The 288,358-nt window shown below is 45.9% G+C and overlaps 4 protein-coding genes across 9 annotated transcripts; 2 read left to right on the forward strand and 2 right to left on the reverse strand.

Moving 5' to 3' along the window:
- The first annotated feature begins 3,002 nt into the window (after positions 1 to 3,002).
- On the forward strand, positions 3,003 to 39,650 carry OVCH2 (ovochymase 2). The gene is made up of 17 exons (XM_039222434.1): positions 3,003 to 3,090; positions 5,422 to 5,531; positions 7,347 to 7,438; positions 10,394 to 10,566; positions 10,935 to 11,030; positions 11,264 to 11,415; positions 12,052 to 12,241; positions 13,331 to 13,354; positions 15,139 to 15,229; positions 15,342 to 15,466; positions 16,200 to 16,340; positions 16,715 to 16,845; positions 19,045 to 19,138; positions 19,607 to 19,738; positions 21,220 to 21,300; positions 39,260 to 39,385; positions 39,574 to 39,650. The coding sequence occupies exons 1-17, from the start codon at positions 3,003 to 3,005 to the stop codon at positions 39,648 to 39,650; spliced, it is 1,923 nt and encodes a 640-aa protein (XP_039078365.1).
- On the forward strand, positions 38,928 to 47,525 carry LOC120224210 (NADH-cytochrome b5 reductase 2). Of its 3 annotated transcripts, none has more exons than XM_039222430.1 (9): positions 38,928 to 38,948; positions 40,184 to 40,351; positions 40,649 to 40,721; positions 43,125 to 43,231; positions 43,505 to 43,634; positions 44,227 to 44,310; positions 45,046 to 45,131; positions 46,262 to 46,361; positions 47,257 to 47,525. In XM_039222430.1, the coding sequence occupies exons 2-9, from the start codon at positions 40,277 to 40,279 to the stop codon at positions 47,427 to 47,429; spliced, it is 828 nt and encodes a 275-aa protein (XP_039078361.1). In that variant the 5' UTR covers positions 38,928 to 38,948; positions 40,184 to 40,276; the 3' UTR covers positions 47,430 to 47,525. The 3 variants fall into 3 exon arrangements, with proteins under 3 accessions (XP_039078361.1, XP_039078360.1, XP_039078359.1); XM_039222429.1 differs by lacking the exon at positions 38,928 to 38,948 and adding an exon at positions 39,219 to 39,354; XM_039222428.1 differs by lacking the exon at positions 38,928 to 38,948 and adding an exon at positions 39,513 to 39,698.
- A 3,005-nt stretch (positions 47,526 to 50,530) lies between these two features.
- PPFIBP2 (PPFIA binding protein 2) lies at positions 50,531 to 198,333 on the reverse strand. 4 transcript variants are annotated; one of them, XM_039222436.1, is made up of 27 exons: positions 198,199 to 198,333; positions 166,202 to 166,301; positions 145,038 to 145,240; positions 115,776 to 115,868; positions 110,210 to 110,323; positions 98,712 to 98,843; positions 84,805 to 84,897; positions 80,121 to 80,232; positions 77,741 to 77,802; positions 76,515 to 76,590; positions 75,389 to 75,492; positions 73,353 to 73,420; positions 71,646 to 71,703; positions 70,710 to 70,751; positions 68,407 to 68,545; positions 67,185 to 67,217; positions 66,620 to 66,761; positions 65,795 to 65,923; positions 59,612 to 59,762; positions 59,208 to 59,319; positions 58,878 to 58,966; positions 58,451 to 58,573; positions 57,169 to 57,294; positions 56,315 to 56,503; positions 54,792 to 54,968; positions 52,264 to 52,329; positions 50,531 to 50,995 (listed from the first exon to the last, which is right to left on the reverse strand). In XM_039222436.1, exons 2-27 carry the CDS (start codon positions 166,263 to 166,265, stop codon positions 50,924 to 50,926), a joined length of 2,769 nt encoding a protein of 922 aa, XP_039078367.1. In that variant the 5' UTR covers positions 166,266 to 166,301; positions 198,199 to 198,333; the 3' UTR covers positions 50,531 to 50,923. The 4 variants fall into 4 exon arrangements, with proteins under 4 accessions (XP_039078367.1, XP_039078368.1, XP_039078369.1 ...); XM_039222437.1 differs by lacking the exon at positions 198,199 to 198,333 and adding an exon at positions 166,694 to 166,748; XM_039222438.1 differs by lacking the exon at positions 67,185 to 67,217 and having other exon boundaries at positions 198,199 to 198,332.
- Positions 198,334 to 201,606: 3,273 nt separating this feature from the next.
- Positions 201,607 to 227,094, reverse strand: OLFML1 (olfactomedin like 1). The gene is made up of 3 exons (XM_039222431.1): positions 226,679 to 227,094; positions 223,553 to 223,841; positions 201,607 to 202,857 (listed from the first exon to the last, which is right to left on the reverse strand). Exons 1-3 carry the CDS (start codon positions 226,799 to 226,801, stop codon positions 202,067 to 202,069), a joined length of 1,203 nt encoding a protein of 400 aa, XP_039078362.1. The 5' UTR covers positions 226,802 to 227,094; the 3' UTR covers positions 201,607 to 202,066.
- Positions 227,095 to 288,358: the final 61,264 nt, after the last annotated feature.

Here is a 288,358-nt window from a genome sequence, read left to right on the forward strand (position 1 = left end):
TTTCTAAAACAAAAGCCCATCTGAGGTTTTTTATTCTTTTGCTTCTTCAAAAATATTAACCAATATGTTACAATGTCTACATATGTTGAATGACACATCTGTTACCTGACGGTCTAAATCTGTTCTTTGATGTGACTTCAGACATACTCTTGTTTTTTACAGTTTGCATTTGGGTTTGTTCTTTTATAATATCAAATTTGAACACATCTTTTCTTAATGGGGCTCTGTGTTACTCTTGTCTAGCCTATGTTGAAAGTATATCCTCCCAAATAAGTTTTGTTCTTTATTTCTGCCACTTGCCTCTGTATCACTGGCTCAGGATAAATTGTGATGCTATTTTCTCAATTTGAAGGTTTACAGATGAGAAAGATAGTATAAGACAGTATACTGACAGTGTAACGATAGTATTTTGAAATTCAAACCCATATTTGGTATAGATGTTGCGCCAAAATTCCCAAGAGAGACCATTTTTTACCTCCAAAAGATTTAACAGTTTCATGGATGAAAAATTGACTTTGTCTACCGTGCCAAGCAACACCACTTCAATATATCCCTTTCTGCAAGCAGCTACAATGTACAGTTATTCTAATCCCTGGAACTCTGGGAGGCTTGGGGACCTGGTCTTATTGAAAACTTAGAGTTCCAGAACCTGATACAATCTCCCTAAAGAATATATAGTTTCTTAACGTTTAAAAAATTTTTTTTAAATGTTTTATTTATTTCTAGGAGAGAGAGAGAGACAGTGTGAGCAGGGGAGGGTCAGAGAGAGAGAGAGGGAGTCACAGACCGAAACAGGCTCCAGGCTCTGAGCTGGCAGTCAGCACAGAGCCCGATGCGGGGCTTGAACCCACGAACCGCGAGATCATGACCCAAGAGAAAGTCAGACGCTAAACAAACTAAGCCACCCAGGCGCCCCTAAAAAATTTTATGAGAGAGAGAGGCAGCATGAGCAGAGGAGGGTCAGAGAGAGAGGGACACAGAATCCGAAGCAGGCTCCAGGCTCTGAGCTAGGTGTCAGCACAGAGCCCAACACGGGGCTCGAACCAACAAACCGTGAGGTCATGCCCTGAGCTGAAGTCAGCTGCCCAACGGACTGAGCCACCCAGGTGCCCCTCTCCCTAAAGATTTTAACAGCAAGGGTTACAGTTTACACTTTCAAGAGATTAGATTACCAAACTTTTAATGACCAGCTTCATGTTGGGAAAGACTGTGTTGATAATACTGATAATTATGATATATGTTGCTACAAGAGCTTAAAGGAAATGTCTTCTGAACCGAAGGAATATGAAGATCCCATCACATGTCTGTGTGGAGGTCAACAAAAATGCCCCACTCTCACATGGCAAGGGAAATCTCATCATTTTTCATTTTAGAGTCAATTTGTTTATTCTGTGATACTAGAAGCTGGTAGTAGGTTGAAAGTTCAAAGGCTCTGTGGTTTAAAGGAGACTCCATGCCTACTTGAGGCCAGTCAGCCCTGGCACACCCCAGGCATATGCTAAGTCTTCCTGTAATTTTTTTACATTAGTAGCACACAATAAATAGACAAAATACAGTGATTTAAAGTCAGGAGGGCCATATTGCTAGTCAAACTGGTATGGAAAGTGATTGACAAAATATAACAGGATCTGCAAGATCACTTCTTGTCAAAAAAAAAAAGATTGAGATTTTTGATTATAGTTTATTTATTTTAATGTTTTATTTATTTCTGAGAGAGAGAGAGAGAGAGAGAGAGAGAGAGAGAGAGAGAGGCAGCATGAGTAGGGGAGGGTCAGAGAGAGAGGGAGACACAGAATCTGAAACAGGCTCCAGGCTCCAAGCCAGCTGTCAGCACAGAGCCCAACACAGTGCTCAAACCCATGAACTGTGAGATCATGACCTGAGCCAAAGTCAGACACTTAACCAACTGAGCCACCCAGGCACCCCAAGATTTTGATTATAGTTTAGACTTGGATTGACTACCTCTTATTTTTGATGCCAATCCCTACACCAACAGCCAAAATTTTCCAGCTTCAGGATTAAAATATTTGTGGAAATATCTCAATTGTGGGTTTGAATGTCCTTCCTTTTTGTTTTGCCTTTATATTATTTGCGTGTGATGTATTTTTATAGAATTGTGTTGTACAAGGGAAAAAGTTGTCACAAGGACGTTGAAGGCTTCTGGTTTGACATTTGCTCTTTGAGGAAGTTGATTTGTAAAAGCAGACAGACAAATTTCATAGATGGGATTGGCAAGTGTTTCTCCCAGACTGACCATGTGCCAAGAATTCAGCCAAGGAAGAGGAAGACTTGTGTATAATTCAGAGCCACTTCCCTGTGCCATATCGTCTACCAGGTGGAGAAGTGAAGGAGATTTATTGTTTTCCTTCTACGAATATAAAGCATGGTGAGAACATGTAGATTCACAAATGCCCCAATGCACAGTGTACTAAATGACTGTCTGGTAGCTTAACTTCCTTACTGAGTGTGCTATCAAATTATCTTTCCTCTCCTCCCCTCTTCTTCTCTAACACATGGCTATAACCGCCCATTTACAAATGGAAAATAAGAGAAAGAAAAATGTTTTAGAATATTATGATGGGTCGTTTGCAAGCATGTAGTATAACCTTGCAAATAAGGACAAATTTGATATTCAATCTTCTTGTAGAAAATGGTAACCTATTTACTAAGGAGTAAGTAATGTTTACATATGAAACCTTACACACCAACCATTTGGCTAGCCAATGTACTCTGGGGGAAGCAACATACTGATGTGGGTGTAATGGGACATGTAATATTGCTGGATCAAGACTATGCTTCTGTGGTCGACTCCCCACATCTTGCTTGCAAAGATCTTTGCAAGAAAGCACATTCAGAAACATTGTATGGGCATGGTTGAATGACTCAAGTCTTGGTTAATAAATAACTTTCTTTTAAGCTGGCTTCTTGCTGGTCTGATGGGCTTCCTATTTGGTTCTTTTTAGTCTCTCTAAATTTTCAAGGAAAAACTCTTGAGTCTCATAATGCCTCTGAGCAAGAATAGGCTCATTTTACTACTTGGAATGCTCTGTTTGGAACAAGGTAAATCTGCAACATTTCCTCTCCCCAAAGGTAAGTTCCAAACAAACTCTAAACTGCCTTTGTCTGAAGGAATAACTTTTGCTGGCAATGGACATCACAACTCCAAATCAATATTCCTTTGGGGAAATAGAAGCATATAAATTTTGAGATCTAATTGTTTTTCATGTAATTATTTTGGGCTTCTGTCCTGTAATCAGCATATGAAACTGCATAAAACCTTCATAGGATACAACTTGAATAAGATGTATTGATCTGGAGAGAAACCTGGGATCTTCCACTTATTTGGACACATTGCACAATCCCATCTTTTTTCATGGAGCAAATTCTGGAAATCAGCATCTATTGGGAAGCACTTGTAATCTTTTGGAAAATTATCTTGCTGGGAAAAATGAAGTCTATTTACTGCGGTGCCTTATGAATAGTCTTTTTTCCTTCAAGTAACATAAGGTGAGAGTAGTTCTTGGCAGACTTCTTAATAGTCAGAGTCGTGCCAGCCCCAAGAATCATCCTTTCTGTGTTTGCTTCAGTGAATTTAGGAAATAGTAACCCTTGTGTCTAATTTAATTATGATACATTCAACCAAAACAGTTAGAAAATAAGTTTTTGATTCAATGTCCTGCCTGCATTAGGTTCAAAATAAAAAAGGCTCAGTGTTACATCCATCCTTTGCTGTTAATTAGCTGTGACTTTTTTTGATTCTTCACTTTTTCATCTGCAATTCAGAGGCATTAGTGCTTGATTCACAGGCATTGAATGGGGATTAAATGAGAAGTTATTTGAAAGAGCTTTGTATATTTTACCATATTAATATTATATTTTACCATATTAATAGCAATGCTCTCAAGGATTTGCTCTCAAGAAAAAAACATTTGTTCATCCATCCAATTTTCTAAATGTCTACCGTATGCTAGGAATCGTGCAAAACCTTGGAAATCCAAATATGGATAGAACATAGGGTTTTTTCCCTCAAGTAGTTTATAGTCTAATGAGAGAGACAAACAACTCAGTATCACAATACTGAATGGCAAAATCTATAAAAGTGGGGAGGAAACTGTATGACACAATACAAGAGAGACATTTACCACAACTTGAGGAAATCAAGGAAGACTTCTCAGTTGAGGTGATGACTAAACTGAGGAATAAGGATTAGAGAGTTCAGCTAGGTGAAGAAGTGGGTGATTGTCAGGCAGGGTTTTCTAGGCTCTCCTTGAAAACATGCGGAAAAGAATGACTTGCAGAAGAGACAGAAGATGTGCCATCCTTGAATTACCAGGCAGCTCTAAACATCTTTAATCTAGCTCATCTGCTAGTTGAGAAGTCAAAAAAAGTTTGAGGTTAAATAAGTAAGTGCAACTTTTTCAGGGATAAAGTCTTTCTCCACAAAAAGGAAAGAGTTCTTTTTGCCATTACCTGGCATCCCTTCTAGCCTAACCCCACTCTGGTGGGTGAATCAGGACATGTCTTCTCTCTACTCCACTCTTCTTGAACAACCTGCCACTTTCCACTTTCATAAAAATTTAGATCCAATATCTGACAGTGTGCCAGGTAGCATAGACCATGATCTCCACTCAGGCTCCTGGGTGGAGCAGAGAAGATGTACATACAATTACAATCTAAGGCAGGACACAGTATCAACCACTTCACTACTTTACTGAGCAACTTCTATTCATCATGAACTATTATAGATATTTTGAATTTAGATATTTCTATGGTTAAGTTCCTATCTTTGAGAAGACCACAGCCTAGCTGGGTTGAAGGACATAAAATTAACCATGTTCATATGTGATAAATGTTATAGAAGTACAGAATTCTGTAAGAAGCCTTTAAAAGACCAGACTGCTCAAAATCAAGGGGGCTATAGTCGTGCTAACCCAGTGGAGATCTACCTCTGGGTCCTTCACCTTCATTAAAAAAAAAATGTGTCTTCATGGTATGCCCATTCTTTTTTATTTTTTTTAAATGTTTTTTATTTATTTCTGAGAGAGACAGCATAAGCAGGGGAGGGTCAGAGAGAGAGGGAGACACAGAATCTGATGCAGGCTCCAGGCTCTGAGCTAGCTGTCAGCACAGAGCCCAACGTGGGGCTCGAACCCACAAACCATGAGATCATGAGGTGAGCTGAAGTTGGATGCTTAACCAACTGAGCCACCCAGGTGCCTCCATGGTATGCCTGTTCTATGTGACAAAAGCTGAACAATCCCATGTATGTAAATCACAGCAAATTGCACAATTAACATAAAGTCATTTTGTAATCTTTCCACATGCTCAACATCCTACAGTTTCTTGCTCAGAAAAACTTCCTGTATCCCTCAGTTCCAGGAGCAATCTGATCACTGAATTTTTGTCTTCTCTCTTTCTTAGCTCCCACTTGTGGGCAGAGTTTGGTGAAGGCACAGCCTTGGAATTACCTTAACATTTTCAGTCGCATTGTTGGGGGAAGCCAAGTGGAAAGGGGTTCCTACCCCTGGCAGGTGAGTCTCAGGGAACATTCTCTGGCAGGTAGACTATGAGCTGTCTCAGTACTGGATCTCCCAGAAACACATGCTAGTCATCAGTGCACTCCATTCTGCCTACTTAATCACCAGGTATCTCATGAGTGTGGGCCAGGATTCAAGTCCCTCAAGATGTCCATCCATCGAGTTCCAGAAAATATGTGGTCAGAATAATCATATGCACTATTGGCTTGCTCCGAAAATTGGAAATGCCGTCCCAAATTTCCAGCCCCTAAGACAAAAATTTCACTTCAATAAGCTAAAAACAAAACAAAACAAAAAACTCTTGAATTTACAATTAAAAAAAATTCTCTTAGTCGGCAAACCATGAGAGACTCTTGAATGCTGACAAAAACTGAGGACTGATGGATGTGAGGGGGAGGGGGGGATGGGCATGGAGGAGGACACTTGTGGGGATGAGCACTGAGTGTTATGTGGAAACTAGTTTGACAATAAACTATTTGTAAAAAAAAAAAAATTCTCTTAGTCAATAATTATGTTGTATTGTTATCGCTAAAGATGGCCAGGAAAGCTGAAGGTGTCATATCCATAGGTCGACTTTCTGTTTGGAGATTTGTACCTATACCATACAAGTGAATAGTCAAGAATATTGCCGGATTAGACGCTGATATCCTAAGAATTCTCTCTCAATCTAATTTCCTGGTCTTCCCATGCCAGAGAAAAGCCTTTGTGCTTCTGTCTCTAGCCTATGGTGTTCACATTTATTGTCTTTGACATTCTCCCAATTTTCTTTACCTTGAGAGTCATATTGAATTCTTGCCTCTTAATTTTGTGAGCAATAGCTCCTTGCTTTTACTTGAAGTCAGTCACATCAATTTTTGGTAATTGGATATTTATTAATGATTGGTTGATTGAATTTGTATTCTGTAGGTTGACTGAATGGCTGAGTCATTGTCATTTGGTTAACTAATGAATTAATTACTTGGTTGAAGAGTGGATTTGATCAGTTGCTTATTTGGTCAGTTGGTTGACTAATCAATTCAGAAGTTCATATTCAAGTCATAATCAGTGGTTTTACTTCCTTTTACTTCCTATTCTTCTCTGTATTAAAACTTTTTCAACAGTTTATTGATTAATTTTTGGTCAAAAAGAGACAGTTCTAATAAATTGCTTTCTTTCGAATTCTAATAATGGAATTAACAGCATATACTTGTACTCTATAAGCCATTTTAGAGTCAAATCAAATGTCATGAACAGGATAAACCAAAGATAGAAAGTAATCTGTAGATGCAGGTTAAAAAATAGGCCTGAAGCAGTGGTAGAGGTCAAATAGTTAAAAGCATGACAGAATTGTAGGTACAGACTGTTCTCTATGAGGCTTGAAGGAATTGAAGCATGTGCTGAAAGACTGCCTTCGCTCTCACCTTGTTTTGCTTCCAAATCTCTTCATTTGGACTCTGGTATATCTTATACTTTTCTTTCTTTCTCTTCATTCACAGACATTGTTCATATTGTTAGAGTAACAGTCTGGGCTAACACTATTATGAAAATCAATCAATCAATCACAACAATTTTTACTATTAATTCTACTAAACCCTTATAGCCAACCATCTCAAATTAACTACCTCTTCTGCAAACCAGGGTTGGAAATGTTCTGGTTCCAACACTGCCCTTCTGAGCTGTAATGGGATGGGTTTTACCTCTTCATACTCCACAACTTCTAATATTTGTACATAAAAGCCTGGGTCTATGTTTCAGCGTATGCTCAGTCTCTAGGTTTTGTGGGGGTCACAGGGCATTGACATGCTCCCACTTCAGCTCTTTGTAATCCAGGTGTCTCTGAAACGAAGGCAGAAGCACATCTGTGGGGGAACCATCATCTCTGCACAATGGGTGATTACGGCTGCTCACTGCGTTGCAAACAGGTAGGGAAGGCCTAGTTCATGGTTGAATGCCAGATTATCCACCTTCTCCCCTGGAATCAGCAGCAGTAACCCTATTAAAACATGGAAATGGGTGATTTATGCTAAGCATGGGAACATCCTAAATGCATAAGACAAAAATGGCTCAGTGACATCGTCAGAGGGTATTTAACTTGGTATTTAACTTTCTTTGCAGGAGTGGAAAGCTTTATTTACTTAAATATGACTGCAAGTAATTAAAGAATATCATCAGGGAAATGCAAATCAAAACCACACTGAGATACCACCTCACGCCAGTCAGAGTGGCTAAAATGAGCAAATCAGAGAACTCTAGATGCTGGTGACGATGTGGAGAAACGGGCACCCTCCTACACTGTTGGTGGGAATGTAAACTGGTGCAGCCCCTCTGGAAAACAGTGTGGAGTTTCCTCAGGAAAATAACAATAGAACTCCCCTATGACCCAGCAATAGCACTGCTAGGAATTTACCCAAGGGATACAGAAATGCTGATGCATAGGAGCACATGTACCCCAATGTTCATAGCAGCACTCTCCACGATAGCTAAAACATGGAAAGAGCCTAAGTGTCCAACAACGGATGAATGGATCAAGAAGATGTGGTTTATCTATACCATGGAATACTACATGGCAATGAGAAACAATGAAATCTGGCCATGTGTAGCAACATGGATGGACCTTGAGGGTGTTATGCTGAGCGAAATAAGTCAGGCAGAGAAGGACAAATATCATATGTTTGCACGTATAGGAGGATTAGGAGGAACTTGAGATAAGGAGGAACTTGAGAAGAAAGGGGGAAATGGTGGGGGAAAGGGAGAGAGGCAAACCATGAGAGACTCTTGAATACTGAGAAACAAAATGAGGACTGATGGATGTGGTGGGGAGGGGGGAGATGGGCATGGAGGAGGGCACTTCTGGGAATGAGCGCTGGGTGTTATATTGAAACCAACTTGACAATAAACTATTTGTAAAAAAAAAAAAAAGAATAACATCCAAGTGAAAACAAAGTATCACAAAGATATATTTGTGAAAAATTCTCTCCTAAATTTCAGTGAAAAAAAATAATCTGGTTCATTATGCATCTTTAAAAAATTGATAAAAGAACCCAGGGCTTCTAATTTTGACTTTGTTTCACACAATAAAATCTAGATACGAAATGTGTACTCTGGAAAATATTGTTCATACCAGTATTTTGCTTTTATAAGAAATGTCTGCTCCTACTGATCCCATGTTTGGGGGATTTATTTGTGATTTCTGTCTGTGTGATGGAGCTGACATTAAACATTATTAATAGAAAGCCATGCCCCGGTAGCCCCTGACAGCATCACCCATCTTTAGTCATGGCTCACTGCAGCTGTTGGAATGCAACTTTATGTTCTAGTAACTCACTTCTTGATCCAATGTCTTCTGCCACTTCCAAAAGTGTAAAAACAGTTCTCCTCCCCAAACTCAAAGGTCGTTTTTGTTCTATTTTTTTCCTTTGAAATAAACTTACAGCATTAAAAGGTAAAAAAAAAAAAAAAATGATAGAAGAAAACAAAGGGAGGCCAGTAAAAATGTAGAGAAGTCTCCCATGTCTCCTTTCCTACTACTGGTCAAGCCTCTTTGAGCTTCAGTCTAACAACTTCCATCTTTTATCCACATTCCTGTGCTCTAAATGTTCTATTGTTTTCAGTGCTCTTGGTAGTCACTAGACTGAAATCAAGATCATGTCCCATATTTTCCCTCTTTCATTTTAAATCAGCAAACATCCCCTGGACATTTACTTGGTACTAAACACTTTGGGGGCTACCAGGATACAAAGGTAAGAAAGATGGAATTCCTGCTCCCAGAGAGTTGATAGTCTAAAGAAGAGTTAACTGATAATTTCACTGCAGTGTGGCAGACGATTAGGCTAAAGAGATGCTGTGTATTAGGTCAGGTACCCGATATAGACAAGAGCTGGGAAGAGTATACCAAGGGAAAATTATGCCCTTTTCAGTTCTATAAAAAATCATCACTTCTCAGGGTACCTGGGTGGCTCAGTTGGTTGAGCATCTGACTTTGGCTCAGGTCATGATCTCATGGTTCATGGGTTCAAACCCAGCATTGGGCTCTGTATTGATAGCTAGCTTGGAGCCTGGAGCTTGCTTCAGATTCTGTGTCTCCCTCTCTCTCTGACCCTCCCCTGCTCATGCTGTCTCTCTCTCTCTCTCTCTCTCAGAAATAAATAAAACATTTAAAAAAATTAAAAAGTTAAAAAAAATAATCACTTCTGGGAATGAAAGTTGCCCAAATATTGTAAGCCCAAAGTTCTTAATGCAACTGGATGCACCCTACCGAGTTCCTTTTAGATAACTTTGCTACAGGAAGAATGGAAATAAAATGGTCTTTCCCATCTCACACCATGTCTCTAAATTACATATATATGGAGAAGATCCTCACTTCTCATTGTTTTAATCAGTCCTAAAGCCTTTACTGTGCATACTCTCTGAGATATCAGAGTTTTGGTGCTATTATGTCTTTCACAATATATACTGAGCATTAGATCTCTGATATTAAAACAGCATATTTAGGGGGAATCACAAATCATTCTCAAAGACTCTCACTGATATTGAGGCCATGCCAGCTAGTTAGAGTAGAAGCATAAAGTCCACTGTGGCTTCAGACCCTCCGAGTTACAATATAAATGTGTTTTTAGACATTTTATGAATAACATTGCAAAGTATTCAATTTATCGTGTTATTGGCTCCATTTGAGGTCACTCTTTACTAGTTCCCCACTTAAATGGGGACTTTTGCATTTTTACTAGTAGTGATGGAGTCATTCTCACTTTCTCTGTTCATCATCCTCACACTCATATCATCCACCCATGTCATTTCAAAGATGCCAGATTGTCAACCAGTACAAGTATATCAGAGGCTAAATGAAATTCACCCATTTTATTGCTTATTCTTCACAGAAATATTGCATCAACTTTGAATGTTACTGCTGGAGAGTATGACTTGAGCCATATAGACCCAGGGGAGCAAACCCTCACCATTGAAACCATCATCATACACCCCTATTTCTCCATCAAGAAGCCAATGGACTATGATATTGCTCTTTTGAAGATGGATGGCGCCTTTCATTTTGGTAAACATTAGAGGTTCACTCTGAATTGTCTATCCCATGTGCTCTATAACTTCTGTTCCATAGCACATTTCCTACATTGTTTGTTATGTAGCATATGCCCAACAGTTCTGGGTCATGCGCTTCAAGACAGGGATTTGGGGTGGAGGGTATCCTATGTGAAAGTCTTTTTGCTTGTGGCTTCATACATAGGGTTAGGTGGATTCAGGAAAGAGTCTTTCTTTGTCTGATAAGTGGCTCCTGGAGGTGCGAGGCATGGATATCACAACTCTCACAAGGTCTTTGGGAACCATCTACATACCAAATGTGAGTGGCTTAGGGTGTCCTCTCCTCCATGGATGAGACAAACATTGTCCTGCTCTTTTCTTCAGGCCAGTTTGTGGGCCCAATGTGTCTTCCAGAGCCAAAGGAACAATTTGAGGCTGGATTTATTTGTACAACCGCAGGCTGGGGCCGCTCGGCTGAAGGTAAGAACTTCTACGCCACTTCTCTTAATCAGACCTCAGAACTTCCTAGTGGGTAATTAGAAAATAGAGTTTTTAATTTCTTTGTAAAAGAACAATTGTGTAAGCATTTCAAAAGAGAATATCCATTGTGTATAGAAATTCAGATCTTTCCAAAGAACAAAACCTGAACGCGACATCTTTAATTCAGGAAGTGCGAGAGTCCCTCGCTGGGCTCTCATCTTTGTGTTTCCTAGATGGTGTCCTCTCACAAGTATTGCAGGATGTGAACCTGCCCATTTTGACCCAGGAAGAGTGTGAGGCAGCTTTGTTAACCCTAAAGAAACCTGTCAGTGGACAGACGTTTCTCTGCACAGGCTTCCCAGATGGAGGCAAGGATGCATGTCAGGTAGGTGGGAGTGGCCAGGCTGAAAGGTCCCCAGAAGGGTTTCCCTCAGCTTTGTCATCAGGTGAGAGCCTGAAGGAAGGCTGTAGACAAAACTGGATTCTTGTCAGGAGTGACAAGGGAGGTCAAGTCAAAATAAAAGGACATTTTTACAATCTGTTTTTACTGGGGAGTGTGAAGTCAGAGGAGGTCTTCTCCTTTTTCCAAAAGACCAACTAACAGAGATAGTGCCATCAGTGAGGTTAGGGTTCTCTACATCTGAAGGATGGCTGGCATTTTCCTATTTAGAAGTTTCCAACTTGTGGATAATGGGAACTTCACCTTCCTTCCATTCCTCCTGCTGACCAAGATCTGGGATCAGTTTTACTACTGGGAAAGACTTCTCTGAGTCTGCAGGATGAAATAGCAGACAGATGAAAGGGTGGAAGGGGAAGGATGGGGAATAAAGAGGTGGAATTGATAGGTCCTACTGATATTTGAAGATTAAATGTGAATTGTGCTTGGCTGTTCTCCTGGACCTCAGAGTCCAACTTATTAGAAGTAAAGAAATGTCATTGATCCTCAGTTAACATCTTTGTGGGGGGAAAAGTGAGCACAGACACAGACAATGATGGTAATGGAGGCTTTTCCCCCTGACAGGGAGACTCAGGAGGCTCCCTCATGTGCCGGAATCAGAAGGGGGCTTGGACTCTGGCTGGTGTGACGTCTTGGGGTTTGGGCTGTGGCCGAGGCTGGAGAAACAACATGCAGAAGGATAACCAAGGGTCCCCTGGGATCTTCACAGATCTTAGAAAAGTGCTTCCCTGGATCCACAAACACCTCCAAATTGGTAATAAAGCCACATGTAAGGTCAAGAAGCGAGGGCCAGAGAGAGCATCAGCAAGTCCAGGCAAGACAGGACCACTGAGCAGATGGGCTTGCTTCTGTTTTAAGTGGAGCACATAAAAATTATAAATTTATGAAATTTAAAACAAGAGTAAAACACGGTGTGCAGTACAGCATACAAATATACAAAGGAACATGAATCCATTCATCCTAGACTTTGTCAAATTGTCTTTAGCTGAAACAATCAGCTAGAGATATATTTTCATCACTTACATCTCAAGTTTGCCAGCAAGATGTAGCAACTGGGGAAATTTTGCTCCCCAGAGGATGTCTGCAGACATTTTTGGTTGTCACAATGTGGGGGTGCTGCTGGCACCCAGTGAGAAGGAGGTATGGATGTTGCTAAGTGTCCTACAATGCACAGTACAGCACTCATGACACAGAATGATCCCACCCAAAATGTGAGTGATGCTGTGGTTGAGAAGGCCAGGCACAGATCTGGGTACCATAAGTATGAAAAGACCAGGGTCCATATGCAACTTCTGCTAGACTGACCAGTGAGTTAATTGAAACTTCGATTCTGCCTCCACGTCCAACTTAATTGTTTTCTAACAAGTAGCTTCCAGCTTCAATAGGGCTTCTGTTCTGTCCCAAAGGGGTTAATTAAAATTCATTTGCTAAGAACTTGGGTTTGTTATCAAGTGTACAGTGGCAGGCATCCAAGCCCTCAGCTCAAGTGGTAGCTACCCCGGCAACTCTTTTGTGGTTGTGGGCCACTTATTTCCATCTCCAGCCCCACTTCTCATGAACAGTGAGAGAAGTAGACCAGACAACCTCTTCCTCTATGTCACTTCCAAGCTATTCATGGCCTGATTAATGCACTTAATAGGGAGAGTGAAATTTCATTAAAACACCAAGACCACATTCCTGCTTTGTTAAATTATCCTTTCTGTTCTTTCCAGAGATTAGCTTTTCATTAGCTGCATATTGACTTAAAAATTCCTGCACTTTTGAGCCAGGGAAATGCTAACTTGTTGAAATACTGTTCAGGATATCGCAAACCTTGAAGAGCATGTTTCTTTTTCTTTCCCAGGGAAGCAGAGGAAGAGCTCCAGAGGTGGGTATTTCTTACAGCCTGCTCCACCAGGAGCAGGAATTAATATCTAGTATTTCTGAATATAAGTTCCTTTTGTAATTAAAAGTCTTTGCAAGAGGTCTCTCTGCTCACTAGGTAGAAAGCTACCCACATTTGGGGCACCCACAGCCGTTCCCTGCCAGTCAGGGCAGCCCATCACCCAGAAGGAGCTCTGGATTCCCTCCCATTTCACTTCTTGAGCGCTCCATCTCAACTCAGCAAACATTGTCGAATCCTAGCTTTGGATCAGACACTCAGGGGAGGGGGATGAGGTGGTGCAGGTGTGGTCAATAAGCTACACGCCTTACCCTGAAAGTGTCCTCACATACACAGGGGACTCTCCCTCAGTGTTATACTGCCAAGTCTGTAATGAATCCACTGTGACTTTGGGAAAGTTCCTTCCTACCTCTGGACCTCAGTTTCCTTGTCCATAAAGAAGAGTCAGAGGATGCTTGGGTGGCTCTCAGCTGGTTAAGCGTCCAGCTTAGGGTCAGGTCATGTCTCATGGTTTGTGAGTTTGTGCTGACAGCTCAGAGCCTGGAGCCTGCTTTGGATTCTGTGTCTCCCTCTCTCTCTGTCCCTCCCCCACTGGTTCTCTCTCTCTCTCAAGAATAAATAAGCATTAAAACATTTTTTAAAAAGAAAAGTCTGGATCAGATAGTCTCTAAGGCAGCTTTGGCTCCTATCTTCAGTGGTTCTGTGTCTGTGGAACCAGACAAAGATAGTTTTGGGGAAAAGAGTACCCTGCTAACTACGGGATTAAGTGGCTGGGGGTGGGGGGGGAAGCCAGAGGTGGCTTTGGAACATAGATGCCTCTTAAACTGAATCACAAGAAACAAATAAACCAACAATGAAACCACAAAGAACCAGTAGAATGTTGTCAGGTGGAAATGGGATACAGATAAAGAAAAGTATCGCAGCTCAAGGAATCATCTTTATTGAAAGATGGATGCTAAAAGATGGACATAGGAAAATGGGGTAAAAGAGACCAGTATGTCAGTCAGAGCAGCTAAAGTGAGGGAGATAAGAAAATACATGGAGACCAATTTGTGGAAATTTTGGATGCCTGTCAAAAAAAAGTTTGGATTTATTGAGTAATAGGAAGCTGATTAATTAGATAGATTAGAGGCATATTCTGGTGGTATAAGAACAGCACATAAGAGATAGGATGCAGAGGAAATAATTCAAGGTGGATTTATGAGATTACACATTAGTTCCAGAGACTTAGGGCAATGGCCGGAGAATGAAAGAATGGGAATGGAAACAAGAAGAATTGGCGCTTGGCAGTCACTTAGATGAAGGGTGGTGAGGGATAGGGAAGAACCAAGGATGGTACCAAAGTTCTGAGCATGAGAGACGAAGCAAAGCCTACCTAAAAGTAACCGAATCAGAAGTGGAAGCAGGTTTTTGCAGACCATCTGTAGCATGTTAAGGGGATATCTAGGAGATGGTTGAAAAACCAGGTCTGAAGTTCAGGACTGTAGAATAATAGTTGAAACTCAAGAGTATAGAGGAGACTAGTCAGAAGGCTCATATAGAGAGAGAGGAAAGCTAAGGATGGAACCAGGAAATACATGTATTTATAGAATCGAGTTATGGTGTCAGCGCAAGAACAGTGAGTTACCACAGAAGCCATGGCAGGGAAAGTTGTCACAAGAGAGGAAGCATGCATAATGAAGAATCAGGCGCTTCTGTACAGGTTCTAGCAGGAACGGGCTATGGTGGCCAGCCACCATGGTTTCCATTCTCATGGCTCTCCTTCCCAGTCTCCTGCAGCGAGCAGGATCGCGTGCTGCATGAGCCTCAGGGAGAGATGCATTTCCCAGAAAGCCCCCACCTGCGTGACGAGAGCAAGCAGTGAGTAGCCGACCTGCCACTCCTCCCCGGCCCCCACCTCCAGTCCGGCTGTGCCCATTAACTGGATACTTTCTGTCTCAAAATAACACCCTCTTAATGGATCTGCCTGCAGGCTATGTGTCTGGACCCTGCTGGCACCGGCCAACATGCATGTGCTGCTCAATGTTTCCCACTTGGATGCAGAGTCTTGTCTCCACACTTACCTCTCGATACATTCCTTAGAAGACAGACTTCTTGGTGAGTGGATGTTCACACGGTCAAATGGACACTTGTGCTGCGAGGGCTGAGTGGGGTGTCGGGGTGCAATCTGTCTGGCACTGAGGCATCTGTAAATGCCACACTTCCCGTCTGCAAGTTTGGGACTCAGGACTGACAGTGGAAAGGACCTGACCTGAGCCTGTGTGGTGGTTGCAAGGCCACAGAACAGGTCATTGGCTCCAGCTGCGTCCCATGGAACCAGGCTTCCTAGATTCATTTGCCGGGTCGGGGGCCCATCAGGGGTAAAATGTAGACCTACTGCAGGGCTCTCGGGCAGAATGCTGCCTTCCTAGGCGTGAAAATGACCTTGACTGCATCATCTAGCTAAGAAGGAAAATACCAATGGATAACCATGAGTGGGAGACAAACAGAAACAGAGGAGCATTTCTGTGGTTCTTAATAGGAGATTTTGTTCCCAGTGAGTTCCTTGGCAATGTCTCCAGCATCTTTCGTTGTCATGACTAGAGATAGTAATACTGGCATCTGAGGAGTACGGTCAGAGACGCCACAAAACATCTCATAAATGCACAGGACAGCCTGAACACGAAGAATGTTCCAGTTAAAAAATATCAGCAGTACTGAGGTTGAGAAACCCTGGTTTAGATAATCCTCCAGTATCCCGACAAATCCAGTTCAAGTCCAGTTCCTGAAGTCTCTAAATGGATGCTGTTTCCTAGACTCTGAACAAAGACTCCTGATTCTTACGTTGCAGGGAAGTTCTGCGGAGAAAGCCTCCCTTCATCAGTTCTTATTGTCTCCAACTCCATTCGGCTGAATTTCATCTCTGATGCCACAGATCACGCAGCGGGGTTCAATCTCACCTATAAAGCTCTAAAACCAAACTACCTTCCTGGTAAAACCACTGCTTTTATCACGCACTACTCAGGCCTTTTAGAGAGGTGGAGGCCCCAGGAATGAGGTGAGGGGCAGGGAGCTCCGGACGGGGCCTGGTTCCTTCCATCGCGGAGGGGCCACTAGGCCGGTGAGATGCCAGCGCAGGCGCTCCTTCTCCAGCCCTGCTGACTCTGCTTCTCACGCACCCAAGGGAGCTGAGAGGGCTGAATGGGTTCTGGAGAATCAGTGCACAGACGTCTTCTTTCTTATTGGCTCTGCCTGAGGAGTCAGCTGCTGAGCCGTTTGTGGGAGATGATAGATGGGAGCACACAGAGGATTGATTCCCCTCGGCTTGAGTGATGCCAAGGTTAGGACGTTTTCCTTGTGTTTCAGATTCAGGTTGCAGTTCCTTTACTGTCCTTTTTGAAGAAGGCCTCATACAGAGTCTTCACTATCCCGAATACTATAGCAACATGGCCAACTGTAACTGGGTTTTTCAAGCCCCCAAACACTACCTAATAAAGGTACTGACCCTGGTTACGCTCAACTTTGCTCTGGTATATCCACAGAATCGCTAACATAAACACCTTAAGGGCAGAGGTTTTTTTTGTTTTGTTTTCACTGTAACTACCACATATACCACTAGATGGCAGCTGTGCGCTTTACTGTCTGTTGAAGGGCTGCCTCCACCTGGACCTGTTAACTGGTTTAATCAGTTACCTTCTAGAAACAAGCATTTCTTCCTTATTAATTAAACTGATAACAAAATACTTTGTAAGTAACGGCTAACAAAAGTCAATTCCAATAAGACCCAAACAACAAGACTTCCATGAAGAAGAACAGAGCAAGCACAGAGAAGCCAGCGTAGAACAGGCTGAGGGACTGGCTGGAGTCAAGAATCAGAGCTGTATTGGGAAGGGCGGTAGAAGGGAAGGCTGAGCTCAAAGTTCAGAGGTTTTCAATGTCAGGATACGGAGTTTGGTCAGCATTTGTTTGGCAGCTTTTGGAGTTCATTAAACACTAGTAGGTCATCTGCAGAGATGCCACCAGAGAGTTGAAGGTAACACTGCAGCCAGAATGAGGTTGGAAAGAGGCATTTATTTAGAAGTCCTTCTCTTAAAATCTAATTAAAAGCAAGGAAGGATATGAAGGAAAGAAAGTAGAGTAGAAACTAAAGAGGGAGTAGTAAAGATAGACAAGACCTCTGGGTTCATATATATATATATATATTTTTTTTTTTTTTGAGAGAGAGAGGAGAGAGAGAGAGAGTGAGCGAGCAGGGGAAGAGCAGAGAAAGAGGCAGGTACAGAATCCGAAGCAGGCTTCAGGCTCCAAGAGGTCAGCACAGAGCCTGACTCAGGGCTCAAACTCCCAAACTGCAAGCTCATGGCTGGAGGCAAAGTTAGACGCTTAACCGACCAAGCCACCCAAGTTTCCCAGGTTCTCATATATTTAAGAGGCAAAAAGAAGTCGAGACTCAGGAGGAAGTGTGAAGTTGTGACAGTCCAGAGAATAGAGACTTTAATTTAAAACACAAAACAAGCAGCAAACAAAAAGGTGTGGCCAATAGTTTGGATTTACCACAGAAAGTTAGGGTTTAAAAAGGAGGACTGAGCATTTCAGCCTTTCAGCCACTATCCTTCTCATCTCCCAGCAAAAAGGTAATAATCAGATTGACAATTGAACAATAGAGAGCAGGTGGGAGTGCGTGTGGGGGCCAGAAATAGCAAGTCTGATGTTCAGAGCAGAAACAAGATCACCCAGGTTTTACACATGAGTAGAAGAAGACACAGAGGAAATAAGTATAGAGTTTCTCTTTCTAAAAGTTTCTGGAACCCAAATACTTAAAACAGAAATTTCAGGAGGAAGCAGCATTAAGGGAGGATTGTTTATGGAGGATAAAAGTTTAAGTATGAGCAGATTTCTGGAAGGAGGAAGACAAAATATAGTTGAAAATCTGAACGTACCAGAGCTAGAAATGATTCAAAAACACACCCATTCAATAAATGCGTCCTTAGTGCCATGCATCAGTGAAATGATGCTTTCACACCCTGCAGTCAGTGACAGCATCAGTGTGCAGGACCATCCAAGATAGGACTTTGGAGGTTAGGATTACAAGTCATAACTATGTACATACCATTTGACTCATAGAGAAAAAGGTCTGCTACCAGAAAGTATCGTAGTCAGGTTTAGAAATGTTTGAATGGATCCTGTTTCTGACACTCTCCTTCTTCCCATGCCTACATTCACCATCAGTGATCACTTACCTCCACTCTGTTCTGTCCATGCAGTCCTGTGTCTTTTGGTGAGTGTTCAGGCTCCACTGAATCTCCATTATCTGTGTGTTTAAAATCTAAATTCCCACCTCATCAGCCCTGTTTCCCATTGCTCCGTTCTTCAAAGTCAATTGAAGGCAGGTGCTATCAAATTGCTTAGATTGTTCTTTGCTATTTCTTTGGTCTTCCCAGGAGAGCACCGGGGAGTTCAAATATTTGCACCCTTATATTTGGTCCCTATTTGGTAGTTTAGAGGTGTCTAGGGTTTAGGAGTCTGTGGGATAGTGTCTTTTCCTAAGTAATTTAACCTATTCATGAATGCCCCACTCACTTTCTTCTTACGGGCACACCCCAGAGCAAGCTGAACACTCCACATTTCTCTGCTTACTCAAAATCAGGTCAATTGTTCATTTGATTTGCTGTGGATGTAACATGGAGTTTTGTCAGCTTTCCTTTCAGAGTCTGGAAATAGAAGAGAACGGAGATTGTTCTTCTGACTACGTGGTGGTGCACAGGGACGTGGAAAGGCAGGAGGAAATAGGTCTGTGTCCCTGGAGCCTCAGCTCCCCTGGTTTGTCTTGGACCCAGTCCTTTTGGGGAAATCGTTCTTGGGAATAAAAAGGATCTGGCTCGAGCTTCCTTCATTCCCCTGCACCCCCTCCTTCCCTCCCTCCCTAGGTGGTCACTACCACCACCCCTTCTCCCAGGTCAGGGGCAAGAAGAGCTAGAGGGAGGATCAAAGAGCCATTTGGACAGAAGGTGTGGAAGATCCTTCTGATTTAAGGGTCAGAAGGGGAAAGTGCCATTGAAATAAACCCATTGGCTCAAACCAGTTCCCTCAGGGGCATTCGCAGTGGGAGTTTTTCTATTCTGAAAATGAATTGTGACACCAACCAAAAAAGTTTATTTCTCAACAATTGCCTAAAGGATAATTTTTTTCCCCCTATCCAATGCCATGTCTATTTGCTGGGCCCTTGACCTCGTCTGGCCTTGGCTGGGCTTTAACCAGCAAGGTTTTGTGGTTTTGTTGCTCCTGCCCCCGTGCTGAGCTCCTCTGGTGTAATGCTCATCAGCTTCCAGTCGGATAAAAACGTGACCTTCAGAGGCTTTCAAGCTACAGTCTCTTTCATCCCTGAAACAGGTAAGAAGACAGAGGCATCAACATGTTGGGTCCCGATTCCCATCCTCATAATGCAGTAAGAAAGGGCAGCTTTTATGGCCCAACATGGATACAGTTGGTTCTCAGTCTTTGCAGCATCTCTGTCCTATAAAGTCACCATGAACACCAAATTAGTGACTACTGAACCTCTGCTCCAAGGAGTTCAGTTCCTGGGAGCCTCTGGTTTAATGGGTATTTCTGCTTAAAGTCACCTTATTCAATATATGTTGCTGACTCACTAAGACTGAACTCACAGCCAGCACCACTATAGCCTGTGCCTCAGCAAAACTCATCTAATTTCTCTGTAAGGCACATCACAGCCTCCTTGCCTTACAACACTAGATGGCACTTCAGCACAACGTTTAGGGACATTTCAAACAGCAAAACCACCAACAAAAAGCACAAAAATGCAAAAAAAAAAAAAAAAAAAGCCAAAAAACAAAAAACCAAAACCAAACACCAAACAAAACCTGTGGCACTCAAGGGACCCTGGAAAGGACACTTGTTTATAGTATAAGAGCTAAAACAAGAAGGTGGAGTGTCACCTCATTAGACCTCAGTTAGGAACATGTGCATCAGGTGACTCAAATATTTCCCTGCTCTGCACCTGTCCTTGAATGATCATGAAAGCACCATTAGTTCTGAGTTACAAATAAATGTTAGGAAGTAGGTGAATTTGCAAATGTGGAATCCATGAAGAATGAGAACAACTCTATGTCTGAATCATGGGCTATCCTTACTAGAGGTATGATCTTTTCTTTTTAAATTTTTAAAAATTTATTTCTGAGAGAGAGAGAGAGAGAGACAGAGACAGAGACAGAGTGAGAGCGTGAGCAGGGAAGGGTCAGAGAGAGGGGGAGACACAGATTCCAAAACAGGCTCCCGGCTCTGAGCTATCTGTCAGCACAGAGCCCAACATGGGGCTCGAACCCATGAACCATGAGATCATGACCTGAGCCGAAGTCAGATGCTTAACCGACTGAGCCACCCAGGCACCCCACTAGATGTATGATCTAAGAGTCATCTAAGACTCATTTTCTTCAGCCTTACCATGAGAGAATAATATGTGCCTAATAAGAAGGTGGTGAGATTAAATCAGATCAGGTATGCTTGGCCACAAGTAAGTGTGTTACACATTAACAGGCTCGGAAATGTGAAATGTCTTCTCCAGCTCTCAGCCGCTAGATACAGCTCCCCTCCATGTCCTCACACCCATGAGCATTCTGCCCACATCCTACAAAGCCAACTATTGAGTTCTCAAGTTGTTCATTTTTGTTAGACAAGCAGCTTTTTATGGCAAACACAGGTTATAGTTAAAACACTCCCCTTATCAGTTAAAACACCCATAGTCCAGCTGCCTGAGATGCTCCAGAATTCTAACAGTAATAATTTTCTGATAAGTCCCAAACACTGGCCCTGTGTGTGTGTGTGTGATCTGAGCAGTTGTATGTGCTTACATTCAGATTTAAACATCTCCAGATCAGAGGTTGAGTCAATGTTTTTGGAGACATGGAATGTACTACCTGAAGGTCACAGTGCTTCTGGTAAGCTACTTTAGGGAATGCAACCAAGAGATACCCACAGAGTATATCAGCCATGGTTCAACAGAGAATCTCAAAAAGATATGTTGGAATCCTAACCTCCAGCACCCCAGAATGTGACCTTATTTGGAGCTAAAATCTTTAGTGAGGTGATCATGTTAAAATGAGATCATTAGCGTAGGCCTTAACCCACTAATATGGGGTTTAACATGCACTAATATGACTGCTGTCCTTATAAAAGGAGAGATTTGGACGCAGAGAGAGACACCCACACAGGGAGAACATCATATGAACATGAAGATGGACAGTGGGGTGATGCATCATCTACAAGCCAAGGAACACCAATGATCACCAGCAAACCGCCGCAGGATTGCGGAGAGGCACCGTCACCACTTGCATCCAACCACACTAACACCTTGATCTCGGGCTTGTAGCCTCCAGAACTATGACACAATAAATTTCTGTTCTTCTAAGTCAACCTGTTTATGATATTTTGTTACAGGAGGCTAAGCAAGCTAACACACCAGGAATTGGCTAACATGGTTGCAGGGGAGTGGCCAAGCAATTAAATCTATCAGGCAGGCAGTGAGAAAGAGAAGATCACAGAGGGCACTTGGGTGGCTCAATTGGTTAAGTGTCTGACTCCTGACTTAGGCTCAGGTCATGATCTTACCTTTTCATGGGATGGAGCCCTTCCTTGGGCTGTACACTGGGTGGAGCCTGCTTGGGATTCTTTCTCTCCCTTTCTCTCTGCCCTTCCCTCTCCCCCCGCACCTCAAAATAAATAAACATTAAAAAAAGAGAGAAGATCACACGACACTGGAACTCCACAGGTATGGGCTGATAGTATTCTCCACAGGCAGAATTTTTTCTCTTGTTTGGGGAAGCCTCAGCTCTGTTCTTAAGACAGACATCTGTTCCAAATAATTAAGTCAGGCCAGCCCAGATTATTCAGGATGGTCTTCTTTACCTTAAGTTCACTCATCAGGGGCTTTTATTACATCTGCAAAATGCCTTTACAGCAACACCTAGACTATTGTTTCATTGAATAACTGGAGGCTGTGGGTTGGCCAAGTCGACACATAAAAAAAGCCATCACACAGAGCTATATGGGATGTGGTCATTGTCCACTTTGCTCAAAGCAACACTGAAATCTTTCTAGTCACAAGAAGCATCTAAGTAGATGCTTCCCATCTAAGTAGATTCATTTCATGGAAATGGCTAAAGAGCGTGTCAAATTGGGGTCTGACTCACAAGATCTGCGCACTAAAAAAAAGTGAGTCCAGGGGCGCCTGGGTGGCTCAGTCGGTTAAGCCTCAGACTTCGGCTCAGGTCATGATCTCACATTCATGGCTTCGAGCCCCACATCGGGCTCTGTGCTGACAGCTCAGAGCCTAGAGCCTGCTTCAGATTCTATATCTCCCTCTCTTTCTACCCGTCCCCTCTCATGCTCTGTCTCTCTCTGTCTCAAAAATAAAAAAAACTTTTTTTTAAAAAAAAAGTGAGTCCACCACTACGTTTTAGTGCCAATGGGCACTGAGGAGTGCTGGACTTTCTCTTGTTCTGTGACACCCAATGACACACATGTGCAACATCCTGGTCCGTGTGGAAAACCAGGTGAGCAGTGCAGGCAGAGGAGGGAGTAGGGAACTTTTTATGGTTTGCCATTTTGACAATTTGTCAAGAGAAAATTCAAGCACCTTTTTTTTTTTTTTTTTAGTTTTATAATTGTCTGATACAGAACATAAAATAGAGTGTGGAAAGAACATGTTCCTTTTAATGAGAAGGAATAGAAGCAATCTGAGTCTTTTCTGGCTTCTTGGACCTCAGGATGCATAGATACCTTAGGTAGAAAATCCTTGGGGTGCCTGGGTGGCTCAGTTGGTTAAGCGTCTGACTTCGGCCCAGGTCATGATCTCATGGTTCATGGGTTCAAGCCCCACATCGAGCTCTGTGCTGAAAGCTCAGAGCCTGAAGCCTGCTCCAGATTCTGGGTCTCTCCCTCTCTCTCTCTGTCTCTGCTCATGCTCTTTCTCTCTCAAAAATAAAACAAACATTAGAATACTACTTTAAAAAAAAGAAGAGAAAATCCTTGTAAAGTGTGGCCACAGTGACTCCTTCTCTTGACCACCATGCGGGTGTACTCAACAAAGCCATTTCTCCCAAATATTCCCAATGTGTGGTAAAGATTTATTCATCATTTTATCCACAGCACCTACTGCAGTGCTCAGAACACGGTAGATGACAAATAAATATTTGGTGAATAAAACTATATAATTCACAAATAGCCCCTGATATAAAACCTCAGTGAAAAAGGCTTTCCTGCTTTTCTGTCATTGAACTCATACTTGACAGCCCTTTTCTTTTATATCTCGAGGTTTGTTTGAAATTTTGCAAATCTACAGAACAGGTGTTTTACAAGAACAAAACAATGAACATCTGTTTATCCTTCACTTAAATTCATTAGTTGTTGACATCCTGTCACACTGGCTTAATTCTCATTTGATGCCTTCTCTGTACAAATCTCCATGCCAGAGCCCAGGGCGTGGGGAAGGAGGTACAAAAAGGAACAAGATACAGTACCTTTCTTCAAGTGATTTACATCTTACTAATGAAAACTATGTGTACAAACTAGGCATGCAAAAAGATACTATATTACTTTTATTTACATAAAACGAGAATCATGCAAAACTAATAGACGGTATTAGATATCAGGATAGCAGTTACCCTTCCAGGGAGTAGTGTCTGCAGTGGCTGCTGCTGGGATTCTGCCAGTCTGTTTCCTGATCTGAGTTCTGGTTATATTTTTTGAAAATTCAAAGTACTTTATCACTTGAGTATTTCTCTGTGTGTGTTATATGTCAATAAAATTCTCAACAAAAAAAAGTGTACAGAAAAACTTAATGCGAAATATACTGAGCTTCTGGATGAGACAATTAGAAAACTGGCATTTGGGAAAAAAACAAACAAACAAACCTGGCATTTGATTTGGGCCTACAAGAATAATGTCACTATTACTCTACACCCTGTGGGGAACCCTTGGATGACTTTGATCAGAGAAGTCACATGGTCAAAGAGCACCCTCTGGTGGTTGATTTGGAATGTGTGGAGGCTAGAGAAAGAGTATTGTAGGGGGAGTAGTCCTGGTCAGCACTATGGAGGACTCAAGCTCAAAGGTAGGAGATGGATATGAGATATGCTGTGGATTTGGGGTCTCAAGAGTTTGGAGACCAGATTGTTGGAGCAAAATAAAAGGTGAGGGGGATGGCAGGAGAAGTCAAGATGAGCTTGATATTTTACTCTTGGGTGAAACACCCACTTCCAGTAATGTAATCTCTCTGGAATACAATAAGCATTTGTCAGGTGTCTACTAAAGTGCCTGGCACAAGAGAGATGTTCAGAACTCCTCCATGACCCAGCAATCACACTGCTAGGAATTTACCCGAGGGACACAGGAGTGCTGATGCATAGGGGCACATGTACCCCCCAATGTTCATAGCAGCACTCTCAACAATAGCTAAATCATGGAAAGAGCCTAAATGTCCATCAACTGATGAATGGATCAAGATGTGGTTTATCTATACAATGGAATACTACATGGCAATGAGAAAGAATGAAATCTGGCCATGTGTAGCAATGTGGATGGACCTTGAGGGTGTTATGCTGAGCGAAATAAGTCAGGCAGAGAAAGACAGGTACCAGATGTTCTCACTCATGTGCAACATGAGAAACTTAACAGAGGACCATAGGGGAAGGGAAGGGGAAAAAATATATAAGGAGAGGGAGGGAGGCAAACCACAAGAGACTCTTAAAAACTGAGAACAAACTGAGGGTGGATGGGGAGTGGGGGAGAGGGGAAAATGGGTGATGGGCATGGAGGAGGGCACTTGTGATGAGCACTGAAACCAACTTGGCAATAAACTATAATAAAATAAAGAGAGAGAGAGAGATGTTCAAAGAATATAATCTGGGCTTGAAGGTGAGGAGGATCGTGGGTAATAAAGCTGAGTTTTCTTAGTCCCTTCCCACGTGGCCTTTGCAGAGCAAAGGAGGCAGGCAAGGTTGGCCTGAAGACTGCCCCAGGAACCATCTTTGGGAAGACCTGGGAAATCACTGCTGCCCACTGCTTCACTAGGATGTAAGTACACCTAAAGAGTGGAACATGGGAGCTGATGGTTTAAGTTGGTTGATCATTCTTCAGCCACCACCTCTGATATCCATCAGAGGCTGACATCCCTTCCCCATTTGCCACCACTGTGGACAATCCACCTCCCCAGGCAGAACCTGAGCTCCTGAGTGCTCAGGAAAGATCTGCCCCTTCACACAGTGCTCCTACTTTATTTTAGTTAAACATGAGGCTGGCAATTAGAGATGCATTTATTTTATCATGTTCCTCCCTAGTACTTTTTTAGTCAGAAAAGTATTACCTTTGGTGAAATACTTTTTAGCATCTTTTGAAGGGATAATGTGGTTCCTCCTTTGATTTTTCAATATATCATATCCTTAATTAATAGATTTCCTAGGATTCCTGCATTCCTGAAATGAATCCCACTTGGGCATGGTACATTCATCTCCAATATACTGCTGGGTTCCACTTGGTTCCACTTAATTGTTTGCATCAACATCCAGAATTGAAATTGACTGATAGCAGAGGCTCTTAAAATGTGGCCTTTTAGATGGCTAGCGATCTCCAAGATCCTTTTAGGGGCCTGTGAGGTCAGAACTGAGACACTATTCTCCCTGCCTACTCTCATTCTCTCACAGCATGCAGTGTTTCCCAGGGGCTACATACCATGTTCTTGCTCAACAGATTGAATATATAAAGCAGGTAGGACAGGGGTTCCTGGCGGTTAAGGAACTCAGGCGGTTAAGCATCTGACTCTTGATTTCAGCTCAGGTCACGATCTCATTGTTCGTGGATTTGAGCCCCATAACGGGTGCTGTACTGCCAGTGTGGAGCCTGCTTGGGATTCTCTGTCTCTCTCTCTGTCTCTCTCTCTCTGCCTCTCCCCTGCTCTGTCTCTATCTCTCTCTCTCTCTCAAAATAAATAAACGAAGTTAAAAAAGAAGAAGAAGAAGAAGAAAAAGAGCAAGTAGGACATCCCACGTGTCTTCGATTTAGTCAGACATTAAACAGTTTTAAAAATATGTGAAACTGGGGCACCTGGGTGGCTCAATTGAGAAAAAGAGCAGGTAGGACATCCCACGTGTCTTCGATTTAGTCAGACATTAAACAGTTTTAAAAATATGTGAAACTGGGGCACCTGGGTGGCTCAATTGAGAAAAAGAGCAGGTAGGACATCCCACGTGTCTTCGATTTAGTCAGACATTAAACAGTTTTAAAAATATGTGAAACTGGGGCACCTGGGTGGCTCAATTGGTGGAGGGTCTGACTTTGGCCCAGGCCATGATCTCCCAGTTGACGAGTTTGAGCCCCCTGTTGGGCTCTGTGCTGACAGCTTGGAGCCTGGAGCCTGCTTCAGATTCTGTGTCCCCTTTTCTCTCTCTACCCCTCCCCAACCCCTCCCCAGCTTGTGTTCTCTCTCTCAAAAATAAATAAAAAAACATTAAAAAATAAAATAAAAATATGTTAAACACTGTTAGTCTTATTTAATGTTCTGTTTTTTATTTCAATAAAATAATAGGTACAAAAGGAACAAGATATAGTGCTTTCTTCAAGTTATGTACATCTTTTTTTTTTTTACCATCAAAGTGTGAGATATCAACACGCAACTATTTATTGACCAAGCAACCAAAGCAATTAGTAAAGATATAAAAGATTTGAGAACTCAATTAACAAGCCTGATTTTTTATACTTCTAGTTTAACTTAAATTCTAGTTAACATATGTTGTAATATTCGTTTCAGAAGTAGAATTTAGTGATTCATCATTTATATACAACATCCAGTGCTCATCACAACAAATGCCCTCCTTAATACACATCACTCATTTAACCCTTCCCCACATCCACCTCCCCTCGACCAACCCTCAGTTTTTTCTCTATACCTAAGAGTCTCTTTTATGGTTTGCCTCCCTCTTTTTTTCTTTCCCCTAATGTTCATCTATTTTGTTTCTTAAATTCCACATGAGTGAAATCATATGGTATTTGTCTTTCTCTGACTAACTTATTTTGCTTAGCATAATACACTTCAGCTCCATCTACTTCACTGCAAATGACAAGATTTCATTCTTTTTCAGGGCTGAGTAATATTAGATTATACATATATATATTCCATTATATATATATATGTATGTATGTATTATCACAACTTCTTGATCCATTCATCAGTAAATGGACATTTTTGCTCTTTCCATATTTTTGGCTATTGTTGATAATGCTGCTGTAATCAAAATGCATGTGCCCCTTCAAATTAGCATTTTTGTATCCTTTAGATATATACCTAGTAGTGCAATTGTTCAGTCATCGGGTAGTTTTATTTTTAAATTTTTGAGGAACCTCCATACTCTTTTCTAGTGTGGCTAAACCCAATTTGCATTCCCACCAACAGTGAAAAAGGGTTCTCCTTTTTCCACATCCTTGCCAACATTTGTATTTTCCTGAGTTGTTAATTCTAGCCATTCTGACACGTGTAAGGTGGTATCTCTTTGTGGTTTTGATTTGTATTTCCCTGACGATGAGTGATGTTGAGCATCTTTTCATATGTCTGTTACCCATCTGGATATCTTCTCTTTTTTTTTTTACTTAAATAGTTCATTGTCAGGTTGGTTTCTATATAACCCCAGTGCTCATCCCCACAAGTGCCCCCCCCATGCCTGTCATCCCCCCTTCCACTCTCCCCCACCCCATCAGCCCTCAGTTTGTTTTCAGCGTTCTAGAGTCTCTCATGGTTTGCCTCCCTCCCTCTCCCCAACTATTTTCCCCTTCTTCTCCCGCTTTGTCCTCCATTAACTTCCTCCTAACCCACCTATATGTGCAAACATATGATATTTGTCCTTCTCTGCCTGACTTATGTCACTCAGCATATCACCTTCTAGTTCCATCCATGTTGCTACAAATGGCCAGATCTCATTGCCATGTAGTATTCCATTGTATAAATATACCAAATATTCTTGATCCATTCATCAGTTGATGGACACTTAGGCTCTTTCCATGTTTTGGCTATTGTTGAAAGTGCTGCTATCAATATTGGGGTACATGTGCCCCTATGCATCAGCACTTCTGTATCCCTTGGGTAAATTCCTAGCAGTGCTACTGCTAGGTCATATGGGAGTTCCTTTGTTAATTTTTTGAGGAACCTCCATACTGTTTTCCAGAGGGGTTGCACCAGCTTACATTCCCACCAGCAGTGTAGGAAGGTGCCCATTTCTCCATATCCTCACCAGCATCTAAAGTCTGATTTGTTCATTTTAGCCACTCTGACTGGCATGAGGTGGTATCTCAGTGTGGTTTTGATTTGTATTTCCCTGATGATGAGGGACACTGACCATCATTTCATGTGTCTATTGGCCATCTGGATGTCCTCTTTGGAGAAGTGTCTGTTCATGTCTTCTTCCCATTTCTTCATTGGATTATTTGTTTTTCGGGTGTGGAGTTTGATGAGTTCCTTATAGATTTTGGATACTATCCCTGTATCTGGTATGTCATTTCCAACTATCTTTTCCCATTCCATCAGTTGCCTATTAGTTTTATGGATTGTTTCCTTTGTCATGCAGAAGCTTTTTATCTTGATGAGGTCCCAGTAGTTCATTTTTGCTCTTGATTCCCTTGCCTTTGGGGATGTGTCGAGTAAGAAACTGCTGCGGTGGAGGTCAAGAAGTTTTTTTCCTGCTTTCTCTTCTAGGGTTTTGATGGTTTCCTGTCTCACATTCAGGTCGTTTATCCATTTTGAGTTTATTTTTGTGTATGATATGAGAAAACGATCTAGTTATATTCTTCTGTATGTTGCTGTCGAGTTCTCCCAGCACCACCTGTTAAAGAGGCTGTCTTTTTTCCACTGGATGCTCTACATCTGGATATCTTCGTTTGGAAATATCTGTTCATGTCTTCTGCCCATTTCTTCACTGGATTATTTGTTTTTTTGGGTGTTGAGTTTGACAAGTTCTTTATAGGTTTTGGATGTTAACCCTTTATCAGATACATCATATGCAAATATCTTCTCCCATTCAATAGGCTGCCTTTTGGGGTGGCTGGGTGGATCAGTCAGTTAAGCATCCAACTTTGGTTCATGTCATGACCTCACAGTTGGTGGGTTTGAGCCCCGCATTGGGCTCTGTGCCTGACAGCTCAGAGACTGAAGCCTGTCTTCAGATTCTGTGTCTCTTTCTTTCTCTGACACTCCCCTGCTCATGCTGTCTCTCTCGCTCAGAATAATAATGTCTATTCATTTCAATAGAAGACAAGAAGTCATTTTCATTCATACTGAATAGATGGCATCCTTCAGTCAACACCCTTCATTCCACATAAGAAGATGATGAGACTGAGGTAGATTAAGGTATTTACTCAGGGTCTGCAGCGGCACCTGGGTGGCTCAGTCAGTTAAGTGTCAGACTCTTGATCTCAGCTCAGGTCTTGATCTCAGGGTCATCAGTTCAGGCCCTGCATTGGGCTTGTGCTGGACATGAAACCTACTTGAAAAAGTTGCATGCCCCACAACACATCCATCACAATGGCTAAAAATAAAAAGACTGCACGCCAGGTCCCCTCGCGCCAACTGGTCCCGGGGGTGCTGAGCGCACAGACTGCTTCTTTGTGCTGGCTCCTGGCGGGCTGGACTTCTAGAGTAGCGGAGCGCCTGCTGCCATTGTCCTCCTGGGAGGCTTGAGCCCCAGAAAGAGCCGCGCGTGCGGACACTGGGCGTCCGTGCTCCTGGCTGGCTGGAACTCTAGAAGGGAGGCAAAGAGCTAAAAACTGGGAAATTTGCCTGTGAGCACGTGTTTTGGGTGACGAGCCATAGAGGGACCTAGTTTTCCTCACTCCAGCGGGCTCAGGCTCCGCGCACCCAGCCAAGTAATGTACATCCTAATAATGAAAATTATGTGGACAAAATAGGCATGCAAATAGACACTATATTACTTCCATTTACATAAAATGAAAATCACTCAACATTAATATATGATATTAGATGTCAGGATAGCAGTTACCCTTTGGGGGAGTAGTGCCTGAATAAACATGTAGTTATTTGAATAAACATGTTATTTATGCTAATACCTAATGGTTTGATTGTGGTCATCTTAACTGACTGAGCTACCCAAGGTACCCAGTGGTTATCTTAAATAAATGAGCAAATACATATTTTTTTAAAGTTTCTGCTTTAATTTCTAACACTTAACTATTGATAAACATAACCTGCATAAACAAATCTCTTTAGGATTCCCAGTGATTTTTTTTTTAAACTCTGTAAGTGTCCTGTGACCAACAAATTTAAGAACTGCTGACCTATAGCTTTCTTTTTATTGTCTGCCTTTGTCAGACTTTGATATCAGTGCTTCATGAAAAGAGCTGGAGAACTTTCCTTCTTGCTCTATGCTTTGCATATAATGTATAAGAATGATAAATAATAGTATCACATAATTACATATATTAAACATCTATTTCTTGAAGCCTTAAAGGTAACTTTCCCAATTTCCTTCATTCTTATTGGCTTTTAGATTTAAAGCTTTCTCCTTCAGGCAATTTTGATAACTTATAAACTCCTACTAATAGCTATAACATTCAGATTTTCCTACTACTTGCTTTGAGTTGTGCAAAACATTTCCTTATAATTAATACCTTTTGTGTTTACATGATTTTCTACTTTCCTAATTTTGTATATTATATAAATCTTTTTTAAAATATTAGACTATTTAGGGGCACCTGGGTGGCTCAGTTAAATGCTTGACTCTTGAGTTTAGCCTAGGTTATGATCTCACAGTTTGTGAGATTGAGTCGTGAGATTGAGCCCCATGCTGGGCTCTGTGCTGACAGCGGGGACCCTGTTTGGGATTCTTTCTCTCCCTCTCTCTTTCTCTCTCTCCCAAATAAATAATCATTAAAAAATTAGACTATCTGCTGTTTGGTCATTTTATAGAGGTTTTCTTTTTATTTTAGAAAGAATAAAATTGTTTTATTTTTTATTTTTTTAATTAATTAATTTTTTTACTGAACCCATGTCTTCTGTACCCTACTGAGTCATTTTAGCTGATCTAGATAGGTAAGCTGAACAGGGGCTGGGGACTGTGCCTCTGAGGTAGTTCCTGCACATGACTGATGGCCACAGCTACAATCCATGCTGACAGTACAATGAAGCTGCAAGACTTGATTATGTTCTCATTAAAGCTCTTAACTCATTGAGTGATGTCAGAGAGACTGCTTCATGTTTCTGAGCCCTAGAATCTTTTACACATATGAAAGAGAGAACATTCTCTAGAGCCTTGCCCTGCCACTGGAAGGGTTGGCTGGTGTGTTCATTGCGATGGCTAAAATGGTGGCCTTCCTATGTTTCTGATCCCAGGGCTCCTTAGAGACCCACCTCCTAACCCCACATATTTTATTTTTTAATATTTATTTACTTATTTAGAGACAGAGAAAGAGCATGAGTGAGGGAGGGGCAGAGAGAGGGAAAAAGAGAATCCCAAGCAGACTCTGTGCAGTCAATGCAGAGGCCAATGCAGGGCTCTAACCCAGGAGCTGTGGGATCATGACTTGAGCCACAATCAAGAGTCAGGTGTTAACAGACTGAGCCACCCAGGCACCCCATAACCCAACATATTTTAATGAAGTCATATCTGAGATTCTTTTTCCTCTCATTTTCCAGGGAACAGCATGCAGCTGTCTGGGTAGTGAATGGAAGAATCCATGATCTGGCCAAAGACTCCCCTCAGGTAAGAGCCCTTGGAACCTCCTTTCTGTCTTATGGTTCACAATGCTAGCCAGTGGTTCCCTGTAGACATTTTGGGAGTGGGGTATAGGATTTGGACTGAATTTTCTTTACCTTTATAAGTTAGAGAAATAGGGGAGGATTCAAGAGCCAATGCCAGGTGTGTTGATTGGGTCTAGCTTCACAATGGAGGCCCTCTTCTTTTCCTGGAAACCTACTGCTGAAGATTTGTCTGTAGGCCAACCTTTCTTTGTTTCCAGCCCCAACAAGACTGCAGGATGAACAACAGCCACTTAGGAAGTTCTCCCTGAGGCCCATGTCCACCTGGTGCCATGCTGGGTACTTGCAACACAAGGGTGAGTCAGACACCATCCCATGGGGTGACCAGCTACCTGGACTTTAGGTTGTTTCCTCCTTTAGGGGAGTCCAAGCACCCAAGCTCCATGTGCCACCCTTCTTCACTGGGTCTATGTAAGGCTCCTTTTCTCTTATCTGAAAAATTTCATCAAGCATGTGGTACTCCACCCTGCCTCCTACAGCACCACTGTGGAATAGGATTTGGCACCATCACAGCTGACCAATCCACTTCGGTTCAATGAATATGTTCATCCCACCTGCCTTCTTGATAGAGACTAAGGGCTGCTTGCTTCCAGGCTGTGCACAGTCACAGTATGGGGGCCATCATCCAGGTCTGGGATGAGCCCTCACACCAGGGTCCTTGGAACTTTACATCTCTGCAGTACTTCACAGACTCCTTCCTCATGTACCTTCTGTCAGTTGCTTCTCACACAGCCAATGTGATGTGAAAGGTGAGGACACTTACCCCATGCCCAGAAAAATAAAAAGAAACTGAGGTGTATAAAACTGAAGTGACAGAATTGCACATGCGCTAAGTGAGACAGAGCCCGCACCTAGTTCAGAGAAGCCGAGTGATTTTTCCCCTGCCCCTACACTGCCTGTCTTAGAGAGGCAGTGGCTAATTCTATACCACTCTGGTGCTAAGCCGCCCTTCCCTAGTGAATGATCATTTGTTCTCTTATATAGTCAACATGCAAGTCTCCATGGAGCACCATCTTCTTTCTAGACTTGCAATGGGGCTCTGGGGAGGTGAAAGCAAATAGAAGTCAATTCCTGATTTCTTAAATAGGATTTGAGAGCCAGGTTCAACTGCCCCAGTACAAGGGGATAAATGCTGTAACATGTGGGCACTAGTGCAGAGGGAGCACGGAGTAGAGAGTGATTTCCTAGGAGTATCAGGGAAGGCTTAGCCAAGGATTAGACATTTATGCTGGGTCTTAAAAGAATCAGAAGATTTTCAGGTAAACAGAGAAGGGAACACATTCCATTCAGGGGAACTGGTATGAATGAAGGATCAGAAAGGCTAAGCAGAGGGATATTCAGGGCAAAAGATGCCAATCTATGTGGCCAGGGCTTTGACAAAGGGGTACTGGGGAGATTATTTAAAATTACAGCCTACGCTCAGTTGTGAAGGGCTTTCTTTTGGTAGAAAGGAGGTTGGGCTCTACCTTGTAGTTGGATGATGGGAATGATTGCTATTTCAGTGTAGAGGAGAACAAAATCAGACCTGGACTAAAGGAGAAGTCAACAGGATGGATGGAGACAGAAAGAGTGAAGACAGGAAACAGTTGAGGAGATGCATGGATTAAGAGTCCAAATAAAATATGATGGGGACTACAAGAGTGACAGGAGGGAAAAATGGGTTCAAGAAACACTGTGTTCACAGAATCAACAAGATCAGATGACCAATTATGTTTAAAATGCAGGCCAAAAAATCACACATACAAAAATGACTCCCACCAGGGTGCCTGGGTGGCTCAGTCGGTTAAGCATCTGACTCTTGGTATCTGCTCAGGTCATGATCTCACAGTTTATGAGTTCGAGCCCCACATCAGGCTCTGAGATGACAGTGTGGAGCCTGCTTGGGATTCTCTCTCTCCCTCTCTCTCTCTTCCCCTCTTCCACTCACCTGCTTTCTCAAAATAAATAAAACTCTAGTGCTGGCATAGATAAAAGCTAATTCTTACTCTAGGCCAAATCCTTTCTATGCATTATCTCCTACAATCCTCTCAGTAAACCTGAGAAATAGGCACTATTGTTAACCCTAACTTTGCAGATGAAGAAACTGAAGCTCAGTGACCAAATCCTTTGGCCAAAATAAGCAGTGAAGTCCTGCTCTCTGATTTCCCTTCTTTCAGGCTCCATTCATACATATATCATATTAGCTCTGTCTGCCTTTAGGATAGACTATAATACAATGGCTCAGGCCATAGATTTCCTAACCACAGCCACAGGGTACAGCCATCCACAGAATGCTGCTCCCTAAACAATATGATCAGACTCAGGTGTTCCCTGCTATCCGCAATCATGCATTTATAAGCAATGCCCTGGGTAGCAATGCAGCTCACCCAGTATCTGCACATAGCAGACCCTGTGTGTCTCTGGAAGTTAGTGAGCCACCTAAGTCCTGGTTGTGTTCAAGCAGAAGAAGGGTATGCTTCCCCTCATTTCTTTCTTTTGGACACTTTCTCTTCCCCCCTTCCTAAAGGCTAGCCTTTCTCCAATTATAAGTCTGAGGCTCCCAGACCCACCCATCTGTGCTGGCGGACCTGTGCCTTGAAAACTGCATTTGCTGCCCCATTTACTCCCTGTTATCCCCACAGTCCAAGCTGTGAACTCACAAATTGCTACCGTCGGGAGGCTCTAGTCCAGCCCCCACCAGAACAGATGCTGTTGGGGAAGAGTTGAAGCAATTGCTATAAACACTGGAAAGGGACTTGACTAGCATTGCTGGGGTAGCTCTGCAGATGTAGCTGCTCAGGAGGGCCACCTCCTCACCCCCGCGTGTGGGCAGGACAAAGGGCACTGCACTCCGCAGGCTATTCTTTTGCCTCTTCCCAAACACACTGTGTCTGGCAAATTCTGTTCATTGCCAGTGTCTCCACACTCTTACTTTTATACCGTCTTACTCCATCAGGCCCATATCAGCCCCAGGTCGCCAGGTGCATGCAAGGTTTTCCATGCCACATTTCTTCTGTTCTACAAGTCAAGGCTGAAGATGGTCCAAAAAGCAAAATGTTCATGATCCAGAAAGCAAAACATTGCTATCGTTCTCTGCCCATCTGCTAGGTGCAGAATCCTAATTCTGCACCGTGGGGAATTCTGATCAAGTGGTACGGATACACTTTAGTTTAAAATCCTTGAACAGGAAAACCAAGGAAACTCCAATTCAAACAATGTTTTACATTAGTCATGGTGTTGGGTGCCTGGGATGGGTGAGGTGCTCCATCAGTGTTCTCTCATAAAGCTCACCCCAGTCAACTAGATTTGTCTTTGTTCAGGATGGCATTTTTGTACAATGCACAAAGGCCAGGCCAGAGCCAGGGTGAGGAGGAAGGGATGGAGTGGGTGGGCCGCTCATACGGTCTGGCAGAGAAAACCAGCTGAAGATGTGGGTAGCAGCAGGAGGCTTGCTGAGGGAGGTGGTCCACGGGAGAAAAGAGTCGCACAGTTAGAGCAATAAGAGCATCAGCGCCAGAGGGGAGGAGCACTTCCTGGCTTTTCTGATCCAAATCACAGGAAATATATTTCTGGAATAAAGCCAAGTATAAACAAACAAGCCCTATGAGACAAAACAATGGTTCATTTAGGGTATAGTTTCCCATTGCTGCTACAATGAATTGTCACAACTTTGCTGTCTTTGAACAGCACAAATGTATTCTCTTACAGTTCTAGAAGCCAGAAGTATAAAATCTGTTTCACTGGGCTAAAGTCAAGGTATCAGCAGGGCTGGTCACTTCCAAAGGCTCTCATAGGAAATCCCTTCCCTTGCCTTTTTCTGATTCCAGTGCCTGCTTGCGTTCCTTGGTCTGTGGACCCTCCCTCCATCTTCAACACTGGTCACTTCAACTGCTGCTTCTGGGGTCACACTGCCTTCTTCTCTCTCTCCTCCTGCTTCTGTCTTATAAGGAACAGTGTGATCACTTGGGGACCATCCAGGATAGTCTCCCTTGAGAGATCTTAAGATCTTAAGATCTTTAAGTTAACCACAGTTACCAAGCTGCTTTCGCCACATAAGGCAGCGTTCACAGGTTCCAGGATTTAGGATGTGGGTCTATTTGGAGAAGTTCATTGTTCAACATACCACAATTTAGGCTTAACCGGTAAGACCTCAGAAGTGGTCATCCGTTCAGGAGTAAAATGGAAATAAATCATTTTCAAGGTTAAAAAGCCCGTGGCAGCCTGGAAATTGTGTAGAGAGCAGAGGCTCCTCAAGCTTTAACTTGGCCACAGCATCAGTCCCCCCAGGGAATCTCAGCAGTGGAGGTGGCTGGTCCCCTCACCGGAGAAGCTGTCTTGTAGAGGCAGAGCCTCATACAGGCTAAAATAGTGACAGATGTTCATTCTTTCTTTTATCGGCACTTTGTGAGCCCCTATTCATTGTCAGGCCCTATGATCACGCTGTGGATTTAGAGAGTGAGACATGTGCTCACAGTCTGTTTCGGGAGAGTAGTAAAAGAGGAGTCAAACCAGGCAGAGTGTGAGCAGGCAATGGGTGCATCTACAGCGCACAGGACTGCTGAGAGAGGGGAAGCATTGCCTTCTCAGAGTTACCGGGAGTCCAGACAAATGCCTGCCTTTATCCTGCTCCAAGATTAACAAAGGGGGATGTGATGCTGCCTCTCTAGTAACATGGAGGGAAAATGAGAAGGGAGAATGGAGGGTAGAGGCAACTACTAAGAGAGGCACAGAAAAAATGATTCCAAAGCCAAAATAATAATAATAAAGGTTTGATTGAATCAGAGGGAGAACATTACGTTCATCCATCCATCTATCCATCCATCCATCCATCCATCCATCCATCCATCCATCCATCCAATACAAATTTATTGAACACCTACCAATTGCCAGGCACTGTTCTGAGGCCTGGGAAACAGCAGGAATTACAACAGAGCAAGTCCTGTCCTCATGGAGTTTACTTTGTAGTAGAGGGAGAGAAAGAGTAATCAAGTAGGTATGTGGTATGTCATCTGATGACACGTCTTATGAAGACAAAGTAAGCAAAAAAGGGGCACTGATGGGAAGGAATGTTCTCTTAAGCATTATGGAGCTCACTACCATGTGCCAGGCAGCGTGCTACATGTTGCAGGGCAGAGAGGAATCCATCCATTCATTTGCTATATATATTCATCCACGTGACGGTCACTGTGCTCAGTCCTGGAGAAACAAGGTCTCTGTCATAATGGAACTTCTCCACGAATGTGAGAGTCAGTCATTTACAATTAACTATTCAGCATGTTTATTATGAACTGAAGTAAAAGCCATGAATAGAATGTAATCTGTACATGTACTTAAATTGGGGGATTGGATCAGGCATCTCAAAGATGTGATATTTGAACTGAGACCCAATGAAAGTCTAAGTGAAAGATATAAAAAGTTGTTATAAACTATTGTAATTAGAGCAGTATGGGATTGGCAGAGGGGTTGGGCAATGAGATCAAAGGGAAAACTGATTGTGGGTTAGTGACCAGGTATGAGCAATTCAATAAATAGTACTAAGCCAACATATTATCCATATGGAAAAAATTAAATTGGATCCCTGTTTCACATCATATCCAGAAACCATTTCCAGGTGGTTGTGAGACTTAAATGTGAAAGGAAACACTTTAAGTCTGTCAGAGAAAAGAGAGACTATCTTTACGATCTTGGGTAGGAACAGACAAGTCATACAAAGCATTAGCCATAAAGGCAAAAGATTGATACATTGGACTGCGTTGCAATTACAAACTTCTATTCATCAAAAGATGGAGAGAGAAGAAAAAGAGGAGGGAGACAGGAGAAAAAAAAAGAATACAAAAGAAAAGAGAAAGAAGAGAAAGTTGTACACCAGGAGAAAATATTTGTAACTGATATAACTGGCAAAGAAGTGGTCTCTAAAATACATATAAAAGATTCCTAAAAATTAGTAAGAAAAAACTCACGCAAAAAATGGGCATAAGTCAGGAGTAGGCTTTTTTTTTCAGTAAAAGAACTGCCATGGGAAATAAACACATGAAGAATGTTCAACTCTCTCAGCTATGGTATTTGGTTCACAAGTCATCATTTTACATTTAGTAGATTGTCAGTAATTAAGATATCTTGCAGTAACATCCTAGTACCTGCAGATGTTAGAAGTGTCCACCATGTATGTGCCTGTGCTGGTGTGTGTTTGGGGGCTGGGGTTGGGGTGGGAATCTATTTTCTCAGCTTCTCTGTCTCCCTTCAGGTCCAGGAGGAGAGGGGTTACTGAGGTTCTGAAATGTGCTGCAGAGAACCCCCATAACCTATGCCTGCCATTCTGCCTCCTATTGGTCTGGTGTTGGGTACCTGTCATCTGTCTCTCTCCCAAGAGATAATGAATGAATGAGCGTTTTGAACGAATGCCTTAACTCCATTACATCTCCACCCCGGCAAACACCCAGCACTGGACCAGGCTCAGAGTAGGAGCTCTTTATGCGCGTCAAACGGATATACTCGTGTGCTCTCTGAATTGGCCTGAATTCCCATTTCTTTTATCAGCATCCCCTTCCTACCTACCACTCAGTCGCCCCTGCTTTCCTCCAGTCTTGGCAGTTTCCGCAAGGCGCAGAAGTTCTCCGTCCGCGCTGCTCAGAGGGTGCAGGGAGAAGGGCAGGATGGAGAGGGGGCCACGAATAAACACGGGATGGTCTCTGGGAACAGGGACCCCGCAGCAGTGGCAGCCTCTGGTCACACGCGGCCCCACGGGCAGGGCGGGGCAGAGCGCGACACGGAACTCTGCTGGCCCCGGGGGCCGGGGTGTGTGAGCGGTGGGGGGATCAGAGGGGAGTTTGGTACGCGGGGGACCCACGGGGAGGCGAGCGGTGGGGGTACGCGGGGGGAGCTCCACTGAGAGGGCGCGCGGGGAGGTGAGTGGTGGCGGGTGCGGGGGGCTACGCGGGGGGGGGTCTACGGGGAGCGCGTGGGGTGCCGGGGGGTACACTGGGGGCCCCACGGGGTGGGCTTGCGGGGACGGGTGCGGGGGTTGGGCGAGGGGGCGGTGAGCGTGATCTGCCGGCGCGTGCTGTCGGCCTAGTCCCTCTCCCCGCTTCGGCCGCGGGGGCTTTGAGGCTTCCGGGTCCGCCAGGCGGAGCTGCGGGCGCCCGACTTGCCTCGGCCTCGCAGCCAGCCTCGCTTCGACGACACGTTCGGCGTCTGGTTCCGGGTGGGCGCCCAGGGCGCGGCGGCGCGGCGGGGCGAGGCCGCGGGAGTCGGACGGGGCCCCAGGCGGGCGTGGCGGGCGAGGGCGTGGGCTGGGCGGCGCCGCGCGGGGCGGGGGGCGGGGAGCGGGGCGGGCCGGAGCGGCGCCGGGGCAGGCGTGGTGCGGCCGGGAGCGAGGCGTAGGGTGTGAGAGGGAGCCCCGCGGCCCTTCCCGGGTCCCTAGGCGGCTGGCTGCGGTCGGGCGACAGTGAGGGCGGCGGGATCGAGAGCCGGCCCAAGTGGCTGCTGGTGAGAGTCTAGGCCTCCTTCGCCTGCCTTGGAGGGTGCTGGTGTGTCTCAGGCGCTAAGGTAATAGAGCACCCCTAAATCGAAGGTACTCACCCCCCCCAACCTCTCCTGGATGGGGCAGTAGCGGGCGAAGTGAGCCCCAACCCAGCCTAGACGCAGCCACTGCTGGAGGACTCAGGCCTATCCACCTCTAGTTCTTTGGGGGCTGGGACCAAGTTCTAGATTGTGGGTTAGAAGAAGGGTCATCACCTCCAGGAGGGGACTCCCAGGACTTGCACCCTTGGATGTAGCCAGGCTGGAGGCAGATGGGCAGAAAGGGCCAGCCTGGTGACATTAGCACTCCCTGGCCATCGGCCATCTGCCTGGCGTGGTCTGATCCGCAGCTGACCCCTCCCTACCCTCCGGGTCCACCATAGGCTCAGCCCCCATTGTTTTATTACCTTTGCCTCTGTCTGTTCTTTTGGGAACAGCCCAGCCTCTTCTGTGCCTTTGGTGTGGGGAGGGTGCTGCTGTGCCTGAGCACTGTCCTTCCCTGGTTCCTGCAGGACCTGAGGTGCCCAGCTCACACTGTGTCTGGCTAGGACCCGTCCCTGCTCTTCATCATCACTGTCCTTGGAGTCACAGTGGCCCTGAGAAACATGAACTCAGGGAAGAGACCTATCACCTTACAGGACTCTGAAACCAAGTACCCGCTACCTTTGATTGAGAAAGAGGTAATGGAGTCAGCCCACCCCTTCTGCTGTCAGCCTGTGAAAGAGAAGAGGACCAGAGTGGTAGGGGATGTGCTGGCTGAGGAGGCAGGGCAGGGGGACAGGCGTTTGTTTCAGGGCCTCCAGTTTGCTCCCCACTGCCTGTGTGTGTGTGTGTGTGTGTGTGTGCGCGCGTGCACGCGCGCGCCCACGTCTATGTGTGCTGGGATGGTCCCAAATAGAACTCTTTTCTTAGGCACCTGACTTGCCCAGAAAGGCTTCTAGAAAGCTGACAGTCTGCCTCTGTTTTCTGTTTTATAGCAAATCAGCCACAACACCCGGAGGTTCCGCTTTGGACTGCCCTCACCAGACCATGTCTTGGGGCTTCCTGTAGGTGAGTGGGGTTTGGTATCATCACCAGGACTGGGCCTTGCAGGCTCTGCTCCTCTCAGAAACTCAGCTGGGGGGTAGCGGCCGCCCTGTTATCTTTTCTAAGACAGATGAGCTCAAGAGAGGTAGAGAGGTAGGCCTGGGGACAGTCCATTTCTCTTCTCAGTGTCTGATTTGGGCTGACACAGAAGTGATGTCTCAGTGAGCACTGAAAAGAAGTGAATCTAGAATCAGGAGGTCTGGGATATCATCACAGGCTCCTTGCTGGGCAACCTTGGGCAAGTCCTTCAACCTCTCTGAGCCTCAGTCTCTGAAATGGGGTTTCCCGGGCCTGCCCACCACTTGGGTTGGTAAGGTAAAGTGACTGATAGATGAGAAAATTCAGAATGTGCCAAGTGCCATGTACATGTGAGGGGTGGAAGGAAGTGATGTTTCCCTGCAGTCAGGAGAAAGGCCCAGAATGTGTGGAGAGGACAGAGTTAGAGGTGGAGTTAGGTGTGTCTTCCCCACACAGTGTGGCTTTTCAGCAGGGGCCTCAGGTCCACACAAGGAGGGACCCATTGTGAATACCAGCCCTAGCGGTCCTAGAGTTCCGAGGTGTCCCCTTTCTTGTCTGTAACACCACCAGGCACCCAATTCCGTGTTGGTGAGGTAGAAATCCTTGGCTACGACCACAGCTTGGGGATTCAGAGCTTTGTACAAATCGCTAAGTGCTCCTTGCCAGCCTGGTGGAGATCCTAATCCATGACCTCCTTGTCCTGTGCATGTGGGACTAAACCCTGCCCTCTCCTCTGTCAGCTGATGAAATGACTCGCCAGGCAGTCAGCCTGGCCTGAGCCTCCTCGCTGATTCCTCTCTGTCTCCATCCACAAGAGCTCAGTGTCCGCCTGCCTTCCAGCCCTCTGCCTGGTCTGTGGAGTCAATCCTATTGGCAAGAAGGCTAAAAGAATGAAAAACTTAGAGAAATAGAAATTTCTTAGAACCTGCCATGACCCACCCTCTCCTGTGCCCTGGTGCAGGTGGTGCAAAGTTAGTGTGACAGGTAGTTTAGAGGCTTCTGGGAGAGTCTGCTATGAGGACTCAGTGATCACGGATGCTTTCCATGTCAGAGGAAATACAGCAGGTTAGACATGGGGCGAGCCAGGCAGCACAGACACGGCAGGCCAGGCCCAGAATGGCTACATTGGAGAGAGACTTTCTGAGGACTCCAGGTTCACATGTGTTCTTGAAAGGAAACTGCCTCAGGCATTTATTTCTGCGCATCCCTGATGCCTAGCCAGGCCTCAGCCAGAGTCACTGAACCTGTCTTTTCTTCCTTCCCTTTCTTTCTCTTCCCTTCCTCTTCCCTTCACTTGAATTCTGGTATAGCGCCTGTCCTTTCTTAACCCCGATTGTTTGCACCTCAGGCTTCCGGGCCTCCTCACAGACCCTGAGGACTTTTAGGGCTTCCTCTTCTGCTGCTGCAGCTCCTCCTCCTCTTCCTCCTCCTCCTTTCTGTGTCTCCCCAGGTCTCTGGTTTTGTCTGCACATCCGCTCCATCTTTTCCGTGAATAGTTTCTACTCCCTCAGATGGCACAAAGCTTTGTCTGGCCTCTGTCACTTAGCATCTGTTGATGGTAGCTCCTGCCCTCGTCACTGCTTGTCTTAGTCACCAAAGCTCCCACTTTAGATCCCTCAGCAATCTGAGTGGCCACACCTACTATGTGACACCGGGCTGTAGCCACCATCTGTAGGTCTCTGGCCATACCTGGTCCATTCGGTTCGACCCAGGAGGGGCAGAATTCCATGGCTCGAAACTTTACTGCTCTTGCTCTTGCTGCCCCTCGAGCAGAGCCATTGGCCAGAAAGACAGAACACCCTTTCTAGAACTCCTGGTCTGCAGTATCCAAATCCTGGGGCCCAGCTTGCCTGTGAGCCTAGTGCAGCTCGAGCAGCAGGAGACAGATGAGGGGCTCGTGATTCATTCACAGACCCCACTGATCCACTCAGGCTGAGAAGGAATGACTTTGTGAAGGCAACATATTTTGCTTTAAAGGGGAAGCACTCCTTTCTGTTATTTTTAATACTCAGCCTCCAACTTTAATGAGCTCTTCCTGTTCCAGAGAGTACTTTGATGACAGTGAGCGTGCACTCATGTGAAGCTCACACCCCTGGGATGGTGGCAGGGCAGGTGAATCACCCCCCACTCACCCAGAGAGGTGACATGACTTGCCCAGGGCAGCATGTAGAGTGACGAGGTCAGGCCTGGGACCCAGGCATCCTGGATCTGGGCTCCTTGTCTGCGTGGCCCTGCCCCATGCACCTTGACACATGCACCCACTTCCCTGAAGCTAAGTCCTGTGCGGGACTCCTGGGTCCTGTTTAGGCCAGCTGTGCTCAGATTTAACACCGGATGCTTTTTCTGCAGGTAACTATGTCCATCTCTTGGCCAGAATTGATGGTGTTCTGGTGGTCAGGGCTTACACGCCTGTGTCCAGTGATGATGACCAAGGCTTTGTGGATCTGATTATTAAGGTAAATGGTGCCTGCTGTGTCCGGCTGCCTCACCCTTACAGGCCTATTGAAGGTGGTTGGGTGGAGGGGGCCTCGTGTCCTGGGAAAGACCTTCCGGCACCGTCATTGAACAGTGTAGCTGTTGGTTTGGCAAAGTCGTAAGGGGTGCTGAGAGCAACTGTGAGCACAGAGGATTTTCTCTGCAAGGTTTCCTGGGGCAAATGGAATTTTGAGTTGTCTGCAGCCATGGCCTCAGGTCTGAGAGTGTGAGAACCAGGCTGCTTTACTTTTTAGATCTACTTCAAAAATGTACATCCCAATTATCCAGAAGGGGGGAAGATGACCCAGTACTTGGAGAACATGAAAATTGGGGACACCATCCTTTTTCGAGGGCCCACAGGTCACCTGTTCTACCATGAGCCAGGTACCGGGGTGGGGGTGAGGGGGTGAGGGGAGGGGTTACACTAGGCTTCCCGCCAGGAGGAAATCAATTCCTGTGGTTGTGTTAGAAAACGTCTCAGGTTTGGGTCACGTGGACTTGTCCTTGAAGTCTTCATACATTCATTCGACACTCACACTTGATGAGATGTAAGCTTCATTACGGTAGGGAGTGCTGGCGTGTTTCCTCACCACTGTCTGTCCAGCACAATGCCTGATACACGAGGTGCCTGCTGTGCAGAACGGATGGATGGATGGATGGCATCCACACTCATTCACTTACTCATATGTTCACCACCGACTCACTCTTTCCCTGCTGTGGCTGAGCGTGCCCCCCTCCCTCCTCAGAAGAAAAGGTCCAGCGAGTCCTGAAGGAGGCCCAGCCTCTGTTTCCACCTTGTGCACTAGGGCACCGGGACTGGTGGAATGGGCCACCCTGACTGGCTTCTCCGGTTCAGAATGGTGTAGCCACTTCCTCAGGTGGACTTTCCTCCGGGGAGTCCCAGAGAGAGTCTGGGATCTTTGGCAAGCTCTCAGGCAAGAGCCGCAGAATTCAAAAGTATCCTCTGTGTTTCCAGGGCAGCTTTCAATCAAACCATCCAAAACCAGTGAGCCTGAGGAAACAGTAGTTGGTCACCTGGGAATGATTGCTGGGGGCACAGGTAGGGGGCTTCTGGGGCTTCATCCACAGCGTGGGTCCCGAGAGCTTTTTAACTTTGGACTCATTTGATGCTGGAAGGGGTGGCATGGGAGACCCTCCCCTAGTTGTTTTATATGCGAGTGTAGGGTTGATGATAGGCCTGGAAACCAACCTTGCATTCGCTGCTCCCCTTCCCCAATGTGGTGGCTGCCCCAGGAAGTCAGGCAGGGGACCATAGAAGGGTCTGGGGACCGAGTTTGAGTAGGCCCACACATGGTCCCCCAGGGGCTCCTGGGTCCAGGTCAAGCCTGATGCTCCCCCATCCCTTGAAAATGAGTGCCTGAAAGAATAGAACAAATGTGTAGGAACACCTACAATATGCCAGGCACCATAATGGGCACTCGTAAAATGAACACATTTACTTGTCATTAATTCTGTTTTACAAATGGGGACACGCAGCCGGGCACTTGACTCACCGTGGTCAGACAGCAAGTGAGGGAGCTGGGCGTGCAGCCCACCTTCAGTTCCGAGCCAGTCTCCTTCCATCTTGCCACAGGAAAGCAAGAAAGGGCCTTTCGACTTATTGCTGCATTGGAGGGGGAAACCAAAAGGGGGGGCGGTTTTCCACTTTGAATTTTGGGGGCAGACATGAGAAAAGTAGGCCTGCAGCTAAGGAAGACCATTAACAGACCAGGGACTGTAGGCACCAGAGAGGGAGAGCGAGCAGCTAGCCGTGTCCCGCCTGTTGCCATTCCAGGGATTACGCCCATGCTGCAGCTCATTCGCCACATCATCAAGAACCCCAACGACAGGACCAGGATGTCCCTCATCTTTGCCAACCAGGTCAGTTCTGCCGAGTCAGCCCTGAGCTCGCAGGGGTGGGATGGGATGTTTGCTGAGCAGGGCCTCTGCCTTCATGCCTCCCCCGACTGAGCTGTCTCCCTGCTCTGGTGCCTGCAGCCTTGGGGGAGGGCCTGGATTTCCATTTTATTGTTTTTGTTTTTGTTTTGTTTCTTTAACTGTGTGTCCCCACAGCCACCATAAGTATGAAGCTTTCCTTCCTTTCTTAATATGTAATTCTGGTTTTCTGAGTATAAAGTCATAGATAGCCTCAGTTGAAATTTCAGAAAATACAAAAATGTATAAATATTTGACTTTTCTCCTTTCTGTACAAGCCATATATTTGCAATTACATACACACACACACATATATATGTTGCTTTGTGTTTTCACTCAACATTACCACATAGGCACTTCCTTCTCATCAAAACTCTTTAGATATATTTTCATCAGTCTGTATCAAGTTGCACCGTAATTTACTACATCTTCGGCATCCAGACTGTTTTCAATTTTCCCAGTTGTAAAGGATGCAATATTGCCTACGCTTGATGCCTTTTAGATTATATTCTTAAACAGAATCCCCGAAGTAGGATTGCTGGTGCAAGAATCGCAAAGAGTTTTAAGATCCAGGTCCTCTGTGTGGTACCTCTGAGCCTGGGCCAGGTTTCTTGTGGCTTTGGCTCCCTTTCCCCAGATGAAGCTCCAGCCTTTGCCTTCCTCTCCCGTAGCTCCCCAGTGCTGTTGTGTTAGGTGCGGTCTTCTACAGTACGGCCTTTGCCCCTTGCACTCCCTGCAAGAGGTCCTGGGCCCACCCCAAGCTCTGTCCAGCCCAGCAGGTTAGCCTGGTGCTCCGTGTGGATGGGGGCGGAGGGCTGGACCATCAGAGTGAGGCCCCTGTCCGTGCTCAGCCGTGTCCTTCCAGCTGAGGGCAGTGCCCGCCTCTGGGGCACAGCCTACCTCCTCCACCCATGAGAGGGCTGGTAGTACAGGAAGTGCAGCAGAACCTTCCTTTGCTCCAGGAGTCACGGTGACAGCACTCAACTAGAGCAGGGGCAGCTTGGGTACATGTGTGCTGACCCAGGGACAAGCAGGATGTCCCTGGAGGGGCTTTGCTCATGTTGCTTCTTTTCTAGGCAGAGGAGGATATCTTGGTGAGAAAGGAGCTTGAAGAAGTTGCCAGAACTCACCCGGAACAGTTCAGCCTGTGGTACACCCTGGACAGGCCTCCTGTTGGTACGATCCCCCTTGTCCCCACTGTGGGGTAGCTCCAACCCTTGACCCGCCTCAGGAACTAGGCCCTGGGTTTGTTTGGTTTTTGGGACTGTGCTTGGGGGCTGAGACTGTCAGCTCTGTCTCCACATGGGAAATGGAGGAATGTGAGGGAGAGAGGACTTGGGATGACCTGCTTGTGAGAGCAGTCAAGGGCACGTGTCTGATATCTCAGCAGCACTCCATACATGTGCTGAACCTCAGGAGGGACACAGAGGGACACTGAGTCACTGGGTCAGTCTGAACGCCCAGTCCATGTTACACTCGGCACAGCATCCCACAGAGATATCATACACACTGCATCTAATATGGCCATTGATCCCTCCTCCCTTACCACCCAGACTCTCCTGGATAGCAGTCATCACATGCTGAGCCCCAGCCAGCTGCTGCAACCCTAGCCAGCACATGGCCACCACCACGTGCAGCGCACCGTCCATGGCTGTCACTCTCTTGTGGCACTGAGCTGCACCTGCCTTGTCATATAGCTCACTGCCCAGCAGAGGGTGTCCCCCAACTGAGCCACAAACCCCAGCCTGCAAGGTCCCAGATCATGGACCTTGATTCAGACCACACCTTGCTATTGTGTTCTCCATCCCTGACAGTGCAGGCAGCATCAGACACCTGCTGGGGGCCTCAGGGTCCCCACAGTGAGCCTGGGATCTGGGGTGGATAAATCTGAGGGCTGCCTGAGCCTACCACGTCCTTAACTTTGTGGCTTCTCTACAGAGAACAGCAGTGCAGGCTTCTGAGCCTTGGAGAGCAGCCTTGCTTCCCTCTTTAGGGAGGGGGGCAGGTAGCTTGGGGTCAGGGACTCCACCTGGAACCCCCACAGCTTTTTTCTACTTCTGCTTCATCTCAGGCTGGAAGTACAGTTCAGGCTACATCACCGCTAACATGATCAAGGAGCACCTCCCTCCTCCCGGGCAGTCCACCTTCATCCTGGTGTGTGGACCCCCGCCCCTGATCCAGACGGCTGCTCACCCGAACCTGGAGAAACTGGGTTATACCAAGGACATGATTTTCACTTACTAATAGCGCCCTTGCTCTTAGCACCTCTGCCTGGTCCCTTTCCTGTGTTTCAGAGTGAGCTCCACATCAGCACATTAAAGTGGTGCATGTTCACAAGTGCCTGCAGTGCACCCTTGTGCACATCGCTCCTCTTCTGGGTGTGGGCCTACGAAGCGTTCAGAGGAGGGAGACAAACTGGTTTCTGAGCCCGCCTTGCTTGGGAGGCTCAGTTCGTAGCTTTTCCCATAGGTGAGTGAAATAAGCTTCAGTACAAAGCAGACAGCTCATGAAATAGGGCTTTTGGGGCACCTGCTAGGCAGTTAGATGGCCTTGGCCAGCCCTACATGTCTGTCCCTAGGAGGTCAGGACTGGCAAAAGTGCAGGGGCAGAATTCCAGAAGAAGCCAATGGAGTCACATCAGCTCCCAATCTCTTGAACACCCCTCTTCAGGGTGTTCTGTACGAGAGGGCCCAGGTACCCTCCACGTGGATTATTCTTTCCTTTGTGGCAGATTCCCAAAGTGGGAATGATGTTCAAATGTATTAGGGCAGTCATAAATCCACAGGGGAGGCAGACTCCAGGAAGGCTGGACTCCCTGAGCTTTGTACAACAAAGGAAGGTCAGGGCCGTGGTCTTCCTACCATCCTGTTCTGATGTGGCCCCCAGGGTGGTTAGTACAGAAGCTTCTGAGTTTGCAAATGGGACTAGGCTCCAGGGGCTACTCCTTAAATCCTACACTTTGCTAAACCCAAATGATCACAGTGACCACGACAGCCTCTGCTGTTCCTGGCCAGGCTGATGTGCTGCTGTTACCTGAGTGGGTAGAACCTTTCTGCACTTTATTTCTCATCGTTCTCATAAGAAGCCAGAGATTCTTGGTGGGGGGGAAGTTATTCTCCAAGTTACAGATGAGAAAACTGAGGCTCCAAGATGAAGTTCTTGCCCCCAGGTCATTCCAACAGGCGGTGGCAGAGCTGGGCTTCAGACCTGGCTGTGCTTAATTCCAAGACAGTCCCTTTCTGCAAAAACCGGATTGTGGTGTTGCAACTTGGTGTCACTGTGTGTGTGCGCGTGCGTGTGTGTGTGTGAGAGAGAGAGAGAGAGAGAGAGTGTATGTGTGTGTGTAAGGGGTAGAGGACAGGGGAAGACGGCTCTAGAGATCTCACTGAAGTGCAGCTGAACCCTGCCTACAGGGAAGGTCTTGCAGAGGGCTGATAGGGGTGCGGCAGTGGTGGGCGGTGAGCCTTCACTCATCCATGTGTTCAGTGCACCCTCAGCGAATCCCCTACTTGGAGAAAGATACTCTGCCAGGCACTATAGGATGAGGAAGAACCTACCCGCAGATACTTTTCTCTAACACACACCTTCCCATGCTTGTCCCCTGCTTTCCCCAGTTCCCACCTGGCCACCTGTGTCTCTAAGATAAATCACTGGGACCTGGCTCACAGGGCTTTTCCTGGTCTGACTCCGGCTGACCTCACCAGATTCTTCCTTCCCTGGGCCTCCCACTTTTACCCCATTCCGTAGCCCAGTGGTTCTCAGCTAGGGGCAGTTCTGCCCCCCACAGAACATTTGGCAAAGTCTGAAGACCTTTTTGGTGGTCACACCAGAGGAGGGGTGCTGTGGGCAGACATGGGTAGAGGATGGTGTGAAACTCCTACAACACACAAACCAGCCCCCAGCACACGTTATTCAGCCCTAAGTGACGGCAGGGCAGAGGCTGAGAAACTGCTCTGGTCTTAGCAGCTTGGGGCACTTCCTGGGATGTGCTGGCATGGTCCAAGTCCATCTTCCTGGAGTGCCTCTCCCCTCTGGCACACTTGGGGAACCTGGTTCATCTCTGAAATCCAAGTCCCTTTCAGGCCTCTCCTCCCAGCTTTCCATTAAAATGACAACTTGTTCTTCCAGGCTGTAGAGACTTCCACTGGAGCATCTGTAACTTTCAGCACACGCCTGTTTGAAACAGATGTGTACCCCCTACTAGATCATCAGCACCCTTAGACCTTGACATCCATGCCTGTATCTGTAGCCCTTCTTAGCCTGGCATGGAACATGCTTAACCTGCACATATGAAGGGGTGGGTGGATGGGGAACGTGGCAGCGTGGAGCCCCTGAGCAGTCTGAGGACCAGGACTGGCTCTTACTCTAGTTGTACAAGAGCCCACGCATAGCAGGTTGCTTGGGGAGTTTGTGCTGAGAGGCTATAGAAAGGGAGAAGGACACACTACTTCAGGGTGAGCCAGGAAGGGCTCAGGCTCAAGGGCAGACTGCACAGTGGGACACAGGGACCTCTAACCAATGTATCAGTGGAGGCTTCCTAAGCAGCAGTGTCGTGCTGGGCCTTGTGAAGGGGATCGGGAGAAAAGTAGGTCCCACGTTGAGGGAAAGGCACAGGCCACAGAATGGCTTCTGAACGGCCTTGGGTGCTGGCAAAGGCTCTTGACCTCTACTCTGGCTTCTGGAACTGAAGTGTTTCTTAGCAGAAAGGTAACAGGATCAAAACAGTGCTTTGGGAAGGCCATTCTGGGGTAGTGTAGAGGGACCAACTGGGAAGGTGATGGACCAAGGAGGAGACCAGCTTTGGAAATCAGGAGAGAGAAGACCTGAGCCATCACAGGGAGGAAAAGGGTGGGACTGTCCCAAGTGGGGAGACTGGTTGGGGGGGACAGTATGGCTGGGGCACGTGGGGCCTCTCCCAGAGAACAGGCTGTTCTGGGACGATGGCGGGCCGTGGTGGAAGCGGTGCTTTGGGGTATGCAAGTGCTGTCCACTGGGGGGAGCCATTTGATCAGACAACTGCACTTTGGAGCCTGTGCGGCTGGTCAGGTCAGCTGGGGTGAGGGTGCCAGTGCCTGCCTGCGCGTGTGGGAGCTGTCTTTGCTCAGACCTGAGGCGGCCTGGTGGTGACAACCAGAAACTGTTGCAGAGGAGGGTAGGATGAGGGCAGTCAGGGCAGCAGGAAGAGAGCCCCATCCCTGCTTCCCTGCGCTCACCCTGAACACCCACGCCCCGGCCACGTTCCTGGGGATGAAGTACTCCCTGTGTGTGGAAGCGGCCCAGGAAGGACCCTGTCATTCGAGCCAGCTCAGCCGCTCCTGGACAGCCAGAACACTGTTTTCAGAATGTTCTTCCAGCAGGGCTTTTATGAACTCATTGCCCTTTCCCTTTGGCGTAAGAACCTCCCAGCTGTCACCAGGAAGAGCATGAGCCACCGAGTCTGTACTGATGTGCTGATGTGTCACTGCCCTCCCACCTCAATACGTGGGGTACAGTCCATGTATGAAAGTATAAAAGGTAGGAAAGCTGTGGTGAAGAGCACAGTACGGTTGGAAACAACAAGGCCCCTGGGGCCACCTCCGGGACGTCTGTTCACCGCTCTGCTCGCTCCTGTCAGCACCCATGTCCGAGATGTCCTGCCAGCCCGTCTGGGCTCTGCGGGCGGCTGTGCCAGCACCCCCTTGAAGCAGAGACTCGGGGTCCCCACACATGCCTCTCTGGCCTCTCGGCCATGAAGAACGTCATCTCCAGTCCTCAGAGTTGGGAGCGGCTGGGCGAGAGTCGTTCAGCAGCTGGTCCTGGCTCAGCATGGTCTGAAAGGACACGGCCCAAGGGGTAGTTGACCAGGGTTTTGGCCAAGGCTGCCCTGCGGCAGCTACCTGGGAAGCAGTGGGACACTGGAGTGGTCCTGTCTGACACTAGCAACCTCTAAGTTCATGGGATTCCAGGGACCCCACACATTGAATCAGAAGAGACAGCACTATCAAGACCATATGTTGCTCATACCTTAGAGGTAAAATTGCTATTTCAAGACCACTAAAGGCCTATTGGTGGTGATGAGGGCAAGGTTGGGTGCATTCATTTCAGTATGTAAGCCAAAAAAAAAAAAAAGTTAAATAAAAATGGTCCCATTTGGATTCAGGGAGACCACCCTGCCTCCCCTCCACTTTCATCTTGCCCTTGGATACAGTCTTCTTAATGTGCCTCAATAGATCAGTAAGTGAGGGAGTGACAGGAGCCTTAATGTGAACAGATACTACAGCCAATGGGTTCAGTGAGGGGACCATCCAGGGACTAATGGGCAGTTGAAGGCACAGGCCCTCAAAAATGTGAATCTTTGCTGTGGCTGGTCTTTTACTGCCAGCCCTAGCCTCCCTAGGAGCCTTGCAAGGAGGACATTGTGAGCCCCGCTCTACAGATAACTAAGCCGGGGCACAGAGAGAGACTGCCTTGCCTGAGGTCCCAGAGTTAGTTAGAGACAGAGCAGGGCCTTAAACCAGATTGGCCTCACTCCAAAGTGGCTCCTCCCCCAACACACGCTGCCTCCCTGTGATGCAGCTTGTCCTTGTGAGGCATATCATGTGTACACATGCCCATGATGTCCACGAGGTCACAGGCATGACAGGAAATACATGTGCCATGGGTAAGAGGGCAGAACAGTGTCCTACAGGTCTGGGATGAGGCCCGGGCACCGGGCTGACTGGGCAGGTGGCCCAGAACTGCCAAGCACTGTGGTTTGTTTCCTCCTGAGCCTGGGAAGATGACCGAGACCTGGCACACTTTGGCTGGTTTCAGCTCAGGGCCCAGAACCCGTCTCAGTGCCCCAAGCAGCTCAAGGCCCTGCTCAAGGGCCGGTTCAAGGCCCGGCAGCAGGCCAGTGGAGGAGGCTTCTGGACTGCTTTCCACCATAGCTGGCCCCAGCTCAGGCCACCATGCCCAGCCCCATCCTTCAGATCCCTAGCAGGCACTGATGACACAGGTTCAGGGTGGGGTAGGGTCTCAGGCCGTGTGCACTGCTGCACCAAACTCGCGGTGCCACCCCGGCACCCGTCCTGCTGCGGGGAGAGGGTGGGAATCCTACCGTGAGACGGTGAATGTCTTGGGAGAGGAGCCCTATCTGCGTCACAGTGCCTTCCGAAGGCGCCATCTGTAAAACGGGCGGCAGCCTGGTCAGCACACGTGGACTCAGCTTGTGGTTCGCAGACATGGCATGCAAGTCCTTTCCTGGGGGGTGGGGGGGCAGGTCTGGGGAGTGACAGGAGGGCAGAGCACATGCGATTTCTGTCCTTGGGAAGGGTGGAGCCTCCAGTCTCCCACACTGCCATGCGCACACGCGGGCACCAGCACTGTGGGCACACGGGCAGAGCACAGAGGGTCTGTGAGAAGCAGCCCTTCCACACATGCTCGGTGCTCCAGCTGGCTCCAGGAGCAGGGAGTGGCGGGGATGAAGGCCTCCGGGTGCTGAATACAGCCACAATTTCTGGTGCTGAGAGGACCCTGGGCAGGTACATACAGGCGGGCACTTTCAGGGAGCTGCTCACTACCAGGAGCCTCCCTTGACCCCTGGCTCCTCAGGTGCTGCTGGGCTGCTCCTTCCCTAAGCCCATTTAGATATTGTAGATTTAGAGGCATCCTGTGAGGAAGTACAGCCCCTCATTTTCTAGTTGGGAAAATTGAGGCTGACAAAGGGATACAGGACTTGCTTGAGGCCTCACAGAGATTTAGTGACCCAATCCATATGGGGTTTGATAGCAGGCACAAGGAGAGAGTCTCTCACCAGGAGACTACAGGAGAGAAGGGCCCAAGCCTGGGGCGCCTGGGTGGCTCAGTCGGTTAAACGTCCAACTTTGGCTCAGGTCATGATCTCACAGTTTGTGGTTCGAGCCTCGTGTTGGGCTCTGTGCTGACAGCCAGCTCAGAGCCTGGAGCCTGCTTTGGATTTTTTGTCTCCCTCTCTCTCTAACCCTCCCCTGCTCACGCTGCCTCTGTCTCTGTCTCTGTTTCTCTCTCAGAAATAAAACATTAAAATTAAAAAAAAAAAAAAAAAAAAAAAGAAGCGCCCAAGCCTGCCCTGGGGCTATGACAGCAAGGCCCAGGTACCGGCCCTTAAGGAGCGCCTGTCATTTAGTGTCCTGGGTACTGGGATCAAGCACGAGCTGTGCCAGCTGGAGAGTTTGTCCAGTTCTCACTGGCTGACTTCAGCAGGCAGGGGGCTGTGGGGGGGGGGCAGTGTGGGGCAGGAGGTCATGGCCTGTGGTTATCGGCCTTCTCTGGGGCTGCTGGTAGTTTAAGAAGCGAACCTTAGCAATGTCTCCATCTGGGACAGAAGCAGAGTGCCCTCTGCAGGGCCATCAAGCCCTGCCCCTGCCACCAGACAGTCACGATGCCACTGTTATTCTGCAGACGAGGTTCAGGGGACCCAGCAGGGCCAAACCCTGCCCCAGGGCAAACTGGAATCTCATGAGCAGGAATCCAGACTGGCAAGACGTGTCTCTCCCTCAGTCCCCATCCAGACAAGGCCCATCTGGAAGAGCCATTATCAGTTAGCCAGACTAAATCAGGAGGACAGGGCTGTTCCGTTTCTGCCAACAGACAGACCAACCCCCACGATGGTGATGGGCCCAGCCAGGCCAGTAATGGAGACGCTGACAAACCACACGAAAGAAAAGAGGCTAGTACCAGCAAGGCCACTTTCTAGTCTCCCCCGTTACCCCCTAGGTGGCTCATGTCTCTGAAACAGAAACCAATTTTGGGGTCTGCACGACAGATGCGACCTATGGTCAGGGAACACAAGGTTCCCCTTGGCTTCATAGAGGCAGGTGGGTGGAGCCTGAAGTGAGGAGGCCGCAGACGGACCCCCTCTGAAGGATACAGGGTCCCTCCTTGCTCCAGCCCCCTCATCCATGACACTTGGCATAGTGTCAGGTGACACCTGGCCAAAGACCCACACGGTGCCACCAGCTCCCAGGCCGTGCTGTACACAGGACTCCCTCTCCAGCTGTGCCCAGCTCTCTTCCCCCAGTGAGGTTAGAGCTACATGGCACTGTTTGCTTTCTACATAAATATTGTTTTTATTACCAGAAAGAAGCAACCACCTCTGTAGTAAGGCACAACACAGTTACCATCACTGTGGCAGAAATCCCTGCTGCTGTCCCTTGGATCTCGGCCAAGACTCTGCAGCCACAGGCCTAAGGCACTTGAGATTGCCCCTCAGCTGAAGCTCAGTGGAGGGGCCTGAGAGCAAGCCTCTGGGGATCGTCCATGACCTCTGGACCTGTGTCCAAGTTCGTGTGTTTCCACCGGTGCTGAACATGGCCATGAAGAATTACAAAAATATACAAGCATCTTTGTGTCCTTCCTTCCAAGTCCACCTCTGGCAACAGTCCCCAAAGCCTGGCCCCTTAGCAAAAGTGCCACTCCATACCCTGGCCACCCTCCGAGTTCAAAGAGACACTGGTCTGGGGTGCACAATAGCCGGAATGTTCTCTGCAAGGCATGCACAGGTGCAGGGGGTGCGGTGCAGTTATATGGTGACACACACAGTGTTACTGTGAAGCTCTGGGTGCACAGAGAAGACAGGTAACAAGGCCATCAGCTACTCTGTCCCACCTGGTCCAGCCCACCCAGTTCAGGGGCATCGAGAGGGCTGAGGCTCCGGTAGCCACTGTAGACCCTGTGACTGTCACCAGCGCTGTCGCTGGGCTCCATTGGGCAAATGTAGTCCGTCGATTCATCGAATTTCTTTTTTCTTATGTTTCCAAAATGTGAAAATCCCAGCTTCCTTGGCTAAAACACAACAAATGCAAGATTATCAGGTCAGGGTGCAGACAGGACTCACAATATAGTTAAGAGCAGGCCCATGAGGAGAGGAATGAGGCAAACTACTTCTAGGAAAAATCCTTAACAAAATAGAGCTCCTGGCTAGGGAAAGGCGACAGATTAGTAATCTTGAACAAGGAAGGAGAATCTTGCTCCTTCAAGACTGTGTATGAGGAACTCACGCCCCTCTGTCCCACAAGTGATGTTCTACTTCCCCTCTGCCCCCGGGGTGGGAGGGGGTGCCTAGGAGCTTCTAGAGGGTGCTGGGGTGGAGGACCTGCCTCACACAGCTGCCATATCAGATACTCGCGGCGCCTTCTGCCCTGGGGAGGCCACACTGGAGAGCCCCAGGTGGCCCCTCCTGCTTGCTCTCGTCTCACCCAGCACTATTTCTGCTGGTGTCCCCCAGACACACTTCTGGTCCTGCTCCCTTGGGGAAGGAGGTCGATGCATGACTTGTAGCTAAACCTAGGCATCGCTGTGCTGCTGGGGACGGGACCAGCCTGGCCTCTGGAAGTTCTGTCTGGGGGCCTGCGGTCTCAGAAGGACACAGTCTGAGGACAGTGTGGCTCAGGCAGTTCTAACAGGGTTTGTGGGATTCAGAGGCCCCAGTGAGTGGTGCTGGTGCTTGTATCATCTCGGGCCCCTGGGACCACTCTGTGTTGGCCACCTCCACAGCACAGGCAATCATGGCCGGTTGTGAACAGCAGCACTCTCTGTGTTGGCATCACAGCTGTTGTTCTTCTTTGTTAATGTTTTGATTTATTTTGGGGGGGGTGAGGGGCAGAGAGAGAAGGCGACAGAGGATCTGAGGCACGGTCTGTGCTGACGGCAGAGAGCCCAATACGGTGCTCAAACCCATGAACTATGAGATCATGACCAGAGCTGGAGTTGGATGCTTAACTGACAGAGCCACCCAGGCACCCCAGGACAGTTCTAAGACCCCCAGGGCATCACAGCACACAGATGTACCTGACTGAGGGGAACTCAGAATCATGGATTCATCTACTTGCAAGAGGAGTCAAGGCTGCATCGGGATAGTGGACAAGCACTAGCTGCCTGAGAATAGATGCTTCCTGGACATGGTGTCTGTGCAAAGAAAATTGTCCTCTCTTCCTTGGACCCAAGTGTGGCAGGGAACTGGCCTAACAAACACAGACAAGGAGACGGAGCTCTTGGGGCCGGACTGAGAGAGCCTCCTCATCCAGACAGCACACACCGGCCTGGCTCCAGGCACCGGGTCAAACTCAGTATAACATGAGCGCTAGAAGGCGGGCCCCTGAGACCGTCTCAGAGAGGGTCTGGCAACTCACCCGGACTTTGGCTGTGGTGGTCAGTGGTGTGTAGGCTGGGGAGGCCATTTTCTCTCGCTTTTCCTGTTCGGCCTCAGGACCAATCAGGGCATTGAATTTGGTGGTTAGGTGGCGTCTGAGGAGCGTCTTCTGTGGTGGAATATTGAGAAGCATAGCCAGGGTGTCCCCGGTGAAGCGGGGCTCCAGGATCTACGAAGAAACCACAGACAGAGCCACCCAGTGAGGACTACCGATGGCTCTAGGTGGTAACACTGAGAAACAGGCCTCCGTGGGCCCAGGGGCGCCTCCAGAGCAGGGCCTGAAGCTCATCCACTTGTCCCGTGTCCCACTCCCCTCTGTTAACCTGGCACAGGGCCTGGCTCTGAGTACTCACTACCCATTTGTTGACTGACAGCCTCATTTTCACAGGTCAGCCGACAGCTGTGACTTTTGGGATAAGACGGTCTCCCACTCTGACATCCAAACCATCCCTTCATTTCCCCACTGGCTTTACCACAGGACAGATGTGAGGGACAATCATGATCATATTGTGGCAAACAGGAAGTTACATTTTGGTGGCCAGCCTCTCACTTCCCCAGCCACTGTGTTCCTCTAGGTGCAGTGTGACATGCAACCCATTCGTCCTGGAATCCTCTGGGTCTGTTGCTATGGAAGTTCTTCCAGAAACCATCTTGTTTCCATGAGGCATGTTAATTCCCAATTGCAAATTATCAAATATTTTGAGATTTCAGTTGATGCAAGCAAGGGCTTCAGATGAACTATATTTTTTACTAGGATTTATATCTGGCCATTAAGAAAGAAGTTTCTGAATAGCTCAGTTTATGCCAAAGCAGATGGGCTGAAGAGCCACTCACAATGAGGCCTCCATGGACTCCACTCCCACGAAGGTTGGGCGCGTACTCCGCTAGGTCCACAGATCGCAACCACTCCATCACCCTGTGGTTAGACCACTGCACAACTTCTGAAGGAGAAAGGTTACTCTGTGAGAGGGAGAAGGAGAGTGAAACAATTAGGTCTAATAGGTCCTAGCTGTGGTCTTTTCTGGGGCCAGCCCATGTAAATCAGCCTGCCCCAGAGGCCTGACCAGAAGGCAGCCCTCATGCCCAAAGATCCAGGTGGCCATCCCAGACATCTGAGAGCCCTTCCAGTTTCCAAGAAGTGAGCTCTCATGGAAGCCTGCAAGATCTTCTACACAGAGATAGCTGATGACACAGAATCCCATGACAACCTCATCATCTGGTTAACACTGGGACTAGTAAATGAAGGCATGGAGTCATCCCTTCGATGCTTCCACAGAACTTTAAAGAGGGCTATGAGCCAAGTGTTTTACCGACAAAAGATCTCCATGGTGTGGACAAATGTTTCAGGGGAACACACATTAAGACACTTACACCTAAGTGGCATCTTGGTCTTCAGAATGCCCAGCACTGTGCCTCACACACAGAAGGCATTCAAAACATATTTGTTGAATAGGGAAAAAATGAAATGGAAGTTAGAAGTAGAGGAGTTTTTAATCCCTCAGAAAGTAGAGTTAATCTCACAGCAGCATTACACTAGATCCTAGGAATACAGGAGACGGGGCCCGACAAAAGCTCTGAGGTGTGTAGAACATTACCAGGCACTTCTCCAGAATGAGGGTTGCTGTGTTTACCTATGTGATTTCTTCTCTAGCAAAACCTGCTCAGGGATCCCTTGTGCACCTAGGACTGGAGGTCAGTTAATTTCGTATCTACAAGTAGGGGGACGTGTTCTGAAATGTCTGGCTCCTTCTCTCCTCTGCCTACTTTGACCCCATCCGTCTACTTTGTTTTTCCCTCCTTCTCCTTTGCTCCACCTGCACATCATCTTTGATCACTGCAATGGCTTTGAAAGACTTGCTGTTATTGCCTCTGGCCCTGAGCATGTGTCTCCCTCAAGAGCGGTGGGAGCTTAGAGGCCTGATGTCTGTTGTGGGACAAAATACAGGCAACAGGGGTGTTTGGGGCACCATGAAGCACTAGCAAAGGAAAGAATCCCAAGCACCCTGGTCCGAAGGGCAGCCATGATGTTGTGCTGAGGTCATTCTTGTTTTCTCACACCTAATCTTGCACGTGTCCTGACTCAGGGCTACCAGGATAGGTACTGTTCTGCCCTTACCTCATCAGCTGGCCGCCGGTGTAGGCAGTGGGGGTTGAACTTGTTGACATGTAGCACATGAATGGCACATTTGATGCTGAGATGATGTAGCTGGCTCGTAACTTTTAAGAAGAGGAGATCGTTCTGGAAGAGGAATGTTTTGGTTAATAAATCCAAGTTTCCAAAGTGACTAAGATCCTTAAGGTTCCTTCCCAGACCACACACAGACAAGTCTACCACATCTCAGGAAGGTGTATGTGGACGCACCAGCTTTTCTTAGCACAGTGTTCATACTCTGCTACGTCGGACTTCTTATGTGATGAATACTACTTAAAGACCCCAAGAATGTGAGGGAAGGGGTGGAACCAGTTTTAAAGTAACTGCTGTGGGAATACCTGAGCTGAGTGCTCACAGGGAGAACTGAAACACTGAAAGGGAAAATCCTCACCACAGTCAGGTATTGTAGCATCCGCCCATCAACTCTGGATTCATGAAACTGATCTTTGTATTGGGGTAAGCCGATATCATCAAGCCAGCCTACAGAAACCAGAAGAAATGGGTGTGTTAGGGCTCATAAGAATGAGAGACTGTACATGCAAATAAATAAACAGAAAACAACCAATCATCATCCTGAAGTTCAGCTGTATTCCCCACAAGGTCTAGTAATCTATGTGCCTTTCCTAAGCAGACTACAGTCTGTGAGGCACATACTCCCAGGGAAATGCTTCTTTCCCCTTAGGAGCTGCCAGAAATTACTATATATAGTGCCTGTCCTTACGTGTCACCCAGATGTGGTCGAGCAGTGCGGACTTCTCCTCCTGCTTGGTGTTGATGGCTTTCACTGCTAAAACCAGCTTCTTCCGGTGCAGAGGCTGCTTAATTCCTAACTCCTGAAATGGAAAGATGAAGACAGATGTGGAACTCCAGCTGGCCTTTTGCCCCTCAGAGGGTGTCACGTCTGGGTGGTGTGGCAGGGGTCCCCTGCACAGTGCAGGGGACCAACCTGCAGTGACAGAGGAAACCTCAGCCTCTTTGATTCACCCTTGTGTGTGTGTTGTGTGTGTGTGTGTGTGTGTGTGTGTGTGTGTGTGTAAGGGCAGGGGATAGAGAATGGGGGCCTCACCTCCCCAGACACTGGTTTGAGGAGAAATGGGAACATCCTTCCCAGGGCTCAGCTCTTACCTTTTCCATGTCCTGAGGGGTTGCTGACAGTAAAGTGTGGCCAGAAGTCACCCACTGCCTGGCAAAGATCACGTACTGACCCAGGCCGAAGTCCTCCAGCCATGTGCACACACGCTCTGTGCTCCACTGGGCAAAGGGGGCCCCGGCGTCACTGGGAAGCAGGAAGACAGCATGTCTCGGTTAGCGGGAGAGCCTGAGGCTGCATCTGAACACAACAGAGCCTCATAAAAAAGGGAACGATGTTTTAAATCATCCCGAAATCATGGGATCTAGTTGTACAAAATTCCACTCTAACAATCATTTGCGGTAGACTCTGGAGTTTCCCGTGACAACACCTGGTCTGAATTTAGAATCTGCAGCAACTGAGAGCAGGAGGCGGTTCTGTGATCCCCAGGAGGCTCTGTTCATGCGCAGTCTGTCCACTTACTAGGCACCATGTGCCACAAGCCCAGAGTCACGCTCCATGTGGAAGACATTCTACAACTAATCATGTCATTGACAAGATTTGATGATCAACAGTGTTTTTAGGTAAATGTACAGAAAGCTAGGAGAAGGGAGTCAGTTCTCTAACATTAAAAAAAAAATTAAAAACAACTTCTAAACAGCTAATCCTTTATTAATGAAGCATTAGGGACATTCACATTAAAGTCAATAAAAATAATATTTTTAATCAGGACTAATCCCACTGGTCTGAGAGTGTAGCTGGTTTAGGAAGAGAGAGGAGGAGGACAGAAAGCAGAAGGGAAAGCAAGCCACCACTCTTCTCAGATGACGTAACTGCCTACCTGGAAAAGCCAAGAGAACTCAGTAGTAAGGTGGCTACTTATAAGACACATATGTGATATTTACAGGACTTACAGAATCCATAGCACAGATACTAACATTTCTCTTAAAATAATTTAAAACTCCCACTCATAGCAACCAGAGTGATAAAATGTCCAGGAGTTGCTTTTACAAGCAATGTGTAGCTATTGTGTTTCAGAAGGGGGCGGTAGGGGTCAGTGCAGGGAGAGGTGGCAACTGTAACACTCCGCTGAGCAGCATCGAGTCATGAATAAATGAAGAACTAGATCGTGTTCCTAGACAGGATGGCTGGGTATTACAAAGCCATCAGTTCTTAAAGACATTAATTTTTCATTTAACGTGTGACTATAATGGTACACTCGAAACCTCAATGGAGTCTGGGGCGAGGGAGGTTGACAAAGCAACTCTATGTTCATTGGAAAAAAATAAAGCAGGATTTATGGCATGTAGAAAACCAGATAGTCTGTTTCTTCCCTTCCAGGGAAGAACCCCCAACATGCTGGTTAAAAAAAATTATTGTTGAACGCCTGGCTGAGTTATTCTTAAAGTGAAAGAGTTAGAAGACCAGAATGACAAGAAAATGTGATTCTAGGTGCCCTGGGGTAAGTGCCAGCCACTTGGAAGTCTGGAGCCTGGATCGTAATGAAACATGAGTGGGTATAGATCCAGGTTTTGTGAGACCTAGAACTTACAAAATTTGGAGGGGGGGGTGGCATCTGATTAAGAAAAGTACAAAATTTGAATATGAAATTGGGGAACAATTCCCATTTAAAATGAGAAATCACAAAAAAATTACAAATTTAATGAAACGGAAAAACCTTATGGAAATCTACATGTTTTTATTAACTCATATTATGAGTTTGTTACCTTTGTTGATGTATTCCGTCATGTAAAAATCAAGAGATTTTCAGTTTTCCAGTGTGCTCATATGACTCATTACTTAATAGGAACAATAATCTAGGAATCTATTTGTGGATTTTGTTTAGAATTTATCTTTTACTTTTAATGAATTACCGCTTTTGGTATGATCTGCAATTTTATTGGTGTTGTTTATTGTTAATGTCAGAATACTTTCAATTTCTTTCTTTTTTAATTTTTTAAAATGTTTTATTTCTGAGAGAGAGAGAGAGAGAGATAGACAGACAGACAGACAGACAGCATGAGCAGAGGAGGGTCAGAGAGAGAGGGAGATACAGATTCTGAAACAGGCTCCAGGCTCTGAGCTGGCTGTCAGCACAGAGCCCGACGCAGGGCTCGAACCCACAAACTGTGAGATCATGACCTGAGCCGAAGTCGGATGCCTAACCGACTGAGCCACCCAGGCGCCTCAGAATACTTTCAATTTCAAATGTGCATGTTATCACTTTTATTTCACATTATATTAGTTTTTAATTTCATTCCTTTTCTTGTTTCTGGAAATTGATAAAAATGGGTATTCAATATATCAGAAGAGTATTTCAGCTCTGAAGGAAAAATTAAGTGTTTTTGAGATAATTTGAAAACCTTGGTCTTGTATAGCTTTTCAGAACCGTCTAGAGCTCTGGTGCTTGTGTTCGGCAGAATTCCCATGTCCTTCTTTGTAAATGCTCTTCACCCTCGCACCCCTGGGTTGTTCCCACAGTAGCAGACCCTGCTTCTTCACCCTCTTCCTCCTGCCATGCTACTCCGCCCCTCCCCCACCAGCAGGTTCTCTGAGTTCCGAGGTCGCCCAGGGCCTTAGCTGAACGTGTTATTAAGCAATTTAGAGAGGACAGAGAAGATACCTTTCAGACACAGCCAAACCCCTTGCTTTACTGACATGTTCCAAAACATCTTTCCAAATCGCAGTTAAAACGATGTAACAGGTTATCAGATACGCCATCCCCATGAAAGAGGGAGTACATATGGCACATTTATAATTGTATACACTTCGTTAGTGCATTTCTGCCGAGACAGAACTTCTGTTTCAACTAAGCATCCAAGAGAATTGAATCACTTGGCCTGGGATTTTGCAGATCTAACGACTGGAAAAAGGTTTCACAGAATAGCTTCTGGTTTTACACATTTGAAATGTTTCTTCTCCACCACCCCATACTTCTGTTACTGAGTGCCAAAGGACACATTTATACTGGGACACGATCTCCAACTCTGCCTCTTTATATCAGAGTGCACATTCATACTGGGACATGATCTCCAGCTGTGCATCTTTGTATCAGAGTGCTGGGCAAACTGGTACACTGGGAGGCAGCAGTAACCCTGGAAGCCATTTTTATATTGGACAGCTAGTCAACTAAACATGAAGTGACTGCAAACCACATATGCATATCCCAACAAACTCAAACTAAATGTATACCCAAAACTTAAATTTCCCCTTAGCCAGATTCCCTAAAATGCCCATGCTACTCCAAAGTCATCTGATAGAAGGTAATGTATAGACAAAGGGAAGGCTGGAGTAGAGAGTCGGCAGTCAAAAATTGGTTGTGTTAAATAAAATACCTTAGGAAAATTTTGCAAAACCCATGGCCAATGCCAGCACATTGACTGGACACTGTCTAGATCCTAGAAGACACTCAGGTGCAAGTAAAGGACCTTCAAGCTTAGGCTTTCTCACATTCAGGATAAACCTGACACTGACCATGAATACGGAAGAAAGGCAACAAAATAGTCTGATTAGAGACTCTCATAAAGCTACAGTTCCAAACAGCAGTTGACTCCAGAGACAAACTCAGAAAATCCCTGTACAAAGATGAGATCCAACCATGTGATAGAGTCTCCCTGATTTATACCTTATACACTACTGCTTTTTCTTGGTAAAATAAAATTACCCCTCACCACATGCCAAAATAAATCCCCAAGTATAAGATTTGAACACAAGTTTTTTGCTCAGTTAAGCATCCAACTTCAGCTCAGGTCATGATCTTGGTTCATAGGTTGACAGCATGGAGCCTGCTTGGGATTCTGTCTCTCTCCCCCTCTTTCTCTCTCTGCCCCTCCCTCACTTACACTTTCTCTCTCTCTCTCCTTCTCAAAATAAATGAACTTGAAAGAAAATTGTCAGAAAAAATTAACATGGAAGAAACTGCAAAGGAAAAGTTCACGAACTTCATTATACAGAAACAAAAATTCCATATATCAAACTGTCAGAGAATAAAGTAAAATTCTGTGAGGAGCCTAAAAAATAATTTATCACAATTAGAAATAGTTTAATACCTTAATATAGAGAGAGAAGATAAAAATTTGTCAGACAGACATTAACAAAAATGGGCAAAAAAATGCAGACAACTCACTAAAAATGACAAACATATGCAAATAAAATTAACAATAAAAATGTAGTATTTTGTGGGTGGGACAGGCACCCTGTACAGGAGTGCCGCCTGGAATGCAAATGAGTAAAAAAGGAAAAAAAAGACAATAAAATTCCCTCTTCTATAACCTCAGAGAGGAGTTCTATGAAGTGTCATTATCAAATATGACATTTAAAAATAAATATTTCATTAGAAAAGAAAAAGATTGGGCCCGGAGACTCGCTGTAACAAAGTGCTTTACCTACAGGGATATTGGCGGCGATATTTTGTAAGCCTATACTGAAACATCTGTAAATACCAGAGCCTTAGGTTATATCAAATTTCTGCTTAAGAGTAATAAAGCCCTTTCTTTTCTACCGGCAAACACACGCTGTTAGGACCAGCACTGTTAGGATAAATGCAGCGGTCTCCTTAGGATGTCATTTTCTTTCCCTTCGTCATCACTGTTCTGGTTAACAAAGCACAAAGACATTCAAACAAAGCAGCTCTGTGGCTGGAAATGCTGTTTTTCTTTCAGCAGAGCAAGTTCCTGACTTTGGTTACCCCATCCCAAAATGGCTGCCCAGAATGGCAAAATGGGCCCCCTAACCATGCAGTCCTACACTGGGCAAAAACGGCCGAAGGGTCTTAGAAAAGGTCTTCTGCCCCTGCCAGTGATTCCCCTTCAAGAATCAACGCTAAAGAAATTGCCAGAATTGGAGCCAAGGTCAATCATTCAAGCTTACTGTAGATTTTTTTTCATCTCTGAAAAATCAGAAATGTCTACATTTAAAAATTGCCTGCTAGGCACCTGGAGAGGATGTCTGGGGACAACATCAAGGCGCAAGTGGATCTGGAAAGGCCTCGTGCTCACTTGCAAAGCCTAGAAGCCTGAGGGGGGCAGAGGGGGGTAGTGTGCATCCATGGGTTCCCTTCTTCAGGGGTGCAGGTCTGCGAACAACACGATGCTTTAGGGCAACGTTCTTCGCTCGCCATTGGGCTCCAGGCTGCACTGTTTCTGAGACCTGATTTCAGCACTTCTTACTAACCAGCACTGGTGTGTGGCAATCTCAGGGGGATTAAATAGGAGAGTTAATGTTACTTTCTGCTCTTGGGTCAGATTTAAAATGGCACGATCTGGTCTTGAAGAAGGCCCCCAGAAGCCTGATCTTGGCCGAATAACTCAGACTTTAGGAGAACGTTGCTGGAGACAATGTACTATAGAAATTGTCTGATGGGAAAAGAGGATGTGGAAAGGGATTTTCCGAAAACACAGGAGCAAAGATTTGCCTGCGCAGGTCTGAAGGGAGGCATGCTTTCTCAGAATAGGGTGACCTAAGGAAAGGGGGCAAAGCCAGTAACTGGAGGGTATCTACTAGGGCAGTCCAGGAAACGTTTAACTTCTTTTAATGCTTTTTCATTTGGGCACAATGGAAGAGTCATGTCAAAGTTCCCATTTTGATTCCAGGGCCACACACCCTCTGCAATCCCCTTTAGCTCACACCCTTCAGCAAACTGTGGTGCTTTGTCTTAGGAGGGACCATGGCAATAGGCCAACACCCTTCTGTGGAGGTCTGTGCGGGAGGGGGACTGATCCAGGGTGATGGGAGACAACACCCTTTCTCACATTTCCTGGAGGAAGTGGACCCATGAATGGCAGACCGCTGATTCCTGGGCTAGATGGGCAGTAGTGCATGTAATCCTCATAAGAACTTTAATAAAATACTTTTTTTTACTCCTCAGTTCACAAATGAAGAAACTGAGGCAGAGAGAAGTTATACAACTTGGTTTAAGGCCCACGTCTAGGAAGTAGTTGAGCAGACATTCTGACTCAGGTCTACAGTTCCAGAATCTGTGCTCTCAATGGCTGCCCCCGAGCTTCTCAAGCCAGCAAGCACAGGCACAGAGCTGCTGGGGTCCTCAGGACGGCCATAGGGACCACTGCCCACCTTGGCTTGCAGGGAGCCTCGTGCCTTTACCTCAGTGTGTCTGTAAAACATGAGCAATGTCTACTCATGCCAAGTGGGAAAGCTTGAGAAGCTTAGCACTAGAAGCTCCTGCCTTCCATCTCTGGAAGCATTCACCACTTCCCACCCCTCCCCAGAGGGAGCTTTACCTTTTCTGACCCTTGGAGTCTCTGGTCCTGGAGAGCCTTGGCCCTGCAGTTGCCCTGAGCCCACCGCGTCGAAACTCTGCCATCCCCGGAGCATCAGTGTTGAAATTTCCTGACTGAGTTCTTCGGATTCTGTGTGGAGAGGAATCCATGGAGGCTGTCAGGGGAAGTTCAAAGAGCATGGAGTCACTGTATCAGCCCCCTGCACAGGGCCACAGCAGCTGGACACATGACTCTCCACAGCACTGATTCCCAGTGCCTCCCTAGAGGTCAAGGATCATGACCTGTGACAGCTCCCCAGACCCAGCCTCCATTCTCTTTCTGCCTCTGGGGTTTGGGGCACTGCGTGGACACACAGGCACACAGATCCACTGTGTGGAGTCACTGTGTGACTGTGTGGAGTCAAAGTGAGGAATGCTGCCTGGTAGGAGGCCCCAGTTTCTGCCTCATTTCCCAGAATGGGTCGACTGGGCCAGCAAGTCTTTCTTAGGACACAGACTGAGCCCTCAGAAGGAAGAAATTGGTCTCATCCAAGTGTCTCTCCCAAAGTACATTGTGGTGCTACAGAGTACTACAGAGAATGCACTCAGGGTTCGTGGGATGGACAGATGCCTGGAATGAAGGACATGTAAGGCAACTGTTACATTTAATGAGTGTTTTCATAGTTCTCCTCTAGGGCCTACAAGATAATTCAAATCCTTCTAATGACCATTCTGTTTTTACTGCTGTTTCAACATCTGATTAAACAGGGGGTTATACAGTTCTTTGTCCATTCAAGAAGAATGCCGATTCTAAGCAACATAATTATGATCACCACCACCAACTTACTTTCCCCAGAATTTCCTGATGCCTTTGGGGCTCCGTTTACCATCTGGTGTCAGGGGAGACTGGGGGCTTGAATCGGTGCCCGATGATGTGGATGAGAGGTCATTGGCCACAGCAGTGTCGTCCCAACCACTTTCTGTGTCTCCTAAGATGGGAAGAACAGAATGGCGTATGAATGAGAGGAAGGAACGGGACCTCTGGAGACCTCCTCCCCAGGCCCGGGGCATCCTTCAGTGGGAGAGGGGAAGTCTGCCCTGCTCTGCCTTCAGGGCAGAACTTTACATCTAGATCTCAGAGACCAGCAGGGGGGTCAGGCACACTCCAGGTTCTCTGAGGACTAGAGAAGTTAAGGTTTCAAATTTGGGTAAGCTAATGTCTTCAAGTGCTAAAGGTTTTTGAGGTCTAAGTACTTGTGGATAACTCCAACAAGGAGCTTCCTCTTTTTCCAGAGGGAGATGCAGGAATGCAAGCAGGAGGGGGACTTGGCTGAATGTTCCAGAAGGGGAGGGTGTCAGAGTAGGGAAACAAGGGCATCTCACTCTCCACCTCACCTGGAAGGGTACAGTACCTAATACGGGGGCACTGACACTCCGGCCACGATCTCCAGCCAATCAAGAAGCAGAGAAGCCACATGAAGAAGCAAGAGAGGCCAAAGTCCAGCCCAACAGAGTTATAGGGAAGCAAAGAAATAAACAAAAGAGTCATCGAGCAAGAGAGAAAAAATCAAACAGAAAGAAAAACAATCCCATGAGAAAAGAAGTGGGGAACGGTGGCTGAACTTGGCCCACAGGTTCAGGGCAGTGAACAGAGGCCTCACATGAGGGGCCAAATACTCCTGGGGCCACTTCCTGGCAGGCTGAAGTATCCACACACACGCAGGGAGAGGGAGGGACAGCGGCAGGGGTTGATATACAGGGCCACGTGCACCTCTTATGAGGGAGCCAGGGCTCACTTAGATCAGACTGTAATGGCCCGAAGCCTTCCCAAGTTGAGAGTCTCCATATTACTAGGACAGACTTATTCATGAGCTTATTTGGAGTTCCTGTAGTCAGAGGCCGAACTGGCCAAGGGCAGAAGCCGACACATGGGCTAGCTCAGGTAACAACCAGAGGTGAGAGGTCGGCTAGGGAGAGCTCTGTAGGGACCAGAACGTTCCTCCTGGGCTCCACTGATCTGTTGTTGTTGAGGAAAGATGGCCTACTCTGCATGAAAAGCAGCAAAGACCCCTCTGGTTCCAGGCCCTAAGCACCAAAAGGGTACCTGTGGATGGACATCCTTGCCCATTGGCCACTGACTCCATTTCCCTAAGGAAACAATCTCCCTTGGAAGAGCACATAATATCATCCTAATGGTAATAGGGAGGCTGCAAGAGGAAGGCAGAGACAGGAGAGAGAAGATCAGGATGACAGAGGAGGAGGGGTTGGAGTGAGGGACAGGAAGGGTGCAGAAGGGGTCTAAGAGGGAGGGAACAGAGGAATGATGGGAAGGATAAGAAAGGCCAAGAGAGGAGGACTGGAAGAGGGAAAATAGGGGTGGGGTGTGGCTGGAAAGAAAGGGTGGGCTCGCAGCCTAGGTTTCTGGCACTGCAGAGTGTTAGCCAAAGGAAACAGTGTACCCAGACAGGGAGCCATTGTCTCTGCAAGGGAGGCCACCCAGAGGGACAACTTATCTCGTCCACCCAACCCCCGCCCCCACATTCTCCAACCGTGGGCGCAGGGACCTTGGGCCATAATGGAATGTGACAAGGCCCCAGCTCCCGGGGCCGCCAGCCTCAAGGCCTGGACACTCACTCAGCCTCAGAAGGCTGCTCCCTGTGGGGTCAGGCTGGGAGGCCATGGGAGTCGACTTGGCAGCTTCTCCATTGGGCGTAGCTCCTGAAAGCTTCCCGGGTAAGGTGGGATATTTGTGCTCCACCAGGAAAGGGCCGTCCTATTGGAAGGAGACAAAGAGACGTGTTGAATCAGCTTACCAGGCTCAAAATCAAATCCAGTTAGGAAATCCCTGGATACAGGCACTGCTTGGCTTTCTAAGGGCCATTTTTCACTCAGGTCAACTCAGAGACCTTTCAAAGATCTAGAAAGGGGGGACCAGAGTTCTGCAAAAGGGCCATGTGATGAGACAGGAACAGAGTCAAGGCCAAATCCAGGGCTGACTGCAGAGGATTCTAAACAGGAAGTGGAAGCATCTTACAAAGGGGGGCTTCGGCATTTGGCCTAATGCTTGGAGGCTCAACGAATTATAGCCGTGAATTATCCTTTGGGCACTTGAATAGGCAAACCCAAATTCTAATAAAAGGTATACCTATTTATTATATGTATTTAAGATATAGAGCATATATATTAATACATTACAATAAGTTATTTTGAAAAATAGCCCGTTAAGGCAAAGCAAGAAGGTACGCTTTTTTCACACTCAGGAGAGAAAACAGACCAGGGGCTACATGCCAACAATTCCCTCAGGATCTTAGGATCATAGTTTGCATGAGGTTCAGCTCCAGTGCAACAGGCTTGCACACACACTCTGGCCATAGAAAGGGTCCCAAAGAAACAAGATAACGTAAAGGGACAGAAGTGCACTTATTTGGTCAGGAAGGATATAACACAGTCAGAGAACAATCTGGAACCACAGACTGTGGGGAAGGCAATGTTCGATAGGTTTAGAGAACTGTGACTCCAGGTCCCCATCACACTGGAAATATGGAGCGGGGAAGGGCTCTCAAAGCCAAATTTCTGGTTGCATCATCACACATGCCCCCAGAGACAGGGCAGAGATGACCAAAGCCACGGATGTGGGCTGCTCTGGGTGCTTGCTGGGGAGCTAAGAGGAAAAGGACAGAACCTAACTCGAGGAAGGGCCGTCCAGACCCATAAGAATGACAACAAAAGGAACCGAGGGTGACGGAAAGGGCTCTCAGCTCCGTTCACCCAAGAATGAAAGCTGGGAAGGAAGTACTCGTTGCCAGAGAAGGTCAAAGTCAGGATAGGACACAGAAGGAACAGAAGAATAAGCCTGGTTTTGGGGGAATGGAAATCCCAGACAGGGAGCAGTATATAACTGATTGCTCAGTTGCCTTAAGTTAGAACAGAGAGGTAGCACACCAGAGTGACAGGAACACGGGCTTCGCAGCAGACGGGACTCAGGCAACTCTTTCTCTTGAGCCTCCCAGAACCTGTTTTATTGTTTCTAAATAGGCAACAATTCCTGCCTCAGGCTGAGCACACCAGGACAGTATATAAACAGAGCTACACAAACTATCACATGCCTGGGGCCTGCACTGACAACAGTAACAGTAACCGTAAAGAGCAGTCCCCAGCTCAAGGAAGCCACCAATCAGACCCCATCTAGAATATGGCGCTCAAGTGTGGACCAGACCACGAGCTAGAGTAACTAGTGCTGACCCTAAGGAGATGGAATAGGAACTTTAAATGCTTGTGATCTGTACACATGAGGAGAGGGTGTTGAAGTCAGAGAGGGCCTGAGGGACTTTGATTCTGGAGCAGCAGGGGACACTGGTTCATTCCATGAGCTCCAGGGGGAGAGGTGGGATCAGCGGGTGCACATTCTAGGGAAGTCCAGAAGATGTATCTAAGAGAGCTGGGAAAGAATATGGATGTATGTGTCTTATGATAAAATGAGCTCTCAGTCACAGAAAGCAAGTGCCAGATACCAGTGTTAGGGGATGCCATAGAAGGATGCTTGCACCTGTGGCTGAGTGTGTCCCTGTGTCTAACCATGACACATCAGTACAGAAAGGATGAGAGCTGTCACACTCATCTGATTGTATGTGGCAGTCTGACCATTCCCCCTTCCTAGCAATCCTATCTACGACGCCTTGTTAAAGATGGGTTTTTCTGAGCCTGTAAAATGGAGGAGATAATAATAAATCCTACCCACAGTCAATGAGGTGAAATCACATTACACAGCGGGGTGCACATAAACAGAAAATGGAGGAGGAAGCTTTGCCTTTCCTCCTGCACTCTTACCCATTATGATTAACAGATTTTACAGTTACAAAAGCCGTAACCTGCTAAATGAAAACACTCTAGCAGACAGGCGATCACAGATGCATGACAGGGGCATGCAGTTAATATACCTTGGGCTCTATCACTGGGGAGAGCTGGTTCCCATCGACACACTGCAGCAGAAAGAAGGATTTCAAGCATGTGGAGAAAGAGAGACCTGTGTTAGTCGCAAACAGCAACTCAGGACCACCTGCATGCTTACATCTGCAGGGCTCATTGCTTCCCTCCCCGTCTATATGTCAGGTGATCACCACCCATGGAGGAAACACTGATCACTGTCCAAGTCATGGACAGATGTTCTGGGCAGCTGCCAGCAATCTGACTAGGAGGAGCAAGAGGCACAGGACCACAGGAACAGAGCCACTGAATGGGCCCTGTGGCTCCTGCTGGCTCCAGCCTTCATGGGTTTCCACTCTAATTACCAGCTCTGGTCCACTGCTCAGAGCAAGGGACTGTATGCAGCAGGGCTCCATTAAGGTGCTGTGTCAGAGGAGGACCCCCTAGTCTCCAGTGACCTTGCTCAAGAACCTGCAACCTATCCCTCCAGCATAAGGGTCACCCATACGGTCAAGGGCTACCCTCAGATATGGGGCCACAAAACTCTCCTCATATCTTTCTAGACTCAAAAAAGCTTCTTCTACAGTGTTCTAAATTATTCCATAACTCACTCCTGGGCTTATCAACTTTATTTACATTACTTCCTCATTTAAAATCTATGTAATGCTCCCAAGTGGCTCTGGGGATGTAGGGTCAGGATTCAAGACCTTCTATGGTTTGATCAGACTCAATGGATCTAAACTTACATCTTCCTGCTCCCTACACCTCAACATCTCCATCAATTCCTATCCTGCCTCTATGATGCCTTGGGCCACTCCTGACAGGTTTTCTCAAAATGCTCATCCCCATCAGCTTTAGAAAGGCCTCTATCAAGTGGGACCAGATGTCCCAGCACTGCTGGGTAAGAAGTAGTAAGCCAGGAGTCTTTATGGAGACACTGATGGGCTGACCTTGTCCACAGGTTCACTTCTCAGGTCTTCTAGACTACACGAGAGCTTTTTCTGAGCCCTGGAAAAAACACAAAAGACAGCGAACAAAGAAAGAGTTACTGGAGAAGGAAGTGCCTGGTGTCAGTTATGCGGAGGATATTTAAAGTGTTTTACTAGTGTCCTGTTAAGAGGGTTTCGGGTCAAGTTCAGGAAGAAGAACCAACCTCTCATCATAACCATTACATAGGAGACTGGCCCATTTCAGGGGATAGACTGGTCAGATAATGTGTTGCTGAGGGCACAAGGGCATCATTTAAATCCAAATCAAAAGACTGTGGCATTCTTCGAAAATCTAGAATACACTCAATTCTTTTACATCAATGGGAGCTAACTGTTATGTGGTTATAAAAGACAACCTGCAGAATCAAAAGAGAGGAAAGGTGCCAATCCTGCTTTGTCTGTGAGTCTAAGATGGAATCCAGGGAGGAAGGCGCTGTGCCACATTAAAGACGAGCACGTTACCCAGCCACAGCTCCATATGCTAGCACCTTCTCACCCTTTGCTCTGGCTCTGTCTGCCCTGACTAGTCTGCTCAGAGGAATTTGTTTTCTCAGAGGTTATTTTGCAGAGAAGGGGACTAATTATATAGAGAAGAGGTAAATGCCACTGGTGGTCACAAGGGTTACCTTGTGGTAAGTCTCCTCAGCAGCGATATTTCTCAGTTTACGTGAATAAAGCAGAACCTCTTGGTACACTGGTATCTTGTGAGTCTGGGTTAGTGTGAGTTAACTGGTGTTGACTTTCTCCTAAGTGAACTCATAAACTAAATTTCTTTCTGTGAGAAACTGACTGGCCAACTGCCATCTTTGACACTGACATTTTTCTTTAGGGCTAAAGGCTGAGGCAAACAATCACTCTCTAGAAAGTGGGGTCCTGAACACGTATGTTCAGGAGACTCAGTAGCATTCTAGAGAAGCTTCCATCATACTTAAGGCCAATTTCCCCAGACACCTTGGCTGAAAGACGGTCTGCTCTTGGCAGTACAGACTCTAGCTCTCCATTACATAGGGCCCAACTTGGAAATGTGTTATAAATTGTTAAACACAACAACTGTTGAACACAACAATTTCTAGGGAACTAGAAATAGGTTCATTTTGGAGGGAGCCAGGCAGGTGGCAGACAGATAATCCAACAGGCCAGCCCATTATAAGCTCATTGCCATGTGCAGCTTCCCCAAAGCAATTGGACCAACCTCCCTGCAGCAGAAATGGCTCTCCCTGGGGAGCCTGGACTATTGCAGGGCTCCAGGACTCCTGAGAGTGGGATGGACTTTCAAGAGAGCCTGATGAAAATGAGACACACATGACGGGATGCTCCCAGCCCCAAAGAGCTGCTGGAGGGCACAGATGACCCACGGCCACCTCTCCTTTGAGAACCCAACCCCTGGCCAGGTCTTTTCTTAGTGACAATGGCCCAGACCCTTAGCCCACAGGAAGGGAAGCCCCTCCATGGCCAGAGGAGGTAGGCACAATTCACGACTGCTCCATGGCTTGGGCCACATTGTGGCTACTTCCAGGGCCTGGCTTGCCGCTCTGACAGTGGAAGGGCAGGTGTGCCCAGGACATGGTGGCTGTGCTCATGACCACACATGGCCAGTTCCTACAATGCAGGAGCCCCCAAAGGGGTGTGAGGGCACAGCAGCTCTGGAGAAATGATCAGGCCTCCTACCTGGTTTCCAGTGATTTCTGCGGGAGTGGAGGTGGCCCCACGGTGGGAGAGCTGCATCTTGGAGGCATCTGCACCAGAAACATAAGTCACTGTAGAGGATGGTTACTATCTGGAGACCTTTCCCTTCTTTGGGGAATTCCCCCTTTGGGAGTTGCACTTCCTCCCTTGGGTATAGCTACGGTGGCTGTGTCAATACGGGTGCCTTGCCCTTTCAAGATGCCAAGGAGAAAGGAGTATTGAAAACCTAGGCCAAACCTGTTCTTCCTTCCCGGACCTACACCCACATGCCTGCAGTAGCGTCCTGATGCCTGCACCCCTGGGATCCTGCGGCTCCTGCCCTTTCTGAGCTCAGTTCTTCAGCTTTTCCTTTCATTCAGGGAGCCCACACACACCCTTTAAAAAACATGCCTCCTTGGCGTAGGCTAGCCAGAGTCGATATCTGTGACTTGCCTGGAGAAGCACTACACTGGCTATGAGCAACATCTACCACTGGCCCGGCCCTGCAGGGGTGTGGGGGACGTGCTCCCCACATCAGACGGGCAGGCCATTAGGATAAAAGATCAGCGTGCACATCCTTATGGTACTAATACCTATAATGCAATATCGGGGTACAGGTGAGGGAGGGGATACTCCAGAAGAGGGCTTCAGAGGGGAGAACACCTGAGAAACAGGAATGGGCTTAGTGAGAAGGCAAAAAGGGAAGAGCATTATGGGTGGACCAAACATGAGCTAATGGTGGTGTCTAAGGACAACACAGTCTGATGTCTTGGGTATTGTACCAAGTGCAAAGACAGCCTTTTCTCTAGAGCCCAGGAAGTACCTTTTTGGTCTGCTAGCAGGAGAACCCTGGCATTATAATACAGCTATTAAAAGCCTGGGATTTTTGGTCAGATAGATGTGGATTCAATTCCAGGTTCTGCCATTTACCTGCTGTGTGACCTGAAGTGGAATATTTACCCTCTCTGAGCCTCAGTTTCATCATAATACAGTAAGAATCCCAGGGGGTGTCATGAGGAGAAATGAGGTGAGCGTCAGGTACAGTGCTCATTACAGGGAGCACACAGAGGTTCTGAGTGTTAATCACTGCTATTTTATTATTCTCAGCAATCTAGAATAGGCTCATTATGAGCTCATTTTAGAATGTTCATCTGACTTGATAACACGGTCACTGGATGACACTTTTGCTCCTCCCTCAATTAAAAGAGTTGAGCTAGACCACTGAGACCCTTTTCAATTTGGCCATTCTAGAGTTGCATGATCCTTTTACGTCCTGGGCCGAAGCCCCTTCTCCACTTGAGATCTGGATTTAGGAGTTGATTTGCTTATTTGTGTCCAGTCTAAATGCAGAGAGGTTCATATAAGAGGACCAGACTTTAAACAAGCAAGAGAGAATGGAAATCTGCATGCTGGTTACAGGGGCTGAAGGGGAGGTCTGTGAAATAGGAACGTATCACGGCAATGGGTGAACCAAGACATAGTCATTCACTCAACAAATATTTGCATTCTCCTGGGCATCAGGCATTATTACAGACACTGGAGAAACAGGGAGAAAGAAAATGAAACCACCTTTGGTCTCAGCTTACATCACGGAGAGGAAAGACAGAAAGAAACAAGGAACTGGATTGAAAAGAAAATTTCTACCCTTGAAAAGTCCAGTTTCTACTAGCGTCCCTCTAGTGCTCATACAAATACTAATGCTGACTTGCATGTGGCATTCAGCCTGCGCAGCAAATAAGGAACACAAAGTGCCCTCTCTGCCCTGTGGCTTCCTACGGGCGCCCAGGTACCCAGAGACTCAAAGGTGGCTCCCAACATGCCCTGGAAATCTGCTGGGGGAGCGTTTAGAACACAGGCCCGGGTCTGGGCCCCTCTCCACTCTCGATGAACTCCCTCAGGCCTCGGGGGCAACTGCATCCAATGAACTTCTCACCTGTCAAGGTTTCTACCTGACAGGTGCCTGATTCGATCCTCCCCCAAGCCCAGCGCAAGCTCCTAGGGCCCACTGAAACCCCACATCACAGATGGAAACACAGCACCTCTGGTTTAAATAATTCTTCCGGGCCTTTGTTGGCACTGTTCCACTTTCTGAAACTTCCCTCAAGTTCTTCTTCATTGATTGAGAGAGTTCTGTCTGCAGGCCCTGGAAGCAGTAATGCAGAAGAAGGGATCATTCCTGAGGGATTCGTCTGAAAACTGATTATACCACACATTTCTAACAGTGTTTCTCCTTCATCTGGAAAGACTAAGAAATATATAAAGGGACATTATGGGTCTAATTTATAAGATTCTTCGGGGAACCTGAAGAAGGGCTGTCCTGAGGGTCATCTCAAGGTCAAAGCTCATAGGAGGAAGAGAGAGAAGGCAACCCTTAATATTCCTCCCTAAGCTTCTCATTCCTTGGCCAAGGGCAATGATGTTCTGACTCTGCCCCCAAATAACAGAGGAGGAGGCAAAACAGGGCTGTGATACATGCACAGGACCAGCAGGAGCTCGCCAGCATGAAGTCCCTGAACACCCTCGAAGCAGCCCTCTCCAGTGAAGCAGCTGCTTTCCAGAGGTCAGTGACAGGAGCCCAGGTCAATGGCCCACTGTGCTTACTCGGACACTAATGCTGTCTGCATGTGGCATTCAGCCCGCACAGCAAGTAGGAAACATAAAGCACCCTCCCTGCCCCATGTATTCTTACAGGAGCCCAGGTACCCAGAGACTCAAAGAAGGCTCCCACCGTGCCCTGGAAATCTGCTGGGGGAGCTTTTAGGTTCTCAGGAGGTGGACACACTCAAATCCTAAATGAGGGTATCAAACTGGTTTTTGGTCCAGGTTTGACTGCACTCACTGCCTCTAAGAGGTATCCTGGAAAGGACACACAGGAGATCCCCAAGGATGCATATTCCCAAGGGCCCACATTGAAGGCTCTATTTTCTTGATAATCTGCTTAGTCCATGGGAGCTCTGGCCTATCATTAGACATTTTTTTCTAGACATTTTCTAGAAATCAATAGCTGCCAATTCCCGCCATCCAGGACAGTCTAATCAGTTCCATTATCCAGCGGAGGATCTTCTCCAAATGAAGATTAAGAACTTTGTAGCAAAATGCCACTGGATTTAACACAGTAGATGGAATACTTCTGGGAGAAAAGAGCAGAATCCTCCTTGCCCTCACCTTGAGTTGCCATCACGATCTCTTTCACCCTCCGATACTGGTTTAACAGCCCCGTGAGCTCCTCTATCCGACGGTCCTGTCATAGTGTGAGAGCAGACAATATGTAAACACCACCGCTGGCCTCTTGGAAGATTTCATTTGGGGGCTCAGACTACATTCTGGGCACACTGGGAAGGGATGCTATGTGGAAACCAAGGAGCACTTGGACGGGAAGCCCAGTGTCCAGCCTTCTTCCCACAGAGCCTAGGTTTCCATTGTCTGCCTCTAAGGCAGCTGCAAACATTCTTGCCTCTACCCAAAGGTTAGGAGTCCAATCTCTAGCCATAAAACAGTTCTTTCTTGACACAGCTATCTAGGGGCTCAAACACTTCCAGAAATAGGAAAACTATCTCCCTACCTTCCTGAGATAGCCTTTGGTTCACACGTTGTCCTCTGAAGCTGCATGCAAAGAAAGATTAAAATAAAACTGTTCTATTTATCCCCAATACCCTCAACCTGTTCCTTAGGAGACTGAGATTCCTTGTACAACAGGTAAAATTCTCAGAGGAGAACAATTCATTCGGCAAAGGCCTGGAAGCTTGGGAGGCCACACAGATTTGGGCATTAGACAGGCTTGGGTGTGAACCCTGGCTCCACTCCCTACTGTTAACAGACCTTGGACAAAACTATTCAAGTACTTTGAATGTCAGTTTCCTTATCTGTAAAATGCAGGGTTGTGATCCTCAGAGGTGATGGCCATCCCGGGTAAGTGCTCATGCTCTATAATTACAGAGGTGGCTACCCTAGGATTATGCAGGTGATCAGATGTGAAGAATGGAAGGCGGGTGGGGTAAACACATTGAGTGCTGCCTAGTGTCTCCGTGATGGGTCTATCACCAGATCATGCAAGTAGATTGGTGGACTGCTTTCAAGCTTTGCCAGGAGTCTAAGCAGCAGTTATGGAATTTGGCAGCAACCACAGTGGTATTTTTTGTCCTTATGCCAGCACGAACAGATATGACTTTAGTCTGCCTTTGGGAGACTTCACTTAGGCAAAGTACCCAGGCATCAAAGCCAAAAACAAATGGCTGTGGCTCAGTCTCCAAAAGGCAGAAGCCATTCTCCTGACATCTCCCTGGGTCACTGGCCTGATGGGCATGGCCCTGCCCAGAATATCAGAGACTAGTAGGGATGAAACAGCCTGTCAGCAGAGGAAGAACAGGGCTGCCTTGATGGAACCATCTTACCTTGTCTTCATTGGCAACAAGCAAAGTTTCCATCCCCATTTTCAGACGTTGAATTTCTTGGTCTAAAAGAATTTAGATGTAGGAAGAATTATTTACACATAGACAGCTACCCACACATGCTAAGATGCTAAGACTTTCCTTGTGAATAAATTGCAGAGCCCATGATGGTGTCTGGTATAGTCATTCTCATTAAGTATTTGTTGGACTACTAAATGAATGAGTGAAACTAGTATTTCATTTTCTCTTTGTAGAGAATAGTGGAGAAAATAAAAATTCCATTTTGAGTAAATGGAACCAAAAACCTTTAAAAACCATCTCAGGAGAATACAGACATTATTACTTGAGTGGGCATGTACCTGGGTTATAACTAGTTTTGGAGAAAATCATACAGTCCCATGGATTATAGCAAAGGAGAATTTAAAATAAGAAAGATAAAAAAAAGTCTACAGCTGAATGAAGACAAGAAAAAAATGATTATGTAAAAGAACTGGGTACTCGGCTTAATTTAAAATGCTATAGTCAGAATTGACTAAAGAATATTTAGACACATCTATAAATATATAAAAACAAATTCCACAGTTAGGGGAAACTATCTTATTTCAGAAACCTATAGAATCTCTCTATGGGCCAAGGCACTTGTGTCAGTCTGTGGTGAACAACCTAAGGCCTGCTATCACTCTGGACTTAATAGGGACTCCTGATTTCTTCCCAAACTTGTCTGGAGGGCGAGGTCAATGGCCAATGCCTAACGGAGCTGGAGGTCAGTCTGCTAGATATTTAGGTCTAGGGAGTGGCACATAGTTGCATTTTCAAAACAAGGAAATATCCTCATTCCTAAAGTGATTCCTGCGAAAGGAAGAGGGGGTGTGTATATGAGAAAAGCCCAGGAGACAAGGGAACCAAAGTCATCCCATTTGCAACAAGGAAGAGTAGACTTGGGTATTCATTTTCAGAGGACAATACAGAGTGCTTGCTCACTATCTTAGGCTCTTGGCAGCTGAAGATCAACTCCGCAGCCCTGTCTGTGGGAGGAGGGTGGTAAGCTTCATATGAAGACTGGCAAACCTCAGTGCTTTTGTGGCAGAACACAATTTGAGCAACATATGACCAAAGGTAACTCCAAGAGTTACCAGATGATGGATTGGAAGCCCCGGACTCTAGAAGCATAGCGTGGAGGGGGAAAGGCTACCTGGCCTAGGATCAAGGCACAGGAAGCACTCTGTCCAGATTCAATATCACAGAGAGTGATGGCCCCAGCCTCCGCCTTGAGCCTTGGCAGGGTGGTGACACAATCAAAGGCTTAGGAAGACACCAAGAAAGACTAGGGGAGGCATGAACATATTGGTCACTAATTTACTTCTCCAGCCTAAGCCATTGTTTCATGGCCGCTCAGCTTCCCACCCCAGTCAGGGACCCAAGCTAAGCAGTGCTGAGGCTGAGAGGGCCCTGGTAGTGGGGCCAATCCACAGGGCTACAGGACCTCCTCCAGGATCATTCTGCTGCCTGGTGGCTAAGAGGAGAAACTGGAAGGTATGTGATCATTTTGAATACAAGGTGAATCACTGTCAATATTAAATATGTGTTAATAAGAGTATTTGAGGATTCATCCTCTTTTTAATCAGCAGACTTGAACTGATAAGGGATCATTCACCTTCATTTCATTTAGCCAGTATTTCTTAGGAGACTACCATGGCTGCATGCTGTGCAAAGCTCTGGGGATATGGTCTTAAATAGGACAGACACAGTCCTTGCCCCATGGTGAGGAGAATAATTACACAGAGACCTCCCCAAATGCAACCCTGATGAGTTTTAAGTGCTATGAGGGAAACAAAAAGAATGCTGAGCTAGGGAAAAATAAGACCGGGGGCATCTGGTTGAGGGAGAGTGGCCAGAAAAGGCCTTTCTGAGAGGTAGCATCTGAAATCTGAGGAGGAGAAATAACGGATTTGTTTCTGTATCCTCAGGGCCTTGTAGGAGTATCAGGCAGGTATCCATTCAAGGAGTAAATAGATTGCTAAAGCTTCCCCTGTGGGAATGACAAAAAGACAAGTCCTTCCAGTCACGTGCAAGGAAAAGCTCCTGAGGTGGCTGCACAGAGCTGAATGATCAGACTACAAGTGAGAAAAGCCTTCGGGGTGGAGTCTTCTGGACAGGGGAGGGGTTCACAGCAATGGTTCCACAGTAGAGCTGTGCGTTCTAGGCCCGTTCATGCACTCACACATGCACCTGTTCACTTGGACATGTTAGTGTACACAGGACATATGTGCACATCAGCAAGCCTACTCACACAGGCATACACACGCTCATGCACAGACACACATGCCCACTTACAAGAGCGGGCCCGGGGGCAACTGCACTCTCTCCCAGTCAAGCCAGTTACCTTTCTCTGTGTGGTCACTGTGCAGGGCTGCAGTCCGGGAGAGCTGGCTGTGCAGGCGCTCAATTTCTGCATCCTTCAGGGCCACCTGTTCTTGCAGTTGGGCTACCTCAGCCTGAAAGAGCAACAGAGGATCCCCCGCCAGCTCAGGGGGACTACCAGACTGTGACGATGTGCCTCAAGTCATTCACAGCCTGGGACCAATGGGTTCCAGAACATGCTGGGAAGTCAGGAGCAAAGGTGCCAGAGGTGAGCCATTAGAGGTGCTTACTGCCGTCCCCACAACATGGAGCTCTGCTAATTCAACTCTTTCTCCCTGGCCAATCTGGCCCTGCCCTCAGCTCCCTCTGTTCACCTGCATCCTCCTACCCGACCAGGCTCTTTCTTCCCCTGCCCTCTGAGGCCCAATCACCCAATGCTGAGGCCTGAGGCGCTGGGACTGTGCTCAATGGGAGAGCTGCTGATGCACATTCTCTTTCTGGATGTGGTTTCCTTCTCCCAAGGTATTCACACAACAGCACGTATGTACATCATTGTAACAAGTACATTCATCTTTCATTTATCTGCACCCATACAGGAATATCAGTGGAAATCAAATCACTACTGGTAGACAGAGGGTGAGCCAAGAATACCTCCCTCATGTACTCTCTCAGCCTTCATGCACGGCCATGGCCTCTGCCCAGCCTCCAGGCACCTGTGCATGCTCACACACATGTACCTATATACAAGTGTTCAGATGTGCTGAGCAGATACACTTTTGCAGATAAAGTATATAAGTACAGCCACAAATGTTATACATATATTCATACGTAGACATGCATGGGCAGTTGTGCTGGGTGGTTCATACATCTCTACTAAGCACAGCAGTTTAAATCTCACACATAAAGGTAAGTGTGACTGTCCATGCCTTCCCGTGCTCATGAGAAGATCAGAACCGTGTAGTTTCCATCCCAAGGGGCACATTGGCTTTGGAGCCAAATAAACTTGGATTCCCTCATTTCCTAGTTGGATGACTTTAGGCAAGTTAACCTTTCCAAGTTAACTTCTGAGTCTTGCTTCATCTCTAAAACAGGGAAAATAGCATTTACCTCAAAGGGCTGTGGGGAAGATTAAATAAGATAAATAAGATAATGGTCATGGACAACTTAGCCTAATGCTTGTTACATAGTAAGGGCTCAATAAATGCTGCTATTCTTGCTCCTCTCATCTTGTTCCTTTCCTAATGGATAACCAGGTAGTCCTCTGAGCACCAAACCAGACAAAGAAAGGGGGTGAGAACTAACTCAGGAGGCAGCTGGCATACAGCAAAAGCGTGAACTCTGGCCATCCCTCCCCATGTGGTAACCCAATCACATCCCCTCTTCTTTCCTCAAGGTCATAGAATGGAATGTCCTTTCCCACAGATGCCAGAGTTAACCTTCGAACAATTTCAAGTAACCAAATGAGTACTGAGCCCATTGGCAGCTCCTCTGCCAACAGGCCTTACAGTCAGTCAGGCACACTGACTGAGCACCCACTCTGCCTCAGCCCCAGTGCTCTCTGATTTCTTATGTCAAACCTCACTTGATCCTCATAGGAACCCATGGGAGGAAGCAACATCGCTGCGTGTTGCTACTGGGGAGACACCAGGAAGAGTGCAGGATTCGATGTCCAAGTCACAGGGCCACTCGGTGACCAGGATGCAAACCCCATCTGCTCAGGAGCCAGCTTCTGAGTCAACAGCACAGACGAAGGCCACTATCATGAGCCGAGATCTCTCTGAGCCCACCTCAGGGTTTCTGAATGAAGCTTCCCTAACATCCCCCAATGGGAAAAGAGAGGGCCATGTAAAGAAAAAAGAAGTGGCAAGGGTAGGCTCTCCTTCCTCTGAAGGGCCCTATGGAGCCCTGTGCCTCTGTGCTGTGGCATCCACCCACAGAGGCTGGAGAGCAAGCCCAGCGGTGTCAAGCTGCTCGCTGAGACCTGTGGCCACACAGCGCTGTCTCCTAGCTCACTCGGGGCCTCTGTGCCTGTGGGCCTACAAACAACAGCCTCAGTTGCTTGTGAAAACCTTAGCTTTGAGCCTTTCAGTCCAAATGCCTCTCATTTCTACAAAAGGACCATGCTACTCTTAGAAGATCTTCTCCTAACCTTTCTTGGACCTTCAACGACCATTTTTCCCTTTCTTTGCAGCCTGAGTGAGAGCTGGTCTCTGTTAGGAATCTGCATGCCCAATTCTTGGCTCTGGGACCCACAGTGGATCTCAGTGATTTGGGCAAGGCAGAACCCAGCTCGATGAGGTCTCTTCTCTCTGAGGCCTGCCTCTGGGAGACATGATCTATTTAAAACCCTATAGACTAGGGGCCCCTGGGTGGCTCAGTCTGTTAAGCGCTAACTTCAGCTCAGTCATACTCTCACAGGTTCATGAGTTTGAGCCCCGTATGGAATTCTGTGCCAACAGCTCAGAGCTTGGAGCCTGCTTCAGATTCTGCCTCTTTCCCTGCCCCTCTTCCACTCACACTCTGTCTCTTTCTCTCTCTCAAAAATAAAACATAAAAATAATTAAAAAAATAAACTAAATGTCTGGGCCCCATGTCCCATGTGTCAATTTCCAGAGAATAGGCCAAAAATGACAGGTGCTCTGTTGTGCTTAGCATAATGCCTGTCCCCATAGCTGGGAAGTCTACAACAGGCTACAAGCCCTCTACCTGACCATGAGGGCAAAGTGTGCCACTGCCATGGCCACAGAGGCTGGAGCTGCGTGGCAAAAGGTCTGAGGCAAAGGTGTGCAGACTGGCGCCAAGGAGAAGGGTGCTCCCAGCTCCCTGCAAGTACTTGGCCTCGTTAACCCCAGGGAGCACCCCTGACTGCTGCTGCCATGGAAGATGAATCACCTTCAGGGGCTGACAAGCTTTACACAGAAAACTAAAGAACTTTTGAGAACAGTACAGGCTTTTACTTGCAGGGAATCAGGATTTTATAAGAAAAAGGCCATGGTTTTTGGAATGACACAGATCCAGGTCTGGATCTCACCTTGGCCACCCTGGGCCTCAGTTTTCTAGCCACTGAAATGGGGATAATAAATCAATGGACCTCACTGGTTATTTTATGGAACAGAGGAGAAAATGTAGGCAAAGGGCTTGAGGCTCTCGGACACATAGGAGGCGCCCCACACCCAATAGTTACTAAGTAACCTGTAGTATCTCAAAGCTTTCTGTGCCAAGGCAAAGAGATCAGGTGACGTAAAGAGTTGTTTGGTTTTATGATACGTGGTGTGTACAACTACAAAGGCTTTCCCAAGACAGGATTCGCTCCAGTGGAGCGCTGTGACAGAAGGTTCTGAGCTATTCGAGAAAATCACTGCTGCTGGACGGATACAGCACAGTACACACAAGGGTCCACTTAGATAAAAACAGAGCGGGAGATAAAGGGCTGGGATTGCCTAGGGTTGGTGCTGACTTGGTGAGCTCTCGGGAAAGTTACTGAACCGCCCTGTGTCTCAGCTTCCCTGTCAGTAAAACGGTTAAGAAAATCACTTTATACAAGGGATTATACAGACATCAATATCATGTTCGGGGTTTTAATAGCATGACATAAATTGCATAGAAATTATCAATGCTAGAAATTGGGAGAAAGAGTAAGCGAGACTCCCCCCAAAAGAGAAATTCCTAGAAGGAAATATTAATAGTGGTAGCTCCAGGGTGGTATAGGAGTGACTGTTATCCATTTTTCATGGTTTAAAGATTATAATGAGTATTGTTTTTATAATCATTAAAAGTTAACTTACAGAAAAAAAAGTATAAACTAGAAGTTAAGAAAACTCTTAAGCACTTTTTAAAACTCGAGTAAGGAATAAAAGTGAAAATCCAGTAACATCTGTCGGTGGCACTGCAGAGACCTTAGTGAAATAGCAGGTGTGCATTCAGGAGGCTACCTGGCCCAGGCTCCCTCAACCAGGAAAGCTCCTCCAGGGCTATTCCTTCCCCAGCCCAGACTGCCTACCTCCCCAGTTCAATAGAAACATGATTTAGTTAAAACAACAGTCAAAGTATACATATATGGAATGCATTCAATGTTAAAAATAAAGCATGCTTATTTAAACCAACTGATTATTAAAAGGGGCAGATAGGGGCACCTGAGTGGCTCAGTCAGTTAAGCACTGGACTTCAGCTCAGGTCACGATCTCACGGTTCATGGGTTCGAGCCCTGCATCAGGCTCTGTGCTGACAGCTCAGAGCCTGGAGCCTGCTTCAGATTCTGTTTCTCCCTCTCTCTCTGCCACTCATGCTCTGTCTCTGTCTCTGTCTCTCTCTCAAAAATAAACATTAAAAAATTAAAAACAAAATAAATAAAAGGGACCATTAAATTTAAAGTGATGCAGCCAGTATAACATTGGCATTCATCTGACTTAAGACTTTTCACTTGCTTACAGCCCCTGCCTTTCTGGTCCCGTGTCGGCTAAGGGACGCTCGGGGACACGGTAAGATGAAGGAGACTCAGTTATTCCAGCAGCACATGATCCCACGGGGCTATTCCTAGGAGAAGAGCCTTCCTGGATCAAAGCTGTTTACTTGCACAATCTGTGCACTGTTGTGTGTGTACACAGTAGGGTCTATCCGTACTTTTCCAACTCAAACCCCGAGCCTGAACACAGACCCTCCCCACCGGGCCTCAGCACCTCTCTGTAAGTGTAAGAACTGCCTTTTACCTTTGTGGCCTTCAGCTTCCATTCATACTGATTCCGTTCATTCTCCAACTCTTCCACCTTGATTTTGAGGTGCCTGAGCTCTTGCAGTAATTCCTAGAGGGATAAGGGAGAACAACAAAGTTCTGATGGTTACAGAGCATGATGTTCTCTGGATCTACAACCCTGGTTAGGCACATGCAGGGGAGGCTGGGGGCAGGGGGCTTCTGCGTCACGTTCAACACTACAGCTTGAATCTTTAAACATGGTCCCGTTTCAGCAAAAGTTGCCGGGGCCATTAGAAAACAGAAGCCAGGTGGTTCCAGGCATAGGAAGAGAAAACCTTTTTTTACTTTTTTCTTTTTTCTTAGAACCTGTTCTGCCTGCCCCTTCCTTCCTTCCTTCCTTCCTTCCTTCCTTCCTTCCTTCCTTCCTTCCTTCCTTCCTTCCTTCCTCCCTCCCTCCCTCCCTCCCTCCCTTCCTTCCTCTGGGGCCATTAGAAAACAGAAGCCAGGCGGTTCCAGGCATAGGAAGAGAAAACCTTTTTTTTCTTTTTTCTTTTTTCTTAGAACCTGTTCTGCCTGCCCCTCCCTCCCTCCCTCCCTTCCTTCCTTCCTTTCTTTTTTATAAATAGTTTATTGTGAAATTGGTTTCCGTATAACACCCAGTGCTCATCCCCACAAGTGCCCTCCTCCATGCCCATCTCCTCCCTCCCCCCCCACATCCATCAGTCCTCAGTTTGTTTCTCAGCATTCAAGAGTCTCTCATGGTTTGCCTCTCTCCCTTTCCCCCACCATTTTCCCCCTTCTTCTCCCCCATGGTCCTCAGTTAAGTTCCTCAATGGCTGCCCCTTTCTGACATCCACGTCCTCTGTGGGGTGTGCCCAAATCATGGACAAATGTGGGGTGGGGGGAGGGCAGGACAAAGAGGACTTGGGAGCAAGAGGAACAGAGATGCAAAAATGAAGCAGCTTCTTACAGACAAAGTAGCAGAAAGCAAGCTAGGTGGGAGCACCTCTCTGTGCTGGGGGGCAGGCAAGGAACCCCAAGAGGAGCATGTGATCCTGGAAGGCTCCGGAGAGGAAGGGACAGCCAGCAGGACACAAAACACTAAGATAACAAATGCCAAATGCCAACTGCAGATCCAGTCTGAGTGTTCTGGCCCAGGGGCGGGGGTCGGCTTGAAGAAAGGAGGGAAGGAGAAGGCATCCCGGCAGAGGGCAGATACAGGAGGCAGAAAGGGAGACCATCTGTTGGGCTAGGGCAGAGGACAGGTGGCACGATTGGGGGTGGGGCCAGAAAGGAAGAAGGGCTTTGGATGAAAATACGAGGAGCTCCGAGGCCATTCTTTGGCAGTAGGGAGCCACTGAAGGTTGCTGAATGAGGAAGGGATGGTTGAACAACTGGCGCATGGTGAGGTGGAAGTCAGGTTTGTTTCTTCTGACTACAGAACCCTTGCTCCCTAAACTACTCCTTCAGCAAAGATGATACCCTGAGCACCCCTGTCCCAAACCAAGTTTCCTTTAATGGACAATTGGTCCAGCCAGCTGGCTCCTATCAGAAAAATTAGTGTGAAAGTGATCACTTCCAGAGTTTTTGAACTCCAGATTCCCACAGACTCCCAACCTAACCTCTCCAGGCAGGGATCTCACGGCTGTCATGGCCCAAGTAGAATGCTTAACTCCCCCTTTTAGACATTCCAACCTCACCCAATGGCAGCTCCCTCCACCTACCTCCCTGTGCCAGAAACCTGGGGTCCATCCTTAGCATCTTCCTCTTCCCACAGATGCAATCCATCCCCAAGCCTTGTTAATTCTACCTCCAAGGAAATGGATCTCTCCTTTCTCTCCAACTCAACCACCACTACTCTGATCTAGTGGTTCATGACAACAGCCTGGGCAGTCTCTCCAGGGGTTGCTCCTCTGTTGTCTTGCCCTTCTTGAAGCCACTGTCCCCCACGGCATCTAGGGGAACAATACAATTAAAGGACAAATCTGATCCTGGTGCTCCCCCTGCTCCTCAAAACTCATATGCCCCACCAGCACTGCCTGGCCTGACCCAGTGTCCTGCCTGCCACTTGGATCACTCTCTCTCCCCAGTGATGTTCCAACCAAACTGGATACCTTTTAGTTCCCCTTTCTACTATGGCCCTTACACACACTTCTCCCTCTTGTCTGGAGTGGTCTGCCAGGTGAATTCCCACCAGTCCTTCCTCAGGCCTCCACAGATAAGCTGTCCTGACCTCTACACCATATTCAGGTCCCCTTTCCGTCCTCTGGTGTGGTACCCTGTATCTCTCCTACGTCATTTGCCATACTTATTGGTCTGATTGCTAATGGCTAGTTTCCTCCTGTGTGAACTCCATGAGGGGTTTGGCTAACTCCAAGTCTGTTTTGCTCACCTCTGGAACATGGTAGGTGTGCATAGTTCCCAATGAATTAACATAGGAAATTCAATTCATCATTTAACTGGCCTAGAACTCTTTGTGTTCTGAGATAGTATGCCAGAAAGTTACACTGCTTACTGCTTACACCCGAACTTTGTAGGATAATTCACTAAGGTTTCCTTACAGCCAAGGTAAACATTTGTTGATGCCCCTTTTTAAAAATGGTCTTCCAAGCTAAGGTCATTGCACCCTTGACCTGCAGCATTAGATTTTAAGGCCTGGTGGGAGTTGCAGCCGACCCAGGATGGTTTTCTGAGAATGTCTGTGGCCCTGCCTGAGAGGCCGCCACCACGGGGACACAGAGCATAATGATGGCCAGGCTCTGATGACCTTTGGCACATCCTCCTCTTTCTAGGTTGTCTGTGTTGCCCATCATCACCTATAAACACTGGTGCAAATGTTAGCCTCTTTTAGACGTCTTTCTGGGTTGACTCACTCAACATGGGGCGCACCCAGCACTTCCCTATTCAAATCCACAGTTACCTCTGGACTCTCATTTTTCCCCCTTGTCATTTAATGTAGGAGAAAATGTCCCCACCTCATTCTCTTTGATAGTGGGTCTTAGAGGCAGAGACTCATCTCTATGCAACTGCCATCACCAGGTCCAGTCAGGTCACACAGGCCCTGGTCCCACCAGGATGAAGGGCCAAGTCAAGAACACCAGTCAGATATACCCCACAGGGTCCAGAGGTCATGATATCCCTCTAAGGCGATTAGGTGGGGAATTTTTCCTAGAAATTCAGATGATGACCTAATTGTCATAGCAAAAGGAAACTGATGTTCTATTTTCTCACTAGGGATTAACTTCTTTAAAAATAAACTTGAAAGGATTCTTTCATGGTGCTATTTTTTCTTAAAAAAAAAAAAAATAACATGAGATAAAATGTCATTTAATCTCCTAGCCCAGGAGGAAAATCAGTGTCTGAATGGTACCTGGGAAGGGGAATCTTGAGGCTGTCTTTTGCGTGAATGACCTATCCCTCAGGGCACCTGACACACCTCATTCCCAGCCCTGAGGAAGGCCAGTGCCACCGCCTGGCCAAGGGTTGGCCTCACCCCCTCAGACCCTGCTCCGGAAGGGTGAGTGTCGCAGAGCTCAGCTCACACCCCGAGGGGAATGTGTGTCCCAAGCTCTGCCCGGAAGTTAACAATAGAGCCATGTTCAAGCCACTGCACTCATTTGTGGTTAGGAGAAACCCCGGCCCCTCCACCAGTGAAATGTCCCCACACGCATGCTCTGATATACTTAAGTGTGGTTCCTACAGGTGACCCCTCCCAACAGGCACAGTCCTGGCCGCAGGGCGAGGGCTTGGCTGCCCTGTCACTGGCCGCCACCTCCTCAGGGCAGCCCCTACTGAGTGAGAGGCGCTCTTGAATCTGCCTGTGGATGTCCAGCTGCAGCCTACACATCTGCTCCTGCAGCTCACTGATCACATTCAGAACCGACTGCAGGAAGGAAGAGAGAGGAGAAAAGAGCACTCAGGATCAGTCAGCTCTCAGACACAGAGCTTCCCAGGAGAGCAGCCCAGAGAGACAGAAGCATGCAGGGGGCGAGCTGCAGGCTGCAAGCTAGAGGTGACCACCCACTCTCTTCAAGGGAATGAAAAGACATGGCATTTTTCCGGAGACTCGCCCCCTCTACGGGTGGTCCTGCAGTGTGAACAAACCCCCAGCAGCTCCTCTGTGCCACGCGGTGGGGGTGGCGTGGGGGACATCCTTGCACATCAACGAGGCACAGGGCCCTGTGGCAGCAGCAGAGACACGCACGCAGACAGACACGTCCCCTCTTACACACACCTGTGTGCAGATGCCCCCCAAACACGCCAACACCCACCTGCACGTGATGTGCAGCATACACCACACTTGGGCACGCTAGTACGTCCCCAACTCTAAACCCTCCCTCACACCCTACACCAGACCTTACTCCTTCACCTCCCACTCCAAACCAGACCTCCTCTGTAGCCTAGAGAACATTTTGGCCCTTTCACGGCCACTTTGAAAGATAGCTGCAGCCCCTGGAACGGATGCCTATTCAGTTCTGAGTCCCTCTCGCCCACAGGTCTGCTGGGCTCTCCTTTTCTACTCCACAGACATTCAGTCACCATGCAGAGACACAAACGTAATCACGACAGGCTGTAAATGCCACCGTCCAGAAAACCATGGCGCTTCCAGGAAGCAGCAAGTGTCTAGTTCTGTGAGAATCTAGAGGAAGGGACGGCATGAGTCTAGGTGATGTCAAGCAGGCACATGCCGGACCCCTTGCCTGAGGGTGGGGGTAAAGGAGAGAAAGTGCCATGTGCCGGGGAACATGGTACGTGATGGTGCCACTTGGCAGCAAGAAACCCGAGAGGCTGGGGGAAGCTATGAGCAGCCCATGGGGCAGGGATGTGGACTTAAGAAAACACCACAACAGAGCAGAACAGAGACCTAGGGGGACAGTGAACCTGTTAGGCCTCCTTGTCCACTTTCACTGATATTCTAAGCACTGGCATCTGGTACCGGGGTCAGTCACGGGCACTGTGGGAACTGTCCAGGAGTGCTAGAAAGAAATTGCCCATCTCCAGTAGCCACAGTGGGGTCTAAGAAGAAAAACTCCTATCCCGTATCTGGTCTTAGAAACCCCTTCTCCAGTGCAGAAGGGAAACGGGATCTGAGTGGCAGTTTGGGGCTGAAAGGGAGCTGGGCAAAGGTGCCCGCCCTCCTGTCCGGTGATACCATTTGGACTCAGAGCTGCAGGGCAGTCCTCGCTGTCATCAGCAGGCCTGGGTCCTCCCAGCCACTCGCCCTTTGAGCTATCTCACCTGAACTGGCCCACAGACAGCACAGGCTGTCTTCTTCCAGGGTCATCTGTTTTACAAGGCATTTTCCTACCAAGATGAGAGGACTGGGCTGAGAAGTCAGGGTGGCCTTTATGGGCCTGAGTGCCCTGGACCTCAGATCTCTACCCAGCTTGTTACCGGTCCCTGCACCCTGATAGGCCACTTACCAATGGGCTGGGGCCATACCTGCCATCTGTGTTCTTATCTGCAGCCCTAGTGCAGACACTGGGCTCTGACGTGGGTGGCTTTTGTTCTCTGTGCAATGGGTTCCAAGGCCCTTGCTGGCTTAGCGCACATGCCTGACAAGGGTAGAAGATTCCCGCCTGACTGGCCTGAGCTACCAGGCATCACAGTTCAGCTCTCTCTCTACTGCCATGAACTTGCCACACAGGGAGGTGTTAAATGGAGGAATGACGATCTACATTCAGTTTGTTCATGCTTTTTCATCTGGAAAGTCTCGGGGTCTTTTGGCACTTTAACTACTTAGCATACCTGCTGGGTGGGACGAAATAAGGGAGGAAAGGAGTTGGAATTGGAAGCCCAAGGGGGAAGGTTGGGGGGGTTAGCTAAGCACAAAGGGCATGTTGGGGGTTCAGGTAGTTTCTAGATGAGCAACAGCAAGTTAAGGGAGATCTTTCCAATGGCCTTGATCTTTGTCAAGTAGATAAGTAAGGTTGTCCTCTCAAAGGGCACAGCAGTGAAACAAAAGGAGGTACAGGTTTAGAATGTGTAGGCATGAGAAGAGGAAAGGTAGGTGTGGATTAAAGCAAGACTAAGGAAAGGGGAAGATGCAGCTGGGAATTCATTAGCATGGCGGCAATTAAAAAAAAATTATCTAACCCTCTAACCAAGAGCCCTGGGGCAGAGGGAAGGATGGCAAGTTAATCAAGGATGAAGCTAAAAGCAATCCCTCAAGGTAAAAGATTGGCATTTCCCTCCCCAAAGAGGGAGGTCAGCCTGCTAGGGGTGGTGAAACCATGATGGGCAAAGGCACAATGCGCTTGAAGCATGCGGGCAACTGCAGACTCGTTTTCACTTTTGTAGAATGAGGGTCTATCTCCACAGGTTACCGCGAGGGGTTAGCCGGGGAGCCTTAGGCCAAGCACCCAGCACGGAGCCTGTCACACAGGAGGCATCCGACAAATGGGAGTTTGCTTCCCCCACTGCTGTTCTTTGCAGGTGTTTGATCCATAAGAAATGAACCAAACTGGGAGAACAGAAAACACCCAATGGTGACACAGTTAAGGCTCACGTGACATCGGTGGCTGACAACAAAAGCCCAGCAGCTCCACACTCTCTGGGCACACTCACCTTATTGGCCACTCTTTTCCAGAACCTTTAGTCCCTAGTCCACTGGCCTTGCTGGTTTTCAGACCTGCTTGTCTCTCTCTATAGAAGCTTTCCTCAAATGGTAACCCTCTCAAATGAGGAGTCTAAACTTGCTGCCTGGTTTCATCATCCCATCCATTCCTTCCCTCCCCCTGCACCAGCAGCCTCTGTCTCCAGGACTGACTGATGAGGGGCAGGGCTCTTCCCCACGACTCCAGGACCCTCTTCTTGGTTAAATTACAGGCATGCTCCTGTCCTCAAGCTGCTTGCCTCCCTCTTGAAGTGTTTCCTTCCCTACGTTTAGTGATCTTCTACCACTCAGATTCTTCTGACCTCTTTTACCCCTTTTCTGACAACCGAGCTATCACTCCAGTCTGTCTAAGTTTTTATGGATCCCAATGCCGGCTGGTCCAGTTGATTTTTCATTGACTTCATGTGATCACTGTTTTAAGACCTTCTAGATTGGTGTCCCCATTATACATTAAAAATGTTCAATTAGGGGTGCCTGGGTGGCTCAGTTGGTTAAGCGTCTGACTTCAGCCTAGGTCTTGATCTTGTGGTTCATGGGTTCCAGCCCCATGTCAGGCTCTGTGCTGACAGCTCGGAGCCTGGAGCCTGCTTCAGAGTCTGTCTCCATCTCTCTGACCCCTCCCTACTCACACTATGTCTCTGTCTCTGTCTCTCTCAAAAATAAATAAACATTAAAAAAATAAAAATAAAATGCTCAATTGGCAGGAGGGGTAAAGGCAGAGGACTCTCACCCCCTACATTAAACCTTCCTAGAGATGGTCTGTAGATGCTATTATCATGGGGGTATCAATATGCCCATCTTAGTATCCATCCTATAATCTTCTAGCTTATCCACAAGATTCCCCAAGCAGGGTTCGCGTGATGCCTCACAGAAGTGTGCATTTACCAGGTCTATCCCACCAACATGTTCCTGGCCAGATACAGGAGGTCAAGCTGATGTAACTCACTTTCTTTTTTAAATTTTTGAGAGAGAGATTAAGAGCCCATGAGCAAGAGAGAGGCAGACAGACAGGGAAACAGAAGATCCAAAGTAGGCTCTGCCCTGAGAGCACAGAGTCCAATATGGGGCTTGAACACAGAAACTGCGAGATCATGACCTAGGCCAAAATCAGAGTTGGACGCTTGACTGACGAAGCCACTCAGACACCACAATGTAACTCACTCTTAATGAACACAATTCCTCCTTCATCTTCTGGCCTCCCGCAAACCATCATGGGCTTGACCCCAGCCTCGATAGACTAAACTTTATGGAGCGCATCTAACTTTCTTTGCCATCTGGGGTGGGGGGGGGAAGAAACAGTTCACTTCCAGTTTGCTAGCAACTCACCCTATTTCTCTGATACCTTAAAATTCACTTATAACAAACAGTTTGGGGGCCACTGTCCTACGTTCTTTGTGCCTGAGGCATCAGTGGAATAGAGCCCATTCTTTCTTTGATCTTCTTATGGAGAACATAACTGTAACAAGTCTCTCTCCTGTCCTCAGCATTGTCCTTTTGTTCGGGGTTTGCCCCTGATGCTGCTGCTCCTGTGGGTGCACTTTGTTTCATCCTTTCTATATTTTATTATTTTTTAATGTTTATTTTTAAGAGAGAGAGAGAGAGTGAGAGAGAGAGAGAGAGAGAGAGAGAGAGAGAGAGAGAGAGTGTGTGTGTGTGTGTGAGTGGCAAGGGGAAGAAAGAGAGGGAGACACAGAATCTGAAGCAGGCTCCAGGTTCTGGGCTATTAGCACAGAGCCCAACACAGGGCTCAAACTCCCAAACCATGAGAGCATGACCTGAGCCAAAGTTGAACGCTTTACCAACTGAGCCACACAGGCGCCCCTGTCCTTTCTTTTCTATGAGCCCTTTTGAAAACAAGTTTCTCTCAGGGCACCTCTAAGCTACTCTTTTTTATCAGTATTATTTGTGAGATTGCACAAAGTTACGTTATTTTTTAGTTCAATATTCTTGAGTCGCCTTCTGTGTCATTTCTGAACTTTCCAAGGTGTGATTCATGAAAGTCCACAGTGCCTGTCTGTCTGTGCCTGGCTTCCGGGCCCCCACTCTCATGGGCTCACAGAACAATAGCTGCTCTCTCTCAAGCTACCTGTCACTTTTCCCTCCTAAACTAGTCTTTCCTTTGTTTCAATGTTACAGCCAGAGAAGCAGTTTCCCAGTTTCTTTCTCTGCCCCCTGGGTAGAAACAAATAGGGAGTGGGCACCAAGAGCCAACCTCTCAAATATGGAAGTGTTAAGCTGGAGGAGACTTTTAGGAGCCGTCCAAACCGCTGCCCCCTTCTGTTACAGCCCCTTGTCTGCTTCCATCTGTCTGCGGACCTGAACGGGAGTGCATCTATTTTCCTCCTCTGCTCGGGGTGACTATGTGGTACATCCCAATATTTCAGGGACACTCCCCTCTTGTTCTCCCAAACTATGTGTTATTTTCCAGGATGTCCATCCTCAGGCTCGGCATGTCAACTTTCTTTTATACTTTGTTCCTTCCAGGGCTGGTCCACCTCGCCTCTTAACAGGTCTGTCTCTCCTCCATAAAGGCAGACCCTTATGTAGCTGTGTCCCATTCCTGGGTCCCCTATCATGAAGTCCAGATGACATTTATGAGGCTTGAAATGCCACTCTGTGTTGTAATCTCAGCTGGCTTTATGACTCCTGCTTCACTAACTATCAACGTTCATCTTTATGGTTCTTTTCTATGTGAAACCACAGGGCACCTCCCATAACCATGGTCTTTCCCACTCCCTCCTACCTGTTAAAGTTGTTTACAACATTACTTAGTTCTTTCTCTCCCTCTCCCTTCATGCTCTGTTTAATACTTGCCCGGCACCCTTACACGTCACTGATGCGAACATAACCTCTTGCAAAGGACAAAGTGGAAATACCTGTCAAAATCTCAAGTGCATGTACCATTTGCCCATTGATCCCACTTTAGTATCCCCACACCTGTGCAAGATCATTCACAGCAGCATTATTCGTAATAGCAAACACTTGGAAACCACTTACATGGCCATCAAGAGAGGACAGGTTAAACAAATTAAGGTATGGTCAGATAATGAAATAACAGATATTTCTATAATATAAGTTTTTTTTTAATGCACTTGGTATGAAATAAACTCCCAGCATGTTAAATTAGAAGGTCTCAAATAGTGTACATTTGTACAAAAATGAGGGAAAGAATGGGTGTGCACATGTGCATATGTATCTTTCTACATAAATTTGCTTGTCCAGGCATAACTCTGGGAGGATGCAAATGAACAGATCATGGTTGTTCCTGACAGTGAGCCTGAGGGGGGTACAAGGAAGGAGACTTTTTGCTGCATATACCTTTATGAAATTTTAGTTTTTGAGCTGCTGGAGACTTCCTAGGCTAATAAAAATCAGTAAATAAAACAAAATAAAATAAAAACAGTAAGAATCTCCCAGTCAACTTCTCTGAACAAACACAATCTTCCCAGTCCCTGCTCTGTGCTCTATGTCCATCATTCTGGTTGCCCCAGTTCAGAAATCCGAATCCTTTCCTTCCAAGGTGCTAACCACAGGAAGGAAGAGGGAAGTCAGCACCACCCGTGCTGTGAGACAGTCCATTTCCTGCCAGAAATCCTGAAGACTCTTTCTGGTTCTCTTCTTCATATTTGAGTATACCCCTGATTAACTGGGCTGACTCCACTTTCCGGGACATGCTGGATTCCTGCTCCTTCTTTACAGGATGCTCTGGTTATTACAAGCAGAGCTCTTTAATCCCATAAAGGGATCCAGCTGTGGGGCCCCCTGCATCCCCAGGGCTCGGGGAAACCAGACTCCTCTCCAAGGAAAACCCTCTGAGGGACATGCCTGTGCTATGGTATGCCACCCAGAAGTTTTCCTTTGCCTCCTAATTCTCATATTTATTTTCCATGTCAGCCACTCCTCTGCAGTCCTGCTTCTCAGGAGTAAACCTAACTGACCTAACCTTGGGTCTCCTGGAATGACCCAGAGCCACTGCAAGAGACTCAGGAGAAAAGGTAAACAGGAAACCCTGTATTCACCCACACCTCAATACCAGACTCCTGCGCGAGGCTGGCTGTCAGGATGGTCTCCATTTGACAAGAAACCTGCACCTTGACATCCTTAGGTTTATAGACAACCATGTATAATCATGTCCATAACCTTCTACAGGCAGCAGGATTCAAGCTTCGGGGGGATCAGAGTCTGACAGAAAGAAAAGCCTGCAATGCTCTTGTTAACAGTAGAGCAGTAACAGTTCTTTTTCTTTTCTTTTCTTTTCTTTTCTTTTCTTTTCTTTTCTTTTCTTTTCTTTTCTTTTCTTTTTTCTTTTTTTTTTCACTGAAACATAAAATGGAATTTGAGGATAAAGCCTGAGCTACGGAGAAGAAAGTTCAGATCCAGCTACCCCAGAAAACAAACAAAACAGAGAAAGATCCTGCCTTTCCAAACCACAAGCAATAGGCCTCAGGCTAAGTATATTCACTGGAAAAAACCCAGCAGCAATGCAGGCTGGGAAGCCGCATTCGTCCTGTTCATGGAAGTACAACCTCTGGTGACCTGAGCTCAGTGCTGCACTCGCACACGTCCATGCACAGGACAATGGAGCCCCCACCACAGTACTCTCCATGGCTTTAAGCCTCTGGTGCTCCACATAATTGCAAATAGCGGCAGAGCCTGTAAGCATACCAGCAAAAATAATGTTCAATTACAAGAAGGAGAAATGCATTTCAGAAATGCACAGAGTATCACAGGTTGGAATAGCCTAAAAGACTTCCTCCATGTAAAAACCTAATGTTTGTACTAGCAACTGGGAAGGGCCGTTATCTGGTAGGAACGAGGCCAGCAGCTCAGGGTCTATGTTGCCTCATGCATGAATAGCCTAATGGCAAACAAAAACAAAAAAATTCAGATTGAAACACAATCCCTCAGAAAAGGAAAAATAAAGCAAACAGCAAAATGACTGCTTTCGTTATACTTGGCCCAAGAGTGGGAGCTCTCCTTCCATTCCATCTTCCCAAGAAAGGAACGGAGCTGGCTCAGCTTGATACTAACTCTGCGTTCTTTCCCAGATGGACTCACTCCCACACCCCCATATGCTCCCTAGTGGCTGGCTGGTTCAGAACCAGACATGTGACCCAAACTGGCCCAGGGAGATGCAATCCCAGGGCTTTTGCTGGAAACTTTGAGAAAAAGATGCTCTCTCTGCAGGGGTTTCCAGACTGATAGGAGGTAGTGCAGAAACCCTTCCTGACAATAAGGCTAAATCAGAACCAAGACAATACTCTAAGGGTGATTTTTAATGACAGTGTGAGGTCACCTGGATGTTGTGATACTGGACTTTAAACTCTGGACTCTTCAAGCTATGTGACCTAATAATCTCCCACCTATCACTTTTTAAAAATTTAAGTGGTTTTGAGTTGTCTCTATCACTTTAAGGCTTCTTCGAGTTTACTGAATTCTGCCACCAGAGCCCTAACCTACGTTCACATGTCATCACACATCTTGAAACATTGGTTAAAAAAACCCAAAAAACACAAACAAACAAACAAACCACACAACTCCAAACCTGGAGAAAATTCAGTTGCTTCTTTCTGAACATTTAAAAAGCAAAGTCCAGTCGGTTAAGCATCCGACTTCAGCTCAGGTCATGATCCTGAGGTTCATGGGTTCAAGCCCCATGTCGGGCTCTGTGCTGACAGCTTGGAGCCTGGAGCCTGCTTCAGGTTCTGCGTTTCCCTTTCTCTCTGCCCCTCCCCTGCTCATGCTCTCAAAAATAAACAGTAAAAGAAATTTATTAAAAAAAAAAAAGCAAAGTCTATTTAACTAACTCTTCACAGGGATAAGCTTTCACTTGACATGACCTTTGCAGTTTGTAAATGTACCTTACTCTACATGTCCATTTGCAGCAGCTTCATGACACCATCAGTAAGAATGGTTAAGGCTAGCTGTTACTATGTGTCCAGCACTATGCTAAGGACTATATATGCATTGTCTCATTCCCTCCTCAGAACCACCCAGAAAACAGGAAGGGTTACTGTCTCCATTTTATAGAGGAAGAAACAGAGGTTGCATTATGCCTAAGATCACAAAGCTAATGAGCAGCTCAGCTTGCATCACAGTGGGATGCAAGGGCCTGCCCTCTTCATCACTACAAGACGTGGCATCTCTAGCTCATGGAGAGATCTTCTTTTGGCAACTCTACTCACCATAAAGCAGCTTCTCAAAATGCGTGGAATTGACCACGTATTTTAAGTGTCTCAGTCACCAGTGTTTACCACCCAGTAAACATAGCAATAGGGCAGGTTTCCATGCACAATAATGGTGGTGCTTAATAGAAAGGAACGATATCCATTTTCACATTTTGGAGATAGCTAAATGTAGCAAGGAAGTGTATATAAACCCAGTACCTTCAGGGTCCCAGATACTATGATAGGGACTTTTGTGATTTTATTCGGACTTCACACAGTTACCCATTTTACAGATAAAGACAGTTCAAAGAAATTAAGCAGTCAACTTGTTCAATGAAGTTCAAAGACCTGTTAAGCAGTTAGGTCAGTGATTGAACCAATGTGCTTCTAAACCTAAAGCCTATCTTCTTTTTACATCTTACATGCCAGCTGCAAATATGGGGACTTGTAGGTAGAGACACATGGAAAGCGGTTATCTAAGGTTAAAACAGGATATTCTCTCTCATCAAAAGCAACTCCAAGCCTGAAATTTACACAAAACATTTGTCCCAAAAGGGAGTCTGGCATGTTCTGGCCAATGGCATTATGAAGCGTAAAACAAAAACACAAACAATGCAGGAAAACATTAACAGAAAGCCTGTACATAGGCTCCCTCCTATGACCTATCAGGAGAAAAGAAACACATAATCTAAGGGTTCCATTTAGGTCAGTGAAAGGCACATCAAAGAATGTCTCCAGATTCCTTGAATATAGTGATGGTGGCCTACTGGGCAGCTGACTTCATCCCAGTACATCATCATTGGCTCTCACAGAGGACATCTTGGGTCCTTTCACATCTTGCCTGATCCTTCCCCCTCTACTGCTTCCCTTTCTATCCCTGTCAGCAGCTTGAGGGAGGATAAAGCCTTAGAGCCAAAACTGGGTGGTTTGGGCATTGCTGAAATCTGCAGCCACAGCAAAACCTGATAACTTGGTATTAACAGATCATTGCATCTCTAGTGCATAGATAGATGCTCTTGGCGCCCAGGGGCTGCCAGGCTTGGGGTTGACCAGATGGCCAGGACCCACATTAGGCTAGTTTCCCCTGCTCTGAGTTTAGGACTTTTTGGATTACCCCAGAATTTGGTGTATCACACTCACCTCTGCTTTTCTCTGCTTCTCCTCCTGCTCTCTTTGCTCCTTCTCCATGCCAACCAGCTTGAGCTTCAGCTCAGAAACTTCAGTCATCAGATCGAGCTTCTGGGTCTCAAGAGATGTGCGACTTAGCAGCTCCTGCAAGCAAAACCAGATCTCAAAATCGTAGGCTCCATGGCAACAAGGACAACTGTAGCTCCATCCAGAGCACATAAGGCAATCTCTAAGGTGTGTGTCAGACAACAGAGCTGAGACTGCTGCATATGAGTGATAGGTTTATTAGTGAGAGGCCTTGGCCAACACTGGGTTACTCAGGGAGAGCACAGCCCCTGCCACTACCCATTGTACTCTGAGAAACAATGTGAACTATAGCTCTGAAAAAACATGTTTGTCAATAGAACTCCTCTGTGACCCAGCAATAGCACTACTAGGAATTTACCCAAGGGATACAGGAGTGCTGATGCATAGGGGCACATGTACCCCAGTGTTCACAGCAGCACTTTCAGCAATAGCCAAATCATGGAAAGAGTCTAAATGTCCATCAACTGAAAAATGGATCAAGAAGATGTGGTTCATCTATACAATGGACTACTACATGGCAAGGAGAAAGAATGAAATCTGGCCATTTGTAGCAATGTGGATGGAACTCGAGGGTGTTATGCTAAGTGAGATAAATCAGGCAGAGAAAGACAGATACCAGATGTTTTCACTCATATGGGGAACAGGAGAAACTTAACAAAAGACCATAAGGGAGGGGAAGGGGAAAAATAGTTAAGGAGAGCGAGAGAGGCAAACCATAAGAGACTCTTAAATACGGAGAACAAACTGAGGGTGGATGGCAGGTGGGAAAGAGGGGAAAATGGGTGATGGGCATGGAGGAGGGCACTTATTGGGATGTCCATTGGGTGTTATATGGAAACCAACTTGACAATAAACTATAATAAAACAATTTTTTAAAAGAACATGTGGGAAAAAAACCACATTTGCCTATAGAAACCATTATTTCCAAGTACAGAAAAATGGACAGTTTTGTTCAAAGAACTAAATTTCTCCATCTCTATTTTTAATGAAAAGCAGCAGGTCCTATCAACCAAAACAAACAAACAAACAAACAAACAAAAACCACAAACAAACCCAAGCTTAACAATATATTTTTTAAAACCAAGATTCCAAATCACCTCCTTGGCTCAATGTTCAGCCCACATCTTCAAAAAAATTTCATTGTAAGGTCTCACTGCATCAAGCCTAGGAGAGAACTAGAGCATAAAGCAGATATTCAATGAGTAATTATTGAATGATAGGATCCTATTTATGTGATACAGGTTTTTCCTAGTCTATGTGATAATGGATCATTTCTAGCCACTATGGGATCTAAGTAAGAAAGTTGTTCTTTCCTTACTGTAAGGCTGGACTCAGGGAGCTTATCAGTCCTGCTATAACAAGACAGTAGAAAATAGACTGCTATTAATATATATACTTAATAAGCATAAATAAGACAAAAACCAAAGGTGATTGACAAGATACCTGCTAGGAACTACTAGGGATTATGAAGGACCTCAAACACCAGGAGCCCTTCCTGGTCCAGGGGCAACACTTCTCCATTGGCCAAAGGCCATGGTACATGACCTCCAGAGTCCTGGCACATGGGGGACGTGGTTCCCAACAAGGAGACTCTAGTATGGCCATTAGGGGAGTGAGCAGCCAACTGAGCAGACAGAAAAGATACACTATCCCATCTCAGCATGAACTTTCTATATTATGTTGGACAACCTAATCCTCATACAAGAAGGGTGACCAACATTCTGACCAACAGCTATGATTTCACATTTTCTGAACGGTCCTCAGACTATAAACCAAATCACACAGGACACAGATTTTAATGGGGGAAAACAGAATTCCCTAGGCCAAGGCCCTCAGTGTCTCAGAAAGCCAGGCTACAAACTGTCCATCTGCTAATCTGAAGGGATGAGTACCTAGAAGTTCAGCAGAATGAGCTCACGGAGCACTGGGCAAAAGAGGCCAGCTCTGCCTGTTTCAGCTAGACTTGAAGCTAACTTATAGTGCAGAGACAATAACACTGCCATGTGAGGACCACAGGCTACTTGGTCATGAGGAGTCGGCCAGATTAATGTGTGTAATGGTGGAGGTGGGAGAGGAGAGAAGACACACAGATTCAATGAGTGCCTCCTCTGTGCCAGGCCCCACGGGGCACTTTACATATATGTTTTCAATAAACCTTCCTGGTGATTTGACAGTAAATATTATCCTGACTTAACACATGAGCAACCCGGACCAGAGACTGGCCTTGTTCTGACCAAAGACACGTGCCAATCAACAATAGCAGAGTGAGTTAGTATGCAAACCAAAGTCCGTTTGATTCCAAAACTTATTTCTGTCTAATGTATCACACTGTTTCCCAAAGGAAGAAGTCCAATAATTTTAAGGCAAATAAAAGAAAAAAAATACATGCTGAAAAAAAGCCGATGAACAAATATTGATGGAGACCAGTAAATAGCCACTCAAATTGTCAAGATTTTGTCGAGCACACACTCTCTACCAGGGCCTGGCGCTGAGGTTCTCTGAAGATATTATCCTCCCTGACACCACCTACTCACTTCCACCTCCTTCCTCTTCCTTACCTTCCCCTCTGTTCCACCATCTCATTCTACGTGTCTGTCTCCATCCTTTCATCTACCTGTTTTGTTCCACAAATGATTTGAGGCAGTTTGAAAAATGGACATTTTAAGTTAAAATGTAAAATCATAAAAGTCAGAGCAGGTAGGCAGAGTATTTGAGGCCAGAGCCATAGTTGGTATAAAACTCCTACCCTAAAGTTCTGTGGGCTGCCAGAGATGGACTGTACTGTGTATGTGAGTTTTCCAAGCCACCAACGCAAAGGGAAAGAGGAGCTATTCTATAAATCAGATAGTAACAATTGCTTTGGAGTATGGACAATTGAGAAAATGTCCCATTCCATTCCAGACTTTAATCATTTACTCAACAAATATGTTTTTAAGTACCTACTAGATGTCAAGGCCTAGGGATACGATTGTTAAAACGCAGCCCATTGAGTGCTTGACTATCTTGGATGCAGTTTTTCCACTAACCAGCATTCACAATACTGCCTTGGTGGGATTAAAAAAAGCCTCAGAATGCATCTCTCTTGAAAACTAGGACTCTAGTCTACTTCTGTTATTACCAAAATCCCTCTAGCTGTCATAGGCTGCCAGGTTGTCATTGGTCACACCAATGTTCCAGCTGACAAATATAATATTTTAATTGGTTGTACTAATGTTCCAATAGCCATTCCAATTGGTCACACCAGGGTGCCAATTGGTCACACTAATATCCCAAGTGGGCATTCCAGTTATTAGTGATTATATTCCAGCTATTATACCTATTAGCAAATACCTCTGCCTTTCATTGTCATTACCCTTCATCCTTGTCATCAGTAAGTACTGTCCTACTCCCTGAATTCAAAATCAGCCTTCAACAAGCTCATCCAGTCCAGCTCCACTTCTCATCTCCAGGTGCACATGGCCCCCAGCCACTATTACTTGCTATATTCTTTATCATGCGTGTCTTAAGAGGGTTTACCCTACATTTTCAATTGTTTCTTCTCCTTTCAGCATAAACTGAATCCTGACTTTTGCAGCCTATCACCTATCCTTCCCAGTCATCTCAAGTGGAGTCCATCCTGCTCTGACAATCCAACTTTTACTGGACACGCTTCCAGACCCTTACTGTCCTACTGATCATCTCCATCTGCCCTCCTAAGATGGTGCCATTCAGTTATAGCACATTCCAGAACCCAAGACAGTCTCTCATTTTCCTCAGGGCTTTTGTCTTTTGAGCAATGGTTTCTCTACCTAGTTTGGGCACATTCCATCTCCTCAGTAACTTCAACATCCTGGTTTCTTCCCTGTTAGTCTTCCAATATCCACTCTTGTTTCACCTTTCTTGAGCACACGCCAACAGGTTTTGCTTCCACGTTGTGTCAGTTTCTCAGCAGGATGGCCACAACTCAGCCATCATATTTATCCAGAATGCATTTGCTCTGATTCTAAAGTCTTTAGCTGTGATACAGTCTCCTCTAGCCACAGTCCTCTGACCTTTCAACTTTCCCATTTACTGACTCAAATTTACTAACTTTCATTTCTTCTTCTGTGGCCGTTACTTACCTGTTTTCCTAGTTTATAACCTTCCCTTAAGTAATATTTGCCTCCTTATCCATTCCATATCTTGAGGTCATTTCAACTGTATCATATCTGGACCAGAAAATTCCTCATTCCAGTTCATCCCTGCCCTTAGAGCTAAAGTGCATTTGCTTTACCAGAGCTCAGTCCATGCCAAACCTCAAGGTCTTTTGTCTATGTTTCTACTCCCCGTGGCCTAAAAATTGCTGGTAAAAGACACTTGATGATGCCAATTGGTTTCCATATAAATTTATGCTATCTAATTAGAGCTGATCTTCCAATACTACCTGGCACCCTTGTGTTCATCTCTGGTTGGTTCCTTTCAGAGACTATTCCAAAACTTTCCCATTCTCCTCCAGCCATAAACCCCAACCTTTCTTCCTCTTCTCAAATAACCTCTCCTGTTTACTGAAAAGATATTTTAAACATTTATCTTTGAGAGAGAGAGAGAGAGAATGTATACAAAAGCAAGGGAAGAGCAGAGAGAGAGAGAAAGAGAGAGAGCGAGAGATCCAAAGCAGGCTCTATTCTGACAGTGGAGAGCCCAATGTAGGGCTCAAACCTACAAAAAATGAGATCACGACCTAAGCCGAAGTTGGATGCTTAACTGACTGAGCTACCCAGGCACCCTTGGAAAGGTATTTTAAAATAATCTGATCATTCATTGAACTTACATCCTTTCTGTTTCAAAATCTCCTGGAATCATCTCTCATTCACATCTTTTAAATCCATGTCTTAAGGCAAGCAAGCCCATGTATCTTTCACCTTTAAGAACCACTCTCAAGCCTAGTAATTTTCCAGGTTGCACATGGAAAGCATCTGTTCAAGGACACAAGGATCCCATAGTGTGCTCTGGAATTACCCCACCTGACCCGCCTTCCTGTTGCTGACTATCTTTCAGTCTCTAGATTTCATGCCATCCCCACACAGCTTGATGTTCAGATTTTCAAGTTACCTCCCTGGTCAATCGTTAGTGTTTGGCTGTGATCTCTGAGTTCTGGTCTGGTTTCTCCCTCCAGCCGGTAAGTCCGAAGGACGGAGGATGACTACTCACATGGTCCTCAGCTCGCCCTCACCTCTGTCCTGCCTGTGAGGAAGTTCCCACCCAGTCTGTGCTACAGGAGGGTAGGACCATTAATCATCTACTCTGACAGGCATTTAATCTCTTTCACCATCAGCTCCCATTCCTCAGGCTATAAACATGATCAAATTTCTGACATTCGAAAGAACTTTCCCTCTTGACCTTGCTTTCCTCTTAAGCAACCACCATCAACTCTCTTGTGCTTTCACTAGGCAAATGCATGTTCTGTGTGCATTGTTTGTGTGAATGTGCTCTCTCCTCATCCTCTCCCTCACCCCTTCCCAGCAAAGCTCTAGAGAGAATAGTCTACCCTTGCTGCCTCTTCTTCCTCACTTCCCTGTCACTTCTCAACAAGATATCTACATGCCTGCAAACCAGCTTCTGCCTTCACCTGGTAGGGCACAGAAACAGTTCTAGTTCTGGGGACAATGTCCAAACTTTCAGACACAACCTGTACTCAGCTTTCAATCACTTAAATCTTCATCCACTCATAAGTGTAATAAAACACTTGCCGTCCCATCCTTTCTTTCAATTTCCTGATCTATCTTTTTTTCCTTTCCATCTCCTTTGCTAGCTTCCTTTACTAGGTCCACCCCTTAAGAGAAATGTTGTTGGATCCCTAGCTCTCAGCCTAAAAACTGGATCCAGCCCATTTGGTCCCTGGTCTGACCTACAGGGTAGATCTAGCTAGGAGTCTCTCAGAATCATGCACCTACCATAATGTAGGGAGGCAGGGGGCTGGAGAGAAGAGAGACAGGTTTCATAAGCTGCATTAGCTTCTGCTCTCCCAATTGTTTCCAGGTTGCCTCTGGACAGAGCACAACGGAACAGGAGTGGGTGGTACATGCAGCAGGTGATTTTTATTACTACAAACCATCATGAAACTAAGTAATGAAACTTTAGAGGGAAAAAAACAAAAACCAATGAACAAAATCATCACTCACCCCTCTTGCTTCACCACTACCAACCCTCTTCCAGAAGGCCAAAGACATCTCCTTTCCTGGAGATGGAAAAAAAGCTTACATCTCAGAGAAAATCATCATTTCCTTTTTCCAAAGCTCAGTCTGAGACTGGAGCTGATAAAAAGTAGTGGCCTTTCAATTTATTCTCTCCGAAAAGGGCCACATCTTGAAGCAATTACTTCCATATTTAAGTGTGGAACATGACCCAGGGAGTTACTGACCAATGACAGAGGATTGGAGCCAGACTGGCAATCTGAAACCAGAGTGAAGGAAGGGGCCATGGAAATACATGAAAGGAAAAATGCATCCCTTTGCTCTTTGAAGTGAGAGGCCTAGGCTGTGCCAGACAGTGCTTTCATGAGTAACACTACAGCGAGGGGCTTGTTGTCAATCTGGGTTCGAGTCCAGACTCAGTCCCCACTAATGGAACCATCTCTCTGAACCTCAGTCCCCTGATCCATGAACAGAGGGTAAGGCACCTACTTTGCACAGTGGTATGGAGATTCAACATCAAATAAGATCAACTTGAGGAAAGCAGTTATTTCTGGCTCATGCATCTCCCAGGGGGACAGGTTTAGGGAAGAACTGGCAAATTCCAGTTTTCTTCAGTCACAACTCAGGTGTCCCACCTTCTGAGACAGACTCATGCTTCCCAAGGATCACACGTACATAGGTCTGTTTACTACTCTTTTTGAAACAGGTATTTCTGTTTCAAGAGGTTTCTGTTAAAAAAAAATATCTCTTTCTGTTAAAGAGGTATTTCTTTAAAGGTGCTCTTAGGAAATTTATCTGCCAGGTGCTGATGACACTTTTGAGTTCATACACCTGGACACATTGTCCTTCACTCAACTCAAAGGCAGGAACTGGGTATCTTAGGGCCCTAATCCACATGCTCAAGGTCTTAACACTGGTGACTTGTGAGAGAGTTCAGTTTTAACAAAACTCAAATAATCACACTGCAGCACTAAGAAGTGGGCAGTATAGAGCCCATATGATCATCCCTGTTCTCGCCATATAAGAGCACAGGTTTGACAGCTTTCCTGGATCAGCAGAAAGGCACATCAACTGACTCCAAATCCATGGAATAGGTGTCTCCACACCTCACCTGAAAGATAGCCAAAACAATGAGGTTGCCTAACACCTGCAGCTCAGGGTCAGGTGGGAGGACGGGAATCGAGGCTGTTGTCCTTCAGGATTTCCCCGAAGCCTGGGTGCATCCTCACAAGGAGGTTTGCATCCTTTCTTCCTCCCCATTTGGCTCCCCTAGCCTGTCCTCTTTTGACACCGAACACTGTTTCTGCTCTCGACATTGATTACATCTGTATGCAGCTAATCTCTGCAAAGTGCTCCATTTGGCTGTCAGCTCTGTGTAAAGCCTATTATCCACTAAGTAGCATCAGTTTCTTTCTTGAAGTCATCATCCTCTGGAAAAGTGTCCACGATCAGAAGCAGAGGAACTTGCTGTGCAAGGGCTCTGACAAACTCCAGAGGCCACTTAAGAAAAAGCCACCAGGGACCTCAATGTATCAATGGGGCCATGGAGAACCTGCCCTGTGGGATAGATTCTGTCACCATTACAGTCTGAGCTGGTTATAACAAGGCTGCGGCTGGTCCATGGCTATACTCCTAGGGTACTAATTCTAGACAGCCCAGTGTGTGTAGCTCTCAGAGATGCTGGTAGGCAATGCCTTGACCTGCTTAGGATATGGAAGGCAAAGGTCAGCCCTGTGAGCTCTGTACCCAGACCCAGACTGTCCCAGACCTATGAAAACAAACCTAGGCTGTGGTCTCTTGAAGACCCACTTACAGATTTCCTGGAAAATGTCTCTGATGGAGAAGGTTCCCTGGGAAATCCACACCTGTTCAGGGAGTCTGAGGCCATACCTGGGTAGGTGCTTCCAGAGGCAGTCCAGAGGGATGCTCACAGGTGCCCCCTTGCCCCCCTGAATCTCGCAGGGGGCTGCAAAAACATGTTACCCTAAATGTGTCCATCACCTATGTGCTGCTCATGTAGACTGGCTCATGCTAAAAGCATCTGGTCCTGGCTTGCCTATCTAACCCCAAGGTCTTCATGCTCTTCAGATGGGTTGGTTCATAGAAGAAAATAGAATGGGAACTGAGGGATCAGCATTCAGCATGGACAGGAGGAGGGGTGAATGGCTCATGAGCTGGATGGGTTGCTAACACCCTCCCCTCATGGGCTCCTGGATAGAGGTGGACAAAGCAGCTGTGGGGAGAGATGGCTCAGTGGGGCTGCTGGAGCCTATGCAAGCACAGGTCATGGGCAAAACTGGTCGGATTTGTGCTTCCCTAAGTCCTCCAGGAGCTATTTCAGCCCGTGGAGGGAGTTAGAGTCTAAAGCAGGGGTTGTAGATTAGAGGTCTATGGGCCAGGGTGGGCCTGCAGGTATGCACGGTGTGGTTCACATAGTATTTTGTTTATTTAAATTAGTTGCCAATGCTTTAAAAATAGACTTATTTTAAAATATGGATTTCCTGCCTCCTGTGAAAAATGAGACTAACAGCACTGGGCCTATGTGGGCAGTCGGCTAAAGGTGGGTAGCAACTGTGCCCTTTAGACAAGGCCACTCCATGTATAGGCGCAGTGCTCCCAGGGACGGTGTACCCGAGGGCAGTGGGGTCAACAGGCGGTAGTTAGAAGGCCGGGCCTCACACTGATTGGGAAGGGGCCTTGCTCAGAGCTCCGCAGGCCTCGGAGCAGGAGGCCAGGCTTGGCTCAGAGCATGAACAGTCTCCGAGGGCTGGCAAAGAGAAGCAGTGGTTTGCCTCCCTTCTCCTCCTCAGGGCTAGGAGTCCTCCTTGTTCCTACCACCAGAAGCCAAGAGCCCTGCAGTCCGGGATATCAGCATCAGACAGGCAAGTCCCTGCCTGTCCCCAGTTCACAGGACACGTGCGTAACATACCCTAAACTACAGACAGCATTACCTCAGCCCCATGTGGCAAGAAGTAAGTGCCTTTTCAAACAGCATCAAGCAGATTTCAGGAAAGGACTGGCATGTGCCACAGAGTGTTCAACTTGGGCTTCAGAGCTGGGAGCCCAAATGTCTCCAGCTCAGGTACCTCTAAGACGAGCAAACACCTGGGTGGGAACTGAGGCTCAAATGAGTCCCATGAGTTGAACTCAGGATGTGCCAAAAAGGAGTCTTCCACACCCCCTTCATTTTATCCTTGAAAGACAGAGGGAAACACAGTGACTGTTTGAGCATAAAAATAACCTGGTTATGTTCAAGATGGATCTTATACTGGAGAGGTGACAAATAAGAACTACCTCACTCCAAAATATACCAAGCCAAGACACCCACCTCTGTGGCACACGCAAACCACGTGCCTGGTACCTCACCCACAACACACACACACACACAAATTGAGAATAAATAGGAAATAAAAGATATTTGAGCTTAAGACTTTTTCTAAAGTCTAAAATCTGGTCTACGGGCTGATGCTTAGAAGAACAAGACAGCCTGCCTCGGTGGAGCTGGGAACCGACACCAGACTCCTTGGCCCAGAGATGCTGATGAGGGAGCAGAAGCACTGAACAGAGAGGGGTGTAGGGCAGCCCTGGAAAAGTAGCCGGGACAGGTGGTCAGGTAGTTCAGGCACCAAATGCGGCCATTCTCTGACCTCCGATTCCAGGGACTGCCACCAGGCAATGCCTTCCTGAAACATCAACTTGATGTTTTCCTGACACCTTCCCTTCCACATTCAAATCTTCTTTGTTCTCTATCTGGGGTTTTGCACTATTTCATCCATCACCTTCCTTCCTCATCCTCACCTCAAAGCCACACCTCTATCACTCTGTGCAAATGCTTTTCCACCCTTTGAGATCTTTCCATCGGGCCATTTTCTTTCCTGGTTTTCAAAAAGAAAGATCCAGCTTAAAAAAATAAACAACTCCTCCTGCTGCTCAGGGAATAGATGAGCAAGAGAAATGCACTCAATTTAAATAGGAAAATCAAATGGAGCCAAGAATGTGGTAACTTATTAATCAGAGATGAAAAGAAAGCAAACTAGAAAGCATACCGCTTCTGAGCTGTTGGAACTAGTTTGAGGACACCTGCACAGAAATACTGACTTAAAAAAAGTTCTTCAAATGCACTCAAAACTAAGAAATACTTGGGAACCAAACGTTTATCCTGAGACCAAAGGTCAAACAAAAGCCTGTATTATTCATTACCATTTGATCAAGACGCTATCTGAATTTTGTGCTGTAATGACAACGATAAATGTTCAAGCTTTGGGGGAAGGATTACATATAAGCAGTCATCTACTGGAACCCATTCATGTTAAGGGACTGTCATTCTTTAACTAATTAGTGAGCACCTCCTATGTGACAAGGACGATTCCAGGAGCTACAAAGCATAAACCATGACTGAAGTTTATGTGTGTGTTTCCCAAAATTACTGAAAATGTAAGAATCATTCAAGAAAATGAGACCATCTCGATAGATTTCATAGAATTTCTAAGCAGCCTCTCAACAGATTCAGAAAAGCCTGAATAAAAATTCAAAACCCCTTCCTAAAAATTGCAGTTCATCATTTATAATAGGGTAAAACTGTTCAAGGGCAGAAGAATGATTATCTTACTTTTCATTTTTAAAAAAGCCTCTAAAAAAAGCCTCTCCAGAATAGTATACAGTAAGATTTACAAATGGAAAAAACTTCAGTCTGACGATAAACATATAGAATCAGAGGACTAAATCGTACCTGTGAAGAGAGCTTTGTAAATTATGTGTACACCTGACAACAAGGAGGACCAAAAGGAACCAAGACATTTAAGAGATCTAAGTGAATGGTACGAGAACAGCTCCATTTGTCGTGTTGACATCGATTAAATTATATTAAAATATTATGTAAGTAATACGCTTTATCAAAGACGACTCTACAGAGTGGGAGGGGAAGAGGGAGATGGGAAGGAGGCACTCAAGAAGCTAACCGACTTCCTAAAACCCCAGATGCCACCAACAGTCAAGCTGTGGCTCCTGTGAGAAGAGGGACTTTGTCAGCACAGCGCCTCTGAACTTGAACCTGGCTGGAGAAAGTGCCACCTGGGAATCCGTCTAACTAGCTCAACAGGTTATTCCTCTCGGGCCAGCCCTTCCCGCCCCTCCCTGCAGCTCAGTTGGGGCAGGTTTCACCTGCTGTACAAACACCACATGCAGAACGTGAGAGCGGTGACTTGGACACAGCGACTTTCGAACACATGAGCTGCGTTAGAGCCCCAGGGACTTCAGCTCGCGCACCCTTACCTGTTGAAGCATCTCTTCGGCGGCATTGAGTTTCACCTGGTGTCCTTCCAGGCACACTTCCAGGTCCCGAATCTTTTCTCCTTGCGCTTCCACTTGGTCTGTGAGGACACTCACCTGCCGCAGGAAATAAAGCAATGGGTGGATGAGCAGAAGTGGCTCACCTGCTGCTGGGAAACAACACTACTGATCCTTACATAAAAAGGGCTTTCCTTTTAGGCGGGCGGCAGGTGCGGGAAGTGAGTGTCCTGGGTGGTGAAAACTCCAGTTATTTTCTTACCTTGCCACTGCCTGACTGACGTTGTCACATTTCCTGCTCTTGACACACTCAAGAGAAAAACACCCGGCAGTCAGGAGAGCTGCCTCCGGGCCGGACTCCTGCTCCTTAGTCCTCTTACAGCACTCACTCGGGCAATCTGGACCTCAAGGCATATCTCCTCTGGCAGGCCGGGGCTCTGCCACCTCGTGTGGAAGAGCAATCCAAACTCCTGTGGAAACTAACCAATGACCTTACCTGTCTCATAAGGGTGTGATGGCTGCTCACCTATCAGGCGAGTGTTCTGAAGCAATTAGGAATGTGGGATGTAAAGGGCATGTATTAGCACTGAGAAAACTTGGCTCCAGAAAGGTTTTTGTGCTTCACAGGCCAAAACATGACTCTAAGTCATAATACACACAAGCCACATTGCACATAGAGTGGCAGGAAAGTTGTCTTTCTAAAAATCATGGAGAAGATCTCTTGGGATTAATAAAGATCCAGTTATAGGAAGCCCTTTAAATTATACCCTAAATACTAATAGAGAGGATTTCCATAGCCTGCTCAAGTAGCAAACTGCTCCCAGGTCCTCCTTTTTATTAAAAAGGTGCCTTACAGCAGGAAGATGAAAAAAGAAACTAGATGGCCTCCCCAAATAAAGAAATCAATGACTAGTAAATTAAGATCCTTTAGACACTTTTGGTTTTTAACCAATGGTTGAGTCATTGCCATTTACATATAGATTATCTTAGATGACTTCTCAAATCTGTAAAGGAATGATAGCTGGAGCATGAAGGAGTTAATGTGAATCCACTTATGAGCATTTAAATAAACTATCAATTATAGGGGTGCCTGGGTGGCTCAGTGGGTTAAGTGTCTGACTTTGGCTCAGGTCATGATCTCATGGTTCATGGGTTCAAACCCTGAGTCGGGCTCTGTGCTGGCAGCTCAGAGCCTGGGACCTGCTTTGGACCCACTCTCTCTCTGCCCCTCCCCCACTTACGCTCTCTCTCAATAAACATTAAAAAATAAAAATAATCATAAAGCTCCCTTTACAAAGGGAAGAAATCTAAGTACTGCTACTTTAAGCTTTCCATTTTTTTTAGTGTCTTTATCTTTATCTTTTTTTTTTACAAATACCTTATTGTCAAATTAGTTTCCACATAACACCCAGTGCTCATCCCCACAAGTGCCCTCCTCCATGCCCATCCCCCGTCCCCTCCACATCCATCAGTCCTCAGTTTTTGTCAGCATTCAAGAGTCTCTCATGGTTTGCCTCTCTCCCTTTCCCCCACCATTTCCGCCCTTCTTCTCCCCCTTGTTCCTCCGTCAAGTTCCTCCTAATCCTCCTATACGTGCAAACATATGATATTTGTCCTTCTCTGCCTGACTTATTTCGCTCAGCATAACACCCTCAAGGTCCATCCATGTTGCTACACATGGCCAGATTTCATTGTTTCTCATTGCCATGTAGTATTCCATGGTATAGATAAACCACATCTTCTTGATCCATTCATCTGTTGATGGACACTTAGGCTCTTTCCATGTTTTAGCTATTGTGGAGAGTGCTGCTATGAACATTGGGGTACATGTGCTCCTATGCCTCAGCATTTCTGTATCCCTTGGGTAAATTCCTAGCAGTGCTATTGCTGGGTCATAGGGGAGTTCTATTGTTAGTTTCCTGAGGAACCTCCACACTGTTTTCCAGAGGGGCTGTACCAGTTTACATTCCCACCAACAGTGTAGGAGGGTGCCCGTTTCTCCACATCCTTGCCAGCATCTCGAGTTCTCTGATTTGCTCATTTTAGCCACTCTGACTGGTGTGAGGTGGTATCTCAGTGTGGTTTTGATTTGTATTTCCCTGATGAGGAGGGATGCTGAGCATCATTTCATGTGTCTGTTGGCCATCTGGATGTCCTCTTTGGAGAAGTGTCTGTTCATATCTTCTGCCCATTTCTTCACTGGGTTGTTTGTTTTTCGGGTGTGGAGTTTGGTGAGTTCCTTATAGATTCTGGATATTAACCCTTTATCTGATATGTCATTTGCAGCTATCTTTTCCCATTCCGTTGGTTTAAGCTTTCCATTTTTATGTTCCCAAATTATTATGAATTACTGAAACCTATTCTTGGAGTTGTTGCGGAGTGTACTAATATTCCAGTTATAATCTGGAAACAGGTGCCTTCTGTCAGGCCCATCTAGAACACAAAGCTTCATGGTGGTGTTTTCAGTCCTTGTGACCCAATACTCTCAGTAGTCCTGGCCTTTTATAGCTACTACCTCTGCTTTCCAGAGGGTGGCCTTTCAAAACCCCCTGGGTTCCAGAGTTTGTTTGGGAAGGTTGCACTGTGGTTAATCTTATTATGAGGATTAACACATCATCTGCACCACACCTCAGGGCCATGCGCTGGCAGTACTCACAAGTAATATGTGGTCTCCAGCATTCCACAGCCTGTAGCTCAGCTGTGTGTAAGGCTCAAGACACACAGGGCTATAGTGTCCTTACAGACTTTTGTTTTTTTATTTTTTCCTTACGAACTTTAATACTCAGTAGAAGGATCATGGAGACAGGCACAGAAAATTGGGACAAATGTATAAAGATCCTTTATTCAATAAAAGCGAATACTTTTTGAGTTCCTACAATGTGCTAGGCATACCTTTAGGCAATGGGGGGGAGGGCAGGGACTACAGAAGTGGAAACAAAAAAGGGAGGGGGTGAAAATCCTTGCCTTGAAAAATTACATTCTGATGAAGATATAAAATATTTTGGTTTTAGTATATATGCTGCCAAGGTGAGCATGGAAGATTTTGGTTTTGGTTTTAAAGTATGCTTTAAAGCCGGTTGAGCGTCTGGCTTCGGCTCAGGTCATGATCTCACGGTTTGTGGGTTCGAGTCCCGCATCGGGATCTGTGTTGACAGATCAGAGACTGGAGCCTGTATTTGAATTCTGTGTCTCCCTCCGTCTCTGACCCTCCCCTGCTTGTGCTGTCTCTTTCTCTCAAAAATAAATTTAAAAATTTTTAAAAAGTATTCTGAAAATAAAGTGATTTGTTACACATGATTGGCCTTGTTCTTCTACAAGTAGATCTAGGCAAACATTCTGGGCCAAGCACTTCAATTAATTCAGTCTGGCTGAGCTGCCTTGTATGTTAAGCAAGAGGCTCTACCATGTTGAGGGTCTAAGCATCTCCATGGGCCACCACAAAACAGGGCGATCACCTACCAGCAGCTCAGAAAGTCTGTTCACAAGCTCTTGGAATAGAAACCGCTAGGATCCACTTCTGACTTCCGTGATTAGTTTCCCATTTGTGGTAGGACTGTTGAAATAAGGATTCTTCAAGGATTCCGGGTTTAAAACAAAACCATGAATGTCAAAGAGAACGTTATCACAGAGGACTTAATTAAATTGTGTGCCTTTGAACAGGAATGTGTGATTTCAGCCACAAAGGTTCCTGGTTCAAAGGTTTCTGAGTTCAAGCTTTTTGCCACAAAATTTTAAACTGGAAACTCTGGTCAATCATGTCATTGGGATGGAGTTTCAAAATGCATCCCTTAAAATATGTGCTATATAATGTGCTATGTAATCTGCCCCCTCCCACTTCTCTGAAGGTAGTTTCCCACCAGACTTCTTCACGGTCATCCACTCCAGCTACACAGACCCTCTCTGTTTCTCCTATACATCAAGCACACTCCCCCATCAGGATGTGTGCAGGACCAACCTCCCTGCCTGGAATGTGCTTCTCTGGGCATCCACGGGGCTCCCTCCCTCACTTGCTTCAGGACTCCTATCAGGCAGGTCTTTCCTGACTACACAATCCTTATTCTGCTTTCTTTTTCTCCACATGATTTATCACTGCCAGAAACATTTTATGTATTGGTTTACTGGACGGACGCGCGCACACACACACACACACACACACACACACTAAAAGAACAGCAACTTAGTTTATTTTCTTCATGGCTGCAACCCTAGCACCTAAAACCAGTGTCTGCCAAACTGTGGTCACTCATACATACTTTTAATGTTTATTATATATTATTGAGAGAGAGAGAGAAACAGAACAAGCATGGGAGGGGGAGGGGCAGAGAGCAAAGAGGAACAGAGGATCCAAAAAGGCTCTATGCTGATAGCAGACAGCTCGATGCAGGGCTTGAACTCATGAACAAACCTGAGTTGAAGTCAGACACTTAATCACTGAGCCACCCAGGTGCCCCTCAAATATTTTTTAATTAAAAAATTAATGGGGGAAAAAAAAGAAGATTTAAAATTATATAATTGCTCATTTGGTCTAAGCTTAGTTATTTAAAATAGAGAAAGGACAGGGGAAAAAAGGTTAGGAAAAAAAGACCAAAATGTTAAAGTCTTTTTAACTTTCCAAAAATATCTAAAATAATCATTTATTATTCTTACATTCGTAAGATGAAATAATAAGATGAAATAGAAGGAAAAAAGCCAAATAGCCTCTTAATTCCAGTGCTCTAAGCTAAAGCCCACAGTGGAGGGTTCCAGAACCCCACCTGCCCCCTCTCCCGATCCACTACAAGCCCTGTCTAGCACCCTTCAGGCTTTTGAAGGAGCCAGGATTGGAATATGTACCTTCTTTTCCTCCAAATCATTAATCACAGTGTCTGATACATACCAGACCCTGAACACATGCTTGATTTATGCCTGTGAGAGCTAACACAGCCAAGGGCCCCTATCACAACAAAACGCCTCGTGCAAGCATGGTCAACTTTACGTCCTGCCAAGGAACAGGCGCTTTCAGAACCGGAAATGTTCCTTTGACTATCTTTCCCTGTAAGTTTTGGAGTTCCTCTCTTTGAAGCAAGAAAGTCATCAAAGGTTCATTAGCACATGTTACCAGCACCAGGGGATTTGGCCTCAAAGTGAGCCATCTAGATCCAGCTCCAGACAATTTGGGCCTGATCCTGTCAGCATCCACCCTTACGTCCATATCACTCATGGCTGTTTTATTAGAGACAGGGGGACACACTTATCTCCCTAAGAAGACTCCTGGGCTCCTGGAGGCCAGACCTCGTTAATCAGCCTGGCCCCAGAACTTCCAGTGTACCGGCTCTGCTGAGCACAAGATGAGTAAATGAACGCATATGCAGCCCGAAAGCCAAGTCCAGAGTTTAACTGTGGCTTCAGCTACTTTCTGCTTTGTTTCAGGAAGAGTATTTCTTAATGAACATACACTTCAGGAGCAGGAAAAATCCAACAGGAAAAATACCTCTTGTACTCCTCTTCCACTTAGGGCACCTACAGAGGCAGAGGGAACAGGATAAGCCGTTTCCCATGAAAAAGGACCCACCTGTAAAATGAGGGACTCCTTATCTCCTTCTAGACGTGCCAAGCGTTCCTGGTATGTTTCATTACTAGCAGCACTGTGGTGATTTACCTGGGACTAAAGAGAGGAGAAAAAAAAAAAAAAAGAATTACACTTAAAAGGCTGGGAAAACATCTCACCAACTTCCAAATGAAGTATGCAATTTGTGAGGACAGTTTCGCTGGTTGCATGTATAAAACCACCCACCTAAACAGGAAACCACAAGATTTCAAAACTACTATGAGGAGGACCATTGAAAGGTGTGCCTTGAAACCTGGCAAAATCGCCCCCCCTCCCCCACCCCGATGACCTCACCCTTGGCCAGGAAGGCCTCAACGGAACTCCAGACCCAGTGGTGCTTGACTTGACTGGGCGTGTTGGGTCTGGTTTAGGTGGAGGCAGAGCCTGCCAGAGGCACCAACGGCAATGAGTCTACTCTTTAAGGAGGCCAGGGAACTGGTACCATTCACCAAGGAACTATGTGGGAACAAGTCCTACACAGATCACGGTCTCTCCTCTCACACCAGGGTTCTCCAGAGCCACAGCACACCTCATAGCATGGAGTCCCATCCTGAGCACCCCAGGGAACACAGAAGATGGGGGATGCCAGCCACAAGGCCCTTCATCCACTCACACGTGTCTTCCAGGAGTGGCCAATCCCTCCCTCCATAACGGCTGGAGCAGGCCAGGCTGGCATGCTGCGTGCTTACTTCTCTCGGCTCTCACATTATATGGAAAGATGAAACATCCTGAGAAGACCCCAAATGATAGCCAGGGGGACCTCAACGGGCTAACAGGAAACAGAAAGATCCAGAAGCCAGAAAACAGAGTAAAGGATGAAGATATGAAACGGCAGATGGGAGGCAGAATTCATAAAATGCTCTGAGCAAGAGACAGGAGGCTGCAGTCACTTTTTGGGTCTGACCTGGTTGTAGGCAGGGAAGAGGGACAGAGGTGGCTGTTAATGTGACTGAGCTGGCCCAATGCCACCAACACTCCCTCCATACTTAAAGGAAGGCGGAAACCAAGAGGCCCAGGGTAGGCCATTCAGGGGCGAGGCAGCCTGAAAAATCAGATCTGATTGCTAAATGGGGAAGTGACAATCATCAGAATCTGGGCTAGTCTAGAGGAGTAAATGCTCTGAGGTTTATGAGGCAGTCTCCTGATTCCAAATGCAAGTCACCGTTGTGCAAAAGAGCACGTTAGAGAGGAACCCAGGCCCAGAGGTGGCCCCCTTCTCCTGAGCTCATTTCCCCACATTCCAACCTTCAGAATGGGCTTGCCAACCCAATGTCTTCCTTGCCCTAGTCCCACCCCTTCCCTGATGCACTGATGAGGTAAGGACAGGGGGCAGGGCTGGGCCTCGATCTCCAGCAAAAACAGGGACTGAGCATTGTGCATTCAAGCCCTGGAGTCCCACTTGTGAGAGAAGCATGGGCTGTTGAAGGTGGAGCGGGAGGGCCAGCCCAGGAGCCATATCCTAGGACAAGGTAGCAGACAGAGGCTAGCTGGTCCTGCAGCTCCCGCTGCAACCACTGACCCTTACTCCTGCCTCTCTCCAGTCAGCATCTTGTTCATTGTTATGGAAGCTCTTTCATACTCAAGACAAAGGGCCTTAACAATCACAAATGACTTCTTTGTGTTGATGGCAGTTTATTGTTGCTACATTAATTGTGGTCCTCACATGGTCAAATTCTGACTAGTACACAAGGATATAATTATAACCTACGTTTTCTCAGAACCTAAAAAGAGAGGACGATAATTCTCAACAGCAGGCCAAATGCTTCTCTGTCAAAGAACTCACATGATGGTTATTTTCAGGACATAGCCAGAAAAGGACCCAGGCCCCCAAGGGAAGATGTGCACATCCAATCCCAGTGCCAAAGTCAGCATACATATGGGGCCACCCACCCCCGTAGCTGCCACTTCTCCATCAGGAAGGGAAGGAGAGAAGACCCAAGGGACGACTACAGCAAGCCACCACACCACTGTGCCTCAGTCAAATGGAGCACAGTAGGTTCCTGACGTTATAGGTCGACACATACAATCATCCAGAGGCACAGCTGTTTTTACTAACTGGCCAAAATGCAAGTTGATGTCATAAGTTCAGTTAGTACCCAAAATGCATGCCACAGAGTAACAGATGCTAGAAGTAGATTTAAAAAACAAAAAACAAAAAATGAACCTGGATCCACTCTAGCAGCCAAAGGAAAAAGTGAAGTGCAGGGAGTTACAAGATGCATTGATCAGTATGGTAAATAAAGTCAAACCAGGAGAAACAGTACTATTCTTAAGAAGGGAGAAACTTCCAGATTTTCACAGAGAGACTCTATGCAATGGGATAAACATCCCAACATCCATGATGGTATCCTCAGAGTAAACAGAGCCCAGGAGAACTCACTGCTTTCCTGTGATACCCTCTAAATAGGTCAGAGGTTAAGGAATCATATGGGCTAAAGGCCAAAGCAATTCAATGGAGAACCAATCCAGTGTGGCCCAAGCAAAGTACGGCAGATACATAGTAAGCACTTACATAGTACTTGACATGAGCCAGGTACTGCTGACAGTACTTTACATGCCTTAACTCTTAATACTTCCCATAATCCTGTAAGATGAGTACTATTCTGATTCCACTTTGCAAATGAAGGAACCAAGGCACCAAGTGTATTAATGAAGTATACATGGATATTTTGCCTAAGTGACTATGTAGTAAATTAGTAAATTTTCTGTTGTAGCTTAATTAAAGAGATCAAGTACAAATTTTGTTTTAGATATTGGGATTGTATGAAAATTCACTTAAAGTTTGAAAATACTATCTGAACCTAAATGTCCATTAATAAAGGAGAGGCTAAACAAACTATGGTTCATCCATAGTGTGGACAGTTTGTGTCATTTCAAAGCATGAGGTAGATATTTGTGAACCAAAAAAATATCAGATATCCTAGAGAGTGAAAATAGCAATATCCAACAAACCATACAATGTGGTATTAGAAAACAGTACTACACAGCTCCATGGGTATATGGCAGATGTATGAAAATAAACAGACCAACTATCTGGAAGACCACATAGCCTAGAACAGTGCTCTCTCTCGGGGATGTGTCTGGGGGTGGGAGGTTCAGTCAAGGTGGGAGTTTATCTCATCCATAAACATTTTTGTAAGATGCTCAAATATTTTCTTGAATAGTTAAAATACATTTTAAGATCTAGGAACACTGTTTGAGTACCAACAACAGTGGTTTTGGGTACTTGCTTCCTTTGATAGCAGTCTTGAGGGGCATACCCTCTCCCCCAGCAGTCACACTGGTCCACGTGACAGTAATGCTCAAGGCAGAAAGGCACCTCCCTTGTCCCAAATCATGGTTCTAGAGTAATAGTACATCTGCCTTTCTCATTCAGTCTACCAAAATCACTACTGTTCTCCAGCAAGCTTTCAAGAAGTATTAAATGGCAGTGAGACGGAGATAACGTCCCAGACGTAAGTCTGCAGTATCGCCATTCTTTGTTTTTCCTGACACACAGAGCCAGGTCTTCACAATATAGAAAAGATTGATATCTTGAAAACTGCAGTCCCTTAGAAAGGCACAGACCAGGATAAAACACCATCTCCACTTGAAGAACCTGAAAAGCATCTGAGAACAGAGCCAAGAAGAGGATTATGTTAGCATTATCTCATTGAATGCAAATATTTATCAGCTGAAGGGGAGGATTTCGTTAGGACATAAAAGACACGTGGTTATGAAAATGTCATTCCAATTATTCAGAAACATGCTTAAAAAGAGGTGGGGGAGGGTGCCTGGGTGGCTCAGTTGGTTGAGTGTCTGACTCTTGACTTCAGTTCAGGTCATAATCCTGCAGTTCATGAGACTGAGCCCACATCAGGCTCTGCACTGAGTATGGAGCCTGCTTGGGATTCTCTCTCTCTCCCTTGCTCTGACACTGCTCATACTCTCTTGCTCTTTCGAAATAAATAAAAATTTAAAAAAAAAAGAAGAAGAAGAGTTAGGACACAACTTTGTCTTGTCTTATTTAAAAAAAAAAGAGTTTGTGGGGTGCCTGGATGATTCAGTAGGTTAAGCATCCGACTTTGGCTCAGGTCATGATCTCATGGTTTGGAGGTTTGAGTCCCGTGTTGGGCTCTGCTGACAGATCAGAGCCTGGAGCCTCCTTCAGATTTTATCTCCTCCTCCTCCTCTCTGCCCCTTTCTCCTCATGCTCAGTTTCTCTCAAAAATGAATAAATCTTAAAAATAAATTAAAAAGAGCTTGTTTAATCAGAGGGTACACCAGTTTCCCTAACTCTAACAGTGGAATTGCAATAGAAGGCTCAGATCAATTCAGAGATCTGAGTCCCTGAGTGACTCAGGTTTCAGCATCTCTGAAAACTCTTGTCCATGTTCTCTAGGAGGTAAATCAGTGATAGAGTAGCTGCCCAGCTCTCCATGCACGAGGCTGGACTAAGACACCCATGCTGGCATCCAACCAAGGGAAGACAATCAAGTCAAATTCTGAAGGGTGCTACATGTTAAATTTCTATTCCTCCACACTCCGGCAGGACAGGTGAATTTAAAGGAGAGTTCTAATCTGTTCTACTCTATTGAGAATGCTTATGCTATTGATGAGTAAAAACAACATCTTTCTTATTTATATTCAATTAATGAGATCAGCCCCTAGGCTAGACCTAAAAGACTTCTAATGTACTAGGTGGGATATACATCGATTTGATTTTCTCTTCTGTTTTTTAAAGAAAATTTTTTAATGTTTTTCTTTATTTCTAGGAGAGAGAGAGAGAGAGAGAGACAGCGTGAGCAGGGGAGGGTCAGAGAGAGAGGGAGTCACGACTCTGAAACAGGCTCCAGGCTCTGAGCTGGCAGTCAGCACAGAGCCCGAAGCGGGGCTCGAACCCACGAACCACGAGATCATGAACTAAGCGAAAGTCGGACGCTTAACCGACTAAACCACCCAGGTGCCCCTGATTTTCTCTTGTGTTTTGATGGTTATTTCTACAAATGTGACAAAAGAAAAATGGATCTTCTCATTCAAATTTCCTATGGTCAGAGCTGTTGCCAAATCTATAATTGAGGTTAGTTACCTGATACATTGTGTGGGACCAAGAGATACTGCATGGAAGCAAGGTATCTGTGTACTCTATGGAGGTGACGTGGCAGGTGGAGATTGACATTTCCATGTCCTCTTGCATCTTGACTGAATGTCACAGTGAAACATGCTCCCTCTCTTGTATCACAAGAACTTCTTCTTGTATAGATGTTGTCAATACTGAGTAACTTTAGCCAGGATTATTGAATCCAAACCACCTTTGCCTTTATCAAGGCATTGCTCTCAAGAATCTGGAAAATCCATCTTCTAAAACCCAGAACTCTTGAAGGCAAGTATGAAACACAGTCCAGAACTATCAGATCAAGGACTTCCTTGACAGTGATGTTACTGAGAGTCCTCAGGAACAGAGAAAACACAGCACTGTGACTCTGGTAGGCTATGGATCTATTTTTTGAAGACCCCAAGTGCTATTGCTTCTAGAGCTGGGCAAGCATAATACAGAGCTCCAACAATCAATGGTCTAAGGTGGGGCTATTTTCTAAGCCATTATTAAGTGGAAAAGAGAGGCTTTAGGATGATTTAGCAGCCTTGTGGGGTGTTCTACGGTTGGGGGTCATGGAGCTGATCCTAAGAGTTCATCAGTCTCAGTGGTTAGGAGGGCAGGGAGAGGGAGGAGAGCGGACTGTGTGTCTAGGAAAGAGAGCACTGACCAGGAAGATTCCAGCAAGGACAGTCTCTATATAAAGGGTGGTTTGGGCCAAACAAGGACACTAGCCTAATCTAGACTGAGTCTGGCCTCCACCTCTTCCAAAGGTTGGTGAATAAGCTTCTTACTCTTGGTAAGTTCCTCATGCACAGAGAGCTGAAGGCCAACAGATCCAAGAAATAAAGTAGGCATTCCATGTCTTCGGGGACACTGCCTTTTAATTAGGGATGAGATTATCTGTGGACGTTTAAGGCCCCAAAAAGAAACCGTTAATAGTTATAAAAACAAACAAACAAACAAAAGCCCTCCAGACTAGTCAATTTTCCCCCTTGCTTTCTTGTTCAGGGGGGAAAAACGAAGACCAATACAGAGAATTCTTCTGAACCCTGGAATCTACTGTCTGTTCAAAATAGGCTGGATCATCACCTTTACTGTAACCACATGGCACAGGTGAGGGCTGCCACCTTCTTAGAGATATTCTCACCCTTCCCAGCCATCTGATCCAAAGCATGGATGGTTGGATCCTTTTAAACTGAAAATTTAAACTTGGGAATAGAAAATGGTAGTGGTTGTGCTAGAAGGTTCTCAGGTTTGTCAGTAGCCATGTCCTCATTCTGTGGGAGAAGCTGGTTTGCAGTAGAAGTCAAAGAAGCCAACATGTATGGAAACACAAAAGACAAGAAAGAGACTGGTGGCATTCTCATCTCTGATTTACATGGTCTCAAGGCAGTGGCAGATTTCTGTCCTTCCTGTTGGTTCCCCCCCCCCCCGACTTTTTTAAATAGTTTATTGTCAAGTTGGTTTCCATATAACACCCAGTTGTCATCCCTACAAGTGCCCTCCTCCATGCGCATCACCCCCCTTCCCCTCTTCCTCACACCTATCAGCCCTGTTTGTTCTCAGCATTCAAGAGTCTCTTGTGGTTTGCCTCTCTCCCTCTCTCCAACTATTTTTCCCCTTCTTCTCCCCCATGGTCCTCCTTAACCTGCACTGGGTTCAAACTGAGTTTCTGTTGCTTCTAACCAAAAGCCCTGTCTCATGTATTTGTTTTGAAAGGTGATAAATCAATGGGCTGAAATCTACTCCTTTGGAAACAAGAAAGAATTCCTGATGTTTGGATAGGATACTAAATTACAAAGAAATTCTGCCTACTGCAGATTTCCTTGAATGGGCAGTTGAAGAAAGAATTGTCAGTTCTGAGCCAACTATAGTTAATACCAGGATCATTAGTGAGAGCCAGTATAGCACAGAGTGTGTCTGTGTGGGATGCACTGGGATAAAAATGGCTCTCCATCTCCTCCATGTGTGAAATGGAAGACTTCCTATCCACCATCTGTTGGCCTCCGTTATTTCCCATGTAGAGAAAGAAGGTTAAGGCAGGGAATAATACAAGATGCAATAGAACCATGGGTATCAACTGGATGTATGTGTATGGGGGGGGGAATAAATTAAAACAACAATAAATAGCAAGGTAAAGTAGAGCAAAAGATGTAAGGGTGAATGGGAAATGAATACACAAAGGGTATTAAGAACATGAAAACACCCAACCACAATTTAAAAAGTTATACTGAAAGACTGACATATCCTACACGCTGTACAAATGTGAAGTCTTGGAGCTGGGAGGCCAAGAGCTGGGCTTCCCATACCCACCCTTTGCCCATCTGTAATTGACAATACTGTCCCAACTGGTCAGATCATCTGGAATTGCTGTGGGGCCTCCATATGCATGTGCATAATTCCTATAGCCTCCCCCTACACAGGCATGATCTCTGCAAAATGAAAGCTAAGGATGGCTAGGAGGCAGGTCTGCACGAACCATGTGTGATCCTAGGTAGGTCATCTCATTTCAGGTTTTCCTATCCTTCAAATGGAAAAAATTATACCTCAAAGCGCAGTGCAGAGAGTCAGTTAGGTCATTAAACTGCAAAATCCGCGGGAATAAGAGCACAGAATATTCTTTATAGAGGGATGTTCTAATATTTCCTGTCTAATACAAATAGCTTTTGAATGATGGTGGAAATATGGAAATCATTTAAATGGCTTTGTTTAAGCTAAAAGACCAAAGTACAGTTACAAGCAGTTCATCTCTTGTACTGACAGTTTTAATTAATTCATCCTTTTTGTGTAAGAGAACAAAAAGGCAATGTTTCTGATCAGGACACCTATGAAGTATCTGTAAAGATCTGTACAAACAGCCCAAGGGAATAATAACCAAAATACTTTCAGGCTATAAAGAGAAAAAAAAAAAAAAGGCCCAAGTGACAACATAGAACCCACTGCTAGCTAAGAGCTTGGGAATCATGCTTGTGGCATAAACAGCTATGTGTTCACTTTTCCACTGTCCCTGAGGAGATGCCCATGCTTTGAGTCAGATCTACAGGACCACAATTTTTTCCTTCTTGTGAGCATTTACTACATACTGGAAGTAATATGTACTACATACATTATAAAGGGGTGCAATGAGAATTTCAATAGCTGATAATCACCAATCATAAAAACTTGAATGTTTATTTCTGTCCCAGTCTGGGAGTCAGGTCCAATTTAAGTTAAACATGAGCATACCAGCCAAATCACCCCTGGCAGCTTCCCCAGAGCCATCACCCTCTGACTCTAGTGGCTGGTTAGATTCCATGATGCTTGCTCACTCTTGGCCTGGTCCCTCCATTGTAGCTTGGCCAAGGAAGGGCCATGTTAGGTCTCTGCAGAGCTCTGGAGAAGAGTGCTTGATGCCACAGCCAAGAGCCATACAGAATTCCCAGGAGAACTCTTTCGCCTTCCAGACAGCTTCTACCAGAACAGCACACCCTTCACACATGGTTTGGTCTGGTCCACTCACAGCGATGCTGGGTAGGCCACTTCTACAGTATTCGCCTGACTGGTACATGCTAGGAGACCTCCTGTCAGCACCTCACTTCTCTGAACATGGGGAAAGAGTCGTTTCCAGAACAATCAAGTAGGGCAGGCAAGAGGTCACATGAGGGCATCATGTGGCATGCAAGCAAGGTGTGTGGGGAAATCCTAAGGCAGTTGGCTGTGTAGTGTGACAGCTTTAGCCACCATGGTGTTATTCAGAGCCAACAGCTACTTCTCAGAGCTACTGCCTTAGGCTCCAAAATACATCTGCCTCCCTTCCTCCCATTTTTTGATATCAAGATCTGTAGTCTTCACAAGATAAAGTCACATTTCCTTCAGTGCTTCTAATACGCTGTGAATTTCAGTCCCCTCAGGATCCTGGCCACATTTCAAATACTGTCCCAACTGGTCAGATCATTTTATATGATGGCCTCTTGCTCGTAAATACATGGAGATTTTGAACAATGTACTGGATAAGGCTCTCCCTTCATTAGTCATTAGGAATGTGAGATGACAGGTGTTTTTACTGAATAAGAAAACAAGAGAAAATGTGTAGTATTTCCAGGCTGCATGGTCAAGGATTTTGTCAAATCCAGAAAAGCAATTTCAAGTGAGTCATGGCTGCCAGGCACAGGAGGGACGTCAGAGTCACTCAGGCCACACTTCGAGCTCGGAAGTACCACTCACATACCAGACTTCTTAGAAACTTGAAAAATGTAGACCTTCCTTAAAAATAAGAGGACTAAAAAATAAGAAGTGGGTCATAGGGGCTATCCTCAATTCCTGTTACATAGTTCAGGTTACCTATCACCAAGGAAACCAAGCAGTAGGAGTGTAGGTGGGTGCTTCTAAACAGGAAAGTCTCCCTAGGTTTTTGGATTAGGGAGTTAAAGGTTTTCTGGAAGTTATTATAAAATCAACTGTTCCCAGGACCAATTCTACCTTTCCTAGGCAAAGAATAGTCAAGCCAGTTTACTACTTTTGGCACAGAGTTAAAGAAATTTTCTTCCAGATGTAGTATGAGTGCAATCGGCGTCTTAACTACTAGGAGTCCAACGAGAGATCTTATCATGACCTTGACTTCTTTAGGCCTTCTACCTCTTGGTTTCAATTATATGTAAGAGGATAAATGTTGCTGGTAGAAGTGTCACTGTCAGATGATCTAAATGCCCACCTTTAAGGGAAAGCAAAGCAAAGTTCATAAATAGCAAACAGTTTGGTCAACTAAAGTTCATGTAATCACAAACTCTACACTTATCCATTCAAGGACTCAAATATTCCTGCATATGTACTAGGTGTCACTCTGTGCTAAACAAATTATTCAGTCCCCGCCCTCAGAGAGCTCTGAGGGAGATGTGATATGTATAGTCATAGAATAAGGCAGCATCAGTGGTATAGGAGAGGGATGAATGGATTATACCCTCAAGGGAGAAGACAGGCTTTATAGTGGAGTCACTGCTTGAAAGAGTTTTGAAAGCTATGAAGGAACCCCCCCTCCCCAAGAGAATGGGAGAGCAGCATTTTTGGAAAGTCTTCTCAACAAAGACTATCCACAAAGCCATGACAATCAACTACCCTTCAAACACTCTGGCTTCTCCCAGACTAACACAGAAAACAAAAGATACAGTGAATACCATCTACCTATAAGCTCCCTAATTAAGGAGTTGGTGTGATACACATGATGTCTCCTAATTGATCACCCCAAGGAGGATCTGGAGTGAAATAAATGCATTTGATTTACCATGATCTTGTTCCAAAATTATAGCCTTGGATAAGCTTGGTCCCTATACAATCTCTTGATCAGGTGGCTGGAAAGAGAAGGGACCTACAGTGCTGAGCTTCAGGAGAAGTGGCCTTTGTAAGTGTGCTGATATCTTGTGAAGGGAGGATATTAAAGCCAGGGTGAGAGTACGAACAGGAGGTTCTTTGAGTGGTGCACTTTTTCATCTTGCCAATGCCAACAGACACACTGGCTCATTGTTATTAATTACATTTTCAGGGACAGAGGGACAGCGTCATGTGCTGGGGTGGAGAACGTGCTATGACTGGAGACATTCGAAGTAAGCGCCCAGTGCCTTTTGGATAGTCTGGACCCTCAGAAGAGCCAATAGTCAAACTGGCATGAGAGAAAGATCCATAGGTGGAAAACATGGTATTAGGTGGAAGGCCAAAGTGAGGAAAGGGTCCTTTGGTCACAAGAATCCTGTTAACCCTATGAGATTCCCAAATGGGAATGAATTCTGGGGGAAATGGATAGGAAAAGTTTCTTGGGAATTGGAGGCAGTAAGAATGTTATAGAAGGAATTTGAGAGAGGTCATTGGGGCAAAGCCAGTGTACAATGGGTTTGAGAATGGTCAGGAAAGAGTAGAATGGTAAGTTTTCAGCCCACTCTTTCAAGATTCCTGATGGTGAAGGGCAGACAAGTTATTAGGCAGACTGGAGAGGCAACTACCGAGTCAAAGACAGTCATAATTTGTCATGCTCTAAGATCAGAGGAGAAGCATTTTCTGCCAAGGACACGGACAAGCAGCCAGGGAAGAGGGGAGAAAAGAAATAATCAGAGGCATGAAAGGCCATGGAACCAGACTGGGTCAGGAGGACAAGATCCCAAGGTAGCCTTGGCCCATGAAACAGAAGTTGAAAACGGTGGCCGTGAACATAGTTATTTTGTGGTGAAGGGGAGGGAAGAGAAGAGGTTCATCTATGGATGGCTATTTTTCCTCCAGCAAAGTAGGTGGTAACATCAGCTCAGAGAGGAGAGTTCAGGGAGGAGTCTGGGATCCCCAAATGCTGTTGCCCATCTGGGGAGCTACCAATGGCTGTGCTGCTCTACATGATCCGCAAGCTATTCAGCAAGTGGTCCTGGTATGTCCTGGTAGGTCACCTTGTTAAACCCTGCTGGGAAAGAGGCCTGAGGGCCTCTCCAAGACTCTGACAGAAGGAGTCACAGGTGCCAGAGGTCAGAGATGATAGAATTCCAGCTCCTGAATTATACTGAGGAATAGGATGGGTGGGCATGTTGGGTACATTGGCTAAAGATGGGATGTATCTATACAAAACTGTAAACAGCTAGAATCTTTGAGTAACCATACGCACTGTTATCCTCCCTCGTGGTCTTGAAAAACATATCCAGCAGTCAGTTATGGCCCAGATCATCACCATAACTAATGCTTATGATGCATTTCCTAAGCACTTTATTGATATCAAATTATTTATCTGTATTTTATGGTCAAGGTGATTGAATCCCAGCAACGTTAAAATCGTCTGAGGTCACCCAGAGTGGAGACGTGAGCCCAGGCAGCTGGATCCAGGATGGGTGCTGTCAGCCAGTAGGAGCAGCTTTCACAGAGGCTGCTGCCTACTTCTCCCCCATTGCACTACAGTCCAACCACAGTAGAGTCAAGGTCTGCAGCTAGGATGCCTGTGTGTCTCTTAGTCCTTGCAGCTTACAGCCCTTCTGGCCCAGGCTACTGGATCAACCATTTGAATGCCAGAGGACGTAGAATGAAATCTTGCATTAGCAGCTGGAGCTCATCCCACATCCTACTCCAGAACGCAAGCTCACTGCATAGAGGATCCATGGTAATTCCTTTTTCTTTGTGACTTTGGGCTGGAAGTTAGTTTAATCAGTGAAAGTACTAGAAGCCAGCAGCAGTGTGAAGATGCTGACAGTGGTGGTATTTCTGTTCCTGGGAAAATAAGCTTCACTCAGAGGGCAGGGGGTGGGCCCCACAGACCCTGCCTGGAGCTATTTTTAGAGACTCTTTCATGGCTCTGTGGGTTGGATCCACTGTTTTCAAAGCAGGGCAGGTGTGAGCTGTTTGTGAGTCAATCAGGAACCAAACAGCTGAGAGGCAGAGGCCCTGTGGATGCTTGTGGCAGGAGATTACCTTGTCCCTGGGCTCTTCCTGTTGGAGCTGGAGGAGCAGCTCTGGGTGGCCTTCCCTTAGCAGCCATGGCCAAGTTGGCCAGAGCGAGCAGCTGCTGGGGCCTCTAGTTACTCACAGGGAGCTGGGACACAGCTGCCTCTCTTAGGTCTTTGGTTTGAGACCTCGATGCAGAATGCAGAAAGGGGCTGAGAGCCGAAAGAATCAATGGTCTAACATGTGCTGCTAGGAGAGAACCAAACTGGTCCCACTATTTCACTCTCAATCCCCCCCTTCCTCATAATGTCTAGTAGGAGTTAACGGTTAGTGAAGGTTTCTTCCAGACAAGGTAGCATTCTACAGACATTATCTTACTTGATCCTGTATGTGGCAGGCACTATTATCTTCCTTACTTCATAGAGGAAGAAATTTAGGGCTTGAGGTAATCTACCAGAGATCACATAGTAATCTATAGTAACCACATAGTAAGTGTGGCAAAGCCAAGGTTCCAATGCAGGCCTAACTTCAGACTGCGTGTTCTTAATGATGATAATACACACTATCCCATCCCCCAAAGGCCACAGAACAATGTCCCTTTTCCAAGCTTCCTTCTAGCTCCCAAATTCAAAGACTTGGTCTTGCTCCGAGGCCTTGCCCTCTTGGACTGGTCAAAGGGCAAGGGCTGCTAGCTTGTGCTCCAGGCCACCCCTCATGCACCTCTTCTAGAGTGACCCTTCTGCATGGGAAGATGAAGGAGACAGTATTTCCACCTTCAAAACCCTGGGCCAAGAGAAACCAGCTCTCCAAGCCACCCTGGCTTGAGGATGAGTGGGAAAAGAGGCGTGTGAGCCAAGCAGATGGGACGTACTAGATACTTGTGATTGAGGAGCCCATTACAGGGATGGGGCCAGCAAAGGAGTGCTGGAAAAAGAAGAGCCTCGATGGAGTCAGACAAAGTGGGTGGCAATTAGGAGGATGCTGGACACAAGCTCAGAAGAGGGAGAGAACACACTTGGGAGCTCAGAGTAGATATACATGATGAGACTAAAAAGGTAAATTGAGGCCAAGTTGCAAAATGTCTCAAAAGCCAAGCAGGCAGGGGAGCCCGGGCTTTCATTTCCAGACTAACAGCAAGTCCTGGGGGCTTAGGATCAAGGTGTCAGGATTTTTTTAAGGGGATTTAAAAGAGAACAATCTGTTAAGGGGAGAGATACTCTCATCATGCTGCCTACGTCATATCCAATACCCTGTGCTTTGTGTTTTAATGATCCTTAGCATTCTACAAGTAGAAGAAAAATAATCTGTCTTGCTAGGAGTCATCCTAGGGGTTTCTGAAGTCCCCTTGCTAGACTTCCAGCTATGCACAGGAGCCAGTGTGCAAAGCCTGGATCTCAGGACAGAAAGGGCCTTCTTACATCGCAGTGCATGCAAAATCAGTTCCACTACAGACAACTTCTGCACAAGGTATGTAGTTATATCCACTGGGATATGGCACATCCCAGCTGGAAGACCTCCTGGTTAAAAAGCTTCATTTTGGATAGAGGAAAAACAGACTAAGCAATGGGAAGTGTGCTTCTCACCTATTTCCCCCAGGATCTCCAGTGAAGGTTTTTGAATGCTTAAGACAATGGATATAAACCTTTGCCAAGATGTCTGGTCCCGGCAGCATGCTCTCTGCTGGCTGCAGCGTCCCATTCCCAAAGCTGAGCAGGCGCTGAGCACAGACAGGGTTTCTGCTGGCTTCTAAACCAATAATTTTCTACATATTTGGCAAAATAGAGGAGGCAAAAGAACTGGAGTGGAAGAAAGCAGGGTTCAAGGTCAGGCTGCACCATGGCTATCTTAAACACTAATAATCACCAGGTCCTTAGCCCCTCCCAGACTTTGTTAAATGAAGGGTTTGTACCAGTTGGTCCCAAAGCTCTAGTTTTGTTCAGCTGCCTTACAACACAGCTTGCCCTACACGACATCATAGCTAGAGTTATTGTCTTAAAGTACAAATTGGATCTGCCCGTGTACCAGGTCACTTCCCTGCCACAAGTCCCCTATCATAGAAGCCATGTCCCCCCCAACCCTTCCCTTCACCTCCCTGTGTGGCCAGCGTCTGCCAGCTCCCCCATCTCGGAGCTCAGCCACACCGGCTTTATCTCAGTCCTGAAGCTTGCCCAACTCCTTGCTGTAGGACCTTTACACATACTAGCCTCTTTGCCTGGTATATCCTTCACCCCATTTTTCACCTGACTCACTCCTACTTTTCAGGTTTCAGTGAAGTGCTCCTTGCTCGGAGAGCCCCCTGACTGCTCCTTCTCACCCATTCAACCCCCTCCATGGTGGCTATTAGCAGGTTTCACAATTCTGCTCCTCACTGCAATAAACTTGTAACTTCAAGCTTATTTCCCAGGATAGTTTAACCTCTGTCGCCCACATTGGATGGCGGATCCACAAGGGCAGAGACAGACTCTGCTTTGCTCACCACCGGACACCCAGTGCCCCTGTCGCTATAAATATTTGCAGAATGAGCGCTGCAGAGGGTGCACACAAAAGCCGGCAGGGCCCGTGTGTGGCGGCTGGGGTTGGGGCCCTTCCAAGCCGGACACTTCCTGTCCCTCCTGCTCCTCCCCACTTACAATGTCAAATCTCTTATCTGTTGGTTGCTTTCGCCCTTTCTGCTTCTGAGAAGCACCCAGGCTCAGTGTGAAAAGAAACGGACAACCATCTTAGCCAGTTTAAAGACGGTCACAAAGGAGGGAAGAGCCTGAATTCTGCAATCACTGATGCTATTCCAGCCCCGACATTCATTTCATTCATTCATTCATCGCTCACGCCACACACTTGAGCTCATCCCCCCAAAGAAAAGGCATGAAACTTGCAACCCAAACCCCTGGCTTCAGAGCTTTCAGAAGAGAGCTCTCCCCAAGGATCCTTCCTCCGGAAACACAGAAGCTCTCCGGGCAGACAGCAACAACACCATCGGATAACATCAGAGCAGGGAAGTTCAACGAGCTCTGAATTCAGTGCACTGGAAAGGCAGCAGCTTCCTCTCTGTGTCCTCAAACCAAAAGACAGTGGGGGCACCTTTTTCTGGTCATAGTGTTTGCAGCCTCCAAGTGTTTAAATGCCAAAGTTAAAATAACTAACTTTCTTCACCCTATTCGTGCCTTTCTGCACAGAGGCTCATTCACCAGAATGTCAGGAGAGAAACAAAGACAGCTGACCGTTTTCTCCACTAGTGCCTATAATTAGATTCTCATGGAGAACTTGGCCACGACAGGGCTTTGCTGGACAAATACTACCTCCCCACCCCCCTCCCAAGCATCTCTCTTGCCCTCATCTCCAGGGAGACCCGGATAAAGCAGCCAGTCACTTACCCTCTTCAGCCACGCAAAATGCTTGTAAACATCAATGTCCCCATCCATGCTGGGCACCCATGTCAGCAGTTAGATTCCTTGGTTGAAAAAGCTCTTTTTCTGGCCAGAGACCAAATTTTCTCCTTTTCCTTGCTTCTGCCCCCTCCCCCTGGGGACGTCAAGCTGTGTTCAAGTTTCCCCCACTTCCCTGGCCTGCGTCCTTCAGCCTTTCCCTAAACAGTTTCAGATACACAACGGCTCAGACTGGACCGTGCTGCTCCGGTATCCACCCCCTCCGCCCCCAGACACACACACGTACCAGCTCTGGGATTCAGAGCCTGCAGAGCAATCAAACCTAGCAAAAAGGTAGGGAAAAAAAAGACAGAATTGGACAGGGGTTGTAAACACACACACACACACACACACACACACACACACACACACACACACACACAGCAACATTCTTTTTGGTGATAATACCAGAGCCTGCCAGAGGGAAAGAGTCCTGAAGAAAATTCCTCGTCTGGCTTCCCTTTCTGCAGTGGCTGGAACTCATTACCGAGAGACCCCGATTTCCTGTCTCTGCTCCACTCTGCATTTACCCACAGGCTCCCAGCTGCTCTCAGTTTATTTGGGACTGGGGAGAAGACTAAAAATAAGCGCTGCTCTTGGAGGAGCTGCTGGTTCCCACACACAGCCTGACCCCCACCCTGAAGCCCACGCCTACCCCTTTTCCAGGCGGGCGTCGGGCTGGGCCCTGAGGAAAGCCTGTCATTTCCAAAAAAAGAACACATTCAGAACCGGCTCCAGTCTGGGTTCCTGGCCCCGCTGGGTGTCTGCTGTCCTTGACACTGGTGGCACCGTCTGCCAGGGGCGAATCTGCCATTGGAGAAGTCTGGCCCGGTGCTGCCATCAGCCACCACGACCAGGGCTCCCTGGGGCACGTTAGCACCAGGATGGGTACAGTTCCTGTGAAGTCCCAGGCCTTGCTGGCCGTCCCTCACTCCAGACTAGCTGCATCTGAAGCCAGAGGTGGGGGGAAGGTGAGGCCACCTCATGTGTGTGCCCAGGAGATTTAGGGAGAGCCCTGGGAAGGCAGTAGCTGATGGAGACAGGGAATGGTCTGTCTTCCTTTGGTGGCCTTCCAGGGTGGCCTCCCCAGCACTGCTCCCCACCCCACCCCCTAGGCTGCCCTCCACCTTCAGCCCCCCACCCCACTCCTTTGAGAGCTCCCCTAAACACAGCTTTTCTCCCTTGCCTGGCCCTTAGCACGTGGCCTCTGGCTAGGGCAATTATGAAAGCAGCCCTTGATGTGGGTGCAGCGGGAATGTGGTTACACGCAAGGCCCCTGAGAGCTGCTGCCCTAAACGACTTGCAGATGTACATCTTGTGATTGTGTGGGCCTTGCCGATGCCCTCGGGGGTCACCAGGGGGGTTCCTGGAACTGCCGGCCTGAAGGGAAGGCTCTACTGGGTGTGGGCATGCCCCCTCGCATGGCCTCAGCCTCTACCACTGCCTGAAAAAGAACAGAGACCTGGCCTGGCAGCGCGGTCCCCAGCAGGCTGGCCTAGTCACAGCAATCGGGGGCGGCGGGAGGGCCCTGGCCAGCAGCTGGCACGAGGGGAGGAGTAAATTCCTGGAGACACACCCAGATCAGAGGCTGGAAAGGAATAGCAGGCTCTGCTGTCCCCACACTGGGCTCTGGGCCCTTCTCGCCTCTGGCCCAGTTCGACAGAGGCCTGGGCCCCACCTGGTCGAAGTTCCCGGACCAGAGCCAGGATAGGATGTGTTGGTGGAATACCTAAGGTTGCAGGGGTAGGTGAGGTTTTTTTTGTTTGTTTTTCCTCTTTCCTGTCTGAAAGACTGGGAAAGCCGAAGGAAGAATTCATTTGGGCAACACACATTTGCCAGCATCCAAGGCCAATGAAACCGCCTTCCTGCCTTGAGTAAATACAGAGTTACCACACGGTATGTGGTAAAGGTGTTTCTGGGATTCTAGGGAAGAGGAGGCAAGAGTTGTTTTGGGGGCTGGATGAGGAGAAGCAGGGCACAGTCCCAGCCCATGCTCCCCTTGGAAGGGGCTCAGTACCCTCGGTAGATTCTGGTATGAGAGGAGGCAAGAAAGGCCAAGGGAGCTTCTCTCAACCTTGCTAGCTCCCACCTGCCCGTGGGGATTGGCTCGGGTCACACCCCTCTCCACTTTACCACCTGCCCTGTTATATACTGTTGACAGGTCTGTGCACTGCACCAGACTGGAGAACATGTGTCTGAGCCCTGACATGCTGCTCTGACCTCCATGCCTGGTGCAGTTCTTGGCACACAGGAAGAACTTAAACATTCTTTGAGTGAAAGAGTGAAGCTCGCACGGAAAGACTGGCAAGATAAGCCTAAGATTCTATCCAGAGAACAGGAGTCTTGAAGGGGTGTTTCCCAAGGGTAAAGGTGCTCCACTGAGTGGATTTTCATCTATTAACTCATCTCATGTGTGATGAATGTGGGGAGGGAGGGTGGAGACAGGGAAAGGAGAGAAGGGAGGAATCCAGACAAGTTGCAGCTAAATTCTCGACATATTTTTATGGTGTCCTCAAGTAGCAATTCCTACGTCAGCCTTTAAAAAAAAAAGTGTTTTATAAATCAACAGAAAACTCACAAAATAACACTCCAAAAGACCTAGGAGCTGGGCATGTGTGTGGCTGGTGGGCTGAGACAGGACACTGGAGCCATATGCACCTTTTTGCTCACTGACCCGCAGGTGACAGCTGGCCCGGGCATGGCCCGGTCATCTCGCTGGCAGGACAAACCCATGGCTGCACCACCCCCCTCAGAAGGCCATCGCAGCCAGGAGAAGCTCACAGGCAGGCTCAGGGGATTCGATAAGCCCCCGAATATGTTCATAAAATGCATACAAAGTACTATTTGGATACAGAAGTACTATTTTTCTGAAAAATTTATTTTCAGACTATCAAAATGATCTGTGACTCCCAAAGGGTTTTCTCTGGCCTATGCAATTACTAGGAAAGGTTTAATCCTCCCTTCAAGGGGCATTTGTGTGTGGGTGGGGAGGGTAGGTCGTAGGTCCTCCTTACAGGATGGGCCTTAGACCCACTGCTGGAAAGAGCGCTCAGGAACCACAAGGGATACACAAAGAGGAGTCATTACAGTGACCCTGAAAGCCCAGGGGCCTCCCTAAAGCAAGTCACTCACCAGCAGCCACACTCAGCTCATCACTGCCTGGAACAGGAGGCAGCCGGCTGAGGGCAAAGGGCAGGACACGTGGGACACTGAGTGCTAGGGGACTGAAAACACAGCTAAGAGGACAGAGTGGTCAGGCTTGGACAGGGAAGCTCACTCAGCGTGTCCTCTTCCTCATCCCAGGGCTTAGAAGGGGACCCCATGAAAGTCACCTACGTGGCTGGAATCCCACTTAGGCATGGGAATGGCTGGGGATGGGTTCCTGCAGGTTTGCTCCTCCTGGCTGGCTGCCAGGAGTCAGCAGCATCTAATTGGGCAGAACTGTGGACTGAGAGGGGTCTCGTGGGTCACGTGCATCCTGAACTCTAGCTCAACCCCGAGCCTTGGGCTCTGGGCCACCGTGACAGGTGTCAGGATGCCCCTGGTATGCCAGACACAGGTTTGCATTCAACAGGTATGCTGCACAGTGAGCCTGCCACTGTGGAGCGGAGGCGGAGGAGCCCGGCCTGAGGACACAGCTCCTTTGTGCTGCCAAGCAAGTCTTGCTTGTAAAACAGCATCCTGATCACCGCAGCCCTGGTCCCCGCGGTGCATAGGCATGGGAACCACCTCCACAAGGAGTTAGGACAAGGATCCCAGACTTTTCCCATAAAGGGCCAGATGGCAAATGTTTCAGGCTTTGTGGGCCAGATGGTCTCTGTTATACTCAACGCTGCCATTTGTAAGCGCAAGAGCAGCCACAGCTAACACATAAACCTAAAAGCGTGGCTGTGTGAACACTTTGTAGACCCTGAAATTAGGATTTGAGGCCATTTTCACATAAACATATTCTTAGGATTTCTCCATCACTGAAAAACATAATCCTTCTTAACTCACGGGGCATAAGAAACAGGCAGTGAACCAAATGCAGGCCATGGATTGCTGACCCCTGGTGAGGGCTCTACCTCCCCTTATAATGAAGCACCTGGGTTGGAGGCTATTTCTTGTAAACAGGCAGCTTATGACCCAGGAGGTTGGAAACAGGACCTGAAACTGTGCATTGCTAACAAGCTCCCAGGGGATGCTTATCTAGGAGGATCTCAGCACCATCTTTGAATAGTCAGAGGTTAGGAAACCACTTTCAGAAGTTTCTTAGAGCACAGTGGATAGAGCACATTTCCCTGGAAGTGTGAAGCCTCCAGAGCCTGCCTGCCTGCCAGTGGTGCCTAAAAGGGCAGAAGGTTCCTGGTGGATGTCTACATGCTCAGACCCCAAGTTATGCTAACCTGGCAACACAGGCCACCATGTCCCCTGGGCCTGAAGCAGGAAACTTACGGGGAAGGATTTATGTGCTCTTTCACCAGTGTTTGCACATTCGTGGTCATTTATAAACATTGGTTCTTAGGGACTGAAATGGTTTCAAGTCAGATCTGCAAGGAGCCAGACCTCTGGAATTTAGTAGGGTACAATTTACTTGGGGGAGATTGGGGGTGGGGGGGAACCCAGGAAAGTTAAAACTGCTCAGTTTACAGTAGCTGAAAGGTCCCCACTCTGAGAAGCTACACCAGGAAAAATGTATTCAAAACTCCAAGGTACAGGAGGTTTCTCCAAGGCAGGGCCTGGCAACACAGGGTCAAGAAATGCCTTCAGGAACGGAGGGAGCCATCCTAATAGTGTCTCAGCAAAAAGCACTGGACTTAAGGGGTCTGGAGACGTCTTCTCTTCTTTGACAATGGAAGGCCAGGTCCATGTTCCCAGGACCAGCCACCAGTCCTCCCATTTCCTCTCCCCCAGCACAAACAGCAGAGGCTTCTCTGGCTTGCCCTTTGTCCAGCGGGTTCCAAGGAAAATGGGAAAGAACTCTGCCAACTGACCCAGGTACACTGCCCACCAGCTTCATTAATGAAAGGAGCTTAGGTCATCTTTCTAATTGAAACAAAGCTATTTTTCCTTCTATAAAGCCCATACCTTCTTCCTTGGGATTCAGACTTTCTAGCATTTATCCCTGACTCCCACCTAGCGGCTTCATCCAGTACTGCACAGGAACAAAGAACCCAAAGGCACACAGGGCCCTGCTCTCAGGGAAGGAGTCCCTCGGGAGAGAAGCACGGGGGTGGGGAGAGGGGTGATACCCATGATTTTCAGTTCTCACTCAAGGCAACAAACACACTGGGAGCTGGCTCATATAAGCCCCCCCCCCATCTTGAAATATAAACACCAAGTTTCCCCTTCTCTCAAGATTCAGAGAAAAAGATTTCCCTATAAAACTCCTGTAACTTTTCAAAATGAAGATGTCCAACACACATTTATCCTGATCCATCTTTTGTTGTCGGACCCTGGGTGGAGAATAAAAGGTACAGAGACAAATCACATGGCGTAAGAAACAAGCTCACAGTTCGTAGTTCAGAGAACAGCCTTTTCTCCCTACCTTTTCTTGTGACTCCTCTGGCTTTTCAGTATGGTAAACAGATGTGCTTCTTTGGCCAGAATGAAAGGCTGCACGCTGAATCTGGCAGGAATGACGGGGCTTTGTTTGAGGGGCTGGGAGCGGAGGAAGCCACCATCTGTGACAAGGCATTGGAACGACGAGGAGGGGCGGCCGCGTGCCCGCCTGGGCCACTTTGTTTGAGAGACTAGTGCAGAAGGGACATGAGGGCACCTGAAGCTACCGCAGGTTGTCAGAGGTGAGCACGTGTCCCAGATTCCCCCTCACTTCCCCGCCATGCTATTTCATGGCTTCTGGGAGGTCAGCCTCCACCAAGCCCAGACCGTGCGGCAGCTAGCACTTTGTAGGAACAGAGGAGGGGTAGGTTCTGAAGTGTTAGAGAAACATCCAGAGCTGCTTCATCTGGAGACCCTGCTGGCTCTGACAGCTCTTGGGCATTATCCAGGGACGAGAGTCACCACCTCACTAGCTGACTGTTCACACTGGAGCTGGAACACTGGACCCTATATTGGCTCTACCCTGCCAGCCCGGCCCTGGATCTACCCAAGCAGCCTCTGCCCGGCCAAGGCAAGCAGGTATAGAAGAATAGAGACACTCCTTCCAGACCATGGAAAAGCCTCACTCAAGGTATAGCCAGATTCCTGGAAGTGGCCAGAGTGGCACCAGCTCCTGTGGTCATGTCAGGGCCACTGATGAGCACCTTTCTCCTTTCTGGCCTTCAGACCATCTGGTGGGATTGAGGGGCTCTGGACCAGAAACAGCCATGCTCTCCCTGAGAGCATCATGAGCACTTCACCACAGGCTGAGGAGGTGGCTGCAGGGAGACGAAGGAGGCAGACCTTTGGTGGAACTCAGCTCTGTTCCCATCACAGCAGAGATGCCTCAGCCCTCCCTCCAGAGTCTCAGCTTCATTCTCTGCTGGTATGGACCAGGAGGTTGGCCCTATCTACCCAATGTGAGAGAGGACCTTTCATCTCCTGAGGTCACATGGCTCTGCTGTACCACAGGACAGCCCCACAGAAGCTTCTCTGCTGGTCAGGTCCCAGCTCATCCTCGACCCCAGGACACTATCCCTACAGGAGGGCCTTATCAGAAGCTCCTAGGTACCCTACCAACTTTCTGGTGATAGCCCAGAATCGAGACACAGACACCACTTCCAGGGAATTTGGGCCCTTTGTTCCTTTCCTTATTGAAGCCCCAGAGAGGGTCCCCAGCTTAGAGAGCCCCACATACACCCTTCTAGGCCTGGAGCCCACTTTCCTCATTTACTGCCTTCCAAGGAAAGGAAGACCCTATTTTAGGCCTCAAATCTCTGGAAACTCACTCACAACCCAGCACCACTGAATCCTAGGCAGGTCTGCTCTCCTTGATCTTTATGAGTCTGATCTGTTTACAACTAGCCCCAGGCAGAGTCCTTGCTGCTGCCAATCATTCTCTGTCCAGCCCACCAGCACCGGCAGGGGGAGGACCAGCCCCACAGTAAAGAAACACAGCTGCCTGTGATGTACTAGGACCAGGGGTGCCTTCCCCACCCAAGAAAAAGGCAGGGCCCAGGCTCTTCTGCTACCTGTTTCTATTCTAACCACCAACCATTCCCCACATCCGCCTCTGCCTCTTCACTGCCTGTTTTCCTTCCTTATGCACAGAGGCCAACATTGGTGTCTGAAGGTCCGTGGTATGGACAGCATTTTCTATCACATTGTCCTCTCACCCTCTCATCACAGAGGTGGTTAGGGCAGCTAATCCACAGCTGTGTGTACATGCAGGGTCTTCAATTTCCATTTCTTCTGCACTTAACATCTCTTTGTAGGCCTGGAGAACTTGGCCCCAAAATTAGGAGCAGCCCAGAGTGCCTGAGTGGCTCCGTCAGTTAAGCATCTGACTCTTGACTGGCTCAGGTCATGATGTCACGGTTGGGGAGTTTAAGCCCCATGTCAGGCTCTGTGCTGATAGCATGGAGCCTGCTTGGGATCCTCTCTCTTCGTGCCCCACCCCCCAAGCTCTCTGCCCCTCCCCTGCTCACACACTCACTCTCTCAAAATAAATAAACTTTGAAAAAAAATATTAGGATTCTCTTCTCCAGGGAATGGAGTACACACACACACACACACACACACACACACACACACACAGCAGGAGAGAGTGGGAAAGAAAGGGGGGATGAAAGCAGGAGAGAAAACATGAGAAGAATTTTCAACAAGAATAAAATCAAATCTAAAGGCCATGTGGCAGTTGCTCTGGGCTGTCTTTCTACGAGTCATTCATCCTTCTCCTTCCTATTACAGCTCCTTTTTGACAAAGGCCACCGACCACTATGGTAATGAAAGTGCCAATACTGGTTTCCCAGCCTCCCTTGCAGCTAGGGCTTGCACATGTGAGCAGATCTGAACCTTGGGACTATATGGGAAGCCTGCTGCAGGGCTTCAGAGAAGATTTTCCTTCTAATTGGAAAACAAGGGAAGGACAGGTCCTACCTCTGGACATGTTGCCTGGAGCTGTAAAAGCCATCTTGCAACTGTTAGGCAGCAGCTGGAAGGAAAAACCACCCCCTTGAGATGGGGCACAAAGACAAGAAAATCCAGAGCCCTTGAGGCCATCCCAGAACCGCTGATTATCCCTGGGAACACCCATCTTCTGTGTACCTTGTTAGTGACATACAAACCTCCTTACTGTTTATGCCACTTCTCTGGAGAAGCAACACCAACTGCCAGAGAGGTCACGAGGCACAGCTGGACCAGGCCGGGGCGACATACGACAAAGCAGTAATGGAGGCATATGGCAAAGCCTGTCGACTTAAGAGGAGACTAGCACAAACACATGAGGGACACACAACTATCCTGGAGGACAAGGATAACCACTGCCTGCCTGACCCTTCGAGCAGCCTTGATTGTTCCAATTCTAAGCCACATGTATTTTTTAAATAATTCAAGTCTCTGTGGTTTATGGCAGTGTGTCTCAAACTTTAACATTAAACATGACTATGAATCACTGGAAGATGGTTCGATAGGTATACCTGCGGGGGTTCTGCCCTTTTATAAAAACACCAAGCAACAAGCAAACTACCAGGGGATGGCAAGGTTGCTGGTCCACAGACCACAGTTTAAATGGGGAAGCCTTCTGACTACCCATCTAAAACCAATCCAATGTGTACCAGTGGGTTTCTTCACTACTTTGGACTCTTCTTCCATACAGGTAAGACCTACTATGGAATGTGTGTACCCCCAGATTATAAAAGGACTTTAGGTCTACAACATCTAATATACAGACAGGCGGTCTCTGCCCAGAATCAAAACTTAACATGCTGTGCTGGTATCCTGGAATGTTTATATGAACTTTTGACCCGCCCTAAAAGTACACCGGTCATAAGCTGCTGATGGGCAATAATTACTCTAGAAGACTCTGAACGCAACAACTTTCAGGAAAACTCTCTTCAAAGGCAGGCATTCCCCAACCACCATAAATAACCTCAAAACAGATCTACAGATCTTAATATAAGCGGTTTTCAGCAACACATCTTGAAAAACTGATAAACATGTCGACTGCCTTTGGATCAAAAATATAGAAGAATTCTTTTTGGTAAGTTATCGACGTTAGTGCTATTTCACACCACACACTAAGAAATATTGCAGGTGAACTCAAGTGAACTCTAAGACCCAAATCAAACCATGAACTTACTAGAGGAGGATACAGGTATTATTTGATCTGAGGTTTAAAAAAAAGGCCTTTCTAGCGATAAAAGGAAAACAAGAAACCCAAACAGGAAAGACTGATCGTTAATTACAACCTTTTAAAGTTTAGTCTCAAAAAGCACCACAAACAGCATTTTAAAAACAAAGTAAGAAAAATGCCACAAAGTGACCTCTCTTAAAAAGGTCAATATATAAGAAAAAGCACTAAAATCCTACAAGGGAGAGGGGAGAAGAACATAGAATATGAATAGACCAAGGCGGAATAAGCAGATCCAAGGTGACTCTGGGGTGTGCAGGAGGAAAATATTAGATCTATTTTTTTAACATATCCCTTGAAAATCCCTGTTTGGGGCTATGTTTTATGATTTATATACAATAGGGCAATACTATGTATATAAGTATGTATAAATTGAAAATGAATCTTTTTCCAGATAGGGATAGGAGATCAAAACTTTGGAGACCATACAAAAGAATACTAATACAAATAAAATCTTTAGCCTTCCACTAAGCAAAGAAGTACAAAGTGGTAAAAAGACCTTTTTTCTTTAGAAATGAGTAAAGCTGGTTTTTAAATCTTAGTGATTGTTGTTGATCAGGATGTACCTCAAACCCTGCCAGTGAAAATATAAATGAGTAAAATCTTCCTGAAAAGTGGTTTGGAAAAAATGGGTCAAAGGCTTAAATATATTAATACGCTTGGATTAGAGTTGCCAGATTTGGCAAACTGCATGGGACATAGTAAGAATTGTCCATTGCTTATCTACAATTCAAGTTTAATGGAGTATCTTGTATTGTGTCTGTTTACTTTAGTTTCACCTGTAGGACTCTATCTTAAGGAAATGTCTAGAGATAAAAATATTCCTGGACGTTCTCTGCAGCGAAGCTATAGATTAGTGAAAGACTAAAGATAACCTAAATGTTACTATTAGAGGAGTGGTCACATAAATCCAGGCATGGCCATACAAGGTAGAAGTACATAATCATTGTAAACTATACAGAGAAGAAAAGAACCAAGAGCTATTTCCTGTACTCTGGGAAGACCGGGCTTTCACTGGGGAAGACACTCCAAGGCATCTTGTGGTTATGTGATGGTGAGGGCCCGGGCAAGCCAAGAAGGGGCATGTAAAACAAGATGCTAAACTGCCCTGCAGCCTGATGCAAGCGTTCAGGAAACCTTGGAAAAAGCTCGGTCTGGGAGTTTCCAAGGGGCCCCAGGCACATGGTGACAGAAAGCCCAAGGACAGAAAGAATCAACGAGTGACTTTAGGAGAACTGTGGCTGATGGATACTAGGAGTAGTGACATTTGATAACCAACATTTGGTTTTTAAATTTTGTTTTCAACACTGAAACATTCCACATATAAGCTCACCATCCCATACCTACAATTCTGAAACCCCCATAGCTCTGAAAATCAAAAGGTTTGTTTATTTTTAAAAAGATAATGTTGGTGCCATTATTTGGCAGTCTAACTGGACCTGAACTAGCAGAATATTTAGTCTTTCTTTATCCCATTCAGGACATTCAGGAGTTTTGCTGAAGAAACGTTAATGTGTTCCTGCTCCCTGCCTGCTAGAGAGAGAATAGATTACACAGCAGAGATACACTGTTTAATAAGGTTTAATAAGCTCTGACTTCTAAAAGGCATCTGGACCCAAGGGCTCCAGGTGGAGGCAGATCGAGGGCCGAAAGACCAGTAACTCTCTTTAGGTGTCACCAAGCTCCCATTAAACACAGAAGCTGGAGTCAGTCAGGCTAGTGGGAATGGAGGGAGGGATGGGTGTCCATGCCCAAGGAAAAGAGCAAAAGATGGTCAGAGAGGACTGGAGAGAAGTCAGGAACAGCCAGAATTCCTGGTGAAACCTGAGGGAGGCAGAGAACCTTCTGCCTCGGGATGTGAGAGAAGAATTAACTCCTAAAACCCCCCTGCAACTCCTGACCGACCCCGGGCTGGAAAGGGTGAGTGGAGAAGCTGGTGCAGCCTTCGGTCTGGTAGTGACACAAGTCTGAGAGCCCACCAAGGACTATCTTCATTTGGGGATGACACAAGGAGGTCTGCAAAACTAGACGGCAATTGGCCCACCTGCAAGCCACCCCACAGGCCTCCCTACCCTCTTCCAGGCAGCATCTGGCTGTACTTCCTATTGCTGCCTTAACAAATTACTACAAACTACAAACCTTGCAGCTTCTAACAAGACAAACATACTGCCTTACAGTTCTGGAGGTCAGAAGTCCCATGTGGAGCTCTCTCGGCTAAAGAAAGGTGCTGGAGGCTCAGGGGGGAAGCCAATTTTCCAGCCCCCGCCTGTGTCCCTCGGCTCCTGATGCACTTCCACCTGGAAAGGTCGGCTCCCACTGCTCCCACATGGATTCTTCTGCTGCCTCCTTCCACTTATAAGGACGCCAGTGACTACATTGGGCCTACCTGGGCAATCCACACGGCTTGCTCTTCCTATTTAAACTCTGATTAACCACCACGATTCCATCTGTTACCTTCCCTTTTGCCATGGAAAGTGATATGCACAGGCTCTGGTTGATTAGCACATAGACGTCTTTGGGAGACCACTCCTCTCCCTACCACACTGGTGTAGGTATGATACTGGACACCAGGTAGGCAGCCTACATAATGAAAATCTTGAATAACAAGTACAAATATAACGAAGAGTTCTTCAGTGTTCAGAGGAAGGCACGGGTATGAGACTGTATCGACTATGTGCCTGCTGCCGCTGTGTGTTTTCATCACCAATAATGGCCACCACCACCAAATGGACGAATTCTCCTGCGGAAACGTACCGTCTAGTGAACTGCACATCTACACTTGGATGGATGCAACTTTGAAAGAACTGACTAGTTTAGTAGAACTCTACCCAGAAGCTAGAAAGAAGGGCACACACTTCAGTTTTGCAATTGTTTTTACAGATCCTAAAACAGCCTGGCTATCGAGGAAAGGAGATTGGCAAACCATGTCTGGGAGGAAGGGGACTGATGACTGCATGAGCCTGCAGTCACAGAAGTTCCACACAGGAGACTACCTGGACATAGCAATCACCCCTCCAAATCAGGTATCGTTTCCTTGAGGGCACATGAGAGACTATATTAAATTTTATTTACTATTTCGTGAATTATTTTCCATTCAGTTATGTAAAATGAACTTTTTCATCCTCTCAAAAGAAGAAAAAAAGTCAGCTAGGATATCTGGGATGCAATCTGTCTCATCACAAATGACTTAGCCTCTGGACAGGATATCTTTGCCTCCTGGGTTTCCAACATCAAGCTCTTCCTCCCAGTTTAGTGGCCCCGTTCTGGCCTTCCCACCTCTGTGTGTACTTTCCCATTTTGGATCAGTCTGCAGGACTCCAGCTTTAGACGACTGCATTTTGGCTTTCATCCCCAAACTCAGCTTAGGCAATCACATGCTCCCTCAAGCTTCCCAGTTTCCTCTCTCCTGCCCTGGAATGGCTGCAGTTTAGACACGTCCTCAGCGGGCAAGCTCCTCACCTTACCCAGTCCCGAATATCATCGGCTCTTAAAGTAGACCAGCTGGTCTCTTACAGCTTTGGTTCCTTGTCTCCTTCCCTTAGAGACTAGTAGGTGTGTAGCCTTGATCCCAAGAGAGCAGAAGGGGTGTTAGGAAACCTGCATCCCACTCTAGGGACAGAACGCACCAGGGCAAGGAGGTCTGAAGAGCAAGGGCAGCAGTGAAGGAGTGGGTGAGGTGACAAGGTTCTAGCTGTTGCAGGAAACAAGGAACGGGGGGCACGACTGAGTATAGAGACCCCAGCTGGGGATTATAACTCGGCAAGTTGTACATGTGATCCTGCAGGGAAAAACATTCATGCTTGCTCTCCTGTGACCCTGGATCTCCCCCTTCTCAGGGAGCATGATGACGGGAGCGCACAGGCAGCCTGACTGTGAGGCTTAAGCTGCTTGCCTGGGCTCTCTCTCCTGCTGGAAAGGACTACCCAGCAGGGGCCGGCCAAAGCTGGATGGGAAGCAGGAAGAGGCTGGAAAGTGCGCAGAGGTAATAGTCTCAGGAGGTGTGGCATGCTGTGGGCCCCGTGGTTGTGTGATTATGTTTCCCAGTGGTTTCCCAAACAGGCCATGGGCCCACTCACCAAGCTCTCTTTGATGTAGGCAGCTGTGGGGCCCGGGATCTGGCTCAGGAGGGCTGCTCTCTCCTGAGGGTGCTCCAGCATCTCCAGGGCCAGTCTCAAGTCCTCAACGAGATGGAGCACTGGGAAAGGGTTCGTGTGGGAGGTTGGGGAGGCCAGAGCAGGCTCGCAGCTCCCATCACCGATATCTGCACCTGTTTTAGTGCCTGGAATGAGAGAGAGGCAGGAACTTTGGTAAGAAGGGTGGATGCCATGGGCAAGGAACCGGTAGACAGCAAAGAGAAGAGGTAGGGGAAAGAAGATGGATAAGAAGCCTAGAAATCCACTTGTGCCTCAGCAGAATCATTCTCAAAGTAAACTTGGCAGAAACCATCTTTAATCCTGGGTGGGGCATGACAGGAAGAAACCGGACCCAAGTGGACAGCTTGCCCACAGGGAATGATGTACAGAAACTCACACCCCTAGACAACTGGGAGAACACAGCCAGCCCTTAGCAGTGACCTGAAACATGCTAGCCAAAACAACAAGCTGCTATTCTTCAGCTCTTAGATCCATAAGTTTAAGTTAATATGGTAGGGCTGTCTGTACAGATGGCACCCAAAATTCCTTCCCTCCCTGTATGTGTTCCTCTCCTCACCTCTCCACTCCTCCCACAGTGGTTCCTGACTCCGGGCTGGCCAGTGACGGGCTCTGCACAATACAATGCCGTAGACTGCCACTGTCCCAGCTCTGGTGAGGTTTAGTGAATCGGAATCTTTCTGGATCTTCCCACCAGGGGGACCTCAACATCCCCTAATGTACTCACACTTTAAAGCTGTATTAGTTACAGTGAATCGAAAACTCCCCCCCACCCCCCTCCCACCCCAGTTATGGACCGTGAAGCTCTGAGGGCAGGGATCCTGCCACAGTTGCCTGACTTCCTGGCATCACAGCCCCTGCCCCGCTGATGTCGAAGGGGCATCTGACTATATGCACCCATGCTTGGGGGAACAGCTTGAACGGGAAGAGAGCTTGGACTGAGTCAGCTCTTTCTAATTTCAAGCGTCCCAAACAGGGCCTGTTTTTGCCTTTGTAAACCTCACCATTTAAACAAACAAACAAAACGTCTTCTTTGCATAAACACAGTGGTCTATTTTTCAAACCAAAGACTGGGGTGACACAGTCTGACAAAGGATTTCTGTGCTTTTTACAGTAATAAAAAACACTTTAGAAAATATAGTGTCGATGGTGGAATTTCTAGGGCATTTGGATTGTTTGTAAGGCCAACAGGATAAAATACTTGGAATCAGGGCTCTGCTGGAAAATGTGGGCAATAGGGCCACCACATCCACAGTTACTGGGCAGGCCTGACGTCTAAATCTAGGTCCCTCCACCCCGCTAAGAGCCAGCTTCCTAGTTGCCACGGCAGTCTTTGCAAGGGAAAATCCACACAGAAGGAAACAATTACTATTTGATTGCTGGTTTGCTTTCTGAAAGCGCAGGATGGAGGGAATTGTGGGTCACAATCCCCATGGCTCTAAGGAGCTGGGAAACTGCCGATTACCCACACTCTGGTATATGGTCAGCAGTGTCTGGGCCCTAAAAATCCAATGGGGAGTTGACTATGAAGGGCCACAGCCAACCTCAGGGAAGAAAATGGACTGAGCAGAGCAAGACCCCCCAGTTTCCAATTTGCTGAGTCATTGCTGACCATCCCAGATATGTTCCAACACAGACACTTTCATAATCAGACAATAAGTCAGGCCAGTCAGGCCACGGGTAGGTGGGGAAACCAAGATGTTCATTAACTTTAGGTCACTCTGTGGTCTTGGACAAGTCTCTTCCTTTCTCTGGACCCCCTCTCTGCTTTGGTATTCTTCCCTACCATTCAAGGTGTGTGTGTGCGTGTGCGTGCCCACGCGCATCTGTGACTATTTGTGCATGTGATGTATGTATACATAAAAGACTTACATCCCTGTTTTTTTTTTTTTTTGCAATTCATATCAACACACAGGCTCACAGAATGGTCCAGAATGGTGAAACTTTTAATGCCTAGCATTACAAAAGGCAACAACTGTCTAGAACACTCAGTTCCATACTCCACACATTCCCTTCAGATGATTAGCTCCTATGGAAAAATTACAACCACAGGGGTAAAAAAAATCAGAATATAACAAACCAGCTACAACAAAAAAGAAAATATTTGCCCTCATACTTGAGGGTAACAGAGCAAGATAAAAGAGACGATAACATAACTTATAACACAACATACAAAAGAGACAAGGTGTTATTCCCCAAATTACTTCTCAGAAAAGAGAAATTCACCTTATACTCAAACCCTAATAAAACTTCTCTTTGGGGGCACTCTCTTACTCTATTTTGAACAACAAAGCACTCTTTGGGGAAGGCAGATTAGCATAAGGGTCTTCAATTTTTTATGCGCATTGAGTTTTACAAACTATAGATGCCTGGTCCTACCTCCAGAAGTTCTAAATGGTCTCAGATGTGATCTGGAATAATAAAAAGCTCCCCAGGTGATTTTAATGTGCAGCCTCAGTTGAAACCATCTAAGAAACCTGAAATCTAAGCAAATCACCACAATCAGTATTAAAATTTGATGTTTAGGGAGGCCACCTAGTAATTATTTTAAGGATGCATAACTAAAGCTTAATACGGATTTAGTAATTATTAGAGAAAATAAGACCATGTAAAATGAAAACATAGGATTTTATTGAAAGCCTTTTAATTATCACTTCTGAAAGCAAGTAAGAAGGTATGTAGTAATAATTAGGGTTACTTGTAGATGTTTTGGTTCTTCTCTACTTGGGCTCACAGTGGGATTACATGTCTGCCCCTTGTTTACTAATGGCCACATGATTTCCTTTGGCCAATAAATATGAAAGTTTTTAAGGATGAGTACATAATTCCCCATATCTCTTTCACCTGCTCTGGCCTCTGGTCATGGTGGAGACTGAGTCAGGCCATGTCCAAGAATGATGACAACATGGACCAGAGCCCTCAGCAGATCTGGAGAGAACTTTAAAGTATGAACAAGAAACAAACTATGCTGTTTCAAGCTACTGATCTCTTAGGCTATTACGCTGCAGTAACAGCATACAAACTATACACTTCACTCATACAAACTATGTATGTCATATAATTCAGAAATACATATATGAAAGATCAACTTTAAAAAAATGATATTTTAATAGGTTCAAACTTAAGCAACAATCAACTTAATATAGACTGCTATATGTGTAAGATGATAACCACAAAACAAAGATTGGTAACAGGTATGCAAAAAAAATAAAGAAAAAGTAATCCAAGCATATCAGCAGAAAAAGCCACCAAATTTGGGGAAAAAATGAGCAAGAAAAAAAGAAACATAGAAGAACTATAAAAACATCCATAAAACAAGTAACAAAATGACAATAAGTACATACCTGTCAATAATTACTTTGAATGTAAATGGACTAAATGCTCCACACAAAAAGACAGAGGGTGACAGAATGGATAATAAAAAAAAACAAGACCCATCAAGATGTTGCCTACAAGAGACTCATTTCAAACCTAAAGACACATGCAGATTGAAAGTGAAGGGATACAAAAAGCATTTATCATGCAAATGGAAGCAAAAAGAAAGCCTTAGTAGCAATACTTATATTGGAGAAAATAGACTAAAACAAAGACTATAACTAGAGAAAAAGAAGGGCACTATATAATAATAAAGGGAACAATCTAACAACAAGATATAACGGTTATAAATATGGATGCACTCAACATGAAAGCACCCAAATACATAAAGCATCTAATAACAAACATAAAGGGAGTAATTGAGAATAATACAATAATAGAGAACTTTAACATCTTACATCAATGGATAAATGAAGCAGAAAATCAACAATTTGATTTACATTTGAATTACATTTTGGACCAGATGGAGCTAACAGATATATTGAGAACATACCATCCCAGAATACACATTCTTTTCAAGTACACATGGAATATTCTCCAGAATAGATCACATATTAGGCCAAAAGACAAGTCTCAACTCAACAAATTCAAAGTCATACTGTGTACCTTTTCCAACCATAACACTATGAAACTAGAAATGAGCCACAAGAAAAAGTCTGAGAAGAACACAAATACATGAAGGTTAAATAACATGCTACTAAACAATGAATGGGTCAACCAGGAAACCAAAGAGGAAATAAAAAAAAACAAACAAACATGGAGACAAATGAAAATGAAAATATAATGGTCCAAAATCTTTGGGATGCAGTAAAAGCTGTTCTAAGAGGGAAGTTTATAGCAATACAGGACTACATCATGACAGAAGAAAAATCCCAAATAAATAACCTAACCCTCACTTTAAAAGAACAAAACCCTTGGGGCGCCTGGGTGGCTTAGTCGGTTAAGCGTCCGACTTTCGCTTAGGTCATGATCTCGCGGTTCGTGGGTTCGAGCCCCGCGTCGGGCTCTGTGCTGACTGCCAGCTCAGAGCCTGGAGCCTGTTTCAGTCTGTGACTCCCTCTCTCTCTGACCCTCCCCTGCTCCGCTGTCTCTCTCTCTCTCTCTCCTATAAANAAAAAAAAAAAAAAAAAGAACAAAACCCAAAGCCAGAAGAAGGAAGGAAATAAGATTAGAGGAGAAATAAACAAAATAGAAACTAAAAAAATACAAAAACAAAAACAAACAATAGATCAATGAAACCAGGAGCTGGTTTTTTGAAAATACCAACAATATTAATAAACCTTTAGCCAGACTTGTCAAAAAATAATGAGGTGGGGGGCCTCAAATAAACAAAATTATAAATGGAGGAGAAGAAATAACCAACACAAAAGAAATACAAAGGATTATAAGAGTATATTGTGAGATATCATATGCTAACAAACTAAACAACCTAGAAGAAATGGATAAATTCCTAGGGACATATCTCCAAAAACTGAATCAGAAATAGGTAGAAAATTTGAACACACTGATTGCCAGCAATAAAATTGAATCAACAGTCAAAAAAAAAAAAAAATCCCAACAACAACAAAATTCCAAACAAACCAAAGTCCAGGACCAGACGGCTTCACAAGTAAATTCTACCAAACACTTAAAGAACAATTCATACCTATTCTTAAACTATCTCAATAATTAGAGGAGAAAGGAAAACTTCCAAATTCATTCTATGAAGTTAGCATTACTCTGATACCAAAACCAGATAAAGATATTGCAGAAAAAGAGAACTACGGGCAAATAATTCTGGTGAACATAGATGCAAAAATATTCAATAAAATATTAGCAAACTGAATTCCATATATTAAAAAAATCATTCACTACAATCAAGGGGGATTTATTCCTAGGATGAAAAGGTGATTCAATGCTCACAAATGAATCAACATGATGCATGACATCAATAAAAGAAAGGATAAAAATCATATGATCATCTCAATAGATGCAGAAAAACCATTTTTCAAAGTACAACATCCCTTCATGATAAAAACCCTCAAGAAAGTAGGTTTAGGTTTAAAGAGAATAGATCTCAACATAATAAATGTCATAAGAAAAACCCACAGCTAACATCAAACTCAATAGTGAAAAACTGAGAGCTATCCCCTGAGGGTCAGGAGCAAGACAGGAATGTCTACTCTCACAACTTTTATTCAACATAGTTCTGGAGGTCCGAGCAATAGCAATCAGACAACAAAAAGAAACAAAGGAATCCAAATTGGTAACTAAGAAGTAAAACCATCTTGTTTTCAGATGGCATAAAACTATATATAGAAAACCTGAAAAACTCCACCAAAAACTACTAGAACTGATAAGTGAATTCAGTAAGATTGTAGGATACAAAATAAATATACAGAAATCTGTTGCATTTCTACATACAAATAATGAAGCAGCAGAAAGAAATTAAGAAAACAATCCTATTTACAATTGTACCAAAAATAAAATCCTTAGGATAAACTTAACCAAGGAGGTGAAAGACCTGTACTCTGAAAACTTAGAACACTGATGAAAAAAATTGAGGGTGACACAGATGGAAATATATTCCATGCTCATCAACTGGAAGAACAAGTATTGTAAAAATGTCCATACTACCCAAAGCAATCTAAAGATTTAATGCAATCCCTATCAAAATACCGATAGCATTTTTCACAAAACTAGAATAATCCCTAGATTTGTGTGGAACCACAAAATACCTCAAATAACCAAAGTGATCTTGAAAAAGACAAAACTGGAAGTATCACAATCCCAGATTTCAACTTATACTACAAAGCTGTAGTACTCAAAACAGTATGGTACTGGCACTGAAATAGACACACTGATCAATAGAATAGAATAGAGAGCCCAGAAACAAACCCATGATTATATGGCCAATTAGTCTATTACAAAGCAGACAAGAATATACAATGGGAAAAAGAAAGTCTCTTTAACAAATGGTGTTGAGAAAATTGGACAGCTACATGCAAAACAATGAAACAGGACCACTTCGTTATACCATAAAAATAAAAACTCAAAATTGTATTAAGTACCTAAATGTGGGACCTGAACCCATAAAATTCCTAGAGGAGAACACAGGCAGTAACCTCTTTGACATAAGCCATAGCAACTGTTTTCTAGATACGTCTCCAGAGGCAAAAGCAAAAATAAACTATTCAGACGTCGTCAAAATAAAAAGCTTCTGGGGTGCCTGGGTAGGTCAGTCAGTTAAGCATCCAACATTTGGTTTCAGCTCGCGTCATGGTCTCAAAGTTCTTGTGTTTGAGTCCCACATCAGGCTCCAGGCTGTTGGCGTGGAGCCTACTTAAGATTCTCTCTCAGCTACCTCTCTCTCCCTCACTTGCTCGCTCATAAATAAATAAATAAATAAATAAATAAATAAATAACTTCTGCACAGTTAAGGAAACCATCAATAGAACTAAAAGACAACCTTTTGAATGGGAGAAGATGTTTACATACAACTTAACACCAAAAGATCCCCAAATAATCCAATTAAAAATTGGGCAGAAGACATGAACAGACTTTTCTTCAAAGACATCCAGATGGCCAACAGACACATGAAAAGATGTTGAATGTCACTCATCATTAGGGAAATGTGAATCAAAACCACAGTGAGATATTACCTCACACTGGTCAGAATGGCTAAAATGAAAAACACAAGAACCAACAGGTGTTGGAGAGGCTGTGGAGAAAAAGGAACCCTCATGCACTGTTGGTAGGATTGCAAACTGGTATGGCTACTATGGAAAACAGTATGGAGGTGCTTCAAAACATTAAAAATAGAATTACCATATGGTCCAGTAATTCCACGACTGAGTATTACCCAAAGACTATGAAAACACTAATTCAAAAAGACATATGCACCCCTGTTTTTTTGCAGTATTATTTGCAATAATCAAGTTAGGGAAGCAGCCCAAGTAAAGAAGATGTTTTATATATAAACATATGTATGTTTATATATATATGTTTTATACACACACACATGCACACATATATGTATATGTATATATATACATACATAATAGTTGCCATATGCCATTTTTTTCAGCCATAAAAAGAATGAAATCTTGCCATTTGCAATACATGGATATATCTAAGGAGTATAATGCTAAATGAAATAAGTCAATCAGAGAAGTATGTTAACTACTGGAATTACAATTTTTCAAAATGATCTTTAATCATTTAAATGGGGGTTCTTGGGCATGAGATGAAATATGTGATGACAGTATCATGTGAATTTTAAAAGTGCTGTATGTGAAACGACTTAAAAAAGTAAGGATAATGATTTCTAAGACCTGGCCACTTGAAAATGTGGTGCATGTCAGCAGCATTGGCATTACCCAGAGTTCAGTGGAAATGCAGACTCTCAGGTCCTGTCTCAGCCCTACAAACATAAACACGATTCTACATTTTTATCAACATCCCCAAGTGCTCTATAACTGCTCTGGAATGCTAAAGTTAGTTAAAAAGTAGCCTTCATAATGATAAAAACAGCATGTTAGAGACAAACATAATGATTCATTGTTAAAAATGAGCCATTGAGACAAGAAGTCCGTAAATATATTATTTTACATAAGTACTTATAAATATACATTAGTCTAAAGCAATCAATTAATATCATGAGTACATATTTGTCTCTTTGGGAATGTCTGTGTCTTGGGGCATATACAATGTTTTACATAATTAAAGGGGAAAAGAAAGAAATGAAGGAATAAGAAAGCATGAGAAAAGAATAGGAAAATTTGAAAAAGAATAGAAGAAATCAAAACAAAGAATGCAACACCCAAGTTAGAATTTAAGGGTACAGGTAAACAGCAGGCAAGAGAATTAACATAGGGGAAAGTGGAAGACAGAAGGCAGGGTGAAGCAGAAGCTCCAAACAGAAAATGGCTATGCATTTTTCATAGATGAAAATGGAGTCTTCTCATTTTGAAGACACACTCTGAATATCCGAAAAGGTTACATATCAAAACACATCCACTCTGGAAACCACACACTGAAACTCAAGAATGCCAAAGATGAAGAGGAAAATATCACCTATAACTTTTTTTTTTTAAATGTTTATTTATTTTTGAGAAAGGGAGAGAGACAGTGTGAGTGGGGGAGGGGTAGGCAGAGGGAGACACAGAATCCCAAGCAGGCTCCAGGCTCTGAGCTGTCAGCACAAAGCCCAACACGGGACCTGAATGCAAAAACTGGGAGACTGTGACCTGAACTGAAGTTGGACACTTAACAAACTGAGCCACCCTGTGGCCCCTCATCTATAACTTCTAACCTGCACTAGATAAACTGTCACTCAAGATTAAGAATAAAATAAGGATGGGCTCTGCATTGACAGCACAGAGCCTGCTTGGGATTCTCTCCCTCTCTCTCTGTTCCCACCCTGTTAGCGCACACACTCTCATGCTCTATCTCAGAATAAATAAGCTTTTACAAAAGAATAAAATGAGTACATTTTTCAGATGATGACTCATGCAATTTATTACTGAAATAATTTGAAAGGATCTACTTCACGAAGAAGGAAACTATAGCAAGCAAAAAGGTGTGGGATGAAAGAACCAACTATGTTAAAATTCTTAAACAAAATAAACACTGTCAATTAAAAAACATAATAATTTGGAGGATATGGATGAAGATGAAACTAGAATGCTGCGCAAAAAAAACGTGGACAATGGGGCAGTGATAGAAACCAAAGTGTTCTAAGGGTCATGTATTAATGATGAAGAATTACTCTTCTTTAAAGACATTTATCTTTAGGGGCACCTGGGTGGCTCAGTCAGTTAAGTGTCCAACTTCGGCTCAGGTCATGATCTCACGGTTCGTGGGTTTGAGCCCCGCATCGGGCGCTGTGCTGACAGCCAGCTCAGAGCCTGGAGCCTGTTTCGGATTCTGTATCTCCCTCTCTCTCTGACCCTCCTCTGTTCACGCTGTCTCTCTCTCTCTCTCAGAAAACAAAACAAAACAAAACAAAAAACCATTAAAGACATTTATCTTTAACGTTCATGATAAGGAGGCAAGTTAAAAATATAAGTATGAGGCTTAAAAGAATAGTAATAGATATTTAATTTTCTAGCAGAGATTAAAAACAACAACAAAGGCCAGTTTAAAACACACACACGCACACACACACACACACACACACACACACACACATCACGGAATAAAATGATAAAAACAAATAAAAAACCATCTGAATAGTCCTGTAAAAAATAATTTAAACTATAATTTGAACCATCTGAATCATACTTTAATTTTTTTCCAAAGAACATATCAAGCCAACTGTTTTTACAAGTAAGTTCTATTAAACCTTCAAGAAGTGAAAAATTCTACCCTATTTTGTTTGATTGTAGGAAGGGACTGCTCCCAGCTTACACAATATGGAGAACTTGCCAGCACAACCTGTTGGCCAGAGTGTACATGGTGCCCCTGGAACTGTACAGCTCCGCAGTCCTGAGCAGGATGTAGGCAACGCCACACCATCTGACGGAGAAACTTTGGACACACAAATCTCAAACACAAATTTTAAAAACCAAATCCCCCGGTGTGTAAAAAAGATAGCATGTTGTGACCATCTAACCTAGGAAATGACCGATCAAGCAGAGCTAAACGGGAAATAAAAAATAAAGTAATATCTCGGAACAACAAAGGACAGAGAGCTCTGCCCCAAATAACTAGAGATGGCACACTGTGTTCAAGCACATATGAAACATTCCCCCCTACCCCTTGCCAAACTGACCATATACTTATTAGAATGACTAAAATAAAAAAGACAAGAAATAATAAGTGCTGGCGAAGATGTGGAGAAAAAGGAACCCTCATATACTGTTGGTGGGGATGTAAACTGCTGTAGTCATTGTGGAGAACAGTATGAAGTTGCCTCAAAAACTTAAAAATAGAATTATCGTATGATCCAGGAATTCCACTATTGGGTATTTACCCAAAGAAACAAAAACACTAATTCAACAAGAAACAGGTACCCCTGTGTTTATTACAGTATTATTTACAATAACCAAGATATGGAAGCAACCCATGTATCCATGGAGAGAAGAGTGGATAAGGAAAAGGTGATATATAGAAAGGAATACTACACAGCCATGAAAAGGGGGAGGTCATCCCATTTGCCACAACATGGATGGACCTAGAGGGCATTATGCGAAGTGAAATAAGTCAGACTAAGGAAGACTAATGCCATATGACTTCACTCATATGTGGAATCTAAAAAAACCACAAATGAATATACAAAAGCAGAACTAGACCTACAAATATAAAGAACAACAGATGGTTGCTAGAGGGAAGGGTTTGGGGGCTGGGCAAAATGGGTGAAGGGGAGGGTAGATCCAGGCTTCCAGGAATGGAATGAACACTTGACCAGAATAAAAGGCCCAGCATAAGGAATATAGTCAATGATGTTGTAACAGAGACGTATGGGGACAGAGGGTAGCTACACTTGTGGTGGACAAAGCATAATGTATAAACCTGATGAATCACTATGTTATACGGGTGAAACTAATGTAACATTGTGTGTCAACTACATTGAAAACTGAAGAAAAAAAACTGACCATAGACTGGGCCACACGGGAAGTTTCAACAAGACTCAAGAATCATTATTTGGGAGACCTCTTCCTGTCTCCATATTTCTGTGGGAAGGAAGGGTGGCCTCGTTCCTGTCTCCCCTCACTCAACTTTTCCTCAGAGGACGAATGGACCTTCTGACCAGAGAGCTGACAGAAGGGTGTCTGTCGAGACAGACAGGATGGATGCAAGCCACCCTTCAAGGGAGCTTTCTGAGACCAGCTCTGCCTCTGCAGAGGGGTTAAATTCAATGTACAGTATAAGTATGTGTGTAGGATTCAAAATCCTGATTATGATGTCAGGTTAGGCTAACAACTTCCCTAATCAGTAAAACTAACAATAAAGCCCTTAAATTGTTCTCTTTCTGTCTGACCCCTTTGTCTATTACTTAATTGGTTTAAAACTAAGGAAAGGAGGGGTGCCTGGGTGGCTCAGTCAGTTGAGTGTCCGGCTTCGGCTCAGGTCATGATCTCAACCATTCGTGGGTTCGAGCCCCACGTTGGACTCTGTGCTGGCAGCTCAGAGCCTAGAGTTTGCTTCAGATTCTGTGTCCCCCCTCTCTCTGTGACCCTCCCCTGCTCACGCTGTCTCTCTCTCAAAAATAAATAAAACATTTAAAATTAAAAAAAAAACTAAGGAAGGGAATAAAGGGGTGTTATTTATTGATTATTATGGGAGACACAATAATGACCCCACCCTCCCCTAAAAGATGTCCATGTTCTAAACCATGGGATCTATGAATGTGTTACCTCACATGGCAAAAGGGACTTTATGGATGAGATTATGCTGAAGAGTTTTGAGATAGGGAGGTTATCCTGTACTATTAATCACATGAGCTCTTAAATAAGAAGAGGGACACAGGAGACAGAGTCATAGGAATATGACCTGAGTACTCGACCTGCCACCACTTGCTCTGAAGATGCAGGAAGGGGATGGATGGTGAGTCAAGGAAGGTGACAGCATGACAGCAGCCACAGGGCCGGCAGCGGCAGACTAGCTGCACAGAGGAAACCCTGCAAGAACACCCACAAATTAAAAAACCCATGTGCACACACCTTTTTAAGCAGCTGAACTGAAGGAAATCTTCAGAGCTCAGAACCTCAAGAAGACAACATCTGAGCTGGTGTTTGTCCCATATGCCACTGCTGGTTCCCTGACAGCCTAATGCCTGGACCACAGACCACTCGAGGGGGACAAGAGACAAAGCTTAGGCCTGAGCCAAGGCAGAGGTCAAATGGGAGATACAAAAGGGTAACACCTTCAGTAAAGTAGAGAACCCCACCCCACAGAAGGAAACTGGGCCTTGAATCTGGAATAAGAACACATACAAATAATTTGATGTTTAAAACAATTTAAAGGGGGGGGCAGGGGGTGAGCAAAGCACAGAATGTGTGAGACAAGTAGAAATTAGACAATAATTGAAAAATGGTCAGATGAATTAATTATCAAAATAAATGTATATAGACGACACCGGCCGGTTAAAAGACAGATATTGTTAAATTGGTTAAAAAGTAAAAGTGCACCTATATCCCACTGGCAAAAGATACACACAAAACAAAAGCACACTGAAAGCTTGATATTGAAAAAGGATGGAAGAAGGTCAATACCAATACCAAGAAAAATCCTAAGGAAGTTGGGACAGAAAGATTAACGTGAGACAAAATACTCTTTAAGACAAAAAGCACTCCTAGAGATGAAGAGTGTTACTCTATGTGATAAAAGCATTCACCAGAATGTTCTAAAAGTGTATTCTAGAATATCTAGAATAGATACATTTAGATAGAATTCTAAAAGTGTATTCATATAGTACAAAACACAGCTTCAAAACATAAGGCAAAATATTCAGAATTTTGGGAGACAAAAATCCACCATCTAGTAGAATTTGAATATGCATTTCTAAGAAACTCATGAGATCAAGCAGACCAAAACAATCAGTAATGACAGCGAAGATTTAAACAAAGTGGGTGAGTGGATGCAATGAACAAATACAGAACATTGCACGTGACAGCTGGGAGAATACGCACACCTCCCCACCACATAAGAGACATTAATGAAAGCTGACAGTGTTTTAGTCAAGGCCATAAAACAAGTATCAATAAATTCCAAAGAATAAGTATTAGAGACCAATTAACCACAACACATGGAAGTTAGCAGTCAATTGAAAATATATATTATTGATTGGTTTTTAATTCAGTTTTTTAAATTTTTTAATGTTTTATTTATTTTTGAGACAGAATGTGAGTGGGGAAGGGGCAGAGAGAGTGGACACAGAACCCAAAGCAGGCTGCAGGCTCTGAGCTGTCAGCACAAAGCCTGATGCAGGACACAAACTCAAGAACCACGAGATCATGGCCTGAGCCAAAGATGGACACTTAACCAACTAAGCCACCCAGGTGCCCCTTAATTTGGTTTTTAAAAGAGAATAGATACATTTAGGCAAACAGAGAAGAAAGTGACAAAAATCATTCAAATAAGTTACATATGAGTATATATTAAGTATAGACACAGAATGCATATTTAGTCACATATACTGTGGTGGTTACTTTCATGTGTCAACTTGGCTAGGCCACAGTACCCTGGTATTTGGTCAAACCTTAGTCTAGATGTTTAGATAAGCTTAACATTGAAACCAGTAGATTGGGACTAACACAGATTGCTCTCCATGACGTCAGGGCCTCATCAAATCGGTGAAAGGTGGTCACGGAAAAGGGCAGATCTCCCTGGAAGAAGAAGGAATTCTGCCAGCAGCTGGCCTGCAGACCGGAACTGCAACACTGACTCTTCCCTGGGTCTCCAGCCTGCTGGCCTGTCCCGGAGAGACTGAACTTGCTAGCTCTCAAACTCACGTGAGTCAACTCCTTAAAATCAACCAACCTCTCTCTCAGAGATCTGTCTCTCTCTCAACACACACACACACACACACACACACACACACTATTGATTTTGTTTCTCTGGAGAACCTGGACTAATACATTTACATATTTATCTATTGAAAGAAGTAACAAATATGCCACACACATACAATGGAAAGTCATCAGCAAAGTCAGTTCTTTGAAAATACTAATAAAAAAGATAACTCTGGAAAGACTGATAAAAAAATAGAGGGCATAATTAAGCAATATTAGGAATATAGAACAGGTGTAGCAGACCTCTAAAAAAAACAGGATTGCCATGCTTATGCTAACAAAATTAAAGACCTCAGTAAAATGCACAGATTTTTAGAAAAATACCACTTGCCAAAACTCAACTAAGAAATTAAAACCTGTTTCTAACCATTAGAAACAGAAAATCTTTCAATGGGAAAATACCAGGTCCACGTGGTTTTATATGTCAGGTTCAATACCTACAACTAGAGCAGGTATTTAAGGAACAAGTGAGAATCCCAGTTTTACTCAAACTCTTTGAGTTTGAGAAAGTTTGAGAAAATGAGGCTGCACAGCCCTGAAGGAGTAGAGGAGGGTCTGCAGCAAGGGGAAAAATCAAAACGATGGCTGGCAGACACTGCTTGCCACCATGCGCCGTTCCGACCTTTTTACACAGAGGATAGTCTGATATCTCAGGCCCCTGGTCATCTCCAAACTTCCACTCTGACCATCTCCAGGTCAGAATCAGAGCAGAGTGCTCTCAGCCTGAATTCTGACAGGGAAGCAGGCAAGGTTAGGCTCTCCCACCCTCTTACTCACGACTACTATATGCAGACCTACCTCAGGGAGGACCTGCACCGGACCAATTAACTGAACATGTGCAGAGCATAGACTAGTCAGCAGCCTTTAATGTCACTGCTGAAGTCATTCATCAGTCAAGGTGAATAATCTCAGTCTTGACCAGAACTTACTCTGCCCCAAATCTAAGTCTTTAAAAAAACAAAAACAACCCAGACACTAATCAGAGTTAACAGCAAGGTCCAAAGCAACCTCTTCTTACTTTTTAAAAAAAAATATTTACTTTTGGGAGACAGAGAGACAGTGTACAAGCAGGGGAGGGGGAGAGAGAGAGACAGAGAATCTGAAGCAGGCTCCAGCCTGTCAGTACAGAGCCTGATGTCGGGCTCAAACCCACAAAGTGCAGGATCATGACCTGGGCCAAAGTCAGACACTTAACCAACTGAGCCACCCAGGTGCCCTGAAAGCAACCTCTTTTTAAAAGTGTCATAATACAATGGAATACTACATGGCAATGAGAAAGAATGAAATCTGGCCATGTGTAGCAACATGGATGGACCTTGAGGGTGTTATGCTGAGCGAAATCAGTCAGGCAGAGAAGGACAAATATCATATGTTTGCACGTATAGAAGGATTAGAAGGAACTTGACGGAGGAACAAGGGGGAGAAGAAGGGGGGAAATGGTGGGGGAAAGGGAGAAAGGCAAACCATGAGAGACTCTTGAATCCTGACAAAAACTGAGGACTCATGGATGTGGGGGGGAGGAGGGATGGGCATGGAGGAGGGCACTTGTGGGGATGAGCACTGAGTGTTATGTGGAAACTAATTTGACAATAAACTATTTGTAAAAAAAAAAAAGTGTCATAAATAGGTCCCTTTTAACTATTCCTCACCGATGGGTACAACTTGCAGATGACTGCATGAGGGACCCCCTGCTACAGTGAAGAGGAATAATAAGTGGCCCTCTGTGTTCTGACCACGGGGTTCTCTGTACTATTGCAGAAATGGCCTCCTGGAGCAGCCACTGAACCTGTCAGCCCACAAATTAAGCCTGATGCAAAATGAGCAAATGTGGCAGTTGCCCTGGGCCATCCAGAGTGAGGTAGTTAAGCAATCTATGGTTCAGTTTCAATTGTCAACAGCGTAATTCAATTATGGTAATATTTGAGGGCCAAATCACAAGGATTAATCAGGAGCAAGAGCAAAGTTAACACTGTACCAGAAGCTATAACAGTGGTCTTTTGTGCTAGAAACACATCATTTTTGATAAGGGCTCTGAGGTCTTTAAGTCACCTCATTCCAACTTTCTGGCACAGAATTTTAGGGTTCCAATCAAGGACAGTCACACCCAGGAGACACCCATTCAGGTTTCAAGAGTTCAACCATAAAAGGAGTTTCATTTAATGGTCCTGTTTCTGCTTGTAAGGATTTCTCATACCTGCAGAGCCACCAAGTGCCCTGAGACAAGGGTCACCACACCGTGGGTCTGACAGAAGTAAATTTGACACCTGTGCGTCAGGATGTCCTCTCAGAGTATTCCTGGCCTGGCTGTTTATCGGAGTGATGATCGCCTATAGTGTCTGCATTGTTTACATCAGTCTGGAGGAAAGAGAAACTTTTTTTTTTCTATTAAAGACTTACTTACATAAATACTGAGATCACATGCCCTAAGTGTACTCTTTTTGGAAGGAGTTTTGGAAAGTGAACCAGAGCCTATCATACTACAGGGTAATTAATAAGGGAAATCTTGTTCTATAGAGTTGTAACTAAGAAGCATCATTATTGAAGGAGCTGTCCTTTTAAGAGGAAACTATGTTGTTTCTGCATCAATGACTACAATGTGAAATGTACAGGAAGCCTATAAAAATTTCTTCCATTGAAATAAAGTAGTAGTTGTGTTTTCAGAAAGTGAGAGAACACAGTCCTTGGGCACTCATTTGAACACCTTAATGGATGTAAAAGCAATTGTGTTTTGGTAGTGTTGGCCTCACTCGACATCATTCGACTTCAAATTAATAGGAGAACAGCAATACGGAAAGGACGATTTAAATGTTCACATAAAAATATTGTTTTGCAGGATTTGAGGCATCAGGATGTGGTACCACAGTTTTCAAACTTTCTTTTAGCTGCCACCCTTACAGCAAAGGAACCCTCACTTGGAAGTCTGGTGTGTGAGAGAGATGAAAGCAAAGTTACTCTGGCTAGGGGACTAGGAACAAGAACTGAACTGGGCCCCCTTATCTCCATTAATTTAATCCTCCTAATAGTATGAGACAGGTACAATTATCACTATTTTATATATGTGGGAACTGAGCTCAGAGGGATTAAACAATTTGCCTAAAGATCCCATAGCCAGTCCTAAGTGACTGAGCTGGGATTCAAACCTCAATGGTCTAACTCCTTACTCCACATTAACAACCATAAAAACTTATTTAAAAAAAATTTTTTTAAGTGTTTGTTTGAGAGAGAGAGAGACAGAGTGCAAGCAGGGGAGGAGCAGAGAGAGAGGGAGACATGGAATCAGAAGGCTTCAGGCTCTGAACTGTCAGCACAGAGCCTTATGAAGGGCTCGAAATCACAAGCCGCAAGATCATGACCTAAGCTGAAGTCCGATGCTTAACTGACTGAGTCACCCAGGTACCCCACAACCATAAAAACTCACTCTTAAGCTCTTACGTCCAGTTTGGGCCCACCACCTTGAATATGAGGAGGGTATTAATAATCTTGTGGAAGAGTATCCTGCACAAAGGCATTTAATAATTATCATTCTTTTCATCACAAATAGTGTAGAATGTATACCCTCTAGACATGCACTAATTACTTCAATGTTCAATTATCTGCCAAATAGCTCCTGTCAAATGTCTGGGTGAGCCAATTATTACTTAAGAGATGGTTCACAGAACATGCCAATCACCAAATCCTCAAAAACAATATTGGTGATTTGTTATTCCAGAATAATCAGTGAAAGGTACTAAGAAAAGAGTAAATGAAGTTCAGTACACAGCCAGATAAGAGGATATATATATAGAAACTCGTAACTGCCTCCTAACCAATGAAAAGGAGAGCCCATTCACAAAAGTAAATAAAACGTGTATGTGACAAATACTTATTAAACACCCAAGATGTGCTGCGGACCAATGGAGGCACTAGAGATGGAACAGCGAAGCCTCTGGCCTCATGAAACTTACAACCTGGTGCAGAAGGCTGAGGATACACAGGGAGACAAATGTGGATGTAATAGGTCAGGTGATGGAAAGTGCTGTAAAGAAATATAAACAAGATACAAAGACAGAGTGATAGGAGGAGTGGATGCTAATTAGAGAGGGTCGGGAAAAACCTCTGTGATGTGGCAACATCTTAGCAGCGATCAGATCTGAGGGTATCTGGAGGGTGGCATTCCAGCTAAGGGGTCAGCACTCACCAAGGCCCGGAGAGAGCCAGTGTGTGGGCTAAAGGGAGATAAGCCAGGAAGAAAGTGGTAGGAGGTGTGGCCACGCATGCAATCAAAGGCCAGATCATGTACAGAAGTGCTGGGTCTGTTGAGGACATCAGATTTTTTTTTTAAATTTGCTTAATGTTTATTTTTTGAGAAAGAGAGAGAGACATAGAGTACGAGCAGAGGAGGGACAGAGGGAGAGGAAGACACAGAATCTGAAACAGGCTCCAGGCTCTGAGCTGTCAGCACAGAGCCCGATGTGGGGCTCGAACCCACGAACCATGAGATGATGACCTGAGCCGAAGTTGGATGCTTAACCGACTGAGCCACTCAGGTGCCCCGAGGACATCAGATTTTATCCTGAGATGGGAAGCCATTGATGAGCTTTGGAGAGAGGAATGCTATGGTTTGAAGTGTGTTTCAAAGATTGCTCTACTTCTCTGTGGAAGACACAGGTAAAGAGGGCCAGGAACAGGGCAGAGACCGCTCAGAAGACTATGCATTCATTAATCTTGCAAATCCCAGGAGAGTCTGGCAAGGCCTGCACAAGTCTTATGCAATGAAAAGCACAAGACACAAATGGGTGAAACAAGGTCCTGAATATAAAAGAACTCTATCATGCCCCTAAAGAAGATATAACATAATAAAGATTCTTTTTTTTATTCCTTATTAATTTCTCAAAAGCTAACATTTTGTAAGGCTTACTACATGCCAGGCGCTATCCTCAGCACCTCATGTGTATAAGTATAGCAACCTTCTAAGGTGGGTACTATGATTATTCCCATTTTAAATGTGAGGAAACTGAGGCACAGTCAGGTAAATAGGTTGTTGTAGAGGCAGGATTTGATCCAAGCAGCCTGTCTGAAGGTGCTTGTCCTGACCAATCTGCAAAGAATGCCTTGGAATGTAGGCTGTTCCAGGCAAAGCTGCCCAAGGAGCCCTTCTAGAAGGAACCAGCCAGGGTGGATGATGAAGGAAAGGGAAGAAGGAGGGAGCAGTTTGTGCTGGACAGGCAGGAGTATGGGGCTCCTGGGTTCTGAACCACCCAGCCCCAGGGCCCTTCCTCTTTATCCATCCTAGATCTTCACCTGCACATCCTGGGTTAAGGCAAAGCCCTGGGGGGGTCACACACAGCTCTGTCAGAGATGGGGTATTTTGCCAGAGGCGTCATCATTTTAGGAATGCCAATGTGGAGAAATTAGGAGGCAGGAAGAGGGACTGGCCCCACACCAGCTGCCTTCTTTAGGAGGTGTCCATTCAGCCCTCACACCCACCCAAGAGCTTTGAGGTCTGAGGGTCGGACCCTGTGGCTCAGATCCCACTGCACATGAGCCCCAGACAGCTTCCAGATGGGACTACAACGACTGCTAGGAAATCCGCACTCTCGACTGTTTCCTCTCAAGGGGCTTTTGGAGGCCCTAATGCAGAACAGGACATCCCAGTCTGTACAGCCTTAGAGAAGCAGGACATTTGTAGGGCCTCTCAAGAGCTCTTATGTTCAGTGAGAAATGGGGAGCCTGACAGATGACAGCTAGGACATGTTACAGTGCCACCAAGAACATGAAGAAGCTTTAACACACAACCTCCCCTACCCCAGGTGCCAGCACCCACAATCCTCAGTGAGCCAGACTGTCCCCGCAGGGTGGAAGGGGAAGCAAATGCCTGGCAAGGGGCGGTGTCTGGTGTCCATATCCTGGGCTTTAGCCACGCTCAGCCCAAGCGCTCGTCCCCCGCCTCCTCCAACCACAGCTCCTCACAGATAGGAGCCAAGTCCCAAAGAAGCCTGGCCAGTCAGCAAATAGAACCACTGACTTGTCATCAGGTCAGGACAGAAAGAGGATGTGGGGCCTTCCAGAAGGATTTTCAATGACAGGTTTATTCTAATCAGTAGGACTTCGGGTCACCCCTATCAAGGAGTTAATCAGCCCAAACATCCCACTGACACTCCTTTCCAATTAACCAGTTTCGCTGAATTTTTTCTAGGGAATATTCTTTTTTTTTTCTTTTTTATAAAATTTTTTTTAATGTTTTTTATTTATTTCTAGGACAGAGAGAGAGAGACAGCGTGAGCAAGGGAGGGTCAGAGAGAGAGGGAGTCACAGATTGAAACAGGCTCCAGGCTCTGAGCTGGCAGTCAGCACAGAGCCCGACGCGGGGCTCGAACCCATGAACCGCGAGATCATGACCTAAGCGAAAGTCGGACGCTTAACCGACTAAGCCACCCAGGCGCCCCATGCCCATCTTATTTTATTTTTTAATTTTTTTAATGTTTTTTATTTATTTCTAGGACAGAGAGAGAGAGACAGCGTGAGCAAGGGAGGGTCAGAGAGAGAGGGAGTCACAGATTGAAACAGGCTCCAGGCTCTGAGCTGGCAGTCAGCACAGAGCCCGACGCGGGGCTCGAACCACGAACCGCAAGATCATGACCTAAGCGAAAGTCAGCCGCTTAACCGACTAAGCCACCCAGGCGCCCCATCTAGGGAATATTCTTAACTGGCTAATGTGGACCTTAAGTCAAACAGTGTCCAAGCAGATAGGTAAGAAACAATATGGCCTACAGGGAGGAGGTGAATCCATACCAAACTGCCTCCTGATTCCCAAACACACTGGAGACCAGCTGGGGAAGCGAGCAGACGCTGGAATAGGCACCAAGGTCTCTAGACTCTGAGTTTCGTTTCAGCTCACCTATGATAACCCATGATGTGCTCTGACAAATTTACAGTAAAAACAACCTTAATGCACCCACACTGCCTCACCGCCAGGAGCCGAAGCGCGTCCGTTCAAGTCATGCTTATCTATGGCACACCCACATTGCCTCGGCGGAGACCTAAACTTGCACCAGAGATCAAGGCGTTCTGCAAGTCTGAACTCTTAAAAAAAAGAGACAGCATGCAAATAAAATCAAATAAACCGACCGAGGGGCTTCTCGCTGTGCCAGAAAGAAAAGTGGAATGGGACAAAACAGCCTCTGAGGTGTGGAAGACGAGCCGTCAGGTGTTGGGACCCCTGGACCCCTCTGAGGATACCTGCGATGATCCCGTCCATTTGCTCCAGGGCAGCTTCCAGCACGTGACTGGCATCCGAAGCCATGGCTCCTCTCCCCTCAGTCTTCTTCTTCGTCTCTTACTGAAAGTTCAAGCACAGGACAAAGGAAAAGTTGCAGAGAGGCCCACGTTACGCACGCAAGACCGCAAACCCTCCACTTAGAACGTCAAGCGGGCCACTCTCACAAGAAGCGGAGCCGGCCACCCCCCACCCCACACCCACCCCGATTCTGCCGTCTCCAGATCCTCTCCCTCTTGGCGCTGCTTCCTGCAGCGTTAGCACACGAGCCCATTCACTTCTGAGATTAAGAGCCGCCATTATGGTCCCAGGTTCCAGAAGCTGCAGCTGACACTGGGGAAGCTCCTCTGCCAGGCCAGTCTGGAGAAAAGGACTCTGTGAGGACGTGCCCTGCCGCAGCTGGGGTCAGGACTCTCAGCAGGCACGTCTGTCTTAGAGCCACATGCGTCATGCACCTGCAGTGCCTTCGTCCGGTGGCTGTGATCCAGGCTGAGAGGTCTCAGCTGCCACCTTCCCCGGTGGTCAAAAGTGCCTGGCCGAGGGAGGCCGCGGGCCCATTCCATGGGGAGAGCTCTGTCCCAGGCACCTGGAGCACTTCCTCTCACCATCTTAGTGCTAGGCTACCTGACACCAGCAAGGTGCAGCTTGCCATCTCCTCAGGACTGAAGAGCTTCTCCAGGGACACAGAGGCCACCCCACCCCCACCAAGCCAAGTCTCCTGCCTAACGGAGCAGATGGCAGTTAGTCCCATCGCTGGACAACGCTGCCTCTACGGAAGATCTTTCAGCTAAACTGTCTTCTGCAGCCTCTTCTCATTTTATGGCTTCCCACCCACTCCCTGGTGGTAGGGAGCGACAACTGCATTTGTAATCCCTAGTTCACATGCCATAAACGGCAGACCAGGCAGGAGCTCTTATCTGCCCCTTCAGCAAGGCCTATGAACGTGTCCAATGGGCATAAGTGCTGTGGAGAATGGGCCTGGCTCCTCTACCCAAGGATGACCCGGGTCAGGAAACAGAGGGTCCTTGGGGGTCTCGGCTCCTGTTTGCTGCGAAGCTGGACTTTCAAAGGGAAGAAAGGAAAGTGAGCAGCCACAGAGAAGTGGCTTTGGAGATGGTGTGGATAAAGATTTTAGGACCACAAAGAACCACACAGGACTGTGCCAGGCAATAGTTGTTAAAAATAGCCTGGGTTCAAACCCTGCTCTGCCATTTACAATATGATCTCTGAGCCTCAGTATCCTCATCTGTAAAATGCAGAGAATACCAGCACTTGATTCACCAGGTTGATGTCATGATTAAATGAGGAATTAACACTTCATAGAAAATAGCACATTTCCTTATAGATAGCAAGTGCTCAATATATGTTCCCTGTTTTTGTTTCTGTTTTCAAAGTGAGGCGATGATCTCAGGATGTATTTGTGCCAGGATGAGAGACTTTATACCACATGGGCTAGGCCTAGGAAGGGAGAACCCAGGTAAGTCCAAAAGGCTGGTTCCCCTGGAGGAGGTAGGCATGGCAGAGATAAGCAACTACTTGTGTGAGAGGGAGGGCAGTGATTCATAGGAGTAAAGGCCAAGGAAGGTTTGGGAACGAGCACTGAGCCTCAGCAGTCCAAGGACCATTGCACAATCAACTCGGGCATGAGAACGGGAGCCTGCAGAGGAGGTGGGAGCCTCATCGGCCCCTCAAGGCTGTGGCAGGAGCCACTATACACAAGGCTGCAGCAAGGGACAGAGCTGCCCCTGCTGAGAAGAGCAGCCCAGGCCACTAGAGTCCCCAAAGATGTGCAGATCTCATGGGCTGAATGAAAGCAAGCTTGGGGGCTTGGGGGATGAAAGTAGAGGTAGCAGGAAAAGGGCACACGATCACACATGATTATTCCAGGGCAATAATCCACATTCCCACCTGTTCAGAGACATTAAAGGGCTGAAATACTTTCCCCTGAGGACTTCCCACTATTCTTGAAGAAAAGTCCAAATTGCTTGCTTCACTGCAACCTATTAAAGAGGATCCGGCCAGGCCAACCCCATATTGCCTTCCCCATTGCTCATGTACCAGTAGCATTGGTCTCCTGTCTGTGCCCTGCACCCCACCCCCAGTGCTCCAAGACCTTGTCTTCCTCTGTAACTTCACACCTGCCATCCGCTCAGCCCTGAGATTGCTCTCCCAGCTCTCTGCTTTGTTCATTTATTCTCATCTTCCGGGAGTCAGCGCCACGTGACTTCTGAGACAGGCCTTCCCTGCACACCTCCATCTACAGCAGCCCCTTCCAAGCGTGGCAGTTTCAAAGGATCTCGTCCATATACTTGTGTGCCTGCTAAGTGGCCTTGCTCACCCTCTCCATGGAGGCAGGTGTCCCTGTCTATCTTGTTCACCCCTATGTGCCCAGTGCCTAGCACAGTGCCTGGCACGAGGAAGCTTGTGAGTGAATAATTGAGAATAAATGGAGAGATCTATTCTACCCACATTTCTGAACCATGCTGTGCTGGGTACTGGGGAGATATTCACAAATCAGACCTGGACCCTGCACCCATGGACCATGCAGTCTCATGAAGACAAAAGTATAAACAAATTAACGATGGCACAGTATGGGGTAAGCTGATAGAGGCAGGTATGTGGCTTCTCAGGGTCTTGAAGGATGAGTAGAAGTTTTCCCAGAAGATAAGGGGGAGAATGCTATTCCAGGCAGAGGGGATGGAAGGGTGGAGTTGCATGTAAGGGCAGGATGTAGTTGGCAAATATCAAAGTGGTTGATGAGATTACACCGGAGCATCCAGCTGCTCATGATGAGTCAAAACCTTTCACAGAATTCACATAAGTGTAACAAGGGTAGTTAATGAGAGGAGCTTGGGAATCACACCCACTACTCCACGGTCCGGGTGCCAGTGCACAACAAACCAAGCGGCCTCAGATGTAAACATGACAGATCTTTAAGAAGATCTCACATTTCACAGTCAGGCCCCATTTGGGGCCTTACTAACAGGGTAGAAGGGAGAGGATAGTGAGTAGGTGCCAAGCCCAGAGGGCCCAGGCCACAACCCCCTACAACAGAAGGGCCATAAAAGGAGGTCCACAGGCCTTCTGCCCAGGGATGAGTTTGTACTTGGCAAATAGAAGGTTGGGTGGACCCGTGGGAGGTGGTGTGAAGTGAAACATGAGTCAAAGGTGTATCATATTTAAAACCCAGGAGCCCGGGCTGGTAAGGTTGGGAGTGCTCAGGAGCCTGAACCTGCTTAGGGCAGCCGACAACCTCAGTTCCAGACCTGCTGGGTCTGAGGTGATGGCAGGACACCTGGGTAAGAAGGGGCCCTGCCAGCCTCGGTCACAGGGCAGTTGTGAGCTGTCAGTGGTATGGGGTACAGATAGACCTTTGAAGGGTCAAACATGCCATCAGTGTGAGGCCTCCAGCCCCCATCTGTGAGCACAGACATGCTTAGAACAGGGAAGCCACAAGGTCGCCAACCGTTCCTATTTTAGCAGCTAGTAGGCATTTCTCCTCTAACCACTGTTGAGGTTAGAGCTCCTATCATTACTGCACGATGGGACAATCACTGCCCTCAGGGAGGCTGGAGCCTCAGAGGCAAACATGTCACATAGCTGCGTTCAGTGTCTGTTCATCCCTGCAGGGACGCAGCACCTCCACCGGGAGCCTGGGTTCATCAGGGATGTGGAGCTTACGTGCATGAAGCTCCAGAAGTTCAATGCCCAGAGGCCTGCTGGAAGGAAGCTAGGGGAAGAGGCATTGACCCAAAGGGAAAGAGCTGGATTCTAGAAAACTCCAACAACACAAGCAAAAAACAAAGCAACTTCTAAGTGGGTGGTGGGGAGTGGAAGTGAATCATGTTCTCTACCAGTGAGAGGGGAGCTATAGCAGCCAGCCAGGGGCCTGACACAGCGTCGGTGGGTACTGAAGCAAGAGACAGTGTGCCCAGGGGACTCCCTGATGGGGTGCGCCCCCAGCCCAGGAAGGAGAGGAGCAGGCAGAGGATGACATGGCTGTTTAGGAGCTTAGCACAGTGACAGGTGTTGTGGCCCCAACAAGTTTTCCTTCTCTCTGGACACCTGGACAATCAAAAGAGCCTTGCATTTGATGGTGAAGGAACAGGCAGGCTTCTCTTCTTACCAAGCAACTAGCTCATGCCTAGCTACAAAAAGAGACTGGAAATGTTAAGATAAAGTGTAGCCCATTCACCATTCACCCTTCCCTTCACCCGCAGGCCTCTCTAGATGCTGTCATCCTTCTATCTGAGATGATGTCTCACCAACACAGGGCTTTACCCTCTTTGCTATCAGCCAGACAGAAAATGACCCCCATAGCTATAAAGAGGAACAGTCTTGTTTCAGAATGACAGCATCTGGTGACACATGTCATAGCCACATGAACTGCACTACACAAAGGCCAATTTGGCACCTCGAAGTTGATCAGGGTATAGGATTACGGGTTCTGAAATTTAGAAAGTGAGCCTCAATTAGCCACCTGTTCTCTGATGCACTCTCAGGCAAGCCGTGCTTTAGGTGATTTAGATAGTGCATTAACTGCTTTCATGTTTAGCAAAGTAGAGTCAGAAGTAGACAGGAACTGTTGATTCATTAAGTCTTGGGCAAGCAACCTTGACTTATCCCACCCATACTGAATTGTAAGTTTTCATTCCATTTTATAAAGTACTTTTCCTTTAGTAAAAGTGGTTAGAGCTGCAAGTGTTTTGGGCAGGCTGGCACTGGCCAGGACGAAAGAAAGAATCAGGAACAGATCCAGGGTCCCTGGTACCCCGGCTCCTCCATGGTCTCCTGTGCTATGGACACAGGTGAGCCAGATCTGGATCTGACTCCTTGGCAGCTGCATCCAGATGAAGGGATGGGGACTGGGGGGCAGGGGGATGGGGAACAGTGTCCCCAACTAGAAGGCAAAGCCTGGGGAATGAACCCTAAGCCAAGAACCACCACCACCAAACTTTGGACTCATCACACACCTCCTCCTTCCACAAATGGTGATCAGCTGGTAAAGAAGTATCATGTTTTCACAACCAACCAAAGCCTTTTCCCCATAATTTACAGATTACCCATAAACCAGAACACTCTTAAACAGTTATTTTAAGAAATCCCTCTTGCTATGCCTCTGCTTGGGAGAGAGTTTCTTAGAAGGATACAGGAAATTTATCTCTTTGAGATAAGAGAGCAAGAAGCCATTTTCAGTCTTAAGGAAAAACGAAGATGGAAGAAGACACACAAGGGAAATTGATGGAAGTGCCTAAATTTTCAATTACATCTCATATCAATCAATAACACCTTTCTTTTCAAAGGACCAAGAATAAAAGAACATGGGTTTTACGGCCAGACAGTCTGGAGTTAAAACATGCACTCTGTTGCATAATGGCTGTGGGTCTTTAGACAAGTTATTTAACCCCTCTCAGACTCAACTGTCTCATCTATATCAGTATAAAACCAATCTCATTGGTACCAGTGAGCGTAAACAAGATAGACCTCAGGTAAATACAGCAGATTGAATCCAAACATCTAATTTAGCTACCCAATGAAACAACAGTAGAGGAATTTATACTGAAAGACATAAACCCATAAGGACACGGAGAATATGATAGAAGACATAAGGGAGATGCCAGGACAACAGCTCTGTAGCAAACATAAAAGGGCATCTGGTCCATGTTGGAGAGCTTCCAAAAGTTCTGGGAGAGATTTCTCCAGCAACACAAAATTAACAGGACACCTCAGGCATCAGAACACCCAAAGAGATTTATATAACTGGGGAGGAATTTGTTTGATTCAATGATAAGAAAGTTGAAACTCAAGCTAGTGACAAAAGAACTGCATGGAAACCAAAAAGTAAAAGTAACCATGGACCTTACAGTAAAATGCCATTGAGCAATCTAACCGGAACTGCAGGGACAGCATGGGGGAGGGGGTAGATGGAGAGTGGTTGTGGGCAGTGGAGGTGGGGCTGGAAAGGGAGCAGATTCCTCACGTCCTGGAGTGGGCACTCAGATGTCACTAGATAATGACAACTGAAAAAAACTAATAAAGCAGCAGAACAGGCATTTTTTCAGCAATATGTATAAAAATCCTAAAAAAATGTAAAGTGGCTGTCTCTGAGGAAGAGCAATGGGTGGGTAGGCAGAGGGACAACAGCTGTTTTAACAATCATATACAATTATTTGTTTAAATTGTGTAGACGTATGAAAGTGACCAAAATCAAAACAATGAAAAAGTAATACGTGCAGTGTGGCTGGCACAGAGTAGAGACTCTGTATGTGCTCTTTCCTCCTCTCGGGTAAGTATCTGTTAGCTACTTGCTGGGAGTTTCTCCAACACTCTCTCACATCATCCCCACATGCCACTTAGGAATTCTCTCACTTTGGTGATGAGCAAAAAATTAGGCACCTTGCCTGAGGATGCACACCATTCTTCCACTCTGCCTCTGAGACGGGAATCCCCTGGAGGGTTTTGAGCACAGGAGGACCTAACACATGTTGTTAAAAAGCAACACTGTGGCTGAAAATGAACAGGGGTAGTAGGGGTGCAGTGGATCAGTGAACACAGGAAAACCAGGCATGAGATGAAGGTAGCTTGGACCAGAATAACTGTGGTAAATGTTCCCATTCTTGATCTATGTTGAAGGCAAAGCTGGTAGGCTATACTGATGGAGTGGACACAGGGGAGAGGAGTCAGAATGACTACGAGGTTTTTGCCCTGAGTCTCTGGAAGAGTTGGGGGGACTGCAGGAGAAACAATTGGGGGGGAGTGGGAAGGGGATATCAGGAGATTGGTTTTGGAAATGTTCAGTTTAAGATGCCTATGGACACCTAGGAAGATATGCTGATCATACATTTGGAAATATGAGTCTGATGTTGGGAGGGAAGTCTGGCTGGAATTTGGGAGTCATCTACACAGAGATGGAATTTAAAACAACTGCATGAAGTAACCTAAGTAGTGTAGAGAGAGACAGACAGACAGACAGAGACAGACAGACAGAGGAAGGAAGGAAGGAAGGAAGGAAGGCAGGCAGGCAGGCAGGCAGGAAGGAAGGAAGGAAGGAAAGAAGGAAAGAAGGAAGGAAGAAAGGAAGGAAAGGAAGGTAGAAAGAAAGAAAGAAAGAAAGAAAGAAAGAAAGAAAGAAAGGCAGGCAGGAAGGAAAGAAGGAAGGAAGAAAGGAAGGAAAGGAAGGTAGAAAGAAAGAAAGAAAGAAAGAAAGAAAGAAAGAAAGAAAGAAAGAAAGAAAGAAAGGAAGGAAGGAAGGAAGGAAGGAAGGAAGGAGGGAGGGAGGGAAGGAAGGAGGGGAGGTGGGGTGGTGGGGAGGAGGGAGGGAGAAAAGGAAGGGAAAAGAAAAGCTAGAGGCCCCAGAACTCTCTGGAACACTTCAAAACAGCCATTAGGGATAAGAACCAACAAAGGGTACTGAGGAGCAGCATCCAGGAGAATTGAGAAAGTGCCACCCTAGAAGCCAAACAGAGGGTTCAGGATAGAGAAGGACGCAATCAGGAGAGCCAAGTGCTGCTGAGTCAGACCAGAGACGGTCTTCTTGCCCAGTGCTTGCTGCTGGTGATCTCATCTGCTCCCACAGCCTCACCTGTCCCCGCATTACCTCACCCTAGACTCCTACGAGAGCCTCCTAACTGGCTGCCTGCCTCCAGTCACCGCTGTCCACCCACCTTGCATTGAAGATTCTCCTAACTCAGTGGTCCCCAAACACTGGTGTTCATCAGAGTCGCCTGGAAAGCCAGTCAAGCCCAGAGGCCTGACCTTTGTATCCTGACCTAGCTTCTCTGGTGATGCTGATACTGAAAAAAGCTGAGGGGCACCTGGGTGGCTCAGTCAGTTGAGCGTCCAACTTTCGGTTTCAGCTCAGATCATGATCTTGCAATCATGTGGCATCAGGCTTCATGCTGACCAGAGCCTGCTTGGGATTCTCTCTTTCCCTCTCTCTCTGCCCCACCCCTGCCTGTTCTCTCTGTCTTTCTCAAAAATAAATAAACTTAAAAGAAAAAAGCTTAAGAGCCAAAGAGAGAGTGCAAACACAGCTCAGGTACTTTCTGCTTAGAAAAGTCTCAGAGGGTCACCATCAGCCCCTAGACTTCATGTCCTTTGCCACATGGACTCAACATACTGGGTTGCAACTTTAACTTCCATCCTAGCTCTCAGGCAAATCTCTACCCAACCCAAACAAATGTCTTATCATCAGTGGAGGGATTCTAATTGTTAGTTAATTGACTGCACCAGTTGCTTTCCTGCTTTATGCCTAACCTAGAAGCTTTCTTTGCTAAATTCCCATCTTCTCTTCAAGATAATTCCTCCAGGAAACCAAACTTGATCCTGCCCACCTAAAGTGATCTCTTCATCTCTTTATTTTTTTCAGGAAAGGGAGGAAAACAGCAGTGCACAGTCCTGAAACTCTTCTGTGTGTCTCCGCCCCTGTGAGCACCCCTGTTCTATAAATCCTGAGGACACTTCCACAGATTCACAACTATTCATTGTGAGCAGGAAACTAAAGCCTGAGAAACAGCTGCACCCCCCCCCCACATACTTGATACCCACCTCCTTCTCCATGCCCTTACACTTGGTGGGCCCCAAAAGATGGTCTTCCCCAGTATGCTCCCTACCCACCTTGGTGATGCCACCATAGTTGCCAAACTGGAAACCTGGGAGTCATCCGGGGCCTTCTAGACTGTCACCCACATCCAGCAAAGTCTCCTTCGTCATCCCCTCTCACCTCTGTCCCCTCATCTTCCACCCTACTTCAGGACACATATCATCTCCCATCTGAATGACCACAATGGTTTTCTGACTGTCTTTCCTGCCTACATTCTCACCCTCACACCCCCCTCACACTCCACCCTGCTGCCAAGAGCATGGTCTGTTTCACAAACCTAACCAAGGCACTCTAGCACCTGTACAACTGTCCACCAGCTCATACCCCAGAGACAAACTGAAGGACCCGTGAGATAGTCAAGAGCATTCACTCTCTAGTCAGGCTGCATTTGGGCCCACATTCTTTCTGTCATGGGCTACGTCCTTGGACAAGTTCCTCAACATCACTGAGCTTCATTTTCCCTATTACAAAGGGCAGGTGAAAATATACACATCGTGGGGTTATGGAGATTCAGTGAGATAATGTGTGTAGAAGTCCTTTGCATAAAGCTGGGTGGGAGTTCACAACTACAGCAATGATAATTCTCTCAGCCACACTTGGCCCTACTGGCCCTGAGCACTAACCATTTCACCCCACCTGCTTTTACTGTGAGCTCCTCCAACTCCTGCCAACGTGCAACGTCAGCCCAACATCGCCATTCTACCTGCTCAATTCCTATGCCTCATTCAAGGCCCAATTCCAACATTATCACTCTAGGGATTCCCTCCCATCCCCCCCCATGAAATGACTACTCCAACTCAGTCCCCCTCTCCATGCCCATGACAGACTTCCGAGAGAGCACCCGGAACTCTCTAGAGCACTGGCTACTCATATGCGCAACTCCTTTGTCTGAGTGCTAAGTTCTTCACAGGCAGGGCTGTGTCTCCAAAGCCCAGAGCTCAGCCCTGGACCTGGCTCAGAGCAGGCCAACTAGTGTGTGTTGAACCATTGGACAGAACCACACATCTGCTGAGAGAGGCAGCTGGGAGCTGACCAGGGGCAAAATTCCTCCCCAGCTGTGATCCTTTAAACAAGTTATCTGCCTCCAAAATACAATGGGACAGGTGGAAGACAGACATGCCCATTTCACAAAAGGGGAAACTGGAAAAAATAAAGAGGTCACTGGTCTAAACTAGAAGTTGAGAGGCTACCATGGCGGCAGGGGCCCTGGAGGCCCTGAGGTCCTGTCCAGCCTGGAGGACTTTGTCCCCAGAGGGAAGGGCCTGATGGTGCAGAAAAGCAGCACACATGGCCTCAGGGCAACGGCAGGGCCCCACTGACAGCGGCTTTGTATCAGGACTGAAGGACAAGGCCACAGGCACTGACTTTCTGTCAGGAGAGATCAGGGGACATAGAGAGACGTCCTATCACAACAGAGGGATCTGAGCAGGACAGCAGGGCCAGGATGCTGAGGAAGCTGCCAACAGAATTGCTGAATGCCTTCAGTGAATATCAGAGTCTAATAAAGCGAAGAGGTGGGGCCTTGATTTCTTTTGCCAATGAATAGAAGCTGAAGTAGCCTAAGAAAAGCTGCACAGGAGAAATAGAAGAAAGCCTCTGAAGGTGGAAAAAGCCACTTAACTTGCACCAACCTAATCACAGTATCAGTCACTTCTGATAGCAAACATTTGTTTGATGCTTTCAGCTTCAAAAATATTTTTCACACACAGGCTTCTCATTCCCACCTAAACATCCCAGATCAGGCTGCTGTGTTTAGTCAGCCAGTTAAGCTGGGGCCGGGGGGTGGGGGTGCTGAGGTCTGCCAGAACTGCTCACAGGGCGCTAAGCTGAGGAGCAGGCCGGCGGTGCTGGGGCCAGCAGGGGACGAATGCAGTATTTCTTGCTTAGCGTCTCTTTCCCGCTGTGCCAGGTTAGTGAGCTGTGTGTGCTGGGCATTCCCAGCCACTCCCTGTTAGGCAAGTTCCAAAAGGTCCCTAAGAACATTTATGCTGGAGCCCAGCTCCATCGAACCCGCTGGAAGGAGTCCTTTTTCTTCCTGGCCCTTCCATTGAAAACCCAGCCCAACTCCTGTCACATGTCACTGCTCCTCCACCAGGCTCCTTTGGCACATCCAAACCCAGATGCTTCCACTTACGCTCTTACCCAAAGCCTTTCTCATCAAACCACAGCCCATCAAGCAAGGCTCCGTGACCCCAAAAAACTCTTCCACCAACACGCAATCATAACAGGGGAATAGGTCACAGGGCTCAACACCCTCCTCAGAAGAATGCAATGAATAGCATCAGGCACAGACACCTCACCTCCAGGGACTTCCTCCCAGCTCAGGTGTCCCCCAGACTCAGGAGCAGGGCTGACATCCTCCCTGCTGCTCAGAATGGCAAGCTTCTTAAGAGAAACACCACCCTCAAAGATATGAGCGTGAGACACAGGAGCCCAGCCCAGAGGAGGAGCATGGGGTCTGGCCAGGAAATGGGTGTGAGAGAGCGTGAGGGTGTCCTGGCTCACACCCAAATAGCACGTCTGACCTTCTGGGCTTCGGGAACACCGAAGAGCTGATGCTGGGTTTCCTTACAGGTCTTTGCTTCATAGTTTTAAACACTTGCTTCACCTTCTTCTGACTGTTCTCAACACCCTTTTCTGCTCTTAACATTCTGCCCCCAAGCTGGTCCCTTTCCCCAGTTCAAGGGCTTATTGTGGTGAAGAGCCCAAAGCAATCTCAGTGACCAGGGCCATGGGCCTCAACTCTGGCCTGAGGAGGAAAGGTTTGGGTAGATCTCAGAAGACAAGCAATGCAGGCACTCCAAGAAGGAGAGGGATCGAGGGGCGGGCAGCCAGGTCTGAAACTGCCTTTGGGAAGGAGTTGAGGAGCAGACAGCATCCAGGGGACAGAGCAGCACAAAGCCCCCCCATCAACGTGCCTCTTAACACTGTGCTTACAAGTAGGTCTGTGTCTTCACTGAGGGGTGGGGCTTGCTGCAGCCACTTAAAGAACTCGGGATGGAAAGTTCTTTCTCTTCCTTCTGAGAGTCTCAGAAACAGCAAATCTGAGAAGACACATATGCATGTCCCCTTCCAGGCTGAGATGTGGAGGACCACGCCTCAGTCACAACACCTTACATACTCGAAGATCTCGCTGCCTCCCCCTGGCGCCACTGCCGTCCACTGGACATCAGGGGATGGCATGCTACCTCCTGCCCATGAGGTTTCCACCTGCATGTAAAAGTTGCCTGCTTCAGAAGCAGCAGCCCCCGTGAAAAGACTCCGTCCTCATTTCCTCATTTAATCTTCCTGGCCATCCTGTGCGGGATGTATTATAATTATCAGCCCCATTTTACAAAAGAAGCAACTGAGACACAAAGATGTTAAGACACTGCCTGAGCTCACGTGGTTGCTGAAAGTCCTTCTGTGGAGTCCAGTGTGTCTGTCACTGAAGTCCCTGCTTGCTGTCCCCACCACACTACCTTATTCTGCAGACATGCTCAGAGCAGTGAAGGCTTGGAGACAGGAAGTGGATCTATATCCAATCAAACAGGGCTCAAAACACTGGAGGCCGAGACACTGCTAACTTCTCCCCTTCATATAGTATCTTCATGGGGATTCTGTGCCCTGCCTTGCCCCCCCCTTCGACTCCATTACAAAATCATATGTCACTTAAAAAAAGAAAACATGGAACAGAAAACTGTCATAAAAAAATGCATGACATAAAAATCAATATATTTTTTTATCTATTGATCTAAATTTATCTATTTAACAAATCTATTTAACAAATCTATTTAAACAAATTTTACAGATGTTGCTCCCCATCATCTGTAAAACTCTGTACTAGATGCTAAGAGGAAATGAATGAATGTTACTTCTTTATCTTCCAAGGGCCAAAACTCTTTCATCACTCATCCATGACAATTAGAATGTGAAGGGCCCATGCAGAACTGGGCCTCTATCTGGGATTTGTAAGGCAGAGCCAACAAACTTTGGCTGTACCAACTTTGGCTTCAGAAATGCTTAAGTTAATGGTCTAATTTTAAAGTCGTCATGGTATTCCTTTGTGAGAAGAAAAGCATCGTTTCCCTGAAATTCCCATCATCCTTAAAATTAAGTTCAGATAGCAATTCAGTGCTAATGGTAATATTACAATGTCACTAGCTCAATAGGCACATAACATCTAAAATATCACATGAAAGTTACTTTCAAAGAGAGGCGGAGTTTTAAAAATTGACCATTTGCCAATCACTTTATGGATAATCAGGCTCAGTTTATCACCCACTAATACACGTGGATGATCAGTGGAGAGGAAGCTGGTAAGTGCCTGGCACCACAAATTGCCTGGTGATTCCAGAAAGAAAGACACGTACGCAACAACGCAGTGCCTGGTGTACTCCGGGGGAGGGAAGATGAGCATGCTCAGGGCGAGGCAGCAGGAGGAAGGAGAGACCAGTACACGTGCGGGGAATTCCAGAAAGCTTCAGGGAGCAAGTGTAATATCTCCAATGGGCAGCACGCAGAAGTGTGGATGCACTGCAAAAGGAGTAAGGAGTGTACATACCTAAAGTATGTTGGGGGACAGATGTGTGTATGTGTATGCATACACCTTGGTACTGTGAAAGAATGACAGCAAATGAGGCCAGGGCCAGCTTATGAGCAGTCTCTCACCTCACCTCACCCCTAGAACTTGGCTTTTACCCATCAGGCAATGGGAGTCACTGAAGGAAGCTACCCGGAATCCGCTTGTCCTTTTCCAACAATAATGCAGCAAGATGCTAGGACCTTCTTAGGGAAGCTCACTCAGAATTCCCCCTCCCTGAGGACCAGGCCATGGCAGCCTGTCCGCTCCACTGCCTACCTCAGGAACTTTCCCACATGCTCCTCTGACTCTATGTCCCCTTTCAACACCCCTCATTCTGGACAGCAGGGATGGGGCCCCTTTATTGCAGGCTCTGTCAGCCCGGCTGTATGTCAGCAGTCAGTACCCAAGATCATTCTTTGACACCTGCCCACCTCCCTCCAGCCACCTCCCCAGCTCATGCCACTTCCACGTCACTACTCACCCCAAGTCCCCCTGCCTGAGGAGGCAAGTTAAGGAGCTTCAGCTCCACCAGACACTCCTGCACATAGATCTTTAATCTGGCGCATCCTTCCTACCAGACTCTCCTTAGCAAACCACCACACATCTTCCTTGGTGAGAAACAGAATCCCTCAACTCCCCTTCTTTCCTCCTCAGACCTCCCTTAATCTAGCACGGGCCATCCAGGCTCCCAGTGGTCCCCTCTCTACACTGACTCTGCCTCTCTCCCTTCTCTCAGTCCTTCCTCCGGACCCACACAAATATCCAAGCCTCTGCTCTCCTAAAATCCTCCCTTCAGCTACCACCTCGTGTTTCTCCTTGGCTTCACTGCCAAAGCACTCACCTCCTGTTCTCTCTGGTACCTGCTGCCATAAGATCTCCATTTTTGTGTCCTGCTGCTACTGCTCCCCAGACCCAAAGCTGTATCCATTCTTGCTCCTATGAGAGGCAGTACAGGGTGGGCTTAAAGCACAAGCTGAGCCATAGAGCCAGACTGTGGGTGAGACCCTGTCTCTAACTCTCCCTAGCCAGGTATCCCCTATGCTTCTGCTCCCTTGTCTGTCAGATAAGGATAACTTAAGTACCTGTCTCAGAGGTGGTTGTGAAGGTTACATAAGTTCATATGAGTAAAGCACTTAGACCAGCGATCAGTTGGTGTTTGCTGGGATTGCTTTCCTTGGCATCTCATCCATACAAAAGCCCATGAGGTGCTCTCCTCTGGGACAAAAAGCTCTCTGGGTTCTTCCAGATCCTCTTCCTTCACTAAATGTCCTATGTCTCAGCTTCCACTCACCACCCCTGTGCTCAATTCTCGTGCTGTTTCTTCTGCAGTCTCTTCCTGGACAATCCATACTTCATCTCTATATTCATGACTCATAACACTAAACTACTTTTGTAAGCTTGAGACCAAAGTATCCAAATGCTCTTCAGCTTTCTGGCTATTTCTTAGCAGCCCCAGAGATTCAGCATGATCAGAAACTCGCTCAGCACAGTCTTACTCCTGGCCTGCTTGACCTGAATGCCTTGAGGTCCCCTGTGACCCACCCTCACCTTCAAACAGCAGACAGTTCCCTGTAGATTGCTCTGGACAGGGAGGCACTGCTCCATCTCATCCCTTGACCTCAGCAGCCCCACCTGTGTTCAGGTATCACACCCTAGGCCCTGGAGGGCCTCCTCTCACCTGGCCTCTCCTACAGCAATCCAAGCTCTTGAGTCTGGCATCTAAGGTATCTGTTAGCTGACCCCAAATTGTCCTGGACACATGATGGTAATAATAATGGCTGCCATTTCTTAAACACTTGTTCTGCACCGAGCTAAGCATTTATATGTTGAGGTATGTGTCTCATTACTCAATATTCATAAACTGTTGTTATCCAAATTTTATAGACAAGGAAACTGAAGCTTGCAGAGGTTAAGCCACTGGTCAAATCACACATCCTGGAAGCAGTGGTGATGGGATTGAATCCAGGCAGTCTAACTCCAAGGTCAAATTCTTAACCACTCTGCAGCACTTCCTCACCAACCCTGGCCACTCCCAACTGTATCCTTCTGATTTCTTGATACTACAGACATAGGAAGGCATTCTTATTTTGTGGTGTCTTTTTCATGCTGTCCCCTAAAACTAACAGTCCCTTCTCCAGTCTCTGTCCATTGAAACTAATTCTTCAAAGTGATTCTCCTTCCTCTATGATAGCATCCCCACCCCTACTTGTCCAAGAGCACTTCTGCTGATCCACAACTCACTCACACCTCCATTTTGGTTGTTTCATGTTGCCATGGGGGTATCCAACAGGGGCTGACATCCTTTCTTGGACTGCTAAGTATCTGATTGAGGAAATAGGGGAAGGAACCCAGCACAAGTGACTCAATCTCACCCTTCCCTCTCTTTTTCCAGAGCTGCCCTGTTCCAGATCTCTGACCTAGGTAGACATGCTAAGTAAGGAAAGGGGTGCATTGGGAACCCTTCTGGCCACTCTCAACATCTTTTTTAGCCCCAGAGCTATCTTTGTCTCCATCTGTCTGATTCTTGGTCTTATTTCTCAATTGGTGCTAAGCCCAGATGGCACTTACATAGTACAAACAACTAGCAAATGCCCACAAACCTGGGCCACTCAGTGAAGGATGAAGTGGCAGCGGCCATAGAAGGACTGGTCTGTGTTGGTCTGTATGGCACACTGGTGACCAGTACATCATCTCTGGGGGTATGAGTACTCATCACTAGCAAGGAGGCCCCACATCAGCTTTGGTGGCCCCTACCATCCACACAGTGCCCTCTGTCTGGGAGCCTGGCTCCCCAGTAACCTGCAGATGACCCTGTAACCCACCTTTGGGAAATGCCAGGAGGGCAGTCTGGGAGGACAGGTGTTTGTGCTGTGGCTACTGGGCAATGTCCTCCAGAGTGAATTAGTTCATTGCTATCTAGTTTATAGATTAGCCTTGTCAATTTGCTCAGCACAGACCAGGCTTTCAGGCCACAGACATCCTTCAGTGAGTAGATAATGAGGGTGTCCAACTATGCAAACTTCCCCCCCGCAAGCCATCCATGCCTCCACTCTCTCCTATGTCCGCACCTCACCTGCCCCCAGGCAGAAAGAACCTTACCTGCTGATGGGCACTGCTGGCAGGGTGTTTCCTCAGCCCCAGAACACAAAGAAGGCTGCCTTCACCACCCTTCTCACAGCAGAGAACAACACATGCACACAATCTCACTTCCAAGGAGGAACAAACGGACCTCAAGTCATTTCAGTGCCTCAACCTGATGATGGACAGACTCAGAGAAATGCTTCAAATGCATCCTCATCTTGAATACTTCCAACAGGCTTCATCACAAAAAGCATCCCCTAAAAATATAACCAGCAGGGACTTGCTTATTGTTGAAGCTGGTTGATCAGTAAGTTGATTCACTATAGGATTTCCTTCTACTTTTGTGTGTGTTTTAATTTTTTTATAACAAAGGATTCATTGTTGTTGTTTGTTTGTTTGTTTAAATCTAGCACTTAGGGATCTGAGCTTTTCCAGAGGGGAGGGGGGGCACAGGAGTCTACCTTTCCTTGCTGGACACCAAAACAACCAGAACTAGGGTTTGAACCTCAATTCCTAGTGACACAGATGGCGCTCCTTGTAAAGTGCCATTCAGGCTCTCTGGGGGTCCTAACACCCAACCAAACACTCAGCCTACCCTCGTTCAGACCCTCATCATCTCTCCACTCCCCCTCTACCTGATTGTCAAAGCTGCCTCGTCTAGGCTTCCTACTTCCAGATGACTCATGTCCAACCCACCTTTTCCATGGCATTATTCCTCTGCTCCCAAACCCTCCATGGCTCCCTAGTGTTTCAGGAACAAAGCTGTATTCCTTAGCTTAGCTACTGAAGCACTCATAAGATCCACCTTCCCAGCTGCACTTCTTACCACACCCTTAGTTAAGTCCCACTGAGCTACTTTCTCCTCCCTAAATAACTGAAGGATTTCTCTATTCCTCTGTTTGGGGTGCTTTTCTCCAGCTATATTTTTAAATCTCACCCATTCTAAGACCTTATCCAAATGCACCAACCCAGGAAAGCCCCACCCCAGTGCCTGAAGGTGTTGGCTGCTCCTCTCTGCTTCTCCCATACTTGGTACTCACCTTCATCAACTTGCTTACAGCTTTGATTGTCCATTCCTCATATGTCTGTCTCCTCTTCTAAATTAAGATGCTTGAGAGCAAGGAATATGCTCTATTCACCTCCCTATCCTCAGAGTCCAGCAGTGAACCTGACACAGGTGGACACTCAGTAAATGCTAGCTGATGAAAAATGTTAGGTGTGTGTGCTGAGTGGTGGGCAAAAGGAGGAAGGGCATGTGAGAGAGAGAGAGAGAGAGAGAGAGAGAGAGAACTCAAGTGCGAGTGAGTGAGCTTGGCCAATTTTCTGAATAAAGATGGGGAGTTGTCCACGGCAGCCTCTCCACTCTCACTTTCTTTGTACACGAGGCTCCCTTCTTTGCAGTGAAGGAACTCTGCTGTAAGGATAACTTGACCGTGCTTGGCCCTGGCACGACCAAGGATCAAGTGATGAATGCAAGTAGATTTCCACAGGACCGATGCGAGAAGAGGAAGTAACTTCACCTAACAGATGATAAAACCAGGCATTTCCACTTATTCTATTATTTTAGAATGCTAAGCAACAAGAAAAAAAAACAGACCTGACTTGGCGAGTTTTCTAGATCATCTAGAGTGTTCAGAGGCCTCATACATAACTGTAGCCTGTAGCTGACTACCTCCTACGAGCCTCCTAAGCTGCCTGGGGAGGAGCACAGACCCCAGAATTTAGCAAGCTCTAGGTAAATATGAATTGGATTAATCAAAGTTTATTATGTCTTTTGAGCCTTCATTTCAACACTTGTCAAACAGTTTAATCCTGAATCAGTGCAATAGTTTTCTTTTTTCTCTGGGAAAAAAAAAGATTAGGCCAGTAGGAGACCACAGAATTCCCCTAAAGACAGGCTGTGTGCACTGGCAATGATAGCCTGGCTCCTGCCTCTGTCAGAGGAGAAGGGGGCTTCCTCTGTAGGCCTGAGCTGGAGGGTACTGATTAGTAGGGTATTAGCAGCTCTGTCTTCACTGGAGGGCTGAGGGCCAGGTGGGAGCCAGATGAAGACAGCCACAGAACCCACTGCTGTTAGAGAGCTCTGACTGCAAGGGAACTGCCTGGCTTGGACTTTTCAGTGCTGAGCCTTTGGACAAGGCCAATCAAGCCTCCTGCACTGACTGCGTCTACCTTCCTCTCCTGGTCCCTCAGCAGGAACAGCAGTGAATGCCTCTCCATCCCTCACCAGGACACGGAGGCTTGTTCACTGAGGGTTTGGGAAACATCCTGTCGTAGGCCAAATTGTATCTGCCTCCCTGAATTCATATGTTGATGTCCCAACACCCAGTACCTTAGAATACGACTATACTTAGGAGCATGTTCTTTAAAGAGATGATTAAGTTAAAATGGGGTCATAGGGGTAGGTCTTAATCCAACATGATTGGTGTCCTCATAAGGACACAGACGGGTACAGAGGGAAGGCCATGTGAGGACACAGGGAGATGACCATCCACAAGCCAAAGACAGAGGTCTCAGAGGAAACCAAGCCTGCCGCCACCCTGATCTTGGACTTCCAGCCTCCCAGCTAAGAGACAACACATTTCTGTCCAGCTAATCTGTGGTGTTTTGTTATGGCCAGGCTAACAAGCTAGGACACACCCCAGTCTGATCCCAGACACACTAACCTGTGGAGACAGGGCAGCACCCCCTTCAGAGATGTGGGGCTCTGTTCCCCTTCCCTGTCAGTCTAAGGAAGACTTGATTTGCATTTTCAGATCCTAAACAAAATCCAGGTAGGGACAGTTCCTCATAGTCCTTTATCTATCTTTGCAAGTCAGCTCAGAGACGGGACATGCCCAGGGAGCAAGGCCAGACTTTGGTAGGCTTCACGGAGGAAACTCTGAGACGCGGCAGCCTGACCAGCTCTCAAGCTGCATTCAAGGAGCTAAGCGCCCTGGGCCCCGTGGTCTGTTCTTCAACTCAATTCAACAACTCCAGCATGTGATGGGGGGGAGGAGGGGCAGGCATGAGCCCTTAATCTCAGCTCACCCATCACAGGACACTTGCCCCTAACAGCACTTAGGCCAGACTGATGTGGGGACTTTCCCAAGGAAAGTGATCCAGGATCCGCCATTTGCACACATATTCCTGCAGACCAAAGACTAGAGAATTCAAGCTAGAAGAATTCTCTAGCCAGCTAGAGAATTTCCTTCTCTGGGTGCCCAAGAGGTCTTACTCCTGACATTTGGTCAGTCTGATCCCAGGGCAATGGGAGCATCTGCAATTGCTCCAGGGGCCTCTCTCCATCCTGCTCACTTCTTGTCCATAGAGCAGGGCTATCTCCCATGGGACATCCCTGAGAAGTTTCTCAGATTCATAGTGAAATGGTAGAAAGGAGACACAGCAGAGGAAGGAAGCACCAACAGGAGATCCCTCCTGCCTCCCACCATCCCTGTTCTGAACCCGGAGCTCCTGTGCTCCTTCCCATGCCCCTGAGGAAGGAGAGGAGTGGGGAGGGGGCAGTAGAATGAGTACAAGCTTTGCAGTCAGACTGACTTGGGTTTAAATCCTGGCTCTGCTCCTTACAGCTGGGTTAGTTTTTGACCTTGGATAATATATATTAACCTCTTGGGTTACTATGTAATGGAGATAATACCTGCCTCACACAGCGCTGATTGGAGGGTTATGAGAGAGGACAGAGTAAACCACTCTGCTCAGTGCCTGGCCCATTAATATGCAATGCTTTGCCTTTCCCCTCTCAGGGAACACGTCCTCAAGTGCACTGTTCCAGAAGATGGATTTAGCCAAGACCCCTTATCAGGCCCTAACTGCTGGGGTTAGGGGAAAAAATATATGATACTGACTCCCTTTGAGAAGTTACCAAATCCCCTAGAGTCAGCCCCCAGTTAGGAAGACGCTGGGGCTACAAACACAGCGCACATGCTCTGAACTTTCTGTGTTTCTCTATCAGACAGGAAGGTGCAGGCCACCAAGTCTTCCAGAGCACAAAGTGTCCTATTGATCTTGTGCTTACTCTTAGAACCCTCTAGCACCTTCCTCAGCCATTCCACCAGGGTCTCTCAGGCACCCCACTTGGGGACAGTGAGTGGGCAGGGTTAATGATGTCATGGGCCATGTTGGGAGGCACTTGGCAGAGAAGTCACAGGCGGGGGATGGATTTGGGAGAGCCCAAACATGGAAGCTGAAGCTAGGCTCCAGGAATTGGGGGCAGGAAGGGCCATGTCCTGATCACGTTTATGGAGCAGGAAGTCCCTAGCCCCAGGCATTGGTGTCCGGAGAGCCCATTTAACTCAGAGATGGCTTTGACAGAAGATGGTCAAGTTGTACTGGTGGCCCAGAGAGGCCCCACAATTGCTTCCCATGGACACCACACTTTCACAGAACACCTACAGCCAAACAGGCAATTGTTCCTGGGGTTACTCAGGAGAGGTTCCCATGTGTGGTGTGTGATGACAATACAACAGGACATGGGTCTCATGAAGCCTGTAGAAACCTTCTCACACCATCTCTCATTCGACTGTCACAAGATTTATTTAAAATTCTCTTTCAGGGGCGTTTGGGTGGCTCAGTCGGTTAAGTGTTCGACTTCAGCTCAGACCATGATCTCGTGGTCCAGTCCGTGGGTTAAGCCCCATGCCAGGCTCTGTGCTGACAGCTTGGAGCCTGGAGCCTCCTTCAGATTCTGTCTCTCCATCTCTCTCTCTCTCTCTCTCTCAACAATAAACAAACATTTAATAAAGTAAAAAATAAAAAAATAAAATTCCCTTTCAAATACAAATAACTATGATATTTGAGGACTAGATCCATGACTCTGAAGCAGCCCTTAACAGTTTTCAAAGTGCTCCTGGCAGGACAGCGAAGGAGAGCTTTGTTTTACCTGAAGTCCCCTGTTAGCACGAGATCCCAAGTCACTGCAGCCCAGATATTACCCAATCTGCACTCCAGCCTCCCTTAGGTGGTCTTCTCAGGCTTTCTCTCTGGCCTGAGGAAGCATTCCATTGTGCAGCCTGAAGGACCCCAGGTCCACTCTGAAGAAGAGGCTGTGGCTGGATTTGGGTTCTGAGCTCTGGCTGGAAAGCCAAGCTGAACAGATAGGATGGGGCCCTGGGTAGACACAGGCACAATCAGCAATGATGACTGGTTGGCTCTATAGCATACAAGGTAAGGAAGAACACCAACTTCAACAGGCAGCCACCACCAGGACCCACCTGCTCAGAGCCTGGACATGCTTAGTGGACACAGTACTCTCTTTTCGCACAGGCACCCCAGCCCCCACTCAACTCCCCAGCACAGGCAAGCTCCCAGCCGGCTTACTGAACTGTGCTGGCCTCTCCTCTCCACCCCCACACCCCTACCTGGTTTACTGGGTTTACTGCTGTGGCTTCTCTGACCCTAGTCCCTCACCCCACCTTCCAACCCACTCCAGAGTGCCATCTTGCTTCATATCCCTTTATGGCCGACACTCTGGGGTCTCCAACAGATGAGGTGGGTTGTAAGCAACTGTCACTAATGATAAAGTAGCTAAACCCAAGAGGCTTTTTGTGTAAATTAGATTAGATTCCAGTTTATCTCGCCCCCTTCTAATGTACTTTATAGAGTGGGAGGAATTCAGCCAGGAAATCAGCGATTGCCTATAGTGCTCAGGAAGTAAGTTTCTACGGCATCACGGAACAACTATGCAACTTCCTACTATTTTAGAGACTTACTTCCAAATACATTTCTGTGTGTCTACATATACATTGATTAGGGCTGGCAGTGTATCCTTAACAATCTGTCCACATCAACCAAGCGCTTCTCACAGGTTAATATAGTCTGACACATGCAAACTGACCATCTTCCCACCTCAACATCAAGAGTTGATCTTCATGGTAAGCTTAAGACTGAATAATCTGACCTCAGGGTCACAGCAAGATAAAGGGGAAAAAACATGGGTCTGAGGATCAGGTAGACTGGGCATAAGGCTTATTTTAGCCTCTTGCCAGCTGGGGAACCTTAGGAAAGTCACTTTTCCTGAGTCATTTTCCTGCTGGGTGAAAGTCCTGAGAGGCCCCTGTGAGATGTAAATCAGCACAGTTGGCTCTGTGCTCCGTGCCTGATGCCCTGGCAGGGACTTAATAAATGATAATTTCTGATCCCAGTCCCCCATCTAACCCCATTCCTCAGTTCTACCCAAACCAAACCCCTGGCTGTTGTCCGCACCTGCCCCTTAATTTCCCATCCCCATGTCTTCCTTTGTGCATTGCTGTTCCCTCAGCCAGAAATGCCCTTCACCCAGAGAAAGAGTAGTCTCTGCTCCCCAACTTTCCCTCCAGACACATCTCAAATGCCATTTCCTCAGCAAGCCAAGTACCCCAACTGCTTCTTTCTCTGAATGTTCTCTCTATGGTTGTTATTACCTGCTTTGAGGAAGGAGTACACTCCTTAAGCACAATCTAAGCAGGGGACATGTCTCACTCATCTCATGTTCCCACCACCACAGTCTTCAGCATAGACAATGGTCAAAACTCATTTGGTGACTGAAAGCATAAATGAGGTCACAAGTCTATTGGCTCCAGAGTACTTGGAACTATGCTCTCCCTCTGCTCCTGCAGGGGACTTTCCTTAGATCCAGTGGGCCAGTTCTTCCATGGCCTCCCTCCCTGCCAGCCAGGCCAGGATAGCGTGCCCCTCAGGCATCCACGTTGCTTAACCACGACACTCTCCATCCTCCGCCTGTACACCCCACCCAAAACCTCAGCCTACTTGACTAGGGCCCTGCTGCCCACAGCCCTTCCCCAGCTCCTCTTGGGGGCTGGAAGTTCGCTCTGTGGCCCAGGCTGCATACAGACAGTCAGACTTCCCAGGGTCATGTCCAGCGCCTTCCCGGATGGCTCTTTCCTATACCCGCCATCCCCTCTTGGATGCTGTGAGTCCAGTGCCTCAGACCACATGGCCTGGTTCTTCAGATGCCAGGATGCCGTGTTCTCTAAATCTTCAAGGGGTGGCCATGAGTCTGTAAGGGCCTTCAAGCCCCAGTTAGGTGTCTGAGCCAAGGTAGGCACGAACAGAGGATACATGGCGTATAATCACTTCTTTGGGGTCACAGCCTCAGAGTTTCAGGCCACAAAGCCTCTCTTCCAAACCCTGTTACAGAGCAGGACTTTGGCCTGTGGCTTGGGACAGAGAAGCTCCCGCAGAGCTTTGCAGCCACCCTCCCCCACCTCCTGCCTTCATCCTACCCTACATGTGCTGCAAGCCATCTCTGCTCAGAAGCCAACTATCCCCCACAGCCCTGCCGTTCTCTTAGTTAGACCTCCCAGCAAATCTGCCTCCCCCGCAATTTTACAAACTTCCCTCTAATCAATACCGCTTGGACGACACTCTCTTCAGGCAGACAGTGACACAGGCTGTGAGACCACTGCCTCCCCCTAAAGATAAACATGAGTTCTATGATTGCTTACATCACTGAGAATTGAAATCTGCCTCTTCTTTAATTCTCTCTTGTCACCACCACGGACCCCCAACTCTGCCCTCTGAGCAACACAGAACAAGATAGCTCCTCCTCGGCCTGAAAATCACAGTCATGGCACTGGTGTCTTCCTGTCAGTCCTCAGGTCCTTTCAAACCTTGCAGGGTACAGACTCCAGCTTCTCAGGGGCGAGCATCCCTCCTCCACCTGTTCCCATAGTGTGGGATGTCTGGCCTTGGCCAGTGCACGGAAAAGTGGGATGATCTTCTAGCAAGGTCTAAAGCCAGGTGTTGTATTAATGCATCCAGGCTAATTAAAGCAACCTATATGGACTTTTCCACATGGTCAGGTAGGAAACTCCTACCATTGATTTTTGGAGCCTGTGAACAGGACTCTGCACCTCCCTGCCACATGCCACATCTCACAGAGCTGGTTTGGGAGCTCAGCTCTTTCTGCTGTCTTCACCCTATACATGGGTGACCCGCCATCTGAAACCAGGCTGTTCCCCTCCAGTCATGTACTTCTGCCTTCTGGACTTCCTGCTTACCTTCGCCATGGCTGTCCATTCTCTGTCATACCTGGAAGTCCAGAGAATGCTACTTGCCCCTGAAATTTCAGATGAAGCCTGCTAGATGATGTAAATCACTCTTCTTGACGAAGGATTTTTTCCTGGGCTTCCTGAGAAGAGGATGATATGATAACAACACCACTTGTTGACGGTGCAGGAAGAGCCAAGTGCCGCAGGCAACACAGTACATGCATCCTCTCTTTTCATGTCACAAGAACCAAATGAGATAGGTTTACCATTGTTCCCATTTAACAGATGAGGAACTCAGAGCTCAAAGTAGTGACAGCAAATCTGTGTAGAGTGGGATTCAAAGGGAGGCCTGTCTGGTTCACAGTCCATACTCCAGAGCTAGCGGGGAGCCTCAGAGATCAGGGAGACTAGGCCCTCACGGTAGAGAACACCTGCTACCCGCCACGCTGGAGGGAGGGTGATGGGCAGGAGTCAGTTTCCTCATCTCCAGCAGCAGGACAATAATCTCTGCCTGAGGCATTGTGCAGTTCCAGTGAGCTGGCACGGCGAAAACCTAGACGGACGCACAGGGTGGTTGTTGTTACTGGGTGAGCGGCACTGCATGGAAGAACCAGATGTCTTGGCTAGTCACAGGAGAGCTTATGTAATAAAACTTTTTCATGACATCCAGTCAAGGTCAGGTGTAAGAGCCAACAACTATTCCTTTGCTTTGGTAAAATGCTGAATTAGAAGAATCTTCCTTTCTAGTCTAGATTCAAGTTCTAACTTCTCCCCTCCCCCTACTGCAATCCTCTCTCTCCAATCCCCACCCCCCACCCCCTCCTTCCCCTTACCTGACCTGGTTGCTTACTGAATCTGGAGTTTGATACCACATCCCTGGTACACCCAGGACAGTCCTGTCACCTCAGGACCCCACCCAGCTCAGCATTTGTCTGCTTCCTTTCTCTCTCAAAAGTGTCCCACTTTGGACAATACATTAAATTTAAAACTCTGGATCCTTTTTTTTTTTTAAAAAAATCACTTCTCTGGCACCTATTTGTCTCCCATGAAATGGGAGTAATATCACCCACTTCATGAGACAAGCCCTTTGTAAACCCCGCTAGAGCCGGAAACTCCCCCTATCCTTCCTCTGGAAGCAGCTTCTGTGGGGCCAGTCTAGCCACACCTCTGGTGCCTTCGTCAAGCCGTGCAGTGTCCAGGTAGCTATTCCTGCAAAAACCTCTTTGATTCAGAGGAAACAAGGCCCGGTATTGGGAGAAGGAAACAGTTGCCCCTGAAGAGAGAGGAGTCGCCACAAGTGCATGTAAGAAACAAAGGTAACCAATTCTGGGTGTTCTGAGCCTGAGCTGTGGCTCTGCCTTCTCTCTTCCCTAATCCCTTCAACAGACCTTTGGCTCCTATACAACCGCCTCTCTCTTTCCCTTCCTTCCTCCCTTCCTTACTTCCTTCCTCCCTTCCTTCCTTCCCCTCTCTTTCTCTCTCTCTCACACATGCACACATAGTCAGGAGTTCCTTTTGGCAGGGCTTTCTGGGCTTTTCTGCCAGAAGCAGGTTGGAGAAGTTTGCTAAGCCCTCTTGGGACAGCAGTGCAGTCACAAGAGTGGCCCTCACAGTTAGAGTGGTCCCTGCCCAACTGAGAGGCCCAGCGACATGTGAGTGGTACATTCCAACTATGCACACAAGTCACTGTGGATTTACATTTTCATCCTCGAGTCAGGGCAAGGGTTCTGACTATGTCCACTGAGCACACTCTCAGCAACCAGCAAGCACTGGCTATCCCTGAGCAGGTGGAGATCAACCCTGGGATTTGGATGAACCCTGCTCTGTGCTTGTCCTCATCACCTGGAGGAAACAGATGTACCCAAAGCAGAGCCACCGGGGACCGGCTCGGCAGCTATAGGACTGGGGAGAGGCCAGGCTGCGATCGATTCTGATTCCCCTGGAGCCTCACCTGGGTTAAGAATCTGTTCTTGGAGATTTGTCAGAAGGCCCTCCACCCACTCACCTCTGTATAAGTCATTCCTGAGTCATTCCTGGACAACCCAAGTCCCAAGTCTGCAATCCATGGCGATCCTTGATTCTTTACCATGGATGAAGCGGCCCTGCACCCATTTTAGTATCGGTGTAAATAAATAAACAAATAAATAACACAAAAACAAAAACTCAAAATAAGATAAGGTAGAAACTTCCCAGAGATCCAGCTGCATAATTCAAAAGAACCATGAGGCTTAACAAGTTTTCCCTCAAAGTTGAACTCCAGCCTTCCTTGTCTTTGTTTTCCTTTGGCAGTTACCACATGCCAGGCAATAATCTAAGTGTTTGACATGCATTAGCCCCGCTCTGTCTGAGCAAGCTAAGGTGACCGCTGGGCCATGGAAAAGGCAAGACCTGTCCTTGGGGGGCTGGGGAGTGAGGAACCTGGCCAGGCAGAAAGGTGTGGAAGGGAGAGGTGGAGAGGAGAGGAAATCTAGCCTCAGGGTCACTCAGTCTCCAGGCAGCAATACAGATTCTAGATAAGGTCCTCCCTCCTCCCCTAACAGCTATGGCCCTCCCCCAACCACCTGGGCCCCTGACACTGGTCCTACTCAGAGGCCTCTGCTTGCAGGGAGGAGATGCTCAAGGCTGGATGCCTTCCCCAGATGGGTGCCACCCACCACCCCCACTCCAACACTACACAGGCAACTTTTCGGGACTGATTGGGTATGTCCCTAAAGTTCATTAGGGGGAAAAAAGTGTGTGGGTCTTGGATTACATCTTTCTGTAGAACTGACAAATTGGTAATTGTATTCCCAGAAAAGCTATTCAATATACATGTACCCACACGGAGCACTAATGAGTGCCCATACCATAAAACACTCCTTACATCCCATCACCTCACACAGAGCTAGGCCACAGGACAGAAAGGAGGACGCATGAGCCTTCATACCCACATTGGCAGTAGCTACCAACAGACTCCCTTCTGAATTCTTGACCTCTGAGATTCCAGCTTTAGCTGTTCTGCAGACTGAATTCACCCTAAACCTGGTCTTTTTCCCATTTTTCATTGCCTAATGCAATCTCCATCTGGACCTCCTGGCAGCCCTTCTCTGGCCAACTCACCACACAACAAAGGAGAGAGCCCCAGGTCAGAGAGCCAGGAGGCCTGGCTTCTGCCACCAGCAGCAGGTGACCCTGCATAGGTTCTTTTGGGTAGCTTCACCATCCATGTGTGTGTGTGTGTGTGTGTGTGTGTGTGTATTTATATATGAGAAACTACTCGGCGCTCTCTTCTGATTCCTAAAGGAATCACCCATCCTCACTTCCCTTCCCCCTTCCAAGAATCTCCTCCATGCTCTCATGCTACTAACAATGCCTCGTTCTTCTCCCAGCACATGAGCACAAAGTGTCAGTGTCCAACTTGATGCCTTTCTCTCTCCCTCAAATCCAGTCAGTCATCAAAACCTGCAGGATTTCTGGACAAGATCACTCACTCTTCATCTCTATTGCCACTGCCCTGATTTATACCTGAAGCTACCTCCATGGGTTATTCCAATACATTTTTTCACAGGAAGTTGCTCCTTGGCCCTCTAACCTGCCCTTCTCAGCCCTGAATCCTCCTGAAAGCAGAGAGTTCACCATGTGTTTTCCACACCAAAAGACCTTCAATGTCATGGGAAGAAAATGTCAATTCCTTAGCTTCAGAGTTCAAGGCCTTCCCTGACCTCTCCCCAGCCTAAGACGCCAGTCTCACCTCTCCCAGTGTCCCCTCCCCACCCCACCCTCTGACTCTAGCCATGTGGGCCACTCCTCACTGGGCTTGTCCCAGTCTTTCAGGTTCTGTTTTCATTTCTTCCTCATCACCTGTGCAGAATAGCCTACTCTTTTCCCCTTTTACGGAGGCAAACGTTGCAAAAGCAGCCAGCTCCAGGCCCATGGTTACCACAAACTCTTCCTGGACATCTGCTAAATGTAGGGCTGCCCACAGGTGTCTGGAGTGGATGTGAACAGAGACATGCAAATAAAGCACCTCAGTACCGTAGCACAATTCTCCAGCTGATGATACATGTACATACTAGAGAGAAGGGTAAAAGTGCTTAGAGCTGGGGGCTAGGGGAGGCGCTTCAAGAGTTTGATCTGCATCCTAAAGTTTTTTTTTTTTTATTTTTTAATGTTTTATTTATTTCTGCGAGAGAGAGAGAGAGGCCTCATGAGCAGGGAAGGGTCAGAGAGGGAGACACAGAATCTGAAGCAGGCTCCAGGCTCTGAGCTAGCTGTCAGCACAGAGCCTGATGCGGTGCTTGAACCCACGAATCACAGGATCATGACCTGAGCCAAAGTTGGACGCCCAACCGAGTGAGCCACCCAGGCGCCCCTGCATCCTAAAGTTTTAATAAGGGTTCGTTCAGCTCACAGAGCAGACAAAGAGCTTTCCAGGAAGAGCAAATAGTGTGTGCAAAGACAGAGAGGCACAAAAGATAGGATCTCTTGAGCTACTCAGTTTGGGGAACAGTGGAGATGCAGCTGATGAGCTAAAGTACTGCCAGCCTTTGCAGAGCCTGGAATGCCAAACAAGGATGTTATACTTTATCATATTGAGGAGGGAACCCTATCCCATCTTGTGTAGACCTTCCATCCACAGCTACAGCACAGGACCACGATGACTACATGACATGGAACATAGTGATTAAGAGCGTAGAGCACAATGAGGGGTCAGTTCTCTGTGTGCATAAGGGCATACGTGACAGACGGAGGAAATGAAAGCAAGGATTATAGCGGAGCGCCAAAGTAAGAATTACTTAAGGAGCACTAAGTAGAAATCATAAATTTTCTGAAGACAAAGCTTGGGTTAGCAGCCCCCTGGAAGATTGCAGGGCCTTGAGGAGATCTGAGGCTGAAGCTAAACAGATTGCATCTCCCAGACTGTTTATTGAATGTGTCAGAGATAAGAATGGATGTCTTGAAACTCTGCAAGGGCAAGAGCTGGCTCCCAGAGTCTATAAGGGATCCAGCCCACCTTTCTAAAACCACCTGTGGGCTCTTTGAAAACTGAGACTCCTGGATGCCAGCAAGTATTGAAACTCAAGATGCATGCCAGGAAACATAAAGTGGAACCACTGTAAGGAGGAAGCAGGAAATATAGTGACTCCAGAAAAGACAAAGCTGCCAAAAGCTTCAGCCTGGTTGTGCCCACACCAAGTGGTGACAATGTCACATCTCCCTCCACCCCAAGTGTCACCTCTTGAATGAGGGTGCACAGCCTGGGAACTTAATAAATGTTTAGATGCCTCATTAGTTGCATTCACATTAACTTTTCCTTCTTATATTTTGCAAGACAGGATCCGCCAGAGGATTTTAAGTAGGTAAGTGTCATGAACAGGTTTGTAATTCAGGAAAGAAGAAAAAAATCTGATGGCCACGCTAAAACCAACTTCCACATTTTATTACGTCAAATGGTAGAGCCTAAAGGGCATGACATTCTTCTCCAAAGCTGAATTGTCTCAGAATCATTCCCCATCCTCACTTCTGGAAGCTGTCTGGTCAGTCTGAAGACAGATACCACATACTCCCTGGCCCTTCCCGCCCACAGATTCTATCTCTCCAGAGCTCTTCCACCTGTCCCACTCACTGCCTCTACTCTGGTGGATTTTCAATGTCCTAACTGGTCCCTCCATGCCAGGGTCTCTCCCCTCCACTCACTCCTTCCCACAGCCACAGTGGACTAGAGGAGGCCCCACCGTGGCCTTCATTAGAATCATCCCTGGAGGAATTTGGGAACACCATCCCGAACCTACTTCATCCAAATAGTTTAAAAGCTCCCCAGGTTTGCAAACCATGGTCCTTAATCCTTGCCATAGATAGAGAAGAGGGCCACCCTGGAATGTGTTAGAAAGCAGATCAGGTTCCACCCTGACCTAGGAATCAGAATCTCCATTTGAATTAAGAGCGCCCTCGTGATTCTTAAGCTTGTTAAAGGTTGAGAAGCTCAGTTCCAAAGGGTTGCCTGACCATTCATTCCACAAATATTTACTGAATTTTCTCCCTGTCTGGCTAGGGGTTGGGAGGGTCAAGGGCCAAGGTCCGGGACTTTGAGAAGCTCATGGAACCATCAGTCAGTCCCTTGATTAAAACCTGTCACTGGCTCCATGCTTTCTGAGTCCAGACTTCTGCATCTGGCCTTCATGGCCCACTGGGGCCAGGTTTCATCCCTGTCACCAGCTTTGCACTCGCTCTGGTAGCCCAGTTAGACCACTTGCCACTTCTCAAGACTAGCTGGTGCTTGCCCTGCCTACACAGATCTCAGCCTAGGTCATGCTTTACCTGCCTCTGCCCGGAGACACCCAGGAGAAATCCTCTAAGATCGATCACGCACATTACTCCTTTCTTGAAATTATCCCAGATCTTCCCTGCTCAGGTGAAAGACAGGAATTCCCACAACTCTTTGCTCTTTCCTCCTTCATAGCATTTGCCATTCGACTCGGTCTTAAAACTAGCGCACCTGCCACAGCGACCCCAGTAAAGAAGAGATCATGATTCTCAGTTTGTCTCCTCAGTAGCAATAAGCTAATAACTGGCACATCATCTAATTTCTAACTAAGAATAATAATAATAAGTGTATGAATAAAATCATGGATGAATGCAGTAAGTGAGAAATGCTCTACTCTCTCTCCTTTCCGACTTCATAGTTGTTTAAATATGAATTTAAGCAGAATATTAATGGGCTGCCTTTCAAGCTCAAAAGAGAAATAATCTCAAAATCAAATAATATTTTGTGTTTTCTAGATACAAATAACAAAGACTGAACATCTTGAAGATGAATTTTGTGCACAGCCAACTACCTTCCTGTAGTTGGGTGTTTAACTTCACAAAATGCAACATACAATCTGGAAACACTTCTGATTTGTATTATAATCAATTAAGAGACTGGGAAAGGAAAGAGACAGATGAAGAGAAAGATAGGAAGTAGACCAAAGTATGGAAAGGGAGACAGACCGATAACAAATAACCAGCTGTTCTAAAAGTAAAAATACAACATGCTGGATTTGTTTTTTAAGAGGATTAAACACTAGTTAGAAAACCTGTTTCAATCCTGGTCAAACTTTAGAAATTCTAGCTTTTAAATACATAATCTTATTTTCATTTGAAGGAAAACTGCAGGTCTGGAGTTGGGATGTCATGAGGGAGAGGAGGAGCCCACTTTAAGTAAGACCATCCCCATCTGGCAGTCTCCTGGGACTGCAGGGCCTTGACATTTTGATACATATGTTGCATTTTTGCAGTTAGAGTATAGAGTAGGTCTCAGTCAAGGCGTTGCATCTGACCACACTGAACAGATATGCCTGGGCAAAGAGACCCTACGCTGCCCGACCCCCTTGTGCTCTCTAGATTACTCCGATGCTTCAGTGACATACCGCACAAAACTGAGGTGACTGACCATCCAGCGCATCTCCAGGGCCATGCTGGCACCTACAGGGGCGAGGATTGTCCATAGATCCCTGGCAGGGTTGCGTGAAAATTCGAAGCAAATCCACGGGAGTTATACCCTCCTCCCAGCCTCCTGGCCAGAGAAGAGGCAAAGCGTTCCTGCCCTCGCGTCTGGGACACGCTCTGGGGCCCTAACTGGCACTGACCCCCACTCCTCCAGTGGTTTTTGAATCTGGGGGCTTTCAGTTAGCTAGGCAATGTACCCGCGGGGGCTCCCGGTCCGGAACGCGCAGGGGGCTTGGGGCGTGGGGACAGCCCACTGACCTGGGTGCTGGGCTCCTCTCCGGGCGGCTCAGGTGTGAGGGCCGCTCCCGTGTCCCTCCCACCTCCGAACATGAGAGCCGAGAACCGAGCTGCAGGCCACTGACCCACCGACCAACTGACCGACCAACCAGCGGACCGAGCGGCAGCGGCCGGGTCTGGAGCCCACGTGACGGGGGCGGGACCCACGGGAGGCTCGTCCCGGAGCCGCCGCTTCTTCCCCCCCCTCCTTCCCCTGGGACCGCCCCTCCACTCCCCTTCCTTCTCGGACTCCGCGGCGGTCCACAGAAACCAGTCCGCCACCGGTTCCCTGTCTTAGGGAACCGGCCTCGTCAACCCCGCCCTTTCGAACCTGCCTTCGCCTTGTCAGCCCAGCCGCAGCCCCGCCCCCTGGACGGCGCTCCGGTCCACAAGCCCCGCCTCCCAGGAGACCACGCCCCCGGGAGCCCCGCCCCACTCCTGTCACCTCCCCGCCCTGCACCCTTCCGGCCCCGGAGAGACCAACGGGCGGTTTCTGGCTCTAGTGCCGTCAGTCCCCTGGGCTTCTCCAGCCCTTCAGCACCATTCGTTCCCCGGACGGAGGAAATGAAAACGAGGAACCAGAGAAGCAATTTGTATCCAGAGTTGTAAAGAGAGAGAAGCCACAGAAAAACTTATTGGAGGCACACCCAGAGCATAAACCCTTTGGGCGTCCGGGCTTTCCGGACCTGTGGGATCTAGTCCAAATTGAGGTTGGCCTGAAGGCAGCCTCATTCCCTGTCTCTGATCAACCCGTCTGGACGGCTCTGCGTCCCTCTAGAGTCCGGCTGCGCTTGAACCCCGCGACCTGGGGCAGAGGTCCCCCTAGTGGACACTTTAAGCCTGGTCTTGTGAGCAGCGAAGGACAAGAAGCCCTTCTCTGTGCTCAGCACCAAGAGAAGGGTTCCATAGGCCCAAGAGCTTTGCCGACCTCCGACCACAGGAATGGATTCTGGAATCAGGACAGGACTGGGCCTTGGGAACTTAGTCCAACACCTTCCCCTAGTGTATGGCCTGAATCCCCTTTGGTTGTGCTACTAGGTTGTTGCCTTGCCTGGGCCTCCCAGGACTGGTTGCTCAGTTCAGCTGATTAAAATCCCTGTGGGCCGCAGATGACATCTACACCGCAGACTCTGGCGTAGTCCCCAGCCCTGGCAGGAGTCACTACAGCCCTGGCCTCAGTTTTTATCTACGTTTCTACAGGCTGGACAAACTCCATAGGACACATCTCTTTTCAAATTACCCTGGTGGTCTGAAATTACCAGTGTGCCCGGAAGGCTTTTACATGTGAACAGAACTTAAGCCACCCTTGCAAATATGAGACTCTGGTCAGTGCAGGAACCTGGCCAGAAGCAGACCAAAGGCAAAGCCAGCAGAGGAAGGCTGGGGCCCACAAGAGTTGTGTTACAGCAGGACACCCTTCAGTTCTCTTTCACTTCCTTAAAATAGCAGCAGAGGCTTTTGTAGACCTAGGCGCTTCAGTTCACATGAGTTCGTGGGTGTTTCCAAATCCCACATGTTATTGCCCCAGCAGACACACTGCCCTAGCCTCAGCTCCTAGTAAATGCTAGTCTGTTCTCAAGACTATTTAATTTTACTTTTAAAAATGGTATAAGCCACTGGCTCTCAAGCTTATTCACACTCCCTAACCAGGCTGTGGGAGGGGACTTTAAAAATACAGCCTAGGTCCTACCTCCAGAAGTTCTGGCTTAATCCTCTGGGAGTATAGCCTAGTATCAGAATTTCTTTTTTTTTTTTTTTTAAATATATAGTATCAGAATTTTTTAAAGCTCCTCAGGTGATTCTTACAGGCAGTCAAGTTTAAGAACCACTGCTACAGGTCATAGGCACTTTCATCCTGACTAAACTCCAATAAGAGACCTCAGAGCTGAACAGTTCACCCAAAAGAAGCCCAAGATACTGTCCATGGGCCCGAATGCTTTGCTGCCCTGGCTCCCAGGAAACAAAGTGACACATTAACACGGAGAAAATGTCTTGACCTAAAAGAGTGATTCTAGCTGTAGGTATTTAAAATGCTTGGGTGTGTTGTTAGTGGCAGGTGCAGCCTACAGAATTGTCAAGTCAAAGCATATCACAGATGAAAGGCAACCCTCCTCGGTGCTTCCAAGGGAATTATGTGTGTGGGGCTCACACATAATTCCACTCACTGATAATCCCATGCTACCCTCCTCCAGAGGCAGTCCCTCTTCCTTATCCCCATGAAATAGGTAATGTCATTTTGCCCGCGGAGTAGGTAATGTCCACAAACCCATGGAGTAAGGAACATTGCCATGCTTTATTCATACCTGCCTCATTCCACAACAGATTGGGGCTCTGTATCTATTAGAACTATGGGTAATTGTGCTGTATGCATGGGGTGAGTAATTCCATTCTGCCAGAGATCTACTCAAATGCTATGAGGGGTGGGGGTGGGGGTGGGGGAGGGTCTCTTCATTGCCTATGGTCCCACCCTGAGCTTGTCAGAGTTGGCCAAACAGCTGCAGGCACACAAAGCCAACCCTCTCATGTGACCAACCTGGGAAGACAGAGGCCTCAGCACATGACACAGACGGGCACCACAGCCTGTGCCTGTGACCCACACCAGGCTGAACTGGACAAACACGTGGGAAAGATTTGAAGAAGACCCTCTGGACAGGCACAGCTGCCCTCTTGGTCACCTGCACCACTTGGCATGCCTGCTGTGACAGAGAGCCACTTGCCTGCTACCTGGCTTCCATCCAGATTCCAGAATCTTCACCAAGGGCCTCAGTGTGTTGGGGAGCTTCACAGGGAATCCCAGCACAGATAGCACTTCCTGAGAGCCTGTATGTCAAGGGCATGTAGCAAATATAACCTGATGAGGGTTATTTGCTTCGTGTCAGTTTTATTGTGTTTCTAGCAAGAAAAGAGACACAGAGGAAGGTAAAACAAGATGAGGCTACAGGTGAGGTCCTCACCCTTAGGCTGGTTTTCTGGAGGAAGTAGCTTTTGAAGGCTTATAGGAAGGTTTTGTGCAGACATGAAAAACAGCCAAAGGGGGCAGACCATTATTTTTAGGATGAAATGATGAATGTACAGCTTACAAAAGGTTTGGTGAGCAAACATGCATTTCCTTGGGCAATGGAAAGACTGTGGGATTTGAAGTACCTTCCAGCCCTATTTTCATTTTGCGGTTGTGTTACTTTGGCTCACCTCAACTTTTCTCATCTCTTAACTGGCAATGATAGACTTCTGCATGTCTCAGAAGAAGACATGGGATGGGGATTAAACGATGTCCATAGATGCAAACACTTTGTAACGGGCATGTGGTATTCACATGTGAATGGTTTTGCTTCACTATTGTAGCTACTCAGCTTGGTGGAGAGGCAGAGCTAGGGAAACAGAGATTCAACATCAGGAAGAGATTGATTGTATTTTATGGTCCAGTGACAAATGGAAGAATATCGACAGGCATTTATGAAAGAGGAAAGAGCTTCAGGAAAGGCCAGGAGGGAGGCCAGGAGTACTAGAAGGTGGCCTTCATTTCTAATTCCTGGCTGAGGGGAGTAAAGAAAAGGATGGACATACACTAGATCAGAATGTGGAAGGCCTTGAGAAGGCCTTGGAAGACCTTAGAGCCAGCAGGTTTGGACGGGTGATGGAAGTGGAAAATGTCTGAATGACAGACTCTCATCTAAGGTCTTGGAAGATACCTCAGGCCACAACATCCAGGGAAGGATGCATATGCAAGCCCGCTTCTACGCCCTATGCCTGTTTTGATCAGAGGGATACGATATTGTAAAGGGGCTATGGCCTCAATGTTCTGGAGAGCAGCGTCCGCAGCCACAGTGCTTTCCCTCCTTGCTGTAATGTATTACTCCCGAGGTTGCTTTCTCTTTGTCTGGACTTTGTAAATGATCTGGTTTCCATCATTCCAGGCATAGAGCTGCTTATCTCTGGGGTTATAATGGATCATGGAATGACTTCTTGGTCGCCTGGGGAAGAACAGTTTGGGCAGATCCTCCTCACCAATAGTGCCCAGCGGGTCAAAGACACAGGTGACACGATGAGGGCCATGGCCACCAGAACTATAGACCACATAGAGAACCCCACACAAAAGGAATGCGGCTTCGGCATCCTGGCTTCTGCAGGGGGTGTCCCATGAGTGTTCCACTGCCAGCGTACCAGGTTCAATTTTTGTGAGAACCAAATGGCCGTAGATACCTGGCCCTGAGTGGATGGCCCAGAGCCCATGCTCATCCACAGCCAGGTCAATGTATGTGGACGGGGAGTGCTGATAGACCAGCGCTCTGCCTGCCCCTCCCGGGAGGAGCATTCGATCTTCCACAGTCCTCTTCTGAAGATTATACTTTATTATCTCATTGAGAGTCCCTTGGTTGTGAAAAAACAGAAAACCTTTGTGGATCACGTGGCCTGTTCCCTGCCAGGAATGCGTTAGGATGAGCTTCCGCGGGGCTGGCTTGGTGCTATCCTCTGTGAATGCCCGCATGTTTGCAAATTCCCACAGAGTTTTGTTTCTGGATCCAAGTAGGAAATAAACCTTCTGGGAATTGCTGGCAGCATCTTTCATCCAAGAGCCGTGTGTATCCGTAGTCTTCTTCACTATTTTCAGAGACTTTATGCCCATCAACATGTTGTCACAGCCTGGCCAAACAGGAGAAAAAGGAGAGGAACTTTGTAAACATGAGATGTCTGCTCTTCTCACAGATTCCTTTCCCCCCCTGCTTATTATTGCATAGTTTGTGCACAATATAACATTAGTTTCAGTGTACAACATAGTGGTTCAACTTGTCTATATGTTAGGCTTGCTTACAGGAAGTGTAGCCACCATCTGTCACCATACAGTCCTATGACAATACCATTGACTATATTCCTATGCTGTGCCTTTTATCCTCATCACATTAATTTAACTGGACGCTGTACCTTCCACTCCCCTTCACCCATTTTGCACCCCTCCCCCCCGAACTACTAGTTTGTTCTCTGTACTTATGGGTCTGTTTCGGTTTTTTTTTTTGAAGATTTCATATATAAATGAAATCATATGGTATTTGTTTTTCTCTGATTTATTTCATTTAGCATAATGCCCTCTAGGTCCATCCATGTTGTCATAAATGGCAAGATTGCTTTCTTTCTTATGGCAGAGTAATATTTCATTGTACATTTATACCCTATCTTTATCTACTCCTCTATTGGTAGACACTTAAGTGCTTCTAGGTTTTGGCATTTGTAAATAATGATGCAAGAAACACAGGGATGCACATATCTTTTCAAATTTAGTATTTTGGGTATTTTTGGGTAAAAATCCAGTAGTGGAATTATTGGATTATATGGTATCTCTATTTTGAGGAACCTCCTTACTCTTTTCCACAGTGGCTACAATGATTTACATTCTCACCAATAGCACACAAGGGTTCCTTTTTGACTCCACATCCTTGCCAATGCTTGTTATTTCTTATCTCTTTGATACTAGCCATTCTGACAGATGTAAGGCAGTAGCTCTTTGTGGGTTTGATTTGTATTTCCCTGATGATTAGTGAGGTTGAACATCTTTTCGTGTGTCTGTTCACACTGATTGCTTTTTTTTCCCTTCAGTGTCTAGAATAAACTTATCACACATAGATCAATCACAATTTATTGTATGGTTCAAAGAATCAAAGAATTACATGAATAAATGGGTCTCTATTAAGAGAGTTGCTTTCCAATTATAAGAGTCAACACTTTACTCAAGTCAGGATATAAACAGCTATTTGCTGGGGCAAAGACCCTGTTCACTTTCTTGGGGTTGATACAGTGAGATAATCACTTAGGTGTGAAGCCACCTAGTTCAATTCCATTTGCAAAGATCTTACTGGAGATCTACTGTATACTTAGCTTACAATTCTCCCAGAACCATGCTAAGAAAGTATTGAGGATAAAAAAAATATAATATCAATCCTAATGCTTGAGGAGATCACCTTCTAGTGAAGGATTCTGGCCCTTAATACTACTAGAACATTGTAAGTACTCTATTCATCCATCCATTTATTTATTCATGAATGTACCCATTTGGTCAGCAGACAATGGATACCTACAAAAGGCAAGGTACTGAGCTAGATGTTATGCGGTGCAATAGGCTGAGGTGCAGTAATAAATCAAGAATGGCTCTTGCTTAATAGGTACCTGACTAACTACAATATGAAACTTAAAGTGAATTTTTTACAAAAGGACAGAGAATTATGCTGTCATTTAAGGAAGGGGATAATCTGCATTTGAATTGACCCTTGAAGGATGCCATTCAGAAGTGGTTGGTAATAACATTCTCACAGTTAACAAAACCACTTTTGGGAAAGTCCTTCCTGATTAGTGTTAGGAAAGTAGTGCAGAGTTTAAACCAGTATAAACTAAGTACTTGCTGTTGCCTTAAACTAGATGCATAAAACAAAATAGATTGAAAGCAGCTCTGTGGGGTATCTGGGTGGCTCAGTGGGTCAAGCATCCGACTTTGGCTCAGGTGATGATCTCATGGTTCATGGGTTCGAGCCCTGCATCAGGCTCTGTGCTGCTAGCTCAGAGCCTGGAGGCTGCTTCAGATTTTATGTCTCCCTCTCTCTGTCCCTCTCATGCTTGTGCTCTCTCTCTCTGTCTCAAAAAATAAATTAAAAAAACATTGAAGAAAAAAAAAAGAAACCAGTTCTGTGCCTGGGACATTCAGGGTGGGGCTAAGGAACATAGATTTTATTCTATAGGCAGGTAAGGAACTATTGAAGTTTTTGAACAAGTGTGATTCATGGTCAAGCTTACTTAAACTGGCAGGTCTGTGTATGATGGATACATGGGAGGAAACCAAAATCAGGGAAATCAATTAGGAGAATATTTCTAGAATCCAAACAGGATCATAAGGCTGTAAAGTAGGTGGAGGAAGATGAAGTTAAAAAGGGCGGGGGGCAGTTTACATTTTTCCAGCTCTTCTACCTTCCTTCATGCAAAAACCCTCCCTTCTTGGGGTGCCTGGGTGACTCAGTCAGTTAAGCATTGGATTCTTAAGTTTGATTCAGGTCATGATCTTATAGTTTAAGGGATCAAGCACAGAGCCTGCTTGGGACCCCTCTCTGCACCCTCCCCCCAAATAAATAAATAAACAAAAAAAATCCTTCCTTTTTTGTATCTCATGCTATTAACTCCTTCTAGTCTAAAGCATTGAGAGCTCTCCAGGACACTACCTGTATGCATTAACAGCCTGAGCACTTCCAGCCTCTTCAGCTCCACAGCACCTTGCTTTCAACCTACTTTAGTGACCCCCTCCATGCTCATACTCTGGATTCCTGGCACAACCTCCCCCCACTCAATCCCCTGGAACTATTCCCTATAAGAAATGTAAAACTCTACTATCCTACCCTCTGCGACACTACTTTACCTTTCCATTTCTCACTTCTTTGTTCTTACCTCCTTTGCTCTTTCATTTCCCTGGGCCCTGAAGTCCCTTGACCTCTGCTTTCTCTTAGGCTGTCAGCTTCCTTTCCTATCCAACCTGGACCTCTGTAATACCCCTCTCACCAGCACCCTTACCCACCAACCCCTAGTTATTCCACAATATCTACTCTACAAAAATCCCTAGCCCTGAATGAATTCAAACCTCTGGCTCTGTCCCAGAGACTTGAATGTGGTAGAGAAGACCTCGCACATAGGGCATCTCCATCCTCAGCTGAGTCCTAATTACATACTGCTCTCTCCATGGTTAGTTCCCTATCTTCCTCATAGCACATATCTAAATCCCAGCCCCATACACTCAAACTCTACTCCATCAGTCTCTTCACTAACAGCAGATTAACTCCTTTGAAAAAATAAATACCCCCAGACATGAAGTGCCTCCACCTCCTGTCCTTCACTTAAAATTTCTCTTAAGTTGTTCTTACCCTTACCACCCTCCCACACATCTTAGAAGAGGCCAAGTCATTCCTCCTGTCCAAGACTAATTCTTTCACTTGTGCTCTGATCTCATTCTTTCCTGGCTTCTTGACTCCCTCAATGAATTGCCTCTTTTCTTTTATCTTTAATTTCTCCTTCATGGCTAGTTCCTTAGCTTATTAACATTTTATCTATATTAAAAAACAATTCTCTCTCAGGCACCATTTTCTAGCTACTTCACTCTTTCTATCATTTTATATAGTTTCTCCTCCAGAATAGTTTGCTCTCTGGGTCCACCTCTTCACCTCCCAACTTTTGCTTCACAATAACTCCACAGAAACCATCCTCCATAATGTCACTGGGGACCTCCAAACTGAAAACTCAGACCTTTACATTCACATCTTACTTGATCTTCCCATAGCATGACGGTACGGATCAATTCCTCCTTCTTGAAGATTTCTTTGCCCTTGATCTTTGTGTCACTACAGTCTCTGTGTGTGCCTCCTACTTGCTTCTTCTCTGCTTATGGCAGTGACAGTGTCTGTGTTCGCCAAAATGCCATTTCATTTTTCTCTTCCCTACTTCTATATTCTCAGCTTTCTTTGTACTTAGGCTGCACCCACTGACCTGTGTTCTCTCCAAAGGGATGTGGACAGAAGTCATGTGAGCCATTTCGACCTGGCCCTTAAATATGCTATCTTCCAGATGACCTTCGTGTCTTGGAATTCTCATGGTGTCCAAGCTAAAGAGGGATATGGGCCAAGATGAAATTAATTCCACTGGTCATTTCAGGATCCATTAGGACTGAGTCATCAGCTCCAATGATAAACTTTTTGGGACTGCACCATTAGACAATCTGCTGAGTTACAGAGATAGGGAGTGGTGGCTTACTAGGAGCATGAGGAATCCTGTGGGCATCCCTCAAACTCTGCCCAGGTCTGTATCATGGGAAGGACAGAATGGTCTTAACAAGAGCATGTGAAGAGTATGGGCCTCTCTCCTTGACTGCTGGAGCATGTGGTGGTGGAATATGGTGTGTAACAATCTCTCTGGGACAACTGAGCCCTCTGGGGGTTTCCCTCAAGTCTTTGCAAAGGCTTTGGTATAAGAAGCTGGATAGGCTGATGGGTTGTCATTTTCTTCTTAATAAATGTTTGGGTTCTCCAGGCCAACTGGGGACTACCTAGAATCAGAGGACAGAAACAGGGGGAAGGGAGAGAAACTAGACACAAGGAAGAGAGGTGCACACCCAGAGAAGTCCCAGAGGTTCTGAGGTAAGCAAGTTTTCAGCAAACTTCTTGTTACTGCCAGCTGTTTGGCTAACAATCCTACCACAGTTCCTTAATCAATTCATCATCCACTACTATACCTTCTCTTCCCTCTTCAAGCCTCCATCATACCCTCCTTACCTTCATATGAAGATCTTGCTTCTTATTTTGCTTTCTAGCATGCCCTATTTCTCTCCTCCACTTTATGATAAAACCCCTTGAAGGAGGAGCTTCCTCACCTCCAGTTATGCCCTAAGCCACTCTAATCAGGCTTCAGACCCCCTACTGATCTAAACTTCCCTCCCCAAGCCACAGAATCAGTTCTTGTCAAGGTCACCAATGACCTCCATGCTGCCAAACCCAAGGGTGAGTTCTCAGTTTTCATCTTAGTCAACTTCTCAGCAAAATTTGATTACATGATCACTACCTCCCCTTGAAACTCTTTTGGATGGATGCTGGAACACGCCTCCTCTTGTTTGTCTTCCCATCTTTCTGGATTTTTTTTTTTTTTTGGCATTCATTGTTGGTTCCTTTTCCTCTCCCACCCATAAGTGATTTGTCCTCACACCCCTTCTCTGTCTATAATCACTTTTTGAACCACCTCATTCTATCTCATGGCTCTGCATATCATGTATATTCCAATTAATGATGAATTCTGAAGTTGCCTCTGGAATGACATCCTATCTGGATGTCTACTTAGTCCCAAACTCACTTATCCAACTGCGTGCCAGTAGCCCTACTTGGATATCTTCAAACTTAACCTGTTCAACATAGAACTCTTATTTTTATATCACAATCTCTTTTTCTCCCTACTCTTCCCATTTTAAGCAAAAAACATCGACAAAGTTTCTTATCTAGAAGTCATTCTTTTTTTTTTTTTTTTTTTTGAAGGGGAAACTAGGCAGAGGGAGAAGGAAAGAGAATGCTAGGAGGATTCTCATGCCCAGCATGGAGAATCCTCCACGTTTGGCTCAGAGTTTGATGTGAGGCTCCATCTCACAACTGTGAGATCATGACCTGAGCCAATATCAAGAGTCGGAAGCTTAACTGAGCCACCAAGCCACCCAGACACCCCTAGAAGTCATTCTTAACTCCTCTCCATCTCCCCACCACCACCAAGTTCTGATAGTAAAACTAATCTTTAAATTATGTACTTAAATGAAAATGCTCAAGGAGTGCCTGAGTGGCTCATTCAGTTGAGCATCTGACTTCGGCTCAGGTCGTAATCTTGTGGTCTGTGAGTTAAAGCCCCGCATTAGACTCCGTGCTGACAGCTCAGAGCCTGGAGCCTGCTTCAGATTCTGTGTCTCCCTCTCTTTCTGTCCCTCCCCTGCTCATGCTCTGTCTCTCTCTTAAAAATAAATATTAAAAAAAATTAAATTTTTTAAAAATGTTCAAATATATTTCTTTCTTCCTCTTCCCAGCATTCATCCCTGTACTCCCTGAATTCTTCCCTCTTGCCTAGACCATGACAGTGGTCTCTAATTTTCCCTCCAATTTTACTTTGGCTTACCTATAATATGTTCTCCACAAAGCAATAGAAGTAATCTTTTTAAAAACATAAGTTATGTGGCTGACCTGCTAAGCCTATTCTATCACTCTTGGAATAAAATCCTAACCTCTTACTCTGTACTAAAGTACATACATTATATGCAGCTGCCTGCCTGTGGGACTTTATCCTCCACTCCCTGCCCCCTTGCTCACTGTGTTGTGACTACACTGGCTCTCTTGCTATTCCACGAGCATGTCAGGTTTGTCTCTGCCTCATGGCTCTTGTACTTGTGATTCTTCCTGTCTCGGGTATTCTTTTCCTTGATCTTCCCACAGTCTGCTCCTCTCATCCTTCAAATCTTAGTTTCAATATCATCTCCCTAAGGGGCTTCCTGTGACTATTGCATCTAAATTTAAAATGACCTACCACAACATCTTTCTTATTTCCTTGAGATCACTTGTCATATTCTGTAATTATGTCATTCGTTTTATTTATTAGCTTATTGTCCTCCTCCACTAGACAATAAGCTCCACAAAGTAGGGCTTTTGTTTTCATGTTTACTTTCATACTCCTACTGCCTAACACAGTGCCTTGTGGGTTCAATAACTATTGCATTAATGAGGGAAATAGCTTCATTCAAACAGATGTTTTTCTAGGGCCTACATAGTACCGAGCATCTGGAGTTCTGACCACAGGCCTGTCTTAAGTAAATAATAATTTGTAAAGTACTTTAAAGCCTTTACGATACTTTCAAATCCATTATTTCATTGAGAAATCTGACACAAGGTTCTTGTCAAAGAACAAATGGCAGGAGTGGGTATGGGGAACAACTCTAGCCGGGAAGAGCCGAACCTCAGCAGGTCAGTCTTTTCCATGGTCAGGTCATCACTGGCTGCTCGCAGATGCCCAGAGGCCTTGCCTGGTCTCCATCATGGTCAGGGACAGACTTTGGGACAAGCTATAGAAGTCTCTTGGCCACCAGTTGCCACCATATCCCCCTGGTGACATGCTTTGCCAGCCAGAGGGATCGCTTCCCCGTGGCCTCTGGGTCCACTTCAGCTTGGTTACGGTCATCACCCCTCATCTGTGATGGGTACATTCTAAGACCCAGTGGATGCCTGTATATATATAAATACACACACTATGTTTTTTCCTATACATTATACATGGATACCTGTGATAAAGTTTAATTTATAAACTAGGCATAGTAGAGATTAACAATAACTAATAATATAATAGAACAATGATAACAATATAGTGTAATAAAAGTAATGTGCATGTGGTGTCTCTGTCCCTCTCAAAAGTATCTTACTGTACTGTACTCAGACTTCTTAGGATGGTGTGTGATGATAAAATGCCAATGTGATGAAACAAAGTGAGGTGAATGACATAGGCACTGGGACACAGTGTTAGGCTACTACTGACCTTCTGACATTCCTAGACCGCAATTGACAGTGGTCACTGAAACTGTGGAAGGCAAAACCACAGATAAGGGGAAATTCATGTATAGGAAGCCAGGCCCTAGGGAAGGCAGAGAAGCCTGGGCCAACTGCATTAAACCTTATGGGTTGCAGGACAGCTAATGGAAGGTCCCCCACCAGGTGAGCCCTGGGTGGGGGTGGGGGTGGAGGGCTCCAGGCTGTGGCTGGATGGGGAAGGAGGGAGCTGCCCTGTTTACCAGGGCTTTGTCTCTGCCAGGCGCAGAATACCTTTTCTCAGCTTCCCAAGCAGAGTCTGTCTCCTGTGGATGCTCTCCTCTTCTCACGCTCTCGGGTGATCACAGAGGATGAGTGAATGAATGGGAGTTTAAGCTTGCAACTGCAACTGCTCACAGATGTCATTAATGGGAAAGAGGAGGGGTCCGTGGGCCACTAGAGAAGCTCAGAAACTATTTCTGATTGGAGAACAAGCACAAAGCCTTGAGAAGTTAGTTAATAAATATGTACAAATACACATAATGTGCTTGGTATGGTGATACTTCATTTACATCAAATTGTCTAGTTCTTGCAATAAGCCTAAGTGGTAAATATTTCAATCTCCATTTTCTAAATGGAAAGAAAGGCTTGGATAAGTTACTTGGAAGGTCACATGGCTATGGGTCCTCCCAGCTCAGTGTGAACCTGGAGACAGGGCCCACGGGGAACCCTCCAGCCAGCCCCAGGGAAGGGCCATCCCTCCAGGAGGAGCATCAGCAGGCTTGCAGCCCAGCTACAGAGGGGAACTATGGCTAAGAACAAGGCACATTCAATGTCTCATAAGTGAGAAAATGTTCATTTAACATACAGCAGAAACTAATACAACCATTCTTCTTTCTCCTTCTATTCCTCCTTTCTATGCAGAATCCTTAGAGAAAGAGCAAAACAAGAGAGTGTTGATAGATGGTTTTGATTAAGCAGAGCCGGTTGTGAGAGTGCACAAACAGACAATTGCCCCTGTGCTCCTCTTATTCTTCCTTTGTAGAGGGAACCCAGCACTGGGAGTCAGAGACCTGAATGCTCTGAACCCCATCCCTGGTTCTCCATGTGTCTCCCTAAAAGTCCCTTGGTCAATCCGTCCTTACCTATCCTCGCCTTGAAATGAGGGATTCAGGCTGGGAGTTCTCTAGAGTGTCTTCAGGGCAGGAAGTCTATGAATTTTATAAATTCCTCTTCTTTTTGGAATTTGGAGAAAATATACTTCTAGTGTTTGAGTAAAAGGGTAAGTTAGAAGTCCCTGCTGTGCTTCTCTTGAGAGAGAGATAATTAGCAGGAGAAAAAGACTGAGGAAGGAAATAAATTTAAAATCTTTGAACTCAACAAAGATGCAAATTATTTAACAGAGACAATGACAAGGAAGGTTCCACCTGCAAATCAGAGAATGCAAATCTGTGGTTTTCCCTCAAGCACAATTGGAGACAAGCAATTAGGATATAATGTGGCCCAAGGACTCACAGTGACATCATAAACAAATATCACTTATTTGAATTTTTAAAATAATTTTTCCCTTATTTAATGGCAATACTCTCCAGACCTGGTGAGACTTGTCCCTCTATAAGGAGTGATGCAACTCCCCTGTGGTTATGTTTAGGAAACATGATCTGGATGTTGGTGGAGAGTGGCCTGGGGGGGGGGCAGGTGTTTAAGGGAGGGAGAGAGGGGGCACAGGGAAACAGGTAGAGAGTCTGTAGGTACAGCCCAGATCAGAGATATCCAAATAATGATGGACATGGGAAAATGGGTAAGGATTAGGGCAAACCTTAGGAAAAGAGGGGTCAGGTCTTAGCAACTGGGTAGATGGAAGGAGCCCTCAAGGCTAAGGGTGATGGAATGCACAGGAGAGCAACAGAGAAGGGAAACAGGTTTGCTTGGGAAAAATGAGGGATGAATTCATTTAAAAAAAGGAGAATGGCAGGGGCACCTGGGTGGCTCAGTTGGTTGAGTGTTCAACTTCAGCTCAGGTAATGATCTCATCTCTGGTAGGTCTGAGCCCCGCACTGGGCTCTGTGCTGACAGCTCAGAGCCTGGAGCCTGCTCTGGATTCTGTCTCCCTCTCTCTCCGCCCCTCTCCCACTCACATTCTGTCTCTCTCTCAAAAATAAACATTAAAAAAATAAATAAAAGAGAACTCCTCTAAAACCATGAGTATTTTGGCTGCTTCTTGAAATTCTGTGCTATAAAACTTGACTTTTTCAACCACCTGGATTGTCTCCATGTTAATAAACCTTAGTCAATACGTATCAAGTGCCAGTATAATGTTAGGCTCCAGGATGACAAAGATGGAAGCTCTCAGATGAGCAATTAATTAAAAAAGCTTCGAGCTATAGAACAAGGAAATTGTCAGCGTGGACTTAATTTGTTCTAGAAATTAGGGCTGTCTTGTGCTTTCTGCCTCCAGAGTAAGCTTCAGCTATCTCTGCACAGCACTCAGGGTCCTTCATGTGACTTCCTCTTGGCACTTCCCCACCACACTGGGCTGGTCACTGGTCACCCAACTGCCATGACCTCTTACAAGTCTTAGACTTTGCCCATATTTTTCCTTAGCTTTCCATATGTATCTTCACTCACTTGGGATGCATCTACTGGCCCTTCGAAACCAAACTGTCTGGCTCCTGCAGGGCCATCAGTTGTTCCTCCTTGTGTGTGTTTCAAGCACTCTGTGCAGGTCTCTTTCTGAGCCGTTCTGGTGCTGAACTGGATTTGCTTACTCACTCTGTTTCCTAGCAAGCACTTTACATAGGGGCCGTGTCTTATTCATGTTCATATCCATAGCGCCTGGGACCCACCACATATATCCTGTCTATTTAATCTCTTATTGCTTGCTGTCCACAAACTCAGGAATACATTTGATTCAGAAAATGCAGTATTAATCAGTGTCCAAACTTACTATCCCATCTCATGGAATGCCAGCTTAGAAATCAGATAGATGCGAAGAGCAAGAGGTATGTGCAGACATTAGCAGGTGCTAGTTCACCCTCCTGAGTGCCTGGGTAGATGGAGGGCAGGAAAGTGGGAAGGCTGGCTTGTGTGAAATGGTACTCAGTGAGCCATAGGAGGATTTGGCTTTGCAGGCCTGTGAATCCAGGGCTTTTAAAGGGCCTAGCAGACAAAAAGTGCTCTATATGCTGGTTTTGGGGAGTCCTACAGAAGTCTTTGGTAAATCTATATTAGAGGTTTTTCTGGGTTCTAACTTCACAATATTCCATGGTACCCAGTGTGGTACGCTGACCACTTCCCTTTACTGGTGATTAGCAGCAGCTTGTGAGAAAGAAAACAGACTTGATACATGACTGATAGGCTGCATGGCTCTGTTCCTCCACATCAAGTTGGGAACTTCACAGGAGTGTGCGGAAGCCTGGAAGATGTGTGACGACGAGTGTGAGCTGGGCCTGCTTCCACCATGGGGTCCCTCTAGCTGGAATCCCACACAGCCAGCCTCCTTCAGATGCTTCCTTTTGGAATCGGCCAGCTCTCATCACCTCCACACCTTAGCTGACTTTCTTCCACGGTATTTCTTATCTTCTATCTGACATGCTTTACATGTAGCTGTTAACACACTTATCGTTTGTCTCCTCTCAAAAGAATCTAAGCCACACAAGGGCAAGGCTTTGTCTAATCTGTTGTTTTTACTGTTGTGTGTCCTGTCCTAAAATAGCATCTGGCACACATCATCATTTTTCTATTTTAATTATGAATATGGTACATGTCAATAGACATGAAGTACATCAAGAAAAATTCATTGGAGTCCTGAGTAATTTTTTAGAAATGTAAAAGTTTCCTGAAACTGAAAGTTTGACAATGCTGTCCTAGAGGGTCCAGGCTGGTCAACACTCATGGGAAGTGAGGCGTTGAAGGGAACAGTCTCTGAGGAATTTCTGATCAAACATCTCCATTTTGAACCAATTATCTGACTGTTGCAACATTTAAGCATTCCAAGGTTATAATTATGAACTTTTTTGTTTTAACGCATTTTTCATTTAAAAGATGACCTGGTGCTTGAGAGTTTTTCTTGCATAGTGGTTTTTTTTCTTTATTTTCTACCTGTTAACATTCTTACCAAAGAAAAAGGGATGGAAATGTTCTCAGTTTCTAGGCGTGGTACTGCCATTCCCTCATTTTCTTGGTTGGAAAACAGAGTCATTTTAACATTGTACCCCAGCTTCTTCCTGTGAGATAAATCTCACTTCATCCTGTTCTCATCCTTCCTGTCTCAAAGTCTAGGACTTGCTCTTCTGAACTTGATGGAACTTTGCAGCAGCCTAAAAACCATCAAAACACTAATGCCCAATTACTGCTTCCACATAGAAATTTTCATACCTAGAAACTGATCTTGATTACTGCCTGTTTCCAGGACCATTAGAACCAAAAGCCTTATGAGATGCTATCAGAGGTTCTAGCGGAAGTGTAGACTCCAGAGCCACGCTTGGAACTTGCTTTGGCCAAAAGAATTCAGTACAAGGGACCAGACCTTCAGTGTGCTTGTGCCTCCTTCCTCGGAGGTCTGCCTGCATTAAGGGAACAAGCCCAGGTTCATCTTCTGAAAGATCAGGGAGACCACGTGGAGGAGACACAAGCCATCCCAGTTGAGGCCATCCTCAACCAGCCATCCCCTGGGCCATGTGCCACCGGGGAGCCAAGAGCAGCCAAGCCTGGCCCAGACCAATCAAACTGCCCTTCTGCCCTGTAGACTCCTGAGAAATAATCAATGATTATCGTTTAAACCCACTAAGTTACGGAGTGGTTTGTTATGCAGCATTCTTGTGGCAGCAGAGAATTGACATGGGTGGGGGTGGGGAGATGGAGAGCAGAAATGGAGGCTGAGATGAACCTAGTGTGTCTGGGACAGGGGAGCACGCTCCCAGCTGGAAAGTGGGAGGGATACAGGGCTGCATGAAACTATGCGTTATAGTTTCATCATCTAAAATGTCATAATGGTATCCCCTTGGCACAGGTGTTGTGGGCTTTGGGCAACATAACAGACAAAAAGGCTTAAAGCATTCTTTGGCAAATAGTTGCCTCTACTTTCTAATAAACTATTCCTCAAGGCCAGAAAATATTGATTTCTACTCTGTTCCAGGCACTGTGATAGACTTGGAGAACATAGTATGAATAACGCAGGGGTGCATGAACTATATTTTATGTTTTCAGACTAGCACGTCAGACACAGCATAGAGTATTGGGTGGATGGGGACAGGCAGTAGTGACATAAGATGAGGCTGAGAAACATTCAAAGTTCATGTGTTCAGCTGTTGGCATGTTACCTACTTAAAAAAAAATGTTTTTTAAATGTTATTTATTTCTGAGTGAGAGAGAAAGACAGTGTGAGAAGGGGAGGGTCCGAGAGAGAGGGAGACACAGAATCTGAAACAGGCTCCAGGCTCTGAGCTAGCTGTCAGCACTGAGCCCAACACGGGGCTCGAACCCACAAACCGTGAGATCATGGCCTGAGCCAAAGTCAGACGCTTAACCGAATGAGCCACCCAGTCACCCCTGTTACCTACCTTTTTACAAGAAAGGTAAATATAGTAAATATAGTATATATGATATTAATAGCTTTTACTTAATCAGCAGATGCCACTTTCATGGAGAATAAAAAAAAAATTAAAGAAAACTAGGTTGCGGTCAAGTTGTAAAGGGCTTTCTTTTTAAAAATTTTTTCAATGTTTATTTATTTTCGAGAGACAGAGAGAGACAGAGTGTGAGCAGGGGAGGGACAGAGAGAGAGGGAGACACAGAATACAAAGCAGGCTCCAGGACTTGAGCTGTCAGCACAAGGGGCTGATGGGGGGCTCGAACCCATGAACCATGAGATCATGATCTGAGCCAAAGTTGGATGCTTAACTGACTGAGACACCCAGGTGCCCCAGAGGGCTTTCTTTATATTATTTAATGGGGTGTGCTTTACCCCATAGATTGTGGTTACCATCAAAGTTGATAAAGCAATGATGCAGTAAGTCTAGCAACATAACCTTGGTGGCAATATAGGATGGAGCCCTGGAATGGGGACAGACTGGCAGCAGGAAGCTTGGTTAGCATGCTCCTGCAATAATTGGGACCAGAGATGATAGAAGAACAGTGCAGATGGAAAGAATAAATTTGAGGGATGTTCAGAAGGAAGTATGTACTGGATATGGTAACTGGTCAGATGAGGGCCAAACAGATGCTTCTGAGACTTCTAGCACAGGAAAAGTGTGTGTGTGGAACTCTTCTGCTAGCTCATGGGGGACAGAGAGGAGTGTTTTAGTTTTAAATGTAAATGGGAGCTCAGTGGGTTAAGTGTTAGACTCTTGATTTTGGCTGAAGTCATGATCTGGTGGTTTGTGAGTTTGAGTCCTGCACCTGGCTCTGCCCTAACAGTGAGGAGCCTGCTCGAGATTGTTTCCCCCTCTCTCTGCCCCTCCTTGCCCCCCTCTCTCTCAAAAGTAAAAATAAGTAAATAAAGAATAACAATTTTAAAAAATTAGAAAATAAAGTAAATGAAGGAAAGGCAAAGAATTACAAACCAAGGAAGCAGGAGGAAAAAAATCAACCCTTCTTGGCCAGGGTTTATAAGAATGACTTAAAGTAATCTGTTTGTGAGTAGGAATCATCATCAAACAGTGACCAAGAGGAAGGACATAGTCTTCATATGTGTCCCACAACAAGATCACAAGCAGCCAGGCCTCCTGGGCTCAAGCACAGAGTTTCATAACAGAAGGCTCCTACCTAGAGCACCTCCATGATAGGCTTGGAGATGGCCTACCTGGCTCTGCCTCTCCCTCCTGTGCACACCCATCTTCCCCTACTGCCAGTCTGTTCCTGCACAGTGGCCAGAATGACCTTCCCCAACCCCCATCTGAGCCCTGACACACCCATGCTCACCACTCTTAAGCAGGGACAACAGGGCAGGAGGGGTTAGAATGTGTAGGAGTGAGTCAGCCTTGGTCTGAATCCCAGCTCCTACATCAACTGGCTGTGAGACCTTGGGTGGATTGCTCTTCTGTCCACACCTTGATTTCCTCCCGTACAAAGTGGGGGATAACTATAATACGTATACATAGGGGTGCCATGAGAATTGGATGAGATAACCCAATAAGGTAAATTCTTAAAGATCATTCAGTTCATAATGAGCACTCAGTAAATATTAGCTACCACGAGTCACATTATTTTCATTCCCCACAGCTTGACAGCGTGAACTGGCTTAGCAGAAAGCTCCTGCCCCATTCTTTCATCTGCTCTCCACGACTTCTTCCTCCACCTAAGATCCGAGCACGAAGTGCCATTAGGTCTCTGTGCTTCTGCAGGCTTTCCATTTGCTTACAGCAGCGTCTACTATATTCTCCATTCAAATCGTTCTTTTCCATTATTAAAACTCGGCTTGAGGGTTACTTTCCAAATTCCACAGTCCCTCCCCACCCATCTCCACAGCAACACTGACCTTGCTAAATTACTCAGCGCCTGCCCCTTGTGCTTCTGGTGAGAGCAGTCATCGCTCCGGCTGTTACCCTGGGTTTGTTTAGATGGCCTCCCCACTTGGCTGTAGCTTCCTGAGGACAAGGATGTTACCCTATTCAGTGCTCCATCTCTAATGCCTGGCACCATGCCAACGGAGACCTGGAATTCACTAGACACTTGCTGAATGAGTGAGCAAATGAATGAGTTATAGAGAGAGTGAATGGGTGCTCACTCTACCTGGGGCTGAAAGCCCTCAGCAAAACAACTTTGGGACCTTCTATTAGTATCCATAGTGATGGGACTGGAGGTATCTTCTTAGACTGCAGGCCTTCCAGATGGATAAACAGAAGAAGCATTGTGTATATAGGCCTTTCCGGACCCAGCACAGTGACCTATGGAACCCTGCAGGAGATGGCCCAAGATAAGCGTTACATACACCTCTGGTGTTGCCGGCCCCATAATGCAGCAACTTCTTGGTAGACGATGTGTGTGCATACACAAGTGAGTGCACAAACACTCTCTGTCCTGCACATATACTTGTGTGTATAGTCTCAATTCCCTCCTTTATAGTAAATACATTGTCGAAAATTAGAGTTACACCTCTCTTAATGTTTTGTGCTCCTTGTCACAAACTAATGGACTTTGGTTGGGAATTGACTCACAGAGATGTTCTGTTTGGCTGCCAGGGTTTTTTGTTTTGATTTGTTTTTATTTCGTTTTGTTTTTAATGGCTTTGAATATGGGGCAGGCACATTTAAAATACCTGAATGGATCCCACAGGCATTTAAATGTGTGACAACAGATTTTCTTTTTGAAACATGATCTAACAAAAGATAGGAGTTTTTTAATTCAGGAGAGAGAGGGTTATTTGAGGTCACCTACATGCAGTCTTGCAATAAAAGTTGCTGTGCTGAAACAGGAAATAAAATAAAATCTGCTATAATGGCTTGTTTTGACTGCCTTTAGAATTTTTCTTCACAAGCTATTTGCAAGTTAAAAAGAGGTTAATACTCTTATCTGCACAGGAATGCTGCCTTTGGAATCTGCAAAAAAACTGTTAGATAAATTCTCAATCTGGGTATCTGAGGCAATGTGCTTTGCCCTCAGTTGCCACGTGCAATGCAAAATTTCTTTTTACTTATAACAGAGTGCCAAAGACTTGGAATGACTTTTAAATATAAGCTGGATTGTGTATAGCAATGTTCATTCATTACATTCTAAAGTGTGTGTGTGTGTGTGTGAGAGAGAGAGAGAGAGAGAGAGAGATGGAGAGTGAAGGAGAGAGGAAGAGAGAACCTATGTGTGTCAGAGTTAAGATTTAAGAATTTGACCTAACCCCAAAACATCCCTGGGATTGCTGCTTTCACGTGAACGCCATTTGTGGATTGTCTCTAAATAAAGCCTAAAGACTTGAGAACAGCTCTATAGGAAATGGCTTCATTACAGAACAATTCTATCTTATTTATCATCCTCAGTATCTGACCCTTCCTAGTTGACCGAGAGATATTCCAGGAATAAAAGCAAACCATTTAGATGGATGTCAAAATTTTCTGGAAGTCTCCTTAGACACAGGGTAGAATCCCACGAGGGGCAGAGTGGGGAGAGAGAGAGATAGAGAGAGAGAGAGGGAGAGAGGGAGAGAGAGAGTAGTGGGGCTCACCCGATGCGGGACTTGAACTCACAAACTGTGAGATCATGACCTGAGCAGAAGTCAGATGCTTAACAGACTGAGCCACCCAGGTGCCCCCCCAAAAGAAACTCTCTTTAGAAGACAGTGTGTATGTGATGTGACAATCCCTCCCTGGCCACACAAGGGTGTTGATTGAATCTAAAGGATTTTAGTGTGAGCTCTGTAGCTGGTTCAGTCCCTTCTGGCCAAGGTTAGAAGATAGGATGAAGGTCTGTACACATAATTGGTGGCACCAGCTAGGCCTAGTGGACTAGAGCACGAGGTAGGCAGAGTTCTAAGATGGCCTCCAAGATTTCCTCCCCTGGTGGACTTGCCCTCCATAAACCCCTCCCCTTGGCTGTGTGTGACATCTGAGAAAATGACAGGATAGCACCCATGATTTGGTTACATAACAAGACAAAGGTGGAGGGATTTTGCAGATATAATTAAGGTCCCATCAGCTGATTCTGAGCTAACCCCAAAGAAGGTTATTATGGGTGGGCCTGGCTTATATCACATACAAATTCATAAGAGGACTAGGTACTTCCTGAAGAAGCAACATTGTGAACTGGTGATGTAAATGGGCAACCTCTAGAAGCCGAGGGCCTCAGTCTTAGAGCCGTGAGAATGTAAATTCTGCCAGCAACCTCAGTGAGCTTGGAAGAGGACCCTGAGCTCTGGGTGAGAATGTAGCCCAGCTAATAACTTGACCTCCTGAGACATTGAACAAAGGGAAGTGAAGCCTAGACTTCTGACCCACAGATTCTCTGAAATAATAAATGTACCTTTTTTTAAGCTGGTAAATCTTCAGTAATTTGTTACTCAGCATTAGAAAACTAAGATAGATATAGTTACTAACAGAAATGGCAAAAAAGAGGGGCTTTTGGGTGGCTTAGTCGGTTAAGCGTCCGACTTCTGCTCAGGTCATGATCTCGCAGTTTCTGAGTTTGAGTTCCATGTTGGGCCATATGCTGACCCAGAGCCTAGAGCCTGCTTTAGATTCTGTGTCTCCCTCTCTCTCTGCCCCTCCCCACCTCGCACTCTAGCCCTCTCAAAAATAAATGAATGCTAAAAAAAAATTTTTTTAAAGAAAAAATAAATGGAAAAAAAAAAGGAAAAGTGGGGGATGGGCACAATACAAAACAGTAGAGTCTATTCTTGAGCACAGAAACTCTGAAAATAATACATCAATACTAATCATGTGGTTGTGATTGTTTACAGGTTTGTCTTCCCCTAAATTAAGCTCTGAGGGGACTCTGCCATCAGTATCTCTTCTGTAGGCAATTTTTACAGCCTCCTCCATGGGCCACGCTGATCTAGACTCTGTGAATAAAGACATGAAGATGTCTGTATGTTCATGGTCTGGTTGATATGTGTGCTTGAGAGTATTAATGCTCACTTGGAGGATTTAATGAGCTGCTCCAGGAGCACCAGAGGCCAACCTGCCTGGCAGAAGGGATTCACAGAGAATTCATAGCATTTCTGAGTCAAAAAGGGGGAATAAGAAAAACTACATATATATATTTAATTGCAACTGCATGTGGGTAAAGAGAAGAAGCAGCTGGAATGAACTTGGGTCCCTTCTTAAAGGGCCTTCCCCATATAAAAGGCCAAGAGATTTCAATAGAAATTTTGGTGTTGATAATTCTACACAGAGGAGTAAAAGGATTAATCTCATCTGGAGGGGAGGTCTGTGTGACAGCAGATAGGAGGCAAGACCAGAGGCAAGAAGAGCAGTAAGAAAGGAAGCTTGGGGGGCAGACATGTTCTGCTCATGCCTTTATCCCTTCTGTGCAGCACAGGGCGCGTCCAGCAGTAGAGGTCAAAAGTGTTGAATCTTAAACCAATGAATCATCAAACGAGGGTTCCAGAGGCAACAGGCATGGAAGAAGCAACCTCTGAAAAGTTGAAAGTTTTCACTCACCATGGAGCTGGGAGAGGGAATATTTCAGGCCTCCAGGGTCTGGGGGATAAGGCAGATGATAAGGGTTCAAAGGGTTTGCAGCAAGCTTGGAATCAGGACCTCTGCTGGGCTCTAGCTGGAGAAGAAAGGGGCAACCCCAAGGCCTGAGGGGCTTAGCAAGTCCAGAGACCAGGAGCATCTCAGGGATCTAATCTAGCAGCACTGTTCAGGATTGGGGTCCTGCCTGACCCTTGGCATGACAGCTCAGGCACATTAGTATCCAATCCGCCTCATCAGCTTTATAGGCAGCCTCTGTTCATTCTCTCCTGGATCACACCCACTCTTTCCCTCCTTCCCCCACCCCATGCTTATCCCCAGTTGCTCCCTCTGGGAGGGTGATTCATCTCAAGACAATGTCAAGGCCAAAAAGGATCATTTATTCATTCAACCAGCTTGATCAACTGCTTCATATTATAGGTAGGCACCCTTCTCTCTGTCTTCTGCCTCAGGGATAAGATGTTCTCCTTTCTATCAAAACCTAATAACCCCTCTGTCCATGCTGACAATCTCTCCATCCATTCATTCATTTGTTCACTTAGTTATTCACTGACAAATATGTGTTGAACAGAGACTCTGTTCTAGGCACTGGGGCACAGCATTGCACAGGATTATACAGAGCTAACATTCTAGATACAGAGGCAGAAAGTAAGCAGTGAGCAAATAAATGAACTAGAAGATTTCAGAGTAATAAGTACTCTGAAAAAACAAATAGTAGAGTAATAAGTGCTCCAAAACTCCTACTGGGTTTCTTATCTCAATATTTGAGACCAACCACTCAATGACCTAAGCCAAAAATCTGGGAAGTGTCCTGGACTCATCATTCTCACTCATTTTTCACCTTTAATTATCAGTCACCAAGCCATGTGGATTCCAACTCTCAATGGCTCTCAAATCCATCTGCTCTTCTCTGTCTCAATGACACCTAATGCAGACACCATCCCGTGTTGTGCCAATTGCTGTGCTAGTCCCCCATTGGTCTCCTTTCTCTAGCCTTGCCCTCCTCCTTCATGTCATGTCCCTGCTGAAAACTGTTAAGTGGTTCTCTATCATTTTTCCAATCAAGTTCAACCCCCTGAGCTTTGCTTGCAAGGTCCTTCATTAGACCCTTCAATCTTGTTTCTTGTTTCCCAAATGCACCTCCCCCACTGAGGTTCCACTCAGACGTATCTGCCGACCTACATGCCGAAGTGTTCTCTATTCTCATGCCTTCAGTACGTTGTGCCCTCACCTCAGGTGCCCTTTGCTCATTCTTCTCTAGTGTTTTGTTTCAAAACTCAGATCAGGTGTCACCTCATTTAGGAAGATCCTTCTTATGATGACCCATGGAGTTCTTATGAGGATTACACTGAGACGATATATGCAACCTTTAACACAGTGATGACACTCAGCTTTTATCTTATTTCCTTAATGGAATTTCTCACATTTGGGGCAGACATATTTAACACATAAATAAAGTTTTCCTATTTAAGGTGAAACCATCTCAGAATACAGACTCTGAGCTGGGCAACTTGTCTCCCTCATTGTTTTAATAAAACGGACTCATGCACAGGAAATTTTCTTTCTTGTTTATGGTTTTCTTGCTTGATACTCGTTAGTATAATTTGAGCTCCTAACCATTATTCTTAATGGCTTGGAAAGGATTCGAATAGGATCCCAAGATGGAAGAAAAATCCCCTAGGTGTCACCATCCTGACAACACACACAGCAATGATTCACTACAGTCCTCAACCCTCAGGGTTGACCAATGTCATTTACAATTTCAGATTGTTTCTTGCCACATTAGCAGCTGCTGCCTACTCTCAGAGCACTGGAAGAATCCACCAACCTTCCACCCTCCCTAGAAGGATCTGGAACCACACACCTCTTCCAAACCAAGATCTATCTGGAGATGTGCTTCCTGAGCTGACCTCTGACACCGAGGCCTTGATCTTCTATGGGGGCTTCAGGAACTCTCTGTGAAAGGAAAAACTGCTTTCTGAGAATGCCTTTTTCCTTCAGACACCCGTTCCCTGCTAAGGTTTCCTTCCCAGAGCCTGCACCCAAAACCACACATCTGGTTCCTACTCTCATACCTGGTGAGACCCCTATCCGTGCTGAGGCTGTGTCTCTGAGTATGAGTCCCTACAGGGGCTGTAAAAGACATGGTTTTCTTACTTGCATTCAGCAAAGTCTGGATCTTTTTCTCTTCTTCAGCCTCTTGGATGAGCTTTTCTGCCAGGGCCTTGTCCTCGGATTCCACGCACACATCAGCTTCCCGCAGGTACTCCAGGTAGTCTATCTCGCGTTGGGCGCGTTCGACTCTCAGGGCCAGGTTTGCCACCGCACTCTTATACTCACTGGTGGAGGTCTGACATCTTCCCAGCATAACAGATATGTTTTTTGAAAACTCTTGGAAGTCTTGAATGTATGCCCTCGTTGCCTGGGTGCATTTCTCCAGTCCTTGCTTCAGTCAGAAAATAAATTCTCAAATTATTGCTAGTTACTTTTGGCCAAGTAATATAAATAGCTATCATTCACAGAAAAATACTTTTAAAATTTTTTTTGTTTTATTTTATACTTGAGAGAGACAGAGAGTGAGCGTGGGAGGAGCAGAGAGAGATGGAGACAGACTCAGAAGCACGCTCCAGGCTCTGAGCTGTCAGCACGGAGCCCGATGAGGGGCTCGAACCCACAAACTGTGAGATCATGACCTGAGCTGAAGTCAGACTTTTGACCAACTATTTTAAAATATTTTAAAAATATAAATAATCAGGGGTGGCTCAGTTAGTTAAGCGCCCGACTTTGGCTCAGGTCATGGTCTCACAGTTCATGAGTTTGAGCCCTGAATTGGGCGGTGCACTGGTAGTGCGGAGTCTGCTTGGGATTCTCTTTCTCTCCCTCTCTCTCTCTCTGCCCCTTTCCCCCTTGTGCTCTCTCTCTCTCTCTCTCAAAATAAATAAACTTAAAATTTAATAAAAAATAAAATATAAATAATCACAAAGGGGGAAAATAAAAATTACCTCAATCCCTTAATTCAAAATTCCACTGATATGTTAGTGTATCAGTTTGTAAAAGTTTTCCCATGCATTTAGTCATACATATGTAATTATATATTTTTAAATGTAGTTTTTACTATGTTGTATGTTTTGTAACATATTTTCACTTGCTGATATACTGTGAATCTATTTCAATGCTAATTAAGAGATATCTATACAATAATTTTAATGATACAGAATTTTATTGAACTGATATCTTCTTATTTATTCTATTAGACTCTTTTTGATGGACTTTCATGTACTTTTCAAATTTTTGCTTTCAACCAATGCTGAAAACAATCTTTGTATTTACTTCTTCATGTACTTATCTGGTTATTATCTTAGGGTAGATTTCCAGAAGAAAGCTCCATCCACAGCCCCTGGCACAAGGCCTAGCACGTAGTACTTAATAAACACTTACTGACAGAAAGAATAAAATGAATGAAGAATGGAAATGGGGTGGCTAGGTCAAAGAGTATGTGTACTTAAAGCTCATTAGGCAGTTTATCAAAATGCTCTCCATTAAAGTTGTAAAAATTTATGCTCCAAACAGCAGTTGGTAACATTGTTCATTTTGAAGGGAAAGAGAGAGGGCTAGGTGAGAAAAGAGAGAAAGAGAGAAGAAGAGAGGGAGAGGGGGAATGAGAGAAATTCCTAAACCTATCCTCTTAATTCTGACCCCTCTGCCACAAATCCCTCAGGGTGAGTATTGTATTAGTTTGTAAGTGTCCACATTGGCCAACAGTGACTGTCACCTGGGACTTGACTTCCCCTCCAAGTCTTGACCAGGGTGGGAAGATCTATACGAACCATATCTCTATCTTTTTAAAATCCACATTCATAACCTTGTCTGCAGATAAACTTTTCAGGAATTGAGGGAAAACTGCAGGATTCTGGCTGGCGCTAATCCCAGGGCAAGTTGGTGCTAAATGCAGAGGGACCATAGTTGAGCCTAATTCTGGCACTTTCAAGGAGGCACACAGGGGAGGAGCTATCTGAGGAGAAAGCAAGGAAGGCAGCAGCAAGAGGCCACTGGCCTGGAAACATCGGGTTCTCTGCCCCCAGGCCTCAGCGGGTTGGCTGGACAACATTAGGAAATGCGTTCAGCCTGTTCTTTGGAATTATTTTACTCAACTAGATGATCAACTAATTTGGACTTTAATATTTTTCAAGAAGATACAGAAAATAAATATGGGAAATAAAAGTATCTTTGGGAAAAAATGTCTTTGGAAGAAGGTAAAGAATTTATCAAAATTTAACTTGTACAAAAGCAAAGCAATTGAGTATGAAATAATGGCAATGCCAGGGGGTATGCCAAAGACTAGGGGACAGGGTTACATTTGTGCCTGGGAGCCTGTCTAAGCTGCAAAAATGGTGGGTTTTACAAAGTTTAATGAAGTGGCAGCTGCAACCCATGGAGAAGGGGACCCCAATACTTTCTCTCTAACACAGCTGAAATCTACTCATTTCTTGTTTTGTGGGGGAGTGAGAGAGAGAGAGAGAGAAGGAGACAGACAGACAGAGACAGAGAATGAGTGGGGGAGGGGAAGAGAGAGAGAAAGGGAGACACAGAATCTGAAGCAGGCTCCAGGCTCTGAGCTGTCAGCACAGAGCCCGATGTGGGGCTCAAACTCACAAACCATGAGATCAGGACCTGAGTCAGAGTCAGCGCTCAACCCACTGAGCCACTTAGGCACCCATGAAATCTACTCATTTTTAAACCCAAGTGCAGTTTGGCAAAGGAGCTAAGATGTAGCCTCTTGATACAATATCATAACTTTTTACAGCATCCTAATATTTTATCATAAAAATACAAATGGAAAGGCTAGCATCTACTATCATCTTGATACAGTAAAATACGAATAAAAAGTGACCCAAATTTTTAATTTTCATAATTAAAATATTAAACTATGGAATAACAACATTGTGCAACATTACTGCCATGCCAGGCAATGTTCTAAGTATGCATTAATTTATTAAGTCTTTAGAATAGCCATAGGAGGTAAATTCTATTATCATCCCCATTTTATAGATGAGAAAAACTGTCAGATCATAGCACAGAGTGAAGTCCTGCTTAAGGTTTGGGAGTGGTACATTCTGGGCTCTGGAGCCAGTGCTCTGAACCACTAGACGGTAAAAAAATTCGCAATGGATTTATCATTTGCTATGTGGGGAAAGTGCATCCCAGTGGAGAGGGAAGAAGGGGTAAGATAACGTGACTTCCGGGAGGCATGTTCCCCAGATCAGGTGCACAGATGCCACCTACCTCCAAGACTTGAAAGCGCTGGTGGATGTAGTGCACCATGGCCGGGTCCTGGGCACACTGTGGCGGGAGCCGAAGAGACGCAAGGAATAGAACCAGGAGAGCAGATGCTTGCCGAAGGGCCATCACTGTCCTGCAAACCACCCAGGGGTGGAATCCCCTGTGCTGTGCCTTTCTAAGAAAACTCAAGGGTCCAGATAGTGGCCTTCTACTTTCTAGCCACTGCTGTGAAAATCCTCTACAAACAGCCAGAGAGCAAAGCCTGCTTGTTATTCCACCAGATGCGTGATCTCACTTTGCAAGCCAGTGATCAAGTCCAGCTGTTGGCAAGTGGGTCCCTGGAGGCCTTGCAGGTCGACTTGGGGTAGAGAGCTCCTTGGGTCCATCTGTTACTATCACCCTTTACACACACTGATCCTCTCCAGCCTAGTGGCTGCACCCTCTTGCAGGCCTGGGTGGGTGTGCACTGGGGTGGGCGTGAGGGTAGGGAGGGCATCCCCCCTCCCCTTGGCTCCTTGTGTTTACTTCTGCTTTCCTCCTCCCTAGCAGACTCTGCAGTCCAATCACAGGCCTGACCCAACACAAACCAAACCACCCCCAACTTCTCAGAGTTGGAATCTCAGTTCAGTTTCTGGCAAAAATTCCCAGGATCCTTTTCCCAGAAGTCCTATTGGGAGACCCCACCCCTTCTCCAGTCTCTTTGCATTCCTGCAGCTCTTAAAGGCACAGCAAGAAAAAAATGAAAGCTTGGATACACCCCTGTCTCTGAGCAGCCAGTGCACAGGGCTGACTGCCCCTTGGGGTGAGAGATACAATGGGCCACAGGACTGGCTGCCCCAGGCTGAGAGCTGAAAAATCAGAGGATGGAGCTCAGAAGAACTTTATTAAGGGGTACAGCAAAAGCCGTCTACACAGTGATGCTTCCAGAGCTGTCATCAGGACATTGAACTCCTTTGTATGAAAGTCCTTGAGTGTCCTCAATCTCTAGAAGCAGAATCTCCTGTAGGTTCAGGCCAGCAATTCACAGGATGCAACTCCTGCAGGCCCTGGTCCAGTTGAAGATACATCCCAAGGGCAAAGTAGTAAAAGCCTCCTTTTTTTTCCCCCTTTGCTGTCCAGGCCTTTAATTATCTCAATCTGTCCTTCCATGGGTGGGTCCAGAATACCCATGGTTCTTTCTCAATCACCTACCAAAGTGGGGTAGGTTGGGCATCTATGAGACATGGAAGAACTCTGACCAGGAGCCAGAAGACCTGGGTTTGCATTTGGTTCCTGCAAGAGACACTAAAAGACAGAATTTTCCAGGGTACAATTACAAGTCCCTGTCCCCATCAGATAGACATCCCTCTCTACCTGTCTTCCACTTGACCTTAGCCCCTAACTGTGCCTCACCACTCCCTTGGTAAAGTCGCAAACAATGGCAACTAAGGTTAATTCTTCAATCCTAGCATTAATTCCTCCTACTTCCAATAACCATCTTTGAACCATTCCCCAAATGAGGTGAAATTCTGCTGACCCCTCCTCTTAAATCCTCAGAAACAATACTGCCCGACTCCTCCTCTTCCTCCAAGTGGGAACGCTCTTTCAGAAACTTCTCATGCCCAGCATCTTGGAACCAAGTCTTATGTTGAAGAGGCCCTGGTTGATTTTATTCCTGAATGCCTCAAGTCCTAATGTTGAGATGGTAAACTCAGATGGATAAGGTCCAATGAGGTAAAACTCTGACTGTATCACAACTAACTTGGAGGGGGAGTGGGCAGAGTTGTGGAAAATCTGCTTCTTGGTTTTCTGTGGCATGTTTACATTATTATCACAATGAAATATACATTCACAACTAATGAAGTCTCATGAATTATGGAGAGTAGGTGAGAAGGCAGTGGAAGGCCACAGCGGTAGCATAATGCTGTGCTCAGGGCTGTGCCCAGGGCTGCTGTGGCCCTGACATCTCCGCAGTGGGCTCCAGAGAGCCAGGGCCTCAGAGCCCTTAAGTCCAAGCTGGCAGGTCCTCACTTGCCAGCCACTGTCTGGCCCCTCACCACTCTCTCTTCAGTCACCAGCTTCATAGGCACAAGGCCTATCTACTCTAACTGCTCATCCCTGGTCTCAGTTGGAGAGTTTTACTCTTATGATCCCAGGTGCAGCCAAGTCCATAGCTAGCTCCCTGATCTCATTAGAATTGTGAGCCCTGGGGCAGAGCCAGAGTGTAAACCCTCGTGTTCTTGTGACCAGAGGTTTCATAAAGAAAGAATAAATTCCTTTTGAAGATAGTCACAAATGTGACTGACATACAGAGGCCAATTGGGGCCATCCTTATTCAGAGCAGGCCTTAATCAATGGAAAGATGGCCTGATACACGTTAGCCTACAGTTGAGATAAAATCATTTGCTGGGCTCTTTTGCCTTCCTTACATTTAACCTCTGGCCTTGATCACTGCTATAAGCTCACTAGCGATGACAGTGGTCAAGCACAGTGCCCCCTGCTTTCTTCCTCTGCAGGTGTCTGTTTCATCCTGCCTCGGTATCCTGAGAGAGGAGACTTAAGCCCTTGACAGCCACCCCATGTCCTCGGTGTGGTTGGATCCAGGTCACTAGTCCTTAATCTGTAAGCCCAGGCCTGAGATGACTGCCCTAGATGACCAGTCAGAACAGGACCTGTGAATGCGGAGCCTGGTCAGCCCACTGAGGCTGACTTCATCCAGTTTCCCAGGTCTTCTTGGAATTCTTTGCCACCTTGATGACAGGGGGCCCTTGTGCTGCTGTGCTTCTTTATTAATGGACTCCCTGACTTCTAGAGCCTTCTCTGCTCCCTATCCTCCACTTCACTGAGGAGGGCTAGCCAACTAGGAGGATACTCTGCCTTCTTGAGGAGGCAGAACCAACCTGACAGAATCCCATCTGTGTTACTAGAATTCCACATTTAGATCTGAACAAGTTACTTCCTGTTTTTTTCTTCTCTCTTTCCTCCCATCTTTTCCGCTTTATCTTTTACTCCCCACTCTGGCCCCCACCCCCACTCGAACAGCTCTTTGCCTTAGCATCATCCTCCAACCTCACAGCCTTTTACAAGTAATTGCATTGTTTCCTGCCTGAGTGATCAGAGCAGCCTCTAATTCCCTGTCTATGTCTCTCTGCATAAAGTAGTGGCTGATTTTATGCCAACAGGAAACCATCTTAAAACATGACCTTGGCCAACCCCTCTTGCTTTGGCTCTTACTACCATCTCCCACATTCAACCTCCACAACAACCACATCTAATTGTCCCCAAACTCCCTCTGAAATTTAATATCATGGTATCTTTGCTTAGCCTAGAATGTTTCTCCCTTTGGTAACCAGTGAACTCTTAACTTATCCTTTGAATCTTCCTACCACCTCCTCACCCTCATCCCTGCAGAATAACGCACTCTTCCATCTGTTTCCATAACATATTGAAGACTGAGTCTTGGAAATCTGAGGGGAAGCCACTTCTGGACATTGGTGCTCTGATGGAGGGGTGTGGCTGGCTGCCTCTGAGGCAGCAGCGTAGAAGGAGGATAAGAGGAAATATAGACCTGTTCGGGGCTGAACTGTGTCCCTCTGCAAAGTTCTTAGTTTGACGTTCTAGCCCATAACACCTCAGAATGTGACTATACTTGGAGATAAGGCCTTTAAAAAGGTGATTAAGTTAAAATGAGGCCATTAGAGTAGGCCCTAATCTAATCTGAGGAACTTATAAAAAGAGGACCTTATAAAAAGAGGACTGGGGAACTTATAAAAAGAGGAAATTGAGGTACACAGAGGCAGCACATGTGCAATGGGCACGGAGGAAGCACCATGTAAGGACTCAGTAAGAAGGAGGACATCTGCAAGCCAAGGAAAGACTCCTCAGAAAGAAAATAAGCCTGTTGACACCTTGATCTTGGACCTTTGGCCCCCAGAACCATGAGAAATAAATTCTTGTTGTTATGGCAGCCCCAACAAACTCATATGAGCACCTGCTGAGTTGCAGAAGGGGGCAGCATGGGGACAAAGTTGAAAAAAGATTCCAATGGGGATTTACAGGATGTTCTTGGCAGGAAGTAAATTGATAAGGAATTTCCTGGGTGATACACCAATGATTTCCCGGTCTAGGCTTACTGCTTGAGCTCCAAATCCTATTTTCACCTGTCTACTGGACATTTGCACTTGGATATAGAATAAATATCTTAAACTTGAGCCGTCTGTATTTATCTTTCTAGTCAGACTTAAACTTCCTTTTGCATTTTCTTTATCCCCAAATAGCACCACCTTCTATCTACTTATAAATGCTGAAAAGTAGGAGTTATTCTAGATTCTTCCTCACTCTTTTTTCTTTTTAATTTTTTAATGTTTATTCATTTTTGAGAGAGAGAGACAGACAGACTGTAAGAGGGGGAAGGACAGAGAGAGAAGGAGACCAAGAATATGAAGCAGGCTCCAGGCAATGTGGGGCTCAAACTCACAGACTGCAAAATTATGACCTGAGTTGAAGTTGGGCATTTAACTGACTGAGCCACCCAGGTGCCTCATCACTCTTATTCTTGTGTTTAAAAAATCAATTAATCAGTCACCAAGACCTATTAATTTTATCACCTAAATATATATCAAAAATGCCCTCTTCTCTTTTATCCTTTTATTGCTATTTCTGTACTTAGGGCTTCCTTATTTTCTACTTCTTAATTCATTTATTTAACAAATATTTGGGGGTGCCTATTATGTTCCAATACTGGACTATGCACTAGGGATACAATGACAGATACAATACATATATTCTATGCCCACAAAGAGGATGTAATCTTGGAGGGGAGACAATCACAGAGATGTGCAATTATAATTATTTTATTTAATGTTTATTATTTTTGAGAGAGAGACAGAGTGTGAGGGGGGAGGGGCAGAAAGAGAGGGAGACACAGAATCTGAAGCAGGTTCCAGGCTCTCAGATGTCAGCATGGTGCCTGATGCAAGGCTTGAACCCACAAACTGTGACATCCTGACCTGAGACAAAGTCAGACGCTTAATCAACTGAGCCACCCAGGCACCCTGCATCATAACTATTTTAATTATGCAGTGATAAAGATAGTACTGAATGCAAAGACAGTATAGAGATGGAACACTTGAGCTCTGTGAATCAGGAAAGACTTCCCAAAGGAGGTAACACCTAATACCTGAAGCTGAGACTTGAAGGGTGAGTAGAAATTAGCTTATCAAGGAGATAGCAGCAGGGAGAGGTGGAATGGCTCTAGGCACAGGCAAGAACATGTGCAAAGATACATAAATGAAAACTTAGCGGATTTGAGGCACAGGTAAAAAGTTCTGTATGGACTTTCAATGACTGAGTAATGACACTAAGGAATTATTGTAGTTAGGCTCCCTAGGAAATAGATGTTGAGACCAACATGCATGCAAAACATTTCTGGGGATGTGCTCAGTGGACAATACCTATGGGGGGGTGGTGAATGAAGCATGAGTGAGCAAAAAGAGAAGTTAAATTGCAGTGCAGTTGCAACACAGTCCTCAAGTGATGTCACAAGGAGCTCCAGAACTAGGAAAGCCCTTCAGATATGTCCCGAATTGAGGCAAAGGGCCCATATGTTGCAACCCTGCATCAAGCAGTCATTGGCAAGGACTCTTCATAAGTTGGGAGGATATATAATCTTGAGTGAGGCAGTTTCCTTTGGCTGAGGACAATCCTGGAGAGGGACTGTGTTAGTGGCAACACTCACACAACACGGGGAATAAGTCTCCTTGTCCTAGAGGGTCACAGCATCCACTTCAGTAGGATAAGCAGAGGCCAGATCTCGCCAAGTTTGTAGGACCTGCCAGTTTAGATGTCATGGCAAGAACGATGAAAGAACAATTAGAGAGTTTCAAGCAAGTGAGTATATAAATAGATTGATGTTCTAGAGAGGCCTCTCCAGAGGCCAGGTGGAGGATGGACTGGAGGACAACTAGACCAAACTCAAGGTGGGAGATAAGGAGGCTGTTACAGTGATTGCAGAGAGATAATTAGGGCCAGGACTAGAGTAGTCAGTAGAGAGAGAGAGCTAAATGGATGTTATTATATTGTCAAATAAAATAAGAAATATAGATTTGGTCTTCAACCACTGTTCCTGACACAGATCTCCTAAAACCCTTGGAATTTCCTGTAATGAGAGCCATTAAACTCTCTTTTGTTAATGAAGTGACTTTCGGACTGCACCTAGCGTGAGGATTGGTCTTCAGTGGATCCAACCACGTGATTGGAGTTGGAACTTTCAGTTCCACCCAGGCCTCCAGGGAGGGGAAAGGGATAGAGATCAAGTTCAATGACCAACAGCCATGATTTAATTACTCATGCCTATGGATGAAGCCTCAATAAACACCCAGAAGAATGGAGTTTGGAGAACTTCCAGGTTGATGAATGCAGGAGGTTCAAGAAAGTAGCATACTCAGAGATCATGGAGGCTCCACGCCTTTTATCCACATCTCTGCATCTCTTCCATCTGGCTGTTCCTGAGTTATATATTTTTATAATAAACTAGTATTCTAGTAAGCAAAATGTTTTTCTGAGTTCTGTGAACTGCTCTAGTAAATTAACACAAGGAGTGGGTTGTGGGAATCTCTGATTTATAGCCAATCAGTTGGAAGCGCAGGTGACAACCTGGATTTATAACTGGTGTCCAAAGTGGGAGAAGTCTTGTGGGACTGAGCCCTTAAGGTTGAGATCTGATGCTTTCTCCAGATAGAGTGTCAGATTTGAGTTAAGCTGTAGGGCACGCAGCTGGGATCAGAGAATTGATGCTGTGGGGGAAAAACATACATTGTAATTGGTGATCAGAATTGTAGTTGTCTTTGAGAGATGTTTAGGATGCAGAAGTGACAAAATTCATTACTAACTGAATGAAGGACAGAGAGCGAGAGAGGAATCCAGTTTGATGGCTTGATTCAGCATGGTCGACAATAGCCTCCATTCTGACCCCTTCTGGTCTATCATCCACATTGCAGCCAGGATAATGTAGCCAATTTGCAAACCTCACTATGTAATTCCCCTGCTTAGGAGCACTGCTTGTCTGCCAATTCCTCCCCAATAAAGTCTAAATTCCCCAGGCTCAGGGAAGGCTTTGCAAGTAAGTTATATCTAAATTAAGATCTATAGCATGAGTAAATATCGGCAAAGGAATAGGGATGTGAAGTACATTCCCAGTGGGGAGGTAGGAACACAGGTAGCCCTTTACCTCTGGCTAGCAGAGCTGCCTCTCAGAAATGAGGATGCCTCTTTTGGACCCAATTTCTGCTTCTCTGCTTGACTTTGCCATATGTCTTCTACTCAGCTCTTAGAGCTTTGTTGGACACATGTCCTTGTCTAGACTAATTCCTGAAGGAAAGACACATTTGCTCTTGGTCTCGGCTTCTATTTCCTACAGAACCGGTCCCTTGTCTAAATCATGCTTACTCCCACCTTGCAGCCAAGTCCTATCACCTGACAGCCTCTCTGAAAGACACTTAGAATTTTGCATGGATAATGTAAGGAGCTCAACTCTATTACAGAAGCCCACTTAATGGATTTTAGCATTGACCTCAAATCTTACATTATTTTGAAGGACTCCATACTCTCTACCCCTTAGCAAACTGGACAGATATGAAATTTCACAGTAATTTAACATATTATATATACCTATGAAGACCAAGTTCTCAGAAGTGTCAGATTTACAAGCTATGTAGTGCTGTGGACATGACAGGGAGGATTTTACAAGGACAATCAAACCTCAAAGCCTAAGACCACTTGGAGAGGAGGAGGGGCACTGAATGAAAAAGGGGGGCCTGAAACACCAAATTATTTAAAAAGTCAGTACTTTTTTAGAACTAAAGACCCAGTTGTGAGGATCACAGTTTGTGCATAAATGACAAGGGTGTAGGGGACTTGAAACAGCCTCCTTTCTTAATTATTGCCATTTCCCCCTTGGTGGATTTATTCTCTTATTAATTGGCTACTCTCGTCTTTTCAAATCTTTGGATTACCTGAAAGAAGGAAATGGGAGTGAAGCAATAGAGAGTGGTTTGTGGAATTTCATAGGACTAAATGCTGTTTCAGGATGTGATTTGAAAAAGAGACATACTATTGAAGGGAATTACATTTGACATTAAGACGAGTTTCTGACTGGGGTGCCTGGGTGGCTCAGTTGGTTGCATGTCTAACTTTGGTTCAGGTCATGATCTCACGGTCGAGTTTGAGCCCCCATATCAGGCTCACTGCTGTCAGCATAGAGCCCACTTCAGATCCTTGTCTTCCTCTCTCTCTGCCTCTTCCCCGCTCATGCTCTCCCTCTCTCTCCCTCTCTCAAAAATAAATAAACATTTAAAAATATTTATATATAAAAAAGAAGAGTTTCTGATTGATAATTCTAGGGCAAGAAGTTATTGAAGCAAGCTGCTATTTTTCTAACAGATAATGAGATATTTGAGGAAGCATTTAAAAAATCTTTAGAGATTTATGTTAGAACATAAGGAATCAGGACAGAACCCCCTAGAAGGCCCCATAAAAGTAACCAAAACTGACAGTCATGTATAAATGCTTGTAGAATCTCCCATCAGTGTCAGATATACCTTTAGTTACCGTCTGTCCCCATACAGCCTTTGCTGTGTCAGCCTTTCCATTTATCAGTGATGATGTAATCTGATGGGAGAGAGAAGTTCCTGAGACACTCCCTTAGCCCCCATTCACCTCTTCTTATCCTCCTATCCCTCATTCTTGTCCTGACTCTACTCAGAGCACAGTCTTCTTCATTATGGACTTCCTCTCCCAGCTCCTCTGTGTTTTACTGGAAATGACTTATGGCCAGAATCCTCTCAAGTGGCCAGCAGTGGTGCTGATCCCCCTCTGAAGTGGAGAGCCTGGTCCTGTCTCCTGCAGCCCCAGGATGGGAGAGGTGCTGTCCAGCATTCCTTTGGTGGAATATTCACAGCCTCCCTCTTTGTTGTTGTTGCTGTTTCTTAATTGAAGTATAATTGACATACAATGTCCTATTAGTTTCAGGCGTGCATCGTAGTGATTTGATATTTTTATACACTATAAACTGATCCCCATGATAACTCTGGTTACCATCTGTCACCACACAGAATTATTACAATATTGTTGATTATATTCCCTATGCTGTACATTATATCCCCATGACTTATTTAAACCATGTGCACCAGAGTCCCTAGAACTTCCAAAACCTCTCTTGGTGATCATTCTGGTTTGGCTTTTGAAATCCGCCTGAGCAGTTTCCTATGAGTGGATTCTCACTGGAGGCCAAGTATCTGCTCCTAACTAACACTAGTCAAATGCTAGACATGCTGCATGTAGCTGATTGGGTTCCGGTGGCCTATTTGGAGTGTCTGTTCTTAGAGCACCTGGTAACCACATCTCTGCCAAGAGCTCCTTTGAAGTCTTGCCAACATTCACTTAACTTGGGGAGGTCTTGGAAGTGGGGGATGGATGGACTTCAGGGAGGGGACTGATTAATGAACACAGGGCTTCTTACTAAGTAGGTGCCAGGGCTAAGGCTGGTCAGCACGTGTAGGAAAGCTGGGTCTTATATAGGCTCTAAGTCTTCTCCAGCATAGGGCTTATCTTGGTTTCTGCTGTGAAGGTCCCCAAGAGGCCTATGAACATTTAGCCCACTGGGGACAGAGCCCCAGGACTTAACACCATGGATTACATCTTGTCCCCGCAGAGTATGTGCTTGGATGGTCTCAGTTAGTGTTCCAGGACCAAACAATTTTGGGCAAAATATTTGTTTGAGCCGTTAGCCACTAGGGGGTAGAGACTTTAGGCAGTTATCTGACTATGGCTAAAATGGTAGTCCTTTCCCTTTTTATATATATATTTTTTAATTTTTAAAAAATGTCTTATTTATTTCTGAGAGAGAGAAAGACAGTATGAGTAGGGGAGTGTCAGAGAAAGAGGGAGACACAGATTCTGAAACAGCCTCCAGGCTCTGAGCTAGCTATCAGCACAGAGCCCAATGCAGGGCTTGAACCCACAAACTGTAATATCATGACCTGAGCCAAAGTCAGATGCTTAACCAACTGAGCCACCCAGGTGCCCCTCTCTTTTTATATTTGAATAGGACTGTATCTCATCTACAAAGAGTGTCCATAAGCTTTCTCTTTCTTTTCTTTTCTTCTGCCTTCCCCCATAAATTTTATTGACATTCTCAATCAGATAGACTGAACCAATAGAACAGACTGAGTGGTTTTAAACTCAAAGATGTTCGTACAGTCCATAGGGTATCAGGCCCTCGAAACCCACATCTCAAACCAGTCGCACATGGGCTTGGTGGGTGGGCAGTGATGGCTTGCCTGAACTGTGTATTGGGAGAAGGAAGGTTCCCGCTCATCTCTCTCTGCTCCCCTACCCCCACCTCAAACACCCCTGTCTTGATGTTATCAGGAGCACAGGGCTGAGCTGCAGGAGCTGTGGACAAATCCATGAGCTTCTCAGGATAAAGATTTTTATCACAGCCTGAGGTGAGGGATTATAGGCTGATGCCTAAGGAAGTAGGCCAGGGTGAGAGGCCGCTCAGCACTCTCCCCCTTTCCTGCTCCTGACTAGGAACCAACGCCCTAGGCTGTCTCTCCCTCTTCAACTAACACCTACTTCTTCATCAAAAAGCTCCTCCTCTAGGGAGCTCTTTGCTGCTGCCCTCTTCCTACCCTCCAGATTACTCACAGGATTATAATGAATTCTTCAGGGTATGTTGAGAGAATCTATGCTGGTATTAAATTCAAAATGGAATTTCCTCTGCCTGGAGTGCCAGTCTTGTGTTATGATCCACACTAGACATCACTGATCATTAAAAGGGATTTAGGTAATTCTCAAAATCAAAAACTGTTTTCAGATCATTTGTTAAAAATGAAGAGCCAGTGAAAAGGGAACTGAGAGGCAATGGGCGGGGTGGGGAAAGAGAGCTGATGGCCCTTGGAGAGCATAGAAAACCCTCCCCGCATAGTTAGTCTGCACTTGGGTTTCTGGGCAACAGGAGTCTAGGACTGCACAGGCCCCACCTCAGCTACAAAGCTTTCCAGGGACAGGGACAAGCAGTTCTTCAGACTCAGAGACACACGGAGCAGAAGTGGAAGAGCACAGAACACATCGGGCCAAACTTCCTCATGTGAGAAGAAGCTGGGAGCCACAGGAGTGGCCATGGCTTCAGAAGGAGGGGCAAAGCCCTGGGCCCAGCCCCAGACTGTGGCTCCATTACATCATGCTATCTCTTGGTCCTTGCTCAGTGTTCCTGATCCTTGAACAACAACAGCTGACCATGAACAACATGGATTTGAATTGGGTGGGTCCACTGATACCTGTTTTTTTGTTTTTTCCCCAGTGCAGTACTATAAATTTATTTTTTCTTCCTTATGATTTTCTTGACACTATTTTCCTTTATCTAGGGTACTTCATTATAAGAATAATGTATATCAGTATATAATACATATAACATGCAAAATATATTAATTGACTATGTTATTGGTAAGGCTTGTGGTCAACAGTGAGTGGGCTATTAGTAGTTAAGCTTTGGGGGAGTCAAAAGTTATAGGAGGATTTCTGGCTGTGTTGGTGGGGGTGGGGTGGGGTCAGTTCTGTTACCCACGTTGTGTATCCACAGGGTCAACAGTACTACACCTGAATGGCAATCTTTCACCAGAAATGGTAGCCCTGACAAAACCTACACACGATGCTGTAGTCTGGCATGATCCTTTCTTGAACCTACATGTTGTGGCTCATAATCTGCAGTGATGCTTTTCCTGGCCAAAGACTGGATTATGGAGATGAATGTCATGTAGACTCTTGCATAAAATGAGAGTAGAGTGCTGCCGTGACTGATAGTCACGGGTATCTAAGGAAATAAGAGGCGTTGAGAGAACTGGGCTCCTTGTGCTAGGTGGCCAAGAACACTCACAAAGCCTTGCTTTATCTCTGGCATTTCCAGGCAGCAATTTCTAAAAGATCCAGAGAGCTCCTTGCTGCAAAGAGATGTAAAAGTCAAGTCTCCCAGTTCTGCATGGGGCCGTGTTCTCCTCAATCATTTTCTTCTGCCTAGGAGGGACAGGAAGCTCTGCAATAGCCTCTGCTGAGCAATCCCTGCACAATAATTGCATTTGTGCTTGTGTGTGTGCACATGTACCATAGGCATACCCAAGCACCACAAAGTAAAAATTAGTGAGAAGTTGGGTCAAGGCAGAAAGTCCCATGTCACATTTCTATTGTGTGCTTGAGCTCTTTGAGGACTGCCCAAGTCCTCTTAAGCCCAGAAGAGTGGGAGCCAAGTACTCCCACAAGTGCACTACTTTTTCTGTCTCGGGTATGTTTATGATCTGGTTGCACCAGAGACTGAGAAGGGTCTGGGCAGGAATCCTTGAGGGCCAGAGGTATAGTAGGAAGGTGAAGGCTAGAGGTTACAGTGTTGGTCAGTGGTGGAGTAGATCCTCAGCGCCACCACAGGGCAGGGCTCTCTCCAACCAGCACTATGCTTGGAGGTAACTGATTTGAGGTCTTTCTGCATCTTCTAGGGCCATCTGGTCTCTACCACTGCTTTGATCCATCAGCAAAGGGGAAATGTTTTACAGTTAGAACCAAAGCAGTGAGACCATACTGCTAGAATAGTTTCTGCTAGAAACTAGAATAATTTCAAGTGGTGGTTAAGAGTTTACTTAACCTCCCTTCCTGGTCCTTAACCCCACGTAATTATAGCTTCAAGCCTGGAATCTGGCTTTCTGAAAATAGTGATTTTACATTGTCCCCTGGAGCAAAGAAGGTCATGAGTTCTTTCCTCATGTATACAAATGCCTTCCTCCACAAGGAACTGCCTTCCCCATGCAAATATTAGGAGACATGAAGACCATGCTCAGGTGTCCTGAATGGGCAGGCTTTTTCTTCTTCCAAACTAGAAAGGGCCCAAGATGCGCAGTGGGTCCCGCTGAGGCTTCACATGCAGGAGCAGTCCTTATGAAGACCCCGTGATATCTCCTTTTACATGAGCAGGGAAATGACCTAATGGAGCCATTCAGCCAAATGTCAATAGTCAATATGTGGTCTAAGAGATCTAACAAATGTGTGAATAACTTACCTAAGTTTTCTGCTTTTATGGGAGTCTTTAAAGTCATTGATATCCCCTTGGATTTAAGTCCATTATTTACTTTTTTATTTTAAATTCCATCTTTATTCCCCTTAAAAATCCAAGATCAATGAACTTTAAAATGTAGAAAAAAGCTAAGAAGACTGCACGTGGGCTGGCTCTAGATGATGCGTGCCCCTAGGTTCCCCGCACGCACACACGGCGGTTGTCCTTGTTGTTCTGTTTGGTGACCCGGTACACTCTCTTTTGCTTTGGATTTCTGGGTACAAAAGGACCACCTGTCAGATTGGAGAGAATCAAAAGCAAGTGGCAGTTGCTGCCCAAATGGCATTATCCTGCTGCAGAAGCCCCAGAGGTTTTGTCAAAGCTGCTAAGTGGACTTGCTACCGCCAGGCCCTAGTCTCAGTGGGGTGAGGCCCAGCATGTGTGAAAAGCACTAGTTGGGGCCAGGATCCAGCAGGTCGGGCAGGCAACTTCCTCTCCCAAACCTGCAAGACCAGGCACCTTACATGTAAGTGCCATTGGCTCCTCAGTGTGCCTTTCAAGTGTGGAAAACACCGGGAGGCAAAGTTTATGCCTCTTCTGGTTAATTCTACCCAAACAAACACAATTCTATCAAAACCTACCAGTGCTCTTCAACATAGGCTTTCACTTAACTTTGCAGAGAGCATAGCAAAACCAATACATTTTTTTAAAAATTTACTTTGGTTGGCGTACCTTCAGCCCCAGAATTCTAATTTGAAAAGTGGCATAAAGCACCTCGCTTCCATTTTAAAGAGGAGCCAAGACATATTGTTGGTCTCCACGGGGCTTGGCCCAGGGCCACCTGCGTCTTATCCTCAAGAAAACATGTTTTGTATTCACTCTTTGCATCCAGAAAACACCGACCATAATTGAACCACGCTACCCATAACGGTGATCATAAATGCAGGTTTGTGGCTTGGTTAGGAAAGTTCGCGAACATCGCTGGAGCCAGCAGGCCCCGTGAGTCCTCAGCAGACCTTCCAGTCTGCGTTTGTAGACATGCAGATGGGATAGTGCATTTGTTTCCCTTTAAGGAACGTATGCTTTATGGCACGGCTTTTCTTCACTGAGTTCTTACTCTGCTTGCACTTTCCAGTGCACTTCTCAAGTAGTGATTATTTAAAACTTTATTTTATGCTTAAAAAAATTGTTTAAGTCTATTTATTTGAGAGGGAGTGGGCACAGAAAGAGGAGAGAGAGGATCCCAAGCAGGCTCTGTACTGTCAGTGCAGAGGCAGATGTGACGCTTGAGCCCACTAACTGTGAGATCATGACCTAAGCCGAAGTCAAGAGTCAGATGCTTAACCAATTGAGCCACCCAGGTCATAAAATTTTATGACCCATACTCAAAAAATTTTAATTTAACCCTAAACTCCCAATACATCTTAAAAATCATTACTTTTTTGAAATGACAATTTAAAAAAAAACTTGTTTCTGGAAGGTTTATTTACTAGTTTATGTGACCCATATGCTCATCTCTGAAGTCCTGAATACAAGTATCTTCAGGTATTTATTGTTCTCTGAAAGCTTTGAGATTGGCAAATTAGAGAAACTGCCTTTCTTTGATAAATTCAAATCTGATTACTGCTGCCATGCAAGATCTGTATCTAAATTGTGCTAATATCAGTGCCTTGAGATGATGTTCACTTGGTAGGAAAAACTATCAGTATTATTATGTCAGATGTCGGTCTGGAAATAGCTTTAATGCAATTGATAATTACTGGTATAATAGCTACAGTAAATTTAATATTAAGCCAAGAAGACTATAATTTTGTTTTACTACCTTTACTGTTTAGAATAACAGTTGAATTTTCAAAAAGTAAAGAAAATGGTAAAAGCAATACAATGTGTTAGAAGCACACACACAGTGTATTTATCATCAGTAACCTTCTTACAAATAAATGTACCTTTTTAACTGTCTGGCAACACTCACCCAGCCTTCATGAATAAATCTATCCTATGATGGAGTTTAGGAAGGCAGTAGCAATGACATAAGGGGACAGCCTTTGTGGCCCATGTCCCTTTGGCTCAGAGATGAAGTGAGAAAAGTATCCAACTTAAGCTTCCGAACTTTCGGCAGGATGATGATAATCATATTTTTCCTCCAAAGTTTCTTGTGTCATGGTAAGCTCTGCATCAGTGATAATCAGTTGCTTTTCATTAGATTTTGCTCTATTTAAGTGTCCATCGATAAACCTTTCCCCTCTCCTCTGGCCCTTTATTACTGCCCCACTCATTCCACTTTTGTATGTATTAAGACTTGCAGTGCTTTTAAAGTAAGAAGCCCTCTGGCTTCTTACACTGAATCCAGGAAGCCCTCTGATTGAGTGACACCTCCCCCTCCACTCCTAATCCCACTATTTCCAAAGTAGCCCTAGTGAGCCACACCTTCTGATATTCCATTCTTGTGTAATCTCTTCCCCCAGATCTAGGCTGGCCTGAAGACTTGCTCTTGACCAGTAGTACAGGGCAGGAATGACACTGTGTTACTTCAAAGGTTATTTAGAAGAACCCTGCAGCATCCACTGGGACCTCTTGGGATGTTAGCTCTGGGGAAGCCAGGGCTATGCAAACAGTCTAACTACCTTGAGACTTCTATGTTGTGAGGAAGCCCAAACTAATCATGTGGAGAGACTATGTGGAGAGAGAAGTCCAAACAGCATCCAGCTGTTCCAGTTATCCCAGCGAAGGAGCCAGACATGTGAGTGATGAACCCATCGTAAATATTCCACCCTGTCGGGCATTGAGATGATGCCAGCCTCAGCTGCCATCTGATAGTAACTATGGGACTCCAAGAGAGAGCAATCAAAGCCCAGACAACCCACATAACCATGAGGGGTAATAACTTTCCCTATAAACCAGTAAGTTTTGTAACGTTTTGTTATGAAGTAATAGATAACTGGAACATCCACCATTGCAGAATAGGATGGCCATGAAGATAGCTTCCCATGTCTATCTTTTGTCAGTCTCTTTGGCTTAAGTATGACAATAGTCATAACTTTCTTCTTTTCATATGCAATTTAGTTCTACTTATGGTCATGAAGACTAAGTCATTCCATTTAGAGTCATGATAATTGGAGTATTTTGAAAACATCCACATTATAGAAACCATGCCTATCCCTCTCTCCCTTATTCTTGCTCTGGTCATGTAGCAGTGTGCTTCCTGGACATCATATCACCTGTTGAATGTGCTCAGCCCACTGGTGGGGAGATGCTTAGGTAACTACACACATCCAAGGCAGATCAGCTTGAAGACAAAGGCAGCAAGAGGAAGGGTCTGAGAATCAGTGCCAGGTGGGTGGGGGAGACACTTGGCCTCTCCCATCTCGTGGCATCAGCTTTTCCTAAGGTCTTCTCCCAATATCTGACCCTCTCACTGTCATTTCCATTTTTTCAAAGTACGATAATTTCCTTCTCCATCTTGGAAAGGAGGTTGGAGAATCCCCTTCCCCTCAAGTTCAATGAGACAAGGTTGGAGTTTTTCAAAAGGAACATTTACTAGGAAACTAAAGGGAAACCAAACAGAATGCAAGAGAACAGAGGCAGAATTGCAGATGGGCTCAGGGAGTTCAAATTCAAAAATGGCCTCTGGCCACAGCTGGACTGGCTAGATAAAGCTTTCTAGACATAAAGCCACCTGCCTGCCATGCAGACAGGCTTCTTTGCCTGCTGGCCCCTACAAAGCCACTTTCTGTTCCATATCAACAAGCCAGTAACATGCTCAGTAGTACCCAGGGCTGCTAGCTCTCTGGGCAGGAAGATCTTTGGGTTGGTGGGGGGGTGGGGGGACAATAGGCACAGCTGCCCCAGGATCTCCTACCCAGGCTCTCAGTGCCAAGAACATGTCAAAGTTTATAGGGATGGCTGCCTGATATCTACTGAGGCCGGTCTGATTTCTCTGTGACCATTCTTCTGGGCTCATCTGCCTGGCTCTAGAGACAGTATATCTGCTGGCTATCTGGATGGCACATATCCTTCATACTTTGGTTCAAAACACTGGTATGGTGGAGGATGTCTGAATGGGGAGGAAGAGGCAGAGTGGAACCTTGGGCAAGGGAAGTTGAAGTCTCACGTCATCAGACGCAGGCAGAACCTTGGGTTCTCTTTGGATCCCCGTTGTTGAAAGCCAATCAGAGATGGAAATGGACTATGCAGGCTGGGCAACACGTGAAGCTGGAGTGTGGTTAACACTGCCTCACACAACCAAAGGCCTCTATCCTTTTTAGATGTGAAATCAGAGTAGAGTTTCTTGCACCAGGCAGCTGTGGCAATAGGAACTTTCTGAAGACATGCAATGATCCTGCTTCTACCCAGTTAGCCCCACAGTGAAATGTTAATTCAAGCAAATATAATGAGCTTCCCAGGATGTTATCTTGGAGAAGTGGTGCAATGTGTGGTTGGGGTACCTTGCACCCATAATGGAACAGAGAGGACCACTAGCCACCCCCTCCCCCCACCCCAAGATATGCTAAGGCCTTTGGTTTCATTTGTATGGAGGCAGAAGCAATGAGAATGAGGAGCAGAGCTGGCAGTGGGTTGGCTGATGTGGTCACAAAGGAAAAGCTGAGTAATGAATGAGATACCCGGGGAGAGCCCTTGACCTTCACTCTTGTAGGTATTTCCATTCCCCAAGTGCTGTGAAAGTGATTTATGTTCTGGAAGTGAAAGGAAACCTGTCTGTGGCTGCCCAAGGCTATGCCTCTGGGCTGTTGCATATGGAAATACCCCAGAAAGCACTCAGGCCAAGAAGGTCCCAAAGTTGTGCCTTTCAGAGGAAAGTTGACCTCTCCGTCAACTCATCTCACACAGTGGTACACTTGTTCTTGAGGCTGTTCCCCCAGTGGACAAATATGCCTGGAAAGGGTATTCCAGAATGCTTATGCCATTGAGATGCATGCCTCCCTAACAGAGATAGATGGCAATTAACTTTCATTCTAATGTCAACACCAGTTGCAAGGAAGTGGCTGCTGGCCGTCTAGGAAACACTGTTGAGGATTTTGGCTCCTCAGAATCTGAGTTTAGCACAAGAGAGGGCTATGATCAACTGGTACTCTCTGCCATGTGCATAGGAGGGGGCAGTGAATTTGCTGTGAATTAGCCCTCCTTGCACTAGATTTTCTCCAGGGGAACAGCCTGCTTATCCTCTGACTCTCCCGGGGCTATTCCTTGCAAAGCTGGAGCACTTCTTGGGGTAAAATTATTTTCTGAAGACACTTATTAGCTCAAAGGTAGTCCAGTGTGAATTAGATCTGCTGCCTATTTAGCACCTGGATATATTTTTAAATATTCTGTCCTTCCAGGGCATTCAAGCAAATAACATCATGTCAGAGTGACATTGCCAGTACAGGTACTATGACCCCATCACCAAGGGCCTCATGTTAATCACTAAGAGTCCCAATGCTCTAGGGTACTCTTAGTGTTCTCACTGCATCAGATGGTTTCTTCCATAGTCCAGTCTTGGTTCTTGGCCATGACAGTCATGCTTCCCCTGCAGCACACCACCTTAGGCCACTTGAGGATGGCCAGGCCATTCATATTCACCAAACCTAATCTGGACAGAGGGCCAGTTATTGCTGTGGCTACAGCTCAGCATTTGGTCACTGCAGTCATCTGGGTGTTGTTGGATGGAAAAAGTTACTTAAGATCTTTGTAAGTTGGTTGTCCCACTGTGTCTTCAGCACAAACAATCCTCTTACCAATCGTCATCGTTTCTGTAGGAAGAAGAAACAAAAAGAATGCTTTGGTTTTCATCCATATATTTTTTTTTATTTTTTTTAATTGAAGTATAGTTAACATACAGTGTTATTTTAGTTTTAGGTGTACAATGTATTGATTCACAATTCTATACATCACTCAGTGCTTGCTATGGTAAGTGTAGCCACTATTTGTCACTGTACAAAGTTATTATAATATTACTGACTATATTCCCTATGCTGTACTTTTCATCTCCATGACTATTTATTTTGGAACATGAAGTTTATATCTCTTTTTAAATCCTTTATGTATTTCATCCATCCCCCTACCTGCTTCCCCTCTGGCAACCACCAATTTGTTCTCTGTATTTAAGAGACTTTTTTGTTGTTGTTGTGGTTTATTCATGTATTTTGTATTTTAGATTCCATATAGAAGTAAAATCATATGGTATTTGTCTATGTCTGACTTATTTCACTTTGCATGATGCTTTCTAGGTCCATCCATGTTGTCACAAAAGAGCAAAATCTCCCTCTTTTTAATGGTTGAATAATATTCCATTACATATGTGTACACACATATGCCGTATTTTCTTTATCCATTCATCAATCGATGGACACTTGGGCTGCTTCCATATCTTGGCTATTGTAGGTAATGCTGCAGTAAACATAGGGATGTGTATATCTTTTCAAATTAATGACTGTTCTTGTTTTCTTTGGAATTTTGCAATTTTCTTTGGAGTTTAGTGGAATTACTAAATCATATGGCATTTCTAATTTTAATTTTTTGAGGGACCTCTGTACTGTTTTCCACAGAGGCTGCACCAGTTTACATTCTCATCAACAGTGCAAGAGGTTTCCTTTTTCTTCACATCCTCACTAACACTTGTTATTTCTTGTGTTTTTGATTCTAGCCATTCTATAGGTATAAAGTGGTATCTCATTATGGTTTTGATTTGTATTTTCCTAATGATGAGTGGTGTTGAGCATCCTTTCACGTATCTGTTGGCCATCTGTATATCTTCTTTGGAAAAATGTCTATTCAGGTCTTCTGCTCATTTTGCAATAGAAGTATTTGTGGAGGTTTTTGGTACTGAGTTAAAGAAGTTCTCTATATATTTTGTATTAACCTCCTTTTGGACATATCATTTGTAAATATCTTCTCCCATTCTATAGGTTGACTTTTTGTTTTATTGATGGTTTCCTTCACTGTTCAAAAACTTACTACGGTGTGGTCCCAATAGTTTCTTTTTGCTTTTGTTTCCCTTGCTTGCGGAGACCTATCTAGAAAAATGTTGCTAAGGTCAACGTCAAAGAAATTACTGCCTATGTTTTCTTCTGGAAGTTTTATGGTTTCGGGTCTCACATTTAGGTCTTTCATTCATTTTGAGTTTATTTTTGTGTATGGTATAAGAAGGTAGTCCAGTTTCATTCTTTTGCATGTAGCTGTCCAGTTTCCCCAGTATCATTTATTGAAGTGACTTTTTCCCATTGCATATTCTTGCCTCCTTTGTCATAGATTAAGTGATCATAAAAGCATGGGTTTATTTCTGGGCTCTCTATTCTATTCCATTGATCTATGTGTCTATTTTTGTGTTCTTACTATACCTTTTGGGGTTTAGAGGGAATATACCTCCACATAATAAAGGCCATATATGACGAACTCACAGATAACATGATACTCAATGGTGAAAAACTGAGAGCTTTTCTTCTAAGATCAAAAAGAAGACAAGAATGTCCACTGTCACCACTTTTTCATTCAACACAGTACCAGAAGTCCTAGCTGTAGCAATCAAACAAAAAAGAAATAAAAGGCATCCAAACTGGTAAGAAAGAAGTAAAGCTTACACTATTTGCAGATGACATGATACTATATAGAGAAAACCTTAATGAAGCTATGAAAAAACTATTAGAACTGATGAATTCAGTAGTTTCAGGATACAAAATTAATATACAGAGATGTGTTGCATTTCTGTACACTAATAACAAAGTTGCAGAAAGAAAAATTAAGAAAACAATCCCATTACAATTACACCAAAAAGAATAAAATACCTAGCAATAAACATGACCATGGAGGTAAAGACCTGTACTCTGAAAACTAAAACACTGATAAAAGGAGTTGAAGACAACACAAACAAATGGAAAGATATTTCAATGCTCAAGAGTTGGAAGAACTAATATTGTTAAAATGCACATACCAGACAAAGCAATATACAGATTCAATACAATCCTTATCAAAATACCAACAACATTTTTCATAGAACTAGAACAAAGAATGCTAAAATTCGTACAGAACCACAAAAGATCCTGAATAGTCAAAAGCAATCTTGAGAAAGAAGAACAAAGCTGAAGGGGTGCCTGGGTAGCTCAGTTGGTTAAGCATCCAACTACAGCTCAGGTCATGATCTCACAGTTCACGAGTATGAGCTGTGAATGCATATGGGCTGACAGCTCAGAGCCTGGAGCCTACTTGGGATTCTGTCTCCCTGTCTCTCTGCCCCTCCACTGCTTGTACTCTGTCTGTCTTGTTCTCAAAAATAAAACATTAAAAAGAAGAACAACAAAGCTGGAGGTATTAGAATTCCAGATTTCAAGATATACCACAAAGCTGTAGTAATCATCCATACATTTTTTAATGTATATCAAACAAGTGCTAGGTACTGTGACAGGTGCTAGGGATATAGATACCATGAGTAAGACACATACCCCCATTTCAAAGGGTTCGCAGGGGTAGAAGTTAGAATGTGAGAGGCTAAATGACAGAGATGTACATAAAATGCGTAGCAGCAAAGAAGAGGGAAGGACGAGGGGATTGAGGAGGTCTACAGAGAGGATTCTGAAAGACAAGTCAAGCTGGGCCATACAGGGTAAAGGGGAGTATGTCAGGAGAGAAGGAGGAAAAGCCATTTTGGACAGAGGAAAGAGTCTGCACAAAGGCACAAAAGCAGGAAAGGTGTATGTTTGGCCCATTGGAAGAACTGGCATAATTTGGTGTGAAAAATAGAAGGGGAGGAAGTAAGGCTGGGGAGGAAAGAGGGGCGTCTGCATGGTTCAACCTCCATTCCTTTTTTTCAAGCTGTGAAGGATGTGCTCTTTCAGTGGAGCCAAGACTTAGAGTAGCAGGATCTCTCATGTTTCACACTCAGTGGAGCATCAATTTAATTGATTAAATTAATCATTAATTTAAACTCAGGGCACCTTCCAGTATAGATTAAGGGTATTAATGCTGCCGTCCCAGAGAGAAAGAAAACTGGAGTCACTCCCAAGGATACAGCAATAACAAAAAATATACATATTAACTATGGGAGAGCCACAAACATTCTGAAACTGGAACACATGGACTGCATTTCAAGGATCAAATGGTCACATGTGAGGCTATAACTTACAGCAATAAAAGCTAGAGCATACATTGTAGAAAGACTGTGACCCTTGACTTTGAAGTGTGTGCCTGGGCATGGGCACACCCATACCGCTGGGAAAGGGACATTCCTTTCTGAGTCAAGAAGGAAAATGTGAATGGATATTTGTCTTATATTGTGATTCAAAACAACTTTCCCAGACCAGCTGATGCTCTGGAGCACCCGACCGAATGGCTCATGAATGGCTCTCCTTCCCAGCTTACCACCCACATCCTGCAGGATCTTTCTGGAGCCCCTTCTCTCAGCTATGAGACACATATCTGCAGGCCCAGCTTGCCAGTCCCTGAGGCCTTCCTTATCTGGGAAGGCAAACTGTCAACAGGCTTAGCCCCACCAAAGAATTAATTGTGCTATCAGCCAACTAGGCCATGTGCCATATTCCTTCAGGTTTTGAGTACCCATTATGCATCATGCACTCGGATATGCACTTTACAAATCCTTAAAGGGACCCTGTGAGGCTCTTTCCTGGAGGACACAAAGATATAGAAAGACTACTTTGTCCAAAGCCATACCGTTACTATGGGTCAGAGCTGGGATTTGAACTCAAGATTTGTAACTTCAAAGTCTATGCTTCAGCAATTACATCATTTCTAAATTTGCTCTGTAAGTCCAGTCTATATATTTGAGCTTCTGCCTTGGTTTTCTAGATACTCTAAATCAGATGAAGAAACACCAAGAAACCAGTAGCATACATGCAGCAGATACCACAGCCCACTTACAGCTTCCAACCTTACTACTCCATTTTGATTCTCCTGGCTAGTGACCTGCCCATGTACCTCATTTGCCCCCACAATTCTATGCACAATCTCAGTCTTCCCTGTTCTGACCTTAATTTCTCCTCTCCATTTGAAGATGCCAAATGGCCAAATTATAGGACAGCTCTGACTTGACTTCCATAGCTGGGTTTTGCTCACTTGGTGAGTTTTCCTTGTGCATGTAATCAGCTGGAATGAAACTCAGCCCCTGGGAATACTGTGGGGTGCCTACTCTCTTCTTTAGCTAGATCTCTCTCTTCTTTGGTTGGGTTTATTTTCTGGGCGCTGATCCTATCTGGTCCCAGTATCCTTTGTGTTCTTACTCTGGACAGTGCCACGAAGGCCCTGGAATGTTTTTGGTCTTCCAGCCCACAAGATAACAGGATAAAGGAGTTTCAGTGTCTGGTGGAATGGTGGTGTGGTCATCTCTACCAGGGGTCTTGCAAGAGAAGCTTCTTGGAAATGAACTTCTAGGGGAAGTCAGATATACAATACAGGTGTGGAAAAAGCAGTTCAGTTGCTACAGGAGAAGGGCAGTTTTGAGTGTGGCATGGGTGAATTGTGCTGTGGCCCAACCCCTTTTGTTTGTCTTTTGTGGGAGGAAAGACAGAAAAAGCTCAACAAAAACAAAGAAAACAAAATAAGTATATTACAACAACTTCCCATACTCTTATTACCTAATGAGCTGTTTCTCAGCCAAGATTTCTGTAAAATGAAGGGTAAGGAAAAGATTTTTCTATAGTTCAGAAGAGCACTGACCCGTTGAGCTTTGGTGGGGGGATGAAGTGGTAGAGACTTCCAGGGCTGGCACCAAGCTCATCTCAGTGGGCAGAAGCATCAGTGTTCTTGTTATCAGACCAGTGCTCACCCCCTGGCCCCCGCCCCCTGGAAGCACCAGAGGCTTGGAAAGTATCAGTAACTTCAGTGGCAACAACAGGAAGTAGTGGTTACAATCTTATCAGAACAGAGGGGAATTTAAGTGAATTGAATTGTCCTGAGACATACAGATCCGATTTGAATTAAATTGAATTGAAACCAAAGATGAGAACTGTCTCAATGAAAACTGTAATGTGAAGTGACATTTAGATCACAAAAATGACAGCTGATGTGAGACAGGCCATTGAAACTGACCCCAAATTAAGAACATGAAAAGACTGAGTGGATCATTAGATAATATCTTCCTGTGAATTTGAAAATGGGTTTTGATTACAGGAAGTATCTAAGGGCTTTGAACTAAGAAGCTTGTCAAAAATTGAAGTGACTCATTACATGATTCAATCTTACATGGGCTCATTATTACTAAGCTTGTATTAAAATTTTTATTTAAAAACCATAAAAAAAATCTCATGATTTTGTTGACTATTATTTAGCACTGCTTTGGAAATATATGAAGAAACATCAGGCCCTCCTGCTTACAATCTTATTAGCTTCTTTTTTGATTTCCCCGAAGAGGGCATTCTTTATTCTTCACTGTCCTTCACCTCTTTCAGAATCATGTTAAAAAATAAACCAGGGTCAATGTGACTATACTTTTAGTCAGGAGACAGGGGTGGTAGCTGGAAAAGGAGAGTCCACCTGGGTAGTAACTACTATTTATGGAGCACTCAAGTGCTCTGCTCTATCCTAAGAGCTTTGCATAGCTTACCTCATTCAGTGCCTGCCTGGAACCTCTATGAGAATTAGTACAGTTACATTTTTACAGAGGTAACTGAGTCTGAGAAAGGCCAAATAACAACGGTAGTGAATGGCAGAGCCAGGATCTGTTATCATGTGTTTATGGTTCCAAATGTATGCTCTTTTTTTTATTAAAAAATGTTTAATGTTTATTTATTTTTGAGAGACAGACAGTGCCTGAGCATGGGAGGAGGAGAGAGAGAGGGAGACACAGAATGTGAAACAGGCTCCAGGCTCTGAGCTGTTAGCATAGAGCCCAACGCGGGTCTCAAACTCATGAACCACGAGATCATGACCTGGGACGAAGTCGGCTGCCTAACCACCTGAGCAACCCAGGTGACCCCCAAGTGTCACCTGGTACTCTTAAGTACCATGCCCAAGATGGCAAATTACTGTATCCTGCATGCCAACTACATCATGGTGCCTTTCTATTTTTTATTTCTTTTTTATTTTTTTAATATTTATACTTTTGAGAGAGAAAGAGACAGAGCATGAGTGGAATAGGGGCAGAGAGAGAGGGAGACACAGAATCCAAAGCAGGTTTCAGGCTCTGAGCTGTTAGCACAGAGTCCAATGTGGGGCTCGAACCCATGAACTGTGAGACCATGACCTGAGCTGAAGTTGGATACTTAACTGACTGAGCCACCCAGGTGCTTCATCATGGAGCCTTTGTAAAAAGGATTTCCAATTTAGAGGATAATTCTGAACAGTCCAGACTTCATAGGAAGGTGTATTAAGATCCACTGTCAAGTCAACCTTGAGGGGAAAGTGGTGAATGGTGGCATATGTGACATGTACATTGTTACTGAGAAGGTTCATCAGAAACAAGCAAGGGCTATAAGTGAGCTGTCATTAAAAAGGTATGGGGGGAGTGCTGTCATAGTTTTCAGATGAAGGGCCAAGTTAGTGAATTATTGCAAGGGAAAGCTTACTCTACTGATGGAAGTTGAGTGGAGGATATTTGGGGTTTGTTACTATAAGCTTGTTACTATAAGTTTGTTACTATAAATTCATTACATTTATCCATTAATTCATTCAGCAAACATTTATTCAGCACCAGGCAAATGTGAGGACTACTAGAAACACAAAGATGACCAACGCACACCCTACTCTTCAAGAGCCTGCAGTTGTCAGTAAAGGACTAGAGAAACATGACACTGAGAAAGAAAAGAGCAAATGAAGTCTCATCAAGAAGCCTGATTGAAATTGCTATGTGTGTGTGGAGGGGAGAGACAGAAAGTGTATGTGTGTGTGCATGTGTGTGCGCGCGCATGCATGCATGTGTGCACGGGTGAGTGCATGTGTGCATGTGTGAGTGCATGTGTGCACACACACATGTGCAAGTGTACAGAATCCCATTTACCCAAATAAGAGAACAAAAAGGAAAAGTTATAAAAAAAAATTGGGTCAGGGTGGAAATTGAAAGGTTCCTAGGATATTTGAGATGCAATGGATTGTGAAAATGCAATCCTGCTAAGAAAGCATGGTGTTCTCTCAAACTGACCGTACAGCTAGAAGCCAACTATAAGCCAACATAAGAAGGGACTTGCCTTGTTAACGCATAGCTCTGCTGAAATTTTTCAGGGGGCATCCGTGCCCTTCCCCATGTCTGTGCACAGGAATCCTACCTTTGCGGTTTGGGACCCAGACCTCTGAATGGCCATCTGTAATCTCAGGTGCTACCAAAGACTTGAACTGGTAATTCTGTTCCTGCTATTTGGAAAATTAACTTTGTAACACCAGAAAGGTATAACAAACAAGAATTTCAAACAATGAAACAATGATGCTTTTTTGGTGTAAGTTGTATTTATTTGAGTGTAAGAACACATTCTGTATCATAGTTCTGCTTTATGTTGAGGTAAGTGCTATATTAAAATTTACTGGATTTATGATTTTAATAGATATATTTAGGGTAACTTGACTTGTTAAATTTACTGAACATTTAAATGTGAAGGAAATTCCAGTATACTAAGTTTATAAATTTATTTTCTGAGATGTTGAAATGCTTAAGGTAGTTTAATTTAAAAGTGTAAGGTTTTATTTATTAGTATTAGAAGAGTTAACAGTGCTTGAGAACCATTTTGTTAAACACCTATTGTGTTAGATGTTTGAAGTGTTTTATGTAATCACTCTTCAGATTTGTGACTTCAGTTTGAAATGTTTAGGGAAATCAGCCAATCAATTGCTTAAAGAGTGCTTAAGCATTAGGAGAATTTTATTTGCTAAATGTTTAAGGTCTTTTCTTTAATTTGAAATGTTTAAGAGAATTTGATTAAGTGTGAAATCAGTGTTTAGTAGTTTAGGGAAATATAATCTGTCAAATTAATGAACTAATTGAGAATTAAACATGGAACAAATGAAAATGAGTGCTTTAATTTAAAAACAAAATGATTACTTTCATAAATCATTATAATAGTTAACATTATATATAGCATTTAGTATGTACTGTTCAAAGAATATTTCATCCATGAATTCCTTTGTTCCTCACCACAGTTCTCTGAAGTGGATAATATTAATATCCCCATTTTACAGATGATGAAATCAAGGTACAAAGATGTAAATGACTGCTTTACCAAGTGCTATGGAATGAATTGTGTACCCCACAAAATTCATATATTGAAGCCCTAACCTCCAATGTGATGGTATTTGTAGATGCGAACTTTGTGGGGTAGTTAGGGCTAGATGAAGTCCTGAGGATGGGGTCCTCATCATGGGATTAGTGTCCCAAATAAGAGACATGAGAGAGCTGGTGTTCATTCTCTCTTTCCGCTTGCTATGTGGGGACACAGTTGAGAAAGCAGCCATCTACAAGCCAGGGGGAGAGTCCTCACCAGAACCCAACCCTGGTTGTACCTAATCTTTGACTTTCAGCTTCCAGAACTGTGAGAAATATATGTCTGTTGTGTAAGCCCCCTTAGTCTATGGCATTTTGTCTTGGCACCCCAAGCTAAGGCACCAAGTACCTTTGTTTCCTAGGGCTTTCGGGGGGGGGGGGTTGCTTAAAATAATAGAAATTTATTCTCTCACAGTTCTGGAGGCCAAATGTTTGAATTCAAGGTGTCATTGGGGCTATGTTCTTCCTAAGGAAGAGTCCTTCCTTTCCTCTTCCTGGCTTCTGGTGGCTGCCAGCCATCATTGGCATTCCTCAGCTTTTAGCTGCATCACCCCACCATCTCTGCTCTGCTGTCACACTGCATTCTCCTTGTTGGCTCTCTCTGTGTCTTCAATGGTCTTCTTATCATAAGGACACTAGTCATTGAATTTAGAGCCAATTCTAATCCAATATGACCTCATTTTAATATAACTGAATATATCTGCAAAGATTTTTTCCAAAAAAGATTGTGGATAGACCAGCATGCCAGTTTCTCATGTCACCAATATCCAGCACATAGATAAAGTCCATGTCAGTTCTCAGTCTTCGTTTTATTTGACTTGTTGGTAACATCTGACAGATCTGATCACTCCCTTCTCCTGGAAACAATTTCCTCTCTCTTGTCTTTGGACACTCCTGGTTTTCTAACTATTTCAATGACTTTCTCCTTCTCTGTTGGCTTCTCTTCTTTTTCCTACCTTTAAGTGTTGGGATGTTCCAGTTTTTAGTCCTTGGACTTCTTCTCTTCTCCATTAAATGTCAGCCATCTTTACAACACCAGTTTCATCTTTCTCTGGAATTCTAGGTTTCTGCATCTAACTTCCACTTGAAGTTTCCCCGTAGATATCTAATATCTGATTGCCCTGCACAGGTGCTCGACCTACTGCTGTCTTCATCAGTTGACTTCCAGGCGTTCAGGCACAAAATGTTGAAATCATCATTCATGTCTCTCTGTCATACCCTACATCAGGAAATCCTATTAAGTCTCCTTCCAAAAATATATCCAGAATGTAACCACTTCTCACCATTACCCTGCTTCTACACCAGTCCAAGCCTATATTGTTTCTATCTGGATAATAGCAGTAGACTCCTAGTGGATCTCTCCCTTCTACACCATCCCCTATAGCCTCTTCCCAACACAGAATCAAAGGGATCACTTATGACCTCAGATCACATTACATCTCTCTTAAACCCACAAAATGTGAGATCATTACCTGAGACGAAGTTGGATGCTTAACTGTCTGAGTCACCCAGGCACCCCTTGTCTATTTTTTCTCATAGATATATACCCATTATAGCTATTCAATCAATATTTGTTGATAAATAACTGAATCCCCCACATCCCTCTGCAAAATCATTGTTTTAAAGGATATTTGATTGAGTACTACTTGAATAGAATGCCATAATAGACAGTAAATGATGGAAATAATGCAAAGAGGCATCTTAAAGATTGCAGAGATAAGCAGCCAGCATCATAAGTCCAAACATGGAGAAATTCTAGAGGACATGGTCATGGTTCTTCCAACTTCTTTTGTTTTGTTTGTTTTTTAAAGAGACTAGATCTTATTTTATTTTATTTTGTCTTGTCTTATTTTAATTTTTGATTGGGGGAGAGCCAGAAGGAGGGAGGTAGAGAGAAAACCTTAACCAGGCTCTTTGCTTCAGGCCTCGATCCCACGATCTTGAGATCATGACCTGAGCCGATAAAAAGGGTGGAACACTCAACTGACTGGGCCACCCAGGTGCCCCCCAACCTGTTTTTAAACTAAGGTGATTCTGTCACAGAGACCTTTACGAGAACCTCCGTGTGTTTTTATTGACACAAATCTCACCTGAGACAAAGACTGGGAACTCAGCATTATTGTAATTCTCACAGGTGCTGCCGTGCACTTGGAGAACTGAGTGTGTAAGGTAGGTAGAGCTCATTGGCTCCTCGAGAAAATGGAGCTTCTTTGGCTTTCAGAGCTAACACTTGGTTACTTTTATAAATTAATAGAACAACTGCAGCTGTAGTTTTGAAAATATGACATGCAGAGTCCATCTAAGAAATCAACAATCATTTTCCAAGCTGTAAGATAGAGGAAATTGGAATTCTATCCAACAAGAATGTATTCAATGCTGACTTTGTGCCAGGCATTTTGCCAGGTACTGATTATACAACGATGAATAACAATTGCTATCCTCAGGAGCAGCTGGCTGTACTGCAGATGACACTTACACAAATAATATCAAGTGGCACCAGATGACATGGTAGGGGTAGGCACAAGGGACCAGCGGGCAAGAACACAAATAAGAGACACTTAACTCCTAGTAGGAGCATCTCCAGAATGCTTCCTAAAGAAGATGACAACTGATTAGATGCTTAAAAGATGAGCTGATGTAGCCAAGCAAAGAGAGGTGGAGAGGACAGCACAAGAAGAAGTCAAATCAGGAGCAAGGGCACAGGGGTGAATAAAAAGTATGGGGCGGGCATAAGAAAGTGGGCATGGCCTCAACATAAAGTACAAGGAGGAGATGGAGGCAGAGTCACAGAGGACCATGAATGCCAAGATAGGGGACCTGATCTTGATCTGAATGAAGAGCAGCAACTGAAGTAGGTGAGGAGCATGGGCAGATTTGTATTTTAGGACCTGGACCCTGCAAACAGTGCAGAGACTGGACAGGAGAGCAGGGACCCCAGGGTGGAGCCACCATGTAGGAGTGGCTGACGCACCCCTCTTGCCTTTGTAGTCCTCATTTACCCTGGCCTTGAAGAAGTGCTGGTCAGTGAAGATGGGGAGGAGGTAGCTGATTTTGGCTCCTGAGAGCTCTATTTGATTGGTTAAGGTTAAGGAAGCATTAAGGAATTTCCTAAAAAGGGACAAGTGGAACTCTGAAAACTAATGAAGAACTATAAATATAAATACCAAAGAGAGAGAGATAATGAATGAAGAGTCATAACTACCTCCAAACCCACCAATGCTTAGCATACAACAAAATGGATGATGCTTGATCTGTTCACCTGTGAAATTGACTCCAGAATACCACCATTACCACTTACAGAGGGTAGGCATTTTCTGGCTAAACAGCCAGACCCCAGTATCCTCTAGCTTTTATTTGCCTATTTGCCTGACATGAGGGAGACACTGAAGGGAATGCTGCATGTGTGGGTCACTTGCACCTCTCCTCTGGGTGCTTCTATCCACCTTGAAGAGCTTGTGCAGATTGTATGTGTCTTAATCCTCCCTTGGGACTCTCACACTGACCAGTCCTCCTCCTGCTTGTTGATAATCATATGCTGGAAACTTCTCTATGGACCACAGAGGAAAGGCTCAGTCACCCTCTGCAGCAAAGATCCAGCAAGGAGCTCATTTCAGCTAAATACATCAATTGAGTGAATAATGAAAGCCCCTACTTTTCACCGTGGGGAGGAAGCATAATCTCAGACCTCAAGGGGTTCACAGTCAAGAGAGAAGACAGATGAATCTAACTCACTAGAAAGCAAAAGCTAGAGGCAGTAAGTGGTCGATATGAATCACAATCACAGTGTCATGGGAGAACTTCATGCTAAGTGGGGCGTAATTCACTGGAGACTTTACAGAGGAGGTGGCACTTACTGAACCCCGAGGATTATGTAGGATTTATAAGGTAAGAACGTAGAGGAAAGGTACAGCAGGTTAAGGAAGCATTGAGAGAAAGAGTGAAAAATAGAAAATTAATTTAGGCACTAAAAATAGGCACGGCCAGCCAGTGGAAGCTTCTGAAGGAGGGAGACCTGGTAAAATCTGAGCTCTCCTGCCTACGGAGAGTGACTTAAAATGAGAAGGAAACAACTTAGGGGCTGCTGACATTGCTTCCACAGACTACCTGAAGGAGGGATGGCAGGCACTGGGGGGGACATTCTTCCTGGGCACCTGCTGGGACCAGCCTCACCCAACTGAGTGGTGATACTTGCTTCAGCAGATATGACCCAGGAGATGGTCAACCACGCTGAGTTTACACAGGCCAAGGAGAACAGCTGTGGAATTCATAGTCTATTGTGATACCACGAGAGAGAAAATACCCACTGCATGGTGGCCTCAGGCAGGGGTCGCCCTCATAAGTTACCCAGGCTTCTCATGCTCCATTTTCCTTCTGTGATTATGGATGTGTTTTCCTTAACTTGGGAGAAGTTTTCAGAATTAGCTTAAACATTGGGATGCAGTTGTATGGAATAGATACATCTAGTAGGTTGAACAGAACTATGTTTTGAAAAGCCCATTAAATAAGTGGTAATTTAAAAAGAATATAATGTCTTATAGCTTAGTTTTCTGTGTGAGAGAGAGATCCTTAAATATGTTTATTGTTTGAAAAGAGAGTATGACTTAAGACACTCTCTTTTCCCCAAAGATTTAGAGGCTTATATTAAGCTATTCACAGTATCAATATTTTGGGCATTATTCCTACCATTAACTTTTCTTAATGTTTATTTATCTATTGTGTGTGTGTGTGAGAGAGAGAGCATGCATGCATGCATGTGCATGAGTGGGGGAGGAGCAGAGAGAGAGGAAAAGAGAAAATCCCAAGCAGGCTCTGTACTGTCAGTGTAGAGCCCAACTTGGAGCTCGATCTCACAAACTGTGAGATCTTGACCTGAGCTGAAAACAAGAGTTGGATGCTTAACTGACTGAGTCACCCCAGCACCCCCCTACCATTAACTTTTCATCTCAGCTTCCCACAATGTCCAAAAAAAAAAAAAAAAAAAAAAAATCCAAAGAATAACAACAAAAAAACCCCCAACCTATCAGCACAATTTTCTCTTATCTGAGTATCTGGCCTTTTCTGAAAAATCTACCTGGTAGTTGGCCATGGAATGCATCTCTCTGCACAGTGTGGTTAACATGGACCTGTGTGAATTAGAACAAGGAGCCCCTCCAGGCACTCATCACTGCCAAATGGCGGAAAGTGGAAAGAGAGCTGACTTCAGCTTTATGTTTCTCCTCAATCCAGCTCCCTGCTGCAGGAATCTTCCATAGGAGTATTTGCAAGGCCCTGGGGGAAAAGCTCTTGGGAGTGGGGGTCCCTTGGGGGGCTTAGGTGACCAGGTAAAGCCCAGATGTTATCTTGGCCTGAGAGGCTGTATCAGTGGAGTATGTATTGTTCTGCGTGATGAAGTAAAGTGTCTTCCCTGCAGGCAGGCTCCCACTGGCAGGGACAATATGACCTGAGATGGATGTTTCTTTCCCTGGTTATAGGATTTTTGGTTTCCTATGATCTATTTGTCTTGCAGTCACTCACATCACCTCCAACCCCTAGGAAGCTTTCATTAAACACTGGCACCGGGCACTAGCTGTGCTTTGGGGAATTGCAGAAGAGCTGGGTCCATGCTGGGGGTAAGCAGCCCAGGGAGAGGCTGTGGGCTTGAAGAAGCAGGTCGGAGACTTCTGACAATGACCAGCAGAGAAACCAGGAGTGCGGCTGTGGGCAGAAAGTAAGCAACACGCAGGACTGATGAGACACAGAATTGCTGAGTGGTGTGGGGAAAGGAAGTTAAGGAGGGCAGACACAAAGGGAAGAGGCTCAGACAGGTAGGACCTGAGGACCTTGGACTTTCATCAAGGGGCTGGAAATCCAGGGAGAAGGGAGAAAAGTGACTGAGGATGGAGAGAGGACTGGAAAAGGTGGCTCTTCCTGCATGAATTAGGGGTTGGTGTTCCCTGTGGACAAGCTGAGCTCTCATAGCTTTGCCCAGAGCAACTAGGCTGGGAGACAAGATGGGCCAGTAGAGGGCACAGGCTGAGGAGACTGAGTTCCACTCCTGTCCCCTGGGGCTCCTGATGAAGGGCGGGGTTGCAGAAACAGCAGGGGCAGCTACTCCTCTTTCCTGGACCTGGACTCCCAGGGACTCACTGTCCTAGCTACAACACCTCCTCTCTGCTCTTCCCACATCTTTGTTCTGCGGTCTGCTTCTTGTCCCGGGTCCCTGTTATTGTTACTTCCCAACACCAAGGTGGCTCTATTCACCCCATCACACCCCTCTGTTGTATTTTCATCCTTGAACTTACCATGACCCATTTCTGTTTAAGTGTTTGGGGTTTGTCTGTCTCCTTCCATTAGAATGCCAGATTCGCATTCAAGACTGCATTCCCAGTGTCTGGAACAGCATGTGGCACCCGGAAGGTGCTCAGTGAACGCTGTCTGAATGAACGTGGGAAGGCAGACATCAGGAGAGCTGAAGAATGCAGTAGGAGCGGATAATAAACATCAACGACCAGCCCTCGGGGGTTAGAGGAACATAGTTTGGAGTGTCTTCCTGGCTCATGCTGATGTCACCTCCTCCTCCCTATCAGCCGCAGTGTCCCCCATCACAGCAGTGAGTCCTGGAAGCCATGCCTGTAAGACATGGCTCTCTCTTTCTCCCCTCCTCACCCACACCCCACTGTCTCAGCCATCAGGGCTGCAGTGAGCACCCAACCCAAGATGGGGCAATGAAAGGTCTTCTATGAAAATATGGGGAAGGGAAAGTAAGAGGAAAAGAGGCAGAGAAATGAGAATATGGAGAGACATAGAGATAGATGTGCGTGTGTGTGTGCGCGCGTGCGCACTCGTGAGAGAGAGCGAGCAACGCAGTAGAGGTGAAAAAAAAAAAAGAGCAGAGTGAAAGAGAAAATAAATGTTGTCTGGTTTCCTCAAAGTTTCCAGTTACCAGCCCCAGTCCTTCCTAGAACTTACATATATTTTTGTTTTTGAATTCCAACAAGCTTCCTTCTCCTTACAAAAGTTCTAAGCTAGTTCCATTTGGTTTCTATTACCTATAATTAGGATAAACTAAAAGAGGGTGCTGGTGCCGTTCCACACCCGGGGTGCCTGGGGACTTCCAGGCTCCCCCACAGCAACCTGTACTTCCTGAGTCAGAGGCCAGTGAGTGTCGGGAGGGCAGCAGGATCCCTGCCCACACTAGGCGGGGCCTAGACTTACTACTGCAGCCCCTGCCACCTCAGTCACCCGCAGGCCCCAGTGCCACCCATTTGCCCTGTCCCAACCGATCAGTTTCTGGTCCCAGCCTCAGGCTGTTGCTCCTACCAGCCAACTCTGCCTGCCTCTGTCGGTCCTGCAACTTGTCTCTGGGCCCTCCCGGCCACCCTCCTTACACCACTAGCTGAGGCTTCCCACCCAAACCACCTGCTGTCACTGTTCTGTTCACCTTGCTCTGTGGGTCCCGTGCTGGCCAGTTCCACCCTGAGCCGCTGAGCTGTTGAGTGTTGAGATGTTGAGTGACATTATCGACAGGACATTGGAGTCTCTCAGTCCCTCTCGGTCTCTCCCTCCAGGGGTTCAGACAGTGTCACTTGGCCTCATTATCACTTTCTCCACATCTCAACTCTGCTCTCCTTTGATTTGCTCCATTCTGGGGCAAGTTCTGTGTGACAGCACGACAGTGGTAGTGACTCCACACGTGCGTCCTCACGGCTCCAGATTCAGTGGAAAGACATGACTCTTCTTCATGGTTCCAGCAACCCCCCTGGGTCTAAATTAGATCACATCACCAATGTAACCAATGAACCAGTGCCGGAGTGTGCCGACCGGACACAGCCTGGGGGGACACAGACACACTCCTGGAGCTGAGGGTGGGTTGCATCCTCCCAAACCACAGGGGGAAAGAAGGAGGTGGAGTGGGTCCTCAAGGCAAATGGGGTTCTTTTATCAGAAGAAGGAATGCTGCTTCAGCAACTAAGTTTTCACCTCAGAGCCTTTTGCATTAACAGCAAACCATGTTCTACTTTGAAGGAAACAAATCTCTGCCACTATGAAGTTTAGTCTTATCAGAATACAACGTTTAAAAACACATTTGTGGGGGCGCCTGGGTTGCTTGGTCGGTTAAGCGTCCGACTTTCGCTTAGGTCATGATCTCGCGGTTCGTGGGTTAGAGCCCCGCGTCGGGCTCTGTGCTGACTGCCAGCTCAGAGCCTGGAGCCTGTTTCAGTCTGTGACTCCCTCTCTCTCTGACCCTCCCCTGCTCACGCTGTCTCTCTCTCTCTCTCTCCTAGAAATAAATAAAACATTAAAATAAATAAATAAATAAAATAAAAACACATTTGTGGAAAAACCCCACAGAACATAACAGGACTGCTAAAATAAAGAAAGGGTAGTCCATTAGCTTTTAGGACTTTTTTTAAATTTTTATTTATTTATTTTTTTAAATTTTTTTTAATGTTTTTTTTTTTTTTATTTATTTCTAGGAGAGAAAGAGAGAGACAGCATGAGCAGGGGAGGGTCAGAGAGAGAGGGAGTCACAGACTGAAAAGGCTCCAGGCTCTGAGCTGGCAGTCAGCACAGAGCCCGACGCGGGGCTCGAACCCACGAACCGCGAGATCATGACCTAAGCGAAAGTCGGACGCTTAACCGACTAAGCCACCCAGGCGCCCCAGGACTTTTTTTTTTTAGAAAAACGGTTTCAGTTAATCAATTTTACTGCATATTTTTCACTGCATGTCCTACTGTTTTTGAAAATTATGGTTATACTGAAGCAGCAGCTGATTAGGGTGGGGGAGAAACAGCATGCGCAAAACAATGGGAAATAAATTAGTAAAGAAACTTACAAGACAAATCATTCGGGAATGTGAGGTCACAAGGGAGAGGACATGAGTGCCAGCAGGAGGAAAATGGAAGAATGTTCCAAAAATCCTTAGGCATTGTGTTAGATTTACATTCTTAATTGAGCTGCATAACAACAGCACAGAGGGAAAAATCTTTCAGAACCAGCATCCCTGTGTGATCCATAAGCTGACTGACCCCGTGAGGCTCTGTGGTGTCTGACTGATGTAGCTGCCTGAGTATCAGAGAGGCGTGATTTGAGAGATTTGCAGACAGACTGTGTAGGTACATGCAGATTTGTTTCTAGGAAGAGGGCCGGGGAAGAAAAAGAAGAGAGCAACTGGGACAGCTATAGGCTGCCTGATTCAACTTGATGAAGAGAGGCAGAGAGAGCTTTCCCTAAGAGGGTAGAGGAGGTCCACATCCAGACCCAGTCAGAACGGCCTTGGTATCTATGCCCAAGATCCATTGGGGCAGGAATCCAAAAAAATCTGTATTAGTCAGCTTTTGCTGCAATAACAATCAACTCCCCAGTCTTTGCTGCTTATAACAATGAACACATCTTTCTTGCTCATGGGTCTGTGGGCTGGCTGTGGCTCTGCTGGGCTCAGCTGGATCTGGCTCCAGACAGGTGGAAGTTGGCTTCTGTGTAATCTCATTCCAGGACCTAGGTAATTCCCTGACAGATGCTAAAAGCCCGAGGGGATGAGTAGAAATAGGAGATGCTTCTGAAAGTCCCCACTTGGAGCTGTGACCCTACCCCTAGTCTGTTGGTCAAAGCAAGTCACAGGGCCTTACTCAGAGTAACCAAAGTATAAGGCCCTTGCAGAGTATAGACAGGGTCTTAAATGTAACAATGGACAAATAACACAAGCTTCCTCAATACGCCAGCTCTACCGCAGCTTTGCTGCATGATGGAAAAGTTAGTCCAGCTTCAGTTGTTTCATCTGGGGAGGTGCTATCGTCTGCCTCACAGGGTGAGGGTGACATTGGATGATACCTGTACAGTGCTTAGCACAATGCCCTGGATAGAGTAGGTGCTTGATGTAGGCAAGCTAATGTAATATCCATCGGAGGCCATGTGTCACAGGTAAGGCACACCTGCTTGTCATGGGAGTAGATGACTGGCACTGGGGAGAAGGCAGGACAGCAACTGACAGCTTAAATGGGCACAGTCTGGGGCAGCAGGAGGGGAGGTGTTGGTCAGGCAGGCAGGTAAGGGCTTAAGATGGTAGAAAGGCCGTGGACACACTAGACCGAAGCAAGGCTCACAAACACTGGTTGATGAATGAATGAATGGACACATGGATGATAGATGGCTCAGGTTAAGTCTCTTTAGAACAACTCTGGAAGAGCAGGTGGTCTCAGGGCTGTTGTGGCTTTATCTTCCCACCCCCAGGACAGCCTAGTCACCTTACTTCCTCTAAAGGCATACTTTGCTCCCTGAAGCTGTAGCTGCCAGGCCTCACTCCCTTGCCTTCTGCCCCCACTGTCTAGTCACCTTGTCTCTCTGCCCTGTCACCCATATCCTGCTCTTTACTTCCCCTTCCCTGAATGAACCACCCCTCTGAAACATCTGCAGCCCTGCTCTGGGGCTCTCCACATGCCATCCTCTACCAGCCTTGACTCCTTATTCAAACCTTCCACCTACCTCCCTGACTTAAGTTATCCTTCGAAGCCACAGCTCTACAGTCCTCTCAACGGAAGGCCATTTAGCCCTGTGTGTTCCCTGGGTCCCACGGTGGCATGGCGGCATTCTTTTGCTCCTTGATGCCCCTGCCTCTCCACCTCTTTGTCAAACCGCCTGCCTCCCCTCCACCTCTCTTCCCTGCTACCCCCAGGAACATCCTTGGCTGTCCCCCCTCAGTCTTGTGAAGACTAAGACCCCTGATGCCCCCGGCCCTGCCACTGCCCTGCACTGACCCCCAGTCCAGGTAGGTGGCTCCCCTGGGTGCCAACTCATCCCATCATGAAGCCACAGCCAGCTGTTGTGACAGTGGTGGTGACAGTGGGGGTGGGGAGGAAGATTTGGGGAAATTGCGGAGAAATGGCCTCGAACTCGGCGTGCCCGGCTGCAAAATTATGTTGGAGGACCTATAAAAGGTGATTTATTTTGAGAGTATTCTTTGTGCTCTGTAGCAGAGATTTTGCCCCTTTATCATATGATTTCAGGAAGTCTGGAAAACAAAACCATGCACTGCACCACGCTGGAGACACAGTGGGTACAGTTGCCATTTTCAGCATAGACTGAAGTGGGATAATCGCAGCATGAAATTGCGATAAATGGGCACAGTCATCTGGCTAAAGCCAGCACAAGTGCATGCATGGGCTGCTTTCGTCTTCAGAGCAGGGCTTGTGTGCCACTGCCCTGTTCTCTGCCTTGTGGAAAGTGCACGGAGGCCGAGATCTGAGGGGGTGTTCTCTTCACAGGCACCATCAAGGGCAATGATGCTCCCCCCTCCCAAACTTCAAGCCAGCTCCCCACACCTGAGTACTACACCTTGGATGGTAAAGGGTGTTTTCAGAACAGATCCTAAAGCCTTTCTGGAGGCCATAGACTCTATCCCCACTGCCTCTCCATCTCCTGCCTCCTCAACTGAACAGGCAAGGTCACCAAATCATCTCAATGTGAAATATCCCAGAGTCTGGGGGCCCTGAAGCCCAGCTGTATTTCTCTCCTGTAGACCTTATAGACTTTCCCTAATGGCCCCTCCAGAGAGGGTGATCCCATGCCGCAGGGGAAGGCTTGGGCCTTTTCCATTCAGCTTTTCAGTGGGGAGAAGTCTGAACTGAAATCTGCTGGAATCATGTGAAGAACACCCAGTGTGGGGGGTCAGTTAGGGGACCCTGCATGCCTCAGGCCTAGCACATGGGAAGCCAGGCCCTCCAGTTCTCTCTCATTCAGCCAATACCAAGCATCTACTCATTGCTGGGGCCTATACAGGGTCTAGGGATTCAGAGATGAATGGGATCCACTCTCTGTTCTCAGGAAGCTCATGGTCTATTCAGGAAAATGAACATGAAATGACAAAATCGCGGGCGCCTGGGTGGCTCGGTCGATTAAGCGTCTGACTTTGGCTCAGGTCATGATATCACAGTTCATGAGTTTGAGCCCTGCATCTGGCTCTGTGCTCACAGCTCAGAGCCTGAATTAAGCCTGCTTCGGATTCTGTGTCTCCTTCTCGCTCTGCCCCACCCCCACTGTGCTCTCTCTCTCTCTCAAAAATAAATAAACATTTAAAAATTTTTAAAAAAATGACAAAATCGCATTATGGGAGCTATCACAAAGGTATATATATATAAAGAGAGAGAGAGAGAAGAGGCTATACTTGGGTTGAATCTGAAGGAAATACATGTTTGCAGGGAAGTTCTGGGGAGGTATTTCAGGTGAGTGGAATGGCCCATGCAAAAGCAAAGGGACATCACAGAACACAATGTCTCCACATTCCAGAAGCAGCTAGTGGGGTGTGGCTGGGCATAAAACGTCAAGGGGCTGTGATGGGCTAGAACTCCAGACAGACAGAGAGGGGCCAGGTTGTGAAGGTCTCTGTGTGCACACTAAGGAATTTGGGTTCTACCTGAAACAGAAAGTCTGGAAGGGCTGGAGGGAAAGACAGAATTGGGGTGAGGTGCCAGGATGAGACACGCAGTGGGCAGGTAATTTCCAGATGTGTTCACTGAAGCACAGGGAGGCAGGCTGCACCTGCCTCCTGCTCCAAAGGGCTCTGGTTACAAGGTCGAGACTGGCCAGACTCCAAAACATATTTCACAGCATGGGAAAACCTGAGTTCCACTGGCCAGTATTCTCACCTGTCCTGTAGCCTCACATACACTCGCATGTGGCCAAACCCCGTAGGCCAAAGCAAAAGGACACCAGGATATGGGTGCCCTTTGGCTGCAGGAGTAAGAGTTGTGTTGAAGTCACAGTCAGGTTCTGCTGAGAACCAGGGTGGATATCCCGGTGGTGCTAGTGTCAAGGTGTGCCCTATGCTTCCTTCCCTACCTCTTCTCAAGGATCAGGTCCTTCAAGTCCACTGCATGGGCATTTTATTATTTAGGAATCATTGTAAGAGGCCTGGGGAACTGACCAAGACCAAGATGGGCTCACAGATAGAGAGGCAGAGCAGGAACCACCTCCCCAAATAACCAAGGAGGAGGGGAGGAAGACCTGGGAGGTCCCAGGGGACCAGCCTTGAATTCCTAGATGGGGAGCTCACAGAGTATCTCCTGCCTACATCTCCTTGAGGGAGTCAACACAGGGGCCATGTGAGTGGTTGGCATTGCAGGGGGGTGGGGCAGGGAGGGCTTTTCCTTCATTCCTTCTGGGCAGTGCCAGGATCCAGGTTCTTAAGGGACCAATACCTGTGGTATCAAATGTTAAGGGGGAAGATGTCATGATGTCATTGGACAGGAGGATTGGCCTTTCTGAGAGATTCCAAAGTTGGAGAGGGAGGGGTCAGGTATGGACAGTGTTTCTGGCCAGGACTCTATAAACCCTATGGAGCCTGGTTTCTCCTTTAATGATAATGACAGTAATAACTAGTATCTATTGAGCACACGCTAGGCCCTAGGCATTCTTATAAGTGCTTTACATGTATTAATTCATTTAATTCTTATAACTCTAGATAGTAGTTAAAAAATAATCTTCACTTTTAGTCTTCCCAACAACAACCATGAACACCTATGGGTGTAAAGACTGGACATCCGGCTCCATGACATCACTGGCTGGGGGCCTTTCACTTCCCTGAAGCCCTGGCTGCACAGCTATAGGCTCAGGGGGGTGCTCCAGGCTAGTCTGGCACCTGGATGGTGCTGTGCCTGGGGCTGGTTCCTAGCTTGGGGCTGCCAAGTACCTGTTGCTTATGCCGGAGGCAGGGAGGGAAGCCAGCTCTGTGGTCAGTGCCATGCTGGCCACATGAGTTGGACTTTTTAGCAATTTCAGCAGAAGGGGCACATACTGTGTGCAGGAGGGTAGGGTAGGCTGACCCCAGACGCTGGTGAGGAGTGGTGCTGCATCTGGAGAAGCTGGTTTCCAAATGGAGACCTTGCCAGTGCCCCATGGTGCACAGAGCATCTCTGGGATCCTGGCTCTAGGCACAGAGTCTCAACAGCTGATTTGGCCTGGCAAGCCCTGGCTATTAAAATAACTATCTTGGGGCGCCCGGGTGGCTTAGTCGGTTAAGCGTCCGACTTTCGCTCAGGTCATGATCTCGCGGTTTGTGGGTTCGGGCCCCGCGTCGGGCTCTGTGCTGACTGCCAGCTCAGAGCCTGGAGCCTGTTTCGGAGTCTGTGACTCCCTCTCTCTCTGACCCTCCCCTGCTCACGCTGTCTCTCTCTCCTAGAAATAAATAAAACATTTAAAAAAAAATAACTATCTCTCCATGGTATTCTATATGGAAAAGCCAAAATATTCCACCAAAAATCTGCTAGAACTGATCCATGAATTCAGTAAAGTTGCAGGATATAAAATCAATGTACAGAAATTGATTGCATTTCTATACACCAACAATGAAGCAACAGAAAGAGAAATCAAGGAATCGCTCCCATTTACAATTGCACCAAAAATCACAAAATACCTAGGAATAAACCTAACCAAAGAGGTGAAAAATCTACACACTGAAAACTACAGAAAACTTATGAAAGAAATTGAAGAAGATTCACACAAAAAAGGAAAAAATATTCCATGCTCCTGGATTGGAAGACCAAATATTGTTAAAATGTCAATACTACCCAAAGCAATCTATATATTCAATGCAATCCCCATTAAAATAACACCAGTATTCTTCACAGAACTAGAATAAATAATCCTAAAATTTGTATGGAACCAGAAAACACCCTGAATAGCCAAAGCAATCCTGAAACAGAAAACCAAAGCTGGAGGCATTACAATCCTGGACTTCAAGATGTATTACAAAGCTGTAATTAACAAGACAGTATGGTACTGGCACAAAAACAGACACTTAGATCAGTGGAACAGAATAAAGAACCCAGAAATGGACCCACAAATGTATGGCCAACTAATCACTGACAAAGCAGGAAAGAATATCCAATGGAATAAAGACAGTCTCTTCAGCAAATGGTCTTAGGAAAACTGGACAGCTACATGCAGAAAAATGAACCTGGACCACTTTCTTACACCATACACAAAAATAAACTCAAAATGGAAAAAAGACCTAAATGTAAGCTAGGAAGCCATCAAAATTCTAGAGGACAAAACAAGCAACAACCTCCTTGACCTCATCCGCAGCAACTTCTTACTCAACATATTTCTGGAGGCAAGGGAAACAAAAGCAAATATGAACTATTGGGGCCTCATCATGATAAAAAGTTTCTGCACAGAGAAGGAAACAATCAGCAAAACTAAAAGGCAACCGACAGAATGGGAGAAGATATTTGCAAATGATGTATCAGATAAAGGGTTAGTATACAAAATATATAAAGAACTTATCAAACTCAACACCCCCAAAAAACAAATAATCCAGGGAAGAAATGGGCAAAAGGGCAAAAGACATGAATAGACACTTTTCCAAAGAAGGCATCCAGATGGCTAAGAGACACATGAACACATGATCAACATCACTCATCATCAGAGAAATACAAATTAAAAGCACAATGAGATACCACCTCACACCTGTCAGAATGGCTCAAATTAACAACACAAGAAACAACAGATGTTGGTGAGGATGTGAAGAAAGGGGAACCCTCTTACCTTGTTGGTGGGAATGCAAACTGGTGTAGCAACTCTGGAAAACAGTATCGTGGTTCCTCAAAAAATTAAAAATAGAACTACCCTACAACCCAGCAATTGCACTACTAGGTATATATCCAAGGAATACCAATGTGCTGTCTCAAAGAGCACGTGCACCTCAATGTTTATAGCAGTGCTGTTGACAATAGCCAAAGTATGGAAAGAGCCCAAATGTCTATTAACAGATTACTGGATAAAGAACATGTTACACACACACACACACACACACACACACACACAATGGAGTATTACTCAGCAATTAAAAATAATGAAATCTTGCAATTTGCAACAACGTGGATGGATGGAACTAGAGGGTATTTTGCTAGGTGAAATTAGTCAGTAGAGAAAGACAGATATCACATGACTCCATTCATATGTGGAATTTAAGATCTAAAACAGATGAACCAAAGGGAAGGGAAGTAAAAATAATATAAAAAAAGGGAGGGGGGCCAAAACACAAGAGACTCTTAAATACAGAGAACAACTGAGGGTTGCTGGAGGGGGTGTGGGTGAGGGGATGGGCTAAATGGGTAAGGAGCATTAAGGAGGACACTCATTGGGATGAGCACTGGGGGTTATATGTAGGGGATCTACTCCTGAAATCATTATAGCACTATATGCTAACTAACTTGGATGTACATGAAAATAAACAAACAAACAAATAAATAAAAGAACTGTGTCTCTAGCATCCACCATATTCCAGTAGGTCACCAGCACCCCTGTCCCCAAAAGTTGCTTTGTTTGGTATGGAAGAAAGAGAAGGCGGCCTAAAACGGAAACCTGGGGCATGAATGTGTCTTAACTGTGAGCCCACCAACTCACACAAGAGATAGAAAAGAATAGCTGAAAAAGGAGGACAGCAGGCTTGTTCTGGGACCCAGCAGGAGCCAGGAGAGGGCAGGCTCAGGGCAGAAGGGGCAGAGCAAGGCTGTAGTCAGGGGCTCCTTGGGGGTCACCATTGAGGGAGACTGAGGTCCAAGGGCACGGCTGTGAAGCCCAAGCTGGGCAGTGCAGCCTGAGGCCTGTGCCCCTTGCTCTCATTGGCCACTAGACCTTGAGGCAGCACATTATGGACAGTCCAGTTTTCCCTTCTGCTTCTCACCTTCCCCTGGACATACTTGTATGTTAAATAACATCAATGACCAAAATACGTAGTATCCATTAAGGCAGACACTGTATTCAACAAACACATTGCAATACTTTCTCATTGAGTCTCAAACTACTCCATTTGGGAGGGTCTATTACTGTGCTGAGGCTCAGAGAGGTTCAAAATGTGTCAAACGACACACAGCTCAGAAGCAGTAGAGTCGAAACATGAGCCCAGTGGTCTGACTCTAGAGCCTGCATTTTTAATACCATGTTCTCTCCTGGGGTCCCTCAGTGAAAAGACCTCATCCCTGGCTTTCACTCAGTGGATGGTGGCCTAGGGCTCCTACAAAACCCCAGCAGGGGAGGGCCCTCCTGAAAGCCTATTGGCAAAATGAGCCACTTTCTCATTTGTCCCCAGCAGCTGACATCTAGGTTCCTGTAGTAATCCTGCTCTGAAAGATCATGAACTCCATGGGAGATCAAAGGCAAAGCTGGGTACCACCTGCTAATACATTCGCGCCTGGCCCCTCCCGTGGCAGGCTTCCAGGGAAAGCAGCCGCCACAAGACCAGAACATCCTTGGCTCTGCCTCCACGGGGGAGGCACACTCGGGCCTCCATGGCTCTGGAAATTGGGCAATTTTTCACTTAAAACCATCTCAAAACAAACTTCATGCCTTCAAAATTATACATTCACAGAACATTTCTAGACTCTGGAATAGGATTAGGCGGTAATGATTTAATTGATGGTTAAGTGTGTAGATAAAATGAATGCGCTGAATCCTTTCTGTAATTATCTCTCCAAGGAGCCCCGGCAGCTGTAATTACTGTCTGAGGCCAAAATTACAAACCAGCTGTAGTTTTAAGCAAAATGTGGTGAAGCCCCTGCCAGATGAAAGTGAAAGTCAGTCACTATCAACCAGCACAGAGGCCCACGAGGACTCGTCAAAGGGAGCACGTTCCTTGCAGAGGCTCATCTCAAACCTGGGGAATGTGTTCTCGCTATTACTCTGTACCCCTAGCCCTGACGACCACTACAACGTAGTCTACATCCTGTTGGTGGCCAATACACCAAATTAGGTTATAAATCCAGGTCTGGATTAACCAGAATGGCTGTCACCACTGATCAAATGAGTCCAGTCATGACTAAGTTCTTTGCAGAAGCTATGCTACTGCCTAGGTAATTATGCACAGTTCATGGATTCATTCAAAAACCATTGACAGAATTATGGAGTGACTCCTATGTGTCAGGCGCTGTGTGAAAGATTGGGTACACATAGGTGAACAGAGCAGACAGGGCTCCTGCAATATAGGACTGTGCTGCTCGAGTCATCCTTGACTTGGCCAGGAGCATGCTAAAGACCTCACAGATCTGGATGTGGACATGAGGAAGGCAGGTACAAGACCGTGTCAGGAAGTGGTGGGTGTGCTGTAGCTGAGAAGGCACAGGAGCTGTGGGTCTCAGCACAGCTTGTTGGAGGCAACAGGCTTGGTTCTTAGGCCTCTGGTCTGCACCCTCTGTCATGCTTTCAGCACTTCCCAAGATGCTCACCATGTGCACAAGTTATTCTCCTCTATGGTTCATTTTTTCCACCCAAAAACAAGGGATCCTGTACCTGATCTTTGCTGTGCAGAACTCTTACTAGATGTGAACAAGGCAGAACATAGCAGAAGGAAATGCTTACCATAAGTGTTATCATATCATCTGTCTGATTACTTACTTTGTCTGTGTCCTTAGACTATAAATTCCATGGGGACTTGGGCTAGCATTTCCCCTACTGTTATCTCTAGTGTCTGTCAGAATGCTTGGCATGTGCTCAGAAATATTTGGTTTATCAATGAAAACAAACCATAAAATGCTAGGGAGGAAGAAGGCAGATGGAGCTGGTACATTCTACTACTGGAGAGAGGCCAAAGGTCCCAGCTCCAGGGGAGGGGTGTCAGGTGTAGGTTCTGGGTGGTGGAGTCTGTGGAATGATGAGCAAATCTAAGCATCCCCAGGGGTCCACTAGAATTCATCAATTGTTTCTCTGTCTCTCCGTGTCTCTGTCCTTCCACTTTTCCTCACTAGACCGTGCTCCTGGAAAGAAAGTGCCATGTGTTTTTATTGCTGAATCCTCAGTGTCTAGACATTGCGTAGTGCAGAGTGGCCCTAAATAAATGTTTATTGAGGAAGAGCATCAGTAAAGCCATCAGAGCACTGAAAAGTTATCTGCAATGATACTGATGTCCAGGGGAGGGCAGCAAAGGGCAGCTGAGCTGAGGCCAGAGGCTCAGGAGAGAGGGCTGTCTGCTCTTTGGGGATCACTTGGCATTGACGCAAAAGTCCTATTATTCATGTGAATATTTAGGGACATGGAGGCACCAGTATTGGAGAAGACTGCTGACAGAAGTCCAATGAAGCCCAACGTTATAAAGGAGGGAGACCAATGTGAGCAGGCAGCTAGAGAGGGTTGGGGCCAATGCTGGAATAGAGGTATGTGGACAGAGAGGCTGATGGGCAGCATCTTGAGGGAAGTAGTCTAGAGTCACAGTGTTGACAGCACAAGACCTGTTCAGAGCACTTCCCGGAGCTCCAGACTTACTCTTGGGGTTCTGACTCTGATTTTTATAGTGACAAGTGTTCTGAAATTTGGGGCTGATACCACCTCCAATCCTGGTTTGGGCTCAGGACCAGTAGGAGCCAAAGGCTAACACCAGACTGGGCTGTGTGGACGGATGCTCCCAAGGTCCCTGCTAGGTGTGGGAATTGGCAGAGTGCCAGATCGTTAGAAGAGCTCCTCATCTTGATCAATTTTCCCTGGTGCACAGAGTGCTGACAGCACATGCAGAGTTGTGACAAGCAGCAGGTGGGGTGCAGGCCATGGCTTCCTATCAGGACCGCCTCTCACCTGGAGAGGTTCTCAGTGGGGGCTGATGGTCCAGCAGGCATGGGTTCCAGACTTGATTTGCTATCCTGTGGTGCCCATGTTGGCTAGAAAATTCTCTGTTACCAGAAGGGCAGACGCCGCCGAGCCCAGAGCTGTCGTGGGCAGACATTAGGAGAATGGAGGCAATCATAGCTGGAAGGTCAGACAGACAGCACTATGGGAAATGGAATGGTGTTTTTCACCAGTGTGAAGAAGGGATTCTGCCTGCGGTTGGAAAACAGTATCTTCCAAATCAAGGGAAGGCCTTGGTGCCTTGACAGATGTGACATGGCCGGCTAACCCAAGTGGTAGGTAAGACACATGTCCCTCCAGGATGTTTTGAGTGTCAGGAGCCTTGGGAAGTCTTTAGCCCATGAGAATATGAAGAGGCACATAACCTCAGGTTTTTTGAGCAAAGCTTTGATGGAAGTAAAATTGTTTCATGATACCTCAAAGTGTCTCAGTTGTGGAAAACAAGTAGCCCTGAGTCAATTCCATGAAGGATTTCAGCTTCCCAGTAGAGACAGAAGACCAGATTTCTAAGTTCACATCTGGCATGGGGCCCTCTAGGGAAGTGGTGAGACAAACACGTTTCCATATTTCTAGAGTGGAGGTGCAGCAGAGAGGCAAAATGATGGGGATGAGGCAAGGTGGTAAGAGAGAGATAGACCAGCTAGTAAGACAAAGGCAAGAATGCACCTTCCTTTTGGTTTTCTTTTCAGCCTTGTACATACCAATCCATGTAAAACATCAGTGAACATGTCTTTCTCTGAGTCCCTCCCTTACTATCATTTGTGACTGCAGTCAGAACAGCTTTTTAAAGAGCTTGTCAAATACATGGAGTCTATCTAGGCTCCCAGCAACGGAAAATGTCTACATATTTTTTTTCTTCTGAGTTTTCAAAAATCTTTACTCAAAAGCTGATGACAGAATCTGACCATATCCAAACATTATCTCTTTCACTACCATGATCTCTATGATGATACAGTAATTTTCCCTGAGGGCCTAATTACTTCTACTTTGCCAAAGAGTTCTTGTTTTTCTACACGTTTTCTTTCTCCTTCTCTTTCTTACTTTAATATAGATTTTTTTTCTGGCTTTAACTCAAGGTCTACATTTATCAGAAGGTGTCTTGTGAAGCACATTGTTAATTACCTGCCTAGCACTAACTCCCCGCTAATCTCCCTCCTAAATGAACCTTGAATTTGTCAGGTTTCCATTTCTCCCCCACAGGCCTATGAATCTCAAGGGAAGAGGATCTGATCTCCTCTCTGTTTGGTCTGCATATAATCCCATTCCTTTTGCCAGTGACTGATTCAAAAATTGGCATCTTCTGGCTAATGACATGTAAAGGGCTAGTCTGCTGAGGGCTTGAAGAATATTTTCCTTTTCCCAACAGAAATCTAGAAGAAGCACATTTTCTTCTCATTATTTTCATGTCTGGACTCAATGCCTGAGCGGCAACCATCTTGCCACCAACCTGAAGATGAACTGAAAAGGGAGGAGGATGGCCCAGCAGCCCAGAAAGATCCAGAGTTCCTGACCTCATCACTAACCACAACTGCTTAGCCAGATGATATATTTCTCATTGTTTAACCCAGTTTGTGACAGGATTTTGTTCTTTACATGCAAAGTATTCTGATACATCTTGCCAGCAAAGCAACTCAAGAGCTTGCCAGATCCTTTGTTTTTAATCAAAGAAGACTTCCCGGACATGTCTCTTTGGCAGACTTTCTCCCTCATGCTGAGATTTTGCCTTTGTGCTGGTGCTATGATTTGCTTTAGGAGAGCATTGCCCCTCTGCCTGCGATACTCACTTCGAGGGGGTCACTCTGCTAAGCTCTACATGTACCCTTTTCCATGAGTTTTCTGCCTCAGGATTCCAGGCAGGTTAATTACCACTAACCTGACTGTTTTAAGGCATCTGTTGACAAGCCTGGGGTCTACAGGCCTTGCACTGGATTATTGTGCTTGTTCTCTGTGTGGGAGACATTAGAATGCTGGAGGTCACTTCCAGCTGGTCTTCTGATCTCACCTCCCATGTATCACTGACACCACTGGTCCCAAAACTCTTTTTGCCACATCCTACTTAATTTCATCCACAGGGACTAGTCTGTTGTGTTATCTGTTTTGTTGGTTTCCTTTTCCTCAGGGCATTTCTGTTTTAAAGCATCTTGATGGGATTAGCTAATCAATAGCTAGATCCCCCATGTCTTTGTAGATCTGCATTCTTAGCTAAAAAGGATTTCTTCTGGTATGTTAAGCCATAGCTCAGAATCTCATCTAAACATAAACCTAATTTTTTGAGGTAACTGTTGATCATCTTTGAGGTATTTTTTCCAGAGTTCCAAAGGACAAGGGGAAGAAGTAAGGAAAAAACCATTTATGTTCTCAATTTCTTTATTTTCCCACCCCCAAATCATGATATCTGAAGATGTATCCATGTTTGCTCCTAGTGGGTTGTCTATGGTTCATGAAAAACAATAAATCTGACCAATCTCAGCTGACTCTTTATTACACCTTATTGACAATCAGGAAGCCGTCTTGCTATCAGATCATTTGGGTCCATCTGTAGCTGCCTCACTACTAGGAATCACAAACCAGACTCTTTTTAAGCTCCCCTCCATGCAGTTTTCTTTACACTCAAGTTTATGGAGTTTTTCCTTCATCTGTGCTTCTCTTCCAGAAACTATAGCTTCCTCTCAATGGGATAAATCTCCTTTCTCTTGTGTGTTATTCATTCTAGCTTCTTCCCTCTTCAGGAAGATTTCCACCATTTTCAGGTTTCATCTTAATGATGGGGGAACATAAGGCAAAGCCAAGCTAGTACACTCCCCGCCTCCCTCCCTGACCCCAGGTGGGATATGTGTGATATTCCTCAGGCACTCCTGGGTGCCCAAGGACAAAGGAAAAGGTCAGAAACAAATGGTTAAATTGCTAGTCTCCAGTTTACAAATATCTTGGTACAATTACAAGAAAAGGGCAATCTTATCAATAGCCTAATCTCTAGCAACTCCCTACTGTTTTAATGATAATGCTTTGCTGGGGGGAAAAACAACCTTAGCTTGACAATAGCTAGGCCTCTAGAAATCTGTAAACCATCTTTAGTGTATGGAAATCCCTTTTAGGGAAACTTCCTCTTTAATTTATCTCCCCCAACTCCACAGTATATAAGTAGTCACTTCACAATCCTAATGCAGCTCTTTTTGACAATGGGTCCTATCTCTGTGCCTTAATAAAATCACCTCTTTTGCACCAAAGATGTCTTCAAGAATTCTTTCTTGGACATTGACTCTGAACTCCCACCACCACTCCAAAACCTCATCATAATACACAGCTAGACTGTGGCAAACTATGTGAAAACCTGGAGTGGCCCAAATCCAGCATCTGTCAAATGTACTGGGGACCCCAAGTCCATACATGTTCTGCTGCTAAGTCTTTGGGTTTTGAGGAATAAAGCCTCACATAAAAGACTAGCTATGGGTGGTGGTGGTGATTTCTTATGAAAACACTCATGGAACAATAATGGAAATGGACTTTCACAGAAGTTCAAGAGCAGGAACTCTGGTAGGAGTAGGTTCTATGACCAATTGAGCAGGACTGTTCTGGGTCCAAGGTAACTCCTGGAATCTCAGTATCACAACTTCTGGATCTTGGCTCTGTTGCACAATTAACCTAATTCAGTTGTGCTCTCTTCTCTTTTTACTGATTGGCTTCTTAATCTTCTACTGGGCATATACTTCTACTTACTTCCATTTCAATGTACTTCTTCTGTGGTTTTCCCAAGACCTACCAAGACCTCTAAAGTCTCTCTTTGTCTCATAGCTCTGCTGATGGCTCATTTTCTTGATATATCCAGGGTCACTGGCAATATCTAATGGCCACAACCCACCTTGGGATACCATGTGACCACATCATATTGGGCAGCCCATAGCCATATGGGCTGGGAGCATGTGCCCCTCTTGATCCAATCCTCTGTGGCTATGGATACATTTTATAAACCATGGTGTTTAGAACTGGCTCTTCAACAAATGGTAGGGGTGGAGCTGGGTGTGCATGCAGGGGAGGGTGAGACCAGGCAGGCACTGTGAGTAACATACTCAGTACAATTCCCTTGCAAGGCTCTGCCTCCCATCTACTCTGTGTCCCACAATTGCTTCATTTTCTTGACCTCCAACCTTGAAGTCTGCTCAGGCTCTCTGGTCTCAGCTTACAGTTCCACTTCTCACCTCCTGGCCTGTCTTCTGATTTGGTGTTGCTTGACTGAAGCTCCTGTGGCTTGGCCAGGGGGTCCACTCCCATCAACCATTTCCAAGGAGCCTTGGTAGGTATGGCTCAGCATTCCTGAGCACTGGCCACTCCCTGGCATCAGCATAGGCTATACAAGATCAGACATGCTCTTCTTCTCTCTCAGCCACCACTCAGCTCCAACATTCACTCCTCTTAGCCTCCTTCTTATTTTCTGGAACACAGAAACCTGCCCAGAAGGTTAAATTCACATTCTAAGTGAAGATTTCACACCATTCTCTTCTATGGTGTGTGCATGCCTCTGTGTCTCCGCTTGCTTGTCGGATATCTTCCATTCTCTCCTGGAACTTTGTCTTCTCTACTAAGCTGGGTTTTTAGGAACATTTTTTCAGACTACTTCATCTTTTCCAATGTCTTAGAGTTTGTCTGATTAAAGCCAAAAGGGCACAGTGAGTGTTTGTACTCTGAGTTGTGAGGGACAGCCTCTTACATCAACTTTGAGCCCTTTAGGACTTTAGAATAAATGCTCAAAGGCTGTCCACAGCAGGACCTGCTGGAATTAAATGGAGGTGGGGTCAGCGAATTAGAGTGGGGAGGAGAAGACTTAGCAGGAAGAAGGTTCTGCATCAAGGCTGGTGCCAAAATCAGAGACGAGGTCTAGGCAGAGGTGTGCCACGTCCTTCAAGTGCCAGGAGTGGGACGTAGGATGTCCATGGGAGGACAGGGAGTGGGGCTCTGATCTGAGAGGCACAGTTTCAAAGTGCAGAGCAGAGCAGGGGAAGAGGCTGGGCTGTTCCAGATAATCTGATCAAAGTTGATGGGAGAATAAGAGTAAGGTCTGGATGCTGGAAAAAGGCTCAGCAGGATCCAGGTGGAGAAAGAGGTTCTTTCAAGGTGGAGCCAGGTTGGAAGAGGGCAGAGCTGCTTTCAGGACACCAGAGTGTGCAGGAAGTAAGCAGGGGAAACCTGGGGACCCAGAGCACGGTAAGAGAGGGGATGGGATCATCTGAGCCTCAGTTCTGATCGTTAGAGAAGGTGGAAAAGGGGCATTGCATAAATGCTTGGAGCTCTGTACAAGGCTACTCCCAACCCCACCTGTGGAGTGACATCTGTTTCTGTAGGTCACAGGGCATGCTGTGCTTGAACCAGGAGGGAGGAGCATCTGTGTGCTCTGTGAGAAAAGCTGGGGACAGGCCCAGGGCTGTGTGCCTCCAGGTTAACGCCCACACACACACACCATCCCTTCTCTCCCCTGCATTTTCAACCTTTCCTTCTCGCTGGCCTTTTCTTGAGCCTATAAAAACGTTCAGATCTCGTTTCTGAAAAAAAATCTCACTCTCAAAAACTCTTGCCTTTCCATTTCGGCCAAGAAACTTGAAGCAGTTGTCTGTGTTTATTAAGTCCTGTCTGTCGCCAATCTGGATGCTACCAGATACCACTACTCTGCTGAAATGCTCTCCTTGAGGGGAGGAGCCATATGGACATAAAAACTCAGGGCAGTCAGCCCAACCAACCCGTGGATACAGAAAGACAAGAGCACTCTCTCTGAAGACATTTGAGAAATTTGAAGGAAGGCAGAAGGATGGGCACAGTAGTGAGGAATGATTTTTAAATACCATAAAGTTTAATTTGACATTGATTTGAAGAGATTTTGCTAACCTTTCTTCTGTCCTGGCTTGCTCTGTGACATCACACTGACACTGACTGCCTTAGTGTTATGCTGTTCCCTTGGGCCCCTTTCCAGTTTGGAGGGCACCCATCTGTCTGAGTCCCCTGATGACTACTGTTCCAGAGTTATTTTTTCAGTCCTCACTCTAGGCCTCAGGGGGAGAGGGCAGCAATTCCAAGAATCTGACTGTGTGAATGGACAGCTCTTCTCTTCACGGTAGGGTCACAGCTGCATCTGCATTCTCTAAAACTGATACACGGGCCACTTGGAAAAACCCGCAACCTCCCTTAATTCAGGGAGAGCTTTCACTGGTCAAGCTCAGGGCTTTCTGACATGCTCTTCCCAAGGGATCCAGGACTTAAAATCAGGCTGATTAGCCATTTGTCAGCAGACTATAGGCATAGACATTTTTACTGCAAAACTGGTAAACGAATCTGCCTTCTTCCTGTAGCCTTAGGCCCAGATTACAATCTGACTGGCTGTCAGCTAAGAAAAGGGCAGGAGGTAGGAGTGCCGTGTGCACATGCACATGTGTGTGTGTGTGTCTGTGTGTGTGTGAGGGGGGGCAGGCAGTGGATGGTTAAAATTGAAGTAACTTAGCTTTGAACAGTATATATCTTCCAGAGGAGCATTTGTAGAAGTGTCACATGTCACTGCTCTTGGCACCTGTTGAAACTCCTTCATCCTTCCCCCGTCTCCTCATCAGGCCCTGTCCTTTCATCCTGCTCCCAAACATCCTATCCTTCGTCTACCATTCCATGGCTCAGAAGATGTCAGAACCATCCATCTCGTCAGCAGTGCAGCCTGGATATCATCCTGAACTTCTCTCTAGCCTTGGCTTCCCATAAACCTTGGCAAGACTTTCTGTCTTACTCCCCTACTGTGCCCTCTATAGGCCTGAGCATGAGCACTACAGCTGTGTCTGCCCCCAGCCTCCTCCCTCTTGTCCATAGTCCTCCAGTGTGATCCTTTTAAAACACAGATTTGGGCATGCTGCACTCTTCTTCAATCATTCCAAAGTCCCCTATTGCCCCAGCAGAAACTTCACATTCCTTATCATGGCCGAACAAGTCTTTGCCTCCCTTTTGGACCTCATTTTTATCCCTGCAAACCCTGTGTTTCAGTCATCCTGAACTCCCTTGCCCCAGGCACCAGCCTTCCTTCTGTTCCCATCTCCGTGTCTCTGAATGTGTTCATCTGTCCTCCACGTTCCTTTTCCTCTTTGCTCAGCAGGAAGATCCCTACTCATTTTGCAGAGCCTGCCCAAGAGGGCCAGCGTGTCTCTCTGGTGGCCAGCTTTCTCCAGTGGGTGGCTGGGGACTCTCATCCCATCTCCCTTACCAATTTTGAAAACAGTGATTATAGAATCTCCTGTCAGACTACCCCAACAGGCTCCTTGAAAATGGGCACTGGATCCTCAGCACTTAGGACAAGTACCCCACGTTCGGCAGGAGGGAAGGAGTCTACACAGGGCTAGTTACTCCAGGGAATTCATCTGAAGCAGTAACTGACACATCCAACAAGAATCTCCCCTTCCTTCTGTGGCTTTACACAACGTTTTTCTTCAATTATAAACACACAGTTGGTGTCTCTGTGCTATCTGAGCAGTGTAAGGCTAAGTACAGTTCCAAACCAGAAGGTTAAATACTTGTGATTAAAAATAACCTATACATGTTCATGCACATGAGACAACACAGACTCAGGCATGCAGCGTCCTAGACAGAGTAGTAGAGCCAGCGTTTCCTGATTAATATGTGTGATGAAATGCCTACAATTCCAGTCTTGTAGAGAAAAAAGCATACTGGACAGACCTACAGAATGCATGATTCCACATTTCCCTCTTAAAACTGCATCAAAATTACAGTGGTCTTTCGAAAGGTGTGTATCTGTTCACTCCTGTGTTTTTCATAGTGTGAACTATGACCCATCACTGACTAGGTTTGTGAAGCCAATTTAATGGTTGTAATCAGTATTCTTGTTTTGTTGGTTTTTTTAATTTTTTTTTTACAGTTTATTTATTTTTGAGACAGAGAGAGACAGAGCATGAGTGGGGGAGGGGCAGATAGAGAGGGAGACATAGAATCTGAAACAGGCTCCAGGCTCTGAGCTGTCAGCACAGAGCCCGATGCAGAGCTCGAACCCATGAACTGGGAGATCATGACCTGAGCCGAAGTTGGACGCTTAACCCACTGAGCCACCCAGGCACCCCAGTATTCTTGTTTTAATGACAAAAAATTTTTTTAAAATGCATCACATGTGTATATATTATTTTGTGAAACTTTTTTTTTCAGTTTCATAACAGGTATGCCATGCTGTAAAATGTATTTCTTACTCTAAATCTAATCTAAGATCACTTGAGGCCACTGCTCTGTTCTGTAACAATTTGGAGCTTATTGAAATATGGTGCCACCCCTTGCGATCTTCACCTCTAAGTCTCTGGGTAGCATTGGAAATTCCAAAGGCCAGAGAGACGACATGTTGGGACGTCATCGGAAAAGTTACTGTATGTGAGCGCTGCAAGAGCATCAGCAACAACCAGCGGCTGCCAGGCTGGGTGGGGTTGTATTTTACCACTTGTTCCAGACTTGCGGTGCACCTTTCACTGCCAGAGAGTACACTGGGTGCATTCCTTTAATCGCCATGTAGTCCAGAGACTATGCTGGATCATTTAATCACCAAGGCAGGTATTTAAACTAGGTACTGACAGTTCATTTTGCCTAGCAGGAAACTGATCTCAGAGAGACTAAGGAATTTGCTTGGGAGCAGCAGCCCTGAGTGGCAGGCATCAGGCACCGGTAATGGAGCACAACCAGGCTGGCCCGCCAGGAAGTGGGACTGGTCATGCCTTCCACTTTGATTCAGTGATTTCGCTCTCCCCCTTTTCTGTCTCTTTTGACCACAGTAGCTTTTACATTTATCTGTTTACTCATTCAGTTTCCAAATAAGATTGGACTTCAGGAAACAGTTCACCAAAAAACCCCCCAAAATAAAACAAAATGAAATTACCTCCCCAAACTGGATACCACTGTGTTAAACAATTAATGTAAGCATTTTAAGGTATGTTTAAAATTGCAAAGAACTTAAATTTTTACACTTAAATATGCACATAAACAGCAGATTACAAATAAGTTAGAATCATTAGGACCTCCATGGACCCTGCAGTCTGGGGGTCAGACCCAACAAGTTCTCATATTACACTCCAAATGCAAATCTATGTCAATCCTACTGAAGACTTCCTGGAGCTATTCAAGGCTACCTTGTCTCTGGCCAGCAAACTTGAGTCCAGATCTCAGTGAAATATCCTTCATCTTCTACCATCCTCCTCTCCTCCACCAGATTTCTTTCCTTGAGGCTGGTTACTGCCCCACAAATCTCTCTCCCAAACCTCCTCTTCCTTTAGCCTCTTCAATCACAGGTAGGGCCCCATATGCAAACTTCTACCCCATTCCACTCAATGGCTACTTAGTAGGTGGGTCCCACTCAGCAACAAAGAGCTTTAAACACAGAGGCCACCCAATGTTCTCTGGGCACAGTGGGCGGGGCATGGTGAAGGGCGCCCTGCCTTTAACTTCCAGACCCTCTTTTCTGGATGGGAATGGGCGAAGCCCTGAGTCTGATCCAGATCTTATTCTTTCATAGCCCTGGTTCCCCAGTGTGCTGGGAGCCACATCGGCCTCACTGGAGGACAGTCACAGCGAGGAAATGGCAGCGTGTGCACAGCTCCTGCCATGAAAAACGAAAACTGGTATCTCCTGCTACTACTGGCTCATGTTGGAAATGAGCCTGCTGGTATTGACCAGGCCTCACAATATTCCATATCAGACCGATATTCCCCACACAGGTTGCTAATAAGGAAAAGCATATCCCTGCCTTTTCAAAAGAGATTTCAGATGAAAGCATTGTAGATGATTGTCAAAAGGCTCTTCCTATGGGCCTTGCAGATCCAAGACTTACATAATAAAGGGGGTTAAGAACACAAGAGTTACAATTGAGTCTGGCCCTGAGACAAAGAGTCTAATTTAGAGTTAAGGACATATCCACCCCCACCCAATTGTTTCTGCTTGGAGTACTAGCCCCCCAAGGCATTTGTGAGTGACTTATTCTGGCCTTGAATATGCTGATTGCTCCCTGTGAAGGGACCTATTGAGGAACTTCTTTTGTGATTATGGGAGCAAAGGTGTTTCCTAAAAGACCTGTTTTTCTTAATACTCCTTAAACAAGCTATTGACCCCTGCTCACAAAGAAGTAACTTCACACTTTTTACGCTGAAAACATTGTCTGGTATGCTAAAGATACCTTCCTTCTCCATAGGCTAAGCATCTAAATCACCTACCTCAATCACTATTGATAAAGGTTATGCAGGAGTCTTCTACGAATCTATGTTCTGGGAAATTCTTACATATCAAAGAAATTTGTCATCAGAAATCATTGTCTAAGGCAAATGCTACTTCTGTGCCATCCCCCAAACACTTAATTATAAAATAAAGTGGAGCCCCAGTCAGAGAGGAGATGCCTGCCTGGCGATCAGAAAGAATCTCTCTCATCCCTCCCTCGCTGACACCGTCCATCCTTCACGGACCCCTAGACCCTGGTCGGAGCCGGCTTCCGACACCAGTGTTTCTTGGCTCATGAAGTCCCCTTCTGGTCTTCACAGCTGATTCTCTATGCAGAGTTAGAGGAGTCTCTGTCTGTAGTTGCTCAAGGAGCCTCGCACTGACTAGAACACAGGGCTCAGCACTGAATCTCCAGTGCTGCTCCCATTATTAGTGCTGTCCCTCGTTCCCACTACTGAGGAAGTCCTTATGCAATGGGGCAGTGTTCTGGGCTCCCACAAACTCAAACACAATCTGCAGACAGTGAAGGAAGCTGCATATGGGCTGGAGGTTTTAGAGAATTATGGCTTAAAGCAGTAAGAGGAACATCTTCTGGGCTGAGTGGTCCTTGAAGACTCCCATGAGATTCACAAGTCCTTTTCTTGCCTATTATTCCCTTTCTTGCTTTCAAGCATCTCTTCTGGCAGCGGCAGCTGGAGCTAAAAGCTACCTCCCTGTAACAAAGCACAGCTTTCCCAAGGTCCTTGCTATTAACGCTTTGGTGCCCGCTGACACCCCAAAGCGGCAGCCATCCCAGGTTTCCCCTTGTTATCCTGAGAGTGGAGGCTTTCCTTGAGTAACTATTTCTTTTGCTACAAGGACCCTCGGATCCTTATTCCTGATCTACAGTTCGGTTCTAGGTACGCCTACATTCACGCAATACTTTGGTTCCATACTTGAGAAGCAACAGAACTATCACATTATTTTTAAGCAGGAGGATACAAGCCATCAGTGACAGTCCTGGGAGTGGACATCTCGCAATGTTGAGGGACATAAAATTTTAAACGCAAGCGAAAGGCCGGATTTTGTCACTCCCAACTACTCACGCTGTTGACATCACCCTGTAGGCTCCATCCAGGTGGGGAGGCAGAACTGTAGCTCTGTGGCTGCCCTGCCCTGCTTCCGGGTCCTGTGATGCAATCTTCCATAGCATGGGGGCCTCGGTTGTCAACCCCTTCCAGGACCCGGTGTGCCGAGGTGAGTCAAACTCCACATCCTTTGCCTCCCCTACCAGATGAACCCTGCTCACTCCTGAAAGTTTGCCATGAAGACCTCTGCCATCATTCTCTCTAAAAACAGAAGCCTGCCTGGATCCCTGTACTCTTGGCTTCTTTGTTAGAGGTTGAATCTGCAGCTACAATCACTGCCACCAGAGAGCTCCACTCATTAACCCTAAATGGAAACTTCCAGAACTAAGAAGGGAGTACTAGATGCTCCACCTCGATATCTTAGCTATGGACTCTATGGGCTCCCTGCCCATCTTCCCCTTGTGAGTAGGTGTTGCCTGTTCCAATTCAGCTCTGCTCTCAGTGTGACTGTGATTCCAGGCAACAAGGCACAACTAAACCAGCACTCTGAGTCCGCATCTCCATGCCCCTTTCAAAGACTTCATTAAGCATTAATGAAGGAAGGCATATTCAGAATGTTTACATTGCTTAACTTGAGTCAATTTGAACTTTTCAGATGGCATTTTCTTGATTGGTTTTATGAGCTTTTCTAGTAAACCTTCTAAATCTAGACATTTACTATCAATATGTACAGTATTTAAGTATGTTCCACTCAGATCTTTATCTACGTTTGGGGGGGGAAGTACATCTTTGTTTTCCTAACCCTCATTCATAGCTGCTTTTCCTTTGATAATCTGAGCACAACTCACAGCGGTATCCCTAAACCTACAAGTTAAAATTGCACTTTGTAATTGCTCTGTGATTTTTCCCTGTTTCCTTATTTTTAAGTATTTCAATGATCAATATCATCACATTTCATGTTCTGAATTTGATTTAAAATGGAGGAAAATAGGGGCGCCTGGGTGGCTCAGTCGGTTAAGCGTCCGACTTTCGCTTAGGTCATGATCTCGCGGTTCGTGGGTTCGAGCCCCGCGTCGGGCTCTGTGCTGACTGCCAGCTCAGAGCCTGGAGCCTGTTTCAGTCTGTGTCTCCCTCTCTCTCTGACCCTCCCCTGCTCACGCTGTCTCTCTCTCTCTCTCCTAGAAATAAATAAAACATTAAAAAAATAAATAAAATGGAGGAAAATACGTAATTCTACCACTATTGATTATAGGCTTTAGCCTATGAGCTTTAGATCATAAATAAAAATAAAATAATAAGCATAGGACTACAAGGGGCGCCTGGGTGGCTCAGTCGGTTAAGCGTCCGACTTCAGCTCAGGTCATGATCTCACAGTTCGTGGGTTCAAGCCCCGAGTCGGGCTCTGTGCTGACAGCCAGCTCAGAGCCTGGAGCCTGCTTCGGTTTCTGTAACTCCTCCTCTCTCTGACCCTCCCCTGATCATGCTGTCTCTCTCTCTCTCACAAAAATAAATAAAAAACATTTAAAAAAAAAGAATAGGACTGCAAGAGGGAGGCAAACCATGAGAGACTCTTGAATGCTAAGAACAAACTGAGGGCTGGTGGGGGTGGAGGAGAGGGGAAGGGGGGTGGTGGGCATGGGGGAGGGTACCTGTGGGGATGAGCACTGGGTGTTATATGGAAACCAACTTGAAAATAAACTATTAAAAAAAAGAAAAAAGAATAGGAATACAAGATAATGTTAGAGCTGTTAAAATATCATTATTAAAAGAGTATAGATTTTTATTTTCATTCTAAACAGAACTGTAGTACACGGTAGGGGACATCAATGGGAAATGACAGGCATGTGACTGACCTCCATTGCTGAGGAACTGTGTCTTTATCAACCCAAGGGAACCACCATAAGCTAGAAAGCTGCCCACATGTCCTGCAGGTCCATGCAGAATTTGAATTTCCCTTTGCAAAATAAGATACAAATGCAACAGGAAAGCAGTTTTCCCCCTCACTTCACACAGCATTTGTGTGTCATTAAGAGCAGAAAGTCTCTCTTCTGGCCATGACTTTTTCAACATGTGAGCTAAGCAATCAAACATTGATAACGTTTTCTTAGGAACATTTCACTGAATGCCTACCATGTGCTTTGGTACTGCTTTGGTACTACCATGTACTTTGTTAGGTACTGGACATACTACAGTGAGCAAGACAGAAGAGTTGATCTCATGGCAGCTTTGGGAATGGTTTTGTTCACTCCAAAGGAACACCAAATGGGTCAGGAATGGGTGTTTACCAGTGTCCCAGATAATATATTTGTTTCAAACAACAGAAATCCTATCTCATATTGCTTACACGGCAAGGAAACTTCTATGCTTACATATTCACAAAGGTAAGAGGTAATACTGTGTTCAGGAGTGGCTTGATCCAGCTGCTTGATCAGGGTCTAGATTCTTTTTCTCTCTCTACTCTGCCATCCATGGGGTTGGCCTCACCCCATGCCTGGATCTTCTAGAGATTCAAAACGGTCACAGCTGCTCCTGGGGTATACGCTTCTTTGTTTTTATCCAACAGGAAAGAGACAGTATCTTTGTCCAAGCATTCACACCAAATGCTTGGACATTTCATTCTCCTACTGAATCAGCTTATGCAGTGCTAATCCCCCATGGGAGGTGGAGGGTTTTGACTGGTTTAGCCTAGGACCAGGTCACAGTTTCATCACTGGAGCCAAGGAGGGAGCTAGGCTCCCTAGAATCCCCAGTCAGAAATCAGACTTATCAGAAAGAAGGGCTGATGCTAGGGAGGCAACTAATAAACATTCACACTATCTGTGGGCACCTGCAGAACTGGGCAAATTTCTTGTCATCTCTCTTGCTCCCTGTTCTTGACAAGTGAGAGCTAAAGCCATCTACCCTACACAGCTGTCTACAGAATATGCTCTACGTCAACCTGACTATAACTATTCTACTGTCTTCATTAACACAATTTTGCTATTTCTGGAGACCCTTGCCAAGAGAGATAAAAGTTGTAAATAACATAATTGCTCACTACAGGGAATTCTCAAAAGACCATTGGTTCTTCCTTAGTATCAAAAGACAAGTTTATACCCCCAAACTATTTGAATTTTGGTCTCACGATCCTCACCTTGATGTGTCCACCTAAATTATCACCTCATGATCTTTACCGAATCCTAACCAAGCTCCCCCATTCCGTAGTAGGCAAGCAATGAACTTAGCTTTGCCCTATTAACAGGTTGTTCTGGTGATATTTGGGAGGTAGCAGTCAATAGACCCATCTCCTGAAAGATTCACTTCCAGGAGCAGTGGTCTTCCAGACTTCCTTCGTCTTCTGCCAAGATGCACCACCCTTGCTCCAGGCCCCTCAACCCATGAAGTTTCCTCTTATCCCTAGATACCACTGAGGGGTGTGGCTCTTTCAGAGGCTGCCAGAAACACTTGCAGTGCATTTCATCATCTATGGGGGAAGAATTGGCTCATTGGCCCACCGCATAAACTGTCACCCCTGAATGCCATTCCTGGAGATGCAGATTGCCAG

The sequence above is a fragment of the Hyaena hyaena genome, unplaced genomic scaffold, assembly GCF_003009895.1.
Source record: "Hyaena hyaena isolate Hyena2069 unplaced genomic scaffold, ASM300989v1 scaffold_1129, whole genome shotgun sequence".
Lineage (NCBI taxonomy): Eukaryota > Metazoa > Chordata > Mammalia > Carnivora > Hyaenidae > Hyaena > Hyaena hyaena.

Coding starts and splice junctions, on each gene's coding strand:
- OVCH2 (XM_039222434.1), top strand. CDS start 3,003: ATGCCTCTGAGCAAGAATAGGCTCATTTTACTACTTGGAATGCTCTGT. Junction 15,230..15,341: donor CTGCGTGACGAGAGCAAGCA/GTGAGTAGCCGA, acceptor ATCTGCCTGCAG/GCTATGTGTCTGGACCCTGC. Junction 16,846..19,044: donor CCAAACACTACCTAATAAAG/GTACTGACCCTG, acceptor GAGTTTTGTCAG/CTTTCCTTTCAGAGTCTGGA.
- OLFML1 (XM_039222431.1), bottom strand. CDS start 226,801: ATGGCCCTTCGGCAAGCATCTGCTCTCCTGGTTCTATTCCTTGCGTCT. Junction 223,842..226,678: donor AGCGCTTTCAAGTCTTGGAG/GTAGGTGGCATC, acceptor TTCTGACTGAAG/CAAGGACTGGAGAAATGCAC. Junction 202,858..223,552: donor CCAGACTTTGCTGAATGCAA/GTAAGAAAACCA, acceptor CTGTTTGGCCAG/GCTGTGACAACATGTTGATG.
- LOC120224210 (XM_039222430.1), top strand. CDS start 40,277: ATGAACTCAGGGAAGAGACCTATCACCTTACAGGACTCTGAAACCAAG. Junction 44,311..45,045: donor AATGATTGCTGGGGGCACAG/GTAGGGGGCTTC, acceptor TTGCCATTCCAG/GGATTACGCCCATGCTGCAG. Junction 46,362..47,256: donor CCTGGACAGGCCTCCTGTTG/GTACGATCCCCC, acceptor GCTTCATCTCAG/GCTGGAAGTACAGTTCAGGC.
- PPFIBP2 (XM_039222436.1), bottom strand. CDS start 166,265: ATGGCTTCGGATGCCAGTCACGTGCTGGAAGCTGCCCTGGAGCAAATG. Junction 73,421..75,388: donor AAGAATTATTTAAACCAGAG/GTGCTGTGTTTC, acceptor TTTCTGGTGCAG/ATGCCTCCAAGATGCAGCTC. Junction 52,330..54,791: donor AACTGGGTGGGCTGGACCAG/GTGGGACAGAGT, acceptor CCCGTTTTACAG/ATGGCGCCTTCGGAAGGCAC.